This window comes from Pinus tabuliformis, chromosome 5_1 (assembly GCF_031772625.1).
Source record: "Pinus tabuliformis cultivar Carrire ecotype Pingquan chromosome 5_1, CPIR1, whole genome shotgun sequence".
Lineage (NCBI taxonomy): Eukaryota > Viridiplantae > Streptophyta > Pinopsida > Pinales > Pinaceae > Pinus > Pinus tabuliformis.
The window spans coordinates 707,521,738-707,810,095 of NC_142305.1; the positions used below are offsets into that span (position 1 = coordinate 707,521,738).

A 288,358-nucleotide genomic window follows, 5' to 3' on the forward strand; every position below is an offset into this window, starting at 1 on the left:
GGATAATCATGCTCGAGCTATACACACCTTGTTTATATTATGGTGTAGAAAGAGTACTACACAGGGGTCCAACATTGATATTCTCTTTTCACAATTCATCACATTTCTAGTTTTTTTATTTAAACAAAATATGATAAATGTGATTTTATTGCAGGTAAAGAGAGGGAACAAGAATGTTGATGTATGTAGAGGAAATAGGGTTTCTCATAGAAGTAGTTTAACTAGGGTTTATATCAGCAGATAAGTTGGCTCCTTACAAGCTTCAAGATCCTTTCAACAAGCCTAAAGGCACAAGATCAAAAGTTGGCTAGATTTAACGGAGGAACAATAGTAGAAAAACATATATTAAACACTTGGTCCATTGGCCTATGCATGTATCCATATCATTGCAACAATATTGGAAAAAGGGACTCTAATCTTTTTTAGAACCCTCTGTACTTTCCTCATGTCTTCTTTGTTTTCATAATGTAAATGTTTCTCATCTTGATGCTAATGGCTATGTAAATATTAATCTTAGCATGTAACAAACACTAGATGAGAGAGCAACGAGGAAGATAAAGAGTCGTGAAGGTAGGTCATAGGTCACAGAAGGTGAAAAATCACCTCATTTCTATGAGTACACCCTCTGCATCATTTTATGGGACTTTAGCACTCCAACTTAAAAGGGGAGTACATAATTGATTTGTGCTTGAAGAGCTAAAGGAAATCATCTCTTGGGATCTAGTAGGGTGAGTTGTAGTGAGGCTAGGGTTTTTCCTTGGATAATGATATGAGAACCCCATGTTCCACTATTGGGATTTGATGGTTTGCAGGATATGTACTTGTATTTGCATCATCATTAATAAGAAGTGCTTCATTTTCTGCATTGATTCTTGTTCTTTTCATCTTGGTTGTATTGCCTCTCTAGTATTTCCATTGTGCTTGTGTGTGTGTTTTCATGTGAGAAATGTGTTGATGAATTAGTTTGTAACTTGTGGCTTCCATGCCTACTTTGAATCCTTGATTTTTTACTCCATGCCATGTTGATGACCTGTTGCAAACTAATTTTTGGTTAACCTCTGGCATGTTATTGTTTAAGTACGTATGATATTGTTTCAGCTCACTAATCCTTCTTGTGGCATACTTTTCCTTATTAATGTTGTTGCATCCACATATTTCATTCTATAGGTTGTTAATTATGGGTTGACCTCACTCCTGTGATCTAGGTATTTCATTCTTTTCCTCGCTCTAACAACATCACATTCAAGAGCCAAGAGTGAAAAAATTCATGGTGGAAGTCGCACCAACATTCCGGATGGTGCCCCTATCCCAATTGGTGTGAGGTCCAATTAAGACTTCATAGAGGGGAGATCCCCCAGTTGTCGACAGTACATTCCAACCCATAAATGAATTTTTGCGCTAAACGGACAAACATATGACAAGATGAGCCCTTCGAGCCTGCATTTTAGTTTCATATTTTTAAATGGCTGCATATCAATTCTCTATCCCAAGTTGTTTTTCTAAAAGCATTAATATTTCGATGCCCATGAAAACAATCTATTACTTGTCGCAGTTTAAGTTTGATGGCAAGCGTCCAATAACAATATTTAGACACATGCTTCAAGTTCTTCATTTATGTCACTAAAAAAAAATTCATTACAAAGAAGTTATTGGCATATTGTTCACCCTCATGCTTGAAGGTTTTGTCAAGCAGTGTTTTCACATGTTACCAACTGCTTCAATTCATATTTGTTGTGAATTTCCTAAAAGAGACGTGGACTGGACGTATTTGAGTGACAAATTCTGATGTTTGGTTTATGTTTCTCTATAACATTCTCAATATGAAACAAATCTAGAATCATCATGATAATCTAAAAGTTATAAATTGTCCAAATCTTATCCCTAATCTTGTCATGCCTATTCCTGTGAGTCGAGAAAAGTCTCAAGCTTCCACGGAGGAAATTATTGTAGGAAAATTTTTTCATCCTCCATCATATTCATCACAGTCTAAGGAAATTTTGATTGTACACAATTTAGATGATGAATAATTTTTGCAGGATGAAGAACCAAGTTGTCTTGTTTCCAAATCTATCATACATCCTATTGAAGTTAAACATGAAGGTCAAATTCATGTAACATCTCTTCCTGTTGATGAAACCCCACTCGAGCCCATTAAATATATACCTAAATCTATTCCTTAATTTCATTCACCGATTGGAAATGAATTATCTCATGTCTCACGTAAAGTTAAATGTCCTATCAAATCCATAGAGCATGAAATGCATGTGGGTTCATTTCTTCCTCGGGTTGACACTAATGTGCAAGGTGTGATTCATAGATTTAATTTCACTGCAATTGATGTTCATTCAGTTGAACCTTTTCCTATGTTATACCATGATATATTTGATAAGTCTAATAACCAGTAGTCTCCCCATATTCACTATATATTCATCATACTGTTTTTTATTTTGATTAGGTACATGATAGTGTTGTCTCAATATCAAAGGATGAAAAAGTGAATCTTATGTTCATGATGTTTTCAATTTTCAATATTTACCAACTGAAGCAAGGGATACCACATCATGGGAAGTTCAATATGGTCCTCTAGTCAATCTATTTTCACTATTGATCAAAGAATAGTCTTATGCATTAGATGCCTAATCTAATCGAATTAGTGGCTTTGGTGACTATTACCCAATTAATAAAAGATTCACAAAAACCTCTAATGATAGTTGTTTACATTCACCTATTGATCTCACTAAGCCACAAAAATTTTATGATTCACCTTTTGAATGTTTTGGGACTCACCAGGAAGCTGAAGCACTTCAGCTTCTGCTGATGGTTATGTGAAGTTCCCACGATCCTAATGAGACACCTGAACCAAGTCAAATCAGTGTTTTTGTAACTAGGGTTTCTACGCTCCACTTTCCTCTCAACATCATTTGGTTGGTTTGAAGCTCACCTCTGAAAGCCTCTTATTTGAGTGGTGTTACTCCAATCACATATTTCCATCCTCTATCAACTGATATGCACCAATCCATGTACCCTGATTTGTTTGCAAATATTTTTTACTCTTTCCCAACCGATACAATTGTGATCAGATGCAAGAAGGTGATGTCTTATATTCCAATATATGTGAGGGAACCAATCACTTGACTTCTTTCTTTCCTAAGATTATTTTAGTTGATTCGCCTCCTTCTTGGGAATATGAAAAATCTGATCTTTTGAACTACCAACATATAAGTGTTTGGATATCTGTTCAAATAAGTGTTTGTATCTAAGGGAACTTGATACAAGCACACATGGTGGCTTATCTATACCTCTCCTTATTACAGAGAAAATATTTCCACCACTAGTATGTTTCTCCTGAATTTCTCCTTTTTGAAGTTTGAATCATCAGGATAAACTGCTATGGGAAACTATTTTTGTTGCTTACTAGTGTAGTTATCTTCTATATGTTATTAACCAAACATGCATCAAGTGGAGATTTGTTCACATCAATGTCAGTTTTCCTCACAGTAAAAAAATCAAGCCTAGAAGCATGGGAAGGCTTGAGATCCACTGGAACTGCAAATTAAAAAGGAGGTCACTTAAATGAGAACATAAGGTTGAAGCAACGACTACCAAAATATCAAATAAAATATGGATTGTTTCATCCTTTAGAACTTCTTGCATAAAATAATATCCCATTGGTTGGAATCTAAGATATACATTCAATTCATGAGTGGCAATAAAGTGTGACCACAACATTAAGTAGGTTGAGAAGTTAGAGAGGGGAGGGAGAATCATCATAGCTAGCGACCCCATCTCATTAAGTTGAATGATAACATCCATACATTCTCACTTAAGATTTCTAATGGAAAGAGGTCATCTAAACTTGAAAATGATGGTTGGAACTAATTATAGCAATCTAACGCCCACCATTTGTAATTGGGGACCAAATCCCAAGGACGATTATGACCTGTCACTCAATGTTGGGCTTCATCCTGTTGTTGCCTAATCTTAATGGGCTTCTAATGATTTCAGGACCATGGGCTAGTTTTTGTTGTTGTTAGATGGATACTTCATATAATTTGTATGCCTTTAAATATTAACATAGTGGGTATTTTGGTATGAGACCAGCTCAATTTTGAGCTTATCTAACGCATTTGGAAATACATTTTTTAAATAAAATGCCTATGTAGAAATCTAGTTTATATTAATAATAAATTGAATCATTGTATAAAAAATAAGGAGTAAAATACAAACAATCAAATAGATGAAAATGATGATGATAACTTTGATTTTTTCCCTGGAACAAAAACTTTTTGATGGGTAGTAATCACGCAATGAGATAAATATGATTTGTCCAATTTCAAGGATGTTAAGGTAATGAGAGAAGAGAAGCAAATCTCTCTACAATTCCATCACAAATATATTTTAAGGAATAAAACAGAACTACTCATTCATACATGCTATCATAATATTCAGAAAAACGAACTGCCCATTCATACATGCTATAATAATATCCAATCCTAAATGTACATGAAATCTTTTTTATATACCACAAAAGTGAAAAATATCAATACATTAATTCAACTAATGTAATCAGTTACAACAAAATTAGATAAAGAAGTTCAAATCAATGCAATGCCAAAACAAGCTCAAAGTAGAGAAGAAGAAAGTGAACTATGTTGTGAAAATAATAGAAAATTTGAGACATTCGAATTTGTTCATATGATGACAATACACATATTTGTAACAATTGAATGTGGCATTCAATTGAGCTTTTCTCCTTATACTTATTATTCAAATCAGTTTTTCATAATTATCCTTTCTACTCATGATAGATTAATTTCGCTTCTTTTCTTTATAACATGCAAGACACATATCCATTTTTGGACCTTCATATCGATATGAACTTATAATCGCTGCTAGCAAGCACAACAAAAAATTAACTAGATAGACATTAGCCAAACAAAATGATCTATGGCATTTTATCGCTTTTCACATGGAATTTTAGTCTAATAATCGCATACATTGATGGGATTTATAGTTATCTTGTTATTAATCTACTCTTCATTAGTGAGAACACCACAGTTTAAGGAGAAATGAACAATTCTATAAAAATACCTAGGTTCTAGAGTTTGAACTTGCAATAGTTTCCAAGACTCCAGTTAAAGACCACTAGACAAACCCATAAATTTGTTATATGAGAAAAAGAAATAACTTGTCTACTTTTTTTTTGGTTCATAACTTTTTAAGAATAGCTATAAACATTGGTTCCTATATACAAATGTCTAGTCACTGGATATTATAGCACACAGTCAACCAATCCTAGGACTTATGACAACATTTTGAAGGTAAAATGTTAGCCACTATATTACTATTTACAATAAAGGAGGTAGCCAATATGTGTGTCTGTGTGTCATTACACCCATGAAAACCCCACCATATGTCATATGTTGATTATTTGCAAGATATTTAACTAGGTTTCAGGCATTAAGACTAGAAAAGTCCCAAAATACACAAGAGCCTAACAAGTTGTTCATTTTGATAGGCTATAGGATATTAAAGAAGCTTAGGACGGTTTTCCCATTAACACGTATATTTTTTCTTCCATCCCATTCAATTTATTTGTAGTCCACACCACTATAAAACCACCTCAAACCTAAAGAAAACAAAAATAAAGGAAATGAATTTGTAACTATGCAGGAAATCCAAGTCACTAGGATGATCTTGCATCAGATTAGGTCACTTTGTAGGTCCCTATAATACTAGTGATTCCCCCATTACTATTGTCATTGTAGCCCTTATTGTTATTGGTGTGCCCCTATTCTCCCCATATTTTTATTATTGTGCCCCATACAAGCCCACTATTGTTATTTTTGTGCCCTTATATTATTATTGTTATGTCGGCTTTGATTATATTGTGACCCCTTAGACTCCTATATATAGAAAGGAGTTTTTGTCATTTGTATCATCTAAGAATTGTTTGTTTGTGTAATGTAAAGGAGCTTCCCCCTATAAGAGGTTGATTCTGAAATCATTGATCTATCTTTTCTATCTTTTTGTGAGATGTTTTCTTAACATTTGGTATGAGAGCTTTGGATTCTAGGGTGTCGCTACTCCAAACAGGGCATCATGGAATTTTCGCTATAACTTTTTCTCTACGAAGTTTCAGAAGCTAAAAAAAAACCATTTGAGACGAAATTGTTATTACCCTCGGGTCTGAATTTCAGATCTTGTCTCACTATAGTTTCAGAGATATGATCTGAGGAAGTTAGGGTTTTTGTAGACTCCCGAATTACGTTCCAAACAGGTGACCTTGGGAAAATCGTCATAACTTTCTCTCTGAGCATTAGATTGAAGTTTCGTAAGAAGTTACAGAAAGAGGACAAACTATAGTTTTATGTGTATCATTTTTATATCCAAAGGCAGAAACAGTGACATGTGGCATGTGGTACAAGTTCGCTCTACTGAAAAATTATATAATCAGGTCATCTTGGGACATTGGGCATAACTATTTCTTGGAGAATCCAATTTCGATCAGACCGGTGGTATTGGAAATAGGACTCAGAGGGATATTGTAGGAAGACATTTTGGACCTTGGAGATCCGTAATTACAAAGATACAACAGATTCAATATCGAGCTTCTAAAAAGTGAAAAAAGGTGTGTAGTCTTTTTAAGATTTTGGATAAGTTTGGGTTGAAAAATTAGTTTGAAATTCAAAGGGCATAGTGAAGAATAATTATCAGTAATTGATGCCCCGAAAAAAGAAAATGGAAACACCTAGTAAGCAACCAGAAATCTCTAGCATGACTCATGAAGAAGATGAAGAAATGCAACATGATATATCAAAATTATGAGACCAAGTGCAACAAAATTCACTCTCACAAAATGTAACAGAAGTTAAGATTGACGGTTTAAAGAAAGGCGTGGAAGCTAAGATGAATGGCGTGAAAGCTAATATGGATGGCATGGAAGCAGATATGAATGGCATGGATGCTAAGATGGATGGTATAGAAGAAAAACTGAAAGGCGACATGGAATATTTGAAGATAGATTTGACTAAGTTGCTACAAGAAAATGCATAATAATGGTGTAAGGGTAGTAAAAGATTCTCATGATGAGAGCAAACAAAATGTTAATCATGATTTCATAAACTCTAATGTTTGATTGAAGAACCACCATGTTCCAAAGATCAATATGAGTAAGTTTAATGGCAAGGATCCTGTAACATGGATACTATAGATGGAGCAATATTTCGATCTTCATAATGTGCAAAACACACAAAAGTTACGCATTGCAACTTTATATTTGGAACCAAATAAGTTTGTATGATATTGATGGCTTTGCTCTCGTAAGAAAATTGTCACTTTGGCAATTTTTACGGAAGAAATGACAGCAAATTATAAGGATACAAAAACCAATGCTTTTTTTAGCCAATTGATAAACCTCAAACAAAAGGGTTCAATGATGAAGCACATTGAGGAATTCCATAAATTGAATATAAGGATAAAAGATATTCTAGAGGAGCATAGTATTGATGTGTTCATAGAGACTTTAAAGGATAACATCCAACATGAGGTTCGCCTTTGGGAACCTGACTCATTGGAGAAGGCATTCAGGTTGGCAATAAAAATGGAAAGAAAAGTTATGGCAACAAGGAAGCCTACCACTCACAACTATAAGGATGGAAGTGTTTTTTCCCCTAGCCTTCCACAACCTACAAGGTTGACACCCCAAAAATTGCAAGAAAAAAGAGCAAAAGGGATTTGTTATAGTTGTGATAGAAAATACACTAAAGGTCATAAGTGTGCTTCGAAGAAATTATTTTACATAGATTGTGAAGAGGAGGAAGAAAAGGAACAAGAAACATCAAAAGAAGAGGACATACACCAAGAAAAAACCCTAGAGAAAGAAGAAATGAATCCGACCATAACATGTAATGCATTGGTCGGAATTACCACTCCTCAAACTATCAAGATAGAAGGACATATCAAGAAGAAAAAGGTAATAGTGTTGATTGATTTGGGTAGTACCCATAATTTTATTTATTGTAAGATAGCCAAGGAATTGAATTGCTTCCTATATCCAGCACCAGAGTGTCAAGTGATGGTTGCAAGTGGAGGAACCATAAATTGCTCTGGAAAGTTCCATAATATCAAGCTATCCATGGGAGAAGATGTATTGAATAGCCCAATGTTTTCCATTCCAATGGGTGGTGTTGATGTTGCACTAGGAGTCCAATGGCTACAACCCTTGGGTACAATAGCTTTTAATTCTCAAGAAATTTTCACGAAATTTTCTTTGGAAGGAAAGGAATTTGAATTAAGAGGTATTGCAGGCAAACCAGGAAAGATAATAAGCTCTAATGGAATGACAGAGCTTCTAAAGAAATAACAACGAGGCGTAATTTGACAATTATGTTCACTAGAGGTTCCCACATCGAAATCGTCTATTTATCCAGATCTCCAAAAAGTCTTGGACAATCATTCCAAGGTATTTGAGACTCCCAAAGGTCTCCCACCTATTCGTGATCATGATCATGCTATTAATCGGATTCTAGGAAGTGTTCCTCCAAACATCAGGCCTTAGAGATATCCCTATGCCCAAAAGAGTGAAATTGAACGTATGGTTGTAGAAATGCTAGATGCTGGTATAATTCAACCTAGCCAAAGTTCTTTCTCTACTCCAGTAGTGTTGGTGCACAAAAAGGATGGATCATGGCTCATGTTTCAGATTATAAGGAACTCAACAAGCCCACTATTAAATATAAATTTATCATTCCTATCATTGATGAACTATTTGATGAATTGCATGGATCAATTTACTTCACCAATTTGGATCTTTGCTCAGGATATCATCAAATCATAATGAAGACTAAAGACATTCCGAAAACAACATTTAGAACTCATGAGGGTCATTATGAATTTTTAGTCATGTCTTTTGGCCTTACCAATGCACCTTCTACATTTCAAGGTTTGATGAATCCCATTTTCAAACCCTTCCTTAGAAAATTTGTGTTAGTATTTTTTGATGGTATAGTAGTCTATGGCAAGTCTTGGAAGGATCATGTTCAAGATGTTGACAGGGTGCTCAAATTATTGGAGGAGAAACAATTATATGCAAAAAGTTCCAAATGTTTATTTGGAGTACAAGAGGTGGAATATCTGGGTCATATTGTATCTCATGAAGGTGTTAAGGTAGACCCTATCAAAATTAAATCCATTAAGGAATGGAGAACCCCCACATCCATAAAGCATCTGCGAGGATTTATCTAGTTGACATAGTATTATCGCAAGTTTGTTAAGAATTATGGGAGAATAGCAGCACCTCTAACAACATTATTGAAGAAAGATGCATTTTTATGGACTCTAGAAGCAACGAAGGCCTTTGAACATCTTAAAGAGGCAATGTGCCAAACACCGGTCTTAGCTACGTCGGACTTCACAAAAACCTTTATTGTGGAATGTGATGCCTCGGGAAATGGAATTGGTGTTGTTTTAATTCAAGAAGAAAGACTCATTGCTTTCGAAAGTCATCCAATCAAAGGAAAGTATTTACAAAAAGCTATTTATGAGAAGGAAATGTTGGAAATACTACATGCACTTAAGAAATGGCGACCTTACCTAATGGGAAGACACTTCAAGGTAGAAACGGATCATGATAGTCTAAATACCTTTTAGAACAAACATTATCTTCAGAAGAGCAGCAAAAGTGGGTCACAAAGATGTTGAGTTATGACTTTGAAATCATCTACAAAAAAGGGAAGCAAAATGTTGTGGCAGATGCACTCTCAAGAATCCCACAAAACAGAAAACTCCAATAGCCAATGTAGAACCACACCAAACTTGTGTAAAATTGAAAAATGAAAAAATTGTTGAACACATAAATAGTTTCAAAAACAAGCCTCACAAAAATTTAGAAATTAGGTAAGCAACAACAAGTAAACACATACATACAACAAGTAAAAACATACATACAATGAGTAAAACACACACACACACATATACGTGTGCGTTGAATCATAATGCATGGTCTTGTGTACTTTAGAAATAGATAGAATGTTTCATAAAATATTATTAAATAATATACCAAGTACATAGTACATATAATAAAATATAAATTATATATACATATTGTACAATACATAATGAGAATCAAAACAGGTATTTTATATTAGTGTACATAACATTAATTACATATATAGTATATACCAAAGTACATTTTCATATTGTTTTCCCAATCTAGTTTCTTTTCTAGATGATGTCTCCTAATTAAATATCTCAGGTGTGCTAGCATGACCCATTATTCCTTGCAGCATGCCAAACTACAATTGTTGCATGTCAAGAAGTATCACAAATGGGACCATTCCCTAGGTCACATCTTGAAAGAATTTACCTAATAAAAAATGTGGTGGAAAAAGTTTTCGGAAGTTCACCTTGTATTTGTACTGGATGTATCTTTTAGTCCCATTGACTTACTTTTGTGGTCATTCTCTAGACATTAATAAAATTATGTTACCTTACCTTGCATTTATAGGGTGTTTCAGAGTGTTTCCTCCTTTAGAAATGTTTCATTTTTGGAAAGGCCCCAGGGAGGTGTCACATTTCCCACCACATAGAACAACAATATTGAATCATAATGGATGCCTTCTAAAAATTGTCTATATAATAGTCTAAGGACTACATACTTATATTTGAATTAAAAAGGAAGAAGCCTTCAAATAGTTTTCACCGATGAGAATTATCTATAGCCACATAATCAGAAGGTTTTTATTCTAATTAGATTTCCATGTGTTTTATAATTGCATCATTGTAAGCTAACCGTGAAAACATCTCTCTCCAAAAATGAATAGGAAAAATATTCCCTAACATGCCACAACTAGCATGTACCAAAGAGTAGTCATCCTATATCAATGATCACCTTATGAAGTAGCAAAAGTCATTTCCTTGCCTTCTAAGGCTGGCATGGTACTAACATATTTCAATTGATCTTAATAGCATGGGCTATACTCGTTGAGAAACCCACAAAACATAAAACTTGTAGAAATATTGGGAAATGGTCTCCTTATACCTTACAATATGTATTACTCCTCTGGATTGAAAATAGAAAAAACTTGGAAGAACATAATGACAACACACAATATGCACACCATCTTCTTTGATTGTATCTTACACATAGGAAAATAAGACCATCAATACAGGGAATTCTTTATTGATTCTAATGGTTCTATGAATACCTATAATGTGTAAGGAAGAAAATGATCCCAACCAATATGATATCCTTGTGAGACCCAATGAGAGTTATACCTCAAAAAATGTAAATATGTAGGAACTCAATGGTTAAGTTAGTGTAGATACAATTGCCATTTGATAAATGTTGTTTAGCTTTCAAATAAAAACCCTAATTGGCGATATCATGAAACTTTTAATGGACTAGACAATAGGTTTCATGTTCATTTTCTAGTATTATTTCCCTATTAACCAACATGTCTCAATACTAGCCCTAAGTATGTGAAATAAATATGCATTGTCTAATAAATCACATCTATACTTATTCATAGGCACAAACGTGACCACTGTTTGAAACAAGGAATTCTTTGCAATGGTAAGATACAGTATAAATAATAAATTGATCACAACAATGAAAATATTACCTCATTTGAAGGAAAATTGAAAAATATGCAAAATTTGTGACTAGGGAATATCAATAGCCCTCTAAGAGAAGCTTATTATAGTAAGGGAAGAGAAAATCCAAACTTCAAAAATGTAAATTGCAAGATAACTATGTCTTAAAGCTTAATCGATTACAATTTAGAGTTTTGTGTGTATTCTTGCATCCCATGTGTTTCTGGGAAAACTAGTGTCTTGTCGAACGACTAGCCCTCTAGGATTGGAAGCTACCCTAGAAACAATAGTTTAAAGCAATTCAACGATTTCCTCTATGTGTAATAGATAAGAGAAATATAGTGGGGACCAACTTGGAACTTTCGCTTAATCCCTTGCTTGATCTCTCTCCCCCTTGACAGAGCTTGAAACTCCTCCCATACTTAACCCGCTTGGAGACTACCTGCAGAAACACAGTAACAAAGAATTGTCAAAGCATCTTGATCTATTACAACATAAACATTATAGAATCAGATACATAATGAACAAATGATAGCATCCAGAAATGATAACGTTCACAATTGCACAATCATCTGCAAGAAAACTTAAAGAACTTTATTAATAGAAGGGAGAATTACAACCCAGTTGTCTGATCCAGCATCATCCTCTCAACTTCAATCCCCCTTCACCTTATGAAATAGCAAGATCACACCAACAATACAATACCCTTTCCTCAATTACAAATTATCAGCACTTCCTTGCAATTCACAATATTTCAACCTCTGGATCTCTTAGATGAGGGATCCATTTATAGATGTTTGCAAGGGTGTGAGTCATCTCTGGGGTTTTGATTAGTGTCATTCCACTTGTTACAATTGGTTCCACTTGGAGATTTCTTGGATCTCTTACTCATCCATGGGCAAATTCGGAGAGGCAAGTGGCATAGGAGAAGTTTCTAGAAGATTCCATGAGCACCCACCTAGAAAACTGTCTCGGACATTTGTCCATCCTCACCCATCGCACCCTATAGAAGGCCCAAACAGTATGCATCACACCCTGGTAGTGTAACACTCAGTATGCATCGCACTTTGCTAGTAGAGCAGTCAGTATGGTTCAGTTTAGGCCATTTCTGGATGGTTTCTCAGGTGGAATGTTTGGCGAATGATGTAATCAGATGACTAAGCTCTTTTAGGGTATGAAACAACTCTTTTAGGGGTTGATGAGCCCTAGTTTATCGACATATAAGTTTGTGGTTGATGTACCCAAATATGTCTATAACAGTTGCCCCCTAAAGCATGAAGTCGTAAATCTTGATGTCGGGTGAAATGCTTTATCATGAGGATCCGAGGTTTTGAACTGGAAGGTGACCTGCATAAGTTACAATACAATACATCATCATAATATAATTTTCATGATCTAGCTGAGGTAGGCATTCCCATGCTCAACTTTATAAATTCATTTCATGTACATAGAACAGATAGTTTTCTGTAGATGCAGACTGGTGATTCTTCATATGTAGAGTCATCATCCATGGTTAGGATGACCATTTGTGTGGCGCCTTTGTACATTTGATGTTTTTATATCCCTGAATATATCATAGCCCGGATGGATGAAACTAGATCCGAGGTCTTCAAACTCATTCAATCTTCGCCCGATGTACAAGTCAATCCATGTGAAGAGATGTTCTGAAGTCGAACATGGAAAGACATCGCCTAATTACCAGCCAATAATGTGAGTTGTTAACAGACGTGAGAGGAATCACTGATAATGTTAATGACCCTCAAGATACTACAGTACAATTCATGTGGTGTGAATATATGATCCGATGTTGAACACCACGCAAAATCTTTCGGTCGAAGGCCATTGATGTCAACCTATCGCCGGAAGTGAGAAACTTGCCATTGAGGTATGCAAGCTTCAAAACACTAAAAGGGTTGTTTCTAAGTAAACTTCTTGGATAATGAGCTAATGTCGACAAGAAGCGACTCGTCGTAGGAGGGCCTTAATGTATCCCACATCTACGATACGAAACGAAGCAAATGATTTATGGAGGTGAAAACGAACTGTCGACACAAGGTTCAGGAATGGCGGTCATGAAAAATGATGGTTGTAGTGGATGAGACATTAACTGGATGGTGGTTTCTCAACTGAATGACTTCCCTTGAACATGTCAGCGACACTAAGATGAATTGGTAGCGTTAACCCCAAAATATGGATGGTGTGAAAGACCAATGGTGAGATGACCGGTGAGCGGAATAACCCAACCCAACTCAATCATGGAGATGAAGTGAAAGTGTCATGTTCAAGAGCAACTTGCTACCATAAATTCTTCAATTTTTCTTCCATTTTTCCCCAATTATTGTTGACCAGTACCTCTTTATTTTTTCAAGCTTGAGGAGGATAACATATTCTTGTTATATAATCTGCCCTTCAGGCAAACCTGTCGCTATGTTTTAACGAGTCTAGCGACAGTGAAACTCGATCTTGCCTAAAATGGACAAGTTTGTCACTATTATTTTAACGACTTTAAAGACAAGGATAACTCGATCCTTTTCATGTTTAGAGAGTTTGAAAAGGGACGAAAAGGAAACTCCAGAAGTTCTTTTTCGTACAATAATCCCTTAGGTCCGAAAAAGGATAAAATAATACCAAAGGGATGACTTTTCCGATCACTTTAACGAGCTAAAAAAGACAAGCGCTCGAACTTTTTCGTGAGATAATCCCTCAGGTCCGAAATAGATTAAAATAATACAAAAGGGATGACTTTTTTGATCACTTTAACGAGCTGAAAAAGACAAGCGCTCGAACTTTTTCGTGAGATAATCCCTCAGGTCCAAAAAAGATTAAAATCATACAAGATGGATGACATTTCCAAGCACTTTAACGAGCTGGAAAGGCCAATTGCTCGACAATATTTTCATATTTAATGAATCTAAAAAGGGTTTAAAGGAGACTCGGTTTTGAGGAACGAGTGGTGTCTAAGGTAGCAACTGGTTCCTGGTGAATTCGGAACCTCTCAAAACATGGTGAATTCTGTAAAGAGGTTGGCTAATAAGACCACTTGTCGCAACTGTTCCTCAAAAAGGTAAAACAACCAAGTGAGAGCATATGATCAGCCAAAGGGATGGTGGTGATGAGAGGTACACAACCAAGGCTCAAAAGGCTGATAGAATGGCAATCACAAAGGTTATTTAGTTGTTGGTGGGTTCTTTTTTTTTTCTTTTTTTTTGACAAGTTTGAACCATGGGGGAACTATGCTTGGTGGGTTCATTTTTTTACAAGCTTGAACCATGGGGGAACTATGCTTGGTGGGTTCACTTTTTGACAAGCTTGAACCATGGGGGAACCATGCTTGGTTTTAGTCTCATTTTTACATAAGCTAGAAACGACAAAACTAAAAAGCTAAAAAAACAAAACTAAAAAGCTAGAAATGACAAAACTAAAAATTAAAATGAAATTAAAAAGTGGGAAAAAAATGGTTTGCATGCCCCCAGCATGATTAAATGAGAGTCTCCTGTAACCAGATGGAAATCACTATGGTTAGGTAGGACGGTTTCGTCCAGTATAGACAAAACACCTCCTTGGCTTCGTCCAGTATAGACAAAGGTGAATGGTGTGTCAGACCAATAACATAACCTACAAGGAAACTTAACTTTGCAACTAGGTGCATCTAGAATAGACAAGGGTGCATGCCCCCTAAGCTTTGTTACATTCACCACACTAGTCATGGTGATCGGGTGGATGTAATGAAGATTCAAGTGATATCATTGATGTAAAAGGACCATTTAGGAATGATTATCGACTTGGAGCTATGCTTGGACCGGGAAATGAAAGCTGGTCAATGGTGACAATCTTGCCTTCATGCGGGAAATGCATCACTTGGAAGAGTGTTGAAACAATAGCTTTAATGTTATTAACATAGTCGCGCCCAGGAAGTAAATTGTTATCTAACGGTCCTAGGACTATCATCATGTTTAGATGAACATTTTTTCTTCTTAAAGTGATCGGTAACTTAGGAAGGATCCCTAACGTCAACTGGTTCCTTTGTTAAAGCCTAATAGATTCTGTGTAACAGGCATAAGCGATGGTGAACCAAGTGCTTTCCAAGCAGTTGAGGAAAGGATACTCACTGATGCCCCTTCATCTATAATAGTGCCAGACACGATCATTTTACGAATTTGTACTATGATCTGGAACGGTACACAAGAAGGAAGGCGGTATCTTGCTAGTCGATTCCAATCAAAGGAAGTGACTCGACTACTTAGAGGGGGTACCGAAAAACGAGAGATTTAACCCCTTGAATTACGAGAGCTGGAGGGTTTTCCTCTTGTCTAGATGGAACAGGTGGATTGCCCCCAAGTTCATCGGTATCTAAAGTAACAAAAAGAATTTGAACGGTATCATTCTCACTCTCTTCGGGAAGGGTACGATTATCTGAAGGTGAACTTGGATCAACTGTCACCTCAACCTGTTGACTTTGGTTGGGTATAGACTCATAAGATTCACTTTCAGAGAGAGTGATTTCGACCGACGGTTGATTTAAGTCAGTCAGTTTTTCAACTATTAAAGGACTTGCCGAGAGTTTCCTGCAACGATATGGAAGTCGTTGTGATGAAGTAGAACGGTTATCCAACACTCTTTTGGCTTCATCCAAAAAGGGACAAAGCTGAAGGGCATGGTTCCCTTCACATAAACTACATGGAAACCTAACATTTCTCGTTTGTCCATGAACTTTACTATCACTAGTTGAAGGTGTGTTACCAACATGATCTCCAAAAGTTGATGACACAAGATGGTGTGAACGGGGAAACCATTCTTTCAAGATCCGAGGAAAGCAAGGACAGTCTCGAGAAAAATAGTCACCTGCACAAATTACGCATGGAAATTTGGCTTTGGAAAGTTTAATATGCATATTTTCACCAGATGATGCATTCAAAGCAATGGTCGCTTGGTTGCCTCCCTGTTGAATTGGTTTCTTCTTCTTCTCCTTTCCTTTCTTCTTCTTCTCAGCCACCTGGTTATTAGCATCACTACTTTCACCAATGGAAGAGGAAGAAGGGGAGGGAGAAACAAACGAAGAAGACAGCGAAGGGTCAACTTCAGTACCAACTGGAGGTTGATTCGATTGCGAAGGAATCACGACATTTTGAACCACAGAAGTTGAGAACAACCATACTCGCAGGCCAATGGTAAGTCCCAGAAGGGACAATGTGGCCATATAAGGAGCACCAATATTTCCCCAAGAAGAAAAAGGACTAGGATTCCCCTCAAAAGGGATTCCTTGATTGGTGGACTCCGGATTTGTCTCCATATATCTCAACCTAAGATCAATTAAGGAACAGGGATGTTATTCCGAATTCAATTAATTTTAATGACGCTTTGACACAACTTTGCTTTTTCAGTTTTTAAGAGTCGAGAAAAAGCTAAAGATGACTCTAGTCTCCTTCGATTTTTAATGAGCCTGAAGTGACAAGTGCTCAGATGGACCTTTTCTTTTAAAGAGTCGAAAAGGAACGAAAGTGACTACTCTAGAAAATCTACACAGAAGGATTACCAAACCAATTGCAAAACTGCAAAATACACCTTGGTGATAAATTAAAGAGAAATTACCAAAGACTTATGTACGGCAGTCAATCTTCTTGAATGTTGTGTTCAGTGCATTGTAATCAATAAGGCGGAAGACTCAACTTCCTATGGATAAAAGATATAAGCCTATTGTGGTCTCCCAATATATACGCGACAGTACGGGGAGCACAAGTCCGTGCTAGCAATTGTCGTATCGAGGAGGAATCACCCAACCTTCAATGAAAACGATAGTTACTAGTTTTTACAACGTCGGAACACGTCTCTAGCCTAGACCTCTAGATATGTTGCATTAAGTTCCAAAGCATTGTTAAGTTGATTGAAATTTATTTTAAAGTTGATCTTGTTTAAAGTTTGCCTTTGAATGGTTCACCGCGTGATGATGATTTTGAAATTCCTAAAATGAAATCTACAATGATAAACAATCTTTGTTTATTTTGATCAATGAAAATCCTAGCTACTAGGGAAAGAAGATTACCATTCTTTCAAACAAAGAGCAAAGAGCACACACTAGTGCATTTTCCTAAATGATTTTTCGCACACAAAATAAAAATGCTAAATGAAAAAGCATGTATTTGTTTTTCTTCTTCTTAATGTGAAAAATGCCAAAAGGGAAAACTAAATGCAGCAAAGATCTGAAAAATTTCTTTCAAAGTGACATTTTCGACAATTTCTTCTTCAAAAGAGAAAGGAATATTAAACGACACTTTTCAATTTTGAATAAAAATGCTTTCAAAACTTCAAATAAAAACAAATCAAATCAAATACATGAAGAAAAGTTCAATCGACTATCAAGGGAAGGAAGAATCCACGAAACTTCTCTTTTCGACACAAAACGACAATTACGACACTTTTTGTACCAAAGTGACAGATCGATTTAAGCAAATTTTCAACAAAGGATTGTAAATGATGACAAATACACAAAAACATTCACTAATCCTAATATAATGGAGGCTGATCTATGTGATGCAAGTAGGCTTCAGTAAGGAGGTATTGTTCATAAGCAGCAAAATAACTAAACAAAACTGAAAACAAGGTCAAAAACCCCCAATTTCTAGAATGGAAAAAGGATTCAGTCAGTCATCACACCTAGGCTTCACAAAAACAGGGATGCATTGCACTTACTACACTCAAGAGGTGCGATGCATACTGGGTTACAGTGACAAACAGTGTGATGGGCCAGAGAGCGCAACTGAAGTGGGTTTTGGCTCATATCTGTAACTGTTTTCAATGAGTTAAGTTGAGCTTTGATGGACAGTAAAGAGAAAAGTATAGAGGAATGTCTTGAGAGGTTACTGAGCTACCAAAAGGGCGTCTAGATGTGCTTGCAAGTCAAATGTTCAATTCATAAACTAAACCAGAGATTGACTGAAACAACATTCATCTACTATGCAATTGCAGAGCAAGATCAGTTCGAACGCTATCTGGCTGACTTTAGGATCTATCTATAGTTTATAAAACAAACAATAACAACAAACAAACATCTAATCGTTCCCCAATGGAGTCACCAATTTGTTTCTGGGAAAACTAGTGTCTTATCGAACGACTAGCCCTCTAGGTTTGGTAGCTACCCTAGAAACAACAGTTTAAAGCAATTCAACGATTTCCTCTATGTCTAATAGATAAGAGAAAGATAGTGGGACCAACCTGGAACTTTCGCTTAATCCCTTGCTTGATCTCTCTCCCCCTTGACAGAGCTTGCAACTCCTCCCTGTACTTAACCCGCTTGGAGAGTACCTACAGAAACATAGTAACAAAGAACCGTCAAAGCATCTTGATCTATTACAACATAAACATTACAGAATCAGATATATAATGAACAAATGATAGCATCCACAAATGATAACGTTCACAATTGCACAATCATCTGGAAGAAAACTTGAAGAACTTTATTAATAGAAGGGAGAATTACAATCCAGTTATATGATCTAGCATCATCCTCCCAGCTTCAATCCCTCTTCACCTCATGAAATAGCAAGTTCACACCAACAATACAATACTCTTTCCTCAATTACAAACTATCAGCACTTCCTTGCAATTCACAATATTCCAGCCTCTGAATCTTTTAGATGAGGGATCCATTTATAGATGTGTGCAAGTGTGTAATTCATCTCTGGGGTTTTGATTAGTTTCGTTCCACTTGTTACAATTGGTTCCACTTGGAGATTTCTTGGATCTATTACTCATCCTTGGGCGAATTCAGAGAGGCAAGTGGCATAGGAGAAGTTTCTAGAAGATTCCATGAGCAACCACCTAGCAAATTATCTCGGACATTTGTCCATCCTCACCCATCACACCCTATAGAAGGCCCAAACAGTATGCATCACACCCTGGCAGTGTAACACTCAGTATGCATCGCACTTTACCAATGGAGCAATCAGTATGGTTCAGTTTAGGGCACTTCTGGATGGTTTCTCAGGTGGAATTTTTGGGGAATGATGTAATCAAATGACTAAGCTCTTTTAGGGTATGAAACAACTCTTTTAGGGGTTGATGAGCCCTAGTTTATCAATATGTAAGTTTTGGGTTGATGTGCCCAAATATGTCTATAACACCATGCTTAGAAATATAATATTAAAGGACAGTCTAGCCAAGGGAAGATCCTCAAATGCAATAGATGGGATCGGGTATACGGTCAAGAAATTACAAGCAAGTATATATTCCAAAACTTCAATGGTAGGCTTATCATATATATGTGGATTCAAACAGGTAGAGATGGAATATGTGCATAATAAAGTGAAGCTACTCCAAAAATGGGTGCAGGACATGTGTGCATTAACAGACAATTTAAAAGAAAATACAAGTTCAAAGCTTCAAAATATAACAATATACCATGTTTATTGTCTCAATTATTGTGGGATAAGTGCGAACTCAAAATAAACAAAAAATAGAGCCTATCACTTATGATTTTAACTATAAAAATAAATAAAAAATTGCTCCCTTGTATATATTAAGTCAAACACAATAACTAAGTTATTGTAATTTGTAAACCTAATAATTTTTCAAATTTAATGCAACAATGTGTGATGTTTCTAGATCAATTATTGTTATTGGATATTGTCTATGTTGACAACATCCAAATTTTGGCATCCCTAAGGGTGGATCCAAGTGTAAAATAATCACATATACAAGATCATGCATATTCTGAAGAACATCCCATTTCTACTCAATTTCTTTATATCTTGGTCAAAATGTTGATCTCCATAAATCCCACTTTCACGAAGACAAGTTTTTCCCTTAGAGAGAGATTATTTTGTACCCTACAAACTGAACATCTCAATTCATGCAAGGATTTGCTAAACATTATATTATGCAATCAAAGCACGTCTTCCTAAATAAAAATAGTTAATTCCCTATGGGCACAACTTCCAAACTACATGATTGAGTAATTTTTATTTCATGATCTCTATTCATAAATTTTGTCTCTAAAAACATGCATCCAATAGTTGGAAAATTTCATGCAAGGTTTTTTTGTAATCGTTGTTGGATTCACCAATCACCAAAAAAGTGGTCTTTGGAAAGATAATTCCATCTCAACACCCCCATGCAATCTTTTTATTCATTATCATTGATTTCCAAAGTGACCTTACATCAACCTGGATCTCATTTTCTTGGATGGAAAACTATTGTAAAGTGAAGCCTTCAATCACGAGTGCAGAAAAAGGAAGGAAACGCATTTGGGATAAATGAGAATGCTGTCAAAGCCATGTCTATCAATTTTAGGCATAGATCTAAACTCAATATAACCTCCAGAATTACAATGAAGAAACACCATCGAGAACGGTTGGTGCTTAGGTGAAGGGCATCTTAACCGAAACTTTGATCTCAAGAAAAAAATTGACAACATGTGATTAATCACCATAATGTAATCTCACCTCACCTAAATACAACAAAAGAATATTTCTCGACCAACCACATATCCGTTCGACTCAAAAAATAACAAAAAACAACATGATTCACAAGTTGCCAAATAATCTTTATAAGCGAGGTTTAATAGAAGTGCAAAGAAATAACATGCTCTATTTCTTGGTTTCTAGTAAGATAGCATCCAATTCATTCTCAAATACATTAGACAAGTTTTTTTTTTAAGTAAACACATAATTACAACATATATTTTCATTCCCAACAAGTGATATGTTGAGCTCGTAATGAATATATTATTATATCTTCCTTAAACATTGAAGAATCCAGATTAACCTAATGAGTTTATAGGTGTATCTTCCTTGAACACTAAAGAATCTATATTACCCTAGTACCAACCTCACAATGAGAAGTTCCTAGTGGGTTTCACCAAGAAATATATATTTATTACACTACACCTCTTTAAGTCTTTACATATATTTCCACTAGCGAAACTCAAAATTAGACGCCAGTGCACTAAATTACAATTCTAAATGTTCTTTGTAAAATATTGATATGGCTAGAAATAAAAATTTGACTCATTTCCAATAGGGTCTTCATTCACTATTGAGGTTGGTTGGGTATTATGCTATTCACATGTGTTCCATTGTCAGTGTTATCTACCTCACTCATGTGGCATGTCATGAAGCTACACAAATTTGGCATAATCATAGCCAAAGGAAACCTATGTTATTCAATTGCGTTGGTAGAGTATTAGCCCATTCACCAGGTTTCTGTTATCACTTTTCTCTACTTGAAATCTCAACCCTCTACCCATTTTCTGGTATAGTGGAACCATATAACCCCATATGATGCCCTTTTTGGACAGGTGAGAAATCCACTAATGTTTCTCTCAAAGTCTCCTCTTCGATTTTCATTAAATATAAATGCATTATAATATGTTTCCCACCATTCATAGAGACAAGCTCCCTCCTCTGTCACTTAATGATATCAAACTTTCTTACCCCACCAGAGATGACATAGCTACATACTAACTCTACTCTTTATGGAATGAGGTTGGGGTCGTTGCTGAATTTGGTGGACTCGATCCCCCTCAGAACTAGCACCTAATACAAACCTAAGGGGAAGAAAATATACATCATCTTGTCACCAACCAAACTAGAGGCTTGTTTCTTAAATCAACTTCAAAAAATAAAGAAATAAAACACAAAAGTGCAATTATGAGCAAAAAAAAAAAAAAACATGTCTAGAGAAAGAAAATGTTGACACATTTCAGACAAAAAAGATATGGTTCAATAGTAATCAACAAGTTATGAAATCAGGAACAAGTGTTCACAATTACAGTTTCCCATTGGACCTGCGATCTAAAGCGTAATGAAGTTCATATTCTCTAGTGTGCAAAAACCCCAACACAAAAACATACCCAATGTGAATGTAAATCATGGCCCCTCATAATGATGATGTTAATCTATTATTTCTTTATATCATCTTTAGGGATAAAATTTAGAGTCTGCCTCCTTTTCAATTTCCACTGCAAGATGAGTTGCGCAGTATTTGTTAGAATAAATGTTGAGCATCTTGCCACATAAACATCCAAAGAAGGAGCCCCCGATGAGAAATCATATTTTTGATTACCCAATTTTCCAAAAAAGAAACACCACGGTCCTATGGCCGAGCAAAAATCATGCTCCATAATTCCTTAACCATCAAATCATCAAACCCCTGCTCCAACCTCTCTAGAGCACCACAAATTAGTATGGTTTCTTTATGATAACATACCTCCATCTCCATTGGCCTTTATAGAGAGATGAAGTCGGTGATGTAGTGCTGTCCCAAGCAAAGAAACTCCCATTCCTCAGTGCCCTGCAATGACATATCAAGATCATTAATCATCTAATCTGCAAAACCCCCAGGTGAAAATTCCTGGCTAATAACCCTCACTCCAAACAATTCCATCATCTTTGACCTTGTTTCTCCCTCTGAAAAAGTTGACACATAATCAAACACATCTAGCCCAGCGCTTTTAGCAAATATCAATTCATCACTCATACCTCTCAAGCTTGTTGTAATTGTAACCTAATTCGTTATCTTGCAGCTATGGCTTGAGACTGGAGGCCCCAGATAAGTCACTGATTCCATTTCCCTAAACAATCCATCTTTTCCATAGTTTTGGCATGACCCCCACCAAGATAGCCAAAGAGTCATTAGTAGCTCCTTTGTCCCTACCCAACACAAGTGTGTCAATGGATTTGGCACCTTTAGGTCAATCTTCTGTATATATTTCCTTAGTAAGCGAGGGCTATCTACTAGTCATATCGACCATGATGGATGACTCCACAATCCATCCCCGAGAGTATACCCTTACTTCCTAGAAATTACCTCGCGGATATCAGAGGGGTATATGAGCATGATAAATATAACTTTGCTCTTTTTCCCCAAATTACATTATTGAATCTGCTCTTTCCCCCAAACTTCCATAGGTGAATCCCCCAAAACAATTTCTTTTCCCATAACCCTATGATCTTGCTGGGTGTCAGGAAAATTACCATGTGATATTGTTGAGCATCAGGCACACACTCTTATCTTATAGCTGGTATCCTTCACTCGCTCCCACATTGCAAACCCCATAAAACCAATTCATTTCGACACTTTCTCACCACTACTCACTTTCACTGGACTATATTTGGTGTAATATTGGCAATAAATGCATAATAAGTATAATCTTTGAGTGCTAGTTGTCCAACATTTGTCTTTTTTCTTAATTTTTATATTAAGATATTAAAATAATTTTAGTTTTAAATTATATTAATTAAAAAAAAAACTTAAGACGAAACATTTACTTTGTCTTAAAATCCCCCTTTATGTAGTAGTGATGCCTGGCCAGAAAAACTCCTTTCTTGAAGCTATAATCATCTTTTGATAGCTTGGGTGGCCTAAAAATGGTTTTCGATGATGTTCATTTAAAATCGACTACTTCACAGCAAGTTCATTTGGAACATATATTCTATTCTTGAAAATTAATTACCCATCCTCTTTTTTTGCATAACCAAGAATTTTTGTATTGTTTACTTTCTATTGTAACTATTCCTAAACTTCATCTATTAATGTTGTTGTCTAAATTCAAACTCACTCAAGAAGGCCATCCACCTTTCTTGTTTATCATTCAAATATGGTTGCGTGAAAACGTACTTTAAACTTATGTGATCAATAATAAGAGTAATTTTGTTTCCTGACAGACAATGCCTCCACATTTTTAATGCATGTATAACAAAAACTAGTTCAAGATCATAAACAACATAGTTTTCTCATGAGCCTTTAATTTTCTTGATTCATGAGAAACCAGATAATTATCCCGCATTAAAACACCACCAATCCCCTCAAGGCATGCATTTGTATAGACAATAAAATATTCATTTTGATCAACAATATTCAATATTGGGGCTAATGTTGATAAATATTTTAATATGTCAAAACTCTCTTGACACTTTGGTGTCCAATTAAACATCACTCCCTTTTTCTGCAAGGAAGTGATCGGATAGGCTAATTTAGAAAATCCATCAATGAATCTTCGATAATATTTAATAATACCCATGAAATACCTAATGTCTACTATGTCCTTAGGTATTGGCCAATTTAAAATGGCCTTGACCTTTTCAAGATCAATAAATATTCCTTTTTAAGAGATCACATGTCCCAAGTAGTGAATTTTATCTTCCTAAAATCAAACTTGCTAGATTTTGTGTATAGATGGTGTTCCCTTAATGTTTGTAGCACTATCCTTAAGTGCTCTTCATGTTATTCTTGAGTTTTTGAATATATCAGAATACCAGTAATAACAATTAGTACAAACGTGTCTAAATACTTACTGAACGCACTATTCATCAAACACATAAAGGTAGAAGGTGCATTGGTAAGACCAAATAGTAGTACCACAAATTTGTAGTGACCATACCGTTTTCTGAATAAAGTTTTTTGTATGTCTTCGTCTTTAATTTTTCACTAATGCCATCTGAGCCTAAGATCTATTTTTTAAAATATTGTTGCCTCTATAACTTGATCAAAGAAATCATCTATCATGGGTAAAGGACATTTGTTTTTAATTATTTGTTTGTAATCTATGCACATCCTGGAAGTTCCATCCTTTTTTCCTTACAAACAACAACAACTATCCGCAAGGGGAAACACTTGGCCTAATGTACTCTTTATCTAACAATTCTTGTAACTTCATTTTCAACTCCATAAGTTCAGGCACACTCATTCTATATGGTGCCTTGGACACAAATGTAACAATTTTCTCCAAATAGTTTATTCTGTACTTATGTTTCTCCAACCGATCCATTCATATCAACAAGCCATTGGAACCTAAAGGTAGTATATTTAGATTTAATGTTGTTAGGCATCCATTTAAATTTACACTGCATCATTTAACCCAATTAGATATCTTTCTCTTAGTGCTTGTAGCCAATTGAACTAACCATTAACTTTTAAAACTTTTTTGCATTTAGTTTGCATATTTCCACAACTTGTGGACTAGCATAGCTAACGCTGGCTCGACGATCTACTAAAATAGACACGAGATGGTCTACAATGATACCTTCAATTTCTATAATTGTTAACCAATGTTATGCATGTTAGTATTCTGAAGTTGCATTAATTTTTGGTATATTTATTGCTATGTCATTTATTCTGGATGCCTCTTATCTGGCCTGCAAGGCTTGGATCAATCTTTTGTTTAATGGGAATTAATTGAGTAGATGGGGTTCTCCACAACCGCAGTACTTTAAATATTCTCTACCCTTCCCACCATTCATGCTTTTATTTTGCAGATCAATTGGCTTAGAACTTGCTTAGGACTATGAAGGTTGTGATTGATTGTCGCAGTTAAACATTTTGAGTTGCGGATTTTTCCCAAAAAAAAAAATCAGAATGAAGGATTTGGGTTTATTAATCCCAGTTCCAAATATATTGTTTTCCTTATTAGGCCATGATTTTGGGCCTTCAATTTTCTGTTTAAACTACTGATAATAGGTCCAATCTTTTTGTACAACTTCGTCCATTATTTTTGGATTGTAAAATCTATTCATTTCCTTGTATGGGAGAGGGAGACAATTCATAAATCACTATAGTTTTTCTTTTATTTCAAAAATGTAGGGAACTTACCTCAATAGATTTGTAAAATTTGCCACAAACTCATTCATACTCATTTCTCCCAACTTCAAATCATGAAATTATTTTCCCTTATCGCCATAATATCTCTAAGTTAAGTATTTTTCCTTGAAATGTTTCTAGAATTCTTCCCAAGTGACTATTTTTTCATCTAGACTATATATGATTTTTGCTTCTTCCCAGCATAGTGAAGCATTACCTTGCAATTGATAGACTGTTAATCTAGCTTTCAAGTTACTAGCATATTCATATACTTGGAAATAGTTTGTTGTGTTTAGCGCCAAACTTATGTTGTCTCTTCTTACTCTCCATTAAAACTTAGGTGGTTTGATCTTTTTGAACTCTCCCAGGAGTTCTCTTTTCCTTGTCTTTGTTAGTTTATGTGCTTTTGCGGATGTTTTATCTGACTCTTCTTCACTTTAAGGTTTTTCATGCACATTTCCACATTTATCATGCTCACATCCAGTGTTTCCCTCTGCATTTTCCCACTTTAACGAGTCATCCATGCCCTCCTCTACCTTTGTATCTAGAGGTTTAGGGGTTGAATTTTCAGTCAGCTCTTTAATGAGGTTCTCCTATTCTTCATTTGCCTTCAGAAAATTATCAATGTTGACCTTGATACTAGCCAGTTCTTGCCTCATGTCTCTCACCATTTCCAAAAACTTGGTTGTTGGAGGTGAAGTTTCATCTCCCAATTGAACCCAAATCTATTTTCCTTCACCAAGAGATCTGGAAAAAGGTTCTACCATCATTGTACTATTTTCTTCTTATTTTTATGTATCACAAGCACTGAGAGGGATCAAATCTCTCATTTTTTAGTGCAAAACTTGAGGAAATGTTTGCACCTTGAGAGATTTGATCCCTCTCAGAACTTGACAGCTCTAGATTTAAGATGGATCTAGGCTTGTTTAATAATTAATAGTTATAATTATTAGATTTATTATTCTATTTTATTATTTTTATTTTTATGTAATTTGACCAACTCAAAATGTTTCGATAACATAATATAATATGACATTACAACATCTTTTCCACACGTGGATGGAGAGTGTGTCTCGGTGCAAAAAATGTAATATAATTAAATTTAAAAAATAGTTAAATTATTAGCCATGATATTGTAACAAAGCCTATTTGCAAGTTAATAATATCCATAGTAAAGTGGAGATAAATATTAGTGGTAAAGTATTAAGTTTTTATGTTCTTATTAATGAAATTTAAATATGGTTAAAAAATTATTATTTTAATTTAAATGGTAAAATGGATCTTAATTTATAACTACTATTTATATCTTATATATTTTAATGTGATAGAGGGATTGGATATATCTCAAAAAAAAAAAAATTATTATTTTTTTGCTTTTAGATTTAGTTAAAAAAATGTTATAGAATTAAATTCAAATAAAAAAAATTAAAATATTTTGATTGTAAATTGAAAGATGGTTTTTGGGCATGTGATACTGATGAGGCATGGTATAGGCCCATGGTATTGTAACAAAACCTATTTACAAGTTAATATATATGGTAAAGTTGGTGTGAATATCTATTTATGTTTTTATTAATTAAATTTAAATATAGTTATGGAATCATTATTTTAATTTATAAGGAAAAATGGATTCTAAATTATATCTACTACTTATATATTATATACTTTAATGTGATATGTATATTATGATTTTATTTTATCTAAAAAATTATTTCAAATTTTATTAATAAAAACAAAATTACAATATCCCAAATTGAATTTTATTATTTTTAAAAACCTATTTACAAGTTCATAATATATATGGTAAAGTGGGTGTGACTATCCATGGTTAAAAATATTGCTATATTGTGAGTATTAAATTTTTATGTTCTTATTAATTAAATTTAAATATAGTTATGGAATCATTATTTTAATTTATAAGGAAAAATGGATTCTAAATTATATCTACTAATTATATATTATATACTTTAATGCGATATGTATATTATGATTTTCTTTTATCTAAAAAATTATTTCAAATTTTATTAATAAAAACAAAACTATAATATGGCAAATTGAATTTTATTATTTTTATTACTTTTAAGATTTTACGGACATTACAACATGCTAGGCTCTATATTATTTTAATTTTTCATTATTTTAATTTATAAGGAAAAATGGATTCTAAATCATATCTACTACTTATATATTATATACTTTAATGCGATATGTATATTATGATTTTCTTTTATCTAAAAAATTATTTCAAATTTTATTAATAAAAACAAAATTACAATATCGCAAATTGAATTTTATTATTTTTATTACTTTTAAGATTTTACGAACATTCTGCTAGGCTCTATACTATTTTAATTTTTTATTATTATTTAATTGAATGAACATGTAAATGTTTACAAATCCTTTACCTCTTATAAATTCAACATATTGACCCGACATGTAAAAATGTTTACAAACTTTCTTACATTACATCTATAAATCTCCCCTATACTAGGCGCAATCACAACAATACTCGAACTTTTTTTTCAGTAACACAATAATCATTGCATAAAAATTTGAAGTTGTGGTTTGACCCTTGGGCCTCAAACTTTGAACCTACAACTCTGATACCATATGTAATGTACCTCATTTTCATACTATTATTTTTAACTTATACAATTATGGTGTCAAGAATGATTTTCCTCTCATTAAAGAATACATCTTCATGTGAATTTGGAACATTAATTACATTCCTCCTTTGAATTCATAGATATTATGTCACTCTTAATATTGTTTCAAAGATTTACTATTCAATACATGTAGTCTTATCAATTTACTTTGTCTCTTCATTTACCTATCAATGAGCTTATGAGAGACTCACCCATAAGTAATATCCCTAGGACTACTACAAAATTCTTGCTAGTTAACATTTCTACTTTAACAATAACTCTTTCCATTCATAATGTCTTAAGGAATCACAGGGGTATAGGCATTATATGCCACTTAAAATTCACATATATTATAGCATGTTTTATGTCCCATTTATAATCTTATTCAAGGCTTATGCTATATGCCTATATGTGCACACCTTTTAAGCTCTTCTAACCATGGATACATATTTTACCTTGTTTAATTGTTAATTGATCCTAAGAGTGCGCTCATATGAATTGTTCTTCCTTTATCATTTTTCCATTTGCCATTTTTTTGTCGTCGACCTGGTTATGGATCCGTTGAGACCTGAATGAGGGTTTTGAACCCTAAATTTTCCATGGCAAGTGATCTTAGTTCCTTTAGCCACTTGTATTTTTATGTTTTCTACTTCCATTGCATAGGAATGCTTTCACCCACATGACCAATCTTGCAGAGGTAAATTTGATACTCCCCTTTTATTTCACTGAGTTATTGTTTTTACTTTAATAGCATGTCATTATAGTATCTAACTAGTCAATGCTTCTCTTTTCGTGGGAATATAAGTATTAACTTCTTGTGCACCAATGATGCACCATTTTGAGGATACATTTGACCTTTTTAAGGCAGCTACAAAATCTCCAAAGGGTTTCAATGAGTTTCTTACTTATCCATTTATTCAGGTAATTTTCTCTCGCCCTCGGGGTTATTATTTGTTTAACATTGGCAATTCTAGTTTATATTTTCTTCTTCTTTGAGTATATTCATAGTCAAATTTTCATTTTTCTATTTCCTTTTTATTTTAGTTACTTGAGAGGGATTAATGGACCAAATCTACTAGAATTTTCAACCCTTAATTTACCAGTAAACTTGATTATGCATTTTTCTTAATTTTTTGGCTACACCTTTTTGATATGAAATTTTTCAACCCTTAATGTACCAGTAAACTTGATTATGCATTTTTCTTAATTTTTCAGCTACACCTTTTGGATATGAAATTTCTCCTTCATATTTAGATAATTTCGAAATCAAACCCTTACGGGTTTTTTTGGAGAATTTTTGCTTCTTGTATTTCTAATGTTGGGACTTAATTCCTTACCTCAACAAGTTTTATTCCTGATTTGTTGAATTGGGGTTTTACCCTTGCAAGGGTTTTTAGTCATTGACTCTAAGATTTATGTTTGCATAGTCTTTCTTTTTAGCCCTTATCCATTTTTAATGACAAATGGCTTTCCCCCATTTAGTTATTGTTATATTTTCATTTCATAGCTCTAAATTTATTTATGGGTTTAACCTTTTGGTGTGACTTTCATTACAAAGATTACCCTAGTTTCCTTGGTGACCATTTCAATCCAGGGATATCATGTCTAATAGACTATTTTATGAATATTTTTTATGCTTATAGTAATGGTTTCTTATATGTTAACCATTACAAGTGACTCATAATTTCATGTGAATCTTGTTCATATCATTGTTGGACATAAAGACGACTCCAAGCAAAGTAATTTCTGACGTGTGAAGTTTTATTAGAGGCACTATTTGTTTCTTTGTTTTGGTTAGAAAAAGGGTTTGCTCTTGGTTTTATGTGAATTTAAATTTATCATTTGTAGCATGTTGAGAAATGAAAAAGAATAATGTGTGACATTTTTCTTGCAGAAAATGATGTTGAATGAAAAGATATAGAGTTTAACCAAGCTATTGTCTGCTTTGGTAAAGGCAGAAGAACGTCTTAAAAAGCTTCATATGAATACACCATATACAAAGTTTTAATACAAGTAATATATGGATTTTTCTTTTGCAGATATGTTATTTTTTCTACCCAAGATATCACAGCAAGAAAAGTATTGATATTGTATGAATTGTGTGTGGATCTCATTAAGGTTGATTTTTCTAATCTCCTACTTGATTGACACCTTCTAATGACAGAAAGGATTTAAATATGATTTAATATGTTCCTAAGACAAATATGGTTCAAAGTTTATAGATATAAAAGATTATTACCTGAATCTAGTGTGGGCAAGTTACAGGAAATGGGATTGGAACAATGGATGGGGAAACAATGCAGACCCTGTCCTGGATATGATTTATGTTTTGTTGGAAATCCTTCTGGCACTTGAGCCATCGACTTTGGAAAAATTTCTAGTAGGGATTCTTATGGTTTTTAATGTTGTGATTCTTTCACCTCATGGTTATTATGGGAAAGCTAATGTTCTAGGAATGTTAGACAAGGCACTGGTGGACAGGTAAATAAATTTCTTATAATTGCAATGCTCATTCCATGATATCCTCTCTTTATAGTTTGATTGTATTTTGAATGTTTCTTTTGATTTTGATTTGTCTTTTAACTATGAAATTGAAAATACTTCGTATCATGTCCATTTAAAAAACATCCAAACCTAAAGATGAGTTTAGTATTACACGATATTAATTCAAATCCTTTTAGTTGTTTTGTGTGAAAATATTTTCGTGGCTATTTAAAAAGTTTATTTTCATGTTTTTATTTGAACACGGGTTGTCTATATACTTGACCAATTTCATGTGTTAGAGAATGAAAAGTTGTTGTGAATAAAATTACAAGGGTTAAACATCACACCTCTGATTATTTGTTTTAACAAGGTATCTACACACTGAGTTTTTTAACATGTAACCTAGTTGTCATGATTTTCCCTAAGATTTCTCTGAAAGTTGAATATAACTAAGTTACTCAAGTGTTCTTTTCTATGGTGATGTTTTATTTTCTTTGTTTTTACAGGTCATATTGCCACATAATAGCCACTATCCCCAACTAAAGAAAACTTGTTCGATTTTCTTTATTTTATGGGGGGAAATTGTATTGACATTACTAATGTTGAGGTATATGTCATATAAATGTTTTCTAGTCTACTTTAGTTTATATTCAAGTATTCGTCGTCTTTCATGTCTTATACTTCACATTGTATCTTATTTCATTTTCAGGAGAGGAACTCAATACTGATGGTAAAAAGCAGGGTTTGAAGAAATAAGAGACCAATAACACTAGATAAACAAATGCAAAATGAGAGACAGAAGAGAATCGGCCTAGTGATACTCTTAAAGCCAATATCTTGCATAAGATACACACATAGAGATTGATGGTCAAGTCTTCAGAGTTGGTGAATTCACTTGAAATGCCTTGACAACACTATGATAATGTTTTGAAATGATGAAACAATATTTCTTGTATAAATTGTAGTCCAACCAATATTAAGTTGTAAACGCATATTGTAATACTTGACATTCTATATAATAAAATTTGTGGTTAAACTTATTGTTATTTACATTTTATATTATTTAGTTTTGTAATTAACATATGTAACTTTGTGTTATCATATTATATGAACATGCACATTGTATGACATTTTTTTTTAGTCGCAAAATAATATTAATTAATTTATGTTGATTAATAATAAACACATAAAATCAATCTAAAACTATTAAATTAGTGATTTATATTGATTAATTGTGAACGCAAATAAAATGAATATATGGCTAAATTAGTCGTTTATAATGATTATGAATGAAATTAAATGAAATGAATAGAAACAACTAAATCAATCATTTATATAATGAATATGAAACTACCAAAAAAGTATAAATGACTACTGCAAATGATAAATTTGTAATTACAAATGATAACTAAATTTTGCATATATATGACTATTAGTAGCTAATTTATATAACACGACTAAAATTTACTCATATTTCTTTGGTCATTAATTGGTTTTAAAGGATGACTAAAATTTGCATATATATAATTATTAGTAGCTAATTTACAATGTCTTATAACATGACAAACATTTTGGTCATATCTCTCTGATCATTAATTGGTTTTCTCGGGTAATCATATAGTAGTATATTTTGTGGTATATTTGGTCATTAATTACGGAAATTAATAACTAAATCAATGACTAAATTAATAACCAAATTTATGACAAAATATACTACTAGATAAAATTAAAACAACCAATTAATGACTAAGCTAAAAATGATTAAACGATTATAATATACTGTAAATTAGCTACTATTGGTCATTGACTGAAAAGCGATTGTTTATATGCAAATTTTAATCGACTTTTTAGTAATTAATTAGCCATTTTGTACTAGTGCTCGAAATTTAAGAGTCATTTCTATTGTAAGGAATAGGTCACATGGCCGCATTTTCAACTTCCCTCAATTACAGATAAAGAGAAGTGAACCATTTGCAAGGATTGTGCATAAAAAGAGGCATTGAATGGGGAAGAGGAGAGCTCTTCTCATGCTTCCAAGTCTATACATTTGGAATGAATGAAGTGGAAATCATGTAGCCATATATTTATTTGTAAATTTGTGTCCTCTGATCTCTGGTTTGAACTTTGTGTATTTGAATACATTTGAGAAGTCGTGTGACCATTTTTGTAGTGTTATACGTTTTTAAGCATTCGTTCTCAGTAGGGTTGTTCATGCATGCCCTTCATCGTGGCCTTCTAGCATGTTTTGTAGTGCCTTTGTTTTTGCAGGAAGAATTTGTTCTTTCACTTGAAATTCATACCATCAAATTGTGTGAGGTCAATGTTGGATGAGGATAGGTGGGAAGATAACATATTTTTGAGTTAAAATTGAGCTAGACCATGGAATGAGTGAGCAGAGCAGAGCAGTGTGTCATTTTTTGTCCCAAAATCCCAAAAACAAAGTTTATAGAATCCTTGATAAATTATTTCGCAACACCTATAGGTTTTTAAAAAGAGCGTTACAAAAGTATTTTGCAACACCTATAGCCATTTTTTTATGCATTGTGACTGAACCCTTTCTCGCCCTCAGTGTACCTGTGCCATCAATTTGTGGTAATAGTGCAGGTTTGAGGCAAAGCCATGTTTGTGGTAGAGCTGCATTTGACATTGGTGGTGTTGTCTATGACAAAAGGAGATGGCTATGCGGATGAGGAGAGTACGAAGTCGAGGGATACCCGTAGCTAATGTAGAACACTAGGAAGATATACAAAGGGTGCAAGATTATTTAGAGGCCCTGGAGACATGTAAGCAGCAAGACCCTGAGGCTGGAGATGAAAGCGGATCAGAGGAAGAAGCTACAACAGAAAGAGCAACACTTATGAAGTTTCAGAAGTTAAATTGTTGAGGTCAATGTTAAGCTCAAGTTCAAGACCAAAACCTGAGTTGTCTACCTATGATGGTAGTCTCATAGCCAATAATTTAATGGATTGTATTAGTGAACTAGATAAGTATTTTGAGTATGAGGAAATTGAAGAAGACAAGCGGGTAAAATTTGTTCTAACTAGGTTGAAAGGCCATGTTGCATTACGGTGGGACAATGTGTATGATGAAAAGAAAAATAGGGGAAACCATTGATAAAAAGTTGAGAGTGGATAATAGCGAAGATGAAGGGGAAGTTTATGTCGAATGACTATCAGGTATCCATCTACAGACATGTGCGTAACCTCAAGCAAAGGATGCTAACAGACACAAAGTATTCTAAGGAATTTTACAAGGTGAATTTGAGGGTAGGTTATGTAGAAGACACCCCAAATGAAACATCAGCATATATCAATGGATTGAAGCTGGGGATTCATGACGAAATCAACATGATTTCTCCCAGGATGATGGAAGAAGCATACAAGTTTTCTTTGCAAGTAGAAGAGAAGATAATGAGGAAGTAGAATTCGAGAAAAAGTCGTGGCTTTGTTAGAGACAAAGTACAAACAACTAAAAGAGGCAAGCCTCCAGCTCAAAAGAATGATGCAATTAACCCAAGACCGCAAGGACAACAAGAGAAAGAAGGTGACTCCAGTGGAGGAAGACCTTACCGAAGAGGTAGAGGTAGAGGAAGAGGCAGAGAAACTATCTATCGATGTTATAAATGTGGGATGTTGGGTCACAAATATTTTATTTGTCTTGACAATGAGAAAAGAGGACAAAGAGATGCATATGTATCTCATCCAGAAGCAACAAAATCACAGACACCTATGGGAGAAAACGCACCCGAGAGAGGAGAAGCTTTAAGTGAATAAGGTCTTGTTGAAACTATCCAAGGAGATTGTTGAAGCGACACAAAGAAAAGCATTGATTAGGATTGTCTGGACGAAATTTATGAAAAGTGGTGATTGATAGTGGAAGGACTGACAATCTAGTTTCCACAGAAATGGTGGAAATTATTGGATTGAAAAGGTTGAAGCATCGAACACCATATAAAGTGTCATGGCTGCAGAAAGGTCACCAATTGTTTGTGAGTGATCAGAGTGAAGTGAAGTTCCAGGTAGGTCGATATAAGGATAAGGTAGTTTGTGAGATCATGTCAATGTATGTCTACCACCTTGTTTTAGGACAACCCTAGAAATTTGATAGGAAACTGGTGTGGATGGAGAGAACAACACTTATACGTTTGAAAAATATGGTATCAAGCACACTCTCATACCATTGAAGGAAGAAAGTACAACTGGGACTAGTAGCTCAAAAGCATTGTTGTTGCGAGAAAAGGAATTTCTGCAACAAATGGAGAAAGAAGAGGTCAACTATCTAATGGTCTACAAACCTCAGATAATACTTCTACACAGTGAGGTTACAAATTAGCTTGTTGAGATTCAAGCAATGTTGCATGAGTTTAGTGAAATTATTGTAGATGATATGCCAAGTGAGCTTCCACCTAAGAGGAGTAGCAACCATCACATAGACCTAATACCAAGAGAAAGCCTTCGAAATAAAGTTGCTTACTAAATGACACCCAAGGATAATGAAGAGATAAGAAAGTAGGTTCAAGGATTACTGGACAAAGTGTTGATAAGGGTCCATGCACTATCACTGGGGTAATTAGTCCATAGAAAGATGGAGAATGGAGGATGTGCATAGATTTCAGAGCAATCAACAAGATTACATTCAGATACATATTTCCATTGCCACGGATGGACGACATGATGGACTATTTGAGTGGGGCAGCCTACTTCTCAAAGGTTGATTTGAATATTGGTTACTATAAGATCTGGATCAAAGAAGGGGACGAGTGGAAGAAAACTTTCAAGGCCAAGTGCAGACTATATGCTCATGCCATTTGGATTGAAAAATGCACCAAGTACCTTCATGTGGTTGATGAATGAGGCCTTGAAGGAGTTCGTCAGTAAGTTTGTTATTGTTTATTGGGATGATATTTTTATTTTCAATCGAACAAAGGAAGAACACCTTAGGCATGTAAGGTATGCTCTATAAAGGTTGTAGCAAGAGAAACTATTGATTAACCTGAAGAAGTGTACTTTCATGAGGTCTAAGTTAGTATAATTATGCTTTTTCATTTCAAAGGATGGGCTGAAAATGGATGTAGATAAAATAGAGGCAATTGTGAGTTGGCCTTCACCAAAGAAAATTTTCAAACTTAGGAACCTTCTTGGTTTAGCTATCTTCAAGAATTTTAGTCACATATGCGCATCCATCATTGAAAAAATTAGGAAGGATAGATGATCGTTTTGTTGGACAACGACAGCAGACAAAAGTTTCCAGCTATTGAAGAATAAGATCAACCAAAAACTGGTGTTGAAGCTACCTGACTTCAATCAACCTTTCCAAGTCAGATGTGATGCTATTGGTACAACCATTGCAGCAATATTAAGTCAAGAAGGCAGACATGTTGCATATTTCAGTAATAAATTGAATGACTCCAAGCAGAAATACTCCTTTTATGACCAGGTATTTTATGCGGTGGGTCAAGCATTGAAGCATTGGAGACATATTTGATGCAGAGGGTGTTTCTTTTGTTCTCTGAAAATTCTTCATTGTAGTATATAATGCAACAACACAAGTTGAACCATAAGCATGTCAAGTGGGTGGAATTCTTACAAAGTTTCACCTTTGTTATGAAACAAGTGAGTGGATAAGAGAACAAGGTAGTCGATGCTTTGAGCAAGAGGATTTTGGCCATGTACGAGTGTCGTGCATAGATTTTGGGGTTTGATTATATGGACTTGTATGAAGATGTTGTTGAATTTTGAGAGGCCTTTAAAGCATGCAAGAACCTTGTGAGCAAAGATAGAATCCCATGGAGAGAGTTTATCTCATAGGATGGTTTGTTTTTCAAGAACAGATATTTATGTATCTTTCCTTTCTCAATGAGAGAGAATTTGATGCAAGAAAAGCATAATGGAGGATTGGCAGGGCATTTTGGTGTGGACAAGACACTTGGGCAACTAGAACGCTTCTACTTTTGGCCAAAGATGAGAGTTGATGTGTAGAAATATGTAGCCAAATGTAGAGTAGTCAACATGCTAAAGGAAGGTGTTAGAATGATGGATTATATTCTCCTTTGCAAATTCATAGCAAACCATGGGGCTCAGTGAGTATGGACTTTGTTTTGGGTTTACCAAGAATGCAGGGAGGCAAGGACTCTATACTTGTAGTTGTGGATAGATTTATGCAGATGGCCCATTTTATCCCACGTTTCAAGGGTATTGATGCTACACATGTGGCTCATTTATTTTTCAATGAGATTATCTGATTGCATGGCTTGCCAAATAGTATAATCTCTGATAGGGACATTAGGTTCACAGGACATTTTTGGAGGACTTTGTGGAAGAAGCTTGGAACAAAATTGAACTTCAGCACAACCTATCATCCACAATCTAATGGGAAAACTGAAGTTGTGAACAAGAGCCTCGTAAACATATGGAGGAGCCTTGTGGGAGATCATCCTAAGTAATGAGATCGTGTGTTAGCTCAATCTGAGTTCACATACAATGATTCACCAAATAGGAGCACCAGGAAGATCCCATTCAAAAATTTTGTAAGGAATGCATCCAAGAGGAGTTTGTGAGCTGAGAGATTTGGGAAAACTCAAGTAGAGGAGTGCTGAAGGGGATGATTTTTCAGCAACAATGAGTGGCTTACATGAGGAAATAAAACAAAAGATACATGACATCAGCGACAAGTACAAACAAAGAGCAGATATAAAAAGAAGAGAGGTAAAATTTGAGGTAGGAGACATGGTATTAGCCCACCTTAGGAAGGAGAGATTCCCAAGAGGAGAATATACAAGCTCAAAATGAAGAAAATACGACTATGCAAGGTACTCAAGAAATTTTCTGCAAACTTTGATGAACTGGAGTTACCTATGGGCATAGGTATCTCACCTATTTTCAATGTGGATGATTTGTATCCCTATAAAGCTCGTGATGAAGGTGCCACTACAGAAAATGGGAGATATGGAGAAGTTAGTGAACAAAATTAGATGAAGAAAATTCCTATGCCAGACGGTTCATAGGTTGAGAGGATCTTGGACACCAGAGTTGCAAAGTACACAAAGGAAAAGAGTATCTTGAGTTTTCAGTGAAGTGCAAGGACCGTTTGATGGAGTAGGAGCTCATGAGTTTCCCTTTCCTGGGGAGTCTGATGCAAGAGCATTAGACCAAGCTCGTGATGAAGAAAGTGGACTTGACAATGCGGTAGACTGGCCACATGTTGAGCTGGAAAATCAATTTTGTTACCTTTGTTGAAATTTCAAATACTTAATGTAAATATAGAATTCAAATAAGTTGGATATTCTAGGAATGTAAGAGTCACTTTTGTTGTAATGAATAGGCCATGTGGTTTTCTTTTCGACCTCCCCCAATTAGAGAGAAAGGGAAGCAAACCATTTGCAAGGATTGTGCATAAAAAGAGGCATCAAATGGGGAGCAGGAGAGCACTTCTCCTGCCTCCAAGTCTATACGTTTGGAATGAATAAAGTGGAAGCCATGTAAAAACATATTTATTTGTAAATTTATGTCCTCTTATCTCTGGTTCGAAGTATGTGTGCATGTGATTACATTTGAGAATTCAGGTTACCATTTCTGTAATGTTTTTTTTTTTCTCTGCAAAACTAACTAACTATTTTATTATGTACAGGTGAGCATTACATTCAGAAAAACATGCTGCCCAGAGCCGACTGTGGCTTCCTGGGTTGCTTTACATGACTCAAAATTCGCCCTCGCAGGGGCAGCGCCTCCAAACTGTACCAAAACATATAACAAAGAGCTGTTCCCAGATAATAACCAAACAACCCGCGCAGGGGCATCCAACAAAAAGACATATAACCGACTTTGCCAGAATTACTACCCAGACTACAGACGACTTGAACATGAACACTATCTGAAAATATACAAACACAGATAATTAGCAAACTCCCAAAACCAACCACAACCCCGAACCCATACCAGACCTGAGGCAGAGCAGTGTTTGCCAGATAACGCTTCCGAGACTTAATCTTCAGGCTTTTCTTCAATGATTCTGCACCAGCCTTGCCCCTCAGGGATGCCCGCCATGGGATCCTGCGCGGTGGACGGCAGCTCCTGCTCTTGCAATTGAGTAGGGGCTTGCTGCAGCTCCGTCTCTGAGTTGCCCTCTGCAGTTGAGGGCGGCACCATTGGGCTTTTCTCCCTCTTGCTCTCTGGAGGTGCCTCAGCTGAGACAGAGTGGGTGCCTTCTTCGTTCTCCTCCGGTATCTTTGTGAACAGGACTGAGATATGAGCGTTGATGCCGGCATTCTCCCTCGAACTGCCCAAGGTGAAAATGACAGAACCAAATGCTGGAAGCATGGGCCCTCCGTCGATGGAGCCACCGGCCTCCAAGAACTGACTGGCTGGAATTGGTGTAGCTCCCGCCCTTCTGTAGCAATAGCAGCAACAACAATGATGGTGGACATCTGCTGCAGGGGGACGCGAGGGCTCTCCACGCCCAGTACCTCTCCTACACGGCTGCCTTTCCCGCAGTCGCACCATGGCGTCGGCTGCTCCCCAATTCGTTTTGTTGCGGTCTCTCCTTGTTGAGCGCTGGCCCCAAATTGGTTTGAGGCCAAACTCAACTGCACAATAACTAAGCCCAGGATAAACAATCCAGACGCAATCCTTGCCTGAGTAAATGCCTTCCTCCTTAGCATCAAAATCGCCACACTTTCCTTCCCAACTCCACGTCGCTGGTTCGGCGTTCTGAGCCCAGAAAATCGACATTCCTTCCCTCTTAAGCCAGCTGACATTCCCTCGGGCTTTGTCTGCATTGAATACCTTCTGCAGGTTCTCCATTACTCCCTACGCTCGCATTCAAGACCGCGCAGTGCGTATCCTGGGTTGGCTTCTCGGCGGCGAGGTGCCTTAATGAGCCTTGATCCTCACGTGGCGTCACATGCAGGGCATGTGGCTCCCCATGTCCTAGCTTGATGACACCCGCATCCGGGGAGACAGTCTCTCCATGGATCAGGCCTTCACATTCCTGAAGCTGGTGCCTGTTAGGAATGATATTCGTGCCTCCGAATAGAAGTGGGTGCTCGCTTTCAACTCCAATGTTGGCTAGGAGGTCTGCAATTTTGTTGCCTTCTCTTTTAGTATGAGTAAAGGAAATGGCTCTGTTGTTGCTTAGCTTTTGTGCAATGTCATTTAGCCTTGCTTCTAGTCTCCAACTGGGTGCCACTTTCCTTGCTTGCGAGCCGTTCTGTATCCGGATGGCCATATTGATGAGAATCTGGGAGTCGCCTTCCACAATCAGGGGTTGAAGGTTGAGATTCCAGGCTTGCAGAAGACCCTGCCATAGCCCTTCTAGCTCTACTGAGTTGTTGGAGTCCCACCCCATGTTCCCATAGTAAATTTGCATAGGAGTGCCTTCATGGTCCCTCAGAATACCCCCAAATCCAGCTGCTCCTGGATTGCCTTTGGAGGCCCCATCAAAATTCAACTTGTATGAGTTTTTAGGTGGGGCTTTCCAATGGCAGTTGTCCAGGGAGTCGCTAATTGGTGTGCTATTCTTGAACGTGTCTTGAGGTAACTGCAGCTACCAATTTTCCAGGATGTTATTTTCAATGTCAGTGGATGGGAGATCTTCCTTGGTCCATACTTGAAGCGCCATTGTCTCTTGAATGTTCCTGTGTATCTTGTTCCAGGTTTCTTCAGAAAGGGATCGTTTGTTTTTGAATATGCGCTGGTTTCTTTCCTTCCAGACATTCCAAAGGACGATCCCCGGGATGATGCTCCATAAATGGTTAAGGAGTTTGCTTTTGTAAGGATGCTTTGGCCATTGTCTAATCGAGTTGATAATGTCGTTTTCCCCTCTGCATCGTTTTTGGCATCTGAAACTGACTTTATTCCACAGTTGATTAGCTAAAGGGCAGGTATCCAAGAGGTGCTGTAGAGTTTCCTCACTTTGAAGGCAGTTATGGCAGATCGAAGGGCCATGAAAGTTGCGCTTTCTGAGCTTATCCCAAGTGAGTATCTTTTGATGTCCTACCAGCCAAAGGAAATGGGAGATTTTTGGCCAGGGACCAAGCTCCCATATCTTGCTCCACAAAGGGTCAGGAGGTGTGGGGATGCTGTTGATCACTTTGTAGGCTTCTGAAGTAGAGTAGGATCCCTTAGGTTGGTATCCCCATCTGAGGATATCCCCTCCATTATCCTGTCTTATACTTCTTTTCCTGAGCTCCATCCTCAGCTCTTCTTCCTTCCACGCATCTGTGTTGTTGAGAATTTGGTTGCTTTGTTTCCATTTTCTAAAACCGTGATCCACCTCCATCGTCCAGAATTGGTACACTTTTTCCTGTAGCTGCTCCTGCCTGTCTGGGATCAGAGAAGGGTGAAGAGTGTTTTGGAGTTTGGGCATTTGGTTCCAAGCATCAGTCCAAAACCTTGCAGTGCGACCATTCCTAATTTCCCAGAAGCTATGCTTTTGAATTAACTGATAGTGCTGCTTGGCAGAGTTCCATATAAGAGATCCTCTTTCGGTAGGAGTGAATCTGATGAGTTCTTCTTGAGGTCTATTTCCTGCATATTTGGCCGTCCATATTTTGACCCATGGCTTATCTGGGTTGGTGATCCATTGCCACCAGATCTTGGCATTCATAATAGAATTGTTGTACTCAGGGTCTCTTAGGCCAATGCCTCCCTTGTCTTTGGGCATGCATACATTGGACCATTTAACCAGAGCCCATTTACGATTGGTGGCAGAGCTGCTCCAAAGAAAATTACGCTGCAAGTTTCTAATGCTTTTTAGAACCCATTTTGGCGCTGCTAGAATAGAGAACAAGTACAACGGCATAGCCTGCAAGACCGACTTGATTAGAACAGCTCGACTGGCTAAGTTGAGAGATCTGTAGGTCCAGAGGTTGAGACGGTTATCAAGTTTCTCAAGAAGGGAGCGCCAAGCTGGTTGCTTGATCGTTGATGCCGTGAGGGGAGCGCCAAGATACTTGGAGACCATTTCTGTAATGTTATCTATTTGTAAAAATTCATTTTTAACTGGGTTGTTCATCCGTTCCCCTTAAGTGTGACCTTCGAGCATATTTTGCAACGCCTATTTTTGTGCGAGCAGAGTTTGTTCTTTCACCTAAAAGACAAACCATCAAATTGAGTGAGGTGAATGTTGGATAAGGAGAGGTAGGAGGAGAACATATTTTTGAGTTAAAATTGAGTTAGACAGTGGAGGAATCAATTCAACAAAGGACTGAGTCATTTCACCTTAAAGCTTCCAACCTTCCACCTCCATGATGGAGTATTTTAGGTGAAACATGGAAAAAAGGCATTTGATGAAACTTAGATCTTTCCAACCTCTATTCTTCAATAAAGGAAAGAATTTTAATTTGTATCAGGATTTCCCAATTGGATGATTGTCAGGCTCGAGGATCTAGAGAACTCGGATCTACCACTTAATGTCTTTAATGGACTATTTATGAATTTGCTCCTACAAAATTTGATTTTAGCTAGATGATGGTTGTCGCACACAACAATTGGCAACTTACTGGGAGGACCAAATATCTTTTCCTTCATCTTAATCCAGTCATCACAAGGAACAACTTTTATTGGGGTCAAGATATCCTTGAGCCATTTTCGGTATCTTCCATTTTTTGTTCCCCGTAGCATCTGATGCAACCTTCTAAAAGGTTTGAACTATGAGTTAAATTCCCGAAGGTAAACCCTCTTGGCATTATCCAAGGACTAGAGTGGAGGACAAGTTAATTTTGTTCCTAATTTTCTTAGCATTCTCAAATTTGGCTCAATAGAGGGAGGACAATGTATTTTGAGCGAGGGTGTCGATGTGTGTTCTTCACCTCCAACTAGCCATGAGAATTTCCCTCTTACTTGTAGGCAAATAATTCCCCAAATAGGGTTGTTTCTTTAACACTTTTTCCCTAGACCCCTGTCCCAACCACAATATATGCGACACTTTCTATTAAAAAGATGTTTTATAGTCGTGTATTTATAATTTTCCATTTGGGGTTTTATGATATGTTATGAGAGGCCACCTAGTGAGGTGGGGGCGTATACTAGAAGCCGCTTAAAGTTGTGGGATGATTAAACATTGGAGTCTCTTCGATTTGTAGACACCTCAACTTATGCACTAGGTTTCAATGCAAGTTTTTCCTTTATAAGACTTTTGTACTGAGTGAGACAATTGTAAGGAGGATAGAAATATGTTGGAGGGTAAAATGTTCTCTTGACCATAAAGCCACAAAGGAGAGGAATTGCAAATAGAAGTTTTAGGAGTGACCATATTTTCCCACAAAGCATTTGGAAACATGCTATGTTAGTTTCTATGATGTTAATCTACGATTTTCTTAGGAATGTTTACCAAGGTTTTATTAGACGACTCAACCAAGAAATTTCCATACACGTAATAGTTTGCTGAGTATTTAAGTTTTATTCCTTTTTATAATGCAAATTCCATGACATTAAGAGAAGAAAAGTAAAAAACATTATCGAATGTTGAAGAATCTGGAACTCCAAACCTTGAAATGATAGTTTGATAAAAGAAACACCTTGCTCTCCTCCAATCTCTTTTGAGGTATGGATTTCATCCACCGAGTGAAATAATCCATAGCAACAAGGAGGTACTTATGTTGTTTTCAAGAATGGGTTGTTCTCTCACCAATCACATCTAATCAACATTGTTGAAATGGTCTCTCAACTTGCATTATCTGAAGTGGTAGTGATTGTTTTTTTCTCTTCCTACAACCTTCTGACAGATTTGAAATTTGTATGCGTAAGCATGCATGTCTCTAAAAGGAGTTAGCCGATAGTAACCCACTCGAAAGAGTTTGTGAGCTGTGGTGTCCCCACCAAAGAGTCCCCTTGTGGGGACTTAATGTAAATCTTTCAAGACATTATCCTAATCGACTATTTCCAAGAATCTGAGTAGAGAACCATCATGTTTTCAACGGAATAAGATCCCATTGATAAATTGATATGAAGACGCTTTGAGCCTTAGAGCTCTACATTACATAGGAGTAAGGTAGCTAGGAGAAGTTGTTAAGTTTTACGACTACATTGTTCTCTATTGTAGAGAATTGCATTTTCAAACGTTTTCATCATTTGCATATTACATTCACCCCATAACATCATACCATCTATGTAGAGAGAACAATAATATCAACAATGCAACAGAACAATAAAGAACATTAGAAGAAAAGCATGCACAATAGATGATCTAGATTTATTCAGGAACAAAATAAAATTCAAAATTAAACATAAACATAGAGCTAGAGTTAAAATTGAAATTCAATTAATCAATAACAAATATTGAAAATTGTTTACATGCAGAATGGAAACAAACTAGCTTAGGCAATGGTAGTTTATCTCTAAGAAGAGATGTGACAACTACATGCCATCTAAACTCTGCTACAGTCAGGCTCAGATGCCTTTTTATTATTTATAAATAATGGAAAACCATAAACATCTAAAAACCTAACTCTAGGAGATGAAGTGAAAAAAGTTTGTGGGCCCTAATGGATTTAGTAGGAACACCAACTTCCCATGGTTGTAACTGTAGAGCTATAAAAAGGGTCTCTTTCAGCTCTAATTACCTCACATTAGTTGTCAATCCAAGAACGTTTTGTTATTTCAAAGAGTGTCTCAGTCTGAGGCTATCACTTGTCAGAGTAATGCTAGTAGTACAGTGTTCAGAAATACAAGAGTAAACGGATGCTTGTTCACAGTAAACTACTTCAAAATATTAAACTACTCATTCAAAAAACTAAGCAAGTTATCAGTCAAGGGTTCAGTAGCAGTAACTCATCCCTTTGTAAACTGATGGAACTAAGGTAAATCAGAGAACAGATCGTGGATCTGGGAACCAGGCAGTAAATGTCAGTGCTCACTACAGCCCTGGATCGTTCTTCACACCAAAATAACGAAGAACGGGAAATAGAACGGCAAGTAAGAAATGGAACAACGAAATAAGAAATGGAACGGAAAATCTGAAATGGAACAGCAAACCTGAAATAGAACAGCAAACAGGAAACTGTAACAGCAACTAAGTCTAGCAAGCAGTAACACCTTAGTCTACAAGAATCGTGACCTATAGGAATTGAATGGCAATCCTTCACTCTTAAGGATGAATTGACCAACACACCAAAATGGAATAGGTCTGATTAATGATGAACTATAGAACAACACTTCAAAATCATATATGCACACGGCACACCTTAATAGTAACCTGATCTCGGTAAACCAGTTATCACTCTTAGTAATAAAAGATTACAACTACGTTTCAGAATGGAACAGCAATGTCTATGGATCCACAATCGCAAAGAACATAATCGCTAAGATGAATTCCATAATACCAATGAATAAGTGCACGGCACAGAGGCTCTATAATTGAACAGCAACAATATTCTGTAAACACTGACAGTATTATATCAACACTTAGAAGAACAGTGATACGTTGCAGAGTCAATGCAATAGTTCTGTCTCAGTAAATTAAACATAACAGAGCATGTGATGTAAACTAACAAAACACATCATATTACCAAATCACGCTGATAAGCAAACCACGCATAAACCAAACGTAATAATACAGGAGCAAGTGTCCTCCAGGGTCGGGCCCTTAGCCTCCAAGGGTACACGACTTGAAGTTATTCCAGACTCAGAGATGAAATAGTAACCAAGTTTGTATTAATGCATAAAGCAAAATTACAATAGATCGGTTCTTAACGAGACTCGATGATCAAAGTTTTGAACTTCAAGGAAATTACATAGAACATAACCAACTCTGTCGAGCTAACAATGCTGCCCCTTTTATAAGGGTGAAAGCGGAGATATCTAAGTGCAGAAATAGATAAAACAGTGATCCCTCAGGATCAAGGATCCTGAGGGATTCGCCGAACTGTTAGTCCTCAGTCATCTCTTTCCTTTCCTGCGCCGAGCCGATATCTCCACTTCCTTTCCAGGGCTGATTCACTTTGATTTGCTTTACCTTGTTTGCATACGGTCTCCCGTCAAAGGGACAGCGGTTAACCCGTCCTTGTCCTTTCCTTTGGAACGGAAAATTCTCGTTTTTCCTCCTTCCTGCATAAGGAAATGACAATTGTCAGTGTTTTCGTCTTGCATATTAATCTCACATGTTTTATTACAATTCCTTATCGTTTTCTAAGTTCATGATGCAAAAAGGTTTGTAAGTTCTAATGAAAAGATGCTGAAATAATTACCAAAAACATACCTTCTTTAGTACTCCACACACCCCCCTGCTTACCCTTTTTCATGCCCTCATGAAAACATTGTAGTTGACGTGTAAGGCAGTGAGTGAGTAGGCTGGAGATGGAATCTCATGTGAAGGCCTACAGCCATGATGCATAACTAGGTGTTCAAAGAAATGGCCTGTCTGACCCTCACGCATCTCATACAGGGCTTGGTATCCGGGTGCAGGGTGCAAAATAATTGGATTCCGGAACCTATATCCTAACCAGGATGGCCCTGCCCTCAAAATGACTTCGCCATGGAGGTGCAAGCGGTTCTTGGCTAATTTAAAATTTTCATACTTAAATGGTTTCCTGAGCTGGATATTCGGATTAGAGATTTGATACCGAAATTTAGCCGCATCAATGGCAGGGTCTTTGATAGAGAAAAAGTATTCTAATCCCTGTCGAATGATTGCCTCATGCATGGGTCCTAATGCTTCAATTACACCTGGAGTCTTCATGAGGTTTCTATGTTTTCTCCACAACTGTACTGGATCCCTAAGATCAGCTCTTATACACAAATCTAATCCGTTTTCTTGTCTTTGGAAAGCATTATAGGCTTTAAGCCATTTAATTTGATTAACCCCAAATGAAATAAATGCCTGTAATTGGATATCCCCAACAAAAGGACCAGGGTTCAGCTCGGTCTCCTGGTCTAATACAAGGTTATGCAAATAAAACTCACACAATAGTCTCTGAACTTTTACCCCGTAGTGTTTACAGAAGTTTATAAAATCATCGAGGGTATTAATTTGTATGGGAGCACCTGCTTTAACAGCCTTTATTTTCAATTGCAAATATTGTTCCATTAAAAACAAGGCATAATTCTTAGCAAGGGCTCTACATACTAGGATGTCATTGTATAAGGAACATAAGGTATCCATCTGCTTGATAACTATATCTAATCTACGAGTTACTTGGTGAATTTTTCTTCTTCCCTTCGCCACCCTTCAAAGGCCTGGCTTTCGGATAGATTGACGTTCCTAAGCTGTTGCTGTAGCTCTTCATACTTTTCGCGAGGGACCATTTTCTCTCTAAGCTTTTCTGCTGCTTGTTGAGCTTGCTTCAAACCTTTTCATAGGGTTACCGTTTTTGGATCTCTTTTCCATGCGCCGGTGGAGGCCAAGAGTTTTACCTGAATTTTCCTATTGCGTTGTTTTGAGTTCATGACTCTTATCACTCCCGAAGGTGGTGTCTCCGTCTGAATTTCCTTATCACAGGTCAACATCTCATCCATTTCTATCTTAACGTGGATATCAGTGCATTGTTGTTCCTTTTCAATTGGAACAGCAGTCTGCTTCCCAGCATCATTTGGAACAGCATCCTGGTTTCCGACAGGGTTTTGAACAGCAGGATGGACTCTGGTCCTCTGCCCCTTTGTCTTGAAGGGTTTTGTTGGAGTGGTTGCATTTTTCCTTCCCGAATTCCTTTTTACCCTTTGCCTTACTTTTAGAATCCTAATCTGCTAGTGGAGCTGGACTATTATATTCAGTAATCTCTGTTGTTCCTTTCGCAATTCCTTAATTTCCAGAATTTCCTTAAAAGGAACAACAGGTTGTTCACTGCGGCCTGGACTGTGACTAACTTCCTGATTTTGTTCCTGGGGTGCTTCTTTGTTGTTCTGCTCTGGCTGCTCCGGGGCAAGAACCCTAGCTGGTTCTATTATTTCTTAAGTGACTTCCTTTTCTGCCCCCCTACCTCTGGAGTTTCTTCTGGTGTCGTCTGGTTAGGAACGAGTTGTTCCTGTTCTGCATCTCCTGTCATGTTTTCATCATGAACGGGCAGATTCTCTTCTTCTGCCTCCTTTGCATGTGATTCTTCAGGTGCATTCTCCTCCTGAGGTTTCTCTTCGGCATGGAGGTTTGATGGACTGGAAGGTTGGCCATATTCGCCCATATTGGCCAAAACTTTGGCCAATTCATCTTCTCCCAATGGGTCCTGCAATGGGCTACCTTCCTGCTGTTCCGTTTCCTCCTCCTGCTCAAATTGCTCGGCTTCTTCTTCTTTTTCTCCTTCTTCTTCAGATTGCTCGGCTTCTTCTTCTTTTTCTCCTTCCTCTTCTGATTGCTCGGCTTCTTCTTCTTTTTCTCCTTCCTCTTCTTCCTGCACTCCTTTCTCATCGTCTTCCCCTTCTAATCGTGGGGGTTGCTCATCTTCTATTTCTACCAGCTGGCTGGTGTTTCCTTGGGGCTTCTCCAGCCTCCCTCGTAGCCGTGCTAGCCGGACCGATTTCCTGCATTTTTCTGGACGCTCGGGTGTACTGGTGGCATGTTTACGTTTTGGGGATGGTGCGGTCAATCTTCCTTCTATTATGGCAATTAGCTCTTCCCAACTGCTCTGCTGCTGGGTAAGGCTATGGCTGACTATTAACCGAATCAACCCATGATGACTAACAACTGACTCTACATGCTGTGCCTTTTTTATGCTCCGTGCAACGTCATGAAGTAATGAATTCAAAAATGCAGGTAAATTTACAGAGCATTTTTGCTTTAGTACAGCTAAGAGTTTAAGATGTTGTGGTCTTACCACGTCTTTTCTGCCTTCACAGGTGATGTAACTTTGAATGGTCTTCGCCAATTCCGCCCATAGTTCTCCTAATGCTGTTGGCAGAACCCCCTTTCCTCTAATTGTCAGGCTCTGGCCTTCGTCCTGGAAGGTTTCTATAATCTTCTGCAATCTCTCCTTCTTTAGCGTCCATACAGGCCCAGTGGTTGGCAGTCCCGAGACCTCTGCGATTATGTCATCAGTGACTACTATGCATCTCCCCCTCACTGTGGAGTGATCCTCTTGCAAGTTCTACAAGAATTCAATTGCCACAGTCTCGTTAGACTCCTGCAAGCGGTTGAAATAAGTTAGCCACCCGGCTCTTGCCAGGATTTCCCGTGCGGCATCAGAGACTGTTAACACCAGCGGTTCTCTCCGAATCGATCTCCCTCCCATGTTTATGGTTTTGCTGTGAAATCTCAGAATTTTGACAATGGAACGGCAGTTGTTCACGTTGTTAGAAACACAGAGAGGCTGACAGACACGAGAATCGCTCAAAATCTAATGCTGCAAGATATACAATGGAAATGGCTTAGGAATAGCAAGTCATGCAAAAAATAAAAAATAGTATACCATTGAGCCGTGCTATTCCCAAGTACGTAGTTTCCCGAATAGCGGTCTGACACGTCATCCAAGGAATGATGAGGTTAACCTCCCCCCCGCAATGTGATAGGCCGTCCCGGCCGTCAAATAAAGGAGCGGCGTGTCGGTCTGTTCTGAAGCAGAGTCATAAAGGAACAACGTATGACAATATGCCATGTTTACAAAGGTAGCAGATAACCGAAATCGAGGCGTCAAGTTGGATCGCTTAATACGTAAGAGACTGTTGTGATATGATGCGAGGCTGGGAGGATAGGACATCTGCCATACATTCCGAGTCTCATGTGGTCATTGTCAACTGCTCTGCCATGATTGGTGATAATAGATTTACATGCATTGTATGGTTCGAAAAATAATATGCATTCATCTTATGTGATTGATTACTAAGGTATAAGAAACAGAAGGGTGGTAATAACTATCTATTGGTGTAAATAATGTGACTTCAATACCATTAACAGTGCTCTGCGGCCGACAAGTGTCCATAACCTTACCAGAGTTGTTTATTTCACCCATGGAACCATGATCCTTTGTGTATGCTTAGGAAGTGTTGTGTGATGTCAAAACGTAGGCCATTATGCTGGCTTGGTGACCAGTTAGCCATAATGCCATTAACGAGGAAGGAGCGAAAGGTGGACAGGCCGGCTCGTGATGAGACCTCCTGTTCCAAGGGTTCTTTATTTGATATACCTTTTGGACCATATCCCTGGTGTGGTGGCCATAGTGGGAATGCCACTTTGTTTTCTCCCTCATGATCATGGTAGGCTGGCTCTTGGTGAGACCCCCTATCCTGCATTTGACAACTTTTAAGTCATTAAGACATCATTGTTTGCTCTTTTTTCTCTTCTTTTTTCTTTTTCATAAAGCACTATCCCATTTATACACAAAGGGTGGTTCAACACTCCTTAAGAATAGAAATGGTGGAAGAAGTCTTAACATCTCAATAAGAAGATATAAACCCTTTGCTCTTATTCCTGAATAATAATCAAAGAGGATTTAGAAGGAACCAACATGATAAAGATAACCAATCAGAGCAGAGTTAGTGAAGCAATGACAGCAAAAGATAATAGGTAAGTGTGTCTTTCCCTCTGTCCTTTTACCAATTCAAAGCAATTTCTTATAAAAATAACGATTTTATAATTCACCTGATTTCAGTATGTTGCGATTTTGTATCCATTGCATAAGTGCATCGCTGTATTCCAAAAGACTTGAAAGAACAGGAACAGTAAGCATCATTAAGTTAAAACAACAAGGGAACAAGCATAAGTAAAAGGAATACGAAGATGTTGCTGCTTCAAAGAGGAAGAGCAAAAGAATACAAGTGGTGTTCCTTTTAGAAAAAGGAACAACAAAGATCAGAAACGCTGTTCCTTTGGAAAAGGAATAGCAAAACACACAATGTCGTTCCTTTGGAAAAGAAACAGCGAAAATAAAAAATGTTGTTCCTTTGGAAAATGAACAGCAAGACACGCAAGTGCCGTTCCTTCGGAAAAGGAACAACAAAAATCAAAACCGTTGTTCCTTTGGAAAAGGAATAGCAAAACACACAAATGCCGTCCCTTTGGAAAAGGAATAGCAAAACACACAAATGCCGTCCCTTTGGAAAAGGAACAGCAAAAATTGAAAATGTTGTTCCTTTGGAAAAGGAACAGCAAGACATCCAAGTGTCATTCCTTTGGAAAAGGAACAGCAAAAATCGAAAATGTTGTTCCTTGGGAAAAGGAACAGCAAGGCACACAAATGTCGTTCCTTTTGGAAAAGGAACAGCAAAAAGCAAAAGTGTTGTTCATTTTCCAAAAGGAACAGCAAAAAACAAAAGTGTTGTTCCTTTGGAAAAGGAACAGCAAGACACGCCAGTGCCGTTCCTTTGGAAAAGGAATAGCAAAAAGCAAAAGTGTTGTTCCTTTGGAAAAGGGACAGCAAAAAGAAAAAGTGTTGTTCCTCTGGAAAAGGAACAGCAAAAATCGAAAATGTTGTTCCTTTGGGAAAAGAACAGCAGAAAGCAAAAATAAAGAAAAAGAACAAGTTTAAAGCAAAATGACAGTCAATCCAACAGGTGTTGTTCTTTTGAAAAAGGAACAGTAGAACGAAAAATGTTGTCCCTTTGAGAAAAGGAACAGCAAAAATAATAACATTGTTGCTGGTTCGAAAAGTAACGGCAAAGCATTTGATTCAAAAATATGTACAAAAACAAAAGAAATTATGTACAAAACTGTGAAAAGAGATAAATTACTTAATGAATCTCAGGTGAGGAAGACTTCTCTCCCTCCCCCAAAATTTCCATATCAGAGTCTTGGCGTAGCTGCTGGCAGAAGGACTCCCGAGTGAGTGGTTTGCGATAAAGGCGAACTCGGTGGCCATTTGCCTTGAAGGCATATCCAGAACCGTCAATAGTGATTAGAGTAAGAGTACCATTGTCATGTACCTTCTGGATTTCGTATGGTCCCAACCAACGAGTCTGGAGTTTCCCGGGAAAGTCCTAAAACCTGGAATCGTACAAAAGTGCCCAGTCTCCTTCGTGGAAGACTTTATTTTTAATGAGAGCATCATGCCATTTAGCTCGCTGCTGTTGGATAAGTGCAGTATTTTGGAGTGCAGAGAGCCTGATTTCATCGAGCTCATTGATCTGCTGCAATCGATTAATCTGTGCCTCCGTTAAATCTAAGCCAACTTCCTGTGTTGTTCGCAGTGTTTGGATTTCGAATTCTATGGGAAAAATGGGTTACTTGCCAAACACTAATTGATAAGGTGAGTAACTAGTGGTACTTCTCCATGTTGTTCTGTAAGCCCACAGTGCCTCTGGTAGTCTGGCAACCCAATCACGTCTATGTGACGCGATTGTTTTTGTTAGGATTGCTTCTATTATTTTATTGTTGCTTTCTACCTAACCATTTGCCTGTGGGTGGTATGTAGTAGTGATTTTGTGCTAGACATGATAGTTTTTTAGTGTTGCAGCTATTTTGTTCCCAGCAAACTGTGGTCCACCGTCTGTAATTATATCTCTTGGAAGGCCATAACGCACAAATATATGGAACAAGAACTGTATGACAGAATCTTCTGTAGCTCTCGGCAATGCCTCTGCCTCAACCCATTTGGTGACATATTCTATTGCCACCAAAATATATGTTTTCTGGTTTGAGGGTGGGTTAATTGGTCCGACGAAATCAAGGGCCCATCGTTCGAATGGTTCAATGACTAACTGTGGGTTCAAGGGCATCTCATCGGACTAACCAGGGCGTCCTGCTCTCTGGCAACTGTCACAAGCTTGGACGAATTTCTTTGCATCTTTGAAAATTGTAGGCCAATAATACCCTGTTTGCAGGGCCTTATGTCCAGTTCTGCGATCGGCGAAATGTCCGCCACATGGTCCATCATGGCAGGCTTTTAAAATGTCAAAGATTTCATCCTCTCGAACGCATCTTCTGATATGCATGTCTGCCCCTGTGTGGAACAGGTAGCCTCCAACCCACGAGAATCGAGCACTCTTCTGAACAATCTGTTTCCACTCATTAGGGGTTAGATGTTTCGCTAGTTTACCTACTTCTAGGTAATTGGCAACATCAACATACCAAGGTGTTTGAACAGCGACAACAAACAGATGCTCGTCTGGAAATTGATCTTCAACTGCTGCTGCATCGATTGGCTTTGGCATTTTTGAGAGAAAATCGGCTACAGGATTTCCTTCTCCAGGTCTATCCTTGATTGTAATATCAAATTCCTGCAATAAAATCAGCCATCTAGTTATTCTGCCATTTGTGATAGGCTTGTTTGCTAAATATTTGATGGCAGAATGATCTGTATACAAAATAACAGGGTATCCAGTAATGTAATGTCTAAATTTATTGACAGCATGTATTACAGCTAAAAATTCTTTCTCAATAACAGTATAATTTAATTCAGCAAGGGATAAATTTTTGCTAATATAATAAATTGCATATGGTTTTTTATCCTCTTCCTGCCCAAGGACTGCTCCAATGGCTGTATCTGAGACATCAAATGATATCTGAAATGGCAAATCCCAATTTGGTCCTCGAAGGATTGGGGTTGTGGACACCAGCTTCTTTAGATCCTAGAAAGCACGTTCACATTTTTCTGTCCAAAGAAAATCGATGTTACCAGTTAGTACATACAGAGGTGCAGCAATATGCGAAAAAATGTTCTATAAACCTCCTATCATAATCAGAAAATCCAAGAAAACTGCGTACCTCTGTTTGAGTGGTAAGAGTGGGAATAAGCAAAATTATTTGGATTTTGGCTGGGTCTACCTGAATGCCAGCTGCTGAAATATAGTGTCCAAGAATAAGTCCTTCAGTCATCATCATATAGCATTTTTCATGGCTTAAACAAAGCCTGGTAGCAATGCAGCGTTGTAGGACTTTTTCCAGTGTATCCAATGCTGGATCGAAATTGTCTCCATATGATGTAAAGTCATCTATGTATACTTCAAGTCCTTCATTTATTAAATCTGAAAAAATGCTAAGGATAGCCCTTTGGAATGTGGCAGGAGCATTACATAAGCCAAAAGGTAGAACTCTGTAGGCAAATGTTCCCCAAGGACAATTAAAAGTGGTTTTGTCTTGGTCTTTAGGGGAAATCTGGATCTAATTGTATCCACTGAAGCCATCCAGGAAAGAAAAGAATTTCTTTCCTGCCAAAGTGTATAATACTTGGTCGATGAATGGGGGAGGGAAGTGGTATTTTTGTGTTGCTTTATTTAGTTCCCTGTAGTCCACACAGATTCTCCATTTCCCATTCTTTTTTGGTACCACCACAAGCGGAGAGACCCATTTACTATCGGAGATAGGATAGATGAAGTTGACATCTAAAAGTTTTTGAAGTTCAGCTTTTACTACATCTTTTAGATGAGGATTAAGTCTCCTCTGAGGCTAGCGAACAAGGCTCGCATCTTTTTCTATGTAAATGTGGTGGGTACATAATTGAGGGTCGATTCCTTTCATATCAGGATAGTCCCATGCAAATGCTTCTTTATATTTCCTCAACAGATAGATGAGCTTCGTTTCTTGTTCGGAGATGAGGTTAGCATTAATGTTAAGGTTTTTCCCAGTTCAATTTCCACAATTTTATTATTTGCAATAGAGGTAACAGGTATCGTTTGATCATGTATATCTTTAAGAGGATCTTCTTCTAATTCGTTGTCGAATGCTGCCTCTATCATGTGACACAGTGTGCGGGATCTGGATTCAGTTTGACTAATAAATTTATTAATGGCATCCTCTTCTGTCTGATCTTTAAAATCAAGTGCCTCTTGTATAGTTAATGGAGATCTAATGTTGTCAGTAAGGTATGATACAGGGTGCTTATTAGTTTTGATCATTGTGACACTTGGTTGTGTTGGAGGATATAAGGCTAAGTTCTTGATATTCGCTCCCCTTGTCATGGTCATATTGCCTTGTTGGCAGCCAATATAGGCATCGGCAGTTGCAAGCCAAGGTCTACCTAAAATCAATGGGTGTACATCAAGTCGGCTTTTGGGATTTATTACCAGAAAATCAGTGGGATATTCCCAGGAGTCAACAGATACCATGACATCATGTAGCATGCCCTCTGGCCTAACCACAAATCGGTCAGCCAGCGCTAACAAGGTAGAGGTGGGTTCTACAGATGTAATGCCTAGCTTTTGGCAAGTAGTAGTTGTTAAGATGTTGATCGCAGCTCCTAGATCAACTAAGGCATTAGGGAAGGTTTGACCATAAATTTGTACGGTGACTATTGGATTTCCTGGGTCTTCGTATTTAATGGGCGTTTCTTTTCCTGATAATAAGTCAAATAGAGTGCTAACTACTTGGACTCTTGAATTGTTTGCTACATTCCTCCTTGATTTCTTTACACACAATTCTTTGATAGTCTTTGCGTATATCAGAATGTCTTGAATAGCTTGGAGGAATGGAATTTTTATGTACAAATTTTGTAATTCTCCCAGAATGTCAAAATCAGGATATTATGTACGTCGAGGTATGATTAATCGTTCTGGGAACGGGGGAGAGGATGTGGTTGTTTGGTTATGAGTTTGTTGTTTGTTCACATCCTCTTCTTGTGACAGATGTTCTCTGGGTAACTGATTTTCAACATGGGTTGTCCTTTCTCCCTCAGTTTCAATAATACGCCCAGATCTTAACTGAAGATCATTACACTCCCTCAGATCAGCTCCTATTTCTGATGTTTCTATTATTTGGACAGATTGGACTGGTCTGTTATTTGGATTGGGGTTGGGTTGGGCTGGGAGTTGCGGTCTCAGATTAGACTGGGGATTTTGTTGTAACGCTGGCAATGTAGGTTGAGGGAGCGGCATGGTTCCTACTCGCTGATGCATCGGTCTTTGACAGTTTGTCTGCCAGGCTGAACTTTGTGAAGTAGGCGGAGTCCATTGTGGTGGGTATGCGTTACTTTGCCAATATGGTGGAGTATGGGGAAAATTCGGCCAACCAGATCGGCTTGCCTGATTCAGCCACGGGGTTGATGAAGGAAACAACTGAGGTGACCAGTTTAGGGGCGGGGGTTGGGATTGACTTTGCCACATATTATATTGTTGACCATTATACTGCGGAGGCTGAAAAGAAGAGGTTGGGTCTGAAAACATACCAGTTTGTCGCGGCTGCCACTAACGGCGCTGGTTGAGCAAATATACCGATTCTGGCTCTTGTTTTGCTTCCTTATCTACTGCTTTTAATCCGGGAAGTGAGGGACAGCTTTCCGTAGGGTGATCTTTCGTGCAAATGGCGCATGTTCGGACTGCATCTAGTGGACACTCTTTATGGCTATGTTTCTTCCTGAATCGGGGGCAGAAGATTGCCAAATTCTATTCTGCCTCCAATTGCTTCTGCTTGGCTTGCATAACATCAAGTTGTGTAGTTAGCGTCCCTAGTATATCAGTTTTAAAATTTTCCAATAGATTTCTAATTTCTGCACGCGTTACTCCTTCTGTCGAAATTTTATTCTCTTACAAACCGATCATGTTCTGCCGATTTCAATCTTGTGCTGCCTCTCGAACCCCTGATACATAAGTCAATAATGTCAGCAAAATTTTCTTGATAAATATCTCCTTTTCCCATAATATTTAATGTTTCGATCCATTGTTCCTTCATGCCCCTAATTAATGTTGTTTTTAACACATTATCAGGTAAAAGTAGTGGTGCATAAGGAGATCTTTGAAGATTATACTGAAAACGTCCCACATACTCATCTAATGTTTCATTTGGTCTGGCTACCATCTGGAATATTTCATCCTTCAGTTCTCTAGACCTGCAATAGTCCTGATATTTCTTTAGAAAAGATTCTTTCATTTGATCCTAATTATTTATAACCCCGCCACCTAATCCCATAAACCATCTTAAAGCAGCCCCTTTTAATGTAGAGGGAAATAATTTTAGTTTGTGGGGGTCGGTGGTGTAATCATATCCCCTACACAGCACATCAAACTCAAATAGAAATGCATCTGGATCTTCTGATGTAAGACCGTGGAATGTAGGGATATGTTGAAGAGGGATTGATTTCATGGGCGCATTTGTTGCAGTATCCACTATGGGGTATTGCAATGTAGAGGTTTGGGTGTTTCGCTGGTTTTGAACCAATTGGTCGAATATATGCCAATAGCCTTCTGGGATATCTAGGAGGGTATTCCTAGGTTGAGAAGGAATGGCTTTAATAGGACTGGTTTTAATAACACTTCCTCTGTCTAGGATAATGAGAGTGCTTAATGTTTGAGGAGATTGAGTTTCTTCAACAATGATTTTTGCAGCACTTCCCTTGTCTGGGTTGTTTAATGGCTGAGTTGTCCCAAGAGGAGACCTTGGTTCCTCAGTTTCCCCTGTTTCTCCTCCTCCTTCACAAAGATTGCTGAAATTCCCTTCTTGCAATAGTTCTGGAGTAGAATTTTCAATTTCTTGAAAGTCCTACTCTTCAGTTTGACTATGCACCTCAAAAAAGGCTACAGATGGTGATCCTGTGGACTGAAGGGAACTAGTAGGCTGTCTAGAAATAACTTTTCTGGGTCCTACTGAAGGCTGAGATTCTGCTTTCTTGATGATTTCGTCTATGAAGGTTGATTGGCCAAGGGTCACCGGCCCCTTAGCTTTTTCTGGCTTGGGTAGAGGTTTGGAATTCTTTTCTGGCTTTTTCTGCTTAGTCATGCACACAAATCAACTACTAGATTCTACCCAAACAAAACAGCAGCAAATCTGTAGGAAAGTGGGTAGGGGAGCAGGGCTGTTACATGCTCCACACGTAAGTTCTTACCTTCCGTTTTTAAAACCCAATTCTTTCCTAACAGGTTCTTACACTACTCTGAAAAAAACAAATGGCTACACTCTTTCCCCGGCAACGGCGCCAAAATGTGGAGCTATAAAAAGGGTCTCTTTCACCTCTAATTACCTCACATTAGTTGTCAATCCAGGAACGTTTTGTTATTTCAAAGAATGTCTCAGTCTGAGGCTATCCTTTGTCAGAGTAATGCTAGTAGTACAGTGTTCAGAAATATAAGAGTAAACGGATGCTTGTTTACAGTAAACTACTTCAAAAGATTAAACTACTCATTCAGAAAACTAAGCAAGTTATCAGTCAAGGGTTCAGTAGCAGTAACTCATCCCTTTGTAAACTGATGGAACTAAGGTAAATCAGAGAACAGATCGTGGATCTGGGAGCCAGGCAGTAAATGTCAGTGCTCACTACAGCCCTGGATCGTTCTTCACACCAAAATAACAAAGAACAGGAAATAGAACGGCAAGTAAGAAATGGAACAGCGAAATAAGAAATGGAACGGCAAATCTGAAATGGAACAGCAAACCTGAAATAGAACAGCAAACAGGAAACTGTAACAGCAACTAAGTCTAGCAAGCAGTAACACCTTAGTCTACAAGAATCGTGACCTACAGGAATTGAATGGCGATCATTCACTCTTAAGGATGAATTGAACAACACACCAAAATGGAATAGCTCTGATTAATGATGAACTATAGAACAGCACTTCAAAACCATATATGCACAAGGCACACCTTAATAGTGACCTGATCTCGGTAAACTAGTTATCAATCTCAGTTATAAAAGATTACGACTGCGTTTCAGAATGGAACAGCAATGTCTATGGATCCACAATCGCAAAGAACATAATCGCTAAGATGAATTCCGTAATACCAATGAATAAGTGCACGGCACAGAGGCTCTATAATTGAACAGCAACAATATTCTGTAAACACTGACAGTATTATATCAACACTTAGAAGAACAGTGATACGTTGCAGAGTCAATGCAATAGTTCTGTCTCAGTAAAGTAAACATAATAGAGCATGTGATGTAAACTAACAAAACACATCATATTACCAAATCACGCTGATAAGCAAACCATGCATAAACCAAACGTAATAATACAGGAGCAAGTGTCCTCCGGGGCCGGGCCCTTAGCCTCCAGGGGTACACGGCTTGAAGTTATTCCAGACTCAGAGATGAAATAGTAACCAAGTTTGTATTAATGCATAAAGCGAAATTACAATAGATCGGTTCTTAACGAGACTCGATGATCAAAGTTTTGAACTTAAAAGAAATTACATAGAACATAACCAACTCTGTCGAGCTAACAGTGCTATCCCTTTTATAAGGGTGAAGGTGGAGATATCTAAGTGCAGAAATAGATAAAACAGCGATCCATTAGTCCTCAGTCATCTCTTTCCTTTCCTGCACTGAGCTGATATCTCCACTTCCTTTCCAGGGCTGATTCGCTTTGATTTGCTTTGCCTTGTTTGCATATGGTCTCCCGTCAAAGGGACAACGGTTAACCCGTCCTTGTCATTTCCTTTGGAACGGCGAATTCTCGTTTTTCCTCCTTCCTGCATAAGGAAATGACAATTGTCAGTGTTTTCGTCTTGCATATTAATCTCACATGTTTTATTACAATTCCTTATCGTTTTCTGAGTTCATGATGCAAAAATGTTTGTAAATTCTAATGAAAAGATGCTGAAATAATTACCAAAAACATACCTTCTTTAATACTCCACAGTAACTTGGTCATATGATCTATGTTTGGTCCATATGATACCTCATTAGAAATATCTATCTGATGACAACAAATTTTCATGCCAAGCCAAAGCCTCTAACTATTAGCTTGGCACATTTTCCCAAAAAATTCCACTTTGTGCCTCAAAACAGCTCCGAAAGTTTAGAACCCGAAAAACTGTCAAAAATGAAAAGTTGTGCTAGAATTAAAGAAGCTGAAAGAAAACAGTGTTGGAAGTCCATGTGGAATATCTAGGCAGCCACTAATATCCACCTAGATCCATAAAGACACTAGGATTTAGGTCAAAATCCAAAGGCAAAACCCCACAATGGGGAAAACCTAACCAAATTCTTCTTCTTAGATATTCATTCACTATTTAGCTAAAACATACGAAGTATAATTTAAATGATATACATCAATCACATCGAGCCTCTTAGGGCCAACCCAAGTCAGTTCACAACTTCATTTGTGAACTAAATGAAACAAGTCCAAGAGAGTTGTTATCATATCACTTTCATATACGGTATCACATATGCCATAGAGACACTATCACATCTATCATCCATCATGTTATCATTGTCTTCAAAAGTATGTTATCATCAAGGTCACTGTCCTAACCATACTATCATGTCATGGACACTATCATATCAAGATCATTGTTATACACCATTCATCAGGTCACTATCATCATGTATCATAAGCAACGTAATTGACATCATGTAACATAAGCAAGGTAATTCTTACAAGTATCATGGCACTCTTATTGTCACATGTATCATGGCAAGATTAATGTCACATATCCAATTGAACATACACATCATTGTCATCATACATTATGTATACCCACTATCATACGAACAAGGTAGCTTCCATTATAATTCATAACTATCAAGATCATGTGTCATTGCATCACTGAGAAAGGAGACTTCTCGAATCACCATAGTATCCTCGTAGAGATAGAAAAATTGATATTACAAAGATAATGTTTATGCATCATAAAGTTGTAGACTTGTAACATCACATAACCATTATAAGCTTCTTGTATTACAGCATCATAGTCTTCTTCTTGTCAATAAAGAATAGGGCATTAATACATAGATATTAAACTTATGTCATCGCAGAGATTATACATAGTGATAATGTGAGCTATAGACCCGAGCCTTAGAGAAAGCCCCACAGACCTGAGCCTCATAGTGAGCTACATAGAACGATTCACAGAGATAACGAATGTGAATCTCAAAGGTAAAATACGTGCCATACATTGTGAACCTCTGATAATGTAGATCTAAGCCACTGATGTAAGTGTTGGCCATAGGTGTTTGTCATAGAGTAAACAATACAATCCATGAGCCACTGTAATGTGAGCCTTAGAGACGTGCGAGAACGATTCACAGAGATAACGAATGTGAATCTCAAGGTATATTATGTGTGATACAATGCAAACCTTAGATAATGTATATCTAAGCCACTGATGTGAGTGTTGGCCATAGGTGTGAGTCATGGAGTGAACAATACAATCCATGAGCCACTATAATGTGAGCCTTAGAGACAGATGACATTGCATAATGTGATGTCACTGTGTAAACCGATAATGCCACATATAAATGTGAGTTCTAATGAAGTGTGAACCACCGAACAAAGTATACGAACATCTATAATAGACGAGCCACTGTAGGATTTAACATGATCCTCCAGATACAAAAGATACAGTACATAAGAGATGCAAGTCATTGTAGATTAGAAGCAAGTCGTAAAAAATATAAATATGAAGCATGGTGAAGAATATTAAACCACAGACGTTAGTGCGAAAGGCAAAGAAATACATTTGATCCATAAATAAATATAGACGAGCCACTGTAATGTTAATTCGAGCCATAGAGAAATACATTCGATCCACAAAGAAATATAGACAATCCACTTAGAAGAGTGCAAGCTTATACAAACCCTATTTGAACCTTAGATATATACTCGTGCCTCAGAGATAAAATAGATACACAATCCATGGAGCATATGTCCAATGAACCAAACAACGATCTTATTATATATCCATTCGATGGGCGAACAGAATCCTCCAATAGTGCAGCTAATTTGATATCTTCACCATATTTCCCATTTTATAATAATAAAAATCTCTTTTAAATATATTTACAAAAATTGCTTTGATGATTAATAGCCCAAGTAAAATTGTCACATTAAATAATAAAGGAGTGCGCCAAACCCTTTAATAACAATATTTTCCTTTGTCCAATTTGGATTCTTCCTTTGACAAATATAAATTCTCTTTAGGGTGCGATGGCCTTTCCTTTGTTGCAGTAGATATATTTTACTATTAAGGATGATTACTCGTCGCATTCTTCTTTCGCGATTCACTTCTTGTCATTTTCAGCCATCAATTTACACAAAGGCTCAACCCTTAATGCTTTTGGAAGATTTAATTTCAAGATCATATTCTTACAATAAGGTCATCCAGTGTGGCATTTGTTCTCCATGATTTGTTTGGGTGAGCAGATTTCTGACAGTGAAATAAGGTACAATCACCTTAGTTTCAGATTTCAGAAGGTATGGCCTAAAGTGCTTAATTGCCTTAAATATAGTGAAGGCTTGTTTACCAACTTCTGAATATCTGAGTTCTACACCTTAAATTTTGGAACTCATGAAGGTGACTGGGTGTTCATTATCCACATAATCCTTTTGTGTTAGAACTGTAGTGTATGCTTGCCCTCGTGCGAAGGCATATAGAACAAAGTCTAGAGTATATTCCATACTCTGGAGGGTTGGTGCTTTAGTAATTACTATTTTGATCTTTTAAAATTACTTTTTTTTCTTAAGGTTCGATTTAATCATGGCTCCCTTCTTGATCATATCTTGTATAGGTTTCACAATCCCAACAAAATTCGGAATGAATCTTCAAAAAAAGTTAATCTTGCCCAAAAAAATGCATTATTCTTTTGCTACAAGGGGTTTCCAATTTGGTGATCGCTTGGGTTCTCTCTAGTTCTATCATTATTCTTAACATGGATACGATGAATCACCATGGTCGACCTTATGTAACCACAAAAAGATATTTTTGGGGTTGAGAGAGATTCCATATTTCCTATATCTATCAAAAAAATTCTTCAAATTTTGCGGGTGGTCATCCCTCCTTTTAGAATAGACCATCACATCATCCAAATATATGACCATGGCTTTGTTGGTAAGGCCTTTGAATGTTATGTCCATGGCTCTTTGTAAAGTGTCTCATGCATTAATAAACGTGAACGTCATCTTCCTATGTGCATGTGTGCCCCACATTCTTCTAAAGGTAATTGTAAACTGGTCAAGGTAAGATACCAATATCTGATTATAACCTGAGAAGCCATCAAGGATATAACAATTCAAAGCCAACAACAACCTAGAGGATTTCTTCCATAGGTGCATCTAAGAAGTCAATTTTTTGTGATGCTCTACCCAAATTCCTGAAGTCCACATATAGTTGAATATCATCATTCTTCCTAAGTAGGACTAAGTTGGCCACCCACTCGGTATGTCTAATAGGGAAGATGATATTTGCAGCAATGAGTTTATTTAATTCCTTTTTCACTTGAGGCTTGATGTACATGTGCATTTTCTAAAGCTTTTTTTCGACTGATTTAGCACCTTCTTTCATGGGTATAACACTTTGGATGATATTTGTGTCAAACGATTTAAGGGCATCATAGGTTCAATCAAAACCATAGTTATACTCTTTCAATAATCAAATAAATTTTGCCCTCTCTATAGGGATAAAACCAATCCCTGCGTTGATATTCTTTAAACATTTTGTAGCCCCCATATTTATAACCTCATATAGAATAGCCAAACTATTAGTCTTACAACTAGTTGATTTCTTAAACTTATCTTGTAGGTCATAAAACTTTTCAAGTTCCACCACTGACTTTTGAATTGAATTTATGAGACTTTTCTATGTGTCCGATGAAGACCTTTGTGATTCCTATTTGTTCTCTTCTTCATCAATTATTGAATCTTTCAATGTCCCTTCCATATGGAGGAAGTTCAATATATGTTTGTCATCCTAAAAAACATTCTAGTTTGTCACATGGTTTAGAATTGTGGCCTATAAACCAATCCCACATAAAACAAATTAGTAAAGAATTTTTCAAGGTGGATCAATATAGAGGCGATAGTGGCAAATAAATCAACGTCTATGTTCTAAGAACGAGGAATAAAGTAATATTGAATGCAAGAACATTATTAACTGGGTTACCTCATGCTGGTAGTTTTTGAAATGACTTGAAATACAATGAACAAAATTATGTACTTGTTTAACCACTATCTCAAAGTCATCGAATACCATTAAAAACTTAACATAAATATCCACTACTTTCTTAAGTTCCCAAATAAGGGCTTCTTATTATGCAGTGTTATTTGTGCATTCAAAATCCAGTCTGCAAGCGACCAGTTCGATGTTACCCTTTCAATCGGTGAGAATGATGCCAACACCTACACCCTCCTAAGACTTGGCGTCGTCAAAATATAAATACCAGAATTCAAAATTTTATTTAACATCCACCACATCTGCATCTGGCATAGTACAGTTGGAGTTTAAAGACCATGGCCAACTGGCCAACCTTGACCACTCTAACAAATTTTCACAAGGAAGCATATATCCTAAAAGATTCAAAAAAATGCAACGATGCAACAATTTCCCAAGACAGAATCGTTGAACAATACAAGTTCGTTGCGAACTTCCAAGTCAGTCACTACATATTTCATATACTTTTCACGATCCACTTTGATCTTGTTGTCTTTCCCTTTGTAGTGTAGCCATATATGCGACCAACCAGTAGCAAAAAAGGCATTCAATTTTGCTGACCAATCCCGACTATGTAACAGAGCATAATGATGAGGGATATCGACTATGAAAGTATCAATGGTCTGGAAAAAATTAGGGTTGGATGTCAGTCTGATAAGACCATTAGGAAGCATTCCCAACACAGTACTGTTAGGTCCCTATACTACTAGTGTAACTCCTTATTGTTATTAGTACAACCCCCTTATTATATTGTTGTGCCCATGTAGTCCCCATATTGTTATTATTGTGCCCCATAGAAGCCCATTATTGTTATTATTGTTCCCTTACATTATTATTGTTATGTTCGCTCTGATTATATTATGACCCCTTAAACTCCTATATATAGAAATGAGGCCTTGTCATTTGTATCATCCGAGAATTTTTCATTTATGTAATGTAAAGAAGGTTGCCCCCTCGAATAGGTTGAATTCTAAGGCGTTTATTTCTCTTTTCTATCTTTTTGTGCGTTGATTTCATAACATTTGGTATCAAAGCTTTGGATTCTAGGGTTTTACTGCTCCAAACATGTCATCGTGGAATTTTCACTCTAACCTTTTTTCTGCGACATTTTAGAAGCGAAAACCAAAACCCATTTGAGAAGAAAACACGTTGAACCTCAGGTCCAAATTTCAGATATTGTCTCGCTATATTTTTGGAGATATGATCAGAGTAAGTTAGGGTTTTTGAAAGCTCCAGAATTTCATCTAAAACAAATCGTCGTGGAATTGTTGCTATAACATTTTCTCTACGAAGTTTAAGAAGCTAAAAAAAACCATTTGAGAAGAAATTGGTTTGAACCTCGGGTCTGAATTTCAAATCTTGTCTTGCTATATTTTCGGATATATGATCTGAGGAAGTTAGGGTTTTTGTAGACTCCCAAATTACATCCTAAACAGGTGACCTTGGAAAATTCGTCATAACTTTCTCTCTGAACATCAGATTGAAATTTCGTAAGAAGTTACAAAAAGAGGACAAATTGTATTTTGTTTGGGTATAAATTTCGGAACCTAAGGTTGAAACAGTGACACGTGGAACGTTGTACAAGTTCACTCTACTGAACTAGTCTATAAGTGGGTCATCGCGGGAGATCGGGAATAAATCTTTCTTCGAGAATCCAATTGTGATCAGAATTGCAGAGTTAGAAAGAGGACTCAGAGGGCTATTACAAAATTTTAGAACTTAAATATCCGAAATTACAGAGTTACAGTCGTTTCAAGATCAAGCTGCTAAAATCATGAAAAAGCGAGATGAAGAAGTTTGAGGGCAAGGATCCGGTAAATTAGATACTACAGATGGAGAAATATTTTGATGTACATTTACCACTATTACAAAAGGTACGTATTTTAATTATTTAAAAACGAATCAATTTTTATGGTATAAATGGCTTTGTTTGCGTAAACCACTTGTCACATGGTCAATTTTCACGAAGGAAATGATAGCACATTATGAGGATACAAAGAGAAACACCTTCTTTAGCCAATTGATAAATCTCAAACAAAAGGGTTTAATGGCAGAGCACATTAAAGACTTTCAAAAATTGAATACAAGGGTAAATGATATTCTAGAGAAGCAAAAGACAAATAGTTTTATCTATGCCATGGAAGCAAATATCGATGGTATGAAAGCATATTGGAAGAAAGGCATGGAAGATTTGAAGAAAGACATGCAAGGTTTGAAGGAAGGTGGGGCAAAGCTGCTACAAGAAAGGCCTCCTAATGATGAAAAGGATAAAGAAACGCCAAAAGAAGTGGATATACACCGAGAACCAACCCTAGAGAGAACAAATGAATCTGACCATATCTTGTATTGCAATGGGAGGAATTACCGCTCCTCAAACTCTCAAGATAGAAGGACATATCAAGAATAAAAAGGTTAAAGTGAAATATCAGAAAGAAAAGTATCAAAAAACTTCAAAAAAAAGGATATTCACCAGGAACCAACCCCAGAGAAAGAAGAAATGAATCCGACCATATCTTGTAATGCATTGGTCGGAATTACTACTCCTCAAACTATAAAGATATAAGGACATTTCAAGAAAAAAAAAGTAACAGTGTTGATTGATTTGGGTAGTACCCATAATTTTATTCATTATAAGATAACCAAGGAATTGAATTGCTTCCTATGGGAGAATATGTATTGAATAGCCCAACGCTTTTCATTCCAATGGGTGGTGTTGATGTTGTACTAAGAGTCCAATGGCTACAATCTTTGGGTACAATAGCTTTTAATTTCCAAGAACTTTTCATGAAATTTTCTTCGGAAGGAAACGAAGTTGAATTAAGGGGTATCACAGGGAAACAAGGGAAGATAATCAACGCTAATGGAATGACAAAGCTTCTAAAGAAATAACAACGAAGCGTAATTGCACAATTATGTTCGCTAATGGTTTCCACGTCGAAATCATCTATTTCTGCAGATCTCCAAAAAGTCTTGGACAATCATTCCAAGGTATTTGAGACTCCCAAAGGTCTCCCACGTATTCGTGATCATGATCATGCTATTCATTTGATTCCAGTAAGTGTTCCTCCAAACATCAAGCCTTATAGATATCCATATGCCCAAAGGAGTGAAATTGAACATATGGTTGCAGAAATGGTAGAGTTTGATATAATTATCCAACCAAATTTGATAAACAAAGCAAGAGATGAATGGAAAAATGGCGAAACATGGTGGAAACTCATTCAAAAGTTGCTGAAGATCCCAGTGCAAACAATATTACCAGAACTTGATGAGGAAGGAAAAATCATATTGAAACCTGGACCAGTGACAGAAACAAGAACCCGACAGCGACGAAATCAATCAATTTCAGAATATCTCATCAAGTGGAAGAACTTACTTGTTGAAGCTTCCACATGGAAGGACAAGAATTTTATACAAAAGCATCAAGAACTACTCAAGTGCTGAGGACAACACTTTTTGAAGGAGAGGGGCATTTCAGGTCTCTATACTACAAGTGTAACCCCTTATTGTTATTAGTACAACCCCCTTATTATAATGTTGTGCCCATGTAGTCCCCATATTATTATTATTGTGCCCCATAGAAGCCCACTATTGTTATTATTGTGCTCTTACATTATTATTGTTATGTCGGCTCTGATTATATTACGACCCCTTAGACTCCTATCTATAGAAATGAGGTCTTGTCATTTGTATCATCCAAGAATTGTTCATTTATGTAATGTAAAGGAGGTTGCCCCCTTGAAGAGGCTGAATTCTAAGGTGTTTATCTCTCTTTTCTATCTTTTTGCCAGTTGGTTTCATAACATGTACCATTAGATTGATTGAGTTGAACAATACAAGTGTCACATTTCTAAGGTTAAATGCCTAACTTTTGTGTGACTACTTGAGGCATCACATTTGTGGAGGCTCTCAAATCTAACATGTAATTATGAACATTTTCATCACAAATTTCAAAATTCAGCTAGAAAGTGGGGGTCTTAGAAGTGTACTTTTGTCCTATCATTATACCATCATCAATCATCAATTTATTATTCAAAGGGTCGTCATCATGGAAGAAATTCATAGATGTATTGGTCAGCTCAGGACTCCTAACAAAGTTTTCGATCACCTATAAGAGTTCAGGTTGATTCAAAGAGAGGAGATCATATAATGAGATGCTAAAATTTGACTTCATAAGATCATTAATTGGACTATACCCAAGAGTCGCGACACCCAAAGAGATGCTAGACTGCTCATTCAAGTGAGATGACCTAGGGGTTGCGGTCACTATAGCAGAAAGCAATACTATTTTTTCTGTTGGAATTAAAATTCTACTTTGATTGTTGTATTCTCTTACTTCCTTAGTTTCATGACTCAAGGAAAGATAATTATCCCCTAAACAATTGATAGATGACAGATGCTCTGTTATAGATCTGACATGAAAATATAAAACAATGCAAATATACCCACAAATATATGATAAAGATAGATAAAAATGCTTCTTTATTGATCAAACCCTTAAGGTAGGGCAACACCATACATTCACTATTTAAAAAAGGAGAACACTCCACAAGCCATATGCTTGTTCATACAATATTCCTTAACACCTCTCAATGTGGTCTCTAGCCTCTATATAGGCCTCATGCATACAATACCATGGGTCATTACCATGGTTCCCTCAATACCATCTATCTAATACCATGGGCCCATTACATTATTATTAACTACTTGTGGTCTCTTACATGATACGGGTTAATCACCTTATTTATTACTATGGCCCATCCCATTATTACATTATTCCCTTGGGTACCTCCCTTTGTACCCCATATTATCCCCCATAGGTATATAACATTCCACTCCCCTTAGCATGTTTCATCCCCAAAACATGGGAAGAACACAAATAATAAGATCTATTCAAAAGAGTAGTCCACTGGTACCAGGGACATGCATCTAGCCATCCAAGATAAAGGTGAACCCTCGATCTCACTGATGCCTCGCTTGCTTGAGATGGAAGTTGACCGTGGCAACTCTTCTGTGTTGATGTGTAGTAGGTGGATCTTCGCTCCTCTCTATCTGTCATACGAGGGTTGTTGTCCTTGTGGCTAATTGGTTGCCATCTTGTTGGTTGTTGTCTTGCGGGGTGATGTAGGTAATGATATGTTGAAGTTTTAACTCATGTTGTCTTTTTCTTTAATTCACCCCTTACTGGAACCTGACTGTTATCTGGTGCATCTTGTGGTGCCTGTTGTGGTGTCTTATCTTCCAATATTACTTCCACCACTGAGCCTTCATCTGATGTATCAGCACCTATATCATTTTCTGCTTCAACCTCTGTTTGTGTTTGATTGTCGATCATCAATGGCTCATCGTCTGATATGTCAATCCCTGGAACATCTTCTGCTTCAGCCTCCATGGACTCTACCTGTTTATTGATGGAAATACCCTGTAATGTAATTTCTTCTTTTATACCAGAGCTTCAGGAATCTCCTCTGCACGTTAATATTTATAGTACCCACCGATTCCATCCACAGATATCCCAAAACAACATCCTCATTAGCCATATCTGAAGCATAAAAATCAGAATGCAATACATACTTGTCCATAGAAATCTTCAAATATTTATAAACTTGCACCTGCTTATTATTAACATGTGTGTGCTCCATGTGGTTCACTGGCACTTGTAATTTTTTTGCCAAGTTGACATTTATGAGATTTTGCTTGCAACTCGAATTTATAGACACAATGATTTTCTCCTTCTAAATCAATCCATGAACCTGCAATAAGAATATACCAGTAGAAAATAACCCTTTACGTGTCTCATTCTCCTTTGTTCTAGCATGAGACCATTTGTCTAAAAGGACTCTTTCAAATTCTTCATTTGACAGTTTGGACAACTGCTTGTCGTCAAGTGAAAAATACCATCTGTAAGCCTCATCTTTGAAACCAAACCACACTGAATCCTTCCAATATTTTCCCCATACTGACCTTTTTTGTTTTATAAATTCTTCAATAGTAGGGCCATTATCTTTCCCTGTAAAACATACAGCCGCCATGAAGAGGGTTTTAAAAAAAATGTCACTTACTTGGCGAAAATTTCAAATTGTCACAGTTTAATCAATATTGCTCAGAATCCCTATTATGACCTATTTTCATAAATGGAACAACCATTCTGCATCTACCCATGTGATAGAAATCCCGATCCAAGCACTAGAATTTCAAATCTGCACTACAACTCTTCCGCCGTCACCAAAAATTCTGAAAAAAAAAGCGCTGATTTTAAATCAGTGATATCTCCCTCATCCAGACTCCGATTCCATTGATTTTTCTTTTTATAAATCGGGTGTTTTTCACAAAAAATATAGATCTGCAATTAAATTCTGCAGATCTTGCACTAGGACATCCAGATCTGCGCCGCAAACTCATTGCCCCGAAAAAATGTCTGCAATCTCACTGATTTTTAGATCAGCGATATCTCCTTCATCCGGACTCTGATTTGGCCGATTTTTTTTTGAAATCATGTATTTTTCACAGATAATCCAAATCTGCAATTATATTTTGAATATTTTTCCCTAAAACGTACAGATCTTATCTGCAAATTCGTCGCCCCAAAAAATTCCTGAAAAAAAAAAATAAATAAATAAATAAATAAAATAAAAAATAAAAAATTCCTCCACTTTTGCCCAAGAAAGTGCACTGATACCACTTGTTATAGATCTAACATGAAAATATAAAACAATGCAAATATACCCAGAAATATATGATAGAGATAGATAGAAATGCTTATTTATTGATATCAAAACCCTTAAGGTAGGGCAATACCATACATTCACTCCTTGAAGAAAGAGAACACTCAACAAGCCATATGCTTGTTCATATAATATCCTTGACACTTTTCAATGTGGAGTCTCTAGCCTCTATATAAGCATCATAAATACGATACCATGGGTCATTACCATGGTTCCCTCAATACCATCTATTTAATACCATGGGCCCATTACATTATTACTAACTACTTGTGGTCCTTACATGATACGAGTTAACCACCTTATTTATTACTATGACCCGTCCCATTATTACATTATTCCCTTAGGTACCTCCCTTTGTACCCCATATTATCCCCCCTATGTATATAACATGATCCTTTGTTTTTCCACCACCTAACGCTTCGCATCCTAAACAATTTTCTCTAAGGGATTCAGGTTGCACAGTGGAAGTTTATCCCCAAAGATTTCAATGTATCGAGTATGTGTTGCTATTGAGATAAATATAGAGATGTAATTTTATTAGCCAATGGATTATATTTTTTAAAAGGGGGCTGGCTATTAAAACAGGATTGGCCCTCCCCGACAGTGATTTCCAAATCAATGACTTTGCTCGTTAATTTTCTTTGGAAGCTTGATCATGGCTAAAAGATCTAGAAATGAAGATTCCTTTGATTCAACATTGTTGAAATGAGTTCTCTATCTGTTATCAAAGGTCAATGGTTTATCTTCATCGAATACCATTTTCCCATGGACGCTCACAAGGTCCTTCTCAACTTTCACGACCTCTCGGAAATTCTCTTGAAAAGTAGCCATTTCTACTCTCTAGACAAACATGGCCATAGATTGTGGCAAGTTGGAAGTATAAAATTCAATAGCTATTTAATTTGTAGGTCAGGATGCTATAGGCATTTTATTCTGAATGAGTTGAAATCTCTATTTTAATTAGTTTGCTTTTTCCCTTGAACCCATTTTCATCCAGAAATGTTCATTGAGGAGATTAGTTGGAGTCTTTTCTTCTCCAAAATTTCCAATAAAAAGAGACTCAAAGCCCTCCCAACTCATGATTGTCCCAAGGGTCCAGGGAAAATACCAAAAAGAAGCTTTTCCTTCGAAATTATATAGGAATAAGTGTTGGACCACATCTTTATGCTCCACATCATAAGCCACACAACCAACATAAACCTTTTTATGTGATTGTCTATCACGTCACCTATAGTTGGGTCAAATTTAGGAAGAAATTTCCCTGGGTTCTTTGGCAGTTGACACTTTGGTCCAGGGATTACAACATCTTGGGGTAACCAAGGTCTATTGGCCATTACAATATTTTCCATATTCTGATGACTATGCAATGGAGATAGAGGTTCAGATTACTCAAACGACGAATTTAGCTTAAATAAATCAATAAATAGTGAAAACAGATAATTGGGTGGGCAACGTGGTTTCTCATAACTTCTTGACAATGGATTTTGAAACTTTTTAACACTAAACAAGGGGCTTAGAGAGAGATAATTTGAATTATCACTCTCCATCAACTTGGATTCAACAAACAACGTAGGTAAGTTGCTTATCTCTCCAAACGTATTCCACAAACTCTATCCCCTCCTCACATGCTACAACATGAGTGAGACGTTGACTTGTTCGGATTAATTCAACTAATTGGGAATTTCTAGATTCATAGGTATGATTTAAGGGAAAACTAAGTCTAAGTTCTAACTTCAAGCAGGGAAGCAGTAAGCAATTGTGGAGAAGAATATGAATTAGGCATTGGGTTGGTAAAAATGTGTTTGGGAAACCTACCTCTTGAATTCTATAGTTTCAAAATTGTGGGCCAAATCTCACCGAGAGAATTCGAAGAGTACTTCCAATAACTCATAGAGTGGCCCTCCTTCTAGCACTAGTTATATTAGTGAGATGAATGTGACTCGACTGTTGGAACATCATCAACAAAGGGAGGAAACTCTATTGAAGGCCCCAATTAGACCCTCTTTCATTTGGTGTGGTGACCTCCGATTGGTATGTGGGCCCGATTGCCACTTTATTGATGAAGAATCATTGTTCATTAAGTGTTCACTTTACTTCTAGAAGTTTTCTTTATTATTACTAAGTTCATATTTAAATTTGTTGGTGGAGAATTGGGGGAGAATATATTGTCAGACTAAATATGTGCGAGCTTAACTAGAGTTCTTCATTTACATATAAACCTAGAACAATATGACTAAAAACTAATCGAAATATCAATAATGCAACAATCATAGCACAAGGAAGAAAATTACTGATAAATAAAAGTTACAAGAGCTTACGTATATGCTAACATACAAGGCCCTTCAAAATTACATAGACAATTTACCAAATAAAGGACGATACATATATCTCTTGAAATGGAAAAGTGTATTAACTAATAAGAATGAGACTTCCATTTACAACAAAATGCAAAATATGGCCTTCTTAAATAGGTGCATTGTCTATACAAGTTTTTCCCCTTTTCCTCCACATCTCTCCCCCTCAAAGGATTACTTTATTTATTAATTTATATATATATATATATATATATATATATATATATATATAAAATTTAACTCACAAAAATGATCTTTAGCCAGTAATGCAATTTGTTTTTGATGCATCTCCTAGGCGGAGTGATTCTTTAGTCTCTTGGAGATTTGGTGGTCTTCAACCCTATGTAACCACTGCTTGGGCCTCAACACTTATCTTCCAAGTTCTTCACAATGGTCTTCACTCTAGCAGCATAGCAATTGTGTTTAGTCGTTTCTCGTGTGGGTGTCATGATTAAAATTTCAATCGCATCCTCATCCACTCTTTTAATGTGTTCAATCTGGGGGACCATTGCAACTCAGACTTTGTTTATGTTATGAAATATCAAAACAATAGATGTGCAGCTAGACAAGACTCCAAAATTTCCCAATCTGCTTTCTTGTAGCATCTTTGTTGTCGCATCCCACATGTTCCTCACCAATATGAGAGATCCAGTTGTCGTTAGCTTTCCTTCTTTATTTTCCATCCTTTGAACATTGATCAATGACTCATCACTTCTCTTTTGATCCTTGCTTAGTCTGGGCAATGAGTCTGGGGCATCCCTGTATTCCTTCTGCCATTCTTGTATTTGGTCAAATGCTTCACCGACTTTGTTATAAGCACAACTTTAAACATTCAACTCCTGTAACATCTATTCAAGCTGGATGAAATATTGTTGGAGCTGTTGAAACATCTATGCAAACGAGAATTTCTCTCTCTAGAAGTCGTTTATCATTAATTATTGGGACTTTAACACTTGAATGTTGATTCATGTTTTCAGCTCTTGATCAATCTTGGCAGTAGTCTTCCTTTAATTTCTTTACCTCACTTGAATGAGCTTCTCTAGGTTGTGTTATTTTTTGTTCCACCTGAACTTCAAAGGGGTTGTTAGTTCTTCATGCCTTTTGGCTTCAAAACACTGGTGTTGTTATTCTACTTGTTCCTATAGAGTATTCACTCTCTGATCCACCTACTCCACATCTAAGGATAGGCTTTGTCTGGTCACTTTGTTCGCAGTCACCAAGGCTCCGAGGACCAAGGTCGTATCTACTACATCCTTCCAATTTCTCTACCCTGTAGTGCTCCAAATAATTCTTTGTTCGAGGCTTTCTAATATGTTAGCTTCCTTTCCACTTGCTTTAATCTTCTCTTCAACACACTCCAATTAACTGCCTTTTTGGATTTACTATAGTAACAGTCACCTAAATCGACGACTTCATCATCAAGGTCTCTATGGTGACCCAGAGGGCGTGTGGTACCTGTTTCCTTAACGACAGGTGGGATTGAGGAGATTGGACTTTGTGGAATGATAAAAACTTGTAACAATGTAACTACCAAAACCTATATTTCTAGGAGTTCTCACTATTTGCGAGGCACTGAAGAATGTCATTATCTTTTGTTTCACCCATAATTTTTCTCGCCACAATTATCTCTGCCTTTGGTTCATTGTTGTTGATAGTAATCTACTCGACAGTTGAGATTCCGACCAGGGCTACATTTTGTTGTAGCAACCTCATTTTCGCCTCGATCCTTTACCTCTCCAACGCTTCATCCTTACCCTTTGTTCTTCTTCGTTTGCTCCTCAGAACGCTTCTATTTGAGAGATCCATCACTCCCATTGTTTCTCCCTTTTCTATGCTTTTGGAAGTTGGACGTCTAGTAGGAGTTCTTGTCTCCTTATTTGCATTCTCATTTCCACTTCCTCATATGTGAATACATCTTGATACATCAAGTCATTGGGATCATACTCATGCTCATAGGGGTAGCTAAGCCATACAAACTTACATTGTTCCTTTACTATGTTGTGGGGATCATGTCTCTTAAAGGCACCTGTGACGAGTTTAAACTCTTTAATGCTCTCTAATTCCTTGATGAAATACAATAATTTCATTAATGCAGAGTGTACTACTCTTATCAGAAATCCTTGCCATAACCTCTTGTTAATGTTTTCCAAATCTAATGCTAGTTTGGCTTCTATTGTCTAATACACATTTTCTTGAATAATTGATCGATCAAGAACACACTGATGCATTAGGTGCAAGGGTGTTGAACAACCATATACTCTAATGTATGTCCAATGTTCTTCACAATACTAGTTTCTAACTCCCCGAGTAGCAAACCTCCGCGCTTTTGATAGCTAGGTTGGTTGGAGCTCAAACAGTGTCTCGTACATTCTAGCCAAAAAAATTGATCACATAGTTCATGGAATAACTTCGAGTACTGGTTTGCCCATAATTATTCATAATAGATAGGAATGGGCGGGATCACTGATGTCCATTTCTAATTCATTACTAGAAATTCATTTGTAACACAAAGGGCATCAACCAAATAAGAGCAAATGTAGAAGGATGCGCTCTCCTTTTCAGGACATCCTTCACCTTGGATAGAGTTTTTAACAAATTACTGGAGAGAATGGTAGAACAGTTGAATATATGCCCCTTGGATACTATCTTTACTTCCAAGGGTAGCCATTCAATCTTGAAATGTGAGGCATTGAATTCTCCATACAACCAATTGATCATCATCGCGAGGAGGAAGAAAGGCTCACGTAGATAATGAGCAGGATATTGTTTTTCTATTTGTTTCTTGAAGGCCTCCCTATCTCACCACAAGCTCTTTATAATTACTGCGAACATAGGGTAAGTCGTGAAGAAATATTCTAGGAATTGTTTGGTCAACTTCATTTAGGCCTTTAAATACACAACAATCTTATCATTTCTATCGCAAATAACTTCATGTATTAGATCAATTTGTGTTGTTTCCCATCTTTTCATATAGTGCATAACATTATCAATGACCTGGTGGCAATCCAATATATATCTAATCTCCTGATGTTGCACATCTCTTTGTAGTCTTTCTTCTACTCATTGGATTGTGCATTGGCGTACATATAATGAATCTCACCCCAATTAGGATGGACCTTATTTCCATTAAATGTTGTTGTCCCCGTAGAATACTTCACTCATAGGTGGGTCAAATATTGTAGGCTTTGTGATGGTAATATTTCGTCCTTTTCCTTTGTGTGCCTTCGACATCTTGTTGCTTGAGGGTAGGTTCAAAACAAGTATGCAAAAAAAAACTATCATAAATTTCAAAACGTATGATACTTCCTATGTAAAAAATAAATTTAGCCACAATAGCTTACTTTGATAAAGCTTTGGCCAGGGGAAATTGATTACGAGTGGGAAAAATTCAATTGTTGAATATGTTAGTTGGGCTTGTGACCATAGAATCTCGCAGGTCCCTAAGGAACAGAAAACATAAGGGACAACTACTAGACTAGGTGACAATAATGGGACGATAACCCACTATCACCTCAATCAAAATCCCCTACCCTTTCTGAACCTTCATCGACGGGAGGAGTCCTAGTAAAAAGGGAATCACTTAGAATGAATAGATCAATGATTTAGGTATGACATGATTCCACAAAATCCATTCAAGGAGAGACACAACAATGGCTCAATGCTTCAAGGAAGTTAAATGCTTTCCATGAAAGGCATAGGAGGATATCAAGACATAAGGTTTAATATTTGTGATGATAATATGCATTCCTAAGATCAACACTCTTAAGTGATAGCATAGGAACTCTCAAAGAAACTCTATGTGATGCTTTAACACTTCCAAGATGCTCTTTGCTCCCTTTGAGAGACCTTGGAAAGACTTGAGCTATACCTAAGGTTTTATGAATAATCATAGGAAGAAATACTTCATGCAAGGTACTCCCAAGGTCAAGGCAATGACAAGAAAGGGCTTCTTGATATTTATTCCATCGAATACTATGCTTGTACAACCCTCAAAGAAGTCCCCAAGGTGAGAGAGAAAGACCTAGGTTTTCCCTCTTGGAGTAGCACCTAGGGCAAGAGATTTTATGGATGAAACTCGGCAGATGCCCACCAAAAATTCTAAGTAAAAGTAATCTATTAATATGTACAGAAAGATACAAAGAGGACAAGGCCTCGACCAAGGTATCGTAGAGTATCAACAAAATCTGGACTGCCCCAACATTGGGGAAACCAGTCCAGTGAGAGCAGAAACCTCAAAAATGGTATCACTTCTCAAGTCCAAACCCCACAAAAGAAACAGTAAGATGGTTCATTGACGATTAGTCCAGATAGGAAACCAGAATCCAAGCAACACTAGCAAAAAACAAAAAGACCAGATAGCAAACACATGGGCAGCCACAGTGGGCTTCAAACTATCATCAGGCAGCCCCTGCCTATTCTCCGTCCCTTGGTTTCCACCCTTTGGTTTCCGCCGATGCGATCTGATCACAATCGCATATTGCTATATATAAAGGCCTTGCCCTTTGGTCTCCCCATTTTGCAATCCGTCGTGGGGTCCGCATCATCGCATCGCACATATGAAGGTGTAAAGGCTCCACCCCTTGGTTTTCGCCGATGCGATATTGCGAAGTGATCTGATCGCAATCGTATATCGCTATATGTAAAGGCCTTGCCCTTTTGTCTCCCCATTCTGCGATCCGCCGTCGGGTCCGCATCATCGCATCGCACATTTGAAGGTGTAAAGGCTCTGCTCCTTGGTTTCCGCCGATGTGATAATGCGATGCGATCTGATCGCAATCACATATCGCTCTATGTGAAAGGCCTTGCCCTTGGTCTTCCCATTCGGCGATCTGTCGATCCTCATTTAATTGCCGATCACCATTGCCATCACAACCTGCACCGTTGCCCCGTATCATAATCTTAATTGCGTTAATTACCACCCGCATCTGGGGTTTCCTTTTGAAACATTGATATTAGGGTCGAGAGAAATTACTGTACTAAAGTTGTAGCAAAATTTTCTCCGACTTCAACTTCCCAACACAGGGTACATAATAGAGGCAAAAATATTCTTCGTTACTGTGTCAGGATCAAAGGTTCAGAAGAAAATCAAACCTGTTAATGTGTTGAACCTCAAAACTTTTGACCTCTTACCTCTATTATGGAGTATTTTATGCAGAACAGGAAAAAGGCCTTTTCATGAAACATTGATCTTTTCAACCTCCATTATTTAATCAAGGAAAAATTCCAATTTGTATCACAATTTCCCAATTGGACAATTGTGAAGATTGGGGCTCTACAAAATCAAATCTTCCACTTAATGTCTTCAACGTACTATTTACGAAGGGGCACCAGCAAAATTTGATTTTAGCTAAAGGAGGGTTGTTGGGCACAATAGAGCACCATTTGGTTTGTGTTCATCCTTAAACCACATCTCAATACAACAATCTTTGCTCTTGTTACATAATAATTTGTGTTCACCTTCAAACCACCATCTCCACAATGTGTAGTCATCTTTAAACCATCATCAAAGAGCACTTTGATTGCATAAAAAACATCAGCCTCTAACCATATTTAGGATTGTTCCAACAATTACTTCGAGCCAAGTTCCAAAGCTTTTGGGCAACTTCAAGTCATCACCAATAGAAGACATTCACTTTTGCTATCACATTTGGTTTCTAATCTCCTTTAAACCACCAAATTTAGAGAGCATATTTAGCCATTGGCTACTATCCACCACCACATTTTATCTCTCTTCCTGGATTCACATCCAACCTTTTTGTTGATCGAAGGGAATACCGGAAATGTAATCCTTTGGGATTATATAAAATTTTATCATTCACTTGAGGGGAGGTGAAAAGTCACAAGTGAACATGGACAACCACAATGACTCGAAAATACCTCTTCAAAGATGAAACCAAAGGTTATAAATATATGTATTTATGTGTCATATGAATAAGAAAATTATCACATGCTTATTTGAATTTGTCTTCCATTTTCATTAACATTAAAAATAAATGTAGCTCCATGTTACCTCCAAATATATCATGCTCAAAAAGGAATCTACATTTGAGAAAATGTTTTCTTCTCTAGGGATTTGATCCCTTTCTATACATAATGGTTAAAACATTTCAATAATATGTCGCTCAATATAGGAGATATGAAACTCCTTTCATGCTCAATATGGAGTTGACACTAAACATATTAAAAAGCACCACAAATCCATATTAACTAAAAACAGATCCATATTAACTAAACATCTACGGTGCATGAAATTTAAAAAAAAATATACAATTTGATACTTCCAAATTATAATGAATTATAAATTAAAATAAATTTAAACTATCAATAATTATATTTAAAAACAATTAATTTTTAACAATTAACAATGTACAAAATAATCATATATATTTTTTAAAAATTTAAAATAAATTTAATCTTCACATTGAAACTAACCCTCGCTAATTTTGACCCCTATCCACGAGATGTACAATATTCAAAAGTCAGAGAGGATTAGAACAGATGGATATCAACAATCATGATCGGTCAGTCCATACTCAATGACAACGAAAAAGTTAAATGGAACAAACTTTCTCGTACCCCAGGATTGGGATGCTCCATATCCTCCGCCTATTCCACACAGCATGGCTGACGACGAGCTTCAATCCTTGCAACCAGATAATTATGACAACCTGAGTCCAGCAATGACAAAAATTCCACATCTCCATCTGTCTGGGTCAAACGGTGCATACTTCAAAAAGTTGATATCTCAATCTGAGGTCTGCAAGCGCAACGATTTAACTTTTTGAAGAACGACTGTCCAGTGATACTTTCCTCATTGCGCAAGATGCGAAAGGAGGCCACATTCCGTCCAGATTCCAATATCAATCACCACCGCACTGGTTGTGGCTGTGATATGACTAGTAATCTGGAATCTAGCACTCCACATTCCACTGTGGACAATAACATTGCAGGCTTTTGGCACGGAAACCCCGAATTGAAAGCTTTATGCTTGCCAATAAAATTTCTTGCACATCTGACAGTTACATTGGATTTAAAAATTGACGGCCACCACTCATTGCTGTTGTGAGCTAGTCACATACCCACCTCTTAAAAAGTTACTTTACCGAAACGTGACAAGTAGCCATTTTCCCAACGTTACCCACATCCATTCATGCCACCAAAGAATAAATTTGACGGTGGTAAAGACGTTTTTGGATGTCAAATTATACATCAAAAGAACCATCAATGAAAATGGAGTGACAATTGATTAGAATACTTTCCAAAATGATAGGTTCTGTGAGACTTTTTGAAATGCTTTACGCATAGAGCATCTCACATGTTTATCTCTTCCACGTCATTCACTCGTTTGTCTTTTCTTCCTTTCATAATCAATTACTCATATTGTTTAAGCCTAATATTTTCCATGCGCTCTTCTAGAGTACTTTCCAAAATGACAGGTACTGTCAGATTTTTCTCATACTTCATCCATATGATATATGTAATGTTTATCTCTTTCACATGATTCACTCATTTCTAATTTCTCTTCGTAAGCTATTATTATCATCCATATGATATATGTCATGTTTATCTCTCTTATTATCTCTCTTACCTGATTTACTCATTTTAATTTTTCCTTCGTAAGTTATTATAATACCGGTTGTTGCTAGCAAGATATAAAATATTCAGTTTTTTATTAATTTGTTATTAGTTTCTTTTTTATTAAAATTTAAAGTTTAATATTATGAAATTAATTTTATTATTTTTTAATAAAATTTATTTTAATTTATCTTAAATATGTTTAGTTGAAATATCTCCATCTTATTATATAATAATGGCAAAAATTGACTTTTTTGTACTCTGTTATTAATTACTATAGACTATATCACTATTATGTATAATAAATATAAATAATTAAAAAAATAACATTATATATTAATTACTATGTACCATAAACACAAATGGTTTGTAATTAAATTTAAAAATTCCATTATTCATTGATGTAAAATATTGTCTATCGGTTATATTTTATAATTTACAAAAAAATAATTTAAAATTTATAAATCTAAAAAAAATATGTAAAAATAACATGTTTACAATTTCTACAACTCTCATCATATCAATCTATACAGACATGAAATGTGTACTATAATATAAGGCATTATATAAAAAAATTACCATTATCCAATATTAAATTAATAATTATTAACATGTTTAGCATTTTCTTCAATGCCAATTATATATATATATATTACCTTTATTTACCAAAAAATTGTTTAATTATATTAAAAAATTAATAAAACCATTAAATAAATATTCATATAATTCATTTTACAATTTTATTATTGTTTGAAATAAATACAATACATCATGATATTAAAATATTTTATTAAATTAAACTGGAAAAATAATTTAAATTGTATTTTTCCATGTCAAAATATTTTGGCCATTTTCACTAAAGCCTCACAAGCCACATTGAGTAAGGAAGAAAATATGGTTACACGCGTATATTAGAATGGCATACTTGAAGTGGTCATTTTTCGTAGGGAATCTTATAATCTATCGTAAATACATTTTATAAAATATTAAATAAATTTTATTTTAATTAATAAAAAATAATTATAATATATTTAATTTTAATTTTTTTTATTTTATTAAGGATTTAAATAAATTTTATTTTAATTAATAAAAAATAATTATAATATATTTAATTTTAATTTTTTTTATTTTATTAAGGATTTCACTTTATTTCATATTAGTTTACAAAATTATTGAATCTTATAATCCATCATAAATACATTTTATAAAATATTAAATAAAATCTATTTTAATTAATAAAAAATAATTCATATTTCTCTTTTATTACCCATTTTCACTTTATTTCATATCAGTTTACAAAATTAATAATTTTATCCAGTATAATCTTTATCATTATAAAACTCAGGCATGCATATGTTATTTATCAAAATTAGAACTTAATAAAGAGGACAAAAAGATCGCAAAAAATAAAAATAAAACAGAATAATTCAAATTTGAATCAACTCCCACCCTTTTCCTCTTTGAATTTTGAATTTACACTAGTGCCTACTTGCTTGTGCTGCTCAAGTTTTTAATATTTAAAATTAATAAATTATAAGTTAATTTAATTGATTTATACATGAGCACAACAATCTAATCAGTAAGAACTCGCTTGAATTATAATTCAATTTAATAATTTCATACAAGAGTATAAGAATTTAATTGGTTTCTTTTTGAACGTAAAAATTTTGAATCAAATCGTGTCTGCAATATTTGAGAGCTGGAATTAGTGCATAAAAACAACAAGAAGAGCCGATTGATATTTGTCTGAGCAACCATCGAAAACCTAATCAACTTAATCACTAGTTGTTTTTTTTAGGGTTTCTGCGCAGCCCTGCGCATGGCAGAGGTAGCGAAGGGGAGCGATGCTCCCTCCACTAGCAATGCCATGAAGGAAGACTGGTTCACATAGGGATACAGTTCCTGGATCTGCACAAAAACATTTTTCATTCGTCAACCCATATTGGAGAAGCGAGCAACCCAGGTTAATTCAGAAGCCCAATGTCGCACTCCAGAGAGATGCCTACCAAAAGAGACGGTCATTCCAATGTTTGAAGTCCAGTCAAGAAAAATTGCTATGTATATATATATATATAGATGAAGCGCCATGTTCTGATCACTGAGTTCTTGGAATCTGGATTTGAGAAAAAGCATTAATGTGGTGGACGGAGTAAAAATCTAAGTTAAAAAGTCAGATAAAGCTTTAATTAGGAGCCAACGGTTTTTTCACTATTACTTTTCTTAATATAAAAGATAAAATATGAATATTTGAAAACTACTCATAATTTCACTGACCTTATTTAATGTTTAGGAAGATAATTTTTGTGTACATCAAGAAGATTTCAAAGTAGCCTCAATCTTGACTTAACTGTAATTTGGTGGATTGAATAAAAAAAATGGAAGTTAAAACCTCACATCAAGCTTGAATTAGGAGCCAAGAGTATTTTCACTATTATCTTTGTCAATTTAGGAGATAGAATAGGTATATTTGACACATAATTCAGCTGAACTTATTTAATATTCAGGAAAGATAGCTTGCATCAGGATGATTTCAAAGTAGCTTGAATCTGGATCTAAATGTATTCCATGTTAAGGGAGTTCTAAGAGGAAGAGACATTGGAGGGCATTGGAAACGCCATGGGAGATATGGTAAAAGTATCAAAAGCCACAAAACATGCAACATATATTTTATATGCAAGAATTTATTTATACATTAATATAGTAGAAAAGCTACTTGAATAGATTGACATCTACTACCACGATAAAATATGGAAGCAAACCTTACAATACAAGCATATCCCCTTCACATGTAGGAAATATCACAAACATGGGCACCTATTCCCCCACCAGCTCAGTACGAGAATAATGACTCAAAATGTTTTATTAAACCTAGGTATCACAGGACAAATCAGTGAACTCCTCAACCTCCACCCCTTGGCAATAATACCAAAATTAGCAATAGTTTTGATCCCCTAGCCAACCTAGAAACCTAGACAAACAAAAAACCATCACAGGTAGACCATATGAAAAACCCTTGTTTCATTAAGGGGAAGAGACACAGACAAACATATTAAACAATCTATAAGTGACTCCAAGCAATCCAAAAGAGACATGAAGACCATTTATTCAAGAAGTGATCATGGTAGAAAAGAAGGCCAAAATAGAGATCAAAGGAGAGGAAATGGACATAGATGCACTGGACATACTAAGAATGGTGAAGGCCCAAAAAGGTAAAGATCCTCATTCAATATAAGAACATCAAGTCAAAATACTGGAAAAACTTACCTCAAATCTTCACCTCATGTACAAATGTCTCTCTCCCGTTTAGGAGTTCAAACTCACTCATTTAAGGAAATTCCCAACACACACAAACAAGACAAAAAAGGCGCAGAAATCCTAGAAAAATAGATAGAAATGTTAATAAACTTGAAAAAGAATAAAGTTGATAATGGTGGTGCAACGCTCCAATAACCTTAACTCTAAATAAAATCATCTATTAGAGTATAATAGGACTTAATTGATAGAATAATTCATCATGTCCCAATATTGGTATCCAAAGAGCAGAATGAGACATTGTTAAGACTCCTATCTAGCAAGGGGGTAAAAGCAATAGCCAAGACAATGCCTAAGAAAAAGGAGCCTCCAAGTCCAAATGGTTTTATAATTGACTTTTTCCACATCTAACCTATAGTGAGGCAGGACCTTGTTGAATTTTCCTTATATCCAATATCTGGTCTACATCTATAATAGATCATTGACACACTAAAGATACACAACGACGAGCACTTTGGATAGCGTAAATGTAACAACAGTGAATCAATAAAGTAACTCAAATAAATATGTGGCCAAAAACACTTCTTCTTAGTCCATCAACAAGAAATACATAAGTCTCTTGTTTCAGGGATAATGACCCTCTACAAAAACATGATACAAGACTAGTATACAACAGCATACGCTACGGCTTGAAATCAACGGCATTTAGCTTTCAATCTACCCAAAAGAACAAGTACAAAACAAAAAACTTAACCACTAATGTAGCCCCTTCACAAGAAACTCTTTTAGTCCTTTTTTGTGCTCGACACATAGTTGTCTTTTGCCTCCTTGCCATAAAGATTTGGCTCCTTTCAGATCTCTTTCAAGTCAATTATTCACAAAGGTCAAGTCCTTCATACCACTTGCATTCTAGACTTCAAAAAAACTTTTTTCTTAGAACAAAAACCTTATTTCATCTTTTGTTGGCCCAACTTGGTTCTCAGACACCTTCACTAGCTTCTACAAAAACTGAGGCTTTTTGGACCCTCAAACTAGGCTTGCATCCACCTCAAAAACCCTTCATCCTACGTCCAAGTAACAGAACACTCTCCTACCTGTGGTCACCCTTAAAACAACTTCACTAACCTCCAGAAGGGCTCGACTATCCCTCTATACTTCTCGGCCATGCTTGTGTATCAACTAAGGGCTAAGGACCCTCCATTAACAAAGAATAATAGACCATAACAAAGTGCCAATACTTCCCTTTTGCTTGGCAAGTCCATAGGTTTCAAACTTCTATTCTAGCACACTGAGATATTAACTTGAACCCACAGCCAAGGTATAGACTCGACCTCCTTCCTCTTTGATAGAAAATCCTTGTCAATCACATAAATTGTCCTTTCAACTTGTCATGTTCTAGTTGTAGCTCTCTCCTGTAGGATTGATTTTCTTCATGAGATGAGTTGTTATGTCTGTCCATAGGTCTCTTTAATTTATAGTTGTCCAGTGATTGTCTTAGAATCCCTTAATACCATTAAGGATCTCCACTACAATAATTAGAATAAAAAACCAATTTCTTTAGGTCTCATACCCACGACTTAGCTTCAAAACACACGAGCTTGGGTACTTTGTCCATAAAGTGGGTTTTCTGTCACAAGTCAAGTATGCTAGACATATGGGAGTACATCCCAAGCTACACTTTTCAACAACACTCCCATTTAGCAAGTGAGGTACCTCCATTCCTCAAAAGTAACTCGTGAGGAACATAATCCTGATCTCTAGCATCCATCACTGCAGTGTACCCTGAAGAATGAGCAAAACTTTCCTCAAAAGTGTGCCTTCCACCAAAAGCCTCTTGATTCTTTCTCTCATGATAGGCCCTCAGGCCATTCCAAGGTTCCTTCTTGCTAGCTATATAAGTATCCTTACTTGCCACTAACCAAGTGCCCTTTTTGGGTTGCAGATTCTCCATTTGAACCTCAAACACTCACTCGAACTTGACTCCCTTTGAGTCTCAGGAACTAGCTTCTTCCCTTCATCTATAGGCTTTCCCTTTAGCTTTTGTAGACCACTCTCACTAACTCTAATAATCACTCCTACAGGGTTAGATCCTCTAGAATTGAGAATCACCTTTCCATCTTTGGAACATTACTTCAAAACCCTTAGCCTCAATTATTGAGACAAACAATGCTCTACACTTGAGATTTGATACCCACAACACATCCTGGACTTGTAGCAGCCCTCCTAACTCCATCCTGAATGGCACCATCTAACCCTCTAACAGTATTTTGACTCCTCGACACTGCCATCAATGAATCATGTGTTAATTTTTCTTAGGGCTAGATTGTTCTTTGCTTTGATAATTGCATTTCAACATTTTCATATTAAATTCACCCCATAGGATCATGTCATTAATCAGATTTACAACATTATTAAACAACATATGCAATTATATAGAAAGAATAACACCATCATCAATGAAGCGGAACACAAAGGAATAATAGAAGAAAAGCATTCACATATAGAGACACCATAATTGGTCTGAGACCAAGGTAAAACCCACTACGGGGAAAACCCTTTAAAATTCTTCTTCTTATTAGATTGTCATTGAATGATTTAGCAAAAAGAGAGCACAATGACCCATATCTTTCATCATAACCTATCCAACAAAATAAACTAGACAATATCCATAAAATGAACCTAACCATGCCAATAATCCAAAACACTGATTCAGAACCCTGCAATCAACTATTACTGACTGAGGTCAACTGCAGAACCTTGTGGTCAACTGGCGAAATCTTATGTCAACTAAAAAAATACAACCTTCAGATTCTAGTCATAGGGAAGATGTGTCATGCATGTCATTGAAAGGCTTCCGTCAAAATTTCTCCATCATGCATGCGACTACAACCTAAATTTCTCCATTATATGCCTGGGCTGAGACCCAAACACTAAAAACAAAGATGTTAGCTTCAGACCTATGCCAACCAATCTCTGCGAACTTGCCTCGTACTATGTGAGCCAAACCAAAGAAGAGAACAGAAAAATCCTCAATGATGATAACCTTCCAAGGGTGTCCAATTTGCTTTAGGGTCGACCTGATCAAATATGCACATGTGGACTTTAATTCAAAAATACACTTTCCCTTGTCCAAATTGGGTGCTTCAATAGTCACAATTGGTCCTCTCGAAAAGAGGAATCTCATTGCATGGTTGGAATTTTTCACTGAGCTACTAAATTAAAACTCCCTCTCAGGAAGGGAGAAATTCCAATTACATCATGTAATCATAGTAAGTATCAAATCATATCCTGTCTCAAGTATTTCGACATCAAATGTCGACACTGCTCATCTTGGTTCATCTTTACTTATTCTTGGTTATCTCTTGATTGTCTCTACTCATATGCTTAACATTCTCAAGTCTAAAAGAAAATAATTTGATATCGGAAGGGAGCATAAGCTACCACCCTCTATTCATCTAGCAACCACCTCTAACACCCAAAATCACCGCCAACAAGGAGCCCAGACTACCACCCAGCAAACATCAATGGGAAGCCAAATCTATGACCCGCATCGACATCGGAGAGCCTAGCTCAATTCCGAACAACATCAAGCAGTACATCTCAACCTAAAAACATATCGAGGAGCTTAGTCTCAACCCAGAACCACATAGGGGAGCATATCTCAACCGAAAATTGCATCAGAGCGCATATCTCAACCTGAAATCCCATGGGGGAGCAACACATCTTCTACCCCATCTCGAGAAATAGGGGATATAGGGTAACACATCTCAACCCATCATATTTCCCATTGATCTTCCCAACAGTGACGGTCAATAGCCATGTGGTAGAACACCTGCATCATAATCTAAGCTTGGGTGAGATACCCGACTTACCAAAGGTAAGAATCACACACCCCCAAGCCTCCTCAACCCGTTGGCCAGACAGGTAGGGATAATCCCAATAAGCCAAGCTTGTGGGTATGATTCCAATTGGGGTATACTTTGCAAGGACCAAGATAGGGGGAGATACCCATCTTGTCAAAACAGAGAAGGATCACACACACAGTATGGGTAACAGATACAGAAGCCGCATATGTGACCCTATTGTCCAGAGATTCTTGAACCCCAGGAGCCCTCCATCACAATTTCTCACCCTAGGAGCTCAAACAAGGGGGAAGAGTCGGCTTAGTGTTCTCGATTAGTCTTTCTCTCTGTAGATTGGAAACATATCATCATACTCATACTCAGTATCTTCTTAATCATAATGTCGCAATAGCAACAATCTCTTGTTCATGCAGGACATAAAATCTAACATTATATTAGAACAAATATATATATATATATATATATCAGAAAACGATACCTTGTTCATCCTCCCTCTAATACAGGCAGTAACCACAAGCCTAAGGCTGTCCCTTATCGCAGCACTCTCTGAATATATGAAGACATCTTAGTTCCAACTATTTATGGGATTCTCTGTCAACCGGATTCCACTCAATATTATCTCCATGTATTTGTGCAATATCTATAGTTTTCCCAAATAGCTCTCAAAGAGCTTCATTAACCTACCTCATCGTTATCCATGCCAGCAACATCGTACTTAACCTTGCTCGTGCTTAAAGCTATGGACTTTTCATCAAAATATAATTGTTGTATCTCCCCTACTAAAGAAATACCCATATGTGCACATCTCATCAATAATGATCCTAACAACATCAGTACATCCATGCAGTCACATTTCATAGGAAGAATATATCAGACTAAGAATTTTTTGACCCATGCAAATATCTTTAAGGGTGCTCGACGACAACTCAATGTGTATAAAGTTGTTCAATCATGAATTCACCAAGGTTCTATGCAATATATATATATATATATATATATATACGAATAGTTGTTCACACATAACATTAATGCTTCAATCAAATATATGTTGCAATGTCGGGTTCAACAATATCTCTTCATAGCTTCTTGAAATTCAATCGAAGTGTCCAAGGATCCATATTTCCACTTTCTTAAATAACTTCACAATGTAGATTTTGTTTTTCCAACTTCAGAACGTAATTCATCATGCCATGATTCTTGATTTTTAACTTAAGAGGCAATTTCCCTCTTACATTGATCATTAGAGGCTCATTTCCCATCAAGAATAAACCATCAGTGTATAATATCAAAATCAAATCCATACCTTGGACCACTTTTTGAAGTAGAGGTTTGGATGGCCACATCTTCCTGGCTTCGCCAGATGACTGTTAATGTAAACATACCAGGGTCAGGGGGCTTGCTTCATATCATGCTTTTTGCAAACATAACACTTCCCTAAACCAATATGCTAAGTCTTACAAAAATCATTATTGTGCAATCAAATCAACTAAGTCAACTTATCATACCCTAGATGCCAGATCAAAACTAATATCAAAATCATAAAAGTTTTTGGCAGTGTTCCTATGAAAAAGATTTTTGGACCAAATTTTAGGTGGAGCTCATATCCAAATACGAAATCACAACATTTTATTTATCCAATCAAAATTTATCAAGCCATCCTAATGATCATAGCATGAATCATTTCTGCCACTAAATATGAATTGATACATCAGGGAAAAGTCATATAAGCTTCATGCATATACCAAGAATGAGTCATACAAGTTCCATCCATTCATCATGAGATTACTTCATACTAAATCACAATTGTTTAAAATTCAACAAATGTGCCAAAGACAATGAGGCCAATACAAAATCAGTATTGAATACCAATATTAGTTTTTGAAAGTCACTATTCCCACATAGCATTGTCATCAAGGCAAATCATCAATTATCAAGTACCAAATTAGATCAAAACTCTAAACCATTATCTTTGAGAATTCAAATAATCCATAAGCCAAAACATATTTATGAATTATCATGCACCATGCCAAAAATCCAATGCTAGTCATCTATATTAAACCAATAAGTCAAATCTTGTCAAACCATTGCAGTGGTCATCAAATATTGTCATATACTAGGTTTAAAGCATATTTCAGTCCCGTGCAAACACAAGTTTAGTCAACACATTCACATTCTCTATAGTAAGTCAAATTTTTATACTTCCCTGCTCATAGGACATTCTATTGTCTGCTTCATGTCCCTTGCATTGTCATACTCTAGGTGCACTCTTGATTTTATGCATCAAGCTTCAATTTTTTGTGACCTACAAGCATATCCACACCCATAGGATTTCTTCTGTGGGGTTGTGAGGCTTGTAACCACACTGATAAGCTTGCTCCCATCTAGAGGGAGTACATCTCAACCCGAAACCATATTGGGGAGCTTAGTATCAACCTGGAACCACATAGGAGGGCACATCACAACCCAAAATCACATCAATGAGCATATTTCAATAAAGTGCACACATAAATATGCCGCCCAAAACACTTGTTATCCCATCAACAAGAAATACATAGGGATCTTGTACCAAGAATAATGGCCCTTTAAAAAACCTTGATACAAGACTAGTATACAACAATACACACTAGGGCTTGAAGTCAGCTCCTTTTGCCTTTCAATCTTCCTAAAAGAACAAGAGAAAAACAAACAACTTGTTGATCTAGCCCCTTCACAACTAGTGTTTCCGGTCCTTATTTTCCCTTGAAAGGTGGTTATCTTCTGCCTCCTTTACACATAGATTTAGCTCCTTTAAGATCTCTTTCAAACCATCTACTCATTATGGTCAAGTCCTTTAGACCACTTGCATTCTAGCCTTCAATCATTATTGTCCACAAACTCCCATGATGAACAAACCTCATGGATTCAACTCATCAACCTGTTCTCCTTGGAAGAACAACCTTACTTCACCTCTTGCTAGCCTATGGTCACCTTTAAAATAGCTTGGTTGAACTCCATAAGGCCTCGCTTGTCTCTCTATACTCCTCGACCCTGCCTATATATCAGTTAACGCCTAACAACCCTCCTTTAACAGAGCAAAATAGATTATAATGGAGTCTGAGTATCTCCCTTTTGCTTGGCCAGTCAAAACAAGGATTTCAGCCTTCTATTCCAGCAAACAAAGATATAAACTTGAACCCTTGGCTAGGGGACAACCTCAACTACTTTCCTCTTGATAAAAAATCCTTTTCAATCATAAAAATCGTCCTCTCAACTTGTCCTCTTCTAGATACGTATCTCTCTTCTATGCTTGATGTTCTTCATGAGATGAGTTACCATGTGATGATTGACCTCTCCATAGGTCTCTTTAATTTATAGCTCTCTAATCATTATCTTAGAAGCCCTTAATTCCATTGAATGAGCTCCACTATAATAATTAGAATAAATATTCAATATTTTTGGGTCTCAAATCCAAGACTTTGGGTTAAAGACCCACAAGCTTCGGTACTTTGCCCACAAAGTGGGTTTTCTCTCACGAGTCAAGTACCCTAGACATGTGGAACAACATCCCAAGCTACACTTTTCGATAGACCTCTAGGTTGTAATAGAGGTATTGAAAATAACTTTATCAATCCTTCCAACACTAGATGCCACATTTCTTACCCTAGCTCTTAAAAACGAGAGAGTTGATGACCCATGTGGATTTAGGGCCATTTCCTTATGTAATCTGATTTACAAAAACATCACAAAGGTAATAGTGAATAGATTAAAGGATATTATCCCCCAACTAGTCTCACTAGAGAAAATAGGGTACGTGCAAGGTCGACATATTCTTGATGTGATATTGGTGGCTCATGAAGTAATCCATTCCTTAAAGAGCACTAAAAGATCAAGAATGTTAATCAAGCTATATCTCTCTAAAGTTTTGGAAAACAATAAAATGGGACTTCCTCTTCTAGATCCTCTTAATGTTCAATTTTGCCAGTGATTGTATCAAATAAATTAAGGCATTAATCTCTTCATCCTTATTTCACTGTTATTAAACAAGTATCTTGCTAGGAATTTCTCGACTTCGAGAGAAATCCATCAAGGGAATCCCCCATCCCTTTTCCTCTTCATACTTATTGTTGGAAGGCTGATTTATGCTCTTAAGGAAACAATCTTGAACAATAAAGTGAAAGGAATCATATTATTTGGAGAAATTTACCCATCTCCTCCAATAGTTTGTTGATGACACTATGTATGGGCTCCCCTGCTGCAAATGAAGGTTAAACTACATACAACACCCTAGGATATTTCACAATGCCTCAAGTATGGATATGTATTAAACTAAATCTCAAATACTATTTTTCCATACTCTTCTTGCAGTGCAAGTTCATGTAGCCCAATTGTTAGGCTACCAATGTTGTATGCTTCCCTCAAAACATTGAGTTGTTAACCAAAATAAATAACAAACTAGTTGGCTGAGCATTTTGTTCTCTTAACATAGCAAGCTATCTTATTCTCTTAAAATTAGGCATTCAATTTCTTCTATACTATCTCATTTCAATGATGATGGCTCCCAGCGCCATTCATAACTCCATTCAAAGTATCCAAAAAAGAAAACAAAATGGCCATTGGTAGCTTGGGATTAACTCTGTGACCCCAAAACTCTAAGCACAGTCGAAGGGGGGAAACTATGGTGTAGATAGCTACAAGGGTTGATAAGTGTGACAACCCTTATCAAGAGAAATTTGGAACCACAAAAACAACAATAATATTCCCACCAATCAACTTATATGAATGAACTGTTTCCAACCTAGATCCTCCAAATTTTGGAATTTGGCTAATAAAAGCATGCATCTTACGTAGAAACACAGATTATGGGAAAAGAGAGATGGTTTCATTGACCTCTTCTAGGAATATTCTTGGAAACAACTCCCAAAAATCAACGAATTGAATGACTTAGAGAGTCTAAGGATCAATACAAAAGAAAAAGACAAACATATGGTGTTGGATAATTGGGCACAAAATAACTCCAATAATCAATAGAAAAAATAGCTACAAAAAGATAATTTGAATCCCTGGCCACATGGAGGAGAATGGAAACCTCTTTGGCAAGGTATGCAACAGTGACTCATTCCTCTCTCACAAGAACCATATAAGATTCATTTGGGTCACAAATCAAGTTGATCCTTTTCTTTTAAGAGGGATACTAATTAAAACCAAACATTATAGGATCAGCCCATGGAAGAAATTATGAAAACCCTCTAAGGAAAAACATTTAGCCAAAATTTTCATTTTTCCTCTAACTCCTTGTCAAAGGAAAATTTATCACTTGGGATAAACCCCTCAAAAAACGATTATTTGGGCCATTGTTATGCAATCCTTGCATATTCATATAAAATAAAGTAGAATATATTTTTAATTGTTTCCCTGTGGAAAATGCAATCAAGAATGCAATGGCAGCCCTAATGTGTCAATCAAGCTACGATAAGAACAACATTAATGATACCATTAAGGACTGGAGGAAATTTCCTTCTTGAATCCTACCTTTTATATAATTCACATGTTTCTGCCTAGTTTCATTCTATGGGGACATATGGAAAGAAAGAAACCATAGAATCTTCCACAACTATTCTCTCACCCAGGAATTTCTTTGGACCAAAATCAAGGACAATTTTAGAGAATCAATCGTTTCCCAACATTTCTCAGAACAAGATATGCATGCTAAATATTCAGATACTAGTATTCTTAAATATTGGACTCTTGTATCAATGCCTTTTCAACCTTAGAATTCGCCCTCCCCAAATTAATTTTCCATCCCAGTTGTTTGGAAGCCCCATCCTCTTTTTTTCATTAAATTGAATTTTGATGGGGCTATTACCACACAATCTAGCAAGTCCCTAAGGAAGTGATACCTAAGAGACAACTACTATGATAAATGACAACAATGGGACAATGATGTACTGTCACCTCAACCAATGTCCCATGTTCTTTACCAACTTTCACCAATGGGAGGAGTCCCAGTTGGAAGGAAAACACTTCAAATGGATATATCAATAATGAGGTACTAAGTGATTTAGCTAATCCCATTCAAAGATAGACACAATAAAGGCTCAATGCTTCAAAGAAGCTAATATGCTCTCCAAGAAAGACCTTGGAGTGAGAAAATCAAGACTTACAATTTGAGATATGCAATGATAATATGTATTCCTAAATTCAATACTCTAGGAGATGAGGTAGGACCTCTCAAAGGAGCTTTATGTGATAATTTAACACTTCCAAAATGCCATTTTCTCTCATTGAAAGAGCTAAGAAAGGCTAGCGGTAGACCTAGGGTTTTATGAATAAGTGTGGAAATAAATGCTTCCTAAGTGCCCACTAGGTCAGGGCAAGGGATGAAAGAAACCATAGAATCTTCCACAACTATTCTCTCACCCAGGAATTTATTTGGACCAAATTCAGGGACAATTTTAGAGAATCAATAGTTTCCTAACATTTCTCAGAACAAGATATGCATGCTAAATATTCAGATACTAGTATTCTTAAAGATTGTACTCTTGTATCAATGCCTTTGCAACCTTAGAATTCTCCCTCCCCAAGTTAATTTTCCATCCCAGTTGTTTGGAAGCCCAGTCCTCTTTTCTTCATTGAATTGAATTTGTATGGGGCCATTACCACACAATCTAGCAAGGCCCTAAGGAAGTGATACCTAAGAGACAATTACCATGATAAATGACAACAATGGGACAATGACCCACTGTCACCTCAACCAATGTCCCATGTTCTTTACCAACTTTCACCAATGGGAGGAGTCCCAGTTGGAAGGAAAACACTTCAAATGGATATATCAATAATGAGGTACTAAGTGATTTAGCTAAGCCCATTCAAATATAGACACAATAAAGGCTCAATGCTTCAAAGAAGCTAATATGCTCTCCAAGAAAGACCTTGGAGTGAGAAAATCAAGACCTACAATTTGAGATATGCAATGGTAATATGTATTCCTAAGTTGAATACTCTAGGAGATGAGGTAGGACCTCTCAAATGAGCTTTATGTGATAATTTAACACTTCCAATATGCCCTTTGCTCTCATTCAAAGAGCTAAGAAAGGCTAGCAGTAGACCTAGGGTTTTATGAATAAGCGTTGAAGTAAATGCTTCCTAAGTGCCCACTAGGTCGGGGCAAGGGATGAAAAACGGACTCTTATGATTTATTCCACAAAATACAATGTGCATACAACCCTCAAGAAAGACACCTATCCAAGGAAATACAAGCAAGGTTTCCCTTCTAGAGCACACCTTGGGCACAAGAATTTATGGATAAAATAATGTGAGAAATAAACCAAAATTGGAGATCCTCAAGACAACACCTCAAGGAAGAGTCTTGTCTAAATACAAAAATTCCTCCTCTAAAGGATTTCGTTTGATTCCCTAGCAAGTCGTCCAAGGAAAGAGGGACTGAAATTTTGGGAGGAGAAAAATGGGAAGAAAAGGAATTTGTTCACCAAATGACTTAGGATAGTGCCTTGTCTCCTAGGTTTATAGAGTCCTATATGATTAGATAAAGCCAAATTTATCTTCAATGAGGTCAAAAGATGATGTCATAGCTACCACCATTCAAAAATTACCTACTATAAGAGTATGGAGTTTCATGACGATAAATAACATTTCATCACTAGGAACATTCATTCCATGTTATATCATGAATAACATATGAAAGAGCCAACCAAATAGCATTCAAAATGATCTTCAACAAAAATAGGGCACAATAGCATTTACTCTAGTTACAACAATTACATACATTAGACTATTTGCAAAGAAAGATTTCATCAACAATGGCACTTACAAAATAGCCATGCAATATATCCACATTAGAGGAAATTTTAGCTTAAGAGTGCACATAAATTTTCGACGTAATTTCCATTTCATAATATGTAAACCAATCAAATTTCTTTAAATTTAAAAAGAGGTACATCTAAATATTTTGGAGGGAAAAGAAGAAAGCTTTTTTTAATTGTATTTCTAGCTTATCTCTTTATAGGTACTCAATTTTCAAGTGGATACACTCATTGGATGTGAAATTAAATTCCACATCCAACGAGTACCCACTATGCATACTTTTGAGAAAACCCACATTAATAAAAATTGCAAAAACATTAAAAAAAGTGTCCAACATGCTTTTTTAATTGTATCTTCAACTTTTATCAATTTTGGTCTTCACAAAAGTATGCGTAGTGGGTACTCGTTGTATACAGAATTAAATTATGCATTCAAAAAGTTCCTACACTTAAAATTTGAGTAAACCTATAAGGAGATAAGCCAAAATTAAAATTTAAAAAAGTAGTTTTCTTATTTTCCCTCCAAAATTCATAACTCTAGTTTTATTATCTTAACTATTATTTTATTATTTTTCTTTAGGATGCCACTTTTATAGGCTGAAATTTCCTCTAATGTCCCCATTCAATTAGTAGCTCCAAGAAGAGGTCAAAAATCAGCTCCAAATATCATAGTGCATCCAAGATACTCCAAAGATTCCAAGGGAAAAAGTGTGAATTACATAAGAGGGTCGAAAATCCCAAGTGATGTAATTGTGTTGTCATAAATGAGACTCCATTCTATTTGTATGAGTCTCTCTAAATAGATTTAACCTAACGAGCCCCCAAAATTATAAAACAATGTACTAAGAATAAGCCTTGGTCACAAGCCAATGAATAAGCCAACCATGTGCAAGATGAGTTGATGACATCATGATAGTGTAGGTTTGTTAGACGGCCATGTTGAGTCCTCTAAGCGTCATGATGAGAGAGAGGGCACCAATAAAGATGAATTGGGGGATGACCCCTAATTTTCCATGCAAGCTATCATATGGCACCCCAAAGTGGGTTTGGGACTCATTTGTTGGTCTCATTGATCTCCAAATGAAATAAAACCATGTATAATGCTCCAAATGATAGCTCCAATGATGGTTGTTTCCCTATCATGTCTCAAGGATGAGACAAACCTCTTATACTTGGACCAGGTGCCCTGATCATGCTAAGCCAATCAGGTCATGCTGGTTCAAGTGCATCATCTCGCAAATAATGTGGGCAACAAACAAGTTGTTGAAAGTGAAGAAAATGCCCATGGCATGAAATGATACTCAAACACATGATGGATTCCCATGGGTCTCAATGCATCCCCTAGAAATGTCAATATGATCCTCCTCTAGGGGGATCTTGTCCCAGTTAAGTTTCCTAGCCCATGATAAAACCACCTTCCAATTACATATATAATCCAATGTGCTTCATTACCATCAGGTACAATAATTCATTAGTGCATCTTAATTGAACCAAGCTTGTTAATCAAGGACACAAATGAGACCATAATGGGCTTCCCTTCCAAATTAGGGGCTTTAAGCATGTAATATAGTTACCTCCTTAGGTAGGAGTGGCTAATAAACAACCCTATTAGGTGTTCCTAATCCCTAAGGGGAAGACAAGTCCAAGGTACATCCTTGAATTGATAGAGGTCATGTTAATAATGATGAGATGGATAGCGACACAAGTGTCTCAACGCAAAATTCCATGGGTTCAAGGATGGTAATGACGAGGGATGTCCACATATTTCGGTGCATAGATGGAGGGATAAATCATGGATACATGAGTTACCCCAGCGTTTGCTTTTCCACCCTTCTTCATTTTCCTTTTTCCTAGTCTTGATTTTCTTTGTATTACTATTCGGGGCTCTAGGAGATGAGAGCATGTTGTGTATGATATAATAAATTATTACACCCTCAATGTGGTGCAATTCATCGCCCATTAGTGGTTGGGATGCGAATCAGGGTGATGTCCATAATGAAGTTTGAGAGCTCATGTTTGGCTCTTGCCCATGTTCTAATATAATGTCCTCACCATCTTTTGCATTTTATAATATTCTTTTGTTTTGTTTCTTTCTTGTGGCCATGATATTGTTTTAACCTCCCTTTTTTAGTTGCATCAACATTCAAGGCAACATTTTTGGACACCCAAACATGTCAACAAGAGGAGGGGGAGTACCAGTGCCCTGTGGACCCAATGGTCTTTGGGACCCAGAGAGGGAGTATGATGAAATAGGGCTTGTAATGTGCAAAGGGGAGTTAAAAATGTGAAATGGGAAAACAGGACCATGCTACAAAAATCAGGGTTTCCCAAATAGTGTCCTTCCTAAATCTATAAGCCAATAGGAGATATCCCACGAGACTAGAATTGAGTATTAACCCCCAATTTAAGGTGATGGAACAAAACTATAGTTAAAACCCCTCCTCCTCCTTCCAAGTCACCCAATAATTCATTCTCAATGTGCCCAAGTACAAATAAGCATAAACCCCTGATTTAAAGAAAAACATACCTTTGAGGTTGGATGACCCACCTTCAAACATATGCTCTTGACAAATGGGCGAGGGGACATATGATTGGCTCAAAGAATGGAGATCAAATGGAACAATACATTGGCTACACTTGGTGGTTGTGAGGGGTTGTTGGGTATTAGATGAAGACAAATCTAGGATAAAAATCCTCCTATGGGGTAACCCACTTTTCGTGGGTAACATTTGGCTCCCACTAGGACATGAGCTCACTATAAAGAGCATGAACCATGTACTCAAATGGGTGTTCATGAGAACACCAACGATCCTCTGAGACCGAGGAACTATATTCTCCACATCACAATCAATGTCGGAAGCACATGTCCTGAGCATACTTTTATCACCCATGTTTTCATCAAATAATAAAACATACAGAAAAGAAAATATATTCTATGATACAAATCTAATATAAATGCATCGACTTTAGCATGATAACATTATATGATGATATTAGTTATGTGAAATCAATATACAATGCATCTTACTCTAACATTCATAATAGACAACGTCAAATGTCCTCGAGAAAACATTCCTCAAGGAGTTGCCCATATACAAGGAGGGGGATGGGCTGCCCATCAAGAGTCTATGTATGATAGGAGTTCACACCATTTAATTTCAAAGATATTATAGGGCCCAATCCATAGGTTGTCCAACCTCTTGTGCATAGCAGGCTTGTCTCTTCTCTTATCCCATAAGAGGACTAATGTTCCATGTTCAAGGGTTTTATCCTTTACATGTTTATCGAAGGTGCCTTTCATCTCTTCATGGATTCGACCAAGCTTATCAATAGAATTCCTCCAAATTTCATCAGCCTCTATGAGTTGATCAATCCATGCTTGTATGGAATCTTTTTTATTAGTGAAAGCCTTGAAACATTCAAGTACAGGCAATTGCAGTTGGACAGGTAACTTAGCCTCAACTCTATAGACTAATTAGAACGGGTTGTATCTTAGATTCACTTGTTTTCTCCCACCATTCGCTTTATAATACTCACGAGGTTCTTGTTACTTGATTCAACCTGGCTACTTCCTTGAGGGTAATAATTTGATGAATGCAACAATATTATTCCATAGTTATTGCACATCTATGTTAGTGCCATATAATCAAATGCTTTGGCATTATCAGTTACAATCTTATTGGGCACACTAAATCTAGTAATAATTTTCCTCAAGGAAATCCATGACACCCTAGTCAATTGCCTCTTTCGTAGGTATGGCTTCTACCCATTTGGTAAAGTCATCAGTGGTGATAAGTATCAATCTATGCCCATTGCTTGAATTATCTTTGAACTTTCAAATGGAATCAAGACCACATTTCCGAAAGGGTGCTTCTACTATGACACTATTTAGAGGCATAATGGTCAGTGGTTGCATCAACAAAAATGGAGGACCAACAATATCCTCCCCTTAATATTTTGTGTGCAATAGTTCTAGCTACATAATGTCCCCCACAAAATCTAGCGTTAAACTCCTTTACAAGGTTTTGTGCCCTCATCTTTATTTACATGTCAGAGGACAACTCCATCGAAGCTCATCCAACCAAGACCTTCTTGGGTAAAGCAATACTTCACAGCCTTCAACCTAAGGGCTCTTCTTTTGTTATCAACTAACCCTGTAGGAGCAGTAAAGTTACACAAATAGTATCATTATTTTCAAGTTCAATAGCAATAGCACACACTTGCTCACTTTCCCCTTCTTAGATGGCCTCATTATTGTTTTTCAGTCAACATCTCAGCCAAACCTTGTCCCTTGAAAATCTTTTTGTGGTGGATCTCTAAATCTTATTCCTATATTTTCACTACCCACTTGCCCCTTGACCTAACGCAATCAATTTGTGAGAGAACATCCTTTACAGCAAGGTATTGAACATAGGCATATATTTTATTGTACCCCACATGCGCTTGGAAAGATTTGAGTGATTTGACAAGGGAATAAACTTACTTTTCAATGACAATATATAGTGTCTCAGCATCTCTTAATGGTTTTCTCCTAAATGCTATGGGTTGTTCATTGTCTTCATCATTTTTTAACATGAGTATACCAGAAATCGTATCCTTTGAAGCAAACTAATATATAATAAAATGTAATCAACACTACTAAGAACATGGGTGGAAGCAATCTTTTCCTTGATTTCTTCAAAATATTTTTCCTTGGTGCTATGCCATACATAAGGTGTGTCCTTATTTAGCAAGTCATTCATTGGTTTAACAATTAGAGCAAAATTTGGTATGAATCTTCTTATAAAATTAATTTTGCCAAAGAACAACCTCAAGGCGCCCTTGTCTTTTGGGGCAGGTATTTTCTTAATGATTCTCGTCCTTTCACGTTCAATGTTACTTTCTTCTTTAGATACAACATGTCCTAACAACTTACCTTAATCAAACCCAAATATAGACTTTCTTGGATTGAGGGATATGTTACACTGCCTACATTTCTCAAATACCTTCCTTAGATGCTTGCACTGATTTTTTCTTTCCTTAGATGCCACAGTCAAGTCATCCTATTATATTTCCATTATTTTTCCTATAAGGTCTCTAAAGGAAAAGTACATGGCTCTTGGAAAGGTAGAACCAACATTTAACAAACCAAATGGCATCCTTAGATACATGTAAGTTCCCCAAGCGGTAGGAAAGGAAGTTTTCAATCGATTTTCTCCCTGTACCATGACTTGGTTATATCCAGAGAAACCATCAAGGAATGACATAATTTTGGAACCAATTATTCTTTGCGAGATATTTTCCATGTTAGGAAATGGTTAATTATCATTCAAGCAAACTTGGTTAAGATCCTTAAAATCAGTGCACATCCTAATGTTTCTTGTCTTTTTTCAAGCAACCACATGATTTCAAATCCATGAATATTGTCAGATGGAAGAAATGATTCTGGGATCCACCATCCTTTGAAGCTCCTCCATGACTAAGGGAGCAAGCTTTGGGTTCATCCTTCTTAATTTTTGTCTCACGAGCTTTGCTCCTTCTTGGAGAGGAATAGTATGTTGTATGATTTTGTGACTATATGCATTTAAGTCATAATAGGACCAAGAAAACACATCTTTAAATTCTCTCAGCAGGATTTCAAGTTATTCCCTTTTGTGCTTAGAAAACCCCTTCCCTATTTTGACTATTTGAGGACAGGAAGATGTTCCCAAATTGAGATTTATCATATCAGCTGAGTCTAGAGCTTCAGGTTTGGTTATGATTTTGTCATCTCTGTCAAATTGTTCTTCATTAACCAAATCTTCCCTTTGGTTTTATGATTCGTTATTATTTTGGAGAAAACCAAAAATCTCCTGATCATTTTGAAAACAAGCCAATGGTCTTCATAGTAAGGAATGACTGGCCTATATATGGTGTCCATGACACACTTCCCTATTTTAGAAATGTCTTTGTTAGAGTATTGGGAGTTGGATGTTGTTACAACAAGATCGTCGACAATATGATTGTGGGTTCTAAGGACAACTTGGATGGAGAATTTGTTGAATTCCTTAATTAAACTAGTAACCTACTTCTTGTCAGGTCTCAACTTCTCATCCTTAATGTTGAAAGATCCCTTCACCTCGGAGATAATTAAATCGAAATCACCTATATCGATCAATTATTGAATTTGTTTGGTGCAAACAACATCAAGTCCTAGCAGGAGGGATTCATACTCAACTATGTTGATAGTACAATCAAACTGAATCCTTAAAGAAAATAGCGTGTAATCCTCAAATGGGGAAATTAGTACTATACTGGCTCCAGAACTAGTTTGTGAGCAAGCTCCATCAAAATACATAATCCACAATCCTATATGCTTTGTACCCTTACTAGGCTCGTCCCTATACAACCTCCACTCACCAAAATCATAATATTCTTCTCTTAGTTCTTCATTCATATTCCCATGAACGAGTGATCATGGGCCTAGTAAAGTTATGTATAGGTATGATGGCACAAGAATTCTCTCCCATGGGAACTTTAATACAATATTTATCCTTATTGATGGTTGGGTTTAAGTCCACCACCCATTGTTTAGAGAAAAGCATCCCCCATGAGGGAGCTACTCTAACCACAAATCATGGCAATGTTTCAGTGCGGTTAATTTTGTAAATAAAACTACTTTCCTTTTATTATCCCATGGACTTCAAATTCTTTGGAATCAGTTAGAAACTTATTTGAATAACATCTAGACACCTGTAGCCCCACATCCTACATTACTCTTAAAGGCATCATGTTGATTGGTAATCAGAGTCAAGTACACAATTCCTCATAATACACTCATCAACTTTTAAGGAAATATAAAATAGGAAGAAATCCAAGTCACACTTATGCAAATATACCATAATTGGAGTGTCAACATTAGTACTCCCATGAAGTATTAGTTTATGCCTCTTTCTCTTTACCTTAGTCCCTTTTGATAGGACTATGTCTTTGCTAGGGGGTGGCCTACCTCTTTCCAGGGGCATAGGTGTAAGGTCCCTTCATTTCCCATTACCAGAGTGCACTACATTCATCATGATTTCCTTCATAGCTTGACATACTTCAAGGGTGATTTTTTGGGCTTGAAGGATGCTAGTAGGATTTTTTTCCCTAGCCGCATAAGCTATTTTTCCTATAAATTCTTTAAGGTAGACTACAAGGATGACTTCATTTGGGAGTTCTAAATTATAAAAGATAAAATGTATAAGGATGTTAAATATTTGGTTAAATTCTCTAATAGGCTCACCTTCCTCTCTTTTGCTTGAGAGAAATTCTTCTTATAATTCGACCAAGTCCCATTCTTTCACCCATCCCTTTCTAAAGATAGTGATGAAACCATATGAAGATGTAACAAAGCCATCAGACAAGGAACAAAACCAATCACGAGTAGAGTCCTCGAGAGTATAAAAAACATAGTCATGACTACATATTACTCCAATGCTCGGCCACCTATGAAATCATGGAAGAAATCCATGTGTCTGGGGTTGATCATGCTCCCTGCCACAAAGCTGGTGTATTTTATCATAATCAATGGTAAGAGGATGAGGGGATCCTAAAATGTTGTCAAAGTTTAAAGGAAGGACCACCCAATATGGCCATGGATGAGGAAATCTATGAATTCCAACCCTATCCACAAATGGGGGAGGAGGGGATTCATCACCCCTTTGTTGATATGTTAACATGGTTGGGGTTTCAACTTCCATATGGAATTATGGAGTCACCAAAAGAGGATCTATATTGTCATTGAAGGGATCACCTCTTCAAATTTTTTGACCGAGGTAGGCCTGCTTCCTCCCCGACAACCTCTGCAAAAATGTTACCACATAATCTAGCAGGGCCGTAAGGAAGGGAAACTTAAGGGACAACTACTAGACTAAGTGACAACAATCGGACAATGACCCACTATCACATTAGCCAATGTCTCCTTCTCTTTAAAGACTTTCATCGATGGGAGAAGTCCTTGAAGGAAGGAAATCAATTGAAATGAATATATTAATTACTAAGTACTAAGTGATTTAGCAATGCCCATTCAAAGAGAGACAAAATAAAGGGTCCATGCTTCAAAGAAGCTAACACACTCTCCAAGAAATACCTCGCGGTGAGATAATCATGAGTTAGGATTTGAGATGTGCAATGGTAGTATGTATTCCTAAGGTCAAGACTCTAGCAGATGAGGTAGGACCTCTCAAAGGTGCTTTATGTGATGACTTAACACTTCAAAAATACCCTTCACTCTCTTTGAAAGACCTTAAATGCTAGCACTAGACCTAGGGTATTATGAATAAGTGTGGGAAGAAATGCTTCCAAAGTGCTCACTAGGTCAAGGCAAGGGAGGATAAAGGATCTCTTAAGGTTTATTCCACCAAATACAATGACCATACAACCCTCAAGAAAGCCACTTATCGAAGGAAATACAAGTTAGGTTCCTATTCTAGGGCACACAAATTTATGGATGAATCATCGTGAGAAGTCAAGCAAAATTAGAGATCCTCAATGCAAGACCTCAAGGAAGAGTATTATTCGAACAAGCTGCAAAAATGCCTCTAAAAGGTTTTGTTTGTTGTGCTAGCTAACCGTCCAAGGAAATATGTGCCAAAATTTTGGGAGGAGAGAAGAAGGAAGAAAGAGAAGTCGATCACCAAACGCCTTAGGCCAGTGCCTTCTCTCTTGAGTTTATTGAGTCATAGATGCATTAAATAAAGTTTTCTTCAAGGAGGCTAAAAGATGATGCCCTAGCTACCACCTTTCAACAATTACCTATGAATAAAATATGAAGTTTCATGAAGAAAAATAATATTTCATCACTAGGAACATTCATTGCATGCTATATCATGAATAACATAAGCAAGAGCCAACGAAATAGCTTTCAAAATGATCTTCAACAAAATTATGGCACAATAGCATTTACTCTCGCTGCAGCAACTACAAACATTAGACAATTTGCAAAGAAAGATTTCATCAACAAGAGCAATTACAAAAAACCCATGCAATATATCCCTCCACATTAAAGAAGTAACTCCAAGACAAGATAAAAAATCAGCTCCAAATATCATAGTGCATCCAAGGTACTCAAAATATTCCAAGGGAAAAAGTGTGAATTACCAAAGAGGGCCGAAAATACCAAGTGATGATGATGACCTCTCACAAATGAGACTCTCTTCTATTTATATGATTCTCTCGAAATCGATTTTGTCTAATGAGCCCCCAAAATTATAAAATAATTTGCTAAGAGAAAGCCTTGCTCATAAGCCAACGAAGTAGTTATCACAGATTATGAATAAGCCATCCACATGTAAGTCAAGTTGATGATGTCATGATGATATAGGATAATTGGACGGCCAAGTTGATTCCTCTAAGTATCATGATGAGAGAGAGGGATCCAATAAATATGAATTAGGGGATGGCCCCTAATTTCCCATGTCAGACATCATGTGGAGCCCAAAGTGGGTTTGGGGCTCATCTGTTGGTCTCATGGGTCTCCTATACAACGCTCCAAATGAGGGCCTTGATGATGGTGCTTGCCCCCCCCCCATGTCTCAAGGATGAGACAAACCTCCTCTAGGCCTTGGATCAACTTCCATGATCATGTTAAGCCAGTTGGAGTCATGTTGGTCCAAGAGCATCATCTCGCAAATAATGTCAGCAACGAACAAGCTGCGGAAGGTACCGAGAGTGCCCATGGCAGGAAACGATTATCAAACACATGATGGAGTCCCATGGCTCTCAATGCATCCCCTATAAATGTTAATATAATCCTTTCATGGGCTTGGGCCCTAGTTAAGTTGCCCAACCCACGATGAAGCCACCTGTTAATTACATATAAGATGCAATGTGCTTCCTCACCATCAGGTACAATAATTCATTAGTGCATCTAAGTGAACCAAGTTTATTAATCGAGGGCAAAAATGAGACTTCATAATGGGATTCCCTTCTAAATTTGGGTCTTTAAGAATGCAATAGTGTTACCTCCCTAGGTAGGAGTGGATAATAAACAACCCTATTAGGTTTTCCCAAACCCTATAGGGAAGCACAATTCCAAGGTACATCCTTCAATTGATTGGGGTGATGTCAATAATGATGAGATGGACACATGGGTCTCAATGCCAAATTCCATGGGTTCAAGGATAGTCATGATGAGGGATGTCCACATAGATGTAGGAGGGAGAAATTGTGGATACATGAGTCACCCTAGCCTTTGTTTTTTCAACCTTATTCATTTTCCTTTTGCCTTCTCTTGGTTTTCTTTGTATTACTGCTTAGGGCTCCAGGAGATGAAAGCATGTTGTCTATGATATAAATAGTTATTTCCCCCTTAGGATGGGCCAATTCATCGCCCACTAAGGGTTGGGACGTGCAAGAGTTCCCTAATGATGTGGGGGCACTCATAGGGCCCTAGGAACGAGGGTGATGACCATAATAAAAGGGTAGATCTCATGGTTGGCTCTTGTCCACGCACTAATATAATTCCCTGACCATATTTTTTATTTTATAATATTTTTTTCTTTTATTTCTTGCTTGTGGTCGCGATATGCTTTTAACCTCTTTTATTTTCACTGCATCAACCTCTAGGGAAACATTTCTAGCCCTGCCCAAAACATGTTGACAAGGGGAGGGGGAGTACCAATGCCTTGTGGACCTAATGGTCATGTGGACCCATAGAGGAAATATGATGAAATAGGGCTTATAATGTGCAGAGTGGAGTAAAAAATGTAAAATAGGAAAATGGGATGGCGCTACCAAAATCAAGGTTTCTCAAGTAGTGCCCTTTCTAAATCTATAACCCAATAGGTGGGATCCCATAAAACTAGGATTACATTTAAGGTGAGGGAACAAAACTATAATCAAAGTTGCTCCTCCTTCAAAGTCACTTAATAATCAATGCCCAATGTAGCTAAGGAAAAACAAGCATAAGCCCTTGATTGCACAATGAAAAACAAACCTTTATGGTTGGATGGACCACCTTCAAACATACGCTCTCTACTTATGGGCAAGGAGACATAAAACTGAAACAATATATCAACTAACACTTAGTGGTTGTCAGTGGTTGTTGGTTGTTGGCTGAAGACAAATCTAGGAGAAAAATCCTCCTATGGGGTCACCCACTTTTGGTGCGTAGCAAGGGCCTCTAAGGGAAACCTGAGGAAGGGTTTAGTGGAGTATTTTGTGATCACCTAGGAAGGATCCTTTATCTTATTCTTGGTCCCATGGGAATTAACAACAATAATGCAGTGAAGTTCAATCCTTTAGAGATAGGTCTTCATCTAGCTTAGACTCAATAATTCTTTAAATTGGCCATAGAAGGAGACTCATAACTTGTCATTACCATAATCACTGCAATCCTCCATGCAATTGCTCCTATTAAAGTCTCTGCCCATTGGAATTTATAAAGTGACTTGAACATGTCCAAACATCCTCCCTTTAATCCCTATCATTATCTAACATATCCTGACATACTTGTAACATGTATAAGAAAAACCTTATTTTAAATGCCAATCTAGGATTATAAGCTTTGAAAACACATTCCACTATATATGCAAATTTGCAACCTAAATTCTTAGCCCTCATTTACTTGCATGAAATTTATACACTACAAACCGATATTATACACAGAATTGATGAAAAAATAGGTGGCATATTACGGGCTATATTTGCTAACCAAAAACAAATGACAAGTACAATTTTGAAACTAATGTATTTAACTTGACAACTGAATTCTAGTGTAAACCAACTATCTATTACTATAGAAATTAATTTCGGAAACTCAAATAGAAACTAATAATTTCAAGAAATAAGATTCCAATGTCCAGTGAATAGATTCAACAAATGAACTAGAACCGTCCTACCTAAATTGATTATAACACATACTATAACAATATATTAAAACTACCGTAAGACAAAGTTAAACACAAAACATAAATAAAATTTGCAGCTACAGCAATTAAGAGAAAACCTAATACAACTAATTTCAAGAAATAAGATTCCAATGTCCAGTAAATAGATTCAACAAATGAACTAGAACCGTCCTACATAAATGGATTATAACACATACTATAAAAATATATTAAAACTACCGTAAGACAAAGTTAAACACAAAACATAAATAAAATTTGCAGCTACAGCAATTAAGAGAAAACTTAATACAACAATAAATTGCTTAATCCTTCTAAAGGAATTACTCTTCGGATAAAATGTCCTAACTTCACGGGAAACAAAAGATTGTCACAATGAATACACTTTACAGCAAGTAATTATATGCACAAGCAACCAAATAAATACACAAAACAGAATGAAAATGAAAAGAAAATAGAGATCACCATGACTGTACACTGGCCCATGCTCTACAGTTCGTTGTGGGCAAACAAGTATGGACTTTGGTACTCACAGCAGAATTTAGAACTTATATTTGCTTTGTATTCAAAAATAGAAAAGTAGTAAAAGCATTCAAACCCTTTCTAGCTCTCATCTTCTATATTTTATACTAATGCTACTGACTGGGACTGGTTATGTAGCTAATTTGCTAACTTCCAATAATTCTTTACTTCATGAAGGAAAACAATTGTTTTCTTTCCAAAAACAAACAATCAACAAGCAAATGCCATAATTGTTTGAACTAATTGCAAGATTTCCTCCCTAAATTCAAGCAGAGTAGGCTACGTAATCTTGTGATGACATTTCGTTTCATCTTCTAAAGAAACATTCTGCAGTAAAGGTTGAGATCTCCATTCCTAGCTTAATCAATCGAGTAAACAATTCTCCTACAAAAATGTTTGTAGGAATGGTCTACTCGATTAATTAATGTAGGGTTAGAATTGTCTACTCGATTAATTGGGTTAGTAATGGAGCTTTCCACCTTAGCTGCATAATATTTCTTTGGAAGATGAAACAGAATGTTGTTTTTTTGCATGCAACAGATTTTAGTTACCTCGAAAGCAGTAATCTAACAATGCAAGTAGCCATTTTAACTTCCATAATTATCTTTCATTCCAATTAGGCATAATTCCAATTATCATTCATTCCAATTAGGTTGATCCGTTGCACTAGCCTTTGCTTTGGAAGCGACCATCCGTCAAATTGTGATGTTGAGTCACATCCCCCTCTAATCACACATTAATAAGTGGGTAGTGTATATTTGCAAACTATTCTTCCATTACTAACGTGTTTATTCATTGGTCAAATCATATGTATGCACAAAGTAGGATACCAATGACATAATGTCTATATTTGTTGATGGCAAGTACAACTACTAGTAATTCTTTCTCAGCGATAGTATAGTTCAACTCTACATTGGCAAAGACTTTTATTGATGTATTAAATTGCATGTATTGTTGCATTATCGTTCTGTCTTAGAATAGCACCCAAACTCTATCATAAGCAGCGGATAAATATGAAATGGTAAACTTTGATTTGTCCCTTACAAAGTACCAGTAGCTAAATTCTCAAAAATCATGCTAACAAGTTATTGCCGAAATACATTGAACATCCTTGGAAGGAAATACACATAGCAGAAAAGTTATTTTGCTTGAAATTTCAATAAATATGCATTCATCGCCAGCATGGGCTTAAAAGCTTCTTACATCTCTTTGTTGTGTAGTTATAGGTAAATTCTTAATAACAATTATTTTTGCAAGATCTACATAAATACCACATACTAAAACATAATGTCCTAAGATAATTGTTTCATTAATCATCAAAAAAAACATTTCTGATTACTTTGGGGAAAGATGATTTAATTTTTTTAAATTGCAGAATTTTTTGTAATTTGGTGAAATGTTTATTAAATTCATCTCGAAAGGTCTTAAAGTCATCTATAAAGCCATACATATTTTCTGATTTAACACCTGAAAATATCTCTCTAAAATGTTGCAAATGTGTTACACAACTGAAATAGTAGAATCCTATAAGCAAAGGTTCCTCTTAGACAAGAGAAAGCAGTTTAATTTTGTTCTTTTGGAGCAATTTATATTTGATTTTATCCGATAAAACCATGTAAGAAAGAGAAATATCTTTTCCCTACCAAAGAATCCAAAGCTTGACCAATAAAAGGCAAGGGAAAATGATCTTTTCTAGTAGCTTTGTTCAATTCTTTGTAGTCCACACAAAGTCACTACTTACCTCCTTTCACTATAAAAATAAAATTATAAAAATAAAATTAAAAAATTGGGTAAATAAACCTTGTGATCAAAAGTTTATGTGACAGCTCTTTCACAATATCCTTAAGAACGAGATTCATCCAGAACTACCATTATCTAACCGGAACTACTCTATCCAGATATAAATATGATGTGTACTTATTGATGGATCAATCCCTATCATATCCCTAGAGTGCCATGCAAACAATAGAGAATGTTTTTACACTAGCTCCTGCTCAAATGGATGCAATTGCCCTTTTATATTTAATGTTTTTCCTAGAAAGATTTCAATCGTTTAACTCTATTTTTCATCTTTTTCAAAAAATGTTCTTCCAAATATGAATATTCAAGTTCCTTTTCTAGAAGAGCTTAAAAATGAATTGTCAAAATTAGGTTCCCATGATTTTGTGTCGAAATCTGCATGTACTTCCATATCTTTGATTGCAGAATTTTTAATAATAACTGCTGAAGCACCAATATTCTCCATAAAATTAAAAGTCATTACGTCATTTGTTGGTTATTTTAAGATTAATGCATGATCTATTGCTAGAGTTAGTGTATATAGTTTAACCTAATAATCACTTCCATCTTTTGGAAGAATCCATAATGGCTACTCTCTATCTACAACAGATTTCGAAGGACAATATAATTTAACTTTTTTTCATTAATTCTCCTTAATAAATTGTCATATTGTCATACTTCTTTATGTCTCTATGTAATCATCTAGGGTTGTTGGCATGGTTGGCCTTATATTAGTATATATCAATGTTGGGAAAATCGCGCATCAGGATTAAATTGGAGGGGAAAAAATCGTAAAAATCGGGAAAAAATCATAAAATACAAAAATATTCATTTTTTTTCAATTTTTTAATTATCTAAAGCATCTACAACATAAAATAAATACATTGACACATAAATATGATAAAATAACTAATATATAAGATGTGTAATATAATAATTTATAGTGCTACATTACAAATAACAATGAATCATGTCCTGAATCGTAAGTCCTAATTCCCAAGTCCCAACACACCCTCAAAATATCAACAAAAAATATAATAACGTATCTCATATCATGAGTCATAATGTCATATACAATGAAATGAACCAAATAACTAATAATATTGATTTCATATGACCCTCTTGCGAGAAAATACAACAGCTTTCCCTTTCCCTCGAGATGTAGATGCCAGTGGAGTTGGCAGTGGACTCTGCTCTGCTATATAGGCTGAAGAACTAGGAGCTACAAGAGGTAGACCACGTCCTCTACTGGTGGCAGGGATAGCCTGGGTAGGTGGTGTCACCTCCTCCTATTGCTCCTCCTCCTCCCCCTCTACGCCTTCCACTACCCCCTGCTCTAACCAATCATCAGCGGACTCCATGAAAGGCCTCTCGGCCTCAACCCTCCATGCAGCAGTGGTGTCAATCCCATCCCAATGAGATGGCCTCCATATTAAGTATCCTCTCACGTTGCTTCACCCATAATCGAAGATTGTAATAGACGTAGACCATGTCATTAACTCGCTGGGACTCCAACCTGTACAAAGATCATAAAATAATAATTATAAAAAACTTTTATTTAATGAATTCAAAAAATTAATTGGAAATTTAGAATATTTTAAGTTTTAAGTTTAACCTGTTGCGCTTCTTCTTGTATATTTTTTCAAATACACTCCAGTTGTGCTCGCATCATGAAGAGCTACAAGTTTGACTGAGGATTCGAATGGCAAGCTTTCGCAGATGGGGTACTCTGGCACCATAGCGAGTCCACCATGCATCTACAACAAAATCACAAATAAAATAAACATAAGAAAAAAAAATGAAATTTGAAAGTTGAAGCAAAGTATGAAGTTATGAACTTGAAGAGATAACAAAATTTGAAAGAAACTAAAAAATACCTGGAATTTTAGTCTTCCTATCAACCATACCTATCTCAAAGATAAATGTTCCACATGCCATCCTGTATATCTCAATTTCTTTGAAGATTTATGCCCATTCTGTTGGGAATCGCACCATCCTCTAAACACAAGTTAAGAATCCATCCATGATCTCAGCATCAAATAAGAACCCACATGGGTAAGAAAATGCGAGATTTAGGTAGATCCCTGCAGCATGAATGGAACAATGGAGTGTGTTGTTCCATCGTTCATCAATCACTTCCCATAAGAGGAGTTGTTTCTGAAACCCCTCGTCTCCCTTATCATCATAGTAGGCCCGAATGAATTCTTTAGCCCTCTCCATGGCCTCATACAAATAGCCCATTGCGGGCTTCTCACCATCAACTAATCGAAGAACCTTTAGCAAAGGTTCAGTAACGTTGCACAGCTCTTGCACTCCCGCCCAGAAGTTTCCCTGGTATGAAACTAATCTCCATATGGCCTCTCCCTCTGGTTTGCGACTAAATGTCAAAGCACGCCACTCATCTGAAAGAAACATTCTCTTGACATCCCACCTAGAATTCAAGAGGGATTGAAGAGATATGACACTGGTTTCAAACCGTGTAATGGTGGAGCACACCAACTCCTTGTTGTTGGTGAATTTTCTCATCATGTTAAGCACAAATGCATGATTATATATAAATTTTGTAATGTTTTTTATGAGTCAATAATATCTTTGACAAAAGAAATTTTTCCTATGTCCTCCAACATCAAATCAATACAACATGCAACACAAGGTGTCCAAAATAAAGTAGGATGCCTCTCCAAATTTGGTCTTTTTTGTTTTTTTCTTGTTTTTGCTTGGGTTTCTATAATTTACTGATTATCAATGAATTTTGAATGGATTTGATTGTGTTTTGTTTTTTCATTTTTGTTGTATAGTGTGGAGAGGGTTTATTTTGGTCAAAAATGCAAAAACTTTATTGTTAGATTTATTAGTTTAATTTTTTCTTGTGCTCTATTTTTTTGCATCATTTTTGTTTGGAATGTACATCTTTTTTATTATTGTTGTGTTGAATTAAAGTTTTTTTTTTGTCAAAAATTCATGTGTTGTGTCATATATGTAATTTTATTTTTTTATTTTTTTAACTTTCAGTTCTTCTTGTGCCCTAAGTTCTACTTCAAACTTAATCTTACATTAAAACTCATGAGTTCAACCAAGTTACAAATATGCCAAATAAATTTGACCCTCTATGGGAATTTGGTGAACCTAATGGAGAGTTTGATGGATCAAACTTGTCTTGCAAGTTGTATGGGCATCATATGACGGGGGGGTTTATAGATTGCAATATCACCTTGCAAAAATCTCTGGACATAAGGTAAGGCCTTGCACCAATACAAATCCAGAATCATCCAAAGAGCCCTCAGATCATTAGAAGAATTCGAGCAAGCCAAATTGTCAAAGTCAGATCTAAGGAATCAACTAGCAGGAAATAGAGTGTTAGGAGGTGAATATGATAGTGGCACTGATTCTACTTCAGCATCAGTATCTACAACAAACCTTGTAGCTACCTCATCATATTTTGTTCCTAGAAGCACGGATGGTTCACAACCATCTATTTCTTTAATGCTTAAAAAAAGAGAAAGAAGAAGCCGACAAGTTTTGGGGAAAGTTTCTTCTTTGGAGTGATATTCCTTTCAGCGTTGCAAGGAATAATCCATTTTTCTAGCCTATTGTTGATGCTATTGCAATTGTTTGCCCATGGTACAAAGTCTCTTCTTATGATGAGTTTAGAGGCCGCATTCTTCAAGATGAAAATGTTGACTGCACCAAAAGATTGGAGGAGTTTAGGGCATAATGGGCACACACAAGATACACTGTGATGTTAGATGGTTGGACCGATCATAAGGGGAGAAGCCTTATAAGCTTCTTGGTTAATTGTCCCAAAGGAATAATGTTTATGAAATCTGTTTATGCATCTTCACATATCAAAAATGCAAAATTATTATGTGATTTACTGCATGTATTTATTTTGGAGGTGGATGCAAAACATGTTGTCCAAGTCATAACGAACAATGTTGCAAATTATGTTGTTGCTAGCAAGATGTTTATGGGCAAGCATCTTACTTTATTTTGGACACCTTGTGCTGCACATTACATTGATTTGATGTTGGAGGACATAGAAAAAATTCCTTTTGTCAAAGATATTGTTGACTCATCAGAAAGCATTACAAAATTTATATACAATCATGCATCTGTGATTCATTTGATGAGAAAATTCACGAACAACAAGGAGTTGGTACATCCCACCATTACACGGTTTGTCGCCAATTCCATATCTCTTCAATCCCTCTTGAATTCTAGGTGGGATGTGAAGAAAATGTTTCTTTCAGATGAGTGGCATGCTTTGACATTTAGCGGTAAACTAGAGGGAGAGACCATATGTAAATTAGTTTCATACCAGGAAAACCTCTAGGTGGGAGTGCAGGAAGTGTGCAGCATTATTGAACCTTTGGTAAAGGCTCTTTGATTAGTTGATGGTGACAAGCCCAAAATGAGCTACTTGTATGAGGCCATAGACAGAGCCAAAGAATCTGTTTAGACCTACTTTGATGATAAGGGAGATGAGGGGTTTCAGAAACAACTCCTCCTATGGGAAGTCATTGATGAACGATGGAACAACACACTCTATTGTCCCATTCATGTTGCAAAGATCTACCTGAACCCCACATTTTCTTACCCATGTGGGTTCTTATTTGATGCTGAGGTCATGGATGGATTCTTCACTTGTGTTCAGAGGATGATGCCATCTCCAATAGAACGTGCAAAAATCTCCAAAGAAATAGAGATATACAGGATGGCAGGTGGCACATTTAGCATTGATATGGTTGTGGTTGATAGGAAGACTAAAATGCCAAGTATTTTTTAGTTTGTTTCAAATTTCATTGTCTCTTCAAGTTCATAACTTCATACTTTGCTTCAAATTTCAAATTTCATTTTTTCTGATGTTTATCTTATTTGTAATTTTGGTTGTAGATGCATGGTGGAGAAGCTATGCTGCCAGAGTACCCCATCTACAAAAGCCTTTCATTCGAATCCTCAACCAAACATGTAGCTCCATAGGATGCGAGCACAACTGGAGTATATTTGAAAAAATACACACTAAGAAGCTCAACAGGGCAAACCTAAAACTTAAAATATTTCAAATTTCCAATTAATTTTTTTAATTCATTAAATAATATATTTTTTTATAATTATTATTTTATGAACTTTGTAGAGGTTGGAGTCCTAGCGACTTAATGACATGGTCTACGTCTACTACAATCTTCGATTGTGCGTGAGGCAACTTGAGAGGATACCTAATATCGAGGCCATCTCATTGGATGGGATTGACACCACTGTTGCATGGAGGGTTGAGGCCGAGAAGCCTCTCATGGAGTCTGTCAATGATTAGTTAGAGCAGGAGGTAGTGGAAGGCGTAGAGGGGGCGGCGGAGGAGGAGAAGGAGGTGACACCACCTACCCAGGCTACCATTGCCACCAGTAGAGGACGTGGTCTACCTCCTGTAACTCCTAGTTCCTCAACGTCTAGAGCACAACAAAGTCCATTGCCAACTCCACCGACATCTACATCTAAAGGGAAAAGGAAAGCTATTGCATTTTCTCACAAGAAGGGCGAAGGAAATCAGTACTATTAGTAATTTGGTTCATTTCATTGTATATGACATGATGACTCATGATATGAGATACATTACTATATTTTTTGTTGATATTTTGAGGTTGAGTTGGGACTAAGGAGTCAGTACTTACTATTCAAGACATGATTCACTGTTATGTGTGACGTAGCACTAGAAATGATATTACACATCTTATATATTAGCTATTTTATGATATTTATGTGTCAATATTATTTTTATTTTATGTTGTAGAAGCTTTAGATATTAAAAAAAATGAATATTTTGTATTTGCCAATTTTTCCCGATTTTTTTCCGACTTTTACGATTTTTTCCCCTCGCCGATTTAATCCTGGTCGCGATGTTCGCAACACTGGTATATAAACCCTGATGTTCAATTTACCATTTAAAACATACAAATCAATAAGGTATTTCTAGGCATACATAGCCACTATGATATCTTCTACAATCCATTATTTTTTAACTATTAATCTATTATCCATTTGTAATATGGTTTGTTCTAATGAAACCATGAAGATTTAACTTTTCCATAATTTAATCAGTCACTAAATTAATGCTTTCTCCCAAATCAATTAAAGTATTTGGAATGGTCATTTTCCCAATATGTACTTGAACAATAGGATTACCAAGATCTCCATATTTTGGATGGGCAGCTTATCCAAGCACAAGATGAGGAAGTTGGCCCATTACTTGACTAGTAGAAGGGTCTCCCCTATTGTCATTTCAGGGCCTGTCTCATCCTTAACTCACAATAAGTGTGTATCTCCCCTTGCCGAGTATACCCCAATTGGCATCCGTCTTTCCCACCCATCTAGCCAATGTGTGTTCACTGCTTGAGTTAGGCACGATCCGTACCATTTATGGTAAGTGGCATCTAGCTCAAGCTATATATGCAAGTGTTCTACCACTTGACTCAAATTATGGACTATCAACAAATTATGGGATAGACGTGATACTTAACATTTATGGTAAGTGGTATCCCTCCTCTTATCTCCAGAGAGTGAGATTGACATAATACTTAACTCATTAGGTAACTGGCATCCCTCCTATTGTTTGTGGATTCTCGAGCTGGAGCAATGGCTCCCCACTTGTAGGTTTTAACCCCGTACAGAAATTACCTGCATATTAATTCTAAAACACATAAAATAAACAATGCGAGATCATATCACATAAAACACAACACATATACAAAGATATTTTCCCCTGGATCCCAAAAACGGGACTACCAGCGTTATTTTTCATTATATTCCTTTCAATGTTACAATACATGTTTATACTTGCCGAAGCATCCAATACCATGGACCGAAAACCATCGCGTCCAAAACCATGTGCGAAAAATCATGCACAAAACCATAGGTAGGCCCGCCCAACCTAACATAGGGTCCAAAACCAAAATTTTCTGGGGCGCTGCCCCGGATCCCATAGAGTGGGGTTACCTGCACCCCTCAAACCCCCTGTGACTCCCCCTGCTACGCAATCGGTACAACGAAGGGGGGCACCACCCCCTTCTAACCCCCCGGTTAACTACGTGGGCTACTCATGGAAACAATATAACACAACCCAACACCATTGGCAGATGATTCCTAGGTAGTAGCATTGGCTCCCCGCTGGCAGATGATTCCCAGGTAGTAGCATTAACTACCTTCTAGTAGGTGATTCCCGAGTGGTAGCATTAGCTCCCCACTAGAAGTGATTATGGATGGTATCAGTGGCTCCCTGATGGATAAAGGGTGGTAGCTTGAGCTTCCCTATGATGTCAAATTCTTCTTTTATATTTGAGAGTGTTCAATAGAAAAAAGATGAGCAATGATGATATTTGATTTCATGATGATGAGATATTTGAGATGGGACATATGTTGCAGTCAGTGATATCTACCTAGCTCAGAGGGAGTGTTAATTTCCCAAGTCGGGGACAAATTCCCTCCTTTGGAAAACATTCATCATGAAGAAAAATCCCTCCTATCCCTTGGAACAGTTTAATTTAGTGAAGGAAAAATATATTTTTAATATGGAAACTCACATGTGCACAAAAGCTCAGGTCAGATAGTTATGGGGGTGATTTATCTTTACTAAGCCTCTCAAGAAATCATGGATGTTATTATCGTGCAAAATGTACAATTTCTTATGAAATTGGATTGGTAGGATTTGATAATAATGGTTTATATTCTTTCTCGATTTACTTCTTTGCATTATTCAAATTTGTAATTTCAGGTAGTTTTGGATCCTCCAAATTTTTTCCTAACATTAGATATGCGGGTTAACAATTCACTACAATAGTAATAAAAGTTGAAATTTCACTAGATTCATTTATATACAAAAGTTGGTTCAATTAGGCTAACTGTCTTGATTAAACCAAGTGGTTATTTGCTTTAATGTTAAGATTGGGATTTGGTTGAGTAGATAATTGAAGGGGGCTAGGTATTTTATTTGTACCTTTCAGTTGAGGTGGTGGCAACAATTAATGTTTATATTGTGACCAATTCAAATAAGGCCTATTCACTTTTTCAGTATCCATTGAACATTTGGTGTAAGAAATGATTGTTGGGGTAGGACAAAATTGATTATAGGGCAACTGATAATTCAAAGGATTTGACAAAGATGTTTGCCAAGGTTTTTGATTATTATCAAATTGTGAGAACACCAACTACTAGCCCAACTTTTATTGAGATATACCAAGAAAAATTAGAGACTTCATTTAACCATTTTCAATCAAAACATTGGAGTAATTGATTCGTTCCAAGAAATGGTGGACGAGGTTGTCCAAATCTTCCCGGATTAATGAGATTAATTTGTTCCGCATTCTAATAAACATCTTCATATGTTTTCTTTGCTGGAAACACTGAGAGGGCGATGAATCAATATTTCATTACTTTTAATAAATTTTCATCTTCAAAAAATAGATGCACATAAATCATAACACGTCTTTTATAAGAAACACTTATACAATTTTATTTGTGAATTTTCTAGTTACAAAATTTGTAAGCACCAACTTATAGGAGACTCCAATCGCCTACGCTGAGCACCAAATTAGCAAATTTGTAGCCACCAACCTATAGAGAGACTTATCTCCTCAGCTAAGAACCAACTCAACAAAAACAATATATCGACACCAACCTATGTTTTTAAAATTAATCCCCTGTTGCTTGGTAAGTTTTCCTTCCTCAGTCCTGCTTCATTATGCCTTTGTCCTACACTTAGTTTGTTCCTTAAGCATTTTTACCAAACTCCTTGATTCTTCCCTATTATCTAGTCTTCTCCATCGGCCCTTAATGTCTACGATCTATGACTATTTTCTTAGATGGTCCAACCTCCTGGATGAGACTATTATGTTGCTTGTGTTGGAAATACTGAGAGGGGGATGAATCAATATTTCATTAGTTTTAATAAATTTTCACCTTCAAAACATTAGATGCACATAAATCACAATAGAAATCTTTTATAAGAAACACGCACACAATTTTCTTTATGAATTTTGTAGTTACAAAAGTTGTAAGCACCAACTTGTTGTACATTTTAACCCCATACAGAAATTACCTACATATAAATTCTAAAAGCATAAAATAAACAATGGCGAGAGCATAAAACATAAAATATATATACATAGAGATTTTCCCCTGGATCCCAAAACCGGGAGTACCAGATTGATTTTTCATTATATTCCTTTCAATGCTACAATTCATATATATACATGTCGAAGCATCCATAAACCCCAATCCATTAACCCTGGATTAGAACATAACCGTAGTTCCCTTGACCGAATCTACAAAATACCATAGGCAGAAAACCATCAGGCCCAAAACCATGTGTGAAAACCATGCACAAAACCATGTGTGAAACCCATGCACAAAACCATGTGTGAAAACCATGCACAAAACCATAGGTAGGTTCACCAACCTAATATAGGGTCCAAAAAAATTTTAAACGGGCATTGCGCCCAGCGCAACGAAAAGGGCACTCACTGCCCCAACTCTAACCCCCTGGCTTCACTACTGGGGTTAGTCGTGGAAAGAATACAACACACACCCAAGACTTATAGGAGACTCCAATCACCTATGTTGAGAACCAACTCAGCAAATTTGTAGCCTACAACCTATAAGAGACACTTATCTCCTCAGTTAAGCACCAACTCAGCAAAAAAACTCTATCAGTGCGAACCTATGTCTTTAAAGTTAATCTCGTGTTCCTTGGTAGTTTTTCCTTCCTCGATCTTGTTTCATTATGCCTTTGTCCTACACTTAGTTTGTTCCTTAACCATTTTGACCAAACTCCTCGATTCTTCAGTATTATCTAATCTGCTACATTGGCCCTTAAAGTCTATGATTTATGACTATTTTTTAGATGGTCCATCCTCTTGGATGAGATTATTTTATTCGATGGTTCATCCTCTTGGATGAGACTATTTTCCTAGATGGTCCATCCTCCCGTATGAGAGTGAGGACCACCTCGATACCTCTAATTCTTCTCTATTAATCTAATTACTTTCAATGCCTTTTATGCATGTGTCTTTTTGGTACTTTTGGGGCTCTCATAGGCCACTAAAATGTTTCAAAAGAAAACATGATTGTTAGAAAATAAATTAACAAAGCAACCAAATACACAAAATATTGCGGAAACACAAATATAGAAATGCATAAAATAAGAGAGACACAAATATACGTGGTTCACCCAATTCAGGCTACGTCTACAAAGAAACAACCATTCCTTACTTTTTTATTATCCAGAAAAATTCAGAGATACAACGTACAATAGATCCTCTATAATTTCCTCTTCACTTTCAAAGTCTCCTCTCTCTCTCTCTCAAAATAATAAGACGCAACCGCAATACAATTCCCTCATATAAACCAAGAGTTTCCTTATAGTGCAAAAAACCATAAATTAACATAACTCCTATCGTCAGATCATTAGCCTAATGAACGACCTTGATTGGCTACGGAATTACAATATTTTACAAGGTATAAAAATGGATATGCCCCCCCCCCCTGGACCCCCCAGGCAGCAACAATAGGGGGAAATCACTCCCACACCCCCCCGTTATGGATTGGGATCAAAACGTGACTAAAACAAAACCCCTGAATCAGGAAGATAATCAAGCCCCACACCCAACAATCTCCCACTTGTTGATTGATTATATCAACTCCATCGTTTCTTCCATTGCTAGACAATGCTTCCACTTTGGACCTAGTTGTTTCTCATCTTCATCATCATTCTTGAAGACCAATTGAAACTAAGCAGAATCTGGCTAGTGTGTATCTTTTCCATCTTCAACTATCCATATTCCAACACTAACTGTATGAAATGGTTCTTGAGTTGTATATGTTTATTCTTCGAATGAATTGTTGAGTTCTTTGCAAGATGAATGACACTCTGGCTATCACTGTATACCCTGCCCATCCCTTATTTTTTGCCCAATTCATCTGTAAACCTTTGTAACCAAATCATTTTTTTACCAACCTCTGTAGCAACAACATATTTTGCTTCCATTGTCGAAAGTGCAACAATGTTTTCTAATTTTGAAACCCAACTGCTAGTTGTTCCACCTACAATAAGCACATACCTTGCGGTGCTCCTCATGTTATCTCTATCACCTGCCATATCTGCATCAACATATCCCCGTAGAGTAATGTTTGAACCATCAAAGCATAATGTTTGATTTGTGATACCTCTTACATACTTGAGAATCTACTTTACTGCCATCCAGTGCTCTTTTCTTGGATTGTTCATATACTTGCTTATAACTCCCACTACATGTGCAAATATCAGACCTTGTGCAGACAATTGAAAACATTAAGCTTCCAACTGTTGATGCTTATGGAACTTTACACATATAATCCATCTCTTCCTAAGTCATGGGACACACCTCCTTAGTTTGAAATAGCTAGCCAAAGGTGTACTAACTGGTTTTGCATTTTGCTTATTAAATATTTCTAACACCTTTTCGATCTAATCACTCTTAGGTAATTTTAAATTTCAATTTTTCCAGTCTCTAGTTACTCTGATACCAAGGCTTTGTTTTGAAACACCCAAATCATTCATTGCAAATGAATTTGCCAATTTTCTTTTGAGCACATTTATTTCCTACATGTCAGAGCCTGCAACAAGCATGTCATCTACATATAATACCAATATAACATAGCTTCCATCATTTTTCTTTTTAAGATAAATACAATGGTCAAAGCGACATCTAGTATAACCTTATTCCAACATAACCCTGTCAAATTTTACATACCACTACCTTGGAGTCTGTTTTAAGTCATACAAGCTCTTCTTCAATTTTCACACTAACTTCAACTTCCTTTTGACCTCATACCCTTGTGGGTGTTGCATATATATTTCTTCCTATAAATCCCCATGGAGAAAGGTTTTATTTACATCAAACTGCTGAAAATGAAAATCTTTTGTTGCCACTAAACTTAAAATAGTTCTGATTGAAGTCATTTTATAATAGGAAAAAAAATTCATCAAAGTTTATACCTTTCTTTTGTGCAAACACCTTCACAACAAGTCTAGCCTTATACCTATATTTACCTCCATCTTCTTCCTTCACGTCGTAAGCTCATTTATTTTGAAATTTTGTTTTACCTGTAGACAACATGACTAAGTCCCAAGTCTGGTTATGCATCAAGGAGTCCATCTTTGGGTTCACCAGAATCAATCAACAATACATCATATAATTAAGGATAGTATCATTAAGGGGATCTACTTATCCTGATCAATATTCTAACACCACTTTCAAGTGTTTTAGGTCCCTGTTGATGTTGTGGTTGTTGTTGTTTTTGTGGCTATTGATCATTATGATTTCCAGACACCTTTACTATCTATGTGATCTCATCAAGCACTGCATATTCTTTGTTTTCTTTTTCATGTTTCTTTCCCGACATTTTATCCTTAAACGAGACCTTTTCATTGAATATTACATCTCAGTTTCTAATGATTCTGTGATTTTCATAATCATATAAGTGATATCCAAAATCATTTACACCATTTCCAACAAAGGTACATTTCTTTGATTTTTCCTCAAACTTTGTTCTATTTTGTTTATTGATGTGGACAAAGACTTCACAATCGAAAGTCTTCAAAAATGAGTAGTTTACCTTTTTACATGTCCCTGCCTCCTCTAGAATACCACCATCCAAAGAGCTTGAAGGCTCTCTGTTTATTAGGTAAACAATAATATCTACATCATCTTCCCAAAATTATAAGGTAAATTTTGCATGCAATCTCATGCACCTTGCACACTCCATGATTGTCGTGTTTATCCTTTCTAACACACCATTTTCCTATGATGTTGTTCGAACTGTCTTTCTTTGTGAATTCCACGCTCTAAATAGTAGTTACCAAACTCTTCGTTGCAATATTCACCTCCATTGTCTGATCTGAGACACTTCAACTTCTTTATTATCTCATTCTCAACCAAAGTTTTCCATTTCTTGAACGTATCAAATACATTAGATTTATTTCGAATACAATAAATCCAGGTTTTCCTAGTAGCATCATCAATTAATGTAACATAATAGGGAGAGCTTCTGAAAAATGATACTTAAGCAGGTCCCTATACATCTGTATGCAGAAGCTCTAATTTTCACTCTTATTTTCCTTCCCAACTCTCACAAATATGACTCTCTTATGTTTTCCATAAACATAGTTTTCACAGAAATCCAAATCAACATGCTTCAAACCTGGCAACAAATTTCTTGAGTGAAGAATTGCATCCCCGTCTCACTCATTAGCCCCGGCCTATAATACCAAAGTATTGTATCTGCTCCTGTGGAGGTTAAAGCGTTAACTGAATTAGAAATATTATTGCATAAATACAATGTACCAACATTTTCTCGTTTTGTTATTACCAGGGCTCCTTTAATGACCTTCTAGGTTTTGTCTATAAAACTAGTTACACAGCCTTCATCTGCCAATTGCCCTGTTGAAATTATATTTTTCTTCAGATTTGGAACATGCCTTACTACTTCAATATCTATTGGTTTCCATTATGTTGCTTAATAAAAACCTTACCCATTCCAACGATTTTACAGGGTTTATCATCACCCAAATGAACCTGTCCATAATCTCCTTAAGCATACTCATGAAAATGTTTCTCATCGGGTTTAGCATGGAATGACACCCCTGAATCTACCACCCAAACATCAATAATATTCTCTAATGAAAGAATCAAAGCATCTTGCTACACATCACCCATCACTTTCGCTTCATGATTGTTCTCTTGTTGTCCATGTCCTTCTTTTCTATTTGTTTCCATTTTGTTGCTTAGTAAAAACCTTACCCATTACAACAATTTTACAGGGTTTATCATCACCCAGACGAACCTGTCCATAATCTCCTTAAACATAGTCATGAAAATGTTTCCTATCAAGTTTGGCATGGAATAAGGCCCTTGAATCTACCACCCAAACATTAAAATATTCTCTAATGAAATAATCAAAGCATATTTGTTACACAACACCTGTCACTTTCGCTTCATGATTGTTCTCTTGGTGTCCATGTCCTTCTTTTCCCTTCTGAAATTTATAGTGTTTCTTCAAGTGTCCTTTCATCCCACATTTCCAACACATTATCCTTGATCTGGATTTAGATCTGCCTTTTCCTGACTTACTGCGATTTCCTAGGCTCCTTCCTCTTTCCATTTTTTTCCCCTAGTCTCTATAGTCAATGCATTACCGAATGTCTCACCAGAGTTTCCTCGCTAAGGATGCCACCAACAATATCATCAAACTTTAAAGTACTGGATCTAGAGATAGAGTTACTAATGGTCATAACTAAACCATTCCAACATTCTAGTAATGAACACAGAAACAATAGAGCCCTAGCTTCATCAAAATTTACCCCTACAAAACTCATGTGACTAGTAACCCTATTAAACTCATGTAAATGATCAACAACTAATCCACCACCTGACATCTTCATATTAAATAGACACTTCATAAGAAACACCTTATTTGACATTGAGGGTTTTTCATATAGTTTATCCAATGTCGTTATTAAACCTTCTGTTGTCATTTCCTTTAAAATGTTGAATGCCACTGACCTACCAGATACAACCATATTGTTCGTAGTGCTTTTCAGTCAAGAATATCCCATTCTACATATGTCATACTCATCAGCTTCTTTCATTTTCCGCTCAATGGTGAGCACAAATCCTTTTGATATAGATAATCTTCCATTTGCATCTTCCACAACTAGTAATTTTGGCGTTCAATTTCTCGACCCTAAACCTACCATTTTCTGCCATTCCTCCCACACTCGAAACAAGGACCCTTCCCTTGTGCGGGTTTATCAGCCAAATAAGCCTTTAGCTCTTATACTGTAGTAATTTACAGGATAAGTTCCTCAGATAGAACACCAAAGGACACCACTCACAAACATATCACAGATCAATACATCAGTATTCTTGACGTAGTTAAAAACCTCAGAGAGGGAAACAATCAACGGCCTGAGTCAACGCGGCCACTTCAGGAAATCTTTTAATAGAAGAATGAAAATTTACATAAGCTTCTCTCATGAACGATCACCCTACAAATTACCCTCCGTGCTCTTTAAATAGAGATCATGGACCAATCAGGTGTTAAGCCACAGATCAAGTGTCAGTGATACCAAGGAGAGAATGAACCGTCAGATCACTTCATGTGTAGAACATATCGTGACCTTTGAATTGTAAGTTACAAAAGTAAATAGTAAAGAAACACACTTTACCTAACTCTACACTAGACCAAGTTATACTTAACTATATCCTATGTGTCGGAATATCCTAACATGCCCCCTTAAGAACAACTTGTAATAGGATTGAAGGATGTACACATATTACACAATAGGAGATGGAAGGAGGCATTAGAGCTTATCCCTCCTTAGTGATAGCTTCCTGGACTCCAACCATAAATCAAAGTTTAGTAAACTTCGCCTCTGTTAGAGCCTTTGTAAAGATGTCAGCAACTTGATCATGAGTTGAACAATATTGCACTTCAAGGACATGGTCATGAATGAGCTTTTTGATGAAGTGCATGTGTAGTTCAATCTGTTTGTTGCGCTGATGTTGGACTGGATCTTTGCATAGTTGAATTCCACGTTGATTATCACACCAAAGTGTAGTCGGACGCTGCCGCTGAAAGCAAAACTCTAACAAGATCTAACGAAGCCACAGGGCTTCCTTACTAGCTTCTACAACACTACAATACTCTGCTTCTGCTGAAGAAAGAGAAATGACACTTTGTTTCTTACAAGCCCATGTAATAGGTCCTGAACCAAGAGTGAACACATAACCTGCAATAGGCTTCAGAACATCAGGGTCACCAGCCCAATCGAAATCAGTGAAACCAACCAATAGAGGAGATTATTTTGCACTGTAATAAATCCCAAACTGAATTGTACCTCGAACATAATGAAGTATTCTTTTCGCTGCTTTCCAATGACTTTCATTGGGGTTTTGCATAAATCGGGCAATATGGCCAACAACAAAGGAATGGTTAGGACGGGTATGGGTCAGATACAAAGTTTTCCTACAAGCTGACGGTATAAGGTAGCATCAACTTTAGGGGAAGTACAAGTAACTGAAAGTTTGGCTCCAGACTGAAAGGGAGAAGGGGCTAGCTTATAGTGTTCCATGTGAAAGTGGTGTAGAAGATCACAGGCATACTTGGACTGGGAAAGGGAAATACCTTCCTTGGATTGCAAGAATTTGAAGACCAAGAAAATAATGCAAGTGTCCTAAGTTTGTCATTTCAAAATGCTTTTTAAGGTTGGACTTCACATCGTTTATAAGGTTGGGATCACTACCAGTAAGGATAAGATCATCAACATAAAGAACAAGAATGATAAGAGACTTACCCACTTTCTTGGTGTAGACAGTATTATGAGAATGACACCTAGAAAACCCTTTATCTAAAAGAAAGCTATCCATTTTGGCATACCAGGCCCTAGGGGCTTGCTTGAGACCATAAAGGAATTTCTTAAGCCGACATACAAGGCTAGACTCTGTTTGTATAAAGCCAGGAGGTTGTTCCATATAGATTTCTTCATGCAAGTCCCATGCAAAAAGTTAGATTTAACATCCATCTGATGGACTTCCCATTTGAAAGAGGCAGCAAGGGAAAGAACAAGGCGAATAGAGTTCATTTTGACAACATGGGAGAAGGTTTCAATATAGTCAATGCCTTCAACTTCTGAAAAACCCTTAGCGACAAGAGGAGCTTTATGTTTATCATCTTTTCCATCTGGTCCATACTTGGTTCTGTAAACCCATTTGCATCTAACAAGTTTTCGTCCCTTTTAGAAAGGAGACAAGATCCCATGTATCATTTGCCAATAATGAATGATATTCTTCATTCATAGCTACGTCCCAATCTAGATGGCCTGAAGCTTTTGCAAAGGTGTCCAGATCATAATTCGCTGTAGCTTGAGCTAGTAAAGAAGAGGCTCTATCGAACTGAGAACGTGTATGTCCATGATCTGTAGGATCACCTACAAGAGCAGTTGCTGCATCCCGAGTAGCACGGACCCATTTTGGACGCTGAGGAGTTGAAGGAGGATCATGAGAAGGTGGGGGAGGATTTCCATCCTCGATGTCATCATCTGAAGAAGAAATATTTTCAGAAGTAGAAGCGATAGAGAGAGGTGGCACATCCGTCGAACTAGGCTCGTAGGGTGATATATTTTCAGCAAACTTTACATCTCTTCTAATGATAACAGTTTTGGACTTAAGTGGAAGAAGTATATATCCTTTGACATCTTCAGAATATCCAACAAAAATACATTTTTCACTCTTAGGTTCTAAGGATTTATGTATCTCATCGGGAATATGGGCCCATGCTTCACTTCATGTTGGGTTTAATTAAGCTTCATGCTTCTTCTGGAGTGATATTCTTTAGAACCTTAGTAGGAGTGTGATTTAATATGTAATTTGCATAGTTAATTGCTTCTGCCCACAAATTAATACTAAGTCCTTTAGATTGAAGCATACAATTAGAAATTTCCTTTAAGGTGTGATTCTTCCTTTCAGCTATACCATTTTGTTGTAGAGTATATGTAGTATGTTGCACTTCAATTCCATGCTCATTGCAAAAGTTGATGAATTTGTTGTTAACATATTCTCCGCCATTATCAGATCTTAGCTTAAGAATTTGATGTCTAGATTGTTTCTCAACAAAGGCCTTAAAGGCCAACATATTAAATACTTCACTCTTGAGTTTTAAGAAGTATACCCAAGTGCATCTAGACAAATCATCAATGAAAGTTAAGAAATACTTGTAGCCAGAGAATTAAACAACAGGAAGTGGACCACATAAATCACTATGCACAAGCTGTAAAGGGGTTGAGGCATGCCAAGGGAGCGATAGTTTAAGTAACCAAATCACTCATGCCAAAGTTTTCTCACTTCATCATTATGAGCAACAAATACCGAGGGAAGAGTTGATGATCCAAAGTTGTTAAACTTCTATAACCTTGTAGAATCATCAACAATGCCAGTAGCTAAAATCTGTCTAGGATCTCTTAGGTCCTTAATTACAACATCATTAGGTGAAAATTCAATGATTTTACCTTCACTTGAATGAGCTATCTAATATACAAATAGAAGGTTGCAGGATAAGGTTGGAACACATAATACATCATTAAATTGACCATTGTCTAGATGAATAGTTCCAGTCCCTACAACACTACGAGATCTCTCATCACGAACATATATATTTTTGGTGTTACAATGACTTAGAGAAGAAAACATGACTTTGTTTTTGGCCTTGTGATAAGAAGCTCCATAATCAATGAGCCAATCATGGGAATGAGAAGAAGAAGATACATTTAGTGCATAACCGGACCGAGATGCTTGACAACCACATGCAGAAAGTGTTATTCCTAAAGATGAAGTTGAAGTTGTAGAGTGCTCCAAATGGATGTTATGCTTATTCATTGCTGCTTCTAAGGCTTCCATCTTCTTAAAGCATTTGGATTCTAAGTGGCCATCTCGATTACAAAAGTGGCAATGTCTATCAGTTTTCTTCCCTTTGTTTTTATTTGCCTTATCATTTTGTTTAAATGATTTTTCATTTTGAGACTTAAATTGCTTAGGACCCTTGTTTGGTTTAAGACTTATTTTTAGGATACTGCGTCTTAAGACTCTTTGAATTTGGTTGTTGCTGGGCGCCTAAGGCTTTCTTAGAAGAGTTTCCAAGATTAAGAAAACCAATATGTAAAGATTTTTTCTTGTTATCTTATTAAAGAATCACAAAAGGCATCAAAACAGAGGGACTTGTAATCTCGTCCTTGAGAAATAAAGGATTCTCTAGTAAAATGGAAGGGGGAAACGAACACAGAGTAGGCTGGTCCCAACTTAATAAGAATGGAATAGATAAGGCTACCATCTTCTTTCTTAACCTTAACACCTTCCAAGAGAAGTCTAAGGGTCTTGAACTTGGACAAAAAATATTCGGTGGAAGAAAAATTATTGGGGTCCAACGTAAACAACTCATTTTCGAGTTGATGGACTCTAATTTCATTTTTTAATTCCAAAAACTTTGGTGAGTTGTTTCATTGCTTCATTAGGGGTATCAAGTTTTGTGATATGGAATCTAAGGTCTGGAGAAATAAACATCCCTATCAACCCATGTGCTTGATCTCCCATTTGGATGCCTTATCTTCATCTCTAGGTTAAGTTTCTTCGCATGAAGCTATTCTGTACAGACCTTTACTTCTAAGTAAATCCACAATGTAAGACCACCATTGGAAGTAGTTGGTGTTGTCAAGAATAAATTGGCATGGAGTTCCATTTTAACAGAAACTGAAGTTGTAGACGCTGAAACTAAGTGTTCCAATGGAAAGATCTCCAAAAATTACGATGATTCAAAAAACAACTTCCGGATGAAGAAGTTATGGATTTTTGAAGAAACATTGTTGAATATGCCGATGAAGTGTGTGAATGTGCGGAAGTGAATGATAATATTATATTTAAAAAAATCCCCCCCCCCCTTTTTCCAAACTTAATCTTATCAGCTCACTTTAAAAAAAAATTATGTGACCCACCTTTATAAATAAGTGAAAGTCACTTTTACAATGGTACTTTATGAGCTATCCACTAAATTGTAACTTAAATAAAAGATAGAGATTTTAGAATTACAAGTGACTCACTCTTTATAATGGGTGGAAACACTTTTACATAAAGTAACTTTAAAACATAAGCTACATGTGCTTTTTCAAAAAGTAACTCAACAAAAAGAAAGACTTGAACTCAAGACCTTTATACTCATAAAGTAACTTTGGACCAAGTGAGCTAGTTTAAAAGGTTAGTAATTTTTGGAAAAGAAGATGGGTTTTTTTTTTTTTTTTGTCACTGAAGATTTTGGGTGCGTGCTTACTTGAAAAAGCTCTTTTTTCTTACAAAACAGAAAGCCGCACAACCCAACATGGACAGACAAAAAAACAACCCTTATGGCTTGAAGTTAACTTTTGCCAGAACCTAAATATTTTCCTCAATGTTTCTGATTTTCCTAAATCACACTAAGACACAGCGGAAAACAGCATACGCATGAGAAAAATCCTTTCTTTCTGTTTCTGATTTGCCCAGATCACACAGAGTAGAACGTCAAAGTGAACACGTAGAAATGAAAGGTATAGATCCAGTAATAAAAACAATAGAGAGCTAAATAAACCGAAATAAACAAAGAGATGAATAACTAAAACTGCAAATAAAGATCGTATACCTCTAGATCTTAAAAATGACATAGCTAGGGCTACTGAAAACCTTTTCGCGTGAAACGAAAGGGGTTCCTCACTGGAACAGATTCTCCTAACACAACAAAGTAGTCCTCTTGGCTTGAAAGCGGTCAAAAATAGTAGAGATCTAGGACACGATAGTCGGATGACCTCTATTCTCATAAAGTAACTTTGGACCAAGTGAGCTAGTTTAAAAGGTTAGTAATTTTTGGAAAAGAATAAGGGTTCTTTTTCTTTTTTAGTCACTGAAGATTTTGGGTGCATGCTTACTTGAAAAAGCTCTTTTTGCCTACAAAACAAAAAACCACACAACCCAACATGGACATACAAAAAAAACAACCCTTATGGCTTGAAGTTAACTTTCGCTAGAACCTAAATATTTTCCTCAATGTTTCTGATTTTCCGAGATCACACTAAGGCACGGCAAAAAAGAGCATACACATGAGAAAAATCATTCCTTTTTGTTTCTGGTTTACCCAGATCACACAGAGTCGAATGACAAAGAGAATACGCAAAAATGAAAGGTATAGATGCGGTAATATAAAATCAAAGAGCTAAATAAACCGAAATAAACAGAGAGATAAATAACTAAAACTGCAAATAAAGACTGTATACCTCAAGATCTTAAAAATGACGTAGATAGGGCTACCGGAAACCTTTTCGCATGAAACGAAAGGGGTTCCTCACTAGAACAGATGCTCCTAACACAATAGAGTAGTCCTCTCGGCCTGAAAGCGATCAGAAACAGTAGATCTAGGACATGACAGTCAGATGCAGTTGTACTGACTTCGGATTTGGATCACCAACGGATGCGGCCCTCAAATAGCTCTGATACCATGTAGGAATTTACAGGGTAAGTTCCTCAGATAGAACACCAAAGGACACCGCTCACAAATAGATCACAGATCAATACACCAGTATTCTTGACGTGGTTAAAACCCTCAAAGAAAGAAACAGCCCACGCCTTGAGCCAAAGCAACCACTTCAAGAAATTTATTAATAAAACAATGAAAATTTACATAAGCTTCTCTCATGAACAATCGCCCTACAAATGACCCTCCATGCTCTTTAAATAGAGATCATGGACCAATCGGGTGTTAAGCCACGGATCAAGTGTCAATAATATCGACGAGAGAATGAACCGTCGAATCACTTCATGTCTAGAACATATTGTGACCGTCAGATTGTAAGTTACAAAAATACATAGTAAAGAAACACACTTTACCTAACTCTACACTAGACCAAGTTATACTTAACTATTTCCTATGTGTCGGAATATCCTAACATATACAAGATGTTAGAAAATAAATTAACAGAGCAATGAAATACACAAAATATTACGGGAACACAAATACAAAAACACATAAAACAAGAGAGACACAGATATATGTGGTTCACCCAATTTGGGCTACTTCCACAGAGAAACAACCAATCCTTCCTTTTTTATTATCCAACAAAATGAAGAGATACAACCTACATCAGATGCATTGTAATTTCCTCTTCGCTCTCACATAGTCTCCTCTCTCTTTCTCGCTCAGAATAATACTACCCAACCACAACACAATTTCCTCGTATAAACTGAGGGTTGCCTTCTATGAAAAAACCCTAAATTAACATAACTTCTACCGTCAGATCATTTGTCTAATAAACAACCCAGATTGACTATTGAATTATATTATTTTACAAGGCAATTTTTCATCTATTTTTAGCTTCGGGGGCCCTGCCCCAAAACCCCCTCTTAGGGTTGACTCCAAACATGCAACTTCCCCCCTGATCCCCCCTCCCCCCCCCAAACAAGCAATAATGAGGGGGCAAGCCCCCATGCACACACCCCTATCAGGCATCAGGATCCAAACGCAACTGAAACAAGACCTCTGAATTAGGAAGATAATCAGGCTCCACATCCAACAATGACCAGCGTTCCACACCTGTGCTCTATACCTTCGAGCCCTCTAACCTCACCTTATCCCTTTGGAATGTTATTGTAACTTGTAAAAATAGGGGACAAATCTCATCCTGCCACCTAAAACCACCCACAAGAAATCTTCCTTTGCCCTATTCATGCTTTAATACAATCCTCAATCAATTCTTCTCTCTGCTATAATATGGTCTATTGTTGGGACTTGGCCCTATTTCTCTAGATATGTTCCAAAGAAGATAAAAATATCACTAAGGCACGCACCAAAATTCAACCCTACTGCCTCAAATAATCAATCTTTTCACAAAGAATTTGCTAAAAGATACCCCAAAGATCTACCTTGCCTTCTCCATAGGTGCAGACAACTTCTACCCACACTATACCTCTTTCCTTACTTTCTTAACAATTCGACAATTTACCAAACTACTACTTCTTAGCTCATCATTGTCACAACTTGGTTCTCCTTTTTCTCAACTCATATGTATGTCATGTCAGCACTCTTCCCTCAACTTGACACTCTTCCCTAAACTCAAATCACTCTTTCCTCAACTCGACTTGGGACTCTTTCCTAAACTCAGCCTTGGCTCAGATTTGTGGTCCATCTCAGACCTTATCTTCATTGTCAAGTTGCTTTCCTTCAAATGAGCCACATGTGTGTTATTTATGTCAAACAAGTTGGGGGTCAAGGGCTTCAAATTGTCTACTTGTTGAGTTGGGTGGGATATTAAATATATATAAATGAATATCTTCGAAAAATAATTTCTCCTCAACCATGAGGAGTTAGAATGTGTGCCACATAACATTGGAAAGGTCTTGAAATATGTTATTTTTCTATGAACTTTATCATTCATTTCGATAGCCTTTGACATCAACAAAAACCATTTTCAACAATCTCCCCCTTTGTTACCGATTTTGATACTTTGATATATCCTTACTTCTAACGTTTTCTGCCCCCTATCTATATTCTCTCCATAATTCTGGTTAATTTATGCCCCTGTTTACATTCTCTCCCCCTTTTACATCCATAGCAAAGGGTTCCCCCCTTAAGTTTGTTCTTCCCACAGGCATTTGAATCAAGCAAGTCATTTTGAGAACTAATTTCAATATCATAGGAACCCAACAACATGAGGTATAGTGTCACACCTAATGCTACATCATTCCACAACTTTGAAAATCCGTATTCACTACCAACAAAATTAAACAAGAGAAGTATGCCCAATCACCTCCACTAATGCCTCTCCTCGATACCCATAACATTCTTTTACTTCTTCCATTTTTGGAAACATGAGGCATAAAATTTTGCATCATGGAATTTGGTAGGGGAGAAATTTCATTTACTTCTGAATTGTCATTTTCATCATCTAAGAAACCCTTGATAGTAGGATCCTTTGACTTCGACAACGAAAACAAGAGCTTAGATTCCCTTCTATAATTTATGTTCTTAGTTTCCTAATAATCTCTTTAAATTGACTAGACAACATGGGAGCACATCCTTTATCATACTATGTCAATTTATCCCTTTTGTAATTATGAAAACTAGAATTGAGCACAGTTGTACCTACTCTTTCATCCTTGGGTTCTTCATCAATGCTTCCCACAAGCTCAAAAACTTTACATGGTTTCTCAATTGGCTCTATTTCATCAGACAATGTTCACAAGGGCTACTCTCCAATCCTCTAGATATTTGATCATTTGTGTGATTAGATCTATATATTCTTGGTTCATCCATTTTAACTAAACTCGATACCTGGGATTTAATAAAGTCATCCAACATAAACACACTTTCATGAAATCCTTTACCACCACTTTCCAATGCACATACCACATTGTTTTCAATTTCTTGACCCTTTATAGATTCATCATGGTAAGTAGGAGGGAATTACTACATTTGGCATCACTCCCAACCCACACATTGTATCTATGTGTCCTATAAACAATATGAATACATGTTGCACCTCTCTAGAGCTTCACAGTTGTATCAATTGAGCTTGTAGCAAATTCTCTAGAAGGTAGCTTCAAGATTCCCAGAATGGGTGTTTGATGAGCTTACTAGGATTCAATAATACCCCATTCCTCCACATCCTCACAGTGTTGTCAGTTGATGAAGAAAAAAATGTCACCTAGAACCTAAAAGTTTCATTCGATCATATGCCAAAGTTTGTAAGCATTCTTATGAGAAAATGTGGTCCAATGGTTAGGTTGTATAGACGTCTCGAAGTTTAATGTCTACCAAAACATAAACTGAATTTTCCCTCTAGTATCCTCGTGTCTGGACTCTGGCCATTCAGTCATGTTTGTGTGATTTATTTCATGTAGATAATACTCATTACCTAACAAATATACATTCATTTTTTGTCTCAAATTCAATGCTTCATTATTTGTTTGGATTAAGAGAAGATGGATCACTACATTTCACTTAAAGCACTAGTTGGAACCCTGCAATATCATTTGGATAGGATTTGTTTTTCTCACTAGGACAAGGACCCATGCTATTATGCTTGGTAAGAAAGGTTGGCATTTCCTGTATCACCAACTACCACAAATATTCTAGGCAGCAAATTGTTTATTCATAGCAGAAAAAACTAAATGAGTGGACCAAAAAGTTTATAGTCCTCTTGTTTTCAATACATTCGAGTACCTCAAAGATGGAAATGCAATAAGCCAAATGTATTTATTTATGTGCTATAAAATAATCATTTCCTGGAGCTTTCATCATTGTTGTTTATTTCCTCCATGTTCTTCGGCCAAATACCACTTAAATAATTATTGAAATGTGAATTTGATGTCCACGGAACTAGAAGTGACAAGTACGATCCTCAACTACCACTATAGAGTTGATTATACTGAAGGTATAATGACAATCACCTTAGAATTGAAGGTCCTTGACACCAGAGATAGGAATCCTCTAAGGGACATGTTTATAAGCCCAAAATTAATATCCAATTTCTCACTATGATGGTAGAGAACATGACATTCCTTTTGCTCCTCCTCAATACACTGAAGTAAAAACTCTTAATTGTTCCATCACTTTGTGTCATCAATATTAAGTCAAACAGAATATCATATTGCATATTCTAGTCCTCCCATTCTTCAACTACCTCAAGAAATTCAACCTTGCATATATTTCAAGAAGCTTTCATCAAAAATTTAGTGTTAATTTTCAATTGTTCTATGATGTTACAATTACTTCAGCCTAATTCTTTTATTTAAGTAGCAATCTTTCAAAGCAATTTAATCTTCCAATTATCAATTGAAATTGTAGATAGAACAATAAGTCCAATGAATAACAAGAGACAAATAAGAGACACCCAGTTTGGTCAAAGACCGGGTAAAAACCCCACAAGAGGGAAAACTCTTATCAAAACCCTTTCAAATTCTTCTTCATATTAGATTGTCATAAAATTTTCAGCAAATAGAGATTACAATGTTTCACTTCATCATTCACAATCCCATCTAGAAAAACCAACCTTACAATATCCAAGAGATGAACCCAGAAACAATAATTTTCAGAATCAAAGTTCCAACCTTGCGATCAACAATTAAGCCCTGCAGTCAACTCTTATCGAAACCCTAGGTCACAGCGACGTGACGCTAGCAATCATGAGTGTAGTTATGACTCTCCGGCCTCATGGATAATCCTATGTGTGCACCTACAAACGATATTTCCCTCTTCCAACCCTATAGCTACATATCAAAACCCTGACCACACGTGCAAGCTCAGACCCTATAATTCTAGACCTGTATGAACCAAATTTGTGGACCAACCGCAGTCTTGTATGAGCCACTCCAAAAAGAGAGATAAAGAAGATACAAGAAGACCATGTCCAAATAAGGGTCACTTGGCTTGTATTTATATGGTTCCAAGGGTGTCCAATTTATCTTTAAAGTTGCCCTGAACTTTCGTGCACATGTGGGTTTCCATATTAAAAATATATTTTTTCTTGACCAAATTAAATTCTTCCAGTGGTTAGGACGAGTCTTTCTTCATGAGGAAGGTTGTCCATAGGAGGGAATTTAACCTTGAGCTGCCAAATTAACACTCCCTCTCAGCTAGGTAGAAATTAACAACTACAACATATGTCCCATCTCTAATATCTCGTTATCATGAAATCAACTATCATCATGTTACAGGGAAAAGTGTCTATTTAGAACTGCTCTATACCACTAAGGTGTGACAGCTACCTTAGAAACAAACAAAGAAAAGCTACTTTTGTATTTCCTTTATGAATTATAGATAGAGAGGAATAGAAAGAACCACCCTGTGTCTTGCGCTAATCCTTTGATTCGATCCCTCTCTTCTTTGATAGCCTCCAGCTATCTGCTCACTAGCACGCCCAGCTTCACAAAGTACCTGTAAGATCACAGAAGCATAGCACTATACAAAGACACGGATCTATATTCATAAACAACTTAGGATCAGATTTAAGTTAACCATACAAATGTAACAAGCATCAATGATACAAAAGCATGGAGGAGAACTCAAATAGCTTTTATGGATAAACAAGAAAAGATCCAGGAGGAGTTACAACCAGTGATTCCGACCCAGCATCAACCTCCCAGCAAAGAAGCCCCTCTTCACCTCAAACAAAGCATAGATCACCCAACAATCTGATGTTTGTCTCTAGAAACCAACAGCAATTCCTTACAATATGCAAAATTCCAACCTCTGGATCTCTGGGATGAGGGATCCATATATAGATATCTGTAAGGGGGATGAGTCAGCTTGTGATTTGATTAGTGTCTTCTCTCTGTCAGTTCTTGCTTCCACTTGGAGACTGAGGGCCTCTTACTCATCCTTGGTCGAATTCAGTGAGGCAAGTGTCACAGGAGAAGATTCTAGAAGCTTCCATTGCCTCTCCACCTCGCGGAATGACACTGCCATTTGTCATTTCTCGCCCATTGCACCCCACAGAAGGGAGTTTTAAAATGCAACGCACCCTCACAGTGCATTTGGGTGAGATGCAACGCACCTAGCCAGTGGAGCAGCTGCAATGATCCTGTTTTGACCAATTCTGAGCAGTTTCTGGTGGAGAACTTCTGGGAGACGTTGTAATCTGTTGACCTTGTTCCTTTAGGGGTTAGAACAACACTTTTAGGGACTTAGGAGCCCTTGGTTTATGGACATTTCATGCTTGGAGTTGTAGGGCACAAAAATGTCTATAACAGTTGCCCCCTAAAGTATGAGGCCGTTAACCTTTTGGTGTCGGGTGAAATGCTTTATTATGAGGATCCGAAGTTCTTTCAATGCTGGGAGGAGACCTGTAATAAGATACAATACAATACATTATCTTCATAATATTTTCATGATCTAGCTGAGGCGAGCATTCCCATGCTCAGCTTTATAAATTCATTTTCATGTACATAGGATAGACAACCGTCTGAGTGTACACTGATGATTCTGATAGAGCCATCATCCTTTTGGTAGGATGATTATCTGTGCTGCAACGCTATACATTTAATGTTTTTATTTCCCTGAATATATATCGCAGCCCGGATGGATGAAACTAGATCTGGGGTCTTCAATCTCGTCTGATCTTCACTCGAAGTACAAGTCGATCCATGTGAGAAATGTTCTGAAGTCGAACATGGAAAGACATCGCTTGATTACCAGTCAATGATGTAAACTGTTAACAAGCGCGAGAGGAATCACCGATAATGATAATGACCCTCAAGGTACTGCAGTAGAATTCACGTGGTGTGAATAAAGGACTTGGCGTCGAACACCACGTAAAATCTTTCGGTCGAAGGCCATTGATGTATACCTGTTGACGAAAGTGAGAAACTTGCCATTGAGGCATGCAAGCTTCAAAGCACTGAATGGGGTGTTCCTAGATCAATCTTCTTGGATAATGAGATGATGTCGACAAGAAGTGATCCGTCACAGGAGGGCCTTAATGAATCCCACATCAATGACACGGAACGGAGCAAATGATTTTGATGAAGGTGAAAATGATCTGGTGATATAAGGTTTAGGGTGGCGATCATGAAAGAATGGAGTATAATGTATGGTAGTGGGTGAGACACAGGTGACTTCTCTGGATGACTTCTCTTGAACATATCGACGACACTGATGTGATGGATTGGTAGCATTAACCCCAAATGTGGATGGTATGGCGTGACCATGGTGATGTGACCGGTGAATGAAACAACCCAACCCGACTCGGACACGGAGTGGAAGTGTCATGTTCAAGAGCGGCTTGCTACCAACAAAGTTTCTTTGGGTTGTCTTCCCAATTTTTCCCCAGTCATCGCTGACCAGTACCTCTTTATTTTTGTCAAGCTTGAGGAGGATAACATATGCTTGTTCTATAATTTGTCCTTCGGGCAAACCCATCGCTATGTTTTAACGAGCCTAGCGATAGTGAAACTCGTTCTCGTCTAAAGACAAGTTTGTCGCTATTAATCTTTTTAACGAGTTTAACGACAAAGATAACTCGGTCCTTTTCAATTTTAGAGAGTCTGAAAAGGAACATAAAGGTAACTCCAAAATTCCTTTTTCGTCATCTAATCCCTTAAGTCCGAAAAAGTATAAAACAATACAGAAGGGATGAATTTTCGATAGTTTTAACGAGCCAAACAAAACAAGCGCTCGATATTTTTGTGTAATAATCCCTCAGGTCCAAAAAGATTAAAATCTAGAGGAGGGATAGCACTTCCTGTCCCTTTAACGAGCTGGAGAGGCCAATGGCTCGGTAATATTTTCATATTTTACGAGTCAGTTGAAAAGAGCTTAAAAGAGACTCGTCTTTTGAGGAACGAGTGATAAAACGGGTAGCAGCTGATTCAAGGTAAGGTTTGGAATTCTCCAATCATGGCAGTGTCACGAGGATGGCTAGTGAAATCACTCTTCGCAGTTGTTCCTCAAAATGGGTAAACAATCAAATGGAGGTGAATGATCGGCCAATGAAAAAATGGAGGTGACTGCAAACATGACCAAGGCTTTAAGGGCTGAAGTACTACATTCACGATGGTTATTTACTGGGGAATAGTTCATTTTTTAACGAGCTTAAACGCGGGTGGAAACATTTGCTCATGTCTTATGTTTATTTTTTAACGAGCTTGAACTATGTGCTAAAACTGCTCGATTAATCCAGTCGTGTGATAAGAATGTCTCATATAAAAATGGCAAATTTTAGAGATTTGCCCCACATCCTTTCTTTATGCAAGTTAGGAAACGACCAATCCTACGAGTTTAAAGGGTTAGAGGTCCTATAAATTTAAAAAATAAATAGTCGCTCTTCGCTTGCACTCCAAAAGGTTTGCATGCCCCCAGGTATAAAACAGAGTTTCAAGGTTACCCCTACTTCTTTCCGATAAAACATTTGTTTTAGCGAGAGAGGCCTACCTCTTACAGGTTACCAAAGATAGTTCTATTCACGGCGTAAACAAAACATTTCTCTGGCGATGTCTACCGAAATAAACAAAGGTGAGCGGCGATGCCCGCCGACTCACATAACTTTGACAAGAGAATATTGTTCTAGAATAACCCCCTCTTCCAATCACGGACGGGGGTACAAAGTAGTCATATTCTCCCGCGGAAACCTACCCTATACCTGAAGTTTTTCTGCCGAAGCAGACCAGGGTGCATGCCCCCTGGGTTTCAGTCATGTCCCCCCGAATCACTCGCGCTCATCGGGTGGACGGACTAGAGATTGAGACATTTCTTACGTGAAAAGACCATTTAGGGATGGTATATGACTATTTGCTATGCGTGATCCGGGAAATGAAAGCTGGTCCACGAGCTTGACCACTCTTCCTTCGTGCGGAAAACACATCACTCTAAAGAGTGATGAGACAATGGCTCTCATGCAATAAATATAGTCTCGTCCAAGGAGTAGATTGTAATCTAGGGGTCCTTGAACTACCATCACGTTCATGTGAACAGTTTTCCCTCTCAATGTTATGGGCACATTGGGAAGGATCCCTAACGGTCGACTGGTTCCTTTATCAAACCCTGTCAGATTTCTCATCTCAGGCAAAAGCAATCACGAACCAAGCGCTTTCCAAGCAGTCGAGGAAAGGATACTCACAGAAGCCCCCTCATCTATGATGGTACCAGCCATAACCATTCTATATATTTGAACAATAATTCGGAATGGTACACTAGCTGGTAAACGGGGTCTGCCTAGTTGATTCCAGTCGAAGGAAACAACTAGGTTGCTTGGAGGTGGGACCGAATAGACGGCCGGGTATGACTCTGACGAACTTCCTTCCTGCGGTAAAGGAATGGGTAAATTGCCCCCATGTTCGTTGGAGTCTGTGCTTATGAAAAGAATTTGGACGGTGTCATCCTTATTCTTTTCAGTGATTGTATCATTCGAAGATGGAACCTCTGAAGGCAAAACCGGGTGAACTGCCGTCTCGACCTTTTGACTTTCGTCTGGTATGGATTCAGATGGTTTATCTTCAATGACAGATGCTTCAGCCCACCACCTGAGCGGGCCAGCCGGATTTTCAACTGGTGACGGACTCGGCAAGAGTTTTTATATCCAGGAGGAAGTCGTAACGGTGAAACCGGACGATCATCCAAAACTCTTTTAGCTTCGTCCAAGAAGGGACAACGGTGGACGGCATGATCGCCTTCGCACAGTTTACAAGGAAATCTATATTTTCCTTTTTGTCCTGGGGCTTCACTTTCACTAGTTGACCGTGTGTTTTCAACATGATCATCAAAGGTTGACGACACCGGGTTGTGCAAACGAGGAGACCAGTCCCTTAAGATCCGAGGGATGCAAGGACAATCTCTGTGAAAGTGATCTCCTTTGCAAATGACACATGGCGATTTAGGCCTGGTCGGTGCAGTGTGTGGATTTTCGTTAGACGACACTCGTTTGCCCCCATTCGTTTTTGGCTCCTTCTTCTTCTTTTCTTTCTTCTTCTTTTCCTTCTTCTCCTTAGGATCTTGACTTTTGGCTTTACCAGCCCCATCAAGCGAAGAGGAAGGAGAGGAAGAATTAGAGGAAGTAGAAGGTTGGTGGGTAACTCTGGACTCGTCTAATTGCTGATTCGATTGGTCAGGAATAGTGGTGTTTTGAACGACAGAGGTTGAGAGGAGACATACAGGCAAACCAATTGTCAGTCCTGGAAGCGACAATGTGGCCATATGGGGTGCACCAACATCTCCCCAAGAGGAGAAGGGACTAGGATTTCCTCCAAGGGGAATTCCTTGGTTGGTGGATTCCATTTTCTCAACCCAAGATCAACGTAGGAAAGGGGTAATGAATATTCCGTTTAAAATAAATTTTAGACGCTTTGACACAACTTGTTTTTTCAGTTTTTAAGAGTCGAGAAAAAACAAAAGATGACTCTAGTCTCCTTCGATTTTTAATGAGCTTGAAGTGACAAGTGCTCACATGGACCTTTTCCGTTAAGGAGTCTGAAAAGGAACGAAAGGGACTGCTCTGGAAGTCTAGGTAGAGGGAGTACCAAACCAATCGCAAAACTGCAGAATACTTTTTACGGTATGGCAGTCAATCTTCCCGAATGCTGTGTTTAGTGCATTGCGATCGATAGGGCGACAGACACGGCTTCCTATGGATAAAGGATTTAAGCCTATAGGGGTCTCCCAAAATATACTCGACGGTACGTGGGAGCACAAGTCCGTACTGGCACTTATCGTCTCAAAGTGAAGGAATCACCCAACCATCAGTGAGAACAACAGTTACCAGGCTTTACGACGCCGGAATACGTCTCTAGCCTAGACCTCTAAATGTTGTGCGTTAAGTTCCAAAGCGTTGTTAGATTCATTGAATTTATTTTAAGTTGATCTTGCTTATGAAGTTTGCCTTTTGGGTTCACCACGAGATGTAGATGTAATTCCTAAAATGCAATCTAAAGATGATAAACAAACTTTTTATCTCTTTTGTGCAATGAAAATCCTAGCTACTAGGGAAAAGAAAGACAGAATCTTTTCACAAAGAGCAAAGAGCACACTGTAAATGCACTTTCCTAAATCAAGCCAAACAGACTGTCTATATGCAAATGCACATGCATGTATTTGTTTTCGACTTTCTTAGTATTGATGCTAAAAAGAAAGTTGATGTACAAATCTGAATTTCTTTTCAAGCGACAAATATAAACAAGCTTCTTTTCGAAATCAAAAATAGAGATGATTACGACACCTTACGATTTTGAAATGAATACTTGTTTTAGACACAAGAAAATTACAAATTCAGACCAAAGGTAATAGTAACAGGATAATCGACCATCAACAGCAATCAAACTTTCTCCTATGATCGAAATCGACACTTGCGACAGATTCAAATCAAAGGACGACAGTACGACTACGCTACTTTTGCAAAGGAAAACTGTAAACGACTCAACAAACACACAAAAACATCTACAGTTCTTTTGTACAAAGGAGGCGGAATAACAGCAAGGAAAAGGAGTTTCAGACAGACATATACTGATCATAGGCAGCAAAATTCAGGAATAGAACTGGAAAGGATGATCCACAGAAGCCACAGCTGCACAGAGCTAGTCTGATCAGGGCACCTGTAACATAGAGAATCTGAAATGCCGCGCAGGTTGCCCCTTCAGTAAGTGCGCTGAAATTCAGAATCTCTGAACAATACCTGCGTTGGGCCAGAGACGAGACTCTGCTCAAGTTCTGGGTCACAGTTTGCAGTTCAGTTCTTGGTTTTTGGCCGAGTAAAAAGCAATCAATAATGCAACAATCAGGGGTAGATCTAAGGAGGATCTAAGAGCTATCACAAGGGCAATCAGTTAGTTTGTGAATCAACAGTTTAAATCATAAACAGATCCAGTGAATGGATTGAAGCAGCGGTTATCTACTTTGCATTTGTTATGGCAAATGCAGTTCGAATGCTACTTGTAAGTTTATGAAACACACAACAAAGAATGATAAACAAACAAACTAACTATCTCCCCAGCGGAGTCGCCATTTTGTTACAGGGAAAAGTGTCTATTTAGAATTGCTCTATCCCACTAAGGTGTGACAGCTACCTTAGAAACAAACAAAGAAAAGCTACTTTTGTATTTCCTTTATGAATTATAGATAGAGAGGAATAGAAAGAACCAACCTGTGTCTTGCGTTAATCCTTTGATTCGATCCCTCTCTTCTTTGATAGTCTCCAACTACCTGCTCACTAGCACGCCCAGCTTCACAAAGTACCTGTAAGATCACAGAAGCATAGCACTATACAAAGACACGGATCTATATTCATAAACAATTTAGAATTAGATTTAAGTTAACCATACAAATGTAACAAGCATCAATGATACAAAAGCATGGAGGAGAACTCAAATAGCTTTTATTGATAAACAAGAAAAGATCCAGGAGGAGTTACAACCAGTGGTTCCGACCCAGCATCAACCTCCCAGCAAAGAAGCCCATCTTCACCTCAAACAAAGCATAGATCACCCAACAATCTGATGTTTGTCTCTAGAAACCAACAGCAATTCCTTACAATATGCAAAATTCTAGCCTCTGGATCTCTGGGATGAGGGATCCATATATAGATATCTGTAAGGGGGATGAGTCAGCTTGTGATTTGATTAGTGTCTTCTCTCTGTCAGTTCTTGCTTCCACTTGGAGACTGAGGGCCTCTTACTCATCCTTGGTCGAATTCAGTGAGGCAAGTGTCACAGGAGAAGATTCTAGAAGCTTCCATTGCCTCTCCACCTCGCGGAATGACACTGCCATTTGTCATTTCTCGCCCATCGCACCCCACAGAAGGGAGTTTTGAAATGCAACGCACCCTCACAGTTCATTTGGGTGAGATGCAACGCACCTAGCCAGTGGAGCAGCTACAATGATCCTGTTTTGACCAATTCTGAGCAGTTTCTGGTGGAGAACTTCTGGGAGAAGCTGTAATCTGTTGACCTTGTTCCTTTAGGGGTTAGAACAACACTTTTAGGGATTTAGGAGCCCTTGGTTTATGGACATTTCATGCTTGGAGTTGTAGGGCACAAAAATGTCTATAACACATCACTACTCATCTTTGCTCTATTGAACTCTCTTGAATCCTGAAGAAGAATGATATCATAGGGGAACTCAATCTACCACCCTCTATCCATCAAGGAGCCACTGCTACCACCCGAAATCACTTCCAACAGGGAGCTAATGCTACCACCCGAGAATCATCTTCCAGCGGGGAACCAATGCTACTACCTAGGAATCATCAGCGAATGGGGAGCCAACGTCACTACCTGGGAATCATCTACCAGCAGGGAGCCCACGCTACAACCCCAAAATCCACAAAAAATAGGAGGGATGCCACTTATCTAATGAGGTAAGGATCATGCCTATCCCACTGTCTAACGATAATAGGAGGGATACCACTTACCATAAATGGTAAGGATCGCTCCTAACTAAAGCAACTAGAACCCATTAACTAGATGGGTGGGAAAGATATATGTCAACTGTGCTATACTTGGCAGGGGGAGATACGCACTTACTGTGAGGAACGGATCATACACACCTATTATCCATTAGTTCCCTAAACCCTAGGAGCTCCTCGACTCAATTCCTCACCTTGGGAGCTCAGAGAGAGGGGAAGAGCTACTCAGTGTCTTCGATCAGCCGAGACCTTTACCAAGGAGGGTCACATCCTTCAGTCCATGCTACTCTCAAAAGGCCAACAACTTCCGTTTTGGCAAAACCTTGGTGAGTATATCTACAATCTACCCATGAATCAAAATATGACAAACCCTCGTAAATCCTCTCTACACCATGTGATATATATATCTGAAATCAATATGCTTAGGATTTTCATGAAACATGAGATTCTCTACCAATCGTATCCCTCTCTTGTTGTCAAATTATATCGCTATTGTATCCAAGACCTGCTCAAATATATCTCCAAATAGCTCCCTTAACCAAACTACCTCACAACTAGTCGTGCTAGCAGCAATACACTCTGCCTTTGTCGTACTCAAAGCCATAGACTTTTTTTTCTTTCTAATCCAAAATATCATGGAAGATCTTAAGATAAAGAAACACTCGGATGTGCTCTTCCTGTCAATAATGTTTCCATCCTAGTCAACATTGGTGTATCCATGTTGTCTCATATCTCCAAAAGCATATCTCAGACCAAAATCTTTCATCTCAAACTCAGAGGCCAACTCCCTCTTACACTTGACCATCAGGGGCTCACTACGTGTCAAGAATAGATCGTTAATATATAAAACAAAAATCAAAGGCATGGCTTGGACCACTTTGAAGTAGAATTTGGGATTGACATTGCCTCTCATGAATCCAGGCATCACTAGATAACTATTAATATGAGCATACCATAATCTAGGGTCTTTATTCTAGCCATATAATGCCTTCTTCAACTTGTAGACATGAGTCTTCCTGTCCTATACTTCAAATCCCTTGGGCTTCTCAACCATACTTCTTCTTGTAGCATACCATGAAGAAATGTCATCTTTACATTCCTCTGGTGAAGGGTCTATCTATCACTAGCAGCAAGGGAAACAATTGGTCTAATGTGGGTGAAGCATGTAATGGGAGCAAACATGTCGTCATATTCTTCTCCCTTTGTCTAGGAGAACTTCGAGCCATGAACCTTGCTTTGTACTTCTCAATGCTTCCATTTGCTTCATGATTTACCTTATATAGCCATTTTGAAGTTACAATGAACTTTCCCTTAGGTCTCAACATAATATCGCATACATCATTCTTCATAATCAATTTATATTATTTGCCAATGGCATCCTTCCAAATGGGATCACCTTTCTTGTACCTAGATTTTATAGCAATAGAAGCATTTGCTAGAGGCTCTGGTACCATCCCTTGCACATACTCTAAAACATTCTTGTCATCTAGTATAACTTCCAACCTGTTCTTCCAAGCAATAAAATTAGATGAGTCACCCATCTTCTCAATATCCTTGAAGTAAGAGGAAGACATCTTGAACAAACAAATAGGCTCCTTCAACTTATTCCAATAATTATTGCACTTGACTCTTGTCTCCTTAGGCTTCTCTTTACCTTAGCTTTGATACCATGTCAATTTTCCATTATTCTATGTTGTTACAATTACTTTAGCCCAATTCTTATCTTTAATTAGAAATCTTTCAAAAAAATTAATCTTCCAATGATCAATAGCAATTGTAGATATAATAGTAAATGCAATGAAAAAATAGAGACAAATAAGAGACACTAGGTTTGGTCAAAGGCCAAGAAAAAACCCCACAAGGGGGGAAACCTTTTCAAGTTGTTCCTCTTATTAGATAGTCATAAAATGTTTAGCAACGAGAGGACAATGTTCCACTTCATCAATCACAAGACTCTCCAACGAAACCAACCTTACAATATCCAATACATGAACCCAACAACAATATTGATCAAAATCAAAGTTCCAAACCTACGGTCAATGATCAAGCTTTGCGGTCAACTGTTATCAAGCCCTAAGTCACAATCGCAAAGAGATATCAATCATGAGTACAGCGGAAACTCTTTGGCCACACAGAAAATCCAGTATGCATGTGGTTACAACAAATATTTTCATATCTCAACCCCGTGGCTATAGAGCAAAACCCTGATCCACACGTACAAGCTCAGACCTTGCAATTCCGGACCTATATGAACCAAATTTGCTAACCAACCTCTGACTTGTGCGAGCCAATCCAAAGAAGAAAGAATAAGAAGATGCTAGATGATCATGTCCAAATGAGGGTCACTTGACTTTAATTTATATGCTTCCAAGGGTTCCAATTTCTCTTTAAGTCGACCTGCATTTTTGTGCACATGTGGGTTTCCATATTAAAAATATATTTTTCCTTCATTAAATTAAATTCTTCCAAGGGCTAGGAGGGGTCATTTTTCATGATGAATGTTGTCCAAAGTAGGGAATTTGTCCCCGAGTTGCCAAATAAGGCTCCCTCTGAGCTAGGTAGAAATTACCGACTGCAACATATGTCCCATATCAAATATCTCATCATCATGAAATCAACTATCATCATTGCTGATCTCTGCTCTGTAGAACACTCTTGAATCTAAAAGAAGAAGAATTTGGCATCATAGGGGAGCTCAAGCTACTACCCTCTATCCATCAGAGAGCCACTGCCACCACCTAGGATCATTGCCAACAAGGAGATAATGCTACCACCAGGGAATCATTTGCCAGCATGGACCTAATGATACTTCCCAAGAATCATCTGCCAATAGGAAGCCAATGCTACTACCCAAGAATCATCTGCCAGTGGGAAGCCAGTGCTACGACCCGGGAATCCACATACAATAGAAGGGATGCCACTTACCTAATGAGGTAAGGGTTGTGTCAATCCCACTGTCTGGCAATAATAGGAGGAATACCATTTACCATAAATGTTAAGAATCACGCCTATCCTATTATCTGTTCATATTCCAACATGACCCTAAAGAATCAAGTGATAGAACACTTTCATCTCTAACTTGAGCAGGATGCCACTTACCATAAATGATAAGGATCCTGCCTAACTCAAGCAACTAGCACCCTTGGGCTAGATGGGTGGGAAAGAAAGATGCAAAATGGGATATACTTGGCAGGGGGATCAACACACCTAACGTGAGGTAAGGATCATACACGCCTATTGTCCACGAGTTCCCTCAACTGTAGGATTAAAGGTCGGAATGTCATGTGGGCATCGATGAAAAGGGCCATTCATCTCTTTGGCTCAATTTCTCACGCTGGGGACTCAGACAAGGGGGAAAGAGCTAGCTCAGTGTCCTCGGTCAACCGAGACCATCACCTAGGAGGGTCACATCCATTAGTCCAAGCTGCTCTCTGAATACCAAGAACTTGCCTTTCGACAAAGCCTTAGTGACTATGTTTGCAATCTGCTCATCAGTCGAAATATGATGAAGTGTCACAGCTTCTCTCTACACCATGTCACATATATATTGATATATGATCTCAATATGCTTGGACTTTTCACGAAACACAAGATTCTCTCTAATTTAGATCCCACTCTTGTTGTCACGATATATCATTGTTGTATACACAGCCTACTCAAGAAACTCTCCAAAGAGCTTACTTAAATAGACTACCTCACAGCTAGTTGTGATAGCAGCAATATACTCCGCCTCTACCATACTCAACGCCATAGACATATGTTCCCTGATCATCCAAATTATCATATCAGATCCCAAGCCAAAGCAGCACGTAGATGTGCTCTTCCTGTCAATAATGTTTCCAACCCAATCAGCATCGGTGTATCCATGCAGTCTCATATCTCTGGAAGTATATCTCAGACCAAGATCTTTCATCTCAAACTTAGAGGCCAACTCCTCTTACACTTGATCATTAGAGGCTCACTACTTGTCAATAATAGACCATCAATATATAAAACAAAAATCAAAGGCATACATTGGACCACTTTGAAGTAGAAGTTGGGATCAGCGTTGCTTCTCGTGAATCCAGGCATCACCAACTAACTGTTAATACGAGCATACCATAATCTGGGGGGCTTACTTCAAGCTATATAAAGTCTTCTTCAACCTGTAAACATGAGTCTTCCTGTCCTGTACCTCAAATCTCTAAGGCTACTCAACATATACTTATTATAGCATATCATAAAGAAATGTCATCTTTACATCCATTTGGTGAAAGGTCCATCCCTGAATAATAGCTAGGGCAACAATCGATCTAATGTGGGTGAAGCGTGCAAATGGAGCAAACATGTCATCGTAGACTTCTCCCTTTGTCTGGGAGAAACTTCGGGCCACAAACCTTGCTTTGCACTTCTCAATGTTTCCATTCATTTCTTGCTTTATCTTATATAGCCACTTTAAAGCTACGACAGACTTTCCCTTAGGTCTTGGAACAATATCACATACATCATTCTTCATAATCAATTCATATTCTTTAGGCATGGCATCCTTTCAAATTTTTCCTTTCATGGAAACTCCATTATACTCTGGATTATCATCAGCCTTGATCTTGCTAAAGGGGAATGGTCCTCTCGTCTTCTTTTCATTTCAATGCCATGGCTCACTTTGATAATTAGTGTCATGAACTATTCCCAGTAGAGGTCTCCCATTAACTCTTGTAACAGCCCTAGGTTAAAAGATCATGTAATAAAGTTAATAAAGGAAAAATACGACCAAGGTCAAGGGACACTTATTCCAAGCTGAATGTTGTGCAAAATATCCCAGTGGACATCACTTGTTGTGTTTATAACTATGGGGAAATTGGAAAAGGTAATGGCAAAGGCTTTGAAAAGGGAAAAATGAAATAATTAGAGGCATCAATATTAAAAAGACATTAGAGCATCAGTTGGTAACCTTTTGTCAGTTTAGTTTTGGAGTTAGTCTCATAGAGGAGAAGAGCACCAAGAGGATATGGAAAGAAAGCAAGGAAAGGAAGGACAAGGAAAGCAAAGGAAGGACAAGTAAAGCAAACAAAAACAACGATCAAGCAAGGAAAGGTCGGATCAGGCAGCTTCAACAGGAATACTTGCAAGTATGGCATGTATGGTTTCCTAGTTGGTTTTGGCTTGCATGGCATATGCATGTGTGTATTTTGGTGTCTTTTTTGTCAGTGGCATGGATTTTGCCGAATTTTGATAGTGGTTTCAACCTTACCTTTCTATTTCCAAACAGCCACGATGCGATGGGATTCTTTCTCGGTTGAGCTTTGGATTGTCGGAGGGTTTTGGATCCGAGTGAGGTGGTCTCAAGAAAATCCCAGGGGTTGCAAGCGGAGATGGTTGTCTCTGGGAAGCCCTTAACAAGTGGGTGGAGACATGAAAATCCCTCAAGGGATGGTGAAGGAATTCTTTCTTTTGATGGGTAATTGTACTTGTTATTATGTGGCTTTAATGTTTGTTCTCTCATTATTATTTATCTGGTTATACGTTGGTTATAAACATGGTTAATTGACAAATCTAAGTATGGCCTTTAACACATTTCTATTAATGAATGTCTGAATAATGAATGCAAGACCTAATTGGTGTTATGAAAGATATTGTGAGAAGGCATTTTTCCTTCTTGTTTATTCTCAAATAAATTTTCATATCTTTATGTTCAGATTTTCATTTATGACCTGTAGGTATCATGTTCACCATGTGTTTGACGGAATGTCAGTCCCAGTTGGGCGAGTTCAAGTCAAGTCCTAGTTCAAGTTTTGGTTCATAAGATATGCTTCTATATCATTTATCATTTCTGGAAGTTCCACTGAGTTCTGGACAGAGGTATGAGTCCTGAGCCTAAAAAAGTGGCTTAGAATTCCAGGTCGCTGTCATAGAATTGACTGGAAAAGTCTACAGTCGCATGGAGGCAGGCTCATCAGTTTGACCGAAGGGCTACAGTCGCTTGCATGCCTTAGAAAGGGAGCAACTAAGGCTCTAGATCAGTTAACAATAGAGTCATCTCAAGGTTTGGACACTTAGAGGGGTTTGGTAACCCCTAGAGGTCCTGTAGCACCCGAGGAAGGTCAGTAAAGCCTTAAAATTTCTAATCCATTTCCTTGAGGTCACATAGGAGGTTGAGTCTTATCATAGTAACTCATGTTTACCCTCAGCTCAACTCTAAATCCCATTATGAATGCATCCCTCATGCAAGATTCCCTAGACCATGTGAGGAATTTACCTTTTATGAAGGCTACTCCCATATCTTTGTCTTCCAAAACAAAAATAGATGCCAGGTTCTTCTTTAATTCCAGAACATATATTACAATATGAAGAAGGATGCATTCCTCATAGCACAGATCAATTTTGACAAAACCAAAGATCTTTAATTGATATATAGTGTTGTCCCAAAGTATAATCTTGAAACTCATCTCCCTCTCAATCAGATTTGAGAGGACTTCCTTATATCCAGAGAAGTGTCTAGAAGCCCCACTATCTACCAGTCAACTATCACACGAATCCGAAGGAGAAGAACTAGAAGGACTAGAAATAATAATATATCTAAGCTGACTTATAGCTACATTACTTTCATACCTGGAATTCCTTGACTTCTTTTGAGGATGACGACTTTCTTCATGATCATCTGGACTATCTCTTCTCCTTCTATCATCCCTTCTTCTTCTATCATCTCGCCCTATTCTATCATCTTGCCTTCTTCTGTCATTGCTTCTTCTTTTATTATGGCTTCTTCTCCTATCATTGCACCTGTTGTTGTTGTAGATTTAGCTCGATCTTGCAGCATCTCTCTTTCTCGGACAATGTCAAGCTAGTGATCATCCTGAGTATAGCTTCGCCTTCTATAATCCATCCTTCTATCATCTCGCCCTATTCTATCATCTTGCCCTCCTCTATCATCGCTTCTTGTTTTAGTATGGATTCTTCTTTTATCATTGCACCTGTTGTTGTTGTAGCTTCAGTTGGATCTTGGAGCATCTCTCTTTCTTGGACAGTTTCGGGCATAGTGATCATGCTTGTGGAAATTGTAGCATTCAATATCCCTTAATCTTCTATTATAGTCCTTTGATTACGGAGGAGGCCTTCTTGAACCAGATGGGCTTTCTCTTCCTTTTCGCTTCTTGTCTTGAGTAACAAATTTCAAGGGCTCTCCCTCTTCAAGCTTTTGAATTATTCCTCTACTTATCATCCTAGTCTCCTCTTGAGTACATTTACCAACAAGATAGTCAAATGTTGGGAATACATTATTATTGCTTAGAGTAGTAATGAAGGTTTCCCAAACATGAGGAAGGCCTCGAAGAGTGATGAAATACCAATTCCTTATTAGATACCTACACAACTACTGCTTGCAGTTGATCCCTTAAATGAGATACCCTCATGATATCAGATTGCACAAATTCTCCTTTGTTCATCATAATCTCTGAGTTGATCTTTCCAAGATAGGATGTGATTCAAGTTGCTTATCTCATATATCCCAACCAACTTGTCATACATATCCTTAGATGCGTTTAAGTTACGAACATAAACAAGAAAATGATTTGTAAACCATGAATGATAATTTTCTTAGCTTTGAGATCACCTTTCTTTTACCTATATTTTATAGTAGTAGAAGCATTTGCTGGAGGCTCAGGTACCTTCCCTTGCACATACTCCAAAACATCACTGTCATCCAGTGTAACTCCCAACCTGATCTTCCAAGTAGCAAAGTTAAATGAGTCACCCAACTTCTCATTATCCTTGGAGTAAGAGCAAGACATCTTGACCAAATCAAGTAGCCTCCTTCAACTTCTTTCAAGAATGATTACACTTGACTCTTGTCTCCTAGCGCTTCTCTTTACCTTTTCTCTGATACCATGTTAATTTGAAATTGTTTTACGTTGTTACAATTACTTTAGCCTAATTCTTATCTTTAATTAGCAATGTTTTAAAACAAATTAATATTCCAATGATAAATAGAAATTGTAGATAGAACAATAAATGCAATGAATAATAACAGACAAATAAGAGATGCCAGGTTTGGTCAAAGACCTATGAAAAATCCCACAAGGGAGAAAAACCTTTTAAATAATTTTTCTCATTAGATTGTCATAAATTGTTTAGCAAAGAGAGAGTACAATGTTCCCCTTCATCAATCACAAGACTCTCCAACAAAACCAACCTTACAATATCCAAGAGATGAACCCAACAACAATATTGATCAAAATCAAAGTTCCAATCTCACAGTCAATGATTAAGATCTACAATAAGTTGTTATCAAAACCCTAGGTCAGAACCAGACAAAGCTAGCAATCATGAGTGCCATGAAAACTCTCTGGTCGCACAAAGAATCTTGTATGCATGGGGCTACAACCAATATTTCCATGTTCCAACCCTACGGCGACAAATCAAAAACCTAATCCACACGTGCGAGCTCAAACACTGCAATTTCATGAACCAACCTCAAACCTGTGCCATCCAATCCAAAGAAGAGAGAAAAATAAGATTTTTGATGATCATGTCCAAATGAGGGTCACTTGACTTGTATTTATATACTTCCAAGGGTGTCCAATTTATCTTTAATGTCGGTCTGAAATTTTGTGCCCATGTGGGTTTCCATGTTAAAAATGTATTTTTTCTTGACCAAATTAAATTTTTTGAGGGCTATAAAGGGTCTTTCTTGATGAGGAATATTGTCCAAAGGAGGGAATTTGTACCTGAGATGCCAAATTAACATTTAGACATGTTCCTTGAGCATTTAGATTCATCTTTGGCTCTTCTTGTTTTCTTCTCCACACTTTGATCTATTTTTCTTTATGCCCAATGAAAATATCTTCTTCTCTAGTTTGCTTAGGAGACCGTCTCATGTTGCTTCTGTAGTGACATGCTATATGCCCAAATTTTTGGCATTTGTAGCATTATGTACTCTACATAAACATGGGAGTGGTAGAGTTATGATTTCTATTGATGTAGCCATTAGAATTTTCAATTTGTGTGCCTGCAATATTGCTTACAAGGTTCTGATAAGGGCTTCTTTCACTTGCATAATCATTCCTTGCATAGCATCTAAAATTCCTCCCTTTATGTCCAAAATTTGTACATGAAAAACAATGACAAAGAAATATGATTTCATATATGGATGAGCAGGATTTCCTTGATGTAGTTCTTCTGAAGTTGTTCTTCTTTCAAGAAGATACACTTCTTTGCTAGTCCTTGCCTCTTATTATATTGTTGCTTTTGGATCCCTTGAGATTATCAGCATGGCTTCTTAGTGTAAAATCCATTATGGTTTATTTCCTTTCTTCCGCTATGAATAAGCCTTTGAAGAACATTATCTTAACCTTCAAGGTTTTACTCAATTTTATTTTCTGGTGATTTAAGGCTGGCATCTTCTATATATGAAGTCTCACCCACATAACCAAGACCTTTTTTGTCGTATCGTGATCTTTGACTGCTGAGAATATCATCCAAAATTTAAGAACTTTTCAAGTTCTTGTTGAACTTGTCTACAACATTCCTTAACGAGACAATCTTTGCTTCAAGTTTCTCACAATTGTCTTCTTTTTCTTTCAGTTGGATTTTCATCATTTCTTCTATTCTCTTTGCTTCAAGTTTCTCACAATTGCCTTCTTTTTCTTTCAGTTGGATTTTCATCATTTCTTCTATTCTCTTTGCTTCTTCTAGTTAAATTTTTATGGATATGAATTGTTCAAAAAATCTCTCTCTGTTTTTTATTAACTTCTACTTCTAGCTTCTCATAATCATCAACCCTTTCCTTTAGCTCACTTGACAACATTTCTCCTATCTTTTATGCTTCCTTTGCTTGAAATCTTAGAGAGGAAAACTTCTATTTCGTTAATGTTATGACACTTCTCTTCAAGGATTTACAACTGCTCTTTAAGCTTTATATTATCTTTTCTAACCCAGACTATTTATTCTTGAGCAATAAAAAATTTTGTTTGTAAATCAATGGTGTAACTTTCTTCTAGATCAGATTGTCTCTTCTAAATGTCTTCATCTAAGGCTAATGGCTAAGTGGTCAGCGTTAAGGGAGAGCCAAAGAGGGAAATTTGGGCATTCAAGGTCCGATATTTATAAAAGCTAAGTTTGTTAATTAATGTTTGGGAAACCAAATCTAGCAGTTTACAACAAATCAACCCGCGATCATGAAGCCTGACCATATGCACCAAAAAGTTGCAAAAAGGAGATGTGAATATAAAATTTGGCATTTGGGCAGTTATATATATATATATATATATATATATATATATATATATATATATATATATATATATTGAAGTCCTTGTGAGATAAAATTAAAAATGTGATGCCTATTAAAGGTAGAACAAACGATGTGACCTATGTGTGCGTTCAATTGTAAGTAAATGTAAAAACCAGAGTCGAGAAGTGGGAATTTTATAGCTCGATTTGAAAAAGGAGAAAAAGGTGAAACCAAACTGCAGGAATAGTATACAAGTAGATCTGGACTAGAGGATGAAGTTGAGGTAGTCAAAGATTAGAACACATAGAAAGAAGCATAGCAGAGGTTGAGTTACTAAGTGGGCATGAACTTGAGAATTACAAATATAATGTGTGAGAATTAGGTTGCAGAAAAGAAATTTAGGGGAAAACTAATCCAGGAAGAAGATTCACAAGGAGATTTAATTGACTCAATAAGTAAAAGAAAGAATAGTTGGTTGTAGAGAAAATGATTACAGATTTAAAGTGTTGACAATCAAGTTGCAAAAAAAGAAACTCAATAAAGAACATATCGGAGACACAAATTAGTGAGGAGATTTAATTGAATCAAAGAAGAAAATAAAGAATACATGGCTACAGAGAAAGGAGAAGCATATCCGACATTTAACAATTGTGTCAGTCATATCTTAACTAAAGAGATTGATATATGAGTTTGAAAATTGAGGCAAGAGGGATCTAAAAGGCTAAGCAAGCAGGTTCTTGCAGATCTAGGAGTTGGAGCTTCCATCACGTTGGTTCTTGTAAATATCAAGGAGTTGGTGCCTCCAGCAGGTTGATGTCTCTAAATAGTGGAAGTTGGTGTTTTCGTAAGTCAGTGCTGGCAAATAAATGGGGTTTGGAGCCTCCAGTAGGTTGGTGCCTACATAACTTGATGTAATATGAATTTGGAGATTGCATGTACATCATAATCAAAAAGAGTTTATGGTTTTCTCCTGTATATGTTTCCATGTAAACTTTGTGTGTTCAAATGTTATGTGATTGGTGCATTACCTTATTGTTGATTATGATTAATTGGGTAATTTTTAAAAGTTTTAAAATATTAATTCAGCCCCTCCCTCTAAGAATTTTCATGGTTTCCAACAACTAGTATCAAAGCAAGGTACCTTCAGAAACAATCTAACAACTAGAAGGTATATCTGAGACAATGGCTAACCAATGGAAATTCCACCAACAAAGCCCTCATGTTTACTAGGATGAATTATATGTTATGGAAGGTAAGAATGAGAGCCTACATAATGTCTCTTGTTACATATGTTTAGGATATAGAAGAAAATGCTAATAGAAATCCATGTGTACTAGTTAGTAGAGATGATAATCTTAAGTTCACTCGAAATGCTAAAGTAATGAATGCAATTGTAGAAGGTTTACCTAAATATGATTTGGTTAAATTCAAGCACTACACAATAGCCAAATATATATGGGATAATATGATGAGTTGCTATGAAGGTGATAGTAAAGAAAGGAAATCCAAACTGCATGTCCATATATTGCAATTTGAATCATTAAATATGAATGAGGACGAGGGCATTACCTACTTTTTTCTTCGCATGGATGAAATAGTCGACACCATAAGAGGACTTGATGAACATGTTGGTGATTCCTTCGTAGTTCAAAAGGTGTTGGGATCTCTTCCTACCATATTTAATGTTAAACTATCAGCTATTAAGGATATTCAAGATCTCAACACATTAAGATCTAATCAACTACGTGGAACACCAACATCATATGAAATGAGAACCTCAAAAACCAAATCTACCTTAAAGGAGGCAACCTTCAAAGCTAACAAGACAAACGAAGAAGACCAAGAAAAATATATCTATGCGTATGATGAAGAAGAGGCAAATTTCATAAGAATACTGATGAGAGGATATGGAATGTGTAAAAGTTACGCTTCAAATGTTGTAATTTTGAAAGTAGGTCATTATGCATATAAATGTGCACATAAGGAAGAAGATAATGAATATTATCATAAAGAAAAGAATAAATATAGGAAAGTAAAGAAGGAAAATAAGTTCATGAAGAATATTTTTTTATACCCAAGAGGAAAACACTTCCTCAGAAGATGAAGATGAACAATCCTATGATGAAGAAAGAAGGAATGAAGTACTTCATGCTCAAGGCCTTGGACACTATAGATGAAGGACAATTTGAGTTTGATGAAGAAGAGGTTAAAGTAGATCGGGAAGGTGAATTGATTAGTGCCTTACAAGAAACTCAAAGGCTCAAGAAAAAGAATAACAAGCAAAAAGAGATGTTGGTAAAATTTAAAAAAGAAAAGGATACCCTTGAAGATTTGTTGCTTCTTCTTAATGTTAAGTTGGACGAAGAAAAGAAAATTGAAGACAGCTTGCTACAACAATTGAAAGAGAAGTGCAAGGAGTGTGAAACATTGGAAGAAGAAAAAATGTCTCATAGAAAGGAAATATAGCAAACCAAGACAGAATTGAACCAGAACTTAAGGTTTATTAAAGATTCTAACAAGTTAGATGAAATTATTAGTAATCAAAGATCTCATCTCATCAAAATTGGTTTGGGCTTTGAAGGAGAATGAAACACCAAGAAAGTTGAAGACAAAGAACAAATCAATTATGTTGAAGCATTCAAAGGACCTAATAGCATAACATCCAAATGAAATGAAAGGATTCAACAGCAGCAAAAGAATTGTTGTAACAAAAATTTGAAAAGCCGCAAAGATCAAGTGATAAATAAGCAAAGACCTTGTCCCCTTCTAAGAGAAAGTTTTCAAAGAACCAAAAAATCATATCATTAAAGATAAATTGCTCCCAAGTAACAAAATATTTTCTCTGTTTATTATTTTCATGTACAAACTTTGGGCATAAGGTTGTAAACTATAGAGTATATTTTAAAAATAATTGTATAAGAAATGAAAGAGATAAAACTTATTAGTTAAACAAAAATAATAGATTTGTAAATTCAAAAAGGAATAATATCAAGGACAACAATCCTTTTGCTCCTTCATTTTATGAGGTTGAATGTTATAATTTTCATAACAATGGGCATAAGGCAGTCGAGTGTAGAACTAGAAAATTCAAATCAGCTCCTCAAATCAAGAAAACTCAATAGGTTAAGGCTACCTGAAGTAGTGGCTAAAACTATGTGAACAGAAAGTAAATTCAAAAAGGAATAATATCAAGGAAAACAATCCCTTTTCTCCTTCATTTTATGAGGTTGAATGTTATAATTGTCATGACAATGAGCATAAGGCAATCGAGGGTAGAACTAGAAAATTCAAATCAGCTCCTCAGATAAAGAAAACTCAATAGGTTAAGGCTACATGAAGTAGTGGCTAAAGCTACGTGAACAGAAAGTAATATACACATACTAAATGAAGAAAGCGAGAAACATTGCTTAGGGAAGATTGATGTGAGTTGGTTATGGCACAAGAGATTGTGGCCCCTAAATTTTGACCACATTGTGAAGCTCAAAAAAAACGAAGCTTTGAGGCACTAGCGAAAAATTTCAAATCCAAGAAATACAATCTATAAATCATGTCAAGTTGGCAACCAAGTTTGAGTGCCCTTCGATACCAAACAGAACTCAACTACTAGGCCCTTACAACTAGTCCATAGTGACTTATGTCGACACTTCAAAAATAAAACTCCATGCGGTGAATGATATTTTATGTTAATCATTGATGACTATAGTAGGCTTGCGTGGGTAGCATTTTTAATGAAGAACCCTGAATCATTTGAAAAATTCAAGATCTTTAAATCCATGGTTGAAAACCAAACTGATTGCAAATTAAAGTGTCCAAGATCAGGCAGGGGTGGAGAGTTTACATAAAATGAGTTTGATAATTACTATGAAGAGCACGGAATAAGACAATTCACCATTGGAAGCAACCCTCAACAAAATGGCATGGCTGAAAGAAAAAATAGGTCAGTACAACAAATGGTAAGAGCAATGTTAGATTAGAGAAATATCCCAAATAAATTTTCGGTTGAAGTTCATACAACAACTATTCTAAATAAGGCTCACTTTAGACCAAATAGTGACAAAACCCCCTATGCACTCTAGTATGGAAAATTGGCCACAATAATGCACTTCAAATTCTTTGGAAGTGAATGGTACATCAAGAACAATGATAACAATATGTGTAAGTTCAACGCATGAGCTAATGAAGGGATATTTCTAGGGTATTCAACCAAGATCAAGTGCTACAAATGTTACAATAAAATATTATGCAAAATAGTTAAAAGCATAGATGTGAATGTGGATGAGGAGTTACCTCTAAAAAAAGCAACGGAGATCTATCAGTCCACCTAATCAGACCAATAGTGAAGATGGAGCTAAGCAACTTGAAGAATATAGATAAGAAGATGAAGAAGGTGAGGTAAAGTGAACTCATCAAAAAGACCCCCTCAAGGTATGTACAAAAGAATTAACATACAAATCAAATTATTGGTAGTAAGGAAGTAGGAGTACGAACTAAAAAAATATTAATGAATACTTCCATCCAAGCACATAATTTTATGATTTCTATGATTGAACCAAAATATTTCTCTCGAGAAAGTCAAGATGAGCATTGGATAGAAGCCATGAATGAGGAACTAGATCAGATTGAGAAAAAAAAGACTTAGGAATTGGTTTTGAAACCATTAAATATAAATGTCATTGGCACAAAATGGGTCTTTAGGAAAAAAATTGAATTGTGAAGGAAAAGTTGTAAGAAATAAGGCTAGATTGGTATGCAAAGGGTATGCCTCAGATTGAAGGGATAGATTCCGAAGAGTCATTTGCCCCTATACCATGACCACATGAAATAAGAATGTTTCTAGCATTTGCATGTTACAAGAATTTTAAGGTATATCAAATGCACATAAAATCAACATTTTTGAATGATGAGCTTGGAGAAGAGGTTTAAATAGAATATCCTAAAGGATTTTAGCTCTTAGAAAATCCTGAAGTAGTGTGTAGGATGAAAAGGGAATTGTCTAGACTAAATCGAGCACGTAGGGTATGGTATTCAAAATTGGACAAAGTTGCTTATGTTGATGACATCATTTTTAGTAGTGATGAATTTACTTAGTGAAAAGTTTTCATCTAAAATGCAAGATCAATCTGAGATTTCTATGCTTGGGGAACTCTCATTTTTCCTTGGCTTACAAATTACTCAATCAAAAAAAAGTATATTCATTTCCCAAGGAAAGTACCTTGAAGAAATGTTGAAGAAATTTGGAATGGAAGAATGTCCTCTTGTTAGCAACCCCATGGTCACTAGATATAAACTCAGAAAAGATGATGAGTCACCAGAGGTAAATCAAACCATGTACAAATCAATTATTGGGAACCTCTTGTACCTAACAGCATCAAGAATATACATTATGCAAGTTATCAGTGCAATTGCATGGTGTAAATCAAACCTCAAACAAAGTCATCTCTTAGTTTCTTAAAGAATTTTCAATTATTTGAGACCAATAATGGACTATGATCTATAATATCCAAAGGGTCAAAACTTTTCATTAACTGCATACACAAATGTTGATTGGGCTAGAAGTGTGGATGATAGGAAAATCACACGTGGTGGTGCCTTATTCCTTGGAAACTATTTGGTGGCTTGGTTGAGCAAAATGAAACACCAATCTCTCCTTCTACTGTTAAAGCCAAGTACATAGTAGGTCCAACAAGTTGTATTAAGATTTTGTGGATTAAGAAAACATTATAAGCCATTAAGGTAACTTATGACAAACCCATTCCCATAATATGTGATAACACAAGTGCTATAAATATATTGAAGAATCATGTTCTTAACTCAAAAACCAAGCATAAACCCATTAAATATCATTTTCTTAGAGAATAGGTGGCTAATCAGATTGTTAGAGAATAGGTGGCTAAACCCATTAAATATCTCAACAATGGAACAAGTTGTCGATATATTCACCAAAACCCTTTCTAGAGAAACTTTAGGGTCTTTAAGGAAAACGTTATGAGCGTGAGCAATGTCTCACTCTTCTCTTCATTATCTTTCTTTCCAAAGCACATAGGGCAGTTGTCAACGTATGTCCTAGAATAGCTATATGGTTAGAAAATGAGACAAGAGACCAAGCTTAGGGGGAGAAACATGAAAATTCAATAATATGTCATTAGGGGAGAGAAGAAAATAAACCCAACTCAGGGGGACTTATCATGACTACAAGAGTTGTACTAGTTTAGGAAAGCAAAATGTTCTCTTAAAATGATCAAATGGAAAGTTTCCATGTTTCTTTTTGGTATAAATAAGTCTTAGTTGCAGTAATAATTATTTTCAATAATAAATTTTAATCAGCACCCTGTTATGTCAAAGGTTATCCATTAATCCCTTTAGAAGGAGAATGATCAGCGAAAGGGGGCGTAACTTGGCCCTTTTTCCACTGATTTCCCAAGGGGAGAGCAAACAAACATTAGAGATGAGATGAAATGCATAATGATATATTCAACCTAAAGAGTAGTAAGTCACTGAATCCTCGAGAGAAAAAGGGGGAGAGGAGCATACAGTAGTACATTCTTTAGCTTGCTAAGGCGAGTGTTGCCAAGTGGTGATGTTGCCATCAATGACCAACGATGTTTAGCGGTGTTTCCATAAATGTAAAAGAGGGATATTATTCATCAAGTTGGCAATCGTTGTCATTGATGTTAGGCCCAAGGATTGATGTCATGTGATGACAAGTTCATGGGGATCTTGTTGAGTCTTCAGGCACGATGCTTGTGAAAATACTTGATGAGTGTTGTTCTTTTTTACTATTGGATGTGTAGCCTATTGGTCTATTTTCGAAAGCATTTTAGCTATAGGCAACTTCGTCAAACACATATGAAAATTATTTGGTTGGAAAATCCTCTCGAAGATCTTTCCAATGGTAAATGGCACTTAGCCTAACTCTGACGGGAAAAGGAGAAATGAAGGTTTAAGCTCAGACAAGGTTTCAAAGGCTAATGGTTCTAGTGTGGGCCCATAACCAAATAGACATCAAATGATAAACAACAGCTCAAGAGGGAGGGTGATAGCCAATTGTTGGTAGAATAGTAAGGCATTGGTGATATCACCTGGACGCCAAGTATCCGACACCCAATGTTGAGGTGCTTATCATACCACTAGGACTAGCAATATGCACACAATAGTGATAGGCAACGAACAACAGGGCGACATGACATGGTAGCTCATGTCAGATATGAAAATTGGCAGGCTAATGAGGTGAACCAATAAGATGATGATATGTGGCACTAATATGTTCAAGATTACATATGGCACTTTATTGTATTAACACATGACAGGTGGTTTGCATGTTTTTGGTGGAAAAGTGGTCCTTTCTTGAGTGACACATGGGACTGACATGGCATGACTAATGACATGCAGTGACGTGACAAATGATGTGGAAAACCTCGAGGATTCACACTAAAAGGTTGTTTGGTAGAGTCTTGCAGTGTCGATATATTTTGGAAAAGTAGTGGTCCCGACAACTGTTGAGCACTGTCCACTTCCCAGATAGAATGTTTGGGCACTGATGATGAGAAACTAGAGATGAGCGACAAAGAAATGAGCAATAGAATAGTAAGCAGAAAATAGTGGTCTCTAAATGAGTTAGCAAAGGGATTTAAGCTTTCGATCTCAAACGCAAGTCACAAGGAGTGTTCAACATTGGAGGAAAGCTAAAGGGAGAAATCTAGGCATTTGGGATCCAATAGTTTTAAAAGGTAAGTATTTTATCTAAAGTCCAGGAAACTAGATCAAACAATTAACAACAAATTAACCCATGGTCATGAAGCCTGATCATGTGCACCAAAAAGTTGGGAAAAAGGAGTTGCGAATATAAAATTTTGAATTCATATGACTAAAATAGATAATAAATTCCTCATGATAGAAAGTGAAAGATAAATGTAGATAAATGTAAAAATTCTAGTCGAGATGTAGGATTTCTCTAGCTCGATCTAAACAAGGAGCAAAAGGAAGAACCAAAGTGCATAACTAGAATACATCTGGAATGGAGGATGAAGTTGAGGCAATAAGATACTAGAGCATATAGAAAGAATCTTAGCAGAGGTTGAGTTTCTAAGTGGGTATGAACTAGAGAAATGTGGATCTTATGCATGAGAATCAAGTTGTAGAAAAGAAACCAAAAGGAAAATTGATCTAGGAAGAAGATTCACAAGGAGATTTAATTGAATCAAAGAAATAATACTTGGATGTAAAGTAAAGAATTGTGTATCTGAAGCATTGAGAATCACGCTGCAGGAAATAGAGTTAATCAAGAACATATCATAGATACAGATTTGTGAGAATATTTAATTGAATAGGAGAACCAATGAAGGAATGTGTGGCTACAAACCAAGAAGAAGAAGATCAATGATTTAGCAATTGTGTCGAAGGTATCTTCACTAAAAAGCTTCAAATATCAATTTGAAAATTAATGAAATAGAGATATGAAAGGGTAAGCAAGTAGTTACTTGTGGATCTAGGAGTTGGAATTTTCTTCAGGTGGGTGCCTATAAAGATCAAGGGGTTAGTACCTCCAACAGGTGGTGTCTATAAATAGTGGACGTTGGCGCTTATTGTAAGTTGGTGTTTGCAAAGAAATCGGGGATGGAGCCTCCATTAGGTTGCTGCCTACATAAATTGATGTAATATGAAGTTGGAGCTTGCATTTATATCATAATACAAAATAATTTATGGTTTTCTCCCATATGGGTTTCCACGTAAACATCTTGTGTTCAAATGTTATGTGATTGGTGCATTTCTTTTTTATTAAATGTCATTAATTGGGAAAATAATTGTTAAACTTTTTAAAACACTAATTCACTGCTTTCCTCTCAGTGATTTCTTGGTTTCCAACACATACTAGCTCTTTCCCTTCACAGAAAACCCTTTTGTTTGCTTCATGTAGATTTCTTCTTCTAGATCCCCATGTAGGAATGTTACATCCATGTCTATATATTGAACTTTAAATTTAAAAGACGTAGCAATAGATAAAACAAATGTACTAGAAGTTAACATGGAAACAAAAGAAAAGATTTCACCAAAATCACTTCCCTCTACCTGAGAATAAGCTTTTGCTACTAATCAATCTTTCTATTTATCCACCCTTCCTTATACATTCAACTTCTTTTTAAACACCCATTTTCTACCAATGCACTTTCTTTCAACCAATAAATTCACTAGATCTCAAGCCTCATTGTTGTCCAAAGCTTCCATTTCTTCAACCATGGCCTTTTAACAGGCGTTTTCATCCTCTGAAGTCACTGCCTCCCTAAAAGTTTGAGGATCATCATCAATAATTCATCATTTATCATATTTTATAAGCACAAAAAACATCAAAAAGGATAAACATACAACCATCAAATATGGTCATAAAAACACTGAAGGCCACCATGTCTACCTCTAGCACAACAACCATGGTCTATTGATCAGTGATTGTCATTGATGTCAACCCAAGCAGCACCAAAGTCTACCCCGATCTTGCATGGGAGTTTTAACTTAACAACTTACTCTATTATGAATCAAGAATCTTCTAGATAGATTCTAGTCGTCGATATGTTTCCAATGATGTATGGCACGCCACATAATTCTTCACGGTTTCAGATATATTCGTGTTTGAAGTTAGTAAGCCCAGTTAGTGGGCTAAAACCCTATGGGGTTCTGGCATGGCACTCATAATTGGTTGTGGTCATTAAATAGTCAATAATTAATAATAATTTTTTTCTCCTAAAATCCCTCCAACATTCACTTGTTGAGGACACTCTCAACTCAAGACATTCATATAAATAGTGACTCTCATATCCTCCTCTAGTAGGGATTTAGTGGCTTCAAATAGGTCATCGTGGAATTTTTGCTATAAAACAAATTATGTGAAGCTTCAGAAGCAGAAACTAAAACCCATTTGAGCCGAAATCTTGGTGAACCTCGTGATCGAATTTCAGATCTTGGTTCGCTATATGTTCGGAGATATGATCTGAGCAAGTTATAGTTTTTGCAAGCTCCCGAATTCCATGTCAAACAGGGGGCGTTGGGAAAATCGTCATAACTTTCTCTCTGCGCATTAAATTCAAATTTTGTAAATAGTGACAGAAATAGGACAAATTGTAGTTTCTTGGGTATCGTTTGCGGAGCCGAAGGTTGCAACAGTGACACGTGGCACTTCGTACAAGTTCACTCTACTGAACTAGCCTATAATCAGGTCATCGTGGGAGATTGGGCATACCTCTTTCTTGAAGAATCCAATCTTGATCATACATGTGGGGTTGGAAAGAGGATTCAATGGGATACCACAAGACGAAATTTCAGATGCTGGAGATCCGAAATTACATAGATACAACAGATTCAATATCGAGCTCCTAGAAGGCAAGAAAAAGCATGCATTCAAGGATCATTGTAGTAAGGACCACACATCAACAGTCAAGTTTTGGATATAGTCTTGCATAGAGTCAGGCCTATATCAAGAGTGGGAGTCTTTGTCTACTGCTGCAACAAGTCAACAACAAAAGTGAAAAGCACACTTCAAGTACGCATTGTAAATTTAATTTGTATTTACTCATTATTATGCACTTACATGTGTTTTGCACGCAAAGGTAAGTTTATGGGTATTTTGTTTTATTTTAGGATTGGTTTGGTCGGCTACATGTTGCATGCAAGTAGAAGAAGATTCGTGTACAATATCAAGCAAGAATTCAAGAGTAGAAGTATCAAATCAAAGGAAGCATTGCAGCAGGACATCCTTGAAGACATGACAACCATCCAGATATCGTGAAGTATTGTTAAGGCCAGGAATCACCATTGTAAAGTTGTAAAAGAGTCATCATTGTAAAAGGGTCATTTGTAAAAGATCGTCGTTGTAATGTTGTAAAAGAGCCATCATTGAAAAGATTGTAAAAGAGTCATTTGTGAAAGAGTCATTCTACCTAGAGTCAAAGAGGCAGTGTTGGGAGGTATAGGGGTCACTGTTGGGATGATGTCATTGTTAGGTTGCAGGTCATAAAGTGAATGGGTATTTGGTCAAGTACACGAAAATCATTATACATCTTATTGTATCGTGCGTTGTTGTCTCTAGTTTGGGAATCCATAGTCTTCTCTTATTTTCATCATTATAGGGTGTCAAGGAGGTGCTAGGCAGGTGTATGAAGTCAGCTATAACTAGGGGTATATGAACACTTAAGGGTGGTAGGGTGGTTCTAGGGCAAGTTCTGGCTCGCTAGGGTGTTGGCACATCCATTCAGTTGATTACTGAAGAAACCAGGGCGTTGGGGCGTCCTTCAACTGGGAGCTGGAGAGGAATGCTTTTCTAAAATTCTAGGAAGTTGTTGCTTTCATTTCAGTTGGGGCTGAAGATTAAAGAATTTATTAGGAAAACATTCGATGGTTTTTGACCCGGAGGGGGTTTTCCACCTAAAATTATTGTGCCTACTATGTTCTTTTATTCACTGTTATTACTTCATAAACATTAATAATAATTGAATATTAATTAATACTCTGAAAAGATTTAAAGTGCTAATTTCTAAGGAATAATGATTCACCCCCCTCTCAGTATTTCCAACATGGTATACATCGCAGCGATTGCAGTTGGCAGCACAACATTTAGGTCTGATACAACAATATCGTCTTGCATAACAATTCCATGTTGCACCCAACAAAAGTTAACACAGTAGTATAGCTCATACCAACAAAGTTCCAAGTCAACATTTACATTAGCCATTAGTGATAGCTAGGCTCTTAAGAGGGGTTGATGGACTTGTGGATGTCCACAATGAGAGGGGGACTGCCCTCAACAACAAGTCCATCCTAGCATTCTAGCAAGAACAATGTGAGACCTGGGAAGGGCTCATCAGATTCATCCAAGGGTGAACAACCACTAGGTTGAACACCAATCCATTATACTTGAGACAGGAAGTAATATCGATGATATAAGTTTGGTCGTTTAAATAAATCTAGGAGCTACTAAATCTTTTATTTCAAATAATGCATTATAAAAATAAAACATGAGGAAGTTCCACATGATTTAAGGAATATAGAAATGACATGTGGGATGAAAATGAACGTAGGAAATTTGTAAGGAATTATGAGATCGAAATAAGCATGTGGAAGACTAAGGTTTCTTTCTATGCTACGTTTCTGATATTTTATGTCATTGTCATAGGAATGGACTAGGTAGAGTAGCATGAGCTAGTTTTACACTGTAAGGGTAAGGTGCTACATTTAAGTAATGATTACAGTAAAAGGAAATCCTTTGTTAGGAAGAACCAAGGGGTGTCTATAAGGTTCATCTCGTCAATGCAATTGATGAGATACAAACAAAAGAGGTGACAATTATATGTGGCTACATTGTTAAATGATAAAGAGGAGATAATAGATCTGGATAAGTATCCAATTCTTGTTGAATTTAAGGATATGTTTCCAAAAATATATTTAATATTGTGTAGTTAAGATATAGATGGAAGCATGGAATAGTGGATGTGATGGAGATATGGTGTATTTTACCAAAAATAACTATCAAATTGACAATTAGTTTAATGAATGTGGCAAAAAATGGAGGTCTAGATCGCGATGAAGTTAATGATGACAATGGGCAAGAAAGAAGGACATTGGTGATCTCACCAAATGTTCTTCCCTTTTCATCTAATAGGCTATTTCTCTAGATTTCTTGGGTTGGATGGTGCATTTGCTCTAATTAAGTTAGGGAGATAAACCTTTGACTTCCTCTGTTGGAATTGAGTTATCTATCTGTTGGTTGAAGTGAAGGTACCTGCACACCAGTGAACACAAAAAATTCATGGTTATTTTTTCTTCTTCTTTCTTTTTTTCTTACCTTTCTCGACGGTAGTGGTACCTATTAACAGCCAAAAGTGGTTATGCCATAAGAGAATAATTTTCTCCCCACTGGTCAGCCAACTAGCCAACAACCATATAATGATCCACAAATAACTATACTTCAAAGCTCTCCACCTATGCTCTAGTAAATTCTTTTTCTCATCTAATTTACTTCATCAAGGAAGGTGTATAAAATATCAAAATGTACACTAACAATTTCTCTAATAATGTGCTTCCATTTAATGTTTGGGGCATAGTAATATGGGTCACATGCTAAGTTTGGCGATTGACCATTATTGATTGTACCCTTCTTATGCTTCACCTACAAGATTATCCCTTGCCCCTAGTCTAGTGTGACCTCCCCTAAGGCGTTATGACTTCTACTATTAAGAATGGCACTAATAGGAGTCACTAATTGATACAGCGTTCTCAAGGTAATCCATACATACCACCTTCCATATCTCCCTTATATCCACTTCCACTCTTTGGGTTAACTATCATTGATAATTGGGACTGGCACCCTATACCATCATCTCTAGTCAAGGCTAGGAAATTTGTCATAAGAGGTTGATCTAGCAGAAATAAAGATAATGGCATGTGAAGCCACAAATGAAAGAAAATGAAAAGTGCAAAAGGTGGTTGGGACATATAATAAACACATTGGAAAAAGTATAACATGATGATCTAGATTGGATCCATTATATTGTTTGTCATCCATCTCGATGCATTCGAGTAGGGAAAAGTGGAGGAATCAGCGCACAGAACTATTTTTATCAGTGGGGCCCAGTTTGGCAAAAAGGGGTCTAAAACCTTCCAGGAGTGTTTTGAGGCATCAAATGATGTTTTTTGGGGATGAAACTTTGTTGCTTTAGCATCGGACTTATTCATGCCATTCTACACACATGGATCTTTCTAACGATGCAAGAATCACATCAATCAGATTTTGTATCTGAAATTTATGCCACTCAGAATTTGACCTTCCTGTTTTTACCACCATGGTTCGAGAGGATGTTGCGTCATCCCCCATTATTCATGGAAAATGGGCTAGCCACGTGTTTGTGATGTAAAAGACTCTAGAAAAGTCATATATTATAACTCTAGTTAAGAGTTGATGTTGTCAAACTTAACCACTAGTAGGGTAGCAGGCTGTGTTATAACCAGGCAACTAGGAGGAAGAGGCATTCCATTCTTTCGAGAGCATTTTGTTCCATAACTGAACAAATATAGCCAAGAGAGATAGGAGGTAAAGCAGATTGAGTGGATTTGTGTACTGTAGCAACCCACAGGCCACAGGCCTTACCTCTTTGTACATGCAGCGATATTTCCAGACAGAGAAAGAGAGCGAAGCGACCTCACCTTCTAATTGGGTTCTCTCCCAAAATGGTTTCCCAAAGCATATATTGTGTCTTGTGTGTGTGAGATATTATTTTGTCGTTTTCTATTTTTCTGCGTAATTTTCATCTGCATGTATGCACTATTTACTATTAAATCTACAAATCTTGAAGTATAATAAAACTATAACAGTGTAGAATTTTCAGATTTTCAATATAATATTCTCAGATTTTTTGTGTTGAACTATCGATCGGAATATCCATGAAAGTTTACAAATCATTTGGTATCAAGTTTCTTTGGGTACTTTTGAATATTTGTGGGGGATCTAGTTCCACGGGATCAAAAATCGTAAAACCCTAATCATGGTCGATGAATTTATAAACGACCCTCATGATCTAGCAGAGTTCAGGATTTTGTGGTTGGAACAACAAGCCGTGGATATAAACCACAATGTAAACCTCCTCATGGTGGCCTTAAGCAATAAGCTGGGGATATTTGGAGAATATAGGGGTTCAAATGCAAAGGAAAAATCAGAAGGGGGATCAAGAGATCGAGAACAAACAAAGAACTAGCCAAAGAAAGAACCTGGAAAAGATCAACCCAATTTGAGTGTCGTGAACCAATCATGATCCTTGTTTAAAATGGAAGGAAAAGTCGATATCAAGCCATACCACAATGATATCAACACTTCGAAGCTTAACCACTAGTTGCAGCAACTGGAGACTTATTTCAGTGTCCACCAGATTGAAGGAGGACAAAAAATCTCATTTGTGTGGCTGAAATTGGAGGGACATGGCACTGAATTGGTGGGAGAGCCGCACAAAAACCCTAAGGTTGGAGGGAGAACCCTCAATTATTAAGTGGGAAGATTTACAAACCCTCGTTGAGTCACAGTTTTATCCCATTGGGTACGTGGAAGACCAATGGATCCAGTGGCATTACTTCAACAAAAAACCAGTAGGAATATACCATAGAATTCGAAAAGATGACTATAATGTTGGGTATCACTCCAAAGAACCTATATGCATTCCTAAAGTATTTGAGGGGTTTGTACCACCATTGTAACAAGCAAGTGACGTTGTTCGAGCCCAAATCAATGAACGAGGCTTATGTACAAGCACAATAATTGGAAATCATGAGCCTATAGAGATCAAAATCAAGTGGATCGAAACAGAAGGAGCAATAGGATGCTTCTAAGGAGGGGAAGAAGAAGAAAAAGAGGAAAAGAGAAAAAGACGACAGCCACAACACACCAGTGCAAAGATCTTAGAAACCACTACAACATTGATGGCCATACAGAGGAGAAGTGTTGGAAATTTCATCCAGAGCTAAACCAAAGAACAAGAAGAAAGATAATGAGAATAAGAATCTCATGGCCACTGATTAAAGCAACCCAGGTAAAAGTAGCTCGAATGTGGTTGAAAAGATTATTTGTATGTCAGTGTAGAAGGAGGTGAATTTGAGTAGCCTTCCGCGACAAGAAGAGAAAGAAATGACCAAACTCTTCCATATAAAGACACGTGTTAACAAGACAAAGATTAATGGTATGTTTGATTCTGGATCGTAGGCGAATCTCATTGCAGCAAAGTTGTTCAAGAAGTTGGGGTTCAAAGACCGTGATCATCCAAACCCATATCCATTGGGATGGGTAAATAAGGATGCAGAGCTGAAGGTAACAAAACAGTTTAAAATTAGAATTGCTATCAGTGTTGATTTTATTGATGAAGTAGATCTAGATGTGGTTCCCATTTATGTATGTGGAGTTGTCTTTGGGAGTCAATACATGTACATGTGTGATGCGATATTTATGACGAGAGCCAACTAGTATCGGCTCGTCAAGGATGGAAAATCATTCATCATCAATGTGCACAAAGGCAAGACAAAAATTTCAATGGTAAGTTCCAACCAAGCCAATAAATTGATCAGTTTCAGCAAGAAGTATGTGTTATTGTTCTTAAGAGATAATCAGTTTATATAGGAGTCAATAAGTGGCAAGGCATCCCTGGAGGGGTGTACTAATAAATAGAAAAAACGATTGGAGGGGTTGTTACAAGTATACAAGGATGTATTCCGAGAGCCTAAAGGGTTACCACCTAAAAGAGATGTGGATCACAAGATCCAACTATTCCCAAAAACCCCATTGCCAAATATTGGGTTATACAGACAATTCGTTATAAAAGCAAGTGGGGTGAATAAACAGTTGCAAAAGTTGCTAAAACAAGGTGTCATTCGACGAGTACATCACCATGTGGGTCACCCATCATCATAGTGCCAAACAAGGATGTGACTTGGCGGATATGTATAGATTACATGGTGTTGAACAAAATCACGCTCACGAACAAATACACCCTGCCCAGGATAGATGATCTGTTGGATCAGTTGCAGCAAGGAAAATACTTCACGAAGCTAGACTTGAAGTTTGGATATCACCAAGTTCGAGTCAAAGAAGAAGATACCTAGAAAACCATCTTCAAAACCAGGCAAGGTTTTTATGAATGGTTAGTCATGTTATTTGGCCTATGTAATGCACCAGCGTTTATGAGATTAAGAAATGATGTATTGCACCCTTTTATAGATTCATTTGTTATTATCTATTTGGATGACATATTGGTATATAGTGTTACTTAGGAGCAACATATTTCACATTTTAGGCAGGTGCTGGAAATACTGATGAAGCACCAACTGCTAGCAAATCTCAAGAAGTGCGAGTTTGTGCAGCAACCTTTGGTGTATCTCGGGTATGTGATTGGTAGAGGAGAATTGAAGATAGATCCTTCCAAGATGGAGACTGTCATGAAATGGTCGATGCCTAGTATTTTTTCTGAGGTCAGGAGTTTCATTGGGGCAGCACAACACCTAAGGAAATTCATAGCCTCATTTTCAGCGGTAGCAGCACCGCTCCATGCCATAATAGCATGTGGCAAGAATTTCTAGTGGGGAAAAGGTTAGCAAAAGGCTTTGAAGGAGATAAAGAAGAAGATATTCCAAGCACCATTTTTGGTACCAAACTTTTAGCAACCCTTTGAAGTGGAGACAAATGCGACTAGGTATGTTATGGGAGTTGTTTTGATGCAGGGAGGACGATCTGTATGCTACCATTCTGATGTATTTCATGGGGCAGTTCTTAACTAACTGATCCGGATTTAAACAGGAACACAACAAATTACAAATATAACCATACATATAGAGATGCAACAAAAATAATACTTCATTTCATTACTGTAAAATACTGAAATATGCTTACAAACAGAAATGGAAATAAAATAGCTAGGGCAATGGTAGCTTATCTCTAAGAAGAGATGTGGCGGCTACATGCCTCTGAACTGTCTTACAACGAGGCTCGAAGGTCTATTTATTGTTAAGAAACAATGGAAAACCCCAAACTTCCAAAACCTCACCCTAGAAGATGAAACACCAAACTGTGGGCCCCGGTTGGGTAAATTGGTACATCAACTTCACGGGGTCGTAAATTTGGCATATGATCTTTGTTTGACGTGCACAATATCTCATTAGAAAAATCTATCCGAGAACTACAACTTTGGGAAGAGCAACATCGGTCCACGGATCCATGTTGTTGCCAATTTTCCCAAAAAACGTCGTTTAGGGCCTCAAAACGGCTCCGAAAGTTCAAGACCCAAAAAACTGTGAAAAATAATAAACTATGCTACAATTAACGAAACTGAAAATCTGAAAGAAACAATGGTGGGGGTCCAAGTGGACTTGGCAGGTGGCCACCAATATCCACCTGGATCATTCCTCCCCCCTCAGGAAGCAATGGTCCCCATTGTGTTGAGTTACTCCATGAGATGAGTAAACTTCTGCTAAACTTTGTCCCTGGTGAGCCACTTGCCCTGGTGAAGGAGTTGGCCTGCTTTGACAACTCGATACAGTTGGATATTCTGCTAGCAAGTGTGCTTGATCTATGTGTCCATGATCGAATTAGTTGAAGCTTGTTCCATGCAATCTAGATTTAATTCTGTGGGTGTGAGTTATTCTGCAATGTCGGATGTGTCCAGTAATGGTGGAAAGTATGTCCGAAGGCAGTCCACATTGAACACTAGGTGCAGGCCAAGGAATGGGGGAATACTGAGCTCAAATGCATTGTCTCCCACAGCCTTGGTAATGGTGTAAGGACCATATCGGAGTGGTCTGAGTTTCCGATAGGCTACAGTAAGGCGTTCCTTTTGCAAATGCAACCAGACTTTGTCGCCCACCTAAAACTTGTGTGGCACCCAATGTTGATCATGTCGCTGCTTGTACTTGGCATTTGATTTCTCCAGAATGTTGTGGACCTACTGGCAAATATGTTGGATGTGTTCAACGAAGTTGTTTGCCTTATCTCTTTCAGACTGGACATGAGCCAAATCTGCGTGAGTATCTGCAAATGGCATGGCCACAACAATGGGACATAGTGGCTGGAATCCCAAGGCCACCTGAAAAGCGCTGTGGCCAATCGAGCTGTGGAGAGCGCGATTGTAGATGTGCTAAACATAGGTGAGGCTTTCATCCCATGTGCATGGATGCTTTGAGTTGTACATGTGCAAAATGTGTACAATCATCCTGTTGACAACCTCTATCTGGCCATCAGTTTGAGGATGAAAGGTTGTGGACTTATTGAGTTTGGTGTCCAGCATCGACCAGAGACTGGACCAAAATGTACTGAGGAACCTGTTGTCCCGATCTGAGATAATAGACTATGGGATCCCAATGTGTACCCACACTTGTTCAAAGAAGTGTTTAGCAATGGCTTCTGCTGTGATATTCTTCTTGCAGGCCGCCATAATGGCCATCTTCGAGAACCTGTCAACAACCACAAAAACACAGTCATTTCCATGCTTAGTAGAAGGAAGGCCCAACATGTAATCCATGGAGATGGATTCCCAAGGTCGACTAGGGGTAGGCAGCAGGGTATAGAGGCCTTGCTTCTTGATGATCAGTTTGGCAATGTCGCAGGCAGTGCATGATCTGGTGTACTTCTCGACATCCTGTCGAAGATTCGGCCAATAGAAATACTTCTACAGTATTGCCACCATTTTCTCGACCCCAAAATGCCTAGCAGCCCAACTGTAGTGTGCTTCTCAAATCATCTTGGCATGCTTGCTTGAAGGAACACAAAGGTGACCCAGGTGGCATAACATGGCATCTTGGAGGTGAAAATCTGGAACATGCTAACCCTCCAAGAGTGTCTGGTATGTGTGGTCGAATTCTGGGTCTCCTTTGTAAAGAAGTGGCCAATCAGAAGTCTCGTGTCCACAAGAGTTGAGCACGGTGGTTAACGCCATGAGCATGGTGGTTAACACCATGATCGTTGACTGAGGCAATCTGCAACATTATTGGTGTTACCCTTCTTATACTTGGTATTCAAATGGAACTGTTGTAGGTATGTGGACCACTTATGATGGCAATCATTCTGCAATTTCCCTTGGGTTTGTATGAACTGCACAGGTCGATGGTTTGTGTGGATAACCGTTTCCTTCCCCAAAATCTAATGCTTCCATTGTCGGCATGCCTACACAATGGAATACATCTCTTTGTCATAAGTGTGATACTTCCAGGCTGTGTTTGAAAGTGTCTCACTGTGATATGCCATTGGATGCCCGTGTTGAGTAAGGACTACCCCAATAGCATAGTCAGAGGCATTTGTCTCAACCTCAAATGGTTGTTGCAAGTCTGGTAATGCAAGAACTGGTGTCGAGCAGAGGCGATCTTTCAACTCTGTGAATGCCTTCTGTTAAGATTCAGACCAAAAGAATTTTTCTTTCGCTCCTCCTTTGGTGACTTGACACAAGGGCCAAGTGATATGAGAAAATCCCAACACGAACCTGCGGTAGAAATTGGCAAGACCTAGAAAGTTGCGGAGCTCTATCAGAGTGGTTGGAGATGGCCAATCCCGAATGACTTGGATCTTGGCTGGATCCACATGCACCCCACGTTCATCAATAATGTATCCCAGATACTGAACCTGGGTCATGCCAAAAGTGCATTTCTCCAAATTGGCACATAACTTGTGTTGCCGCAGTGTTTGGAGAACCTGTCCGATGTGGTGGAGGCGCTCTTCCCAACTCTGATTGAAGATCAAGATGTCATCCAAGTATACCACTACAAATGAGTTGGTGAATGGTCGTAAGATGTCATCCATTAGCCTCATGAAGGTTGCAGGAGCATTCGTCAATCCGAAAGGCATAACCAACCATTCGAAAAGGCCCTCCTTAGCTTTGAAGGCAGTCTTCCACACATCGGAGGGTTCGATTAGCACCTGGTGATATCCTGACTTCAAATCGATCTTGTTGAAATATTTTGCCCCCTTCAATTGGTCCAGGAGGTCATCAACCCGTGGGATTGGGTGCCGATTAGGGACAGTGATCTTGTTCAACGCCCGATAGTCAATACAGAGTCTCCAAGTCCCATCCTTCTTCTGTACCAACACAATCAAGCTCCCACATGGCGACGAACTCGGACGAATGTGACCTTTTTGCAGCAACTCCTGAATCTGCCACTTGATTTCATCGTTCTCCAAAACGGAGCGCTGATAGATTGGTCCATTGGGCAGCGATGCACTTGGGGTCAAATCGATGGAGTTCTTGACCTGATAGTGCAGAGGAACCCCATCGGGGGAGGTGAAGATGTCCTCGTACTCCTCCATGACCTTGTCCATCTGTAGTTGTCGTGCAGAGGGGCCATGTCTGGAGGTCGTGGCCACCGTCTTCTTCTTTCCTTGAGGACGTATCATCAAGAAAACAAATTTCCCAATTTTGGAAATGAGCTTACTGCATTGTTTTGCAGTAACCAAAGAGATGGCGGTAGGCGGTGCTACCTCTGGTATCCTGTACAACTTATTTCCCAAAGTAACAATAACAGCACGGGGCCTTAATTCATACATAACATGTCACTTCCACAAGTATGGTTGTCCTAATAATACATCACAAACATCAAGGGAAGCAATGTCACACAATACCTCATCCATGAAGGGCTTGATGTTGTATGGAAGGCAACACTACTGGCTCACACGAAGATGCCATCCTCGGTGAAGCCACCCGATGGTGTACGGTTGTGGATGTGCTGTGGTCGATAAGCCCAACCGCTTCACGACCTCTGCCGAAATGAGGTTCTTTTGGCTCCCACTGTCGACAATGAACTGTAGCGGGGAGCCCTTTACCCACATCTGGGAGTGGAAGAGACGCTCCTCCTCCTCTCGATCTTCGAGTTCCTCCTTCTGGATCTTTGTGCTGGCAACAGTGGCGTTGGGCTCTGCATCGATAATCTGCTTCTCTTTGTCATTCCCCTTGTCGGGTTCTAACTCAAAGTCGGAACATGCATCTGATTTTGAAACCTTTAGCTCGGCCAACAGTGACTGCTTGCCCAGAACTCACTTGTGTTGTGAGTGGAGCACTTATGGAACTCACACCACTTTCTCGTGTCCTTTTTCAGCTTCACGACGTTGTTCTTTGCTTGCAGCTTTGGCGGGTTGTCTTGGGCCGCCATGCCTTGCCTTTATCCTTTGTTCTGCAGTTTGGGGGCACCTTTCCCTTGCATCAGATTCGCAGATCCAAAGTCTCGCTTATTCTGTTTAAACTTTTGCTCGATCTTGACGGCATATCGGTATGTCGTGCCAAGCAAGGAGATGTTCAGGAATTCTATTTCTTCCTGGATGTACCTATGCAAGCAGCCGCGATATTTGAGTACCAAATGCTGCTCTGAATCCTTGATACCCAGCTTTATGTGAAGTGTATGGAAAATATTGGTAAACTCCGGCATGTCTTGGTCCCTTCCCTACCGCAGCATGGTCCACTTTATGTATTGATCCTCAAAGCTTCCGACAAGGTAGTATTGCTCCTTGATGGTAGTCTGAAATGAATTCCAAGTGGGTGCCACTGAAAACAGTGAGCCCGTACTTTCATCCTTCCGCTCGCAGTAGGTTTCCCACCAGTCCTTGATGTGGGGGGCAACTTTGAGAAGAGCGAAAGTAATCTTTTACCGGCTAGAAAAATCATGAACAGAAAAATACCCTTCTAGCATATTTAACCATTTATCTACGGCATCTGCATATATCTAACCCTCAAATATGGGAATGTCAAAGTTAACTTGTACCTTAAAGGGCATGGCACTTCCAAAGTAGCTACTGGAAGTAGATGTGTCGCCCCTGGGTAGCCGCTGAAGGATCTGGGCAAAGTCGTCCATCATCGCATTCCTTTGTCGCTCGAGGACCTCTTCGAACAAGATTTTGATAGGATCTCCTGCCCCCTCATCTTTATTTTCATACGCCATGGGAGGCCGTCGGAATTTGCGAGGCTGGTCTTGCAAAGGTTCAACTAGTTCAAGCCCTAACTCCTTATATCCCAACCTCGTTGGGGACATGCAAAGAAAGACAAAGAAAGGGCAAACCGCTCTAATACCACTGATCCAGATTTAAACAGGAACGCAACAAATTACAGATACAACCATACATATAGAGATGCAGTAGAAATAATACTTCATTTCATTAGTGTAAAATACTGAAATATGCTTACAAACCGAAATGGAAATAAACTAGCTAGGGCGATGGTAGCTCATCTCTAAGAAGAGATGTGGCGGCTACATGCCTCTGAACTGTGTTACAATGAGGCTCGAAGGCCTATTTATTGTTGAGAAACAACGAAAAACCCTAAACATCTAAAAACCTAACCCTAGAAGATGAAACGCCAAATTGTGGGCCCTGTTTGGGTAAATTGGTACATAAACTTCCTGGGGACATAACTTTGGCATACAATCTCTGTTTGACGCGCACAATATCTCTGTTAGAAAGATCTCGTTGCTCTGAGAACTACAACTATGGGAAGAGAACATTGGTCCATGAACCCATGTTGCTCCCACTTTTCCCAAAAAACTGTCATTTAGGGTCTCAAAACAGCTCTAGAAGTTCAGGACCCAAAAACTGCTAAAAATAGTAAACTGTGCTACAATTAAGGAAACTGAAAAGCTAAAAGAAACAATGGTGGGGGTCCAAGTGGAATTGGCCACCAATATCCACCTAGATCACTAACATAACTACGACAATGGTCTTTATGCCATGGTGCAAGATGTGAGGAAGTGGAAGCATTATATGGTGGGAAAGGATAGAATAATCCACATAGTAGTAGTCCGTTACAGTATTTGTAGGGCCATAGTAAGCTACAACAGACCAAGCATTACAAGTGAATGGGTTTTTTTACACCATTTTCATTTGCTGATCAAGTATAAGAAAGACAACACAAACAAGTCGGACGACATGATTTCAAGGCCAGCCACATCAAAGATCACAACTTTAGGGACTCTTATGCACATGAAGCCATTCACCCATGATGCATACAAAGAGGCATATTCAAAGGTCGAGTCCTTCAAAGAGGCGTATCAATAGTTGTAGAGTCAAAGTCATGTCCATGATGGCGACAACACTGTTGACTACCATCTCCATGATGGGTTAGTTACTCTACAGGCTGGATAAGCTATGTGTTCCTAAAGCTGAATGATTATTGCTGAGTAGAGAGGCTCACTCCTCCAAGGTTGTAGGGAACTTTGGTGTAGGGAAGACCATGGCTAACTTACATAGGTATGTGTATTGGCCCAAGATGCAAGAGCAAGTAGATATGTTCATAAGAGGATGCATGCTTTGTTGTACTAGAAAGCCCAGAAATACAAAACAAGGTCTATATAATCCCTTGTACCTAATCGTAATTGAAAAGCATTTCCATGGACTTTGTGGGAGGTTTACCAACAACCAAGAAGGGACATAACTACCTATTCGTCGTAGTTGACAATTTCAACAAGATGTGTGTTCTCATGCCTTATAATAAGACCATCAACGAGCAAGAAGCAACAAAATTGTTCTTTGTACAGGTCTGGCTCCACTTTGGGATACCATGGAGCATTATTTCAGACAGGGATACAAGATTTCTCAGTGCATTCTAGACTACATTGTGGGAGAAGATGGACACAAAGTTGAATAGATCTACACCATTCCATCCATGGAAATATGGGCAGACATAAATAGTCAACAGGGTTATGGTGCAACTTCTAAAGGGGATACAACCAAAAGCATTCGAAGACCTTGGATGAAAATACAGTATATATAAAACATTCTTATAATTGAGAAGTCCATACTTCTATCGGAAAGTCCACATTTTAAACTTGCTTTGGATATTTGCCACCTTAACCTTTGGATAATGCATATGGGCAGACATAAATAGTCAACAGGGTTATGGTGCAACTTCTAAAGGGGATACAACCAAAAGCATTCGAAGACCTTGGATGAAAATACAGTATATATAAAACATTCTTATAATTGAGAAGTCCATACTTCTATCGAAAAGTCCACATTTTAAACTTGCTTTGGATATTTGCCACCTTAACCTTTGGATAATGCATATGGGCAGCAAGGAGGAGTGAGGGAAGATCTTACAGAAGATGCTTTGAGGGCTGAAAAATTTATAGAGAAGATCAAGCAGATCCATATATAGGTACAAGAGACACTGCAAAAATCGCAGTAGAAGTATAAGGCCAATCATGATCAACATAAAACAGAGAATTCGTTCAAGGTGGGAGACAAAGTATGGCTACAGTTGAACAAGGAGAGGTTATATGGGCCTGGTAAGAAAATCAAGGCTCTGAGGTATAGTCCCCTTGAGAGACTGGAAAAGGTGGTTGATTATGCCTATCGACTCAGTTTACCACCATATATGTGCATTTACTCAGTTTTGGATGTAGAGAATTTGAAACCCTATGAGCCTTCCATGCTAGATTAGGAAGAGGAACGGGTCCCGCCTTCTGTGGAGGATTTGGCAGCAGATGTTCAAGCAGAGTTGACAAAAGATTTAATTTTGCAGAAGAGGTCAAGAACTACAAGACAAGGGCAACGTGACCTTTGGCAGATTGGGTTGAAGGGAAAAATTCCGAGAAAATCTAAATGGTACACCAAAGAGAAGGTGTAGGAAAATTTTCCTCACCTCATTCGGTAGAAGATTTCGGGGACCAAAGCCTCCCAAAATGTGGAGGTGTGATCAAAATTGGATCAATACATTGTCATCTCAATGCATTTGAGTGGAAAAAGTTTAGGAAATAGCTCACGAGACCGTTTTATTGGTGGGACCTAGTGTGGAAAAATGAGGTTTGAAACCTTCTAGAAGCATTTTCAGGCATCAAACGACATTTTTGGGGGGGTAAAACTTTATCGCTTTAGAACCACACATTTTTATGTTATTCTACACATAAAGACCTTTCAAATGGTGCAACGATTGCGTCAATCAGGGTCCATATGCGAAAGTTATGCCACTCAGAAGTTGACCTTCCTATTTTCACCACCTTGGTTGGAGAGGATGTCACGTCAACCCCCATTATTCACGGAAAAAGGGTTAGCCACGTGTTTGTGATGTAGAATACTCTAGAAGAGTCTATATTGTAACTCTGGTTAAGAGTTGATGTAGTCAAACTTAACCACTTGATGTAGTCATGCACGCACTTGTGGAGTATCTTCTTGGTGATAATAATGAGGTTGTGGTGCATGAATCCACTCATTAGTCTAACTGAAGTATAATTAAGTATATGTTATCTCTGATACCCCCTAAAGAACTACTAGGGAGAACGAAATAAATGGGTTTGAGGAAGAAGGAATGTAAGGCACCCATATTACAATTTGTCTAAGTAACATAGAATAGCTATAAGAAGAGGGAAGAAGGAAAACCACATGGGAACAAAACACCCCTTCAAAATACAATATTGAAAACGAAACACAACCGCCAAGCAGTTGTGTCCTTCACCCCAAGGATGTTTCGCTCTTACAATGCGTCTAATTAACATAGAATAGCTACAAGAAGAGGGAAGAAGGAAAACCACATGGGAACAACACACCCCTTCAAAATACAATATTGAAAACAAAACACAACTGCCAAACAATTGTGTCCTTCACCCCAAGGAAGTTTCGGAGAAAGTGAAACTTCCAATTAGTGAAAATCTTTATGAATATGTCAGCAATGTGTTTAGAAGTAATAAAATACTACAAGTTGATCACCGCATCAACTACCAATCCCTAAATGTAATGCATGCTCATTTCAATGTATTTTATTCGTTGTCACTAAACTATAAACTTTACCGTGTTTTGATTGTCACACCATATGACAATCAAAGAATGAAATAAGATACCAAGATCACCGAGGAAGTTCTTCAACCAAATGGATTGAATGACAATGTTCACTGCATCTTTTTATTCAACCTCTGTTGGTGGCAAAGAAATCACAGATTGTTTTTGATGGACTAACGAATGGGGTTGGAGCCCAAACTTAAAACATATTTTGAAGAGGACTTCCAATCAATGTTATTGCCAACCCAATTTGAATCAATGTGGTGAATGAGATCTAAAGTTCCTACTTTTGCATAATGAATCACATAGTTAATGGTTCCCTAGACATACCTTAGTGTGTGCTTGGTATCTTCCCAATGCAACTCATGCAACTCCTACATGGATCTTAAAATTGCACCTATTCCATATAAGAGATGTGGACAAGATTGAGTGAGATGGAGGAGACTCCCTACAAGTTGTTTGTACACGGGGAAATCAACCAACGGTGTATTTTTTACATCCTCAAGTTGTACCTCTAATAAGAGAGGTATATTTGTTGGCTTGTAATCAGTCATGTGAAACTAAACTAGGAGATCTCTCACATACTTGCATTGAGCAATTTTGATCCAAAAATCATTATGATTTATTTCTAAAACAAGGAAGAAGTGTAACAAACCCATATATTCCATGAAAAACTTGTCATGCAAAGTGGTTTCAATTGCAACAATGGATGAGGCTGACTATATATGATTAGTAGATCATCTATGTAGAGCACTTTGATCAAGAAGCAGTGAGTCGTTCTTATCATATAAACATTTGGATCATATTTACATAGAACGAAATATTGAGGGAATAAATAGGAATCCATTTTAGCATACCATTCTCTAGGTGCCTTCTTGAGGCCATACATAGAATTCTTGAGTTGAAAAATTAAAAATCTATTCTTTATGTGCCTTTGTAGTTGCTCCATGTGAAATTCCTCTTTATGATAACCGTGAAGAAATGAATTCTTCAAATCCATGTGGTGAGTCTCCCACCTTATTGTTGTTGCAAAAGGAAAGAGCTAAGTGCATAGAGTCCATTTTGGCCATTGGAGCAAAGGTTTCATCATAACTGATGCCATGACCCACTGAAAGCCTTTGGCCAAGAACCATGCATTGTATCTGCTCACAAGTCCATTTGTTACTTTCTTTATTGGCTGGACACACTTGCATTTGACAAGGTTACGATTTGAAAGAAGAAGAACCAATTCCCACATTTGGTTCTAAATAAGGGAGTTGTACTCATCATCCATAGCCACTTCCCAAAATTGATTCCCTACGACATCTGCATAAGTTTGAGGGTTGGATGCTAGAATCATGTAGTAATGCATGTGCATAACCATTTTTGTAGTTGTGACCATATAAGGTGCTTCTTCGAATTGAGATACCATTGTAGGATAACCCAAGCGATCACTCCTAAGGCACCACTTCTATGTAAAAATTGGTCGGGAATCTAAATCCTCGCATGCATACTCATGACCTTCTAAAATCAACTTTAGAACTCATATTTGAAATCTAATATGAATGACATGATTCATCATATTTTAGATTTGTTATAGGAGGAAGCACAATATTTTCTACATGTTTTTTCCTTAGGTGCATGCAGGGGACTTTCTTCAAAGTGGACACTCATCTCAATGAAAAGTTTCTTTGTTGAGAGATCTAGGAGTCTATATCCCTTTACATAATCTGATATCCCACAAAGATTTACTCACTAGTTTGAGGATCCAAAGTCTTCCTCTTTTCTGTTGGATTGTGAACCCATGCATGAGATCCGAAAATGCAAAAATGTGTGACTTCCAATTGAACACCACTGCATGCTTGAAAAGTTTCTTTTCATGTAAGAGATTTGTGAGCAGATTTGTTTTGTATGTACAAAGTGTAGTTGATTACCTTAGCCCACAATTTGGAAGGAAGGGACCTGGCATGTAACATAAAACTCTCCCGTCTCTTTCAAGGATATATTCTTCCACTTAATTACCCCCTTCTACAGTGGATTGTAAGGAACTATGTGTTATAATTATATGCTTTCTTCATCACAAAAACATTGGAAATAATTTTTCACATATTCCCCACATTATCTATATTGAGTATCTTGATTATATTTCCAAATTGCTTCTTTGCATGCACTTTCAAAATCTCTAGATACTCAAACATTTCAAATTTGAGTTTGATAAAGTACCCATGTGTATCTCATGCAATCATCTATAAATGTAAGTAAACATATGGCTTTTCTTATGGAAGGATATGGAAATGGCATCATAAGATCACTATGAATAAGCTCCAATGGAAAGGAGACCCTCCATGCACGCCCCTTCCCAAAATTTTCTTATGGATGCTTTCCAAGAGCACATCTTTCACAAATTCCATTAGAAAAATCTATGGTAGGCAGGTATTTCGCCATCCCATGTTTGCTAAGATGTTGCATATAGCCAAAATTTAAATGTCCAAATATTTCATGCCAACTCCTACTCTTATCATTTTCATGAATCAATAATAAAATAGAATCTAAATGAGGAAAACATTCATAAATAAGTGTACAAACGAGACTGGTGATTTTCCTTACCAGCTACACTTTTGGAGTTATTTTGCATGTTATATATGCTCATCAGATCTAGGTTGTATTCAACTCTTGTTCTCATGTTTGTATGTGTAATTTCATACATAGAGAAGATTTACTAAAGTTTCAAAATATGCAAGATATTCTCAAAACTTTCACCTCCAAGATCTACCCTGCCTTGTCTAGTTGCCTCTACTAGAGAATCATCTCCCATGAGAATAGAAGGATTGGCATATGGTTTTAAATATAAGAGACCATATTTTTTGGCTTCCATGTGATGTGAAACTTTGAAATCTATGATCCATGCATGACGAGAAGAATGAATAACAATTAGTTCATGTGCATTCTCCTTTGTTTCAAGTGCTCTTTCTCCATGCTTCCTCTTGGCACTTTCTAGAATAGTAACCAAGATTGTTCTATTGAAGATACACACCACGAGATCAATTCTCTTCTTCGTGCACAATGAATTTGAATGGTAGTCATCGTTGCAATAGCTGCATTTTAATTTCCCCTTTTGCCCTGCTTTCCTTCGAGCTAGTAAATTCATGATGTTTGGGATTGCTTCCCTTTCCTTGATCTGGTTCTTTTTCCTTTCATTTGCCTTTGAATTTTTTATTAGATTCCAAGTTTCCCTCCCCCTTTCATGTGCAACAAGTTCATGAGGTTTAGAACTTTTTGATATGCCCATATTTATGAGATTATCCTACTCGTGTATTAGGGACTCAATATAAGCATTGAGCGTGTGGATCTTTCATGTTACTCCTATTGCAAACCTGATTGTGTGAAAAGTGAAGACAACTATAGCATATTTTGGACCCAATTTTGACAATATGGAGAGTATTAATTGACTTTCTTTCCTGGATTTGTCGATTTTGCATTCTTTCAACTAAGAAACAAGGATTTGAACCTTGTGAAGAAATCTTGAATGTTATTTAAACAGGATCTAATGAGTTGAGCTCATTTTTAAGGATGTGGCCTCGCATCCCATTCTGCTTCACAAAGAACATCTCTAAAGTGCTCTAAACTATTTTGGGTTGTGCATGCTTTGACATGAAACAATAATTCCAAGAAATTGATATATGGAGTGAGAATTGCATAAGGTTGAACCTCTATTATTTCTGATCGGTGGAAACTCTATTATTTCTGATTGCTCCAATCTTTAGTACTGCAAATAAATTATTTATGCTCCTTCCTAACTCTCATTTGTTTTAATACCATGGGAAATTGTAGTTGAACCTAGACAAAATGGATCCAGCAAGAAAACAATGAACAAAACAGAAAACAATGAACAACAAGTATGAAAGAATAAAGAAAAATGAGAGAAAATATTAATGAATTCTCTTAGTGCACAAAAAAGAAAATTATGAAAGAATACAATTCAATGCGATGTATTTGGTTGAACATGGGCTTTGGTTAAACATGGGCTGAAAAAAATTAACACATAGTCCTAGTTAACTGGCAATGAAGTCATCAAAGTCATCAATTCAGTTGATTGTGTTATGAAAGGGGAGATTAGTAAAACTTATACATGCACTTGTGGAGTTTTTTCTTAATGTCAATAATAAAGTTGTTATGCATGACTCCACTCACGAGTCTAACTAGAAGTACAATTAAGTGTATCTATCTCCAATTAAAAAAGGGTCATAAAAGGCAGAGGCAAGTTACAATGTGAGTGCTATCATTTGCAGTTTGTGTTTGGAATCCAAATTTTGTCCGGATATAGCGGCTGCGAGTATTGAATTTTATCTGTTGAATTGAACAAGTATTGAATTAAGCCAAATTGGGGATCCACTAGATATTTTGTAGGTCTGCTCGTCCAAGCGCATTGAGGTAATTTTCTCCGTTATCCCCTTCATTTATGGCTTCACTTACTGCATTTTTCCCTTGAATTTCACACACTTTCACATTCAAGTTCTAGTAGTGACATCAAACCTTGATACTCTCAAATGCAAGCGATCCTTTGCAGACTGAGTGCATAATTGCTTGTATTCTCTAAGAACACATATCACAGATCCTTCAGATGCAATCGATCGTTTGCAGATTGAGTGCATAGTTGCTTCTGTTCTTCACCTCCACATAGGACAGACGTACATTTTCTAAAAATCAAAACAATTGCGTTTTCCAGATCCAAATATTGGCCAATAAATCTCAAAACACGCATTACCTTGTGAAGTATTTCTGCCAATAAATTACTCTTACAAATATATTTTACGCAACAAGGAAGCGAACCATATAACCTCATAAAAGGGAGAAAATCCAGGCTTTAGTAAAATACCCTGCTGTAGTATTCTCTCCGGAACTCCAATAAGTTTTCATGGGCATTTTTGGAGAGTTCCAAAACTTCGAAAAATCAACACTAACATATTTAACATTGAGAACTTCAACCAGAAATTCATATCCATTTATATCAGTGCATTGACAGTGTTTTGAGATGTGCTGCTCATTACAGCAATGAAAATGGCCTGGGGAGAGATCTCTGGTGTTTTGAAATCTCTTTTTTTCAAGAAATATATATTATATCATTATTTTATTTTATTTTAAATTAGGGCTAGGTTGTCTTTACACAATTTCTGGGAATTTGGTCTTTTCCAAAAAAAATCTTACTATGAGAGTGTAAATTAAGCACTATAAACGAGACGACTCGCAGATCTGCTCAAAAAACTCATCCAGGAAAGCTATTACCAGAACAAACATCGAATAGAAGGACACGCTCACTTGAAAGAGAATCTTTTCTGCTTACCTTTGCTTCAGCATACATTCCTTTCTATTTATTATTTTGCAAGACCTCTTCGTCATCCCTACCTGCCAACAACAAAAAGTTTGAAGCTAGTCGCCATTCTTGCCAATGATTAAGAAATGTATAACCAACAACTTGTTTTAAAAAGGAAACGGAGAAAATCAAAGGTGAAGCCACGGAATGGCGAAATCCGTTGGCTGATAATAGCATAAAAGTTATGCCTTACGGACCTTTGATAAGCTGCTAAGTACACTGATGACGCCCTTCCATAGAAAAAATCTGCATAACCAGTAGCACGGCTTCTGTTGCACATTCCAATCGATGACATGAAAGCAGCATTCACCTGGGGTTTAATCCTCTTTTTGTGCTCACGGCCCCTTAATTTCCACCAATTACAACTTTCCAGCCCTGATCACCTGCATTTTCTGTTCAACAGCGGTTTTCCACACCTTTCCCAAAAATTCATGGCGGCCGAGTTCAGGAAAACCTCAACAAGTAGCTTTGGTTAAACCCTGCGTCGGTCAGCTCAGCAATACCGTTCCAGCAAAATCCAAGAATGAGTTGTCCTGCCATGTCGCGCACAGGAGACCAGTCTTCTCTAACGGACGGACAGAAGGCGCCGATTGTGAGAGCATAAGAGGATACGAACGGACATGTGTCGATAACTATGGCAGAATCGTCCTTTTCAATTTCCAGAAAAGGACTTTCACTCTATTTCCCGTTGAGACTTTTTGTTGAAATCTGTTTAGCAACCGTGTGGTTATTTTAGCGAAGGTTTTCTTTGTTATGAAACCTAAAAATAGGTTAGCGGTTGAAAACAACCTCCAGTTTTAGGAAATCTTTATCCTATATCCAACACCGTATGGCATAACTGCCTTTAATGACAGCCCCGGTTTACCGCCGGCGCCGTACTTTCACAATTGTAGACGGCCGCGTTTTACGGCTCAGACCACATGGCCCGTCATGTGCAGTGTGCACATCTCCCAACCCATGTACTGCAGTGTTTTTACAGAGTAACTTGCAACGTAATGTTTGTAGGCATGATTTTTATTGTAACGTACCCCGTCTTTCGATATTTAAAGACTTGATTCCTAACAACCACTATTTATCCTCGAAGTCTGCATCTAATCCCATCTCCCCTTGCAATTTTTCCCTAACACCTAATGTTCACTACCCTCCGCACTTATACCCTTTCTCTTGCATTTTCCTCTTTCTTTTGACTTAATATAAACCAATACAATGGGCAGGGAAACATCATGAAGGACACACTTGGGCGCTTACCAACCTTGGTCTATCTCATAAATATAATTTGCATTATGGAGGGAAAGAAAATAAATAAGAGAAACAAAAATAAAGAAGAATTAATCATTTATAGTTTTATATTTACATTTTTTATTTGGTCATCAGATCTTATATGTCTAAGAATTGATGAAGGCCATGACAAGGCTAGAGATTTTGGAAGCCAAAGAACAGGAAAGAGACTACAAAATCACAATTTCAAACCGATAACTAATGGAAAGTAATAGAATTTTAAAAGAACAGGTAACAATGTTAGAAGAGGCTCTAGAGACAGGAAAACAAGAATGGCAAAGCATGAAAGAATTAATAACAACAAGCATGGATGTGATCATTTCTAAACAAACTCATGTAGATACACAAGTATCTCAGCAAACAGACATTTCCAAAGAGAAGGCAAAAAGGAACAATGGGAAAGATAGTCCAAAATAAATCAAAGCTAGAGCTGAAGACGCCATTGGTTACAAAAGGACAGAGGAAGAAGAAGATGCAAGTGCTCGTAGAGCACAGGAAATAGAACACAAAGAAATACAGGACAGGCAAACAAACTTTAGTATCAGGGGAATAAGAGATAATGGGAAGAATGAAAGTACTCTCAATTTGACAAGAGACTTTCTGAAAGAGAAACTACATTGGAAAGGGCAAATTTGTCAAGCAAGGAGGATTGGGAGGATATGCGAAGAGAGACCTCGACCCATAAAAGTCACCATGGCAAGCGTACAAAACAAACACCAGCTTTTTGGCAAAAAGAAACTCTTGAAAGGCTCACACTTCTTCCTCAATGAAGATTTAACCAAAAAACAACAAGAGGAGAGAAGGGATGAAGTGGAGAAAATTAGAACAACAATAAATGAAGGGAAAAGGGTATGGTTGTACAATGGTAAAGTCGCTATTGCAGTGTTTGGGCCTCCAAGCAAAATAGGGCAGCAATTTGACAGTAAAGAAAAAACAGAGAATTCAATAATAGGGACAAAACCAACAAGAGAAACATGGACGAAAAGGGGTGAAGACTCAAATTTGAGTCTTATGTGCCAAACTGCATAGTAGTCAAATCCTACCCAGGTCTACCTAAGTTTAGTTTTTTGGAATTGTAGTGGTTATCCTTGGAGGAGGGGACCTGGGTTAGGTCCTATTGCGAAAGGTAGAGACATAATTTGTCTCACGAAAACTACTGAGCATGATGGTTGCAAAACTCCTGTGTTTGACTGTTATTTGAAGTTGGCAGTTTGGAACAAGGTAGCAGAAAATGGCAAAGGGTATCAGGGAATACTAGTTTTAGTGAAAGAAAAATAAGATCATCACATTCAGTTAATTAAAGAAGATGCAAATAAACAATATTTATGGTTGAAAATATCAGAATGAGAATCACATAAAAATTGCAGCATGATATTTTGCCCCTCAAGTCTCAAAAACTTACAAAAATAAGGGGCTTGACAACAAGGATCTGTATGCAGCTTTAAAACAAGATATTGTCGTGTACTCTCAACTGGGAGAAGTTCTTTTAGTGGGAGATTTCAATGCTAGAACATCAAATAATCAAGCTGGCATTCTTTGTTGCAAACAGGATAACAATCCTATTTGGTTCATTGAAGAGGAGAATCCCCAATGGGTGAGGTGTTCAGAAGATGAGAAAGTTAACAATCATTTTGGAGAGGAGTTGCTTACACTGTGTGGGGCTTTCAACTTAATTATTTGCAATTGTCTAGATAGATAGAAAAGGTCTAGGAACTTCACTTGCAACACATACAATGGGGCAAGTGTCACTGACTATGTGATGTGTTCACAAAGCTTGATAGAAAAGATAGACAAAGTTAGTATTGGAGAGCATATTTGGGACTTAAAATCAGACCATAACCCAATTTATATAAGGTTATCATGGTTAGGAGAAAGGCAACATAGGAGGAAAACCCAATGCTATCAACAATCAGTATTAAGGGACAAAATTCTTCTAACACAAGAAAATTGTACTATCTTCAGGACAATGTTAGAGAGGTTAATTCGGAAGGAGAAAACTGGTTTCAAAAGCTTCAACAGTCATGAGTTAACAAATATAATTCAAAGTGCACTTGAGAAGTGCAAAAGAGCAAAAAATAGGAAATCATAATCAAATTGTTTTCCTGTAAATGCTTGGTTTAACGAAGAATGCAAAATGACAAGGAGAACCTTGAAAAAGACAAGAAAGGAGAAGATGAATGTAAAGTTATATATGCAGATACTAAAAAGGAAAAAAGATGAGTTCATGCAAAGAAGAAGAGAAGAGTTAATATATTTAAGCAAGAATAATCCAAAGCTTTTCTTGTAGGAACTACAACGAAGGAAGAAGCAAATTGAAAATAATATTACAGCCAATCAATGGTTTGAATATGCAAGGCAACTGTATGAGAAAGAATCTAAAGCGAAGCCCCCCCCCCCCAGGATCAACACAAATTCAAAGCTCTTTACGTTACAAGAGGTGGAAAATGGAATTAAGAAGCTGAAAACATGAAAGGAAAAGGACTTGGTTGAACTTCAAGCAGAGTATCTAAAATGGGGAATGAACGCTCTCGCACCGCACATCATGGAAATATTCAACAACATCATTCAACAAGGATTTTGAAAAGACATGATAACTAGCCTAGCAATACCCCTTTTTAAAAGTGGAGACATTAATAATCCATCCAACTATAGAAAAATTATGATTAATCCTTTGTTTGCAAAGCTTTTCGGCGGTATGGTAGAAGAGAGAATTAGTAAGTGGGCAGAAGTAAAAGAAAAGAGGGCAAGAGGACAAGCAAGTTTTAGGCCGAAACATTCTACAATGGATCATGGTATAATGTTGAGACACATTGTTGAAAAGGTTTGGGAGGACAAAGAAGACATATTTTGCTGCTTTGTTGACTTCAAAAAAGCATTTGACACAGTCCCTAGGGATAAGTTGTGGCGTAGAATGGAAGAACTTGAAATTCCTGTGCATTATAGAGTCGTTGTCCATAGACTTTATGAAGAAGTGAAAGTCAAAATTAGAACCTTAGCAGGTATTTCAGAAAGCTTTAGAAGTGACATTGGAGTCAAGCAAGGTTGCCCTCTATCCCCTACTATTTTTGGTCTATATATTGATAAATTGGAAGAGTCGCTAAATCTGCAAGGTGGTGATGGTGTTTGGTTGGGAGAGTTTGTGATAAAGCTTATTTTATATGTTGATGATATTGTATTGATTTCTAAATCAGCCCGTGGATTGGAAATGCACTTATATGCCCTTGAGCATTTTTGTAGAGCAGTGGGGATGCAAGTCAATACTAGCAAGACCAAAATAATGATTTTCTCTAATAAAAGGAAGCAGAGCCAGCATACTTCCTTCTTTGAAGACAACATTCTTGAAGAAGTAAATGAGTATAAGTACCTTGGGATTGATTTCAACAACAAACTCAATTGGGAGGACTGTAGAAAGAAAAAAAAATTAGGAGGGTGGAAAGCATTATATTCTCTTCAAAACAGACGTAGAGAGGCAGAGTTATGGGATTGGAAAATGGTTAAAGTGATTTTTGGACTCCTAGTTTTTCCACTGATGCTATATGGGTGTGAATTGTGGGCTAGCAGCAGTCCCATCTCAAAATGGAAACAAATTGAGAAAATCCAAAAATGCTTGATCATGAGCAAGTTCAAAATAAAAAGTTCAATACCTTATGAGATAATGTTGAGTGAAACAGGAGCAACTCCCATTGAAGAAATTGCTATGGTGCGGCTCATAATATATCTAAAAATAATTGAGCAAATGAGAGTAGGTAGATGGCCTAATGTTATCTTCAATGAAGGCATGAGTGAAAGAAAGAAAACATGGATGAAACAAAACTACACATGGATGCAAAAATGGAATATCTACCTTAATGTCTGTCCCACAAATAGCAAGGAGCTAAAGGATTTTGTTATGGAGAAGTTTCGTAAAAAGGTATGGGGAAAAGAGTTGGGTAGAAAGAAGAAATATCACATTGAAGAATTCAACCCTACGTGTGATGTACAACAAAAAGAGTTCATTGGAGATAGCATTTCGTGGAGGGAAAAGGTTCTTATTGCTAAATTAAGGACCAACTCACATCAACTTTGGTGTGAAATAGGGCAGTGGAAAAGGCCTAAAGAAGCTTGGGAAGAACGGGTGTGTACATTTTGCACATCTGGGGCTGTGGAATCGGAAAAGCATTTCATTTTGGAATGTGATGCATTCAAAGACATCAGAGAAAGTTATGAGAACATGTTAACATCAGTTTCTTGGCATTGTCTTTTTAGTGAGACGATTGTTGGAAGGTTGGGCCAGCTCATCATCAATTTGAATTGGAAAAGGATTGAATTGAAAAAAGCCAAAAACAGGGAACTAATGGTCTCAAAGACTATTTTTAGTCTCGTGGACCTTAAAATATCATTTCATTATATTTTTATAACATCTTTGGACTAAGATCTTAACCTCCCATCACTTCCCTTATCAGCACATCATCTCGAGAGCTTCGTGGTTTAGTGAGTTCTTGCCACGTGTACAGAATCACATGGGTGCACATGGTTGTGGTCAGAGTGATGGGTCATGGACGGTCGAGATGTGATGTCAAGCATCAATGGCTCAGATTCATGTGCCTCTGTTTATGTTGCGACCTAACCCTACCCGCTCCTTATTTTGTTGTTTAGTTGTGGCAACTTCTCCTCTCATCGATGCAAGGGTTTCACTGTGTTTCCATCAGGGTCTTTGGATTTATGGATGCATTCCGATGGAGTCCCCCACTGCATCCCACAGTTTGATAATCTCGTATATCCCTTGCTAGAATTACATCTTTTAGTTAAAATTTGTTACCGGGTTCTACTTTGACTCCATTTGGTTTACCTTTGCAGGTGGTCCTCATGGCAAAGTCAAAATTATTTGAGCACTTATAGTGTTAAAGGATACTTTCGGTTGTCACCGTCGTTGCAACAATCCTCAGGTCCATAACTCCCGGCTCTGCACACAGTTTTCACCTACCTTTGTCTTACGAATCTGAAGTTAATATATTTGCTTGCTAATTTTTGTTTTAATACCATTTTTCTGTCACAAGAGAGTGGAATCTACCAGGTGATGGCAGCGAAACGATGCTCAGGTTTCATTTAGGGGTTCCTTCAGTTTACAGGTATGGTATTCATAATTCATGCCGCGTGAGAGACTCATGTTTAGTTCTCTATTCTGATATAGTATGTACATCGCCAGAACATATGTTGTTAACGGGTCCTTTGAGCCATATGTGTACTACGTTTTAAGGGCCTCTCTGTAATTTGCTACATTGGTCTTTTGCATTATTTCTAGGTTTCTTCCGTTTTCAGGTTCTATGGTAATGCCATTGGCAGTTTCCCTGCTATTGGTTTTCTTATTCTCTAAGCTGGGAGGGTTAGTAATTGCTTCTATGTTTACTGGGTTTTGATAATTGTTTACTTGTAGAACTGCTTATTCCCCCAAATCCCTTGGCTAGGGTGCTTATAGTCCTCGCCAGTTTCCTGCCATGGTTTGTCCTCCCTACCTACGCTCTAAGTCTATGTGTGGAAAATTTCTAGTCTTGTGCACTAGTGGTTTATTGCTCTAGTCCTATGGTAAGGTTTTTTTTTTTTTTTTTTGGTATACATTTGAGGTATTTTTTGTAGCTCCGGCCTTGTGCTATCCCTCGGCCCCCCTCTGCTCATGCTAGTGCTTTCATGACCATACAGGTTTATTCATGGAGTCTGAATCTTTTAATTATAGCCTTTCGTAGGCCAGACTCCTTCGAACAATTAGCAACTGGGTTCATAGTATCTTCACTGAGATACCCACTTACTTTGTGTCTAGAGCTCTACTCTTTCACTACCGGTTGGGAGGGGATTACCTCCCTTATGGCTTATGGTGGCATCCGGGAAGAGAATTACATGAATCTGGAATACTACTAGCTAATTGTAGTTCCTCCAGAACTAATTTCTGTACACGAACATTTGGTATTTTTTTTAGAATTCCTCAGATTTCTCTGTAAAATCGCTTATTTTATTTTTAACTCTACTAATTTGGGCATAAAGCCTCTATCCACAATATGATTTTCCCTTTTAAGTACTGTATGATCAGTTTCATATGGGAAATGCTATTGAATATCGTGACTGGTTTCCTTTTGTTTCACTCCCGTTAATGATATTGGTATTTCAAGGCTCCTTCGTGAGATCCATTTTTCATTAATTGTTTTCTACTTGTCAATTTTATTTGCTTAACCAGTATGCGATTTAACTATATGAATCTGGGTACTTTCAATCTGCTCTTATAGATATATGTCACTCCATTTGCACTTTGTTCTTATTCCTATGATTGTAATTGTAATGTCTCTCCTACATGTAGACTTGGTATTTAAATTCATCACCCTGTGGTTATAACTGTTAGCATAGAGAACTCACTTGTTTTGATATATATATATATATATATATATATATATAATCTCAGGGTGGTTTGATATATAATTTTTTATTTATTTCATTTACGCGTGTTTTACTGTGTTCTTTGAGGCTAGCCAATTATCTTGTATTTTGTAATGAATAGGCTGCAAATCATGTCCAATTTCCAGTTCGGAATAATTCCCAAATTTATTCCCTAATGTATGATCTACTTGTTATGTAATTTACTACATGTTACTTTAGCTTACGTATTCCCCAATTCCCTCACATGCATGGTCTCGGCATACAATAAGAATCTGCAGGGAGAGGGCTTGAGTTTTGTTCATGTCTCATGGTAAGACAGATTATAATCTCTCCTTCCTCGCATCTGTCAGACTATAAGCCTTGTAGCATTCGTTAGTCTCTTGTAATTCACACAATGTTATTATCTATTTTCCAATTTAACTATACTCGTTGTTGTTACCTTTGGATTTCTAATTTCACTTCTATTGTGCATATGGGTGATCATGTTCACACTCTCACAATAATACACAAGATTAGTCACGTTTCGTAATCGAGCTTTATGTTGAAAAATGGAATCCTAACAAAATTATGATTCTTTTATCAAGTAATTAGATCTAATTCATTAATATCTACATAACTGGAAATGCAGCAACAATCCCAAGCTACCTCCCTTCCTTCTATAGAATACTATACTACCTAGTAGTCTGAATAATTTCTCCCTATTTTTATATTATCCCTTTAACAGAAGAGAAATATTTCCATTTATTATCAATATGTTGTAGCCGCTACAAACACCCTCCAAAATTTTCCCTTAGCTTTGTTTTGGAGGCTCCCTACCAACCTTTCACAGCAGCATCTCTTGCTTCATCAAGTACACAAGCTTCATTGATTTTCTTGTAGAATGGCATCCTGTCCATCAGAGCATGTTGCATTCCCCTCACAAGTTGTTCCTTCGGACTTGGTCCAGCTACAGACTGAGCAGCTCCCTCAATAAATTGTGAAATTTTGGAGGGCAACCAACCTTCCCTCCAGAAATTACACAATTCTATGTGGAAGCCTGTTGGGCTCTAGAATTGCGCAATTCTGCCAGTCAGGCTTCATTTAGAAAATTTCGCAATTCCTCCCAGCAGGGCTGCTCAGCCCAGGAATTGCGCAATCTTGGACAATAGTCAATCGCTTTGCCCAGAAATTGTGCAAATCTCCTAGGCAGCCAATCCAGCTCCCTTCTAGAAATGCACATTTTCTCCCAGCAGCTGAGCATCCTCTTGCATGTGCAATTGAGTTGACCAGTTCCCTCTCGGACTAAGCAAAATTGATTTTCATGCATGGGCTACTTCTCCCAAGGCAGCATGCAAAGGAATCACTTGATTCAGGGATCTACTTTTATCAACTGGAGGTTACATGCAAGGATCATCTCAGAAACCTCCCACCAATTATTTCTCTTCCTAGATTTGTGGCATGCACGTCACATCTTCAATTTTATCAAAACTCATGAACCGGACGCTACAGAGCTCATTCCTAACATCAACCTTGCAGCTCTGACATCCCACATCACATCTAGGAGCCGTCGGCACATTCAGCTCAGTTGTTTTGGGGTAAGCCCGCTTTCCATGTCTTGTGTTGCATTTTTGGCACTTTTTGTGTTTCGCTTCGTATGAATGTTGTCTGCTTGATTTCAGTGAGCGCTTGCTATAACTCTGATACATACTAGCTTGTAATAGCACCGTTTCATTTTTCGTTAACATCTCACTGTTGTCGCATGCATGAAACTGTTTTTCATGAACGGTCGTCGATTCGGCGACTCGCCTCACCCACATGCATGTTGTTCCATTTTCTGAATCTGTCATTCACCATTTGCATGCATGATCATTCACTTATGATTACACTCAGTATCACCATGCATTCGCATTCACATTCACTTTCAGTTGCCTGTCGGTGAGTCTGGGTAGTGTTATAGACATTTTTTGGGCACTGCAACCCCAATCATAAATGTCCATAAACCAAGGGTTCTTAAGTCCCTAAAAGTGTTGTTCCAACCTCTAAAAGAACAAGGTCAACTTATTACATCTTCTCCCAGAAGTTCTCCATGAAAAACTGCTCAGAACTGGTCAAAACTGGCCCATCTCACCTGCTCCATGGTCAAAGTGCGTTGCATCCCACCTAAATACACACAGTAGGTGCGATGCATCTTGAGAAGCCCTTCTATGGGGTGTGATGGGCGAGAGTGGACAAATGGAAGGGTCAATCTGCAAGGTGGAGGATCATGGAATCTTCTAGAAACTTCTCCTGTGACACTTGCCTCTCTGCATTCGCCCAGCGATGAGTAAGAGATCATCAATCTCCAAGTGGAATCAAGAACTATCAGAGAGAGGACACTAATCAAATCTCAAAAGCTAACTCACCCCCCTTGCAAACATCTATATATGGATCCCTCATCCCAGAGATCCAAGGGCTGGAATTTTGTATCTTGTAAGGAAATGCTGCTGGTTTCTTGGTGTTATAGACATTTTTGGGCACTGCAACCCCAAGCATAAAATGTCCATAAACCAAGGGCTCCTAAGTCCCTAAAAGTGTTGTTCTAACCCCTAAAGGAACAAGGTCAACTGATTACAGCTTCTCCCAGAAGTTCTCCATGAAAAACTGCTCAGAACTGGTCAAAACATGATCATTTCAGCTGCTCCATAGGCAAAGTGCGTTGCATCTCACCTAAATACACTGTGTGGGTGTGTTGCATTTCAAAAAGCCCTTCTATGGGGTGCGATGGGCGAGAAGTGACAAATGAGAATGTCATTTTGTGAGGTGGAGATGCATGGAATCTTCCAGAAACTTCTCCTGTGACACTTGCCTCTCTGAATTCGACCAAGGATGAGTAAGAGATCATCAATCTCCATGTGGAAGCAAGAACTATCAGAGGGGAGACACTAATCAAATCACAAGCTGACTCATCTCCCTTACAGATATCTATATATGGATCCCTCATCCCAGAGATCCAGAGGCTGGAATTTTGCATATCGTAAGGAATTGTTGTTGGTTTCTTGAGACAACATCATAAGTGTTGGGTGATCTAAGCTTTGTACGAGGTGAAGAAAGGCTTACTTGCCGAGAGGATGATGCTGGGTCAGAACAACTGGTTGTAACTCCCTTGGCTCTTTCTTGTTTATCAATAAAAGCTATTCAAGTTTTCCTCCATACTCTTGTGTCATTTATGTTTTATGCATTTGTATGGTCAATTTACATCTGATCCTAGATTGTTTATGATTATAGATCCATGTTCTTGTATAGTGTCATGCTACTGTGATCCTACAGGTACTCTGTGAAGCTGGGCGTACAAGGGAGCAAGTAGCGAAAGGCTATCAAGAGAGAGAGGAATCGAACTAGGAGATTAGCGCAAGACAGAGGTTGGTCTTCTTTGTTCTTCTCTCATCTATATTTCATAAAGGAAAAACGAAAGTAGCTTTACTTTGTTTGTTTCTAAAGTAGCTACCACACCTTAGTGGGATAAGCAGTTCTGTGTAGACACTTTTCCCTGTAACAAAATGGCGACTCCGCTGGGGACGAATTAGTTTGTTTTTTTACCTTCCCTGTTGTTTATTTTATAAACTTACAGATGGAGCCTGAAGTCGAGCCAGGTAGCTTTCGAACTGCATTTGCTATGCAAATGCAAAGTAGATAAATGCTGCTTTAGTCAATCTCCAGGATTTGTTTATGACTTAAATAATTGATTCACAAACTCTCTAATTGCCCTCGTGGTAGCTCTTAAAACCTCCTTAGATCTACCCCTGATTGTTGTATCACTGATTACCATTTGCTCGGCCAAAACCCATGAACTGAACTGCAAACTGTGACCCGGAACCCAAGCAAAGTCTCGTCTCTGGCCCAGCGCAGGTACTGTTCTGTGAATCTGAAATTCAGCGCACTTCCCGAGTGTAGTAGGTGCGCTGCATTTCAAATTCCCTGTGTTACAGGTGCGCTGATCAGACTAGGCATTGTTCAGTTTTGGTTTCTGTGATTCATTCTTTTCAGTTCTATTCATGAATTTTGCTGCCTGTAATCAGTATATCTCTGTTTGAAACCCCTTTTCCTTGCTGTTATTTCGCCTCCTTTGTGCAAAAGAATTGTAAACGTTTTTGTGTATTTGTTGAGTCATTTTCAGTTCTCCTTTGCAAAAAGTAACGTAATCGTACTGTCGTCCTTTGATTTGAAAGTGTCGCAAGTGTCGTTTTCAGTCATAGGAAAGAGTTTGGTTGCTATTGATAGTCGATTATCCTGTTACTATTGTATTTGGTCTGAATTTGTAGTTTTTCTAGTGTCAAAAGCAAGTATTCATTTCCAAATCGTAAAATGTTGTGACTGTCTCCATTTTTGATTTTGAAAAGAAACTTGTTAATAATTGTCGCTTGAAAAGTAATTCAGATTTGTGCATTAGCTTTCCTTTTACCATTCACATACTAAGAAAGCCGAAAACAAATACATGCATGTGCATTTGCATTTAGACTGTTTGATTGGTTTGATTTAGGACAGTGCATTTAAAGTGTGCTCTTTGCTCTTTGTGAAAGAATACTGTCTCTCTTTCCTTAATAGCTAGGATTTTCATTGCACAAAGAAGATAAAAGACTGTTTATCATCTTAGATTGCATTTTAGGAATTATACATCTACATCTCGCGGTGAACCTGAAAGGCAAATTTCTTAAGCAAGATCAACTATAAAATAAATTTAATGAATCTAACAACGCTTTGGAACCTAACGCACAACATCTAGAAGTCTAAGCTAGAGACGTATTCTGGCGTCGTAAAGCCTGGTAACTGTTGTTCTCACTGATGGTTGGGCGATTCCTCCACTTTGATACAATAAGTGCTAGTACGGACTTGTGCTCCCACGTACCGTCGAGTATATTTTGGGAGACCACCATAGGCTTAATCCTTTATCCATAGGAAGCCGTGTCTGCCGCCCTATCGATCGAAATGCACTGAACACAGCATTCGGGAAGATTGACTGCCGTACCGTAAAAAGTATTCTGTAGTTTTGCGATTGGTTTGGTAATCCCTCTACCTAGATTTCCAGAGCAGTCCCTTTCGTTCCTTTTCAGACTCCTTAATGGAAAAGGTCCATCTGAGCACTTGCCACTTCAGGCTCATTAAAAATCGAAGGCGACTAGAGTCATCTTTTTTTTTTTCTCGACTCTTAAAAATTGAAAAAACAAGTTGTGTCAAAGCGTCTAAAATTTATTTTAAACGGAATAATCATCACCCTTTCCTACGTTGATCTTAGGTTGAGAAAATGGAATCCACCAACCAAGGAATTCCCCTTGGAGGAAATCCTAGTCCCTTCTCCTTTTGGGGAGATGTTGGTGCACCCCATATGGCCACATTGTCGCTTCCAGGATTGACAATCGGCTTGCCGGTATGGCTCTTCTCAACCTCTGTCGTTCAGAACACCGTAATTCCTGAACAATCGAGTCAGCAACTAGACGAATCCAGAGTTACCCACCAACCTTCTACTTCCTCCAATTCTTCCTCTCCTTCTTTCTCTTCGCTTGATGGGGTTGGTAAAGCCAAAAATCAAGTACCTGAGAAGAAGAAGGAAAAGAAGAAGAAAGAGAAGAAGAAGAAGGAGCCAAAAGCGAAAGGGGGCAACCGAGCATCGTCTAGCGAAAATCCACACACTGCACCGACCAGGCCTAAATCGCCATGTGTCATTTACAAAGGAGACCACTATCATCGAGATTGTCCCTGTATCCCTCGGATCTTAAGGGACTGGTCTCCTCGTTTGCACAACCTGGTGTCATCAACCTCTGCTGATCATGTTGAAAACACACCGTCGACTAGTGAAAGTGAAGCCCCAGGACAAAAAGGAAAATATAGATTTCCTTGTAAACTGTGCGAAGGTGATCATGCCGTCCATCGTTGTCCCTTCTTAGACGAGGCTAAAAGAGTTTTGGACGATCGTCCGGTTTCACCGTTACGACTTCCTCCTGGATATAAAAAACTCTTACCGAGTCCGTCACTAGTTGAAAAGCCGGCTGACCCGCCAAGGTGGTCGGCTGAAGCATCTATCATTGAAGATAAACCATCTGAACCCATACCAGACGAAAGTTAAAAGGTCTAGGCGGCAGTTGACCCGGTCTTGCCTTCAGAGGTTCTATCTTCAAATGATACAGTCACAGAAGAGAATAAGGATGACACCGTCCAAATTCTTTTCGTAAGCACAGACTCCGATGAACATGGGGGCAATTTACCCATTCCTTTACCGTAGGAAGGAAGTTCGTCAGAGTTGTATCCGACCGTCTATTCGGTCCCACCTCCAAGCAACCTAGTTGTTTCCTTCGACTGGAATCAACTAGGCAGACCCCGTTTACCGGCTAGTGTACCATTCTGAATTATTGCTCAAATATATAGAATGGTTATGGCTGGTACCATCATAGATGAAGGGGCTTCTTTGAGTATCCTTTCCTCGACTGCTTGGAAAGCGCTTGGTTCGCCATCGCTTTTGCCTGAGATGAGAAATCTAACAGAATTTGACAAAGGAACCAGTCGACCGTTAGGGATCCTTCCCAATGTGCCCATAACATTGAGAAGGAAAACCGTTCAAATGAACGTAATGGTAGTCCAAGGACCCCTGGATTATAATCTACTCCTCGGACAAGACTATATTTATTGCATGGGAGCGATTGTCTCATCACTCTTTAGAGTAATGTGTTTTCCGCACGAAGGAAGAGTGGTCAAGCTCGTAGACCAGCTTTCATTTCCCGGATCACGCATAGCAAATAGTCATATACCAACCCCGAATAGTCTTTTCACACAAGGAATGTCTCATCAATCTCCAGTCTGTCCACCTGATGAGCGCGAGTGATTTGGGGGACATGACTGAAACCAAGGGGGCATGCATCCTGGTCTGCTTCGGCAGGAAAACTTCGGGTATAGGGTTGGTTTCCGCGAGAGATATATGACTGGACTGTACTCCCGCCCGTGATTGGAAGAGGGGGTTAGACTGGAATAAGATTCTCTCGTCAAAGTTATGTGAGTGAATTGTCTCACCTTTGTCTATTTCGGTAGACATCGCCGAAGAAGTGTTTTGTTTGCGGTGTGAATAGAACAATCTTTGGTAACCTGAAAGAGGTAGACCTTTCCTGATAAAACAAATGTTTTGTTGGAGGTTTGAAAGGTGACCTTGAAACTCTGTTTTATACCTGGGGGCATGCAAACCTTTTGGCGTGCAAGCAAAGAGCGATCATTTATCTGTTTTTTTGGATTGGTCGTTTCCTAACTTGCATAAAGAAAGGATGTGGGGAAAAACTCTAAAAAATTGTCGTTTTCATATATGATACATTCTTATTATACGACTGGATTAATCGAGCAGTTTTAGCACATAGTTTAAGCTCGTTAAAAAATAAACATAAGTCATGAGCAAATGTTTCCCCCAGTGTTTAAGCTCAATAAAAAAAAATGAACCGATTTCCGGTAAATAACCATCGTGAATGTAGTACTTCAGCCTTTAAAGCCCTGGTCGTGTTCTCATCATCACCTCCACTCTGTATTGGCTGATCATTCACCTCCATTTGATTGTTTACCCCTTTTGAGGAACAGCTGCGAAGAGTGATCTCACTAGCCATCCTTGTAACACTGCCGTGATTGGAAAATTCCAAACCTTACCTGGAATCAGCTGCTACCCAATTTTATCACTCGTTCCTCAAAAGACGAGTCTCCTTTAAGCTCTTTTCAACTGACTCGTAAAATATGAAAAGATTGCCGAGCCATTGGCCTCTCCAGCTCGTTAAAGGGACCGGAAGTGCTATCCCTCCTTTAGATTTCAATCTTTTTGGACCTGAGGGATTATTACACAAAAAGATCGAGCGCTTGTTTTGTTTGGCTCGTTAAAAGTATCAAAAATTCATCCCTTCTGTATTGTTTTATACTTTTTCGGACTTAAGGGATTAGATGACGAAAAAGGAATTTTGGAGTTTCCTTTACGTTCCTTTTCAGACTCTCTAAAATTGAAAAGGATCGAGTTATCTTTGTTGTTAAACTCATTAAAACTTAATAGCGATAAACTTGTCCATAGCAGACAAGAACGAGTTTCACTATCGCTAGGCTCGTTAAAACATAGCGATGGGTTTGCCCGAAGGGAAAATTATAGAACAAGCATATGTTATCCTCCTCAAGCTTGACAAAAATAAAGAGGTATTGGTCAGCAATGACTGGGGAAAATTTGGGAAGAAAACTTGAAGAAACTTTATTGGTAGCAAGTCGCTCTTGAACATGACACTTTCACTCTGCATCCAAGTCGGGTTGGGTTGTTTCATTCACCGGTCACATCACCATGGTCCCATCACACCATCCACATTTGGGGTTAATGCTACCAATCCATCACGTCAGTGTCGCCGATATGTTCAAGAGAAGTCATTAAGAGAATTCACCTGTGTCTCACCCGCTACAATACATTTACACTCCATTCTTTCATGATCGCCACCCTGGACCTTATGTCATCAGATCGTTTTCACCTCCATTAAAATCATTTGCTCCGTTCCATGTCATTGATGTGGGATTCATTAAGGCCCTCCTGTGACGGATCGCTTCTTGTTGACATCAGCTCATTATCCAAGAAGTCGGTCTAGGAACACCTCGTTCAGTACTTTGAAGCTTGCATGCCTCAATGGCAAGTTTCTCACTTCCGGCGACGGGTTTACATCAATGACCTTCGATCGAAAGATTTTGCGTGGTGTTCGACGCCAAGTCCTTTATTCACACCACGTGAATTGTCCTGCAGTACCTTGAGGGTCATTATCATTATCGGTGATTCCTCTTGCGCCTGTTAACAGCTCACATCATTGGCTGGTAATCAGGCGATGTCTTTCCATGTTCGACTCCAGAACATCTCTCACATGGATCGACTTGTACTTCGAGTGAAGATCAAACGAGATTGAAGACCCCGGATCTAGTTTCACCCATCCGGGCTGCGATATATATTCAGGGAAATAAAGACATCAAATGTACATCATTGCTACACAGATAATCATCCAATCAAAGGGATGATGGCTCTACCAGAATCATCAGTCTACACTCAGACGATTGTCTGTCCTATGTACATGAAAATGAATTTATAAAGCTGAGCATGGGAATGCCCGCCTCAGCTAGATCATGAAAATATTATGAAGATAATGTATTGTATTGTATCTTATTACAGGTCTCCTCTCAGCTTGAAAGAACTTCGGATCCTCATAATAAAGCATTTCACTCGACATCAAAAGATTAATGACCTCATGCTTTAGGGGGCAACTGTTATAGACATTTTTGGGCACTGCAACCCCAAGCATAAAATGTCCATAAACCAAGGGCTCCTAAGTCCCTAAAAGTTTTGTTCTAACCCCTAAAGGAACAAGGTCAACTGATTACAGCTTCTCCCAGAAGTTCTCCATGAAAAACTGCTCAGAACTGGTCAAAACAGGATCATTTCAGCTGCCCCATAGGCAAAGTGTGTTGCATATCACCTAAATACACTGTGTGGGTGTGTTGCATTCCAAAAATCCCTTCTATGGGGTGCGATGGGCGAGAAGTGACAAATGGCAGTGTCATTCCGCGAGGTGGAGAGGCATGGAATCTTCCAGAAACTTCTCCTGTGACACTTGCCTCTCTGAATTCATCCAAGGATGAGTAAGAGATCATCAATCTCCAAGTGGAAGCAAGAACTATCAGAGGGAAGACACTAATCAAATCACAAGCTGACTCATCTCCCTTACAGATATCTATATATGGATCCCTCATCCCAGAGATCCAGAGGCTGGAATTTTGCATATCGTAAGGAATTGCTGTTGGTTTCTTGAGACAACATCATAAGTGTTGGGTGATCTAAGCTTTGTATGAGGTGAAGAAGGGCTTACTTGCTGAGAGGATGATGCTGGGTCAGAACAACTGGTTGTAACTCCCTTGGCTCTTTCTTGTTTATCAATAAAAGCTATTCAAGTTTTCCTCCATACGCTTGTGTCATTTATGTTTTATGCATTTGTATGGTCAATTTACATCTGATCCTAGATTGTTTATGATTATAGATCCATGTTCTTGTATAGTGTCATGCTACTGTGATCCTACAGGTACTCTATGAAGCTGGGCGTACAAGGGAGCAAGTAGCGAAAGGCTATCAAGAGAGAGAGGAATCGAACTAGGAGATTAGCGCAAGACAGAGGTTGGTCTTCTTTGTTCTTCTCTCATCTATATTTCATAAAGGAAAAACGAAAGTAGCTTTACTTTGTTTGTTTCTAAGGTAGCTACCACACCTTAGTGGGATAAGTAGTTCTGTGTAGACACTTTTCCCTGTAACACTTGGTGCAATATCATAGTGTTGGGTGATCTAAGCTTTTCATGAGGTGAAGAAGGGCTTTCTTGCTGAGGATAATGCTGGGTCAGAACAATTGGTTGTAATCCTCTTTGCTCTTTCTTGATTATCAATAAAGCTATTCAAGTTTTCCTCCACATTCTTGTATGATTGATGTTATGTGCATTTGTGTGGTCAATGTATATATGGTTCTATATTGTTTATGATAATAGATCTATGTTCTTGGATAGTGTTATGCTACTTTGATTCTATAGGTGCTCTGTGAAGCTGGCTAGACAAGGAAGCGAGTAGCAAAGATCTATCAGAAGGGAGAGGAATCGAGCAAGGAACCAAGCGCAAGACAGAGGTTGGTCTCCTTATTCCCCTCTTATCTATTTCTCATAAAGGAAAACGAAAGTAGTTTTAGTTTGTTTGTTTCTAAGGTAGCTACCATCCTTAATGGGACTAGCAGCTCTGCATAGACACTAGTTTTCCCGATAACAAAATTGCGACTCCGCTGGGGAGCGAATAGATTGTTTGTTTATCTGCATTTGTTTACTTTATAAACTTACAGACGGAGCCTGAAGTTAAGCCAGCTAGCCTTCAAACTACATTTGCTATGCAAGTGCAAAGTAGATCAATGCTGCTTCAGTCTATCTCCGGGTTTTGTTTATGAACTGAACCATTGATTTACAGGCTCTCTAATTGCCCTTGTGGTGGCTCTAGTAACCTCTTTAGATCTACCACTGTGATTGATTTACTGATTACCACTTGCTCGGCCTAAATCCCTGAACTGAGCTGCAAACTGTGACTCGGAACCCAGTTAAAGTCTCGTCCCTGGTCCAACGCACTGTCTCTTCTGTGAATTCTAGATGCATCACACTTCTCGAGTGTAGTAGGTGCGCTGCATCTCCAGTTCACTGTGTTACAGGTGCACTGATCAGACAAGGCCTTTCTGCTCCTAGATTTGGTTTCTGTGTTCACTCTTTTCATCTCTATTCAAGAGTTTTGCTGCCTGTAGTCAGTACACCTCTGTTGAAACCCCCTTCCTTGCCATTATTCCGCCTCTATTGTGCAAAGGACTGTAAATTTTTTTATGTATTTTGAGTCATTTTCAGTTCTCCTTTACAAAGAAGAAGCGTAATTGAACTGTCGTTTCTTGATTTGAAAGTTTCGCAAGTGTCGTTTTCAGTCATAGAAGAGAATCTGATTGTTCTTGATAGTCGATTACACTGTTACTCGTGTATTTGATTTGAATTAGTAGTTTTTCAAGTGTCGAAGGCAAGTTTTCATTTCCAAATCGCAAAGTGTCGTCATTGTCCTCATTTTGTCTTGAAAAGAAACTTGTTAGTAACGTCGCTTTGAAAAATAATTCAGATTTGCGCTTAGCTTTCTTTTTATCATACACACATTAAGAAGGTTGAAAACAAATACATGCACATGCATTTGCATTTAGACTGTTTGTTGGTTTGATTTAGGACAATGCATATAGTGTGTGCTCTCTACTCTATGTTGAAAGAACGCCATCTCTCTTTCCTTAGTAGCTAGGATTTTCATTGCAAAAAGAAGATTAAACGACTGTTTATCATCTTAGATTGCATTTTAAGAATTGTACATCTACATCACACGGTGAACCTGAAAGGCAAATTTCTCAAGCAAGATCAACTGTAAAATAAATTTAATGAATCTAAAAACGCTTTGGAACCTAACGCACAACATCTAGAAGTTTAGGCTAGAGACTATTCCGGCGTCGTTAAGCCTGGTAACTATTGTTCTCATTGTTGGTTGGGTGATTCCTCCACCTTGAGACGATAAGTGCCAGTGCAGACTTGTGCTCCCACGTACCGTCGAGTATATATTGGGAGACCACAATAGGCTTTATCCTTTATCCATAGGAAGCCGTGTCTCCCGCCCTATCGATCGCAATGCACTGAACACAGCATTCGGGAAGATTGACTGCCGTACCGTAAAAAGTATTCTGCAGTTTTGCGATTGGTTTGGTAATCCCTCTACCTAGATTTCCAGAGCAGTCCCTTTCGTTCCTTTTCAGACTCCTTAACGGAAAAGGTCCATCTGAGCACTTGTCACTTCAGGCTCATTAAAAGTCGAAGGCGACTAGAGTCATCTTTTGTTTTTTCTCGACTCTTAAAAATTGAAAAAACAAGTTGTGTCAAAGCGTCTAAAATTTATTTTAAACGGAATAAATATAACCTTTCCTACGTTGGTCTTAGGTTGAGAAGAATGGAGCCCACCAACCAAGGAGTTCCCCTTGGGGGAAATCCTAGTCCCTTCTCCTATTGGGGAGATGTTGGTGCGCCCCATATGGCCACATTGTCGCTTCCGGGATTGACAATTGGTTTGCCCGTATGGCTCTTCTCAACTTATGTCGTTCAGAACCTCGTGATTCCTGAAAAATCAAGTCAGCAACTAAACGATACCAAAGTTACCCCCCAACCCTCTACTTCGTCCAATTCTTCCTCTTCTCCTTCCTCTTCGCTTGATGAAGCTGGTAAGGCCAAAAATCAAGTAACGGAGAAGAAGAAGAAGGAGCCAAAGGCGAAAATGGGCAACCAAACATCGTCTAGCGAAAATCCACACACTGCACCGACCAAGCCTAAATCGCCATGTGTCATTTGCAAAGGAGACCACTATCATCGAGATTGTCCTTGCATCCCTCAGATCTTAAGGGACTGGTCTCCCCATTTGCACAATCCGGTGTCGTCAACCTCTGAGGATCATGTTGAAGGTACATTGTCAACTAGTGAAAGTGAAGCCCCTGGACAAAAAGGAAGATGTAAATTTCCTTGTAGATTGTGTGAAGGCGATCACGCCATCCACCGTTGTCCCTTCTTAGACGAGGCTAAAAGAGTTTTGGACGACCGTCTGGTTTCACCGTTACGACTTCCTACAGGATATAAGAAACTCTTGCCGAGTCCGTCACTAGTTGAAAATCCGGCTGACACGCCCTTGTGGTCGGCCGAAGCATCTATCATTGAAGATAAACCATCTGAATCCACACCAGACGAAAGTCAAAAGGTCGAGGCGGCAGTTGACCCGGTCTTGCCTTTAGAGGATCCATCTTCAGATGATACAGTCATCGAAGAGAACAAGAATGACACCGTCCAAATTCTTTTCATAAGCAGTGACTCCGATGAACATGGGGGCAGTCTACCCGTTCCTTTACCGCAGGAAGGAAATTCATCAGAGTCGTATCCGACTGTTTATTCGGTCCCACCTCCAAGCAACCTAGTTGTTTCCTTCGATTGGAATCTACTAGGCAGACCCCGCTTACCGGCTAGTGTACCATTTCGAATCATCGCTCAAATATATAGAATGGTCATGGCCGGTACCATCATAGATGAAGGGGCTTCTGTGAGTATCCTTTCCTCAACTGCTTGGAAAGCGCTTGGTTCACCATCGCTTTTGCCTGAGATGAGAAATCTAACAGGCTTTGACAAAGGAACCAGTCGACCGTTAGGGATCCTTCCCAATGTGCCGATAACGTTGAGAAGGAAAACCGTTCACATGAACGTAATGGTAGTCCAAGGACCTCTGGATTATAATCTACTCCTTAGACGAGACTATATTTATTGCATGGGAGCCATTGTCTCCTCACTCTTTAGAGTAATGTGTTTTCCGCACGAAGGAAGAGTGGTCAAGCTCGTAGACCAACTTTCATTCCCCGGTTCACACATAGGAAATAGTCATATACCAACCCTGAATGGTCTTTTCACACAAGGAATGTCTCATCAATCCCTAATCCGTCCTCCTGACGAGCGCGAGTGATTCAGAGGATATGACTGAAACGCAGGGGGCATGCACCCTGGCCTGTTTCGACAGGAAAACCTTGGGTATAGGGTAGGTTTCAGCAGAGAGTATATGACTGTCCTGACACACCCGTCCATTTTGGTAAATGGGATTAGACCGGAATAATATACCTCTGTTAATGTAGGCCTTTCCCGATAAAACAAATGTTTTGTTTGCAAATTGAGGGGTAACTTGAAAAGGTAGGCCTTTCCCGATAAAACAAATGTTTTGTCTGCAAATTGAGGGGTAACCTGGAAACTCTACTTCGCTATACCTGGGGGCATGCAAACCTTTTGGCGTGCAAGCGAAGAGCGACCATTTATTTTTTTAAATTTATAGGTCCTCTAACCCTTTAAATTCGTAGGATTGGTCGTTTCCTAACTTGCATAAAGAAAGGATGCAGGGCAAAGCTTTGAAATAATGCCATTTTTATATATGAGACATCCTTATTTTACGACTGGATTAATCGAGCAGTTTTAACACGGAATTCAAGCTCGTTAAAAAATAAACATAAGCAATGAGCAAATGTTCCCCCAGAGTTTAAGCTCATTAAAAAATGAACCATCCTCCAGTAAATAACCATTGTGAATGTATTACCATCAGCCTTTCAAGCCTTGGTCGTGTTCTCATCATCACCTCCACTTTGTTTTGGCCGATCATTCACCTCCATTTGTTTGTTTACCCTTTTTGAGGAATAGTTGCGAAGAGTGATCCTGCTAGCCTTCCTTATGACACTGCTGTGATTGGAAAATTCCAAACCTTACCTGGAATCAACTGCTACCCAAATTTATCACTCGTTCCTCAAAAAACGAGTCTCCTTTAAGCTCCTTTCAACTGACTCGTAAAATATGAAAAGATTGCCGAGTGATTGGCCTCTCCAGCTCATTAAACGGACTAGAAGTGCTATCCCTCCTTTAGATTTTAATCTTTTTGGACTTGAGGGATTATTACACAAAAATATCAAGCGCTTGTTTTGTTCGGCTCGTTAAAAGTACCGAAGATTCATCCCTTTTGTACTGTTTTATACCTTTTCGGACTCAAGGGATTATATGACAAAAAAGGATCATTGGAGTTTTCTTTACGTCCCTTTTTCAGACTCTCTAAAATTGAAAAGGACCGAGTTATCCTTGTTGTTAAACTCGTTAAAACCGAATAGCGACAAATAAGTCCATAACAGACAAGAACGAGTTTCACTATCGCTAGGCTCGTTAAAACATAGCGATGGGTTTGCATGAAGGGAAAATTATAAAACAAGCATATGTTATCCTCCTCAAGCTTGACAAAAATAAAGAGGTATTGGTCAGCAATGACTGGGGAAAATTGGGAAGAAAACTTGAAGAAACTTTATTGGTAGCAAGTCGCTCTTGAACATGACACTTTCACTCCGCATCCGAGTCGGGTTGGGTTGTTCCATTCACTGGTCACATCACCATGGTTCCATCACACCATCCATATTTGGGGTTAATGCTACCGATCCATCATGTCAGTGTCGCCGATATGTTCAAGAGAAGTCGCTCAGAGTATTCACCTGTGTCTCACCCACTGCAATACATTCACGCTCCATTCTGTCATGACCACCACCCTAAACCTTATATCACTAGATCGTTTTCACCTCCATTAAAATCATTTGCTCCGTTCCTTGTCATTGATGTGGGATTCATTAAGGCCCTCCTATGACGGATCGCTTCTTGTCAACATCAGCCCGTTATGCAAGAAGTCGATCTAGGAACAACCCTTTCAGTACATTGAAGCTTGCATGCCTCAATGGCAAGTTTCTCACTTCCGGCGACAGGTTTACATCAATGGCCTTCGACCGAAAGATTTTGCGTGGTGTTCGACGCCAAGTCCCTTATTCACACCACGTGAATTGTACTGCAGTATCTTGAGGGTCATCATCATTATCAGTGATTCCTCTCGCGCCTGTTAACAACTTACATCATTGGCTGGTAATCAGGCGATGTCTTTCCATGTTCGACTCCAGAACATCTCTCACATGGATCGACTTGTACTTTGAGTGAAGATCGAATGGGATTGAAGACCCCGGATCTAGTTTCATCCATCCGGGCTGCGATATATATTCAGGAAAATAAAGACATCAAATGTACATCATTACTGCACAGATAATCATCCAATCTAAGGGATGATGGCTCTACCAGAATCATCAGTCTACACTCAGACGATTGTCTGTCTTATGTACATGAAAATGAATTTATAAAGCTGAGCATGGGAATGCCTGCCTCAGCTAGATCATGAAAATATTATGAAGATAATGTATTGTATTGTATCTTATTACAGGTCGCCTTCCAGCTTGAAAGAACTTCAGATCCTCATGATAAAGCATTTCACCCGACATCAACAGATTAACGACCTCATGCTTTAGGGGGCAACTGTTATAGACATTTTTGGGCACTGCAACCCCAATCATAATTGTCCATAAACCAAGGGATCTTAAGTCCCTAAAAGTGTTGTTCCAACCTCTAAAAGAATAAGGTCAACTGATTACATCTTCTCCTAGAAGTTCTCCATGAAAAACTGCTCAGAACTGGTCAAAACTGGACCATCTCACCTGCTCCATGGTCAAAGTGCACTGAATCCCACCTAAATAAACACAGTAGGTGCGATGCATCTTGAAAAGCCCTTCTATGGGGTGCGATGGGCGAGAGTGGACAAATGGCAGGGTCAATCTGCAAGGTGGAGGATCATGGAATCTTCTAGAAACTTCTCCTGTGACACTTTCCTCTCTGCATTCGCCCAGGGATGAGTAAGAGATCATCAATCTCCAAGTGGAATCAAGAACTATCAGAGAGAGGACACTAATCAACTCTCAAAAGCTGACTCATCCCCCTTGCAAACATCTATATATGGATCCCTCATCCCAGAGATCCAGGGGCTGGAATTTTGTATCTTGTAAGGAAGTGCTGCTGGTTTCTTGGTGCAATATCATAGTGTTGGGTGATCTAAGATTTTCATGAGGTGAAGAAGGGCTTTCTTGCTGAGAGGATGATGCTGGGTCAGAACAATTGGTTGTAATCCTCTTTGCTCTTTCTTGATTATCAATAACGCTATTCAAGTTTTCCTCCACATTCTCGTATGATTGATGTTATGTGCATTTGTGTGGTCAATATATATCTGGTCCTATATTGTTTATGATAATAGATCTATGTTCTTGGATAGTGTTATGCTGCTTTGATTCTACAGGTGCTCTGTGAAGCTGGCTAGACAAGGAAGCGAGTAGCAAAGATCTATCAGAAGGGAGAGGAATCGAGTAAGGAACCAAGCACAAGACAGAGGTTGGTCTCCTTATTCCCCTCTTATCTATTTCTCATAAAGGAAAACAAAAGTAATTTTAGTTTGTTTGTTTCTAAGGTAGCTACCAGCCTTAGTGGGACTAGCAGCTCTGCATAGACACTAGTTTTCCCGATAACAGGTAGCCTTGGCCTGTACTCTGCCTCATCAAGGCAACATTGTGCAATCCTGAGAGGGAAGGCTCTATCTTCCTCTCAGGAAATGCACATTTCTGCCCAGTGACTATCCTCCAGTCTTGCATTGCTCAATTCTGAGGCACAGTGACTGTTGGCTGAGGGAATTGCGCAATGCAGTCATTGGACCTGCAACCATTGCCAATTGAGATTGTGCATTGTGCAATTCCAGCAGTCAACAGCCAGACTGGACTATGCATTACACAGTTCCAGTAGTGAGTCAGCGTCCCAGCAGCTGAGACTATCCCTTGCGCAGTCTTGGTAGTCAACCTCTCGACCTCCCGGTGAAAATTGTGCAACCTTCATGATCAGTCACACAGGTATGTTGCAAGTCAGTTCTCAAGCTCATTTTTGTTTTCCATTGACAGGTTGCTTTCCATGAGTGTTTCCATGTCTCCAAGTATCACAGGTGTTCATTTACCTCTAAGAAACACAGGTACAATGGTTTCTAAGAGAGCAGAGACGAAGACACTGTTCAGAGCACACTTGGGGATGCAATCGATCAAGTGTCTATGAACTTGCCTACCCATGAAGACATCAAGTTGTTCGTAGACAAGGACATCAAGATATGACAGCAGCAGCATCATAGCAAGCAGCACCATGAACAACAACTGAAGGCAGCACACCAGACGCAATGAACACAAGAGGAAGGTTGTTGACAACACAGAGGCGGAACAAAGTTGCAAGCTCAAGAAGGTCCACTTGTGATGAAAGAAACTTTTGAGACTCAAGCTATGAAGTGGTGGCACAACATGAAGATCACGTGAAGACGGAGAACGAAACAAAGAAGGAGTTGCATGTGCTGAAGCAGCGACTTAAGGAAGAACATGAGCTGCATAGTTGAGAGAATGAGTTGCAGCAGGAACAGGTACAACATCGGGCACAAAATGCACTCACGGATGAGACTGCACCCGTACAAGTTAAAGATCTATCCCAATAGCTGGCACTGAGCAGACATGGTGAGCAGTGTTGTTGATCGCATGCAAGGGAATTCAGCAACATGCGCATCATTGTGTGCACGCATGCGATCCCACCCATTCGGTACACTCACCGAGGCAGGGACAAGAAGCAAGTCCGCCTAGAGCTGAACATGCAGTTGACAGTTGATGCGCATGACCACCAACACACATTGGAAGATCAACATGGACACTATGCATCAATGTGTTTCTGGTTCGGCTGCACCCAAGAAGACCATGCACATGTTAGCAGACGACTTGGATGGAGGAGCCACACCAATGCACCCGAATGGAACAGAGGCAAGAGTTCGCTTCAACAAGATTTCACCATGGAGCGCATGCACACCATCACAGACGACCAAGCTTGGCATCAGCTCACCACCTTCACCATCACAAGCATGTCAGAGAGTTGGTCTCACCACAATAGTCCGAGTGTCAGTGATGTCTTACATGGCTTACTCAAGCCATTTTGTCTCACATGAGCACATGTGCATTGTAATGTAATGTCTTGTCAAGTGGAAGTTCAAGTGTCGATAGTTGGATGTAATAGTCATAGAGTAGATGAAGAGTCATGAGGGTAGATGAACTGTCATAAAGGGGAATGTCAAGGGTCACCCCATGCTTTGCTATAAATAAAACCTCATAACTCATTGTAAAGGCTTTTTGTCAGCCAAGCTTTCGATAAAACTATCTTGGAGAGAGCTTGGACAGTATGGTAACAAGCCTTGGCTTCTCCATTGCGCGGAGCTAGTACATCTCTTTGGAGGATTAGGTGATTGTGGTTGTAATGCTCCACTGTCGTAACTAGTGGTTGGACATGAATGTATTGTATGATTGGAACTTACACTTCTTAATATAATAAGAGCCAACACATTTCATGCATATGTTGTATTGTATTCTATGCTATTTGGTTTACTCTAAATGATATATGTATATGTTTACTTACGCATGCATGTATAGCTATATGTGTATGTATGTATGAATCTTTCTTAAATGTGTTGTTGGTTTAACCATCACTTTGGATTGCTAGCTAACTTGCCTTCCATGTTGTGATGCATCTTTGCTCATGTGTTCCCTTCTTAACTACGTGCTATCACAGGTTTCCAAGGGGCGCACTCATCTCAACCCCTCGTGTGTTAGAACCTCTCACGTACCTTCCTCGGCTCACTGTAGTTGTCACACCCTTGCTACCAACATAGTTATCTTACTTGCCTCTGTGCGAAATCGCGGTCGAGGCATTACCATACAACCCACTGTTGGGACTCCTACACCAAACAGTCTGAGGTCTAATTGGGACTTCTTACTGGGGAGATCCCCTTACATGTTGGCAGGTCCAACACCGTCAACACAATAATATCCCACCACTTTCAGTGGAATCCAAAAATATTAATTATAATCATTTGAAGTAGAGGATTATTCATTTTTATTACAACATAAACACATATTATCACAACAACAGAAAGGAACCATTTATATTCATCAACATCAGTAAATTGCTTCCTCCAATAGAATCAAAACAATAATCACACTCATCTAAAGCAAATTAAACATATTTATTAACAATATAGATCTAACCAGAGATTCTAGCTATCTTGCTTACTAGAAAACCTGCACCAAGAAAGACATTGTCCACCCAACCACGGATTGCCTCTAGTTCTCCCCCAAGCTAGATTGTTTTTCCACGGGGAATCAACAATCCCATTAATTCTCTCTTTGGGTAATTATTACCCTTCTTCATGATAATGTTTCCATTTCAGTGGCGTCCCACTTTTGTAAGCTTTATTGCTTTCTTGGCTAGGCTTTTGTTTTTAAAGCCCACCTTTCTCTCTCGTGGTGCTTTAAAGACAACTAGTCTTAGACTCTTTCTTCAACTAAGATTTTCTAAGGGATTTTATTTCCCACCCTTAATCTTATCTAGAATCTTCTAGGATTCTAATCATGAAGAATTTAACAATCTTATCCTCAAGTGTCTTATCTCCCTCCCTTAATCTTTTCTAGAATCTTCTAGGTTTCTAATCATGAAGAATTTAATAATATTATCCTCGAGTGTCTTCTCTGAGTGCATAGTTTCCTTTAATATAGACTCCTATTTTTCTTTTCTCTTTTTATTAATAAGAAAAACACTTACAATAATTATTCAAAGTATCATTATGGGCTCCACTGCCATTTATTATACACGTAACATTAAAACAACGTTATCTAATAGGGGATATTACATTTATATAGGTACAAAGTAGGTAGGAGGTTTAATCAGCAGGTGGAGCTACGCGCGTGGAGATGGGGTTTCTGCTCCTGCTGCCACCGTCGGGGTGAGGAGGTTGGGTCGCCCCTGTATCTGGCGGCCCTTCTAAGTCGCCATTGTTTGGAGCTTCGTCGCCTTCCGTGCTGCCGGAGGTCTGATCGGGGTTTTGATCGATCCCATTTGTTTTATCGGTCCTGCACAGCTTGAGGCGGCGCTGCTTCTTCGGCCCCTTTTCCTCCTGTTGTCCCGTATCCTTTGTCCTCGGCTTCGGCTCTGCGTTTCAGTCCGCTCGTCTTGGGCTCTGAATGGAAGTGTTCCGGGGCATTGTTTTGCTCAGTGTTGCACGGCTGAGGCAAGTGTCTGTGCCTTGAGGGGTTCGGCGGCCCTCTGCTCGTTCATTCCATGAGACTCTACTTGGCGGTCATCAAAGGAGCTGGTATTTTGGTGTTTTTTTGCACAGAGCTGCGGTACTGGAGCAGGGTTTTTTTTGGTCTTCAGATTTACTCTTCATGGGGGCAAGGTGGCTGCCCTAGTCGCCTCTGCTCCTTGATTCGCCTCTACTTGGGTTGGGACCGAATGGGTTCCTTTTTTGTGGCAGATGGTGCCTTTTTTGGTGGCTCGCTAGCCTTCCTTTGCGGTTTGTTGAACCGTTGAGGGAACTGGGGTGTGGAGGTGTTATTCTCTGCATGGTTTCAGGCCGCTTCAACATGGCTGTTTTTTGCTGGGGTTGCTGCAGGCGGTTGAGGAAGCTTGGGGCAGTATACAGTCTCTGGTTCAGGTGGAGAGTTTGAGGGGGCGGGGGAGGAGTGGCTACCCTGGCTACTCTTTCCTCATTTCGTGCCTCTCCTTCTTGGTTTGGGCGGCTGTTTTTCTGTATCTTATTCTCTCCTCAGGCGCTTTTTTGCTTTATTTTGTTGTTTTGTTGTGTTGGGTATGGGTGTCCTCTACAGTTCTGCTTTCTGCAGACTGGTTTGGGGTTTTCATACTCATACTTGCTGCCCAGTTTATGGGCTTTTATGGAATACTTCTCTTGAAGTATTGTTATTGTAAGTGGCTTTGCCCACACTACTGCATATGCGTTTAGCATCTACAATATGTAATTTTATGAAATTAATGGAAATTACGGATTTTTCTCCTCGAAAAAAAAGGTACAAAGTAGGTTATATTATATTGCTTTTTATTAAATTTTGATTTTCAATTAGTTTTGAAATTTTTAGAGGTCTTGTCTATCATGCCACAATTTTGTTGGAATCTGAACTTTTGTTTTTCAAAATATCTCACCATAAGAGTGTTAGAATCATTTTTTTGTATGATGGAAATGGATTCAACACCATCAAAAACCCATTGGGTACCCAAAATCCTGAAGCTTTACAGTTGTAACTCACATTTCCCGAAACAATTACCAATTTTGACCAAAATCATGTCGGAAGTGCACCGAGCTATGGCTATATTTTGAAATATTAAGTTTGCAGTGTGTTTGGTAAATATAAACTCACTTGGCATGATGCACCAATGTATAATTTGCCACATCATTCCTAATGATCTAGGTGGCTCTAAACACAAGTAGAAGTCCTAAAGGACTCAAAAAGGGGCAAAATTCAAAGTGGATAGATTGCTCCCAAACTAGCACTAGATTGAAGTGCTCGTCGCCCTGGGTCCAACGGTGTGAATGACACTCAAATCCGTGCTCGTATGAGGGAGAACGAGCCAGTCAAAGTTTTGGTCAAAGTTGGGCTGTGAGCCTAGTTTAAGTGTCCTACAAATTGATCGAGTCTTGGGCATGGAATCTGGCTCCCAAAAACAAGCGAAATTGTGGCCTTGTTAAGTTGGCCAATATCCCTTATTTTCGAAACATTCGAAAATGACCTCTATAGTTTTTAAAAACCAAAAAAATATTAATTTGGGTGGCGGGCCATGACCCTCGCCACCCCCATCACACCCAAACCATATCATTAATAAACAACTTTTTTATTTAAAATTGAGTCAATAGGCCATGATCCCCACCGACCCTCCAACCACCCAACCAACCCTCGTAACGTTATAACCAAAAATAATTATGGGCGGTGGGTGGGCCACCTCCGGTGGACCCTGCCCATGCCCCGCCCACACTATATACATATGCCACATATATATTTGGGCTGGCGGGAATCGAACCAGCTCGGCCACGTGGCCAACCCGCTCCACGGGTGGCCCAACCAACCCCGTTAACACACCAACAAATGCAACCCAAAACTTCGCTCGAAATGCAACAGTTACCTAAGTTAACTGCGCCCATTTAATCCGGTTCCATTATGTAAAACCGCGCCCACCCAAAATTGGAATATATGTGTGTTAAAAAATAGGAGGGGTGGGATTTGACCCCTCAACCTCTCCTCAACCAATTTTGTATTTTTTCCACTACGCCAACAACGTTCTCGTTGGTATCTCCGCCCAGAAGGATATTTAAAAGGGCATTCTTTCTCATTTGCATGAAAGGTCAGACTTGAACAGAATGGAGGGAGCGTGTGGAGGGGTCGGCGCGGAAACCAAGACACATGATTTTTTTAAATTAATTTTGCAGGTGGAACCATGATTGAGCCAAATTCTGAGGAGGGCAAAATTTTGCCAATGTCCAAATTGGACGAATTTTATGTCGATCTTACACCTCTCAGAGACACGAACATGATGGTGCAGTAAGAATTTTGATCTGAGTAGCAGATCTTCAGATGATCCGGAGGAGGAAATCTTTGAGGAATCTAGGGGGAATCTAAAAGATTCCTTAAGCCCTAGATTTCCAATTTCTCAGAATTCAAAAATTTGAGAGTCGATTTTACCATATTCGACCCCACAAATCTGATGGTGCATTCAGATTTTCCATTTGATCATTTTATTTTTCAGCCAGTTTTCAAAGTGGAGTGCAGGTGTCAGCATTCAACGTTCGAGCAGTCATTCCATGAGATTCGACGCCGTGAGATTGGTGGTACGGCTAGCTTCAGCAGTTTAACATCCTTTTCTTTAGATCGCCCCAGGATGTGAGGTATATCTAGTGTGTTCATGTACTTCTTTTTGCTATGAGATGTATTGTGTTGCATAGATCCCCATTTGATGTTTGATGTGGGATCTTGTTTTCTTACTTGTTTCATAATTCCTGTTTGATGTGATGCAGAATCATCTGTGGGATGTACTTGTTGTCATGATTCGTCGTGTTTTGTTTAAGATCACTTTGTCGTCATGTTGACGGGATACTATTGCGTTGCCATGTATGTTTGCATTTAGATCCCTTTGATGCCATGTTGGCAGGATGCTCATCATCATCATGCATGAGTTTATTTCATACTGATAGGAGTCTTTTTATGCGTGAGAGTTCCTGTAGCGGAACCTCTCATGGAGCCACTCCTGCGTGAGAGAATTTTCCTTGTATGATAGCGACGTCACCACCTATGTACATCATCACTATTGACAACACTTAATACAACGGCCTACACCATCTTGACACTGGGGCCCGGAGATGTAGTCCTTCCTAGACGTACTCCGTTATCAACATCTTGTGTCTTATGTTGTTGATCCTTGCCATGTTCCTTCTTCTTTACAACATGCATATATGTTCCTTTATGCTATTTTAAATGCAATTTTAATCACGTCACGAAAGCAAAAGATCTTGGTTAAATCTGAGAGTTGAGTCAACTCGAATCAAGTTTGGTATTAGAGCAGTCTTTGTGTGGATGTGAATTGCAAGCGTGAACAATGGAACGTGTAGCGACAGAGGATGAGAAAGCAATGTACGAGACCATGCTCAAAATTTCCCAAAGGGTGGAAATAACGTACGAAGCTTTACAAAAAGAGACAGAGGAAAATAAGCGATTGTAGCTTTAGTTGCGAGCCACAGAAGAGGCCCTGGAAGAACTGAAGCAGAAGAAACAAAATCTTCAAACAAAGAACGCTGAATGGAAGATGCTTCTACATGAAGAGAAAGAGGAAAAACAAAGTTTGTTACGACAGTTGCAAGCTAAGGACGAGGCCTTGGAAAATCTATAGTGTGACCCATGTGAGGTAAAAAGTAATTCTCAAAATTCATGTATGTGACCTGATGATGATTTCGCTGTTTTTGAAAATCATACCACAGGAATTGGCTCCAAATTGTTGAAGAAAATGGGTTACGAAGGAAAATTCTTGGGCATTAATGGCCAAGGCATTGTCAACCCCATCAAAGTAGAGGAATTACCCTGTTAGGCAGGACTTGGATATGTCGGAAAAGAATTTGGGGAATGCACCACGACAGCTAGTGAACCACCAACAACAGATGATGAGAAGCCCTCATTAGTTCTTTCCAACTCGACAGTGGAGGTAAAAGATGTTGATTTCCTTTTAGTTTCGTCTTCACATAGTATGATTTCTGTTGGAGATGTGGAGATACCGATTACAGGGACAAACATGAGGCTCCTTACCAGGATGAGGTATAAGGAGGAAAAAGAACTTGGTGTTAATAACCAAGGCATAACCCAACCATTGGAGGTTGTGTAGAGACCTTGATTTGCAGGCTTCGGATACACCGAAGGAGAATGCTCGAGGGTGTCAGATTCTTCTGAGACATCGTCAAGGAAAGAGAATGATGGGAGCACATCCCCATCATCCCATGGCATTACCCATTGCAGGGAAGGAGCTGAGGCAAGCTCTCACCGTCATAATGACATTAGAGACAACAAGGAAAGGTATAACCGGTCTCGATATTCGAATGGTCATTTCAATTATAATCAGGTTGTTAATGATGGACATAAATCAAGGCATCCAAAAACATGTACCCTTTTGTGGATTACATAACCATACATTTTCTAAGTGTTGGAAAAGAATAGCAGCACACAAAAGGGTGAGGCGTGAAAGACCCTCGCAACAACAGGTAAAGAAACATGTTAAACAGATTTGGATGAAGAAGATGTATTGCAATAATTGCAACAGAGGTGGCCATCAGAGAGGCACTTGTTGGAGGTTCCATCCAGAGCAGCGCCTTAAAGACAAAGCGTCGGTGCATGAACTAGGCGAAACAGTTGTTCGACGGGCAAAACCACCACAAGGGGGTGACCCATTCACATTGATAAGTGAACAATGGTTTCTAAATATGTTAGCTTTTCATGGTTGTGCTTTTGTAAATCAGTTTTTGCATTTTAAAAAGTGATGATGTGTTTTCCATCACCTGTCAAGCAACAATGATGTTTGGTCTTATTTTGTGTTGCATTTTAAACTGTGAAAGTGATGTTGTGTTTCCATTACTTGTCAACACAACAATAGTGTTTGGCCTTATTTTTGTAAATCATGTGTTGCAGTGATGATGTGTTTTCCATCACTTATTGAAGCAACAATGATATGTTGTCCTTGTTTTCGTAGCTGGGGTATTGTTTCCATTTCGATGTAAACTTGACCACTGAGTATGTGTTATAAACTTGTGGCAAGTATGGGATGCTTGGGTCATTAGTTGGTCATGAAATTCAAGCATGTAATTTACAAAAACAATGTACTGCAGGTTGCAGAGGTTGCAGGTGTCGGCTCATCGCTTAAGGCTTTGAAGAACAAAGGTGAAGGAGATGGAAGCGGGACCTTTCAGGATGCTTGTGATGCAGACAAGGTACAAAGAAGTGGTAGATTATTTTCATGCTTTTGGAGGACCAAAAGATCCTCAGTGGGGAGGATTGATCCAGGTGGCTCCAGACACAAGCAGGAGTCCTAAAGGACTCAAAAAGGGGCAAAATTAAAAGTGTTTAGATTGCTCCCAAACCAGCACCAGGTCAAAGTGCTCGTCGCCCTAGTTCCAACGGTGCGAACGCCACTCAAATCCGAGCTCGTATGAGGGAGAACGAGCCAATCAAAGTTTTGGTCAAAGTTGGGTTGTGGGCCAGGTTTAAGTGTCCTACAAATTGACTGATTCCTGGGCATGGAATCTGGCTCCCGAAAATGGGCGAAATTGTGGCCTCGTTAAACTGGCCAATATCCCTTATTTTCGAAATATTCGAAAATGACCTCTATAGTTTTTAAAAACCAAAAAAATATTAATTTGGGTGGTGGGCCATGACCCCCACCACCCCCATCGCACCCAAACCATATCATTAATAAACAATTTTTTATTTAAAATTCAGTCGACGAGCCATGACCCCCGCCAACCCTCCAACCACCCAACCAACCCTCGTAACGTTATAACCAAACATAATTAAGGGCGGTGGGCGGGCCACCTTCGGTGGACTCGGCCCACGTCCCGCCCCCACTATATACATATGCCACATATATATCTGGGCCGACGGGAATCGAACCCGCCCAGCCACGTGGACGGCCCGCTCCACGGGTGGCCCAACCAACCTCGTTAACACACCAACAGACGCAACCCAAAACTCCTCCCGAAATGTAATGGTTACCTAAGTTAAATGCGCCCATTTAATCCGGTTTCTTTATGTAAAACTGCGCCGACCCAAAATTGGAATATATGTGTGTTAAAAAATAGGAGGGGCAGGATTTGACTCCCTGACCTCTCCTCAACCAATTTTGTATTTTTTCCACTACGCCAACGACGTTCTCATTGGTACCTCCGCTCAGGAAGGATATTTAAAAGGGCATTCTTTCTCATTTGCACAAAAGGTCGATCTTGAACGGAACAGAGGGAGCGTGTGGTGGGGTCGACGCGGAAACTGAGACACATGATTTTTTTTATTAATTTTGCAGGTGGAACCATGGGCCTAGGAAAAGAGCAAGTGGAACCATTATTGAGCCAAATTCTCATGAGGGCGAAATTTTTCCAGTGTCCAAATTGGACGAAATTTATGTTGATCTTACACCTCTCAGCGACATGAACCTGATAGTGCAGTCAGAATTTTGATCTGAGTAGTAGATCTTCAGATGATCCAGACAAGGGAATCTTTGAGGAATCTAGGGGGAATCTAAAAGATTCCTTAAGCCCCAGATTTCCACTTTCTCCGAATTCAGAAATTTGACAGTCGATTCTACCCTATTCAACGCCAAAAATATGATGGTGCATTCATATTTTCCATTTGAACATTTCATTTTTCAGCCACTTTTCAAAGTGGAGTGCAGGTGTCAGCATTCAACGTGCGAGCAATCATTCCATGAGATTCGACGCTGCGAGATTGATGGTATGACCACCTTCAACAGTTTAACATCCTTTTCTTCAGATGGCCCCAGGATGTGAGGTATATGCAGTGCGTTCATGTACTTCTTTTTGCTATGAGATGCATTGTGCTGCATAGATCCTTGTTTGATGTTTGATGTGGGTTCTTGTTGTCTTACTTGTTTCATGATTCCTGCTTGATGTGACGCAGAATCATCTGTGGGATGTACTTGTTGTCATGATTCGTTGTGTTTTGTTTGAGATCCCTTTGTCGTCATGTTGACGGGATACTCTTGTGTCACCATGTATGTTTGCATTGAGATCCCTTTGATGCCATGTTGGAGGGATGCTCATCATCATCATGCTTGAGTTTATGTCATACTGATAGTAGTCTTTTTGTGTGTGAGAGTTCCTGTAGCGGAACATCTCGTGGAGCCACTCCGTGAGGGCATTTTCCTTGTATGATAGCGACGTCATCACCTATGTACATGATCACTATTGAGAACACTTAATGCAGCGGCCTACACCATCTTGACGCCAGGGGCTGGAGACGTAGTCCCTCCTGGACGAACTCCATTATCAACGTCTTGTGTTTTATGTTGCTCATCCTTGTCATGTTCCTTCTTCTTTACAACATGCATATATGTTCCTTTGTGCTATTTTAAATGCAATTTTAATCACATCACAAAAGCAAAAGATCTTGGTTAAATCCAGGAGTTGAGTCAACTCAAATCACCTGATGTGTTTTAATTTACAAAACATACCACAACAACGATGGTGCGTTAGGTTCACACACAGAATTGTGGCGCACCCTGTAAATTTACAGGGCGTGTCGCTATCGGTGTGAGATGAACATATCAAACGCACCGCGTAGTGAATTTTTTTTAAAAAAATGACAAAATAGCCTAATTTACTATTCTAATCCACTAAAAAAATAAATTACAAAGAAACATATCCATTACCTAGACATTTTGTTGTTAGGGTGGCATTGTGGACACGTAATGGAGAAAAACAAATTTTAGGACGGTTTGAAAAAATTGAAAACTCAAACAGTGAGAACGGTATGAAAGGATGGTGAGCAAGAGAAGCACTGATGTCAGGGCACTTTCATGTGGCAACAGTTGCACCGGTTCTTCAGAGCTCTCCCGCATTATAGATTGTAAAAATGAAAATTACAGTCATGAGGGTTTTTTTATTTAACCCTCCTCTGGTGTGTTTCTCGAAATGCACCAGTGCAGGATATATCCAAAAGAATCACAGTTTTTTAATTAAAAAATATTGCGGTAATTTTCTTGAGACGCCTGGGGCATTTCTCTATAGGTATTGCACCGGTATTTGTGTTTTTACTATAGAACTGCTAATTTTTTAGAATTTTAAAACCGCCTAGCATTGATATTTAAAAGATGCCCTATGGTGCTTTGTTAAGCTTACTGAACCGGGGCTTCGTTGGAAAATAGCACCACATTTCTCTGAAATTTAAAACTATAGCGGTGCTCCTTACTGGTATGTACCTAGGCATTTTAATATGCACCAAACTCTATTGACTATTCAAGCATAGGTGCATTTATGTTATTTAGTGTACTGTGTTTTTTATTTTATTTTATAAAAATAAAATTTTGATGGTGGACCACATTATTTGCAGCACCAATGCTTGTATGGATAGTAAAGCATTGGTGCGTTTGTAGATTTTAGACGCACTGTTAAAAAAACTTCTCCTAAAACATCCGCCCACGCACCTCCACTAGTGACCTCTGCTACAAATAGAGTTTTGGGCTATTTTTAGAGGGGCATCCTCAAAAACTTCGTAGAAGGTCTTTTCCTTGTAGTGCACTGGATAGGAAAGGGTAGTTGGTTAGGATGGGATCTCCAAAATGTGCCTCCGCCTTTATGAGAGGTAAGGAAACTTGAAATTTATCTCTTTTATTGTGCTCCTAGACACAAATAGGAAGATGATTTAAGAGGTTGGAAAGCTTCAAATTATATTTTTAAGCAAGGATATTTGCAACTTCTTTTTGCTTAAGGAATCCCTCCCAAATCTGTTATGGGGGAAATATTCATATCCCAAATACCCTCCCAAAAGAAGCATCTTTTGTCGAACATTATCTCATTAGAAAATATTCACAATTGAAGTTTTGAAGAAGAGTGGTATTTTGGGGCGATCCCAATGGCTTCTCTGCTCTTCTTAGGAGGATTCCATTACCGACCTATTTTTGGAATGTCCCTTTATGCTTTCAATACGAATGTTTTCTCTTTCCACCATGGAAGACAAACTCATTTGGAAATATACTATCAATGAATATTTTGAACCCTCGGATCAACATTATTTGGAAAGTCTTTAGGGTAAAGGTTCCTTGAGGAATTTTTCAGTGGCCTTACCCAAATTCATTTGTTGGAAAGTTTGGTTAGCTCGAAATAAATGTATCTTCAAAGATCAAAAGTTACTCCCTCAAAGTGTTGATGTTAATGCTTTATCTTTATGCAAGACATTTTGGTTTTATAAAAACCATTATTGTTCCTTCATGCACTCTTTAGATGAATTGGAATTAACCTAGATAGAGAAAAAATTGTTCTCCTTTTCTATCTCCTGTCCAACTTTTTTTCCCCTTTTCAGAAAAGGAATCCTTGAAGTTGCATCTCTTTGAAGATGAATTCATAGTTTAGATCAACTCCTAATTTGACTATATCCTTTGTCTTGACGGTGTTGCTAAAAGTAACCCAAGGCTGATAGGAGCCAAGGGGTCGAGGTTTTGGGAGTGGGGTAGGTATTGATCTTTAGCACAAGAGGAAATAAAGAATTGGAGTTTAGTGTGGTGAATGAGGTCTTAGACTAATAATTTAGTAGAGGAATATGCTCATTTTCAAGGGTTAATATTTGGAAAAGAGAATAAACTTGGGTTTTTTTTATTGTGCTAGGGGATTCTCGGGTCATCATTTAGTATCTAGTGGTTAATCGTCTAGATTGTGATAATAGGTTGAAAAATGTAGTAAAAAAAATTAGAAGCCTTATCCCTCCTTCCAAAAAACAATTTCATATTCTAAGGTCTAACAATCAACAGGTTAATAACTTGGAAAATAAAGGAATTATCTTGAATCTAGGTGATCTAGTGATTAATGGTAAAGGGCTATTTCACCATTTACCTTGATCTTCATAAGGAATTTATATTATAGTTTTCTTCGTAATAGAATCTTTATTAAGCAGGTGGAAGATATGGTTTAATTACCCATCATGAGTGGAGAGAGACATGGCAGTAGTGGGAGTCCACGGTTCTGCAAAGATTTGTGTTGTAATTGGGGTGATGTGTGGGTCATTTCACCCTTCCCTCCCCTGTGCATTTAGTCTATGTCATAGTGTGGCAAAGGTTATGTGTTGTTACTCATTGGAAGCATTATGTTTTGATGATAGAATTGATGAGCTGTTGGTTTTATTGTGTGCATGGTGGATGCATAAGCATCATACTCAACCTCTTATCTATTGATTCAGCTCCATTTTATGGTCCGGGGAAAGAAATGTGGGATTAACAGTATGGCACTTATTGACTAATTTTCATGATGATTTAAGGTGCCATATTGAAGAGAGGGTGCTAAGTAGATTGTGGGTGGAAACACGATGTTTGGTTTACATCACGTAGCTATATGAGAAGTACTGCAGTGCTCCACAACACTTGGTAAATTCAATGGTTATGTAGAATTTTGAGGCTTGTAATTTATGCCCTCTTATGATTCCTAGCTCAAATCAGTGGATGGACTGCCAATACTCAAATCTTATTTTTTTTTATGACTATCATATATAAACCAATTTTTTTTCTTTCATATATTTTGAAACATGCACTGGTACATATTATAAACAAGACTTTTTTCTTCTGAATTTTTTTTTTTGATTCCTAGCTCAATGTAAGAATATCAGAATAATTTCTAATTCTAATTTGGTAATTCAATGGGTTTTTCCCTACAAATTTAACCGTGGAGATCAATTCCTTCTTTAGCTTCATCCCAGTGAGAATTGGTTTTGTCTGTGGTGGCCGGAGTATGTAGGCTGCGGTGTTGGGACACTAGTCAATGTAGCAAACTTCATTATCTCTTCCATTAGCTCGATGATTTTAGCATCCTTCTTTTTGATGACTACAGGTTTGAATGTTTTGATTATATTGTTATTAAATTTTAGTTTGGTTCTCTAAGTTACATGCACAGTAGTCAATTTATAATCACTATTAGTGGGGATTGTGTGTGTTTGGTGTTATTGTCTTTCTATGGAAGCAGTTTCACGGTGTATTTTTTCGGTCATTTTTACTTCCTTTATCTTCCTATATTACTCCAGTTGGGGCATATTTTGGTCTTGGTAATCACGTGATATGGTCTCCTTTCCACCCACTTGGGTTCTAACTCTTAGGGTTATTGAGCGAGCTAGTTGTTAGTTTGTGTGGTACCAGTCATTATTGAGAGACTTTGATATGGTTCTTGACTCATTTTTCAATTCCTGGGTCATGAATAACTCCATTCAAGTGAAAATTTAGAAAATGCAAGAAAAAATACTCACTCTCCAAACCAATCATAAACAAATGGTCTTTAGTTTGACCGTGTGAAATAGAACTTGTAATTGAACATAGAACTTGTTGACAGTGTTGGACCCTCCAACATGTCAGGGGATCTCCCCGGCAAGAAGTCCCAACTAGACCTTAAATCATTTAGTGTAGGAGTCCCAGCAGTGGGTCGTATAGTATCACTTTGACTGCAGTTGTGCGCAGAGGCAAGCAGGATTCCCTTATTGGTAGCAAGGGTGTGACCAATGCAGCAAGCCAAGGATGGTGCATGAAGGGTTCTAACACACGAAAAGGGAAATGAGTGCGCCCCTTGGAAACCTGCGGAAACACATGACTTGGAAGGAAACACACGAGCAAATATACATCATGGGTTAGAAGGCAGGTGAACCAACAATCCAAAGTGATGGTTAAACCAACATCACATCTCAATAAGATTCATACATACATATATAGAAAGAGTCCATAAATACATGTGTAAGCAAACAACTACATATATCATTAGATTAACCAAAATAACTGGAATTCAATAATAACATATTCATGAAATGTGTTGGCTCTGTTATATTAAGAGTGAAAGATCCAATCATACAGTACAACCATGAGCAACCACTAGTTCCATCAACAAAACGTTACAGTCACTACCCCCTGCTCCTCCAAAGAGCTGTACTAGCTCTACACTATGGAGAAGCCAATGCTCGTTATAATATAATCCAAGATTTCTCTAAGTTACACCTATAGGAAGCTTGGCTCCCAAAAATATGTACAATGAGTTATGAGGTTCTATAAATAGAAAAGGTGGGGTAACCCTTGACATTCCCCTTTGTGACTCTTCACCTACCCTCATGACTCTTCAACTACTACATGACTGTTACATTCGACCATCGACACTTGGTTTTTCACTTTTACAAGATGTTACATTACAATCTGCACATGTACCCATTTGAGAAAAAATAGGCTTGAGCAAGCCATGCAAGCTACCACTAAGACTCAGACAGTTGTGGGAAGACCAACTCTTCAACATCCTCACGATGATCGAAGGTGGAAAATTGATGCCAAGCTTGGTAGTCAGTGATGGTGTTCACATGCTCAATGGTGACATCCTACTTAAAATGAACTCTTGCCTCTGTTGCATCCAGGTACACTGATTTGGCTCCTCTATCCAACTCGTCTGATAACATGTGAATCATAGTCTTGAGTGCGTCTAGGCCAACAAAATATTGATGCATAGTGTCTGTGTTGATCTCCAAGTGTGTACTAGTGGCTATGTGCATCAACTAGTCAAAGTACATGTCCTACTCCAATCGGACTTGGTTCTTTGTCTTCACCTCGGTGAGTGTGTCAATGGATGGGATCGCATGTGTGAACATAATGACATCCACGCTCCTGAACACTTGTGCATGCGATCAACATCACTGTTCACCCTATCTTCTTTGTGCCAGCTGTTGGGATGGGTCTATATCCTGTATTGCTGCAATTTCATCAGTCTGCGCGTGTTGCGTCCCTTGCTAGATATGTTCCTGTTGCACTTCCTTCTCTACTCTACGCAACTCCTATTCTTCCCTGAGCTCTCGCTTCAACTCCTGCAACTCCTTCTCTGTTTCCTCCACCCTTTGTTTGTCTCTTTGCCTTTGCGCGATCCTCTTGTTGCACTGTCACCTTGTACCCTCAATCTCCAAAGTTGCTTTCATCACAAGTGGATCTGCTTTGAACTTGCAGCTTTGCTCTGCCTCTACGCTGTCAACAACTTTCCTCTTGCCTTTGTCACGCGCAGGTCTGCTACCCTCTATTGTTGCTAATGGTGCTTCTCTCTGCGATGCTGTTGTCATTTTATCTTGCTATCCTTGTTTATGAACAACTTGATGTCTTCATAGATAGGAAATCTCAAAGACACTCACTCAGTTACATCTCCAGTTGCACTCTCAATGGTGTCCTTTGACCCTTCTCCTTGAGTGGCCATTGTACCTGTGCTACTGAGAGGTAGATGAACACCTGCGATACCTAGATACATAGCAACACTCACGGCAAGAAATCCGTCAATTGAAAACCAAAACAAACTTGAGGACTGACTTGCAACATACATGATTGTGAAGAATGCGTAATTTCCACCAGGAGGCTGGGAGACTGACTTCCAAAACTACACAAGGCACAATCCGGGCTATCAGGAGGCTGACTCACTACTGGAATTGCACAATGCACAGTCTAGCCTGTCCTGCTAAGGACTGAAGTTGCGCAATGTGCAATTTCATGCAGTGACATGCAAACCAGCGAACTACATTACGTAATTTCTGGGGCCAGTAAGGCATTGCCTCCTAGAATTGCGCAATGCAAGTGTGGAGGCCAGTACTGGCCAGATTTGTGCATTTTCTGTGAGAAAGGCAGAGCCTTCATTCTTAGAAATGAGCATTGCTGGCTGGGCAAGGCAAGGTCTGAGCCAAGGCATCCTAGACTTACCGACAAGCGATTGAAAACATGAGAAGGTTGGAATGCATGGCGATACTGAGTGTAAACAAGAGTGAAAGACCATGCATGCAAACAATGAGTGTAGGATTATGAAAACAAGAAAACAAGCATGTGTGTGAAGTGAGTTGCCGCAACAACGATTGTGAGTGGAACACAATTCCATGCGTGCGACAACAGTGAGATGAAAATAAAAACTAAAATGATGCTTCTACAGGCCAATACACATTTAAACGATAGCAGGCGTTCAACAAAACCAAGCAAACAACATTCATACAAAGCGAAATACAAAAAGCGATAGAAAAACAACAAATGACATGAAAAGAAAACTTACCCAGAAACAACTGAGTTGAATGTGCCAAAGACTCCTAAATGTGCTGTGGGGTGTGAGAACTCCAAGATCGATGTGAGGAATGAGCTCTGCAGTGTCAAATAGATAATTTTGAGGCTTATGACGTGCATGCCACAAATCTGGGAAAAAGCGACACTTAGAGGGAAGTTTCTAAAATGATCTTTCATGTAACCTCCAGCTGCAAAAAATAGATCCCTAAAATTTAGGGATGCTTTTGCATGTTGTTTTTTCTATTTCGGGAAAAGTAACCCATGCATGAAAATCAGGATTGCTCGGTCCTGGAGAGAACCAGTCAACTTGAAGACACACACAACAATATGCAAGTCTGGGAAAGGGATTTGCGTAGTTTTTGGGTTGAGCAGGGTCGGTTGTCCCTTAGGCATTGCGTAATTTCTGGGGTCAGTAGGTCACTGCCTCCTAATAATTGCACAATTTCTGGGTTGAAGCCTAATGTCGGGCTGGATTGCGCAACTTTCTAAGGGAGGGTTGCTTGGCTGGATTGCGTAATTCTGAAGCCTAGCAGGTATCCTAGTAGGATTGCACAATTTCTATAGGGAAGGCTTGTTCCCCTCTAGAATTGCACAATTTTATGAGTGAACATCTCAGCCAGAAAATTACCTAAGTCCGAAATGGTAGCCTGTGATGGGAGACAAGCAAGTAGACATGCACATGCTGTCAAACCACTGAAACTCAGTTGAAGCCTATGTACTTGACAATGCAAGACATGATGCTAAGGATGGTTGGTAGGGAGGCTCCAAAATGAAGCTAAGGAAAAATTTTGGAGGGTGGTTGTAGCTGCTACAACACTTGGCGACACACTGGTAGAACTCCAACTCTCTACATGGAACTTGTTTCGTGGAAAACAAGTTTAACACCTCTGGAAGTATTGTTCAGTTCTATGATCATCTTGACTCTCGCACTAGCTTTATTGAAAGATGTAGCATCTGTCATGCTCTTGGTTGGTCAACACACCTTCCAAGCCAAGTCAACACAATTGTTTCAATTGGGATGAGGGGTATATTGGTACACAAGCAATATGATAGTCAGAGTTTTAAGTTTCATCTCTGGTGTTGCTCTGGTACCAGCAGGCCTGGACATTACCCTGGTGGAGTCACGCAGGAACACAACCATCGCTCCCCTGCCAGCGAGCCTGGTCAGTACCCCGATGGAGTTACTTGCATCACCTATCTGTGCATGAAGCCTTTCTCTTCTTTCACCTTATTCATTTTAAAAAAAAAATTCACATTTTCATTTTTCATTTTTCATAACTCTACATAACACTTATTCATTTCAGAGGCGGAAGAGGGATCTAGACTTATTGAGAGCAGAAGAGGTTGTTCCTTTAGAGAAGTATTTTGTATATACCTCTGACATACTTGTTAAGGTTTTCCCCCTCACCTTACTCTACTTGACTGAGCTGACAAGGGCTAACCCAAAACAAACGACTAGAGTAGGTGATACTAGTTAGCGCGCAAGCATTGTGTTTTGATGAAGGTTCTCTTTGAACAACACGTGTTTCCCATTGGCGTATCATGGACTTAAGATAACAAGTTCTACATATGGAAACAAGATGACAGATAACCAAGTATTGATAACTGCACAAGTTTTCTTGCACTTTACCCTCGGTTGTTTCAAGAGATGCACATGGTTTCATGTCAAATTAACCTACAAATGTAAACAAGCAAACACACAACTAAAAGAGCGAAGAGCACAAGCAAATGTGAAATCAAAGCAAGTAATCAAACAAGCAAGTAAGAAAAAATAAACACAAGGCAAGAAGTAAACATGCATGCAAGTAAATAAGACAAGAAGCAAACACTACTCCTACTCCTAAGCTAACAGTGCATGGGCCTAATCACATGAAGTGATATTTCCAATGCAGCCATTGACGCATTGGTCGACCCATGTTGGTGAAGGCATGGTTCGCGAACAACGCAATTTTGTGAACCAACAAACATGAAAGATATAACAATGAAGACAAGCATGCTCCAAGTTTAAATGTGTCTACATAACAGAAATACGTGTAAGTGAATGACATGCAATCCATGGACTTACCATGGTGTTGTGTGACGCTGCGTGTGTTTGTTGAGCATACACATTCTCTTGAATGTGACATGTAAGCAAACTAGAGAAATAAAGACAACTTGCGTTGCGCACGTGTGCTTCCTGTGTAAGATTCCTCCAACGCATGAGCGATGGGATCATGTAGTTTGAGTGGAGGAAGCGAAATATGCGTGTGGGATTGATATTCAATGCATATAGATGAGTGATGAGGAGCCTCGGGTGTTTCAACAATTTCCTGACCGAAAGCGAAACCAACCTCAAGACATCGAGGGACTAACATAACCATCAACTTGGGTTGAGGTGCCTCGATAGTCTGCGGGGTTTCAACTTCATTGACAAATAGATCATCATAAACAGGTGGCTTTGAAAAATGAATAGCAATAGAATCAACATCGTGATCGAATACGAGAGTAAATGGATCACGATAGCTATGATAAGAAAAATAAATGATTCCATCGTCATCCTCACGATCAAATAAATGAAACAAAGGGATATATGAGAAGCAAGAATGTTCACCCTCCGGGTTTCTAGAAAAAGCAGATGAAAAATTAAGTGGATTTTCAATGAAGAATTTATCCTCTCTGCTGTTGAAACATGGACTAACATCTGGTGTGCTCTGTGAATGATCAATAATGGGTGCATCCGTTGGCGTATTTACACAAGGAAAATCATAGATAGTAGAATCACCGAATAAATGACAGCGCAGGTTGGTTGTGCAACACCAACTCTGTCGATGGCTTGATCCTCGTTCACAACAGGTGTAGAGTCTGGAATGGAAGAACACAAGGCATTGCAATTCAGAGGATAAGCATAACACGAAGATGGAAGTTGAGGCAACAAAGTCATGTGATAACCCATGGGCTTCGCAACCAAATCTGCGCGAAAATTGAGAGAAGTGATGTTGGGAGGATGTGACAGTTGAACTGACATGTGTGCATGTTATCCCACATCACTCTGTGGTGGTGAAGTTGTTTGATGAGGGGATGACGAACAATCACTTGTGATAGTGACTATGTTCGTCTGTGATTGCACAGCTCCATCACTGAAGTATGCTGGGCGGAGTTTGAACTTCAACTTCATCTTGGGATTGATTGATTTGTTAATACAATATTCAATTCTGTCCCAAAGATATTGAAACTTCATCTGGATTTCCGGAGCTTCAAACTGCAATACACATAACCACTACAAAAAGTCCATAGGTGATTCTTGCGGAGTATTTCATTGTTTTAACCATTTTTTGTCAAGAGGTTCCAGATCAAAATGATGGAAAGTAGATTCAATGAGATCACATAACTGCTCAAGTTGAGTGCAAGCAGTCGGGTGGCAGGCTATTGCACCATCGTTGTGGGGATTCGTGAAGTGTGTGTGATAACATCAAGTTGGGCTCTTCATCAGAGAAGTCATCTCCATCATCAATGAATTCATAGAAGTCTTGTAAGTACTCAGGACATGCCACTTCGCCTTCACCATCATACGTGAATTCCTACAAGAGATCAAAAAACTCCCTCATGATGTCGAGATGTTCGGTAGAAGAGAAACATCACGAAGGGATGATTCTAACAGTATCCATGATGGATATCAGAAGATTCAAAACAAGATGAGAGAACATAACTTGTCATCTGGATCTCCTTCTAGCACCAGAAATGTTAACAGTGTTGGACTAGCCAACATGTCAGGGGATCTCCCTGATAAGAAGTCCCAACTATACCTCTAACCATTTGGTGTACGAGTCCTAGTAGTGAGTCGTACGGTATCTCCTTGACCACGGTTGCATGCAAAGGCTTACAAGATGTCCTTGTTGGTAGCAAGGGTGTGACCAGTGCAGCAAGCCAAGGAAGGTGCATGAAGGCCTCTAACACACAGAAAGGGGAATGATTGTGCCCCTTGGAAACCTGCAGAAACACGTGGCTTGGAAGGGAACACACAAGCAAAGATACATCACAAGATGGAAGGCAGGCGAACCAACAATCCAAAGTGATGGTTAAACCAACAACACATCTCAATAAGATTCATGCATACATATATAGAAAGAGTCCATAAATACATGTGTAAGAAAACAACTACATATATCATTAGAGTAACCAAGACAACTGAAATACAATAATAACATATGCATGAAACGTGTTGGCTCTGTTATATTAAGAGTGAAAGATCCAATCAAATGGTACAACCATGACCAACCACTAGTTCCAACAACAAAACGTTACAATCACTACCCCCTGCTCCTCTAAAGAGATGTACTAGCTCTGCACTGTGGAGAAGCCAAACCTCATTACAATACACTCCAAGCTTTCTCTAAGATACACCTATAGGAAGCTTGGCTCCCAAAATCTTGTACAATGAGTTATGAGGTTCTATAAATAGCAAAGGGCGGGGTAACCCTTGACATTACCCTTTGTAACTCTTCACCTAGCCTCATGAATCTTCAACTAATAAATGACTGTTACATTCGACCATCAACACTTGGCCTTTCAATTTTAAAAGATGTTACATTACAATCTGCACATGTACCCATGTGAGACAAAATAGGCTTGAGCAAGCCATGCAAGCTATCACTAAGACTCAGACAGCTGTGGGAAGACCAACTCTTCGACATCCTCGTGATGATCGATGGTGCGAACTGATGCTAAGCTTGGTAATCCATCATGGTGTCCACGTGCTCAATGGTGACATCCTACTGAAAATGAACTCTTGCTTCTGTTGCATCCGGGTACAATGATTTGGCTCCTCTGCCCAACTCGTTTGATATCATGCGCATCATAGTCTTGAGTGCAGCCGGGCCAGCAACATATTGATGTATAGTGTCTGCGCTGATCTCCAAGTGTGTGTTGATGTCTATGCGCATCAACTCGTCGAAGTACATTTCCAGCTCCAGTTGGACTTGGTTCTTTGTCTTTGCCTCGGTGAGTGTGTCAACGGATGGGATCGCATGCCTGTGCACAATGACACCCACGCTCCTGAACACCCGTACATGTGATCGATAACACTGCTCACCCTGTCTGCTATGTGCCAACTGTTGGGATGGGTCTATATCCTTTATGGGCACAGTTTACTCAGTCTGTGCGTGTTGTGCCCCCTGCTGGATCTGTTCCTTTTGCTCTTCCTTCTCTGCTCTTCGAAACTCTTGTTCTTCCCTGAGTTGTCACTTCAACTCTTGCAACTCCTTCTATGCTTCCTCCATCCTTTGTTTGTATCTTTGCCTTTGCGTGATCCTCTTGTCGCATTGTCACCTCTTAGCCTCAATCTGCAAAGCTACTTTCATCACAAGTGGATCTGCTTTGAACTTGAAGCTTTGCTCTGCCTCTACGTTATCAATAACCTTCCTCTTGCCTTTTTCGCACGCAGGTCTGCTACCCTATGTTGCTGCTCTTTGCGATGTCGTGGCCATTTTATATTGCTATCATTGTTTATGAACAACTTGGTTTCTTCATAAATAGGCAAGCTCATAGACACTCGGTCAACTGCATCTCCAGTTGTGCTCTCAATGGTGTCCTTTGACCCTACTCCCTGGGAGACCATTGTAACTGTGCTACTAAGAGGTAGACGAACACCTATGATACTTGGAGACATAGCAACACTCATGGCAAACAATTCGTTAGTTGAAAACCAAAACAAACTTGAGCACTGACTTGCAACATACATGTATGACTGATTGTGAATATTGCACAATTTCCACCGGGAGGCTGACTACCACAACTGCGCAAGGCATAGTTCAGGCTGTCAGGAGGCTGAGTCATTGCTAGAACTGTGCAATGCACAATCCAGCCTGGCTAGCTAAGGACTGAAACTACACAATGCGCAATTTTAGTTAGTAGTGACATGCAAACTAGCAAACTGCATTGCGCAATTTCTGGGGCCAGCAAGGCATTGCCTCCAAGAATTGCGCAATTCAAGCGTGGAGGCCAGTGCTGGCAAGATTTGTGCATTTTCTGGGAGGAAGGCAGAGCCTTCATTCTCAGAAATGCGCATTGCTGGCCAGGCAAGGTAAGGTTCGGGCCAAGGTAGCCTAGACCCATCGACGGGGGAATGAAAACATGAGAAGTTTGGAATGCACGGCGAGACTGAGTGTAAACAAGAGTGAATGATCACGCATGAAAACAGTGAGTGAAAGATTTAGAAAACAGGAAAAAAAGCATGTGTGTGAAGTGAGTCACCACAATGATGACCGTGAGTGAAAAATAGTGTCATGTGTGCGAGAGTAGTGAGATGCAAATAAAAACTGAAACAATGCTTCTATAGGCTAATATACATTAAAATAACAGCAAGCGTTCAACAAAACCAAGCAAACAACATTCATACAAAGCGACAGAAAAGTAGCAAATGACATGAAAAGCAAACTTACCTAGCAACATCTGAGCTGAATGTGTTGAAGACTCATAAATGTGATGTGGGATGTCAGAGCTCCAAGGTTGATGCGAGGAATTCAATTTGCATCGTCAAATAAATAAGTTTGAGGCTTATGACGCGCATGCCACAAATATGGGAAAAAGAGACACTTGGAGGGAAGTTTATAAAACGATGTTTGTATGTAACCTCCAACTGGTAAAAATATATCCCTAAAATTTAGGGATGCTTTTTTCATGTTGTTTTTTTTCTATTTTTGGAAAAGAAGCCCATGCATGCAAATCAGGATTGCTCAGTCCCGGAGGGAACCGGTCAACTTGAAGACACATGCAACAGTCCGCAAGTTTGGGAAAGGGATTTGCGTAGTTTCTGGGCTAAGCAGGGCTGGTTTTCCCTCTGGCATTGTGCAATTTCTGGGGTCAGCAGGTCACTGCCTCCCAGAATTGCGTAACTTTTGCACTAAAGCCCAGTGTTGGGTTCGATTGCGCAATTTTCTGAGGGAGGGTTGCCTGGCTAGATTGCGCAATTTTGGAGCCCAGCAGGCATCCCAACAGGATTGCACAATTTCTGGAGGGAAGGCTGGTTCCCCTCGAGAATTGCACAATTTTCTAAGTGAACATCTCAGCCAGAAAATTACCTAAGTCCGGAATGGCAGCCTATGATGGGAGATAAGCAAGTTGACATGAACAGGCTGCCAAGCCACTAAATCTCAGTTGAAGCCTATTTACTTGACAGTGCAAGACATTATGCTAAGGATGGTTGGTAGGGAGGCTCCAAAACGAAGCTAAGGAAAAATTTTGGAGGGTGGTTGTAGCCGCTACAACAAAACCATGTTTCAAAGATTTGATGATGAAATTAATGTGATTCGACTGAAAGTGGAGGGATTGCAAGCTTATTTTGAACCAAAAAATCATCCATCCTCTGACAATATTACAATGAATTCCCCTCTATTAGGTGTTTCAAACTCGAATCTTCCAGCAAAGAATGCAAAATTGGGTGTTTTATCAAGTGTTTTACCCCCTCATGAATAAATAGTATGGCCATTCATGTCTATCTATTTTTGGGATTTTTTTTGGAAATAATATACTTTCCAATGTTACGATACAAGGATTAGAATAGTTGGCATGCATACTATTATTAATGAAAACTATGCATATTTTTATTAATGAAAATTATCGTTTTAGTTAAAAAATATTATAATACAATTTTTAGTAAGATTGTGGTATTACTTTATTCAAAATTTGTTTTAAATGAACTAAATGGATTCAATACTATGAAAATCCCTAAAACACTCAAAATATATAAATTTCACGATTCAAACTTGTAATTTGAACAAATCCTTCAAATATATTCCAAAAACAAAACTACAACCTATTTTAATAAATATACATATAAAAGTATTTTTTCCCATCCATTTTTTAATTTCACTGACATCACCATACTATTATACATAGGGCATAGTCTACTAATAGAAAAAATGATTTTTCCCCTCTAAATATGAGAATACAATTTTAAGTGAGATTGTAGTCTCTTAGTTAAAATAATGTATTTTTCAATGCATAAATGGACTAAACAACTTGAAAAACCCTTGAGGCACTTGAACTTACAAATTCAATAGTTTAAACTTATTATTCTTATAAATCTCTACCACAATTGACAAAATTGACCGGAAAAAATGCATGGAAAAAGTCATTTTGTTTATTAATTAAACTACACTTTATACATACTATTATACATCTTATTGAAATAATACAATTTAAAAAAAATATTAATGTATATATTCTTGGCGTAGTCTAACTTATAGAAGAAATTGTTTTTTTCACTGGAATCCAACTATACAATTTCAATCAAGAATATGATTTTTGTTGTTGCTTAAAATACATATTTGAATGCATAAATAGATTCAGCATCATGAAAAACCACTCTGGCACTTGAATTTTGCAGATTAAACAATTTAAACTCAAGTTTTTAAAAAATCTTTGCAAAATTTTAGTTAAAATTAACTAGAAAAAAATATTGCGAAAAAACAATTTTACCTATAAATTATAAATTAGACTACACTTGTATTATTCACTACCACATGACACATCTTTGTCATTATTGATATTGTTCAACCTTATACACATTTTATGTAATTAAGTCATGAGTGATTTATATAGAAAAATATAATGAACACCAACTATTGTAAGTTATACTCTTCTATGATGATTGGGTCAAAGCTAGCTATAAATACAAAGTCAAAGAACTTTACTTATTGCAGCACATTTTGTTATGAAGATTTAGTCCAATTTAGGTTAATATACATATTCCATGATTTTTTCGAGTAATGCACCACAATAAAATAGAGCTTACTATTCTAGGTAAGATTTTTTTTGATACGTGTAAAGTTATTTGGACAAATATTAAGTATCTAGGTCTTATCTATTTTTTTTGGTTCCTATAAAGTTAGTTGGACAAATCTTAGGTGCTCACTTGTAGTCTCGTCGACCAAGGAATTGGAGCTAAAGAGAAAACTTGATATCAAAAGCTTTTGTAGCACTAATGGTCATCTTAACCTATAAATAAATATATTTAAAAGATAGTTGATTTGTAATTAATAGAATATGTTTTTTTTGGTACTATATCCAAAAAAGTTTTTCCATTGAATTATTAATTAGATTTTTGTGTTTGTATTTAGTTGTTTTTGTATGGAGTGTATAAAGTAATTAAATATTATTAGTCTTTTGGATTTATCAAGTGAGAGGGATTGAAACACTTTTCACATTAAAAGAGGTTTGTATCTCAAGAGATTGGATCTCTCTCAATGTTTAGTAGATCTGGAGTTACGATGGATTTAGGTTGGTTTAATTAATAATTAGAATTTTATTTTTACCAAATTGAAATGTTAACGATGAGAATTTTATTGTATTTTTTCTATTTCAACCCAATCAAAATGTTTAACAAGACATTACATGTTTAATATGACATGAAAATATCTCTACCATACTGGGCTGGAGAGTGCCTCTTAGCGCAATCATATCTTTGTAAGCAAAGAGGAGTTACTTTTTTGTTTGTAGGCTTCTTTGGAGAAGACAATTGGAATTCGAACATTTTTTATTCTCTACTTATAACATTTTTTTACAGAAATGAACATTCACACAAGGTTCTGTGCTTACCAATGTGTTTGAAAGTTTAATTGTGATTATGATTTTAGCAAATTGGACTTTAAATTATTAACTTGGTAGCCATTAGTTCCATTTTTACCTACCTTATTTGAAATTTTAATTGTGATTTCAAATTTAGCAAACTATGGTTTAAATTGTTAGTGTACTAGCTAACCAACCATCTAGTGGTTCAGTTCCTAATCCTATAAGTGGATGTTAATATTAAAAAATAGTTGTGACTCATATGAATTTAAATAGACGTAAATTTAAAAGTTAACAAAGGAAGCCTTAATAACAAATAACAAGCCCTAACAATGGTAACCGTTGACTAGGTTATGGGTTACAATGTATATTTTAGTGAGAAATAAATCATAGCCTAGTCATAAGGCATGCAATATACATAAATAAATAATAAGGGTGGAATTATTTCTCCTTTTTCAATATTATAACACCATATTTTAAGCATCCTAACATAGTGGTGATGGTAGCAAATCCTAACATTCAAAATACAAGTGGCGGGATTGATGTTGCCACCCTGGATTAATAATAGTAAAGGGGGATTAACCAAAGCAAAGTAATCAAGATGGAATACACACTAACATGCACAAGAAATATGCACACATATGTATGCATTTGTATGTGTATGTGTATGTCAACTCTAAGGACATTTTCCATGGGGAAACTCTCTAGGCACATCCTTGCATCTTGTGAAAGTAAATAGGATATGTTTGCTAACCCTATGGGATCCAAGTGGCTTCAACCTCATGATCTCCTTAGCCAACATGATTTCTTTATGGAAATTCAAACCACTTGTGCTAATCTTTAGGGTTGCAAAGGATATGAGATTTCCACTTGATGCCTTTATGTGCAAACCCCTAAACAATTCCCCACATCAACTAATGTTGTTTAGTGAAAATTGATCACCATAAATTATAGAGCTTATCAACTTAGCATGGCCATTAAGTGAGGCACAAAATATAAGCGGCCTGCGAGAGGGATCCACTGGGGCACCCCCTATATAAATCTTGAAGAACTTAACCACTTAATCTATCCCACTAGAATAATGTGTGTGCATAATTTTATATGTAAGGGATGAAGGAGCAATAGGAAACATGAGAAACCCTAACTAGCACATTGTTCAAATCCATAGACTGTACTCATAGACCAACTACATGGAAATGAGAAACCATCCAACTTAACATTGATGGTTCTCATATTATGGATAAACCAATATTCTCAACCATTCATGAGCAAAGTTGGGAAATGTCAACTCATAAAACATAAAAGATATTGAAGATAAGGGAGTGTTGTTAGTGCCCTCACTTGCAAGGATCTAGAGTGGAAAGCTACTTAAGATCAAGGATCTTTTCTTACATCAATATGAGGCCGAGGAAGGCTTAACCAAATAGGTGGAGGTTATCATTGAGGGTAAAGTCTATCTTTAGATAAAGAATAAGGTTATTATCAGTGATAATCACATCAATACAATAGAGGTAGTTTTATCTCTTTGGAAATTGGTAAGAAATAAGTTAAGGGATGAACTTATTACAAAAGTGGAAAATACTAAATCCTAAAAAAATTTGAAACAAGTTTGTATCTGTTAAAAAAATAATGGTAAAATGTGAGTGAGGGTGGATACTACCCTTGTTCTTGGCACTCTCAAGGAATAAATTGAGAAAGTGATCACTAGGTTATTTCATGCTTAAAAATTATTTTAAGTAAGGCTTAATGGATTGGATGGAACAAAAACAAGCAAGATTTCTTGGCTACAATCCAATTTCGAGAATGGCCCTTAGGGGGTACACTATAGAGTTTATCTAGATATTAAAATGACAACAACATTATCTTAAATGGAGGACCATGGTTATGGGGGTCCTTTGGGATATCGTTTCAAATGGACATAATAAAAATGCTTATTTGGGAAAAACTACACTACCCACTTAGAATTTTAGAAAGAAGAAATCATGCACATTAAACAATATTCCATTGGATCCTTTCCAAAAATTGACATGGAAATGTGGATTGACAAATAAATCAATAACACGTAAAAGATACATCAACATAATTACTATAAGGGATAAATTTGGTGATGGGATGTTATAGAATTTGGCAAAAAGTAGATGATGAAAATGTCCCATTCAAATGGCTATCTGTAGATTTCATGCCTTAAGATTCCATGTAGAATTTTGGACAAACAAGGTTAAGGTGATAATAGATCGTAGTGAATTTTCATAATATATGATGAATGATGAGGAGATTATTAAGTATAGAATAATGGAGATCACAAGTTTTAATAAGAGATGAGAAAATGTTAATTAATAGTTGAAATAAATATGATTAATATTAAAGAAATCCCATATAAGTGGGAAGAGAGTTACAAGGTATGGGATCCACTTAGTTATCTAAAGAAGCTTGGTGTAATGGTGAGGTAGTGCTAGTAGAAGAGGTGGGAGTCTTTTAGTAGATGGTTGCATCTTAAAAAAAAAAATCATGGGCTATTAAATGAGAGCTTGGACATATTACCATAACCCAACAAAGCACCAATGAACATGATTAGATTGGTCTTCAACAAGTAGAAGAGGTGGGCATCGTATATCCAAAAGATATTGGATCCAGACCAATCTAGACCATATTCATTGCACATCTTTCTCTAAGTAAGGTATTTTTTGTTGATTTTTGTAACTCTCTTTTAGTAGTGGAAACTTCCAGTATAATTAAGTCATGAGGTTCTATATGTTAACATGGAGTGAATTAGGTCTTAGTGGAAATGCATGTGATCATACTAGTACTAACCTTACTATGAGAAGTTCCTAGACCTTAGCGAATCAATCAGGACTACATGGGTATTCTTTCTTCCATACACTAGTCATAGACATGGTGGGATTCCATGTTAATCCTCACTTTAACTCCATAAGTTTTCAGGGAAATGTGACTGTAATGTAGAGAAAATTTGGTTTTTATGCGAATAAATTTGGAGTGCCAAGAATATGATAACTCCAATGCAAATTCAGTAGAACTATAGACAACCTATGAGCCCATGCCTTGACATGATAAATGAAATACTATAATAACCCTTATAGTATAAAGTATATAAAACCTTTATATTGGAGTTTTGAAATGCCAATTTTGAATAACAAAGTTGCATTGAGTTATGCCCAGTGGGGAAACTCGATTGGTGATTGTAGTGATATGAAGTCTATGTGAATTATGTGGTTCAAGGTTCAAATCCCCCCTTAATTATCCTTTTGGATTGTGTAAGGGAGGGTGTATAGGTTCAACTAAAGGTTATAGTGGTAAAAACCAAAATCAACTATGTGCAACACAAGCATGAGACTGACCCAGTTGTTAATTCCTCTAAAAAAAAATTGAGTTGCATCGAGATAAAAGACATTAAAGAAATGGATAAATAAACTACTTTATATTATAACCACTGGTTCTAAAATCTGATGAATAGGGTGACATACAATATCTATGAAACCTATCATAAAGAATCATTTATTGGGGGGTGCTAGATCCCCTTAATGCATCAATGATGGGATTCACAAAGGAATAATTTGGAGCAAGCAATGCATATTAAATTAATGGGAAAATATTTAGGGAATACCAGTACTCAAATCATCCATATGTATTCCTCTAACACAACTCAAATACTAACCCAACTTTACACTAATATGTTCAACTTTATAAAAAAAAAAAATAGATTACCAAAGATAAAACTAATTGAAAACAATTGTGGTGCATCATGTGTAAAACAAAGGGCCAATTGATCAATAAATATCCTTCCCTTAAAGGGATTGTTGTGTTTAATCCCACCATGGGTCCATTTCTAAGGACACCCTTAAAACACTTATATAAGAGATGTTTTACTTATGGAAAACCCCTCAAATGTGCTTCATCCTCTAAAAGTTCTCCTCTACCTTGTGATTATATTGTGACGTTTATGGACATTAATACTCGTAGAATTGAGAATAGTAGAGCATTGCAAGCTCTAGCAGAATGATTTTAGAAGACCAATTTTAGAGCGGAGGAGAATAATATTTGTTGAGTGATGTCATGGCCAAGGAGGATGGTAGTAATGTCGTCAATGTGGAGGATGGACTAGACCAATCCAATTACACAATTTTGATGATTTAGGCCACATTTTAAGAAAATATTATATTCCAAGAGTAGCTTGTATTTGAAAACTATATAGGAACTTTCTATGCTATCAAATATTTTAAAAAATTGCTAGATAAATGGGATTCTTGAGTCTAATAGATGAATGTTGTTTGGCTAGTTTAGAGCCCCACCTTATAGTAGATGATGGAGGCTCTACGTTTAATGTGGTAATAAGAGGGGGGTATTAAACAAGTGGTGACTAAGGACCTCACATGCCAAGTTAGATTAGTACTCCAACTCCTACTATATTTGAATTTCATACAACTCAACACATGCAATACCATAGGGATTATGTCCATTGGATGTCAGAGGCAACTGATATTTCCGAATCAAGCGCTAACCTAATTGTCCCCATGAATACAAGAATCCCACAAGATGGGACAACGAAGAAAATAAATTAAGTGGGATTATTGAAATCCATCCATGGTTTTGTTCATGAGGGCTTTGTTAAATTATTGGACAATGAGAAACTAACTCAAAGGTTGAGGAATACTTTCAAATAACTTATTCAAGGGAGCAAGAAATAAGTTACCTTCCCTCTTCCTCAAAGACAAACTTATAGGGATGTTATTTTAGAACTACAATTTGTCCTAAAAATATTAATGAAGAAGTATTAAGATGTTTTGGGAATCCTTAAATGAGTGTATCCTATAATCCAATTGTGTCTAGTGATTTCCCCATTGATAGGTTCGAGGATGTTGAATTTAACCTTGCAAGAGTAAAAGTAGTGGCATATTTTAAAGTAATTTAACTCCTATATGAGAAGAACCATTATCCAACAAAATTTGGAATCAAAAGATCCTTTAATAAAAACGTGTAGATTTTCCTGTAGATTCACAACTCATGTAATGTACTAAAACACAAGACAATAATCTACTCTACTCTTTAAACAAAGGAAACTAATAGATCAATGAAAACAATAATAGACAAGAGGAATATAATCAAATACATATAACACAATTGTTTCTCTAGGGAAATCCACTACTCAAAACCCCGACTATCTATTACTTTAATAAAAAATCTGAGTGATAATAAAAAGCTTTCTCTCACAAGAACAAATCATGCACAAGTACGATCAACTCTTTGCCTCACAAGCTCGCACTGACCAACACTTAGCCAATTTATGTTGCCTGCCAAGCCCCTATTTCCTTGCACAATTCATGTGAGAGTCAACCCATATTTAATTGGTAAATCCTTCCTCCTTAACCGTGCAATCTAAAACTAGGTCCTTCTATGATTGCATGTATGACCTGTACAACTCGGATCATTCTATAACTGATAGTACATTGTCCATTCACTCTAGTCTCAACTGGGTATTTCTTTGAACTGACATGCATGAGTTTCTCATGAAGGAATCTTTAGTTAGCTGGAGTAGCACTGAGGATGCACCAATGCACCAACTCACTACTAGAACTCTACTAGTTCCACAAATAATTATAACTAGTGTAGTTGTTTATAACTCAGTCAAATTGAGTTATCTAATTACAACTCAAATAAACTCATCTTGGACCCCTAAACTTTAGGGAGAACATATACATGACTACAGAAATAATTCCAACTCGAAATTCCTAAGCTAATTAAGTTAATTAAACTTAATTAACTATTTACAAGTTGCTATGAGAATATAATTCGATTTTAATTCATAGTTTAATTCAAGGAAAAATTAAACTGGAATTTCTTGTTTCCATTTCTCAACACTCCCTCTCAACACGAAAGGAATTATCAGCTACCTCGATCCTATCTCTATGAAACTCGAATTAACATCTTGACAATGCCTTTGTCAAAATGTCAGCATCCTGATCCTCTGTGGGAATGTACTCCAACAATATAATCCACCTCAATACACAATAAAAAATATGATGATATTGAATATCTATATGCTTGGACCGATCATGAAAAAATGGATTTTCAGATAATTTGATGCAACTTTGATTATCGCAGTAAATCACAGTTGGATCCATCTATTGACCAAACAAACCAACCAGAATCTTCCTCATCTAGAGAACCTCACATGCTTCTTGGCTTGCAGCCATGTACTCTGCCTCTACCGAGTTGAGTGCAACCGATCTTTGTTTCCTCTTGTACCAAGAAATTTCTGTTGACCCAATATTGAAGATCCCTCCTCATGTGCTCTTCTTGTCGGATGGACTCCTTGCCCAATATGCATCAGTGAAGCCTTGAAGCTTCACTCCCTCTATTTGTTTGTCCCACAATCTATACTGAGTAGTGCCTCTGAGGTATCTCAACACATTCTTTGTCACCTTCCAATACAACTTGTTAGGCCTAACCATCGCTTGACTAAGATGGTTAACTGCATAGCATATATTCGATCATGTGTTCACCAAATATATGAGTGAACCCACAAGATGACTATAAACGTTAGCTTCCACTACTTCCCCTGAAGAAGCATCCTCCTTCCTCTAGTTACTTTCTAGAGGAGTCTCCATGGGTTTGCTGCTCTCCATACGGAACCTCTTGAGTATCACGTTGGCATACTTTCCCTGAGACACAAACAATTCTTCATCACCCTGTCATGCTTCAATGCCCAGAAAGTAAAGCATGGGCCCCATGTCCTTCATCTCAAACTCTCTTGCAAGATCCTCCTTGCAAGACTTGATAAACTGGTAATCACCTATCAAAATCAAATCGTCGACATATAACACAATGATCAACAATTTAGCTTCCACCACTATGTGGTACAGGGTCACATCTGCTTCACTTTTGGTGAAGCCCAACCTGGTGAAGTAGCTATCAATCCTGGTGTACCAAGAACGGGGTGCTTGCTTCAGCCCATACAACTCTCTCTTGAGTCGGCACACATAAGACTCTCGCTTGAAGGTCTCAAAACTTCCAGGTTTCTCTACGTACACCTCTTCCTCAATCATGCCATTAAGGAAGGTTGTCTTTACATCCATCTGATGTATCTTCCAACCCATCTACATTGATAGTGCCACTATAGATCTGATCGATGAGTACCTTGCAACAAGAGAAAAGGTCTCATCATAGTCAATCCTCTCTACCTGTGAAAATCCATGGGCCACAAACCTGCCCTTATGCTTCTCCACACTACCATTTGCAGCTTGCTTTACCTTGTAAAACCATCGAGAGCTCACCACTGACTTGTCCTCTGGTCTCAGGACCACATACCAAACATTGTTATGAACTATGGAGTCATACTCCTCCGCCATGGAATCAACCCAAACCGGTTGTTGTACTGCCTCCTCAAAGGAAGATGGATCTGTTTCAACACATCCACTCATAACAGCCATGTATCCATTGTACCTCTCAAGTGACCTCCTCTGCCTGCGCTGAGACGTGGGCGCTCCCACATTCTCCCGTGCACCATGAAATAACTTATCAGCCTCTCTGGTGGCCTTTCTTCCATCTCTGGAAAACTTTGCCTGAGTGGATGTATCCACTGCCGAATCCTCTGCATGTGGATGCTGCACACCAGTATGAGGCTCCTCAACCATAGAAGCTAAAAGCTTCTCATCCACATGTAGTTGAAGCTCCCTCTCAAGGGAAACTTGCATGGCCTTCTCCTCATCAAATCTAACATCCATGCAAACCATTGTCATCCTGTTGGTTAGAAAGTACACTCGATAGTTGTGAGGTGTATCAATGTACCCCACAAATATCCCTAAATCTGTTGTCGGCTAGAGCTTCTGCTGTGCAAATTTGGTCACATGGAAATATACCGATGAACCAAAAATCTTGAAGTAACCAACATCTGGCCTCTTACCGGAGAAATCCTCCTCTGGTGTTTTCATCCCAAGTATCTGATGCGGCCTTATGAATGGTGAAGTGTTTGCATCACTTATGAATGCAACATTGTGATATTTTTGGCCTTTTAGTTCATAGCTTGGGAAATGATTTATGATGTAAATTTGACCATGTGTATGTTATAAACTCTTCGAAAGTATGGGGATTTCTTGGGTCATTGAACATGTATTAGAAATTATGGGTTTGCATATGATATAGGTGTCGGTTTCATCATTCCGAGTTCCGAAGTACAAAGGTGAAGGAAAGGGAAGGTGGCCTGTGAGAGACATATGTTATGTAGATTAATATTGCAGTCATGTTTATGCTTTTGGAGGACCAAAAAATCCTCAGTGGGGAGGAATGATCTAGGGGGCTCTGGAGAGGCTCAGAAATCATATTCATCAAATCATAGTGAAACTGTGACCAATAATAAGAGGTAGTTGTTTTGAATCCAGCAACACTGATGACATTCAAATCTGAGTCTGTATCGTAAACTTATCGTAGTCAAAAGTTCACTAGTTAAAGAAGGAAAGTGGGACCCATAAGGCATTCGAGGTAGTTGATTGGCTAATTAGCCAATGACACATGACAATCCATCATTGAATACTTGCCCTGCAAAAAATACAAAAATAATAATTCCCAAGAAAGGACAAAAATAAAAGATTAAAATAACCAACCATACAAAAAATAATGAAATATGGTTATCCAAATTAATGGTGGGTCATAAAAAGATTTCGAAAGGTTTGGTTGTTATACAACCAATGTGCAAAATGGTTGGAGGTACATTCAAATTATAATATAACAAATATGGTTATTGATAAACCATATCAACGAAAATGTTAAAAAATGGCATGGTTTAATATATTTTCAAAGAGTTATATGGTTATATACCCTATAGGTATTAAAAACCAATGATTGCAGTTCCATTCATGAATTAAAACAATGTTTGTCAGTACCAACGAAATGTGGGAAGTGTTATATTAAACTTGGTAATGGTAGTTATAACAATGGTTATCAAACCAACCTAAAGCCAAACCCATGGGCAGATTATGGAAAACATGGAATTAACAAACCTTAACATCGGTGGTCAAAGAATTAATATAAGTCGATGGTTAAAAACATAATGCATTTTTATGTAATAATTTTTTTGTATTATATGTAAAATGGAGTTAGCGACATTGGAATGACCCTGCCAACCTAAAAATTATATTTGAATGTGTCAACAAAGCTGTGTAGTTGACGAACTTTGAACATTATGCCACCCAATTTATATGTAAATTCATTTTTCATTCCATCACCTAATGGAGCATAGAAGATCGAGAGCCTTGGAACTGCACGACATTGGAACCTAGATAAGAACAATACCAAAGGTGGAACCATGATCTACATAACCATGAATTAGTGATGGAATCATGATCTGGAAGAATTTTAGAGGAATCTTTTAGATTCCTTGAGGGCCAAATTTTGATAGTGTCAAAAATATGTCAGCTTTATACTCATATTGCTTAGAATATTTCCAGGAATCTGATGGTGCAGACAATTTTTTGATATGAACAACCAATTCTCTGGAGGCTAGATGTTGAGCTGTGGAACCTTTAAGGTGGAACCTTGACACGACAATCTGCAAGGAATCTTTTAGATTCCTTGGAGGCCAAAATTTGAAAATTTCAGAATGGGGTCAACTTTATATTCAAATTTCAAGATTTTTCACATGGAACATGATGGTGTAGCATATTTTGGCATTTGAGTAGCCGATTTTTAGGCCATTGTCAGATTGGGAGGTATAATGGTGCATTTTGGCCACTTTGCTAGTTTTTGTTTTGGTGAAAGGATGGATATAAGTTGCAAGTGTTGGTGATACTTGTATGCTACAGTGGGACAAAGAGATCTGAACCATTGTAGAAAATTCATCATTTAGCCATTGCACAAAAGCCAAGATGGTATAGATTTGAAAGAGGGCCTTGTTGACACTTTGCTAGAAAGTAGTCATGTTTATAGCCATTGGTCTCATAATTTCAAGACGAATATGATGTTGATGTATGTGATTTGAATATGATCAGTGGATTCAAGAGGACCATTGTGTGAGAGTCCATCTATGCCACTTCAGTGAGAGATCATTCATTTTTCTTGTTCAAGGAGAACATCTTGTGAGAGAGAGTTCTTTGTAGGAGAACGCCTTTTTTTTTGGAGGTACATGCCACTCAAGGTAAGATTTTCATCCTTGTGTTGCCATAGATTTTTCTACATACTCATCATATATTGTAGAGACTAATGAAAAAACCTCCCCACTCTTGACCAACGCCCAAAGACATAGACCACACTAGACAAACTCCGTTATCATGTGTTGTGTTATGATTGCTTCATGGTTATTTGCTTCTTATTTCATGTTGATGGATTGATGAAGTTTTGTTTAGAGAATGCATTTCTCATGTTTCACATGAAAATATAAGTGTTAGTAAATGGCCCTGTATAATGGAGATTTTTGTTTAAGAGTATTCACAAACAAAATTTGGTTCATCAGTGGATTGTAGCCCAAGGATATCAAGTAGACTTTGATGGTGTTATCCATAAATGTGGTATAAATCATGAATTATTAGAAATCCTATGGGATAGAAATAACAAAGCTACAAGATTTCATGTAGGAGGAAAATGTATTACTAGGAAGATACTACAACGAATTTTGTGGTGGCCTATAGTTTATAAAGACACTAAGGATTATGCAAACAATTGTGATGTGTGTCAAAAAATTGGTAGACCTTTCTAGTAGGAGGAAATGTCCCTTAATCTAGTTTTGGATAAAAAATCCTTTGAAAAGTAGGAAATGGAATTCACTAAACTAATCAATCCTTGATGTGAAACTTTGGAGCTCACTACATTATCACTGCAACTTATTACCCAACTAGATGGGCTAAGGACATATTGACTATTGATTATTAATCATCAAATGCCTAAATATTATCACCAAGAATAAATTTTCTATATTTACTACCTAATGAGATTAACAATTGACTATGGAACACATTTCATTAATAATATGGCTACAACTCTCAACTGAGAAATCATGATCCGACACCACTGAAGTAACCCATACCATTCTTAGGCTAATTGAATGATGATTTTTTTCCTACTATTTTAGGAGAAACCTTAACCAATATCTTCTTTGTTGATATATATCACTAAGAAGAACATATTATAATAAAATTTTGTTTATATTAAACCACTAATCAGAACTTAACAAAGCATACACCCTTTAGGTTGGTTTATGGTAAGGAAGCAACAATAATAGCTGAGTTTATCATTTCATGTATTCTCATTACCAAATCCACTTATATGAAAAATAATGAATCACTCCAAGAATGAATCATAGATCTTATGGTATTTGAGGAAGGAAAATTCTTACTATAATTCCACCAAGATGTAGAAAAAAATCGACAAGAATCATGACCACATAAAGAATAAAATATGTGGTGAAGGTGAAATGGTTATATTAATATATGAAAACAAATATTTGAAGGATATTGTTAAGTTGGATATGTGTTGGTTTGGTTCATTCTTAGTGGAAGAAATTACATGAAAGTATCAAATCATTTAGCTAGTTCAATAAGAACGTTTACTTTAACCAAGGTGTGTGAGTATCATATGTCTAATGCCCGTCAAGCTAGTCTCTTACTAAATTGGGTGTGGATCCCTTGATTGGAAGTATGCTGGGGTAGGTAAGGTTAATTTTAGATGTCCATTTCTTTATTTTTATTTATCATATTTATTGTTAGTATTTCACTTTCTAGCCTTATGGTTTCATTTCCCTATTTCCAACTATCAATAGTCGTTTTCATTTAATACATGAATGATGTTTTTGGTTAGGTAGGGAAGTTGTTATCTCTAAAAAGTCACTATATAGGAATGAGTCACAAAAATATTAAGTTGGGAAGAAAGGATTGTTTCATTGATAAGTTGTTTCACAAATTATAGTTTGTGTCCAACCAAGTTCCACCACATAGTTGAAGTTATGTAGAGGGACATAATAATGATACCATGGAAAATGCATTAGTTTAGGTGATGTGATTGATGTGATCATGCAATTTACCATTTATTTACCTGTAAACTCCAATTGGGAAATGTATTAGATTTATTAATTTCAAATGATTATGTTATGATATTAATTTGAACTCTTCACTGAAGAATATTTGATATCAATGGCATGGATGATATAGCTCCATATATTTAATGATATTTGACTATAAATATGAGCACCTAGTAATTTTTTGTTAATTCTCACTTCTTATTTTAGAGTTGAACTAAGGAAGAAAAAAATAATTCTAGATGAATTCATGAACTTATGGATCACATATATAAATGACATCAATGGTTAGATGGACTTTGGAGTCAATGGAGCTCTTCCACTATGTAATTATGATTTATAATTGTTTCCAGAGTCACAACTAGACATTCATTGAGTTGCAACTAGACTTCTAGGGGTCGTACCATGAGTTTGAGTTTTCACTTGTCTGATTCAGGGAAAATTTTAGGGGCTAATATTTGTAATTGGGTTAGTTTTTCATGTTTTTTTCGAAAAAATATTCGACAATTTCCATTTTTCAGAAAATGATTCACCCAAATTTTATGGTATAAAATTATTTTGTCTTAAAAATCACCAATATTTTATAGAGACTATATAAAAGCATTATATTTTTTTACAAAAATATTTCCAAACATTTTAGAGTTGCATATTAGGGACCAATAAGATTCACCAAGATTTCTAAAATTTAAGATAAATTTCCATCCTTAAAATTTTCCCTCCTCTATTTGCTTATCCTTATAGTCATTACCTCAATTCCTCTAGTATTTTCACATTATATTATTGGTTATTCTAGTGCCAAATTTGTCCAATTAATCATTGTGGTGTACCATGTGATCAAGGGAAGTTTGAGCTAAAGTCAATTGTTCTTCGATATTATTGATGATTCATGTCATCTATTTAGGATTTGTAGGAAGTAGGGGATGGTTACCTTGCAATTGTTAGTAGTTTACATTATTGAAACCTACTTGATCAATTCAATGAGAGATTGACATCAGTTTAATTCACACTTTTTATATTGTACCATCTACCTTGGAGTCCATTTTCATTACTCGTGCCTCCTGTCACATCCATTAAAAACATTCGTTAATGATTGATAATCAAATGATTTTTACTGTAATTGACCTTGGCTCATTTATTCACATGACAAAGATTCATATAATTACAATGTTTGGATTGAATACCTTGGGCTAGGGACATCCCTTGTTGGTGAAATCTTCTTGAGTTGCATACGATTGTACCACTATTGGGTGGGTACTTCGAAGACCATAATTTTTTCCCATTTGTGTTAAGTTTCATTGTGATGTATACCATGATATCGACTCACTTTGTCATTCCTTATGGCTAAAGTCTTATATATGACATGGATCCAATGTGTGTTTTCTTTCATGAACATGGTGTTGCATTTTATTTCATGGAAACATAGTGTATTGTGTTAGGGGTTATGCTTATTACTGTAATTGAGCATGGGTATGCTCACCTCGGGGATGATTTATATTTGATTAGTTGATTTTGTTTTTACTTGCAAGTACATACTTGGTTGCTTCATTCACAATTTTCTTCCTTAGTCCACATGTAAATGTCCATTGTTTGCAATATATTTGGCCTTTTCTTCTTCCTTTGACCTCACTACATGTCTCCTTGTAACAAAAGTTTTTACATAAGCTCCTAAAAAATATTATCGATTCTTTGTTTATAGCAGAGGTGGGAAACTGTAATTTTTAGTAGAGGTTTTTTACGATGTGACACAAATTGAAAAAATGCTCTGATACACTTAATTACATAAAGAAATCATACCACATTAAATAGATACACTAATATCTATTATTACTATAAAAATACTAAAATATAATTTTTAATATATATTTATATGAAATATTTTAGTTCTTCCCCAAAACTAAAACACATTCAAATGCATAATAAAACTGCATCAAACATAGCAAACATTTTTTGACTAATCATATTCATATATATATATATATATATATATATATATATATATATATTTAATCTATAAAAATATAAAAATTACCAAATTATCACCATAATAATACCTGTGTGTTCTTAATCACTGACATCTTGAGGCATTTGAACATAGAAGTGCCAATATCATACATTGTTTTTAAAAATATGAAAATATAGTTTTAATATATTTCTTTCTATAACTGTAGTCAGTGTTTCCAAGAATACCGTGGTGCAATCAATATAATGAATTCCCTAAGGAATCCTTACATAGAAGCGTTGATATCATATATTACAAAACTAAAACACATTCAAATGCATAATAAAAATGCATCAAACATAGGAAACATTTTTTGACTAATCATATATATATATATAATTTATAAAAATATAAAAATTACCAAATCACCACCATATAATACCTGTGTGTTCTTAATAATTGACACCCTGAGGCATCTGAACATATAAATGCCAATATCATACATTGTTTTTAAAAATATGAAAATATAGTTTTAATATATTTCTTTCTATAGCTGTAGTTAGTCTTTCCAAGAATACAGTGGTGCAATCAATATAATGAATTCTCTGAGTAATCCTTACATAGAAGCGTCGATATCATATATTACAAAACTAAAACACATTCAAATGCATAATAAAAATGCATCAAACATAGTAAACACTTTTTGACTAATCATATATATATATATATATAAATATAATTTATAAAAATATAAAAATTACCACATCACCACCATAATAATACCCATGTGTTCTTAATAACTAACACCTTGAGGCATTTGAACATAGAAATGCCAATATCATACATTGTTTTTAAAAATATGAAAATATAGGTTTAATATATTTCTTTCTATAACTATAGTCCGTGTTTCCAAGAATGCCATGGTACAATCAATATAATGAATTCCCTAAAAAAAAATCCTTACATAGAAGCGTCGATATCATATATTACTATTAAAAAAAAATGGAGGCACAATATTTAAGATATATTTATTTTACACACCTGTGCCACTTCCTCCCAAATGCGCTAGTGTGTACAATTTCAATGTCAGCACCGATGCCTCACGAATCAAGTGCACTGATATCAATTATCAATATAATAGACACTAATATTGTTTTAGAAATATATTTCTATAAATAAATATTGTGCTTTAGAAAAAAAATTGAGTGCCTATGTCTTGAGTAAATAAAGGCCTTATTCATTTGTAAATAGAAGAATCGATTTCATATATTATTAAAAAAAATATGAAAACACAGTTTTTAATACATATTCTTGTATAACTTACCTAGGGCGCTTACTCCACAACACCCCATTTTAAACCTAACCACAAAGGCATACTATGTTGAATGCACCAACATAACGTAATTTTTTTTTATATCAAACCAAATTCCATTATCGAAATCATTACTTTTCGTGCTTCCAAACCCGTTGACAATCATCACTTTTGACTCCAACGGAACAACTCACCATCTCCCATGCTCTACAATGTTGTCATTTTGTCCCAAAGCTTTCCTAAAAAATTATGTACACCATCGTTTTTATTTATGTGGCAACCATGCCTCCTTGTGAGGTAAGAGAGCAGGTGATTTTTTTATTACCTTCATATTTGAACTTTCATCGGTTTAAAATTTAAAAATTATCTCAAATTTGACCTTCAAAAAATATGTGTGGTGCCCCTGTATCACTTGGCTCGCACTAAACCAATTACTCGTACATCCTTTTATACATAGGAAACACCAACGCCGTGCATCCTATTTAAAATGGAAAGCATTACCATAAAGTGTGTCTATTTAAAATGTTTATATGATATAATTTTTTAAATAATGTAAGCTAATATTGAAGGTGCACCACTGCTCCACATTTAATGGAGCACTGTTTATGATGCACTTTAACAAAAATGTAATAGTTAAATTAAAATAATATACTATAAAGATTTCTATATATACTATAAAGATTTCTATTGATATGGAGTACCATGACAATGCCTTTGCACCATTGCTCATGGAGCTTTGTAACTTTGTCAATGTGTCAATTTCTAGGACTTGTTGAGTAGTATATGAATATGGGTGCACTAGTGCTCCTCATATAATGGAGCACTAGTTAAAATGCTATGGAACACCATCAAAAAAATAAAAGTTCTAAAATTTAAGCATTATCGCATTAGTGCAATATTTATAAGTTAGTGCACAAGAACATCTCTTAAGATGGAGCATTGTGAGGGTGGTTATCTACCATTGCTCACGGAACACTGTAACTCTTTTGGTGCACCAGTTTAGGTATATCATCATTACATAACAATGCTTTATATAATATAGGGTATCAATATTAAAGCATGAACAATAAAGTGTCACACTCTTAATGGTGAGTAAGGGTTAATTTTGGTGCTCCTTCTACCTAACTACATAATTTTTGTAAAAATAATTATTTTTCATGCTTTTATAAATTAAACGTAGTTATTTATATATTTGTTTTGAAAAAATAGTTTATTTTATATTTATATATGTGTCTGTGTGTGGGGGTACGCATACCTAAAAATAATTTTATGTGAATAAAAGATGATGATGCTGATGAGTGGAATTGGAGCAATAGCAGCAAGTCAACATGTATACCTTTGTAAATGAGTGGGAGGCTCACGAGAGGGAGAGGGAGACAATCCCTCACCTTATTACATCTTAGATGTTTCTCTTTTTTAGAGATGTTGGCATCCTTAAGTTTTATGAGGAGGTTACATCCTTCAAGTGTAACTCCTCATTCTTATAGTAGTTGATTTGTTAGTGGGATCATGGGAGGCACAAATTCAAGGTTAGTCGTCATATGTTGTATCAATCCATAGAGGGTGAATTTTATTTTATCACAAGGATTTTAGGAGGGGGGAGGTTGGGTTCCACTTCCGTGAGCTACTACTTGGTACTGTATGACATATCCAGTTGGCATATGTTCAAATATATGTTAAATAACATACTCTTTGTGTGACAAACTTTCAGAATGCTAGTGTTTAGTTGCAAATAGATTCCTTTGTTGTAGAGGCTGTCAAGTGCTTGTCCCTTATGTCATGACAAGCACACTTCATATCTGATAGGAAATGCATTAGTTGCATTTTGATGTATCATGTAGATACTTTACTTTAGAGGCCCTCACTAATTTGGTGGTTGAATATAATTTTGCAATAGTTTTGTTTTGGCCTATGTCTTTTTTAGTTTATTTTTTATGGAAGGCTATTCTTTTCTTTTACATCAGATCTCTTCACTTTATTATTTATTAGGATTCATGCCACATGATTAAAAATACCTTGATTCACTCTAATTCCTATAACCAACATATGTATGTGCATGTGGGGGCGATTGTTACTTAAGAGGGCCCACAAAGACTAGGCATGTACCCCAATTATCATAGAGGGTTACAATTTTTTCATTGGAGAGGAAAATCCTATCCTAGATATTCTATAGTGTTTAAATGTAAGGATGGACTAAGGAAAATGTCCAAAGATCCTATTGACGCTAATCGAGCTGCTAGATGATCAAGCTAATATTATTTCTTATATTTTAATAAATGTAGTTACATATATAATTTCTTCTCTATTTAATGCACATGTGTTCATTGTAACATTTTGTTTCAATTATCTTATTATTATCTTCTATTGTTTTATAGATATTGACACATATGTTGGGGATGAGCCTCCCAACATGACAAGGAAACGGAGGAGGTTGACTAGTAGCCTCCAATTCTTAGACCTAGCCTATTGTGGGCTCTGGACTATAAAGTCCACACAGAGGTAGTGGATCACATATGTATTATCTTTAATTGGGAGGGGTCATACCTATGAATTTCGAAGAGACTTTGCAAAATTGAGAGCTCTCTATCATATGGGTGACCCTTACCTATTACATGACAACATTGATGGATCATGTTGTAGATAATTTTAACTTCATTAAGAGGTTGAGCAATTGAACCCATGATTCCTCTAATAATAATGATGGTCATCCTCCACCTCATGATTATCTACCACCTAATCTTGCGAAAAACTGACCATAATCCCTACATCCTCCTCCACCGCCTACTCATACATCACCCTAATTCATACCCTTTCATCATCCATCTAGGCCATCGATTGACCCACCAATTGTACCAAACACTTATCCACCACCTCACCCTCCTCCTCCTCCATATGCATCACATTTTGAACCATCTACTTATTCACCATCACCTCCTCCTCCTTGCTCTTCTCCACATACGTCAACATCTGTAGCATCCTACATCAATCCACCACCACCTCCTCCCCTTCCTTATCCTCCATGTACATCACCATATCTACCATCCACTAATCCATTGCCACCTCCTCCATACTCCACCAATTCACCTAGTAATACTCCCCTTCCTCCACTTCTGCTACACCTAAGCCACATGATTTTATTAATGATATGGTTAGATAAGGTAATATACCAGCTAATGGATAGGTATTTCATGCTTTGAGGTAATTTTCATTGATAGAACTTCTAGTATCTCTAGTAGTAGAGGCACTAATGCCTTTGGTTATGGTTCCACTCCTAGCTTATTGTTGCATGTTGTTGTATTTTTGAATTCATATGTATACATGTCATGTTTATTTATCTTTATTATATGTGTATTTGTTCACATATATATCGTCAAATTTATTGATTTGTATACTTTATATGTATATTATGTTTTTTTTTTCAGATCATGTTGATATTATTTTTGTTTAATCTATTAAATGTCTTATGAGTAGAACGATTAATACATTATTAATAACAATTTTTTTGAGATTAAATCTAAGATGTATCACTCATTTAAAGTTAAATGTTTCATATAATGTTTAACTTTAATTTAATGAAATCATTTAATTTGAGTTGTGGTTACAAATCTTATTATGGATACCTAGTGTATAAAAAATAATAAAAGGATAAATAAATTAAAATAAAAAATGGTTCAACATAGATTCCACAAGAAAGAATATCACTAAGAGTAAATGTTTAAAAGCATGGGCTACATTTTTCATAGAGAATCCTTAGTGGGTGGTCAATTTCTTCATAAGTTCCTAGAAAATATTGTTTCCACATTAATGATAAAGCAACAAAGTTGACTATCTATAACAATGCAATTATTTTTACACTTTTTATATTAATTACAAAGTTTTCTAAATTTATTATCCTTATGAGTATAGTATTAGATAGCAAATATAAAAAATATAGTCACCAAAAAACTTTGAATTCATACAAAATCCCAATTACATGCATTATATCTAATTCAATTCATTAATATAGTTTACAAAATATCACAATCATAAATATACAATATTTAATTTGTATTCATTTTCACAGTGTTAAAACATTAAAATGAAACAAATCGAGTAAACTATGTTCTTTGGAGATTAAAAATTCCTTTATATCATGTCATCATTTTAAATCATCAAAAAAATTAATTGAAAATAAGTATAACCAACTATTGCGAAAATGATTAAACCATGCATATATGTTCTAAAATTATTAGCAATCACCAACCATGACCTTTTAGTGTTCCATATAATGAAATGGTAAAATCATTTCTACATGGTTTAAATTAATTAATAATAATCAACCAATACTTTTAGCTATATTATAGAAACCATAACCCCTTAATGTTACATTGTAACAAAATTTTTGGTTCAATCCCTTATTGATTAAACTATGTGCTCTAAAGAAAAAATAATCAATTTAAATCATAACATGAATTTAAGAAATTATAGAATGCTATAATCAAATCAAAATAGGTATAGTCGATCATGTCTACATATTTGGAAAACATTAAACCAAACTAATAGAGTATATTATGTCTTTTAAGAGAAAATGATCAATTTAAAATGTATACAACTAGAACTTATATAGTTGCAAAGTTAGATATATATGGTTTCAACGAACCAAATCAACCATATTTAACAAAAAATAATCAAGCACATTTATCATAATACACAAAAGTCATCAAGAGTGACCCAACAAATACAAGAAGGCTCACAATTGAACCAAAAATAATATTATTGTATGAAATGTGTAAAAGCATCTCAATAATAGTTGCTCTATCTAAGGATAAATTTTGTCTACTAAATTAAAATCCGACCTAGTGGGTTTCTAAAAAAATCACAAACCAATGTCTTCAAATGTTGAAACAAAAAATTACATATCACTCTCCATTGCAATCACCTTGATTATCTTCCTTGCTTGGAATCATAACATTGTTGTTCTCAAAAATATGTTTTTATCTCGAATCATGTCTTAGTACGATCCGCTAATGCTCATCCAACACATCTCGGTAAAATAACACATAATTGAATTTTTTTGGGAAGGCATAAGCTTCACTACTTTCAACCCATATCATTTTAGAGTTAATACATCTAAGCCCACTATAATATACTTCCTTTTCATTTCCCCAGTAAAATGCATCCCATTACTTGCAACTTAAAATAACACATTGAAAAGACTATAAGTCCACTCGCATGATCTCCTTTATATTTCTATTGTAACCTAACTTCCCCTTTATTATGCTTTGGAGATGGTGTCTAGAATGAATAGATTGGTTTAACTTGACCCACACACCACAATATTGTGTGATGAGTCCATCATTTCATCTTTGATGCAAAAATCATGTCCATATGCCGACATAGATTGGAAGAAATGCACTTGTAAAAATGTGAGCAACAGATGGGGTCGTATGTCTAATAACCTGGACATTGATAAAAAATCATAATCCATGTTACAATTCAAACGTACATTTTAAATTAAACATGGTACTCATAGATAATATTATAGAGTTTTTGCACCCAATCCCTATGTTTAGTGCACTCTCTACCCCACATCAGTAATGGTGGGATATGCCATATTTCTCTATGATTGGGTAAAACACCCAACTGTTGGGATAAACCTTTGACATATTTTCTTTTGAATGATAAGGATAAGGCACAATTCTACAATTCGTCCAATTGAATTATTTCCTTTCATTGTTCCATTTCCATCTTTTCTCTTCATACAATGTGACCCATGGTCATATTGCCTCCATATTGTTAAGAAAAAATTATTGATAACATCAATTTATGAATCGTTGATGTATACAAGAATTCAAAATGAATGGTATGAGATCAAATTTATAAATTATCAGCTTTAGTGTAAACAATTTCTATATTCATATTTGACAAAAGAAAAGTGACTTACTTTTTATCATGAGTCTTTTTCCATTCGTTTCAAGTAGATCCCATTCCCTTTTCCTCGCGTCTAGTTGGTTGTACAAAATCAGTGCCTTTAGTGTGTTAACGATTTTCCTAATGCACTCATCTTCATAAAAGAATAACTCATATACCATGTACCCCTCCACCATAGATCCCTTTGGTTTTTTCCTTTGTTTAACAAACCCCTTAATTTTTTTCTTATGCTTCTCTAAGAAGAACATCTAATGACATATGAGAACCCCAATTATTTCAACATCATTAGGTAGGTTCATCATAATATGGACTTGCAAATCCATAAAATCATTGGAAATTCCTTCTCAACATACAATCAATGTTAGCTATAACTTGAAACAACTGTTGTAGTATACCTAGGGGGGATATTATGGAGTACAGAGGGAGGTACCTAAGGGAATAATGTAATAATGATATGGGCCATAGTTAATAAATAAATTGGTTAACCTGCATCATGTAAGGGACCACAAGTAGTTAGCAATAATGTGATAATCCCATGGTATTAGATATATGGTATTGAGAGACCCATGGTAATGACCCATGGTATTGTATGTATGAAGCCTATATAGAGGCTAGAGACTACCCATGGAGAGATGTCAAGGAGAACACTCCACAAGCCATATGCTTGAATGTAGTATACCTAGGGGGGATATTATGGGGTACACAGCGAGGTACCTAAGGGAATATCCCCCCTAGGTATACTACAACTGTGGAATGGTAGCTATTTGAATCTCTTTTGATGTGATCCAATGTACAAATGTAAATAATGTTGATATGGCATGTCATGGATCCTGAAGAAGGTCATCATTCACATAACCATACTTAAGAAAATAATAGATACTATACAAAATAAACACACACAATAGAGTTATTTTCCTTAAAATTATGAGTGCATAATATATTTTAACGTAGATTACTATAGAGAAAGAATCATGTACTATACATATATCCTTAGAATGTTTAGATTTTCAAGTGATTTCAACCTTGACAAATGCCATTCTATAGTATTGCATATAAATAAGGTGCATTTACACCCAATATAATATCCATCCCTATATAAAGATCATATTTCTTCAAAATCCATGGGACATCACCTTCTTTACAATACCAAGGGAGATCACTAACATGTCCTCTAATTTTTTTCTTTGGGAAATGTCTCTTTTTAGTATTCAAAGCAATAATACCTCTCCTAACAACCAATGGGTTGTTTTTATTTGATGATATGTGTCTTTTATAACCCTATTTTCCACTCCACTATTGTGAGATAGACCTAGTTCAACTTACCTTATATGCTAGCTAGAACGCATACCTTTTCATCCATGCTTTTACTTATATGGGTCTTACAAGGAAGTTATTAGATGTTACAGGGATGAAATGACATAATTGAGTAATTTCTCATAATTATTTTGTCATAATTTCATAATTATGAAATAATAATTATTTCATTATTGAGAAAAAAACTCATAACTGAGAAGAAGGTTTCTTAGTGAGTTGGGAAAATGTCATAATTGAGCATGAAACTTGTGCATGACTTGTAATTGCTTGGTTCATGTGCCATCAAGTATATCCATGAGTTGTATCCACCCAATTTAGATTCCATTAAACCTAAATTCTCATGGCCCTGGGCATTTAGATACATCCTCCTAAGTTTGAAAAATAACGTATATAATGAGACTCTCTCGAGGGGAGACGATTGATAGAAAAAATGATAGCTTAGTTATGCTGGTAATTTTCTGTCAGACTTCTAGTGCATGTGATAGTATCCACGTATTGTTGTGAGTCAAAGGAAGGTTTTGTATCAAGTATTGAGGAGGGGTCACCGATATTCCAAGCTAAAATTATATTTCCTTTTTTTATTCAATAGAAGCATACAATATTTATTTCCCATATATGATTCTATTGATTATATGTGTATGGTTTAGATTTGTACTTGTACATGATGATCTACGCTCTACGAAGGAGAAACAATTTATTTGTTTGATTGTGATTGTGTGTAGGAGACTAGATATAGAAGCGAGGAGCAAGTTATTCCAGTAGAAGCGAGATCTATAGAGTTGCTTCCAAATCTATGGTCTTCACCAACTTGCAAGGGATGAGGTGCACATACATTTTCTTATTGGATAGATCGCAGGTAATTATATTGAAACTTTAAACACATATTATGACAAATTAGAGGGATATATCTATGGAGAATATCCCTTTGTCTCTTGAACATTTCATCACACAACAATGTCTCCATAAAGAAAAACATTTTTGAATATATACATGGAATCTAGAAAGTCGGAAATCATAAGATGCTACCAATATGGAATCTCATAAAATATAGATTATGTTTTCATACTTATGGGAATTCTCTCAACATAGGCATAAAAAATTCTAGTCCATGAACATATTCCCCATTTGAATCAAATGGTTTCCTAATCCTTCTTTGTGTGGTATTCTCTAATTTGATTTGCTAGTGTCATTATTTGTGGTCTCCAAGTTCTCTCTATTTTTCCATTGAATGAATATGTGTGTCTTCTTTAAGGGTCATTTTTTAGGAGGAATATCGTGGAGCAATCATACATCAACTTTCGTAGGTGGTTGGACCACATAGCCTTTATAGAAGGTCCAAAATATTTACAACCATGATACCTTTTTTTAATAGACCTAGAATGTTATTGTATACGTAGCATCCTAGCATAAAAAATGATGGTTACGCCAAATTAAGTATGAAAAACGACATTACAAATAGAAACAATTCAATCATGCATACTAAATCAAACTCCTAGGGATAATCATGCGTGTTGTACACACATACGTCATAGAACATAAAAGAGCTCTCCATTGGGATGGGAATTTATACATAATATACATGTAATACACCTGGTGCAGTTACATTTGCATACATTATTATTTTATATTTACTTGTAAATATTGAAATGTAAATGTTGGTTGTGGGGCCAAGACAAGGTTTATTTACTTATGTACATAAGTTTTACAATAATAAATATTTTTTCTTTCTTTCAGAAATATTATGGGAAACAACACATGAGTATTTTGGGATTCTTTATTGTCTGCAAAAAGTGTTAAAGTTTTTGATTCCGAGTGGTGGATAGAAAAAATGAAAGTAACAATGGTCACAATTGTAACATTCTCGGATTCTCCTAAAATTTCCAGGATAAAGACAATCACCAAGAAATAACATAACTAAAGAGAAATGTTATGTTGGGTGAAAAGATAAGAAACAACATATCTGAAGAGAAATGCTATATTGGATAAGTGTTGATGGAGAGAAAGGTGTGCTTAAGAAGGGAAAAAGTAGAGATTTTTCATATTTTGTGAAAAAGCTTAGATCTAGAAAAAGGTGGGTAGACCTTAAAAGAAGGACACCACCAATGTTTTTTTGGGAAGGAGAGAAATAAATACCACAAAGTGAAAACCATTGGGACATCATATTTATAGAAAAGAGAACCCTAAGCTCGGGGGATTTTTGGGGAGTGAAACTCATTAGTTGGGAGGAATATGCTAGTTCCTACTATATTTTGAAGATGATTGATAAGTAAAAAATTACTATAATGGTTCGTTATCAATTATGACTAAAGAACTAGCATGTAAAGAATTTATATAAAACTTATATGTTACTGTGAACAATAAACATAGTTTATAGTGAGTAGAGGAAAAGGACAATATTAAATTAAGCATGTAGTAGGAAATGAGTAAAACTTATATGATAATGATTGTTTTATTGGCAACATATAAAGCATGGATATATTTGTATTTTATTGTAAACAAAAATCTAAGGATTCAGTTAGATGTTGTAGATATGGTAGTATCCTCATTGGAAGAATATTGTTATTTTTCTTAATAATAGTAAGGTAGAATAAAAAATTATGAAGTTTTTTTTTTCAAATTCATCATATGATTATTTAGGGGATTTCTGCATGTTTTGCATGAATGTATCGAGAACAAAAAGTATAAAATATACTCTTAACCTAAAATGATAAAATAGTAAGCCATAAAATAAGAAGTATCAAACTGAATTGAATGAATAATGATAGAATATATACAGTGGACAGAAAAAATAATTATAATTAGGTTGTGATTAATTTCCGATAATGGATCATGTATGTACAAAAATATGTTTGTTAGTAAACTATACATGAATATGAGTGAGATTTTGTCATAGATAGATTGGAAAATGGAATTTAGTTAGGAATTGTAAGTATTCCTTATGAAAAGATCTGAAATATGAATAACTAATTCTAATATAGGAGAATAACAATATGATTTCAATAGGGAAAATCAAAAGTAGGAATATTAGAAACAAACAACCCCTTAAAAATTGTCATAAGTTTTATAGGAGGTAATCATAAAATATGTTTAATAAAGTAATATATAACTACGTTGTACAAGATCTAAAAAGGAAACTCTGAATCTGAGTATTGGTCGAAAATTGTGAAAGGGAATTTTTTATTGAAAAGAAAGAAAGAAAACAAAGAAAACTAAGATCCTAAAATATGTAGAGGGTAACCCTTATAAACAAATACTAAACAAATTTGAAAGAATAAACCTGCATTTTGATAAAGATCTATACACAATAAGCTAAAGGAATAAAATACATAATATAAAATTAATATATTTTCTAGAAACAACACATGCAAGTTTTTTTACTCAAAATATATAAGTATACTTTGGGTATAAGAACCCTGGTAATTGAGTTCAAAGAATAGGATAATAAAAAAATAAATATAAGACTCCAAAATGAGTTGTCGAGGCACCCTCTGGTGATATAATAAACTAAATGTTTATTACAGTGAACTTTAAAGCCAATAGCATAACTCAGAAACTAAGAATGCCAAGTTTTGGTCTAGTGTCTGCAAAGAAAAGCCATGGACGTCACCAATCGGCCGTAACTCCAATCTTGATAAATCTAGGAAAGAAAACTCGTGTATGTAACTTCATACTTGGTAAGGGAAAGGAAATAAGTTGATAGGGAGAAAACTCTAAATTAAGAGAGTTTCGAAGTCAAGAATTTGACAACAAAAGCCTTATCCTAAAATCCTTGTATTATATTTATATTAGATAATTAAAAATTTGAAATGGAAGTACTAATAATAAACTTTAACTTATGAATTTGTTTCCGCTCAGGCCTTGATAGCCTGTTAACAATAGAAGGGTATTTGAGAACCAAGAGTCGGTTATTAAATATACAAGCATAAAAAGAAAAAATAATAATATTAAAAAAATCATAACCCTGGTTCCTACGCTATTTAATCTCAAGAGTAAGAAAAATTAATTAATGACAACCTACTAAGAGTTTTGAGACCAAGTATTAGTGTAGTAATAACTGGGTACGAAATTTTAAAACCCCTTTTACTTCCCAAATGTTTGTAAAGAAATTATGCTATACATTTTAAGGAAAGACTTTGAGAGTCTCAAATCTGAGCATCAAAGAGTGAAGAAGGAATAGTAGGGTTTGATTTGATACCTAGATGACCCTCTGATTCCACCGTGAGCCTGATACTGAACCGATAGGGCATTTCTCAATTTTAAGAAATCTACAACCACAAAGTGGATACGATTTCAAGTTAAAAACACTCATATTAAAAACTAAAAAAAGGAAAATTCAAGTTAATAATAAATCTATAGGAGATTAACTGTAAACAAGTTACATAAAGAATTAAAATGAATTGGTGTAAGGAACTATACAAACCAAGGAAACTTTGTGTTCAACAAATGGTGTCCTAAGGGAACTTGTAAAGATTTTGTGAGAAAGATCTCTCTTAATGTGTATCAAGAGGAAAACACTTGGGTTATTCTCGTAATAGAAAATTTGAGATATTTGAATGAAATAATTATGCATATCCAGAATGTAAAAACTGAACTCTTGAGGAAAATTATGCTCCTAAATATCCAAATGATAAATCCTAGATTGGTTACTCTCACGCTCATAAATAATATTGGACCAAATCAGAGTATTCCTTCATAATTTTCAAAGGATCTGTATTCAAGAGGAAAAATGATGGGTTAATCTAATGATTTGAGAAGACTCCCACAAATACCCAAAATCCAGGTTGTTAATTAAATATCTCATTACCCAAATTTAAGGAGTTAAACTAGCGAACCCTCAATAAACAATTAACAGTGTAATTATCAGGAATAACGACCATGAAACTACTTGTCATGGGCTATTTGAAAGAAAAAAACATGGTGGGATGTTGAAGGTTGAAACACTTTGGGCACTAGAACGAAAAAAAAAAAAAATCTCCAAAAAGCCTAACGTATGGTCACTAAGAACTTGGACAATAAAAGAGAGCAGTGCAAATGAAAGAGCTCGACAAGTAGGTATTCAATTACACTAATTATCCTATCATGCCATTAGAATTTTTCAACCAATCGATATCATCAAAGTCGTGAATGAACAACCTGGTCACATCGAGGAGAAAAGATCAAGTTATGCATGTTCAACATGGGGACAAAGGACCCCATGCCTTATAAAACTCCATATGACTATGGAGAAAGGATAAAAATCAATAAATGATTAATCATGATATTTATTGTAGTGAAAATTTTGATTTAGGGCAGAGGAGGAGTGGATAATACGCATAATATGGAGGCCTTTGGTTCACATGCCAGGGAAATTTGGATAGTAATGAAACATCTTGGGTCTAAAGTAGACATACAATGAAAAGTGAAGTGATCCAATTATAATCCCTATCATATTAGAAAAAAACAAAAAAAAACTAAAAAAAAAACTTGACTATAGCATGAAAGGGTATCTTGGATGGCCTAAGTTATTTAAGTATTTAGAAACTCAAGGATGAGGGATCGAGTCCCTCTCCCTTCACAAAGTTTCATATATTTTCCTTCGTAAAGTTTTGAGAAAGAGTTAGGATAAACAAATGGTTCGTTAATTGAAAGTGTAATATTTGGTATGACAAGTAGATCATAGTTGTTATGGAGCTATTGATGGCAAAGGATGAGTTTTGAGAAAAAGAATGACTTCATTAACATTTGGGATACAACTCAGCCAGAGTCAGGCTTACGTTGAAATGGAAAATAAATGGGTCAAAATGGATTGGTTACTATGACATAAAAAGAGTAAGATAAAATAATATAATATCTAACTTATAATCTATTCTACCTGGGTATTATAATGCATATGTGAGACAAGGATAACATTACAACAATAAAAATAAATATTTTCAAGGTATAATAATTATAAGTGCAATTTGAAAAATATTAATTTGATTAAATAGTTAATCAAATTAATGTTCAACACATACACATATATAATAGTACTAAATTGTTCAATGTTCTCGAAGCAAACAAATATTCACATGGAAAATAAATGGGTGAAAATGGATTGGTTACTATGACATAAAAGGAGTAAGATAAAATAATATAATATCTAACTTATAATCTATTCTACCTGGGTATTATAATGCATATGTGAGACAAGGATAACATTACAACAATAAAAATAAATATTTTCAAGGTATAATGATTATAAGTGCAATTTAAAAAATATTAATTTGATTAAATAGTTAATCAAATTAATGTTCAACACATACACATATAATAGTACTAAATTGTTCAATTAATTTGATTAAATAGTTAATCAAATTAATGTTCGACTATCTGCAGGATCTGCTTCATCTGCTTCCAAAGAAGGCTGCTGGATTCTAAATAACTGGGTCAATAGTAAAGGGTAAAAGTGCCTAATAAGCAAGCCCGACCGCCGTCTGTCCAATCACTAAGTTTGATGAGGTGCGCAGCAAAAGGGTGGTAGAACAGGTGGGTTGTTGTAGTGCAACTCAATGTCGTAATAGAACATAATGTGCACTAGAGAGCCTCCAGTAGTAATATTCGCTCAAACATAGGCAAATGAGAGGCAAAGACCAAAGTACATCAGACTAATACTTTGTCACACTGCTAGACTGATAAACATCTGTGAGCCAGTGATCACCTGCCTTTGGAATCGCGTCTAGGTCGAGCAGAGCAGTTAGATTAGGCATTTCACGCCGAAACCTACCGGGTGCCTGCTTCATCCAAACACAATTCCACAGGGCCTTGGAAAGTCTAGGACTTACTCGCAACACATACACATATATATAATAGTACTAAATTGTTCAATGTTCTCGAATCAAACAAATATTCACACGTGAATAGTAATAATGCTTTAATTAATTAGAACAAAATGCAAAGAACAATGCTCCACTTTAAATATATCAATTACTTTAAAGATAAACAAAGAACAGAGAAGATAAAAGTACCCAATCTGCTCGTAGTCTTTGCATGCTGGAATCAAATTAGTTCAGATATTAATAAAATGACAAGTACAAAAGTGCAATAAAATCTCTTTTTACAAAAATTCAAAACCCTTTGCATGAGTTTGAGTGCCATATTAATATTATTCTTTAAAAACATAAGGGAGAAACCGAGTCTCTGATATTATCTAAACTAAACCAAAACACACTTTGCATAAAATAGTAAAATAGTTACATTTTGAAGATAAAAATCAAATCTGATGACTTTAACCTGATGTCGATCCAATAGCCTGCTGCCATTGTTGATAGATACGTAGAAGGGGTGCTAGCTCTTAACGAGAATGAGGCTTCATATATAGTTAGAAGTTGAAGAAAAAAGCTTTAAGAAGTGGCAACATCTGAGTTGTCAAATCTGTGAGAGTCTTAAGGAATCATCAATGACCATGAGTCTTAATTAATAGTTACCAATTCAACTCAAGATTAATCTTTAATAGTTGTTCAATCCTTTTACCAAATTTTGATCTCTCATCCATCTAGCATTTGTGTAATGCTTCAACACCTCGCAACTCATATTCTTCATAATATGAAATTTATTTTTCCTCGAAAAGACGTCAGGTAATAGATTGTGCAGTAGAGCATGAACATTCTTAAGTATCATTAACCAATTTTCTCACTAAACGAATTTTATCCTTCGAATTCCCGAGAACAATGGATTTGTGCATTTCATCAATCTTGGGCAAATTTTGTTATATTATGTGTTTATGTATTTTCCACTCAAGGATAATATTCAGGCTTCGTTTGGCGTCATCATATTGACTCTCCATGTCAACTAGCTCATCAACCAATGAAGAGCTCAACTTGCACTGCACCTGTATCAAGCTTAGTTTATTATAAAATATTTGTTTTTGTTTGACAAGTTGTGTATTGAGTTCAAGAGCTTCATCTTTGGACTCAGCGAGATCGAATGCTTCAAATTTTTCTTGTTCTAAACTTTGATGCAATTCCTTTAATTGATCATCGCGTTACTTGAGTTCTTCATAGTGCCAACTGTTGATTGGTTTATCTTGTGCTTGTAGCTTTCCTTAATATTGGGCCACTTGTTGTATCCAGTCAACCATTTCTTGAACAAACTATTTAATATGGGTTGCTTTATCAATAGTGGCTGATTCATTTTCCCCTACACACTTAGCCAATTCTTGGAATTCTTCATGTGGAGTTGTAGAAGTGCTTCTCCAAACTAGTTCCAAGAAAGTAGAGTGTGGAGGATATACCTCATTTTTTACCTTCCTTTTCTTTATTACTAATGTATGGTGAGGATGATAAAATATTTTGATCGAAGGAATTTATTCAATATTCAATCGAACGCTTGTAGTAGGGTGAGAAAGGATTAATTCTACATTGACCTGAGTGTTGAGAGGAGTTTTAGCAATGGGATCAAGATGTGCAAGAGCAATCTGTGTAGACTCAGGAGTGACAAGGATTGTCTGTTGAGTAACAACATTTGAAGTTTTTTCTGCAAGAGCCTCTTTTTCCTTGATTGTATTAGCCGAAGTTGATATTCTGTATGTATGGCTTCCATTCCTCTTTCATGTTATTAATCAACAACTTTCCTGAAGAAGATTGATCGGTTGAAGAAACTTGCATAGTGGTTGATATTTGAGATGTTGTATGAGAAGAAGAATTGATCTCTTTCTCTATAAAACCATTTCCCTCTGGAAGTGTGAGTAAATGCATGGGTAACAAGGCTCTTCTAGAATATCTGAAAACAACAAAATGTTGAAAATTGTCTAGAGACAATTGATTTTCTTTTAAACAAACCGACTCATAAGTTAAGTCCCGGGAAAACAAATGATCGTATTGATTTTGTTCATGAGTATAGTTTTTTGTATGTGCTTCATTGGCTATATCTTGGGCCACATGGGAAGGATCAAAATCTATGAAAGTAATAGTAGATATTTTCAACTGATTTAAAGCTAAAATTTCCTTCTCTACATGTTGATTATTGGAAAGAGTGAAAATGCCAACTTGCAATGAGAATTTAGGTGAAAACATTTTGGAAGTCCTTTCAAGCTTAAGGGTTATCCCAATTCCAATAGTTTGGTGAGAAATATCTCTTGAGAGGAGTTTTTTTGGAACATAAATAGGTAGAAAATGGGGACATTTATTGCTTCCATAAGTTTTGACATAAGAAAATGTTTTCTCAATGAAACAACCTCCAATTCTCAACAAAAAATCAAGAGTTGGTGCATACATCCTTAGGGTTTTGAAGACGAAAATAACCTGTAAACAAGAATCATTACAAGATGGAAAATGAAATAAAAGTGGTTGAATTAATTCTCCTCCCAGAGAATATTGTAATATTTATGGATGGTAAGGGGGTCGACAAGTGTCCACTTCCAGGCCATACATGGAAAATCAACGGAGAAACCAATGGCATCCATGATATATGCTGACATATAAAAAGGTGGGATACTAGTGATTGTCTTTTGCGATTAGAAATGTAAAATATGCTTAGCCATGTTTTCTGATAAGAGTTGAGCCCAGTCAAAGACATAGTCATGAGAGGCATCTTCAATAAGAGGGACCCAATCGTTCAGGAATTGTGAAACATTTTCTTTAGTATATAACCGATAAAGCATAAAGGAAATGTAAGAAAAAATGGATGTGAGGGAAGAAATGGAATATTTTCCCATGGATTCTTCTTTAAACTTATTGGAGTTATGCATCCACCCTCTAATCATTTTGGATAAATTTTCCTTATTTCCCTCACATTCCTTCTTTACAAATTGTTCCATAAATTGAGAATTATATACAACTTAAGGCTATGGAAAATGATACATACCACAAAGGCTTTCAGACTTGAAAGACCCAATTTTGATGCCTCTGTGGGTAACAAACAACTGTTCACCTATATTGACATCTTCTACTACCTAGCATATCATATATGTGTATGGGAGTAATCTTAGCTGTGCTACAATATTATGAAGTTAAAGACCTCGCAACATCACTAATTGTTGATGAAGAAGTCCTTAAGCCACCTTGTCTTGCTATTGCAATAGATGGTGCATCCTTTGACTCGTCTAGAAATTCCTCTTCAAATAATTCATGAATGGTATTCCAAGGTTTTGCATTAAAATCTGTAGTATATACCGTATCAAAAAAGAGAAGGTATTTGGTAATTTATCATTGATTTCCTCTTTGAAGGGCCCAACTGATGCCTGTACATGAGTTTTATTTTTTTATTTTTCCATAGTATCATGTTGATAGGTGTTGCGCTTAGAACTCACCTGTAATGGAAAATGAGAAGGGTAATTGGAGTTACCATAAACAAGGCTTAAATAGTTGTATAAAAGGGTTAAATCAATCTGAAGAGCGGTAAATGTACGTTAAATGCATTCATTATATCGTTAACTGAAACAAGAAAGAAAATTAAATCTAAAGGCATGGTTTTAAATTTAACATTTCATAATGGTGACAATGAATTGAGATAGATGGCACAATTATACCAGATTGATTTCATAGTTAGCAGGCGACGTGTGTTCTTACGTCATCCTATAATATTGAAGCTTGTAAGGCAACTTAAGCACTTATTTTCCATCTTCCAAAATGAGCGGGATGACGTGAAGTGGGCCTATGTGGCACATGTACTAGTGTGTACCAATAAGGTTCAACATAAATGCAAGGTGGACCTTGTAAGTCATCTTGATGATAAAATCTTAGAAAAAGTTCTTATATTGCGAAAGGGAAGGCCTATCGCAAAGGATCCACTGATACCCATTAATGATAAGTTATCCCACCGGCGTGATCCCGACAGTTTCAAAAAGGTTGCAAAATAAATGCTCTAGGTTATGATTGACGGGATGACAGGTGCTATGATATGGCAGTCACGACAATCAACCTTCAGAGTATGCACCATTGTTGAGGGGCCTAAACATGTAATCCCACTAAAGGGAGATCGGTGAAAACGAAAGCATGCATAAAGTAAATGGTCGGGATCTAGGCAATGGGCCACGTGCTAAGTGATAAAAAATGAGCGCGCTTGCCTCTTTTAAAAATGAAAATAACACATTAAAGAAAGTCTAAAGCCCGAAATCAACTAAGTCTCGATTGTGATGGTTCTAAGTGTACAAAGATATAGATTTTAATTATTTACAAATAATAAGAAATTATTAAAGGAAGAAAGTTTTATCAAAAGGGTTTAACTTACTAAAATTAAAAATTTGAGAAAAGGGTCCCCATTTTATTATGACCAAGTTTAAAATGGGGAGTTGTTATTTGCCACAACAATTGGTGACACACTGGGCGAAACAATTATCATTGTTATGAGTACAAAATCTGTAAAATGAACTAATAATGATCAGATGATACAAAATACCAAAACTAAAATATCCTATCAGCTTCGTCCCTGACATGCATAATAACATATAAAACAAAATTCATATCCATCATTGTCCATGAAATTGTAAACACTTACCTCATAAATCATATATTTTAGCCAAATGTGTATATGCAACGGTAAGCTTTCTTGGCACTCAGTTTTGAGAAAGCAAGGTAATCAAGTATATCATAGTATTAAAATAATTTCTATAGCACAGGAAGAGCCACTACTTCCAACATGAATCTATAGCCTTGACAAGGATTCCTTTTAAACCTTTTGAGATGGAAGTGTTCCATATATTAGAAATAAATACATAGTTACGAGACCATTTCAAAAAACTATTTGAATTCCAACTGAATACCATTGTCTTGTCTTGGTGACCAGCTAATGACAATGCCATTAACAGAACTAGCAAATTGAACAAGCCATCTCATGATGATACCTCTTGTCTTCCAACCTTGTGGTTGAAAGTCATTACCTTGGGTTGGTAACCAATAGTGGTAATTCCACTATGTTAGAGCCTATGATCGTGGTAGGTCAACTCGCGATGAGACCTCCTATCCTCTAGTTAACTTATTTTTTTTTTTAAAGGTTGAGCTATGATTATTGTTAATGTCTTAGAGATTAGTTAATAGATGGGGTGGTAGATTTGCTCCTTAAGAGCAAGGGATGGCATAAAGAATTTTGGGTAGCTAATCATTGCTTGGTTAGCCTTGCTTCCCAATAGCTAATTACCTTAAGGAAATTGCTGGTAAGTATATTTTTCTCTCATAGAGCCGAGGTTACAAATATTTGATGAAATAATGTCAGAAAGATACAAAAGAATGAGTCATAACTAGGGACTTCACTAGTTAGGAAAGTTGAAATTCAGCATAATAACATCATCTTTACTGAAATATTCTTCAAAAATAAGACTTCGTGTAAAGATAGTAGAGTATAATTGATTAACCAATAATTATGCCAAAGATGAGAAGCATAGAACTAGAAATTCAAGAAAAGTAAAGGAAAACATTAAAATAGGTCAACAGCAAGTCTAAATGCTAATCAAAAGACAAACCAAAAATGACAAAAGAATCCTAAAAGATGTTAAATTTATCAAAAACACAGCAGATTTACATACGATTATTTGCATATTTTCAGAAGGTCACTAAGGCTTAAGGAAAAATGTTTTTAAAGGATAAGTCCATTTACAGGGAGATTCTCTTTCATCCCTTCAATATTTTGCAAAATAAAAGTAGATGGACCTATTTTCTCAGCAATTTAAAATGGGCCTAACCATAGTTTCTGAAATTTAGTATGTTTTCCTTTTTCTTCGTGCGCTTTATCCCATTTCAAAACTAGATCACCAACATGGAAATATTTGTTTCCTACTAAGTTATCATCAAACCAATTTTGAATAATTTATTGATGTTTGGCATAAATTTTATTAGCATTTTCTCTTTCTTCCTCAAGTTTAAAATCTGTGATAATCTTTTTTTAAATGTAGAGAAAGGTTGTTCCTCAATGGATTGTACTATAGCTAAAGAAGGCAAAGCAATATTAGGTGGAAAAAAAAACTTCCTTCCCATATATTAGGGAGTATGGACAAGTGCCTAAGGATGCTTTGAATGTTATTCTATCATCCCATAAGGCATATATTAAAACTTTATGCCAATTCTTCTGATTATTGTCTATGTTTCTTTTGATAATTCTCAAGAGATTTTTGCTTATGGATTCTACTAATCCATTACCCTGAGGGTAATAATTTGCAGAGTATTTTATTTTAAACCCCCTTTTTAGATCAAAATAATTTAGGGCATTTCCAGAAAAATAAGAAGCATTTTCAAACATCAAGGAGCTTGGGAGACCAAATCTAGTAATAATGTGTTGATCAATAAAATTGATAACTTGTTCTGAATTAACCACCTTCAAGGGAATGATCTCCATCCATTTAGTAAAATAATCTATTGTCGTAATAATACATCTATGCTTCGTATATGAATGTGGAATGATCTCACCAATTACATCCAATAACCATTATTTAAATGGTTGTTCAATGCTGATCGATTGTAATGGAAAGGCTGCTTTTTTGTCTTTTCTTGAAGTTGTTTGACAAATCTTGCATTTTATAACATATGCATGGGAATCTTTAAACAAGGCTGGACAATAATTTCCTGCATGAAGGATCTTGTGTGCTGTGGTATCTCCTCTATAATGTACACTGGTAGGTCCATCTTGCGTTTCCTACAAAATGTTTTCAACTTCAACCTTCTTTAAAGATCTCAGAAGTATATAATCATAATTCTTCCTTAAAAGTATACCATTAACAAGCTGGTACTGATTAGCTTTTAGTCTTAGGGATCTTTTTAGTTTAGGTTCTAACTCAGAAGGGGCATGACCATGAGTAAAAGAATATTTAAATCTGCATAATGTGAATAAGAGGTCGTGAAACATACTTGTTGTATATCTTCTTCTTCATCTAAGACATTTTCTGATAAAGAGCCATTGAAACTAGTAACTAGTTTAACAAACCGTGTCCTCGCACAATCTTAGTAGGTTTTATTTCCAAGACATATTCTTGAAGAACAATGACCAATGTGCTCATTTTTCACCAAGATCCCTTTGTATTAGTAAATTCCTCACTGTTGATTATGGTATAATTTGCAGAAAGAGCCTGAAATGTTTGATTGACTTGAAAACTGCATAAGTCTGCTTCTCGACTTTAGAGTACTTCAACTCTTCTCCTTGCAATCTCGAACAGTTAAAAGCTATTGGTGCTTCTTCTCATTCATCATTCTTATGTGTTAACATTGCTGCATAAGACTTGTCAAAAGAAAAATGATATAAAATGAATTATTTAGTGTAATCAAAAGAGAACAAAGATGGATCTTCTATGATTGTTTTTTAAGTAAATCAAAGGCATTTGTCTCAATGGGACCCCATTTGTAAGTTGCATTATTTTTTTATCATATTTTGTAAAGGTAAAACTATTTGTGAAAAATATGGAACAAAGTGCTTTACAAAATTAATCTGACCAAGAAAAGATTGCATGAGTTTCTTATTATGGGGAAGGGCCACTTCAGAAATAGCCTTTACTCTATCAGGATCAATTTTTATTCCTTCCTTTGAGACAATATATCCTAATAGTTTTCCTTCAGTTAAAGCAAAGAAATATTTCTTCGGGTTTAAAGAGATACCATACTTTTTACATATTTCAAAGATATGTTTTAATTCATGTATATGATTATCTCATTTCTTAGATTAGATTGTGATATCACCGGCCTAAATTGTCACTGATTTATTTATGAGACCTTTGAATGCAATGTCCATGGCTCCTTGGAACATTGCACCTGTGTTAATCAAACCAAATGGCATTTTCTAGTATGCATAAGTGCCCCATTTGCTTCTAAAAGTGGTATTAAACTTGTCACTAGGGTGAACCAAGATTTGGTTATAACCTGAAAAACCATCCAATAAAGACATTAGTTTCGAACCAACAACTAATTGTAAATATGATCCATTGGTGGCAAAGGAAAATTATCTTTTTCATTGCCTTTATTCATATTTCTAAAATCAATGCATATCGTGATGCCACAATTTTTCTTTTTTGCACGAACTAAACTAGAGACCCACTTAGAATGTCTCACAGGGAAAATAATCTTGGCCTTTAATAATTTATTTAACTTGACTTTTATTTTCAGCTCAAGATTAGGATGGATCTTTATAAGCTTTTGATGTATTGGCTTTATATATGGTATCATTAGGATTGCATAATTCAGGTATCATATGTTTTAAGATCACGATAGCTCCAAGAAAATATATCTTTGTATCTTTTGAGGAAGTTTATAAAGCCAAGTCTTTCATTAGGAGACAACCCAAGACCTAAATTGATGTTCTAAGGTTCTTTTCCAGTCTCTATATTAATAACTTCAAACCTTAAGAATGAGATTTGATTAATGCAATTGGTTGGATGCTTGAATCCATTTTTAAGGTCATAAATATCCTCTAATTTAACCACAAATTTAGGAAGTGCCTTTTTATTCCTATTTTCCTCAGAGGATGTGTTCAATTCCTTGTCATGTGAGTCTTCATCAATGATTTTTTCATCATAAGTCCCTTCAGATGTAAGAAATCTAACGATGTTCGCATCATCATTAAAAACTTGCTAATTAGTGATGTTATCAGGGATTGATGAGTGGAAAATCAATTCAATAGAAAATCTATCAGGACTAAAGTCTTCAGGAGGAATTAATTTGTAATCAACATTGGCCAACAAATCAACACTTGCATATCACAATCTAGGTATAGGGCTAATATTAAATGCAATAAAATGAGATTTCAAATCTTGAATTAATGATTGATAGTGCTTCAAATGATTAGAAACACAATGAATGGTGTTTCTTACCTATTTGATAACCATTTCTGAATCACGAAAGACTTTCAAGTACTTGATATCTAAATTGATTGGTTTTTGCAAGCCCTACAAAAGTACTTCATATTGGGTAAGATTATTTGTACAATCAAATTCCAATATGTAGGTAAGCATGGTTTTCTCATTTTCCGGGCTAACAAGGATACAACCTACATCTACACCATTATTGGATTTTGATCCATCAAAGTAAAGAGTCCAAAAACAACAATATATAGGATCCTTCACAAGATTTTGTTTAGGTAGTTCTACAATATTTACACATCGAGATGTATTTATTTGTGAATTTGTTTCAATTTGTGATGAAACAAACTCTAAAGGATGAGGAGATGTTTGAGCAGGAAATTTTGTGAAGAAAATTTCAATAGAATAATTCCCTAAAATATTATTTGTGAAAGAAACTGGTTCATTTTCCTCTTCCAAATCAGTCACCATGTACTTCATGTGTTTTTCCCTGTCAATTCCAATTTAGTTAGATTTACCATTATAAGGTAACCAAAGGTTAGACCAATCAATAGCAATGTATCCATTTAATTTCTCTAAGCAGTCTCTGCTAAGTATCAAACCATAAAATTCAGGGATATCAATGACTAAAATATCGATGATTTGGAAGACCTTAGGATTGGATGACAATCTAATTAAGACTTCATTCATCTCACCCAAAACCTTAACTTTTGTTCTGTTTAATTTGAATATTTGAGTAGTACACTCTGTGGCTTCACATTTAATTTTAAACATACTAAATAAAGCATAATATTTGATCAAGCACCAACATCAACTAAGCAATTGTGAACATTTTTGTTGAAGATGTCAAAAGTTAAAAGGAAGGGGGGTGTATGAGAATTTTATTTGTCACCAATGAGAATGGAATCTGTTTCACTGATTTTGTCTAAAGATGAAGAAGGAGGTTTAGACTTTGTTTTATTCTTAGAAGCTTTAGTTATGATAACAGGTGATGGAAAATGAGAATTTAGAGTCACATTTAAAGCATTCAATAACAATTTGTGTTGTTGTTTCAACTTACTAGCTTCATAGAGAGATATATTTATCTTAGTCTTATTCACATATTCAACAATATTGCATTCAATATTATTAGACACAATCAACGTTTAAGATGAGGAAGGATTTGAAGAAGTAGCATTAGAAGCATTGCATGAAGGACTAGAAGTTTGATTCAAATTTAACTTGGGCATACCTTTTTCTGAAGAGTAATCATTTGCAACCCTTTAACTTGTAAGAGGTGTAATTCGAGAGCCTTTACTTCTAGTCGTGATCGGATGAGCTTCTTCCTCTTGTTCTTCATCAGATGTAGGAAGAATATAATCCCAAAGACCATTAGATTTATATACTTCTGCTTCTTCTGTTTCTTCTTTGATTGATTTAACTTCTTGCTCCTATTATTCTTCTTCATCTTCATCTTCATCAACAGCTAAGATTTGTGTACGAGACTGAGTAGGAGGTGGAGACTATTATGTCCTTTTGAAGGATCTAAAAGATGTTTTAGAAGAGGAACTTTGAGCTACTTGTTTCTTCAAATCAACCATTTCATTAGACATTTTTTTGAGAACCTTTTGCAATCCTTCCATGTCAAATGGATCCTTAGTACTTTTCTTCTTTGGTTCATCCTTGAATGTGACTTTCTTGGTAGGTTTCTTTTCTTCAGCAGGAGTTTTCTTTTTGAGTGTAAGCATTATTTTTTCAACAGTCAAATATTCCTTCATATTATCTACAAGTGTTTATTTGTTTGCTCTATCTACAAACACAACTATTGAATAAAGAAGATGTTATGAAACTAGCTCACGAAAAGATATAAAAGAAAGATCAACGCCTTAGAAATTAGCCTCTTCGAGGGGGCAACCTCCTTTACATTACATAAATGAACAATTCTTGGATGATACAAATGACAATACCTCCTTTCTATATATAGGAGTCTAAGGGGTCATAATGTAATCAGAGCTGACATAACAATAATAATGAAAGGGCACAACAATAACAATATTGGGCTTCTATAGGGCACAATAATAAAAATATGGGACTACATGGGCACAACAATATAATAAGGGGGTTGCACTAATAACAATAAGGGGTTACACTAGTAGTATAGGGACCTAACATGCCCCTCTCCTTCAAAAAGTGTCGTCCTCAACACTTGAGTAGTTATGAATTCTTATGTATAAAATTATCGTCCTCCCATGTGGAATTTTCAGCAGGTAAGTTCTTCCACTTGATGTGATACTCTTAAATTGATCGATTTCGTAGTTGTCGGGTTCTTGTTTCTGTGACTACTTCAGGTTCCAATATGATTTTTCCTTCCTCGTAAAGTTCCGACAATATTTTTTGAACTGGGAGCTTGTCACTTATAAGCTTCTTTAAGCACGAAACATGGAAAACTGGGGGCACTCGAGAAGATGCAGGAAGCTCCAATTTGTATGTCATAGTACCAATATTTTGCAGTGCCTTGTAAGGACCATAGTAATTTGGTTATAATTTATTATCCTTCTTAGCTTTCTTGAGGGACATTTGTTTATATGGTTGTATTCGTAAAAATACCCTGTCGCCTATATCAAAACTTCTTTCGTTGCAATGTTGATTTGCCTGTTGGTTCATTCGATTTTGTGCCAAAGTAAGGTTATCCTTTAAGGGTTAGAGCTTGTTGTTGTTGAGGGTATACCATAACACCTTCATGAGATACAATATGACCGAAGTATTCCACCTCTTGTACTCCAAAGAAACATTTTGAGGTTTTGCATATACTTGTTTCTCATCCAATAGTCTGAGCACTCTATCAACATGTTGAACATGATCCTTCCAAGACTTTCTGTAGATTAGTATATCATCAAAAAATACTAACACAAATTTTCTAAGGAAGGGTTTGAAAATGGAATTCATCAAACCTTGGAATGTAGAAGGGGCATTGATAAGGCCAAAAGGCATGACCAAAAATTCATAATGACCCTCATGAGTTCTAAATGTTGTTTTCGGAATTTCTTCACCCTTCATTATGATTTAATGATATCCTGCATGAAGGTCCAACTCGGTGAAGTAAATTTCTCCATGCAATTCATCCAATAATTCATCAATGAGAGGAATGGGAGATTTATCTTTAATAGTGAGCTTGTTGAGCTCTCTATAATCCAGACACTTGCGCCATGATCCATCCTTCTTGTACACCAATACTACTAGAGCAAAGAAAGAACTTTGACTAGGTTGAATTATACCAGCCTCTAGCATTTCTGCAACCATACGTTCAATTTCACTCTTTTGTGCAAAGGGATATCTATAAGGCCTGATGTTTGGAGAAACAATTCCTGGAAAATGAATAGCATGATCATGATCACAAATTGGTGGGAGGAATTTTGGAGTCTCAAATACCTTGGAATGATTGTCCAATACTTTTTGGAGATCTGGAGAAATATATGATTTCGACGTGGGAACCTCTAGCAAACATAATTGTGCAATTACGCCACATTGTTCTTCCTTTAGAAGCTTTGACATGCCGTTCGAGTTGATTATCTTTCCCAATTTCCCTGCGATACCCCTTAATTTAACTTCCTTTCCTTCTGAATTTTTTTTCAAGAAGAGTTCTTGAAAATTTAAAGTTATCGTACCCAAAGATTGTAGCCATTGGACTCCTAGTACAACATCAACACCACCCATTGGAATGGAAAACATTGGACTATTCAAAACATATTATCCCATGGATAGGTTTATGTTATGGCACTTTCCAGAGCAATTTATGGTTCTTCCATTTGCAACCATCACTTGACACTTTGGTGCTGGATATAGGAAGCAATTCAATTCCTTCGCTATCTTACAATGAATAAAGCTATGGGTATTGCACGAATCAATCAACACTATTACCTTTTTCTTCTTGACATGTCCTCCTATCTTGATAGTTTGAGGAATGGTAATTCCTGCCAATGCATTACAGTATATGGTTGGATTCATTTCTTGATGTTCGATGTGATGTTTCACTTCTTGAACCTTTTTCTTCTTGATATGTCCTTCTATCTTGAGAGTTTGAGGAGTGGTAATTCTTTCCAATGCTTTACTAGATATGATCGGATTCATTTCTTCTTCCTCTAAGGTTGGTTCCTAGTGTATATCCTCTTCTTTTGATGTTTCTTGATCCTTTTCTTCCTCCTCTTCATAATCTATGTAAAATAATTTCTTCTCAGCACACTTATGACCTTTAGTGTATTTGCTATCACAAATGTAACAAAGCCCTTTTTCTCTTTTTTCTTCCAATTGTTGTGGTGTAAACCTTGTAGGTTGTGGAAGGCTAGGAGCAAAAACACTTCCATATTTATAGTTGTGAGTGGTAGGATTCCTTGTTTCCATAATTCTGCTTTCAATTTTTCTTGCCAACTTGAATGCCTTTTCCAATGAATCAGGGTTCCAAAGATGAAACTCATGTTGAATGTTATCCTTTAAAGTCCCTATGAAGACATCAATCCTTTGCTTCTCTGGAATATCATTTACCCTTATATTCAATTTTTGGAAGTCCTCAATGTGCTCTGCCATTGAACCCTTTTGTTTGATATTTATCAATTGGCTAAAGAAGGTGCTGCTCTTTGTATCCTCATAATGTGGTATCATTTCCTCTGTGAAAATTGACCAAGTGACAAGTAGTTTACAAGGAAAAGGCCCTTTATACCATAAAATTGATTCGATTCTAAATATAAAGATGCAATACGTACCTTTTGTAACAATTTTACATCATGTATATCAAAATATTGTTCCATCTGTAGTATCCAATTTACCAGATCCTTGCAATCAAACTTCCTCATATCACCTTTTCTTGATTTTAGGAGCTTGATCTTGAAATGACTGTAACTCTGTAATTTTGGATCTCCAAGAAAGAGTTATGCCCAATCCCCCAAGATGACCTACTTAGATACATCTTCAGTAGAGTGAACTTGTATGAAGTGCCACGTGTTACTATTTCAACCTTCGGCCTTGAAAATAATACATGGAACAATACAATTCGTCCTCTTTCTTTAGCTTCTTACGAAATTTCAATCTGATGCTCAGAGAGAAAGTGATGACGATTTTCCCCAGGTCACTTGTTTGGGATGTAATTCGGGAGCCTGCAGAAACCCTAAATGTCTTGGACTATATCTCCGAAACTATAGCAAAACAAGACCTGAAATTTGGGCTCGAGCTTCACCACATATTCAGATCAAATGGGTCTGAACCTTTTGTAGAAAACAAATTATAGAGAAAATTCCATGATGACCTCTTTGAGATGGAATTCTGGAGCTTGAAAAAACACTAACTTTCGCAGATCATATCTCCGAAAATATAGGAAGACAAGACCTGAAATTCAGAACCAAGGTTCAGAACGATTTCGGCTCAAATGAGTTTTTTTTTAGTTTCTGAAACTTCATATAAAAAAAAGTTATATCGAAAATTCCACAATGACCTATTTGGAGCAGTGAAACCGTGGAATCGAGAGCTTTGATACCAAATGTTATGAAACCAGCTCACAAAAAGATAGAAAAGAAAGATCAACGCCTTAGAAATCAACCTCTTAGAGGGGGAAACCTCCTTTACATTACACAAATGAACAATTCTTGGATGATACAAATTACAAGACCTCCTTTCTATATATAGGAGTCTAAGGGGTCATAATGTAATTAGAGCCGACATAACGATAACAATGTAAGGGCACAACAATAACAATAGTGGGCTTCTATAGGGCACAATAATAACAATATGGGGACTACATGGGCACAACAATATAATAAGGGGGTTTCACTAATAACAATAAGGGGTTACGCTAGTAGTATAGGGACCTAACATAAGAGCGTTGATATATCAATCAACTCATACCTATTTCCCTGGCTTCACTAATAACAATAAGGGGTTACGCTAGTAGTATAGGGACCTAACATAAGAGCGTTGATATATCAATCAACTCATACCTATTTCCCTGGCTTAGTAGTACTTGGGATTTTATTTAAAATTTTGTTAAATATGGAATTAAAATCTTTAATCTTTTCATTAGGTCCAATTTTAATATTAGACAAATAATTTATCAAAGAAGGAGGTTTTTTATCATCTCGAAACTTTTTAAGGAATAATTCTTCAACAATATCCTAGTTATCAATTGAGTTGGGGGGAAGAGAAGTACCATGATCCAACTGCACCTTCAAATGTATAAGGAAAAAGTCTAGATATAACAACGTCTTCAGAAACACCATTGAGATTAGTAGTTAACATAAAATAATGAATTTCTCTTCTGCTAGAAGGCCATGTTCAAAATTATACTTAGGTAATCATCTCTATGGATGTTTAGGAAGAGGATGTAAAGGAGGGGTAATATGTACCACTCCTTGGGTTGTCCAAAGTATGTTTTCCATTCTGGCAGAAGCAGCGGAAGAAAAAGTAGTGGTACTAGTAGCAACAACAGGGGAAGTAACAATAAATGATGATGCTCTTGCAAAACTAGTAACAATAGAAGTGGCTATCAACTGAATAGAAATAGAAGCAATGGATGAAGTAGAAGATGGAGGAGTTTGCATTGATTGTGTGACTAGGGGAAGAGTATATGTAGGTGGAGGAGAATTAGAAGAGATATTCACACTCGTAGATGAACTAGTGGATGAAATATGTTTCTTTCTACGATGAGTATTTAAAGGAAATTCAAATGGTTTAACTCTTATTTTTTCACCCGGAGCTCTTGTTAATATTCGTGAACCTTTAAGAGAAGAAGTAATAAATACTTCTGAAACCTCTGTCTCTTCTAACTATTCACTAGAAATAGAAAATCCTTCAAGTTTTTTTTATGATACATTGGATTTCTAGAGAAACAGGGGGCTCAAGAGGTAAAGGCGTGGGTAAAGAAGGTTCATTAGAAGATCGATGAAAAGTATTAGGTGAAGCATGGGAAGGATCTGCAACTTCAGATCTAGGTGGAGGGGAATAAGAAGAAGATTGGGAAGTTGCAAGAGAGGCTAAGGGAGGAGATCGACTCTTGGAATGACTAGCAATTTTTCTTTGAGATTTGTTTTCCATTCATAATCAGATGGCCCTCCTTTTAGTGCCAAAAATATCGATGGCCAAAAATGAATTCATTAACATTTGGGATACCACTCTGTTAGAGTCCCAAGTTAGACCCTTTTCCCTTTCATATGGCGATTCTGACTGGTCTAATTGGGTCCAATTACCTGTAAAGTAAGGCTTATGTTAAAATGGAAAATAAATGGGTGAAAGTGGATTGATTACTATGACAAAAAAGGAATAATATAAACAAATATAATATCTAACTCATAATCTATTCTACCTGGGTATTATAATGCATATGTGAGACACAAATAACATTACAAGAATTATAATAAAGATTTTCAAGCTATAATGTTTTATAAGCGTAATTTGAAAAATATTAATTTTATTGAATCGTTAATCAAATTAATGTTCAACACAGACTCATATGCAATATCTCTAAATTGTTCAATGTATTGGAAACAAACAAATATTCACATATCAATAGTGATAACGCATCAATTAATTGAAACAAAGTACAAAGAACAATGTTTCACTTTAAATATATCGATTCCTTTAAAGATAAACAAAAAATAGAGAAGATAAAAGTACCCAATCTGCTCACAATTTTTGCATGCTGGAATCAAATTGGTTCAAATATATTAATAAAAAGACTTAAGTACAAAAGTGCAACAAAATCTCTTTTTGCAAAAATTCAAAACCCTTTGCATGAGTTCGAGAGCCATATTTATAGTGTTCTTTACAAAATAAGGGAGAAACCGAGTCTTCGATATTCTCTCAACTAAACCAAAATAAACTTTGCATAAAATAGTAAAATAGTTACATTTTGAAAATAAATAACAAATCAGATGACTTTAAGCTAATGTCAAGCTAGTAGCTTACTTCCATTATTGATATATATCTAGAAGGGGTGCCATCTCCTGAGGAGAATGAGGATTCATATTTAGCTAGAATTTAAAGATAGAAGCTTGAAGAAGTGGCAACATATGAGTTCTCAAATCTATGAGAGTATTGAGGACTCGCTAATGACCATGAGGCTTAATTATTAGATGCCAATTAAACTCAATATTAATCTTTGATAATGGTTCAACCCTTTTACCAAATTCTAATCTCTCATCCATCCAACATTTGTGTAATGCTTCAACACCTGGAAATTCATTTTCTTCATAATTTGAAATTAAATTTTCCTCCAAAAGAGGCTAGGTGATAGACTATGCAATAGAGCATGAATGTTCTTGAGAATTATTAACCAATTTTTTGACTAAACGACTTTTTTCCTTCAAATTCCCTAGAATAATGGATTTGTGCATTTCATCAATGTTGCATAAATTCTTTTGTATTCTGTTTAAATCCATTTGCCACTCAAGGAGGTTATTCAAGCCTCATTTAGCCTCATCCTATTGACTCTCCATGTCAACTAGCTCATCAACCAATAAATAGCTCAACTTGCACTACACCCATATCAAGCTTATTTTATTATAAAGATTTGTTATTCTTTGAAAAGTTATGAATTGAGTTCAAGAGCTTCATGTTTGAACTCAGCCATATCGAACACTTTAGATTTTTCTTGTTCTAAAATTTGTTGTAATTCCTTGAATTAATCATCATGCTGCTTGAGTTCTCTAGAGTGTTGACTCTTGATTAGCTTGTCTTGTGCTTGTAGCTCTTTTTGAGATTGGGCCACCGGTTGTTCCAATTACTTTATCCTGGCATCCTTTTCATGAACAAGCTGTTTAATATGGGCTTCCTTATCAGTAGTGGTTGATGCATATGCACCTGCATATTGAGCCAATTCTTAGAATTCTTCATCTGGAGCTGTCGAAGTGCTTCTCCAAACTAGTTCCAAGGAAGTAGAGTTTGGGGGAGATACCTCATTTTCTGCCTTCGTTTTCTTCTAGTTGTTCTTTACTACTACTTTATCCTAAGGATGATAAAATATTTCGGTAGGAGGAGTTTATTCAATATTTATTTGAATGTATGCAGTAGGGTGAGCAGGGATTACTTCTACATTGACCCAAGCATTGAGAGGAGTTTTAGAAATGGGATCAAGATGTGTAAGAGCATCCCGTGCAAATTTAGGAGTGGCAGGGACTACCTGCTGAGTAAAAACATTTGAAGTGTTGTCTGCAAGAGCCTCTTTTTCCTTGGTTGCTTTAGTCGTACTTGTTATTTTGTCTAAGTATGACTACCGTTCCTTATTCATGTCATTAATCAAAAAATTTAATGAATAAGATTGATTTGTTGAAGAAAATTGCATAGGTGTTAATATTTGAGCCATTGTCAGTGAATAAGAATTGACGACTTTCTCTACAAAACCATTTCCCTTTGGAAGATTTACTGAATTCACACGTAACAAAGATCTTTTGGAATCTCCGAAAATAACAGTGTTGGAAATTGTCTAGGGATAATTGCCTGGATTTTAAACAAGCTGACTCATAAGTTAAGGTATGGGAAAACAAATCATCATATTGATTATGTTCATGAGTATAGTTCTTTATATGCTATTCATTGGCTATATCTCGGAAGGATCAAAATATATGAAAGGAATATTAGAGAGTTTCAATTCAGTTAGAGCTAAAATTTCTTTTTGTGCATGTTGATAACTAGCAAGAGTGAAAAGGCCAACTTGCAAGGGGTATTTAGGCGAAAACGTTTTGGAAGCCCTTTTAAACGTGAGGGTTATCCCAATTCCAATAATATGGTAAGTAATCTCTCTTGACAGGCATTTATCTAGAACATAAAGAAATAGAACACGAGGACATCCATTACTTCCCAAAATTTTGACATAAGTGAATTTCCTCAACAAAACAACCTCCAATTCTCAACAAATCATCGAGAGCTACTGCAAAAATCCTTGGGGTTTTGAAGCCAAAAATAGTTCGATAAAAAGGAATCATGATTAGATGGAAAATGTGATAAAAGTGGTTGAAGTATTTCTCCTCCCAGAGAATACTGTGATATATGTGGATGGGAAGGGGGTTGACAAGTGTCCACTTCCAGCCTAAGCATGGAAAATCAAGGGTGAAACAAATGGCATCCATGATATATGTAGAAATATAAAAATGTGGGATACTAGTGACAATATTTTGCGATCGGAAATGTAAAATATTCTTGGCCATGTTGTCTAATAAGATTTGAGCCTAGTTAAAGACATAGTCGGGAGAGGCATCTTCAATAAGAGGGACCCAATAGCTCAATAATTGTGAAACATTTTGATTGGCATATAACCGATAAAGCATAGAGGAAATTTAAGAAAAGGGTGGCGCAAGGGAAGCAATGGAATATTTTCCCATATATTATTCTTTAAACATATTTTAGCTACGCATCCACCCTCTAATCATTCTGGGTAAATTTTCCTTGTTTCCCTCATATTCCTTGTTTACAAATTGTTCCAAAAATTGAGTATTATATACAACTTTAGTGTAACAACCCTGGTGAAAATTCCATGTAATAAAAGCTAATAAAGGAAAAAATAATAACCATGGTTGATGTGACACTTATTCCAAGCAGAATGTTGGGAAAGACATCCTAGGGGTGTTCATTTGATTGTTTATTGCTAAGGAAATTGGCAAAGGCAATGACTAAGGCGTTAGAAAGGAAAAATAACATTTTTGGCACAATTATTTATGAAAATAATGAAATTAGGAGAAAAGGTAGGTAAAAGTTCACACGTTACATGTAAGGAGGAAAATGAAGGAAAATAATGGAAAATGAAGAAAATAGAGGCCTCATTCATAAAAAGGCTTATGAGGATCAATTGGTTACCTTTTGTCAATTGTGTTTTGGAGCTCTTTTATTATTCTCTCTCTTTCTCTCACTCTTGGACACTTAGAGTTTTCTTGGAGCATTTTGGCATTGGAGCAAGAAAGGAAAAGAAGGCAAGAGGAAACAAAGATCAAGTAGCTACAATAAGATTCATTGCAGGTATCGATTTGCATGTGTATTTTCCTTGCTAGATTTGGCATGCATGGTATTGCATGTGGTTCTTTTCTGTCATGGCATGGGTTTTTCCAGGTGTAACAATGTTTTCAACCTAGCTTTTCCATTATCGGATAGCCATGGTGTGATGGGGTTCTCATGTTTTGGTTGAGCTAGATTACTGGATGGATTCGAAGCTAAGTGGGGTGGATCTGCGAATGATAGAGAACATGGCCTAGTGGTCCCTCAACCAGTGTGGATCATGGTAAATCCACTGGCCTAATGACCCCTAAGCAAGACTATGGGTTAAAATAAAGCCATGATTGTGTTGTCTCGGTGGCCTAGGAATCCTTGCCTGTAAATGGAAGGATATACGGTAAAGATAAGAAGTGGCTTTCTCTCTGTTGGGCCTAGTAATCTCGGGTTTGAGATATATGATAAAGACTGAAGAGTGGGTCTCGGTTTAGGGCCTAGTGATCCGGGTTTTGATTACGGTAAACCCTGAGAGACTAGGAGACAAGAAAATTTCTCACGGTGTAGGTGGAGAAATCTGGTGGCATCCATGCTTGCTTTTCCTAGTGATCGAGTGGAGATCACTGTGAAGCCTGTTATGATGTGTTCACTGTGTTGGCCTAGTGATCTGGGATGGATTATGGTAAAGCCTGGTTTCTATTGATGAGGGTGAGGTGGTTTACCCTCGGTATGCCCTGGTTCATTCTTTTGGTTTGAGTTCCACATTCATGCTTGGAATATGGCACGAGGATGAATGGCTAAAGAGAGATTTGGCTCAACCATTCTATGGTCGAGTGGAACATGGTTGTCCCATC

General features: G+C 37.2%; 1 long non-coding RNA gene across 7 annotated transcripts; it reads right to left on the minus strand.

The window, feature by feature from the left end:
- Positions 1-59,103: 59,103 nt before the first annotated feature.
- On the minus strand, positions 59,104-186,617 carry LOC149166888 (uncharacterized). Of its 7 annotated transcripts, XR_016260900.1 has the most exons (5): positions 186,136-186,614; positions 185,909-185,970; positions 89,014-89,074; positions 82,602-82,708; positions 82,169-82,503 (listed from the first exon to the last, which is right to left on the minus strand). It is a non-coding gene; the product is annotated as an uncharacterized LOC149166888 (long non-coding RNA). The 7 variants fall into 7 exon arrangements; XR_016260895.1 differs by lacking the exons at positions 82,169-82,503; positions 82,602-82,708 and adding an exon at positions 59,104-59,483 and having other exon boundaries at positions 186,136-186,617; XR_016260896.1 differs by lacking the exon at positions 82,602-82,708 and having other exon boundaries at positions 186,136-186,613.
- Positions 186,618-288,358: the final 101,741 nt, after the last annotated feature.